The sequence below is a fragment of the Sarcophilus harrisii genome, chromosome 1 (genome assembly GCF_902635505.1).
Source record: "Sarcophilus harrisii chromosome 1, mSarHar1.11, whole genome shotgun sequence".
In the NCBI taxonomy this organism is placed as follows: Eukaryota; Metazoa; Chordata; class Mammalia; order Dasyuromorphia; family Dasyuridae; genus Sarcophilus; species Sarcophilus harrisii.
The window spans coordinates 216,777,496-217,042,888 of record NC_045426.1 but is presented as its reverse complement, the minus strand read 5'-3'; the positions used below and the strand labels follow the sequence as shown (position 1 = coordinate 217,042,888).

The following is a 265,393-nucleotide window of genomic DNA, read 5'->3' as shown; positions in this document are numbered from 1 at the left end:
TTCCTTCCTTCCTTCCTTCTTTCCTTCCTTCCTTCCTTCTTTCTTTCCTTCCTTCCTTCCTTCCTTCCTTTTCCTTCCTTCCTTCCTTCCTTCCTTCCTTCCTTCCTTCCTTCCTTCCTTCCTTCCTTCCTTCCTTCCCTTTCATTTTGGAGAGAAAAAAAATGGAAATCTAGAAAAACGAACTAACTTAACCAACTTCACAGATTAGTATGGCTTGGGTTCAAATCCATGTCCTTTCATCCAAATCAGTTTTCTATCTTTTACACCATGCTAAATAAGATTTATATATAACTTTAATATGTATAAAGGTTCTCAAAACCATGGTATTAAATAGATTTTTCATCCCCCACAAAAAACAAGTGACCTGTGATATCAGTGTGGATAAAACAAATTTCTGTAGCCATTTTAAAAATATACCAGCATTTGGTTTTCCTTAAGTAGTCTAGTGTAAATCCATCCCTGAACACTGAAAATGGCATCCCAATCATTCTAGTATGGTCTCATCTATCATGTCTTCCACTCAAGTTCCATAGAATTACCTTGTACATAATAACAAAGGTTTTATCCCTGGTTCTATTCTTTTCTGCAATTTTTTTCAGTGTCTTCAGTAGAGCTGTCTCTTTAGTACTAAGGATATCAGAATGCTGGGTATGGATATTTATTAGTTCAGAGAAGAAATCATTCCACAATTCAGTCATATCAACAAGTATTTATGGAGCACTAAAATTAAAATACTTGCATATCATGGCATCACTTCCATGATGTCATGGTCCTCTTCAAGAATGAAGGACAAACAATAAAACAACAAAGTATTGATATTAATTCATTGTATATTGTAACTTTAAGCACAAAATAGTTTCCTTGTTTATCTTTTTTTAACCATAGCTATTTTTACTGTTGCCTTGTTTGAGATTTCCTAAAGCATAACACATTCTGCTCTAGCCTCTCATTTTAGTTCTGTGTGAATCTTATGTTTCAAGTTTGTTTGTCATAAAAATTTATTACTGAGATCCATTTTCTTATCCATTTTACTGTCATTCTCCATTTTACAGATATACTCATCCCAATCACATTTACAATTCAATTATTAATTGTGTATTTTCTTCTAATATATTCCTTTATACTTTACCACTTTTTTTCTTTTCCTATTTCCTTGTAAAGAAGAAAGAAGTGGACAAAAACAAAAGAATATGATTAATGCTAGTGTAGTGGAAGCAATATCTTGCCCCCACTACCATGCAAGGAAACTAGCTTTTTAAAAAGATAGATATTGAGATCATCTTTAAGGCTCACTATATATATATATATATATATATATATATATACACATGCATGTATACACACACATATATACATATAGATGTACAGGGAGGGGGGAATGTATCTCAGTTCACTGTTGATATTCCTTCCTGTTACTTGAATACACAATGAAGTACTTTAGCCTATCTCTGAAGCTTGGCTGATAGACCACTATGGTAGTGATGTATCAGAAGGAACTTTGCTCAGCTGAATCAACTCACAGTGTCTTCAAGATATAACATTGTTGAATATCCTTCTGCCATGGCTAAGTAAAATTGTTTTTTCTAACTACTGAGTGACATATAAGTGTCTTATTTCAATTATAGATTAAATGATATGACATATGTAAAGTACTTTCCAAATTTTAAAGTAATATATAAATGCTAACTATTGCTATTATTGTTTCACTCTAAAATCAAACCTAAATCACCAGAAGATTGGCTTGAGTCAGGCCTTGCCTATATCAACTCAACTATATTTGAAGTGATCTAATTCTCCTCTTCTCCTTTCTTCACCAAGCTTAGACTTTAATCTCTGATTCTTAGACTTTTTTCTCTCTCTTACATCCTGTTCTGGGAAGTTGAATTTTGTTTTGCTTATAATAATTTTCTCCCAACTCTTAAACTCCTATTTACTCTTGCTCCTAGCCTCAGGTTTGGACTGAGACTTTGTGCCAGGGCCAGGTTAAATTCATTTTGACATTTTTGAATGAGGTAAGTAGGTCATGAAGGTTCCTATTCTATCTCTAGTTTGGACACCAATGGATGGGCTTCCTGATGCTGATATCTGTCTCAGTCTCTGGTGGTCCACTGTGGGTCCTGGCCTCGGCCCTTCTCTTTTGCCTTCTCCTTGCATAAGATCCTGTCAAAAAATTGGCTCCAATATTTTCTGTATCCCTAAGAGGCTTCAGTGAGACTTTGAAATCATGCTGTCCTCAGGTTTCCTATAAACCCTTTTACCTCTTCTCCCTTTATGTAGGTATCCAAGTATTTAATGTCTCTTTCTTTGTGGTTCCAAATCTCTGAGGAGTGCATAGTTATGAAGTAACTATGGGGCAGGTTCTCACCTGTGCATCTATTCTAACAGTCCAGGGCCAAGCTCTGGCATCAAGCCCATGATTGATTGCCCGAGTTTGTTCTGGCTTGCATTCTACCAGAGTGTGTCCAAGTACCAGCGTTTATGTAGGGTTTCCTGGTATGATCTTTCTCCCAGTCTCTGCTGGCTGTCAGCCTAGTTAACAGAGCTTACATTGGCTTCTCTAACCTGACCTCTCTCTTACCATTCACAGGCCTATTTACCTGGGTAACCTTTTTCTCAGAACCTCAGGCTTTAAATTTTTTTCATCTGAGCTAGCACTGTCTTTCCTGCTGCTATCCCCTTTCTAAAATCACTCTCATGGCTAAAAAGAAACTATAAAGTATGGAAGCAAGCATACAGCTTGTTTCACTCCATTTATGATCGGGAAAACTCTGGACAATGCTCTTGTTGTCCATTGTCCAGAACCTGGTAGGATAAGATACCAGACACTGAGATCCTTTCTCTATAATATATATATAATCTCTCTCTCTCTCTCTGTCTCTCTCTTTCTCTGTCTCTCTCTCTCTGTGTCTCTCTCTGTCTCTCTCTCTCTTTTTGACTGAGGCAATTGGGGTTAAGGGACATACCCAGGATCATACAACTAGGAAGTATTAAGTGTTTAAGGCTGGATTTGAACGCAGGTCCTTCTAACTTCAAAACCAGCCTGTTACCTAGCTGTCCCCATGGAGATCCTTTCTCAAACTAAACTGCCAAGCATTCCAACTCTACTGCAGAGAGCACAACTCCATTGGATTGGTCACATTGTTTAAATGCCAAATATATGCTTGCCCAAAAGACTATTTTATGGAGAATTCATACAAAGCAAGCACTTACAAGGTGGGCATAAAAAGCAATACAAGGACACTCTCAAGGTATCTCTTAAGAACTTAAGAATTGATTGTAGGATATGGGAGACTGGGACAAGACTGCCCTACATGTTGTGTAGCCTCTTCATAGGAGGCGGTGGGCTCTATGAGCAAAACAGAAATGAACTAGCTCAGAAGAAATGGTTTGGGAAGGAATTGAAGCATTAAGGAATATGGTCCGATTTGGAGAAATGTGGAAGTTCTTCAGAACAGGGTGTGGGGTTGCAAGATGGAGGAAGACGTGGAATGTTCAAGGTTGCTCACTGAGACTAAGTTGAAAAGCATGCACCAATTTACATTGATAGAGGAAGTTCCTTACTAGGAATGCCCTACACTGTGATGAAATTAATACCCAGTTTAAAAAAAAAGACACATAATTTTTGTATATGGAACTAATGAGAAACTTCATTCAAAATAGAGTTTTTCTTTTCCAGATATGATCCATCTAGGATAGGCTATTTAATTCACTTTAGCCCCACATTTTATCACTTAGTAGAAAATTGTAAGCAAAATCTCTAGAAAAGACTTTTTCCATTTCTTCATCAGAGTATGAAGGTGACTTTGGTATCATAAAAGTTATGGCAGTGGACCACAAACTCTGGCAGTAACAGCTTTCAGATATGGAGCCATTAATAGATTATGTATCTGTCTTCTGATGAACAACCTCACTGACTTGGAGAGAGCCTTGTCACAAGGTAATTATAGTGAGAAAGTAGGGTTTTTTTTTTCACTACAGCAGTTAGTAAAACCATCATTTAGCTGGGAGCAAATAAAAATTCCTTTGGTGAGTATTTAAAGCTCTTCTCAGTTTGGATCCAACCAATCTTGCCAAACTTCTTGCATATTATTACTCCTAACGTAGTCCAGCCAAGCAAGCCATTCTTGTATGGTAGACACAATCTTCCAGCAACCCTCTCTGTGGTTGGTTGACCTCTATTCCTGGAATTCATTTCCTCTTCCCCTGCCTTTTAAAACCCCTAATTTCCTACAAAGATTGGCTCAAATGCCACCTGCTACGTGGGATGTTTTCTGATTCCTCAGCCTCCCTGCCTTCAAATTATTTTGCATATCTGACCACCAGGTGGAGGCTATGAGCTAGTTAGTTCAGGAACCGCTGGCACCTTTACTATATTGCCATGGAAGAGTCGTTATAGAAACTGCACATGTGCAATACTTCCCTTCCTATCCCCCCTTTGGGACTTAGGTTTTGGAAAATGCTTAAAACATCCCTAAGTCTTTCACTGAAGCTGCCAAGGCAGCTTCCCTTACTTCCTCTCACCATAGTGCTTTTCTTTATGACATATTTTCAGAAAAACAAAGGGAACAAATCTCAGGGTTCTATCTATAGTTTGGGTTCATTCGGGCTTTAGAATTTATAGAAAACATTACTGACTGGTCAGGGATGTGCCAATTGTTTCATTTTTCATTATATTTATCTTGCAGATATTCACAAACATCACAAATCTGAGTTTCATTTGTTTGTATGATAGTCTAGACAGTCTAGACTTAAGAAAGTGATGAAGAAAAATTATTAATGCAGATTAAGTTTAAAAGTGCATCAAGAATAATTTTTCCTTCCAGAAAGCTGGTTGTTAAATATTTACCAGCATTGCTAGTTCTCCTTTGTGGCTCCAGCCCCTAGTGCAATTCTCACTGTGCAAAGAAAATATTACTTGCCTTTGAAAGATGAAATCTTTTCTTTCTCTTTTTCAAACAGCACACAAAAACCGACATCAATTTTAATGGCAAGCAGGATTTATAGATGTATTTTTTTAGAAAACAGATCGTGAAAGTACACTTATTAGAGAAATCGAAACCATTTCTCTTTCTTCCTTTGTCTTAGCCTTTCCTTATTTCTGGGATTTGTCTGATCTCAGGGAGTAAAGGTCAAAATAGAAAGTTTAAGAGTTTTGTGGAAGTTTCTTTTTAAGTGGACACAGAGAGAAGGACAGGGTTAACTGGGCAGTGATTTCCCTGTGCATTCAATCCAACTCTTCTACCTGTTGCATTTATGCCCTTCTCTTCTCAGACCAGTTTTCATTGATATCTCCTTTTACTGTCCCTCAGCAAACAATCCCATAGGCCTTTCTCCTCCATTTCCCACCTCTACCAGTCCAGGATGGCCTCTGCTGCAGCTACTCACAATGGTTTTCTAGTATCCTTCCCTTACAGTCCAAGATCAAGGGAAGAACCTGGAGCTTGGAAATACAAGATAAACCACCTAACTATGGAAAGGGATAGGGAAGAGGAAGAAGTTCCCTTTCCCATGTTTCTTGAGTTATTGTTCCACTGTGGAAGGAAACAAAGATTGGTTAAATATTTTTTTATATGTTTATATATCCTATGGACCTCACTGTCTGAGAGCCAGGTGTGTTATATTTTTACCTCTTTCTCAGAAGTAAAATATTACCTTCCTCTACCTGTAAGGGGATGGGAAATGTCTGGTCTTTGCCATTGGTTAAAAACCCCAGTTGATTGTGTTCCCCGATTTTAACCACTTAACAGTGATATTAGCTTTTACAAAGCACTATTAACTTCAAAGGCATAATGAAAACTAATATACATATTTTCCTCCCAATGCATAGTTGGATATAACCATCCCTATATCACTTCAGCCTCTGAAAAGGATAGGAAAATTAAGGTCACTGCTTAGTTCTGTTCCTGTATGGTATTTGTCCCATCAAGTTTCAAGTTCAAAGCCTCCCCTGGGCTTGTGTCTCAGTACACTGACTTCTTAGGGCTTCTTTGCAAAGCTGGCAGTAAGGTCTTATCTAGAATACTGGCTCCAAGGTTGCAATAGCTTGATATCCTTGGTCTGAGGACTCCTCTTGACGTCCCTAGAACAGAAAAGGGCAAAATAAACAGACCCAAACCAAAAGCCCATTTTCCAGGACTACAGAGTCTAAGAAAAGTGGGAGGTCTTCCTTCCCCCAGTTTAGTGTATGATACTCATGCTGTGGGTGAAAGAGAATGACTGCTTCCAATAGAAAGATTTAAATAGTCAGTTATGGCTACTTGGGTAACTAAGTGCTAATTAAAGTATGATCTGAGCTCAAATTTGACCTCAGACCACTTAGTAGCCATGTGACCCTGATTGCTTCAGTTTCCCCATCTGTAAAATGAGCTGGAGAAGTAAATGGCAAAACTACTCCAGTATCTTTGCCAAGAAAACCCTAAATGGGGTCATGAACATATGGCTATATAGTCAATGGAAGGAAACTGCTTCCAACCATTTGATCAGAGAATACAGAATATCTTCTTCCAGAAAGAAGCAGGACCCTGGCATCTGGACATGTGTCAAAGTCCTGTTATACTCGTAATTGTATGTGTCACACTGCTAGAATATTCGATTCTTGAGAGCAGGGACTGATCATTTTTGTCTTTTTATCCTCAAACACTGTCATAGTTCCTGGCATGTAAGTAGTAGTAAATTCTTCTTCACCAATTGATTCAGTCTAAATTACTTGAGAGAGGATACACAGGAGTGAAAATCAATGATTTCAGAAATAAGCAGTTAGGTTAAAATTCAGTCCATTATTCATTCCAGCCTCAGCTGATTCCTTCATGATGATCTGTCTAATTTATAGGATGAAAGGTTTTGGAACTAAGAATAGGTATGTTTATGTGTTCAGTTTTGAGTAACTAATTACTACATCTTAGTTATCTAAGAAAGTAGATGAAGTTGATCATAATCATTTGTAGGTAATTCTTTAGCTTTGCTGCAGATGTTTAACTGTCTGGGAATGGGAGGAAGGGAAGTGGTGGTGGTGGTAGAACCAAGACTCTTTTCAATTTAATCTTCATGATTAACATTGTGAATAGTTTTCTTAAGTCTAGACAATCAACAAAATGATAAATCAAACCCTGATTTATAGTATTAGCTGACATCAGAAGTGCAAATACTCATACTGAAAATTTAATAATATATTCTCTCAACCCATACATAGTTCCAGCATGCTTCTGGTTAATTTTATCACCCTGAACTCTACAGAAATCCAGGTAATATTCTTAGATTTCCCCCAACTTCCCATTAATAAAATGGAAACTTCCTTCTCTTTGATCAACTAATTGCCTCATCCACATCAATTCATTAAACATTATTTATTAAATTTAATTACTAATGAATTATTAATTTTAAAATGAACTGGAAAAAACTTCCCCCAATAGTAATCAAAACAACAAATTAACAAATTAAATAAATAATAAATAAACTTTGACATTAAAAAAAAAAAATCATATTGATTTTTCCCCCATAGGCTATCCTGAAATAAAAGGGCAGCATGATGAAGAAAATGGAATAAAGGATTTTGAAGAATTATCTTTTTGCTGTATTTTTGTGATGTTGAGTTTTTAATTATAAAAATGTTATCTTAAAACATTCCCTGATCTAGATGAAATAAGTTGTGAAAGTTCCCTGGTGAATTATGTTATTGGAAATAGTGACATTGTAAACGCTAAACAGGGAAGAGTCATGTCAACTTTGTGTCTTCTCCAATATGTAGCACACAGAACTTTGTACGTAGGAGAAACAATAAATGCCAAACTGACTAATACAATAAATTGTGGAAATGTTAAATATGAAATGCTGGTGGAGCATCATTGTCCAGATGGAAATGCCATGTAGGCAGTGTCTTGACATTTGGCATTATAGTTATGAAGCTCAGCATTATGGTTATTTATGTATCTATTAGATTGTAAGCTCCATCAGGGTAAATGTTAATTGAATGAATGGATGATATGTGTAGCCTATAAAAAAGTGACCATCACTCAAGGGTTTTAAGCAAAGGCAGGATAAGTACTTGTCATATATCGTATATGGATTTTTCCAATATAAGTTGGATTAGATCAACTAAACAACCAATAATCAATCAAAAAACATTTATTAAGCTTACTATATTGAAAGCTGGAGTTAGAAAAAGAGACAAAAGACTGTTCCTGCCCTCAAGGAGGTCTAATCTAGGTGGCTTCTGAAGTACCTTTCAACTTTAAAATGGTGTGATTCTGTGACATTAATGACCATATCATTCTCCTTTTCAAAAATTTCAGTAGCTCCTTACTGCCTCCAGGATCCTTAGCTTAGCATTTAAAGTCCTCCACAATATGATGCTCACCCAATTTCTGGTCATATTCTATATCACTCATTCTCTCTCAGTCATAATCTAAATTGTCCACTAGTTACTGCTTCCCATTCCATTTTCTGCCTCTGTGTCTTTGACCAAATGGTCCATTATACTTGAAATATATTCTTTCTTTACTTCTTTGCCTTAAAATGCCTACCTTTCTTCAAAAGCACAGCTCAGGTTCTACTTTAAGCATGCAATTTTTCTTGATCACCCTAGGTTTTAGTCTTTTCTCCTCGTTGAAGTTACTTTGTAGAACATGTCATAGACATTGTGGCTATTTATCTTTATACATATTGTATATAGTGAAATGTAAGTTTTTTTTTCAGTAGATTTTCTCAATTTTTTCAAAGGCAGGAACTGTTTAATTTTTGCCTTTGTGTCTCCAATGCCTAGCACAATCTAACCCTAACCCTAAATTCACGTCTTGGAAGCATTTAATATAAGTTGATTGGGTTGAATTGAATAATTTTTATTTGTTGTTCACTAAGTTTCAGTCATGTCTACTCTTGATGACCACATTTGGAGTTTTCTTGGCAGAAACACTGGAGTGCTTCACCATTTCTTATTCCAACTCACTTTATAGGTGAGAAATTGAGGCCAATAAGATTAAGTGATTTGTCCAGGGTCACACAGCCAATAAGTGTCTGAGGCTAGATTTGAGCTCAGAAAGATAAATCTTCCTGATTTCCTGATTCCAAGCCCAGAACTATATCCACTGTGCCACCTAGCTGCCCTATTGAATCATTAGGGAAAATTATTTTTGCAGAGCTCCAGTGCTTATCCACCCACAAGAGATTAGGAGAGCAAAAGTTCAAATGGTGAGGTTTTAAAGGAGGTAGAGTCAGGAAGGAAGAGTGAAATCATCCATCTCTCTGGTCATGACCTGTTCTACCTTTTCTCTCAGAAAAAATATAGAACAATTTGTAATAGAGAAGTGATAGGAAAGGCTCTTTTCTCTTCTTTCTCTTTCTTTCTATTAATTTTAACTCTCCTATTTTTCTTTCATAATCTGAAATGTTGAGCTAGAGCAACATATACAGCTCATTACCTATTTGTCATGGAAGGTAATAACAAATTATGAAGAAAGATATAAATATGTGAAGAAGCCATTATTTCATCAGTGTGGGGAACTCCCAATATGGGAATGGAGTTCTTCTGACTAAGGACAGAAATATCTATGACTTAGCAATGAATGAATGAGTGAAAAAGCATTTGTAATATGTCAAACACTGGGGATAGAAAAATGAGACAGTATCTGTCCTCAAAGAGTATACATTCTAACAGAAGAGATAATGCATAAAGTGAATAGTATCCAGGAAAGGATGTTTTGATGGAGTGGAATGATAGGAGAGTTGATTGAGATTCCCTTTTTAATAGAAATGGCAGTGTTGCTTTTATGAGGCAAGGAAATAGCATGGAGGAGGAGTCAGAAAGACCTGAGTTTGAATCTTGCCTCAGATATTTATTAGTTGTGTGACCCTGGACAACTTAATTTCTATTAGCCTTAGTTTCTTTATCTACAAAAATAGGAATAAGAATAGCATTTGCCACCTAGGATTGTAGTGAGGATCAAATGAGATGATACACACACACACAACTTTACAAAACTTCAAGTGCCATATAAATGCCAGATATTACTATTATTATTATCATTATTGTGGTTCCCAGCTCAATCAATGAAAGGAGTTGGCAGCCACCAAAATGAGAATACAAGGAAGAAGAAAGGAATGATAAGCCTGTGTTTGGCTAGGTATAGTGAGCCTAGTGAATTTGTGCTCATATGTTCTCACCAATCAGTACGATACTTACTATAAGGCTAGATTTCATAGCAAGAAGACAGCTATGAAATTGCTTGAGGCACTGAGGATCACAGATTTTTAAGTGAGAAAAAAACTGTATAGCTCATCTAATCCAATTTACCTCATTTTGCAGATGAGGAAATAGTTCATAGTTCAGCAATGATTTACCCAAAGTCACAGAGGTAATGACTGCCACACCTGAGATTTTAACCCAGATCCTCTGACTCCTTAGTACTTTTCCCGCCTTCACTCAAATGATTTGCCAAGGGTCACATCACTAATAAATCAGAATCAAGCCTTAAATCTAGGTCTTCTTGACTCCAATGCAGCACTTTTTCTGCTGTGCTTTTCTGAGAAAAATTCATATGTAATTTAATATTGATGATTGGGCTATTTAATTTCTCATGGAAGAAACAGCAATTGATGCTATAACCTGTTTTGTTTCTTGAAGTCCCTAAAAGAAGACTGGTAGTCTTTCCCTTCATCTCATCTTCCCATAAGACTGATTAATACTAAAGGAGATAAACTTTGAAGTACTTAATGATGCAGAAATTGTAAACCCAATTAATATGATTGTAATCATGGAGGAATAATCTATGTTTTTGAGTTCACAGATTAACGGGTAATCAATCCATATTCCACGTTCAGAAAAAAGCTCACAAAATAATTCCAATGATTAATTCTCTTTTTTGCTTATTTTGGAGTTGGCATTGCTTATGAAACACAAAGGAGAGGGAGCTGGAGGAAAGAACTGAGCTGGTGGGAGTAAGATTCAGATGAAGCCCAACCCTTAGAGTTGACAGAATAGCATTCTGGGTAAATATGATTATTAGCCTTAAAGCTGACAGAATGGCATGCTGTTTAGCTGTAGTTTGGAAATGACAGGAAGGATGAGTGTTTTCTAGACTTGTGCACTGGGATAGTCCTTCTTTCAACATTTCTTCATCCACTTCCAGTTGCTAATTTGGATTGTTTCTATCCAGCCCCACCTCTTTCCTTCATCAATTCAATAGGGGATTAATAAATTATAAAGGCTCCAGATTAAATCACAATTTAGGCTTTATGTAGGACAAGAGATGATAGAGGCAAAGGTTAGAAAGGACATGAAAGGTCAAGAAATGTCATCCCCTGGGTTTCATGCACCAAAAATCTTTCTTAAAACAGAAAAAAAAATCCATATTATAGCAAAGAAAATTATTTTGTTTTCTATATCTAACTTAGAGTGAAATAGACTGAGAAAACTCTGATTTTCAGAAAAGGAAATTGGAACCATTTATTTTTAAAGAGGATTTTAAAAATGTGGTCTCATTGACTCATTTTTGTCATAATGAACTTTATCAAATCATTGCATTTTCTGAACCACCTGTTTTTGATGCTTTTAAAATATTGCTTTGTGAGAAGATTTCTGGTAGCCAAGATAGTGGAGTAAGCAGTATAGCACCATAATTCTCCCACGGTCACCTTCAAACAACAATAAAATAGTGTCCTTAAACAAATTCTGGAACAGAAGGACCGCCCCCCCCCCCCAAAAATGGGATGATACAATCTTTCAGCCTTAGAGACTTGAAAGGTCAGCAAGAAAGACCTGTCTCACTCAAGTAAAAGGGGAATGCTGTTTAGGACAGGAACCATCCAGTAAGCCAGCAGCAAACCTCACCTCGGTAAACCAGTGGGAAAGCCTGAGCCCCATTGTGGCAGGTAAATGCCAACACCAGGACTCCTCGCATGATTCAGAATAGCCAGAGGAATGCTGGCAGACTCCAGATCTCCAGGTGTATCAGCGCAGTCTTGGGCAAACAGGCAGCCTCTAGTGGCCAGAGCACCACGTGCTTCTGGGAAACACAGAAATATCCCACCAGCTTCAGTCTATGCCAATCACCAGGACTAGGACCCTGGCTCAGCGCCAGGTCCTCCCCCCAAAAAATGGGAAGTGATCTCAAACCTAGTGTGAACTCATGGAAGAGATAAAAAGGGAGCTAAAATCGTGTAAAAGAAGTAGAAGAAAAATTAGGAAAAGAAATTAGAATTATGTAGGGGAATTGTGAAAAAAAAAAGAGTCAACAGCTTGAAAACTCCTTAAAAAGTACAATTGGCTAAATGAAAAATAAAGTATAAATGCTAACTGAGGAAAAGAACTCCTTAAAAGTTAGAATTGGACAAGTGGAATAATTAAGACCTTTCATGAATTTATGCTTCTCATTGTCTCCGGACATATCATAAAACCAATTCTACCTTCAACTTTATTTGCCTTGACTTTTGAGTCATTCTTCTCTTAAGCTGCAATTGAGGATGAGAAAGATGAAATAGCTCCAGTTTCATTTATAGTGAGAATATCAACATTGATATGATCCAATTATTTCAATAGTATGTTAGCTTATTGGTCATTAGATGGGAATCTCACATTTAAAGAACCAATAGTTAAATTAATTTTATAGATGATTCTTAGCACCTTTGGTCCTTTTTTTCATCACTCTGCTACCCCCAAGATAATAGGACAATACACAGGAATGGGGGACATTTTGTTTCTTCCTTTGTTTCATAGGCTTCCATAAACAAAGAATTCCCCATTTACTTACCAGCCCACTGGTGATAGCTTTCCTATCCTTAACTGAGCTGGTCCTTGAAAAGTTGATACAGAATGTCTCTATGATTCTACTTAAAACCTTGCCAACATGGTAAAACTTCTCAGAATTTATGATGTGCTTTCATAATTTTTGCGTCTAAGGTTATATTGAGCATGTTGGTCCATGATTATAATCCCATTTAGTCATTGAGATTATAATTCTGAGACTGATGAGTTTCTGGAGACCAGGTGATCTGAGCTGAAACAGTTGTAAGTTAATTGAATATCTGTACTGTTTTTCATAAATGTAATGAACAGGATATCACCAGTTGCCTAGGAAGGGATTAACTGGTCCGGATTAGAAAATGAATTTCAGGGTCAAGAATAATAGACCTATGAGTATCCCTTGTATTTCCAACCTGGGCAAGATAAGGATATTTAGGCAGAAAGAATGAGAGAGACAGAGAGAGAGAGAGACTGAGACAGACAGAGAGTAAGAGACAAAGTCAGAAATAAAGAAATAGAATGAAGGGTATTCACACCGTAAAGGGGAAATCAGGGCAAGACTTATATGAAGGGTTTTTTGTTATAAAACATTGAATTAGTAAGAATTAAATTATGATTTATATACTTGTTGCTTCAATTTCAAAAATATGATTGGTATGGATTTTCTTTCCACTTTTAGAGATTGTAATTTGTCCAGACCAATTTTGTTTTTTGCTTGTCTGTTTCTTAAGTCTATCATAAAGGCTCTTCAAAAATTGTAGATAGCTCTGTTATGTTTGAAAAATATTTCTTAAGACCTTCATGCTGTCCATTTGTTTTCTTTTGTAGAAGTAGATTTATTAGAAAAAAAGCAGTAGCCATCACTGATTTCAGATAAAGTGAAAATAGATTTAATCAAAAGAGAAAATAAGGAAAATACACTATGTATCAGCCATATTAATCAATATTGTTTTAGACTTTAAAATAGTGTAAAGTTGGAATATTGCTGTAATGTAAGAAACGATGAGTTGGCAGATTTAGAAAATTATGGGAAGACGAACTTAATGAAGAATGTTATCTACTTATCACCATGTTATTCACAAACAAGCATAATATGTCTTTACATAGATATATATAAATGCATATGTATATGATTACAGATATCAATGTATGTGTAGGTGTATGTATATCTATATGTGCATGAATACATTGATAAACACATATCATGTGATATAATATGATATGATATATCTGTGCTTAATTGTAGCCTTCTTGGAGGAGGGGAAAGAAGAAAAAAAGAATACAGTAAAAAGTACACAAAAGAGAACAAAAAAAAAACAACCTACAAAGCAAAGAAAAAATGGATTGTTCTGAACATAATGTGTAGCATTTATTATATAAGCTTTCTTAAAATTACTTGAAATATAGGCTTTCTTTTAAATTTATTGTCACATTTTAAATCCTCACTCATGTTCTGCTGTGCACGTGATAGTGTTTTTTTTTCTGCTTTTTCCTTTTCAATTTCATTTTTTCCTATTTTGTATTTTAAATAAATAATTTTTCTAAAAAAGAAAAAAAATAGTAACTGCCAGATTTCTACTTTTAATAGCTAACATTTGTTTAGCAAAACCAAATTGCAAAAATCTTTGATAACGTTATCAACCCTAGATTCTTTGCTACGTCACTTTATCATGAGTAAGTCATCATTAACCCAAGCCATGAAGAATCCAGCAGTGAACTTGGTAGACCAAATACTTTGTAGCAACAACCAGGTAGAGAGCTGATAGAGGTTGTCAATCAATTGATAAATATTTATTAAGCACCAACTAGGTGCCAAGCATTGTGCTAAATGCTAGGGATGCAAAAAGATCTAAGACAATTCCTACCCTTAAGAAACTTTCAATTTAATGGAAGAGACAATATGAAAACAAATATATACAAAAAAAAAATTAAGTACAGGATAAACAGGAAATAATTAATAGAGAGAATTAATTGGAATTAAGAGGGATTGGGGAAGACTTCCTGTAGAAGGTGAGATTTTAGGTGGGATTTATTTAAAGGAATCCAGGTTGGTCAATAGTTGGAGGAGAAGAGGAAAAACATTCCATTATGGGGGTCAGTCAGAAAATATGTTCAGAGCCAAGAGATAAGAGTATCTTGTTTGGCAATAGTCAGGAGGCCAGTGTTCTGGATTAAAGAGTCTGGGAGTAAAGTGTAAGAAAGCTGGAAAGGCAGGAGGGAATTAGATTATGAAGGACTTTGAATACAAACAGAGCATCTTGTATTTGCTCCCAGAGTCTATAGAAAGACACTGGAGTTTATTAAGGGTGTGTTGTGTGTGTGTGTGTGTGTGTGTGTGTGTGTGTGTGTGTGTATGTGACGTGATTAGATCTGTGTTTTAGGAAAATCACATTAGTGGCTAAATAGAAGATGGATTGGAGTGGGGAGAGAGGAGGTAATCAGATTCTCTGACAGGCTATTGCAATAATCCAGGTGTGAGATGATGAGGGATTGCCCTAGAGTTGTAGTAACATCAGAGGAGAGAAAGAGCTATTTATAAGAAATGATGCAAAGGTGAAATCCACAGGCTTTGAAACAGCTTGGAAGAGGGTGGATGGTCGAAATAGTGAGAATTCCCAAATGACTACTAAATTTTAATAATAAAAAATAAAATAAATAATAAAGTAACAATAAAAGGGAAAGGAGAAGGAGGAGGATTTAGGGAGAAAGATAGTTTTATATTGGATATGTTGAGTTTGAGATGTCTACTAGACTTCCAGTTTGAGATATCTGAAAAGCAGGTGGAGACGTAAGATTTGAGGTCAATAAAGAGATTGGGGCAGGATATGTAGATTTGAGAATCATCAGCACAGAGATGATCATTAAATCTATGGGAGCTGATGAGATTACCAAATGAAGAGGTACAGAAAAAACAAAAGAAGAATGTTCAGGTGAGAAGCCTGAGGGATACCTATGGTTAGAAGATGTGATCTGAAAGAATGTCTAGAAAAGGAGATAGAGAAGGACTGGTCAGATAGGTAGGAGGAAAACTAGGAGAGAATGGTTATCCTCACTCTTCTGCAGCAGAACTAGTTTTCTTCTTTGGCATCTTGGCTGCTAGCATGCATCTGCTTCTTCCCCTTAGACACCCAACATAGGTACCCCAGAGGCAGAGACACTAGGGAGAGAAATTTCAGAGTTGACAGGATCTTGCAGGATGATGGGGTTTTGGAAACTGGTGAAATTCAGGAATGCAGTTAAGTGAGAAATTATAAAATGATTGCCTTGGGCACCTTCCTTTCCATGGAGAGATCAGAGTCTTCAGAGTACTGGCTAGCTACAACTTGCTTTCAGAATTCTAGGATGTTCTGGGCTAGGACTGACTCAGGACAGTTCCATGGTAGTTTAGGTTCAATATTAGAACAGAGTGAAACTCTCTTAGGGAAGGGTGGAATCAAAGGTGTGTTAGTATATGTTTAACAGGTTGTCTGAGAAAAAAACAAATGTACAAGATGTATTTTTAAGTTTTGTTTGATTAACATTTTCTCCATCACTTTCTTAACTCTAAACAATCAACAAAATAATAAATCAAGCCTTCCTTTGTATTATTTGTGAATTACCTGGGCATAAATGCTGCACTGAAAAGTTAACAACTGGCTCTCAGACTGGTATGAACCAACTCTAGCACACTATTGGGTGAAGGGGTGGGATAAAGGATTGCAATGGGAATCCAATATAGTTTTAACCATTTCCCTGTGGATCATATACAATTTTTACTTTTCGGAAGTCATAATATTATCTGATTCACAACCAAATAGCAACAATAGAAACATAAGTGTTTAAAAAAATGCTCTTTTGTACTTTTTCAGCAATAGACAGAATCTTTTTTGTACAGTTTTCTAAATGCATTTCAGCCTATTATGCTCCTCTAATATGAACAAAGCTCATTGTCCATCTAGAGTCTGCCTTAAATATGTTTGTTAATTGACACTGAGATGTTTATACAGGTGCATGTCATAATCTGGACATTATTTGTTCTCCCATTTTTTCCCATGTGGATAGTTGTATAGTTTTTATTGTTGTTTTGAATGATTGGCTCTCATTGAGGAAGTCTTGTAGTGTTTTGGGGTTGGAGGCAGTTGGGTATAGCATCATCTAGAAGAGGAAAACTTCTTCATAAATAGGGAATTCCTCTTCTATTTGGATTTTGCTCAAAGCCTTCTCCATGTTGCCAATGAGCACCATGGTTGAGCACCATTTTGATAGTTTATTTGATGTTGATATGCCAAGAATCTTTGAACCAAGTTATTTCCAAAATTAATGTTTTGGTATTCTCACCATCTCTTCCATCTACCTCCATCCATGCTGTTGCCAAAGCCTGTGGATTTCACTTTTGTGCCATTCCTTATATTCTCTTACCTTCTTAGTTAATTATTTGACTGTGAAAGAATTTAATATAAAAAAATTTTCTATGAAGCTTTGCTTTGCCTGTCTCTGTCTCTCTGTTTCTCTGTCTCTATGTCTGTCTTTGTCTTTCTTTCTGTCTGTCTCTGTCTATCTCTTTCTCTGTCTGTCTGTCTGTCTCTCTCTTGCTGAGTCTTTCTAGCCTGGAAGTACAATGGCCAGTCATGGGCCCAATCCCATAGCTAATTGTCAAGAAAGCTTTGATTGGTTTTGTTTCTGAGCTTTGCCAGTTCATCTCTCCTTAGACATTCCAGTGAACTTCTGTTTGTAGGGGTTTCTAATATAAATGCTGAATATTCATAGATATTAATCTTATCATATCTCAGAAATGCCTTGATAAACAATCCATTAAAGTTCAGCCTTCCCAATATTAGGGATTATATAGCTATGGCATTAACTAGCATACCTGTTTCCTTTTTCCTGTTTTAATTAAAGATACCCTTAATGCATACATAAATTATTAGCGATTTTATAAAAACAAACATATAGGTATTTGAGTTAGCACACAAGTTATGAAAATAATGCTCATCCCCTGAAGCCCTACTTCATTGTCACATTACATAATGGATGTCTTTATCAGCAGAAATTGAGGTCTGGAAAGACTTATTAAGCTAGAAATGCTTCATTTATGGACCTTGTAATGAATGGTGAACTTGTCATCCAAGAACAATTCTAGGTGAGGCTCAGAGAGACTCCGTACCAGAAGCTTGTCTAGTAGGTGATTTTTCTTTCAAATATGAGCTCGTGAAGATGGCAATAGCAGCCAGAGTAAGAGGAAGAAGCATACACTAAAGAAACTGTTGTAAAATGACCTTGGAATTTAATCTCTCTGGACTTCAGTTTTCTCATTCTGAGAAAAATGAGGATCTCTAATGTAAATTATAACACTGAAATTACATGATACCATGAGTCTAATTCAGTTAAAATATAGTTTAATATATAAGAACAACTATAGATCATTAGTTCTTTCAATAAACAATTTTAAGTTCACCATTGGTGATTTTAGGATCACAGAAGCCAAAGGAGTGAACTTCCAGTTTTTCTCAAAATTCAGAGTTTTAAAATTTGTTCAATCCTTCAATGAATCTTTTGAGCAAATATTTATTCTATAGTCATGAATGGGTGCTAATTTCACTCTCAGTTCTTTGAGTACTAGCCAGAAATATGTTATTATTGTTCAGTTGCTTCTGTAATGTCTGACTGTGACCCCATTTGGGATTTTATTGGAAAAAATACTGGAGTGGTTTGCCACTTTCCTCTCCAGCTCATTTTATAGATGAGGAACTGTGGCAAAGAGGTTAAGTGACTTAACTTAACTGGAACTGGAACTTTTGTTCAGGCTCATGTAGGTAGTAAGCATCTGAGGCCAGATTTGAACTCATGAAGAGGAATCTTCCTGATTCCAGGTCCAGGACTTTATCCACTATGCCTGCCCTCAGGCAGAAGTATAAGACCATATTAAACACCTTTTAGATAAAAAGTCATCTCAAAATAATAGTAATTAGTAATAGTAATAGTAAAAAAGATACTAATATTGTTTGCATTCTTAATGGATTGTGGGTGGGGCTGGAGAGAGGAAGAGAATTTGAAACTCAAAAAATTTTTAAAAGAATTTTCAAAATAAATATAAAAATCATTAAGAGAGATCTTAGAAGTAAAGATTGTGAGTGAATGCTTTTTCCTTTTCCAGTTAAAATTATAATGCACTATGAAAACCAATTTTTTTTTTTTATCAGTTGAGTTCAACTCTTCACAACCTTATTTTTTGGAGGTTTTCTTGGAAGAGATATTGGAGTAGTTTGCCATTTTCTTCTCTAGTTCAATGTATAGAAGAGGAAACCAAGGCCAACAGGTTAAGTGACTTGCCCAGAGTCTTTTTTTTTTTTTTTTTTTTTTTAAATTTAATAGCCTTTTATTTACAGGATATATACATGGGTAACTTTACAGCATTAACAATTGCCAAACCTCTTGTTCCAATTTTTCACCTCCTACCCCCCCACCCCCTCCCCTAAATGGCAGGATGACCAGTAGATGTTAAATATATTAAAATATAACTTAGATACATAATAAGTATACATGACCAAAACATTATTTTGCTGTACAAAAAGAATCAGACTCTGAATTATTGTACAATTAGCTTGTGAAGGAAATCAAAAATGCAGGTGTGCATAAATATAGGGATTGGAATTCAATGTAATGGTTTTAGTCATCTCCCAGAGTTCTTTTTCTGGGTATAGCTGGTTCAGTTCATTACTGCTCCATTAGAAATGATTTGGTTGATCTTGTTGCTGAGGATGGCCTGATCCATCAGAACTGGTCATCATCTAGTATTGTTGTTGAAGTATATAATGATCTCCTGGTCCTGCTCATTTCACTCAGCATCAGTTCGTGTAAGTCTCTCCAGGCCTTTCTGAAATCATCCTGTTGGTCATTTCTTACAGAACAGTAATATTCCATAATTTTCATATACCACAATTTATTCAGCCATTCTCCAACTGATGGACATCCATTCAGTTTCCAGTTTCTAGCCACTACAAAAGGGCTGCCACAAACATTCGTGACATACAGGTCCTTTCCTTCTTTATAATCTCTTTGGGATATAATCCCAGTAGTAACACTGCTGGATCAAAGGGTATGCACAGTTTGATAACTTTTGAGCATAGTTCCAAACTACTCTCCAAAATGGTTGGATTCGTTCACAACTCCACCAACAATGAATCAATGTCCCAGTTTTCCCACATCCCTCAACAATCATCATTATTTTTCCTGTCATCTTAGCCAATCTGACAGGTGTGTAGTGGTATCTTAGAGTTGTCTTAATTTGCATTTCTCTGATTAATAATGACTTGGAGCATCTTTTCAAATGACTAGAAATAGTTTCAATTTCTTCATCTGAGAATTGTCTGTTCATATCCTTTGACCATTTTTCAATTGGAGAATGGCTTGATTTTTATAAATTAGAGTTAATTCTCTATATATTTTGGAAATGAGGCCTTTATCAGAACCTTTGACTGTAAAAATATTTTCCCAGTTTATTGCTTCCCTTCTAATCTTGTCTGCATTAGTTTTGTTTGTACAAAAACTTTTCAGTTTGGTATAATCAAAATTTTCTATTTTGTGATCAGTAATGATCTCTAGTTCTGCTTTGGTCATAAAGACCTTCCCTTCCACAGGTCTGAGATGTAAACTATCCTATGTTCCTCTAATTTATTAATGATTTCATTCTTTATGCCTAGGTCATGAACCCATTTTGACCTTATCTTGGTGTGCGTTAAGTATGGATCAATGCCTAGTTTCTGCCATATTAGTTTCCAATTTTCCCAGCAATTTTTATCAAACAGTAAGTTCTTATCCCAAAAGCTGGGATCTTTGGGTTTGTCAAAGACTAGGTTGCTATATTTGTTGACTGTTTTATCCCTTGAACCTACTCTATTCCACTGATCAACTAATCTATTCCTTAGCCAATACCAAATAGTTTTGGTAACTGCTGCTCTATAATATAATTTTAGATCTGGTACAGCTAAGCCACCATCATTTGATTTTTTTTCATTAATTCCTTGAAATTCTTGACCTTTTGTTTTCCATATGAACTTTGTTGTTATTTTTCTAGGTCATTAAAATAGTTTTTGGGAGTCTGATTGGTATAGCGCTAAATAAATAGATTAGTTTAGGTAATATTGTCATCTTTATTATATTTGCTCCTCTATCCAAGAGCATTTAATATTTTCAATTGGTTAGATCAGACTTAATTTGTGTGAAAAGTGGTCTGTAATTTTGCTCATAAAGTTTCTGATTTTCCCTTGGCAGATAGATTCCTAAATATTTTATATTATCAGTAGTTACTTTAAATGGAATTTCTCTTTGTAACTCTGACTGTTGGATTTTGTTAGTGATATATAAGAATGCTGATGACTTATGTGGGTTTATTTTATAACCAGCAACTTTGCTAAAGTTGTGGATTATTTCTAATAACTTTTTAGCAGAATCTCTGGGGTTCTCTAAGTATACCATCATGTCATCGGCAAAGAGTGATAATTTGGCTTCCTCATTGCCTATTCTTATTCCTTTAATCTCTTTCTCAGCTCTTATTGCTATAGCTAGCGTTTCTAATACAATATTAAATAGTAACGGTGATAGTGGGCAACCTTGTTTCACTCCAGATCTTATTGGGAATGGTTGCAGTTTGTCTCCATTACATATGATGCTTACTGATGGTTTTAAATAGATGCTGCTGATTATTTTAAGGAAAAGTCCATTTATTCCTATACTCTCAAGTTGCCCAGAGTCTTATGGCTAGTAAGTGGGGTAGATTTAAACTCAGGAAACCGAGTCTTCTTGACTCCAGATCTAGCATTCTATCCACTGCATTACCTAGCATTCTATCCACTGCAATACCTATGAAAACATAAATACTCTTGGATTTGAGAATCAAATATATTTCTTGCCCTTGGGATATGAAAATTGAGACTCCATGAAACTAGAACCAATTCTTTACAAATAATTCTCAAAAAACTGAGAAAGAAAGCATGAAAACCCTCTTATAAAACAAATTAATTCTAGTACCTAAGCCAGGGAAAGCAAAAACTTAGAAAGAAAATTACAGACCAGCATCATTAATGAATATTGACTCAAAATTTTTAGACAACCCCAACAATGATTTATTCAAGAAATCATTCATTACAAACAAGTGAGAATTATCCAGGGTTGAAGTTTGGTTTAATATTAGGAAAACAATCAACAATCAAAACCAAAACATCATCTCAATAGATGTAGAAAAAATCTTTGATAAAGTGTAACTTTCTTTTGTGCTAAAAATCCTACAAAGTAAAGGCAAAGAGGGACTTAAAAATATCATAAAAGAATCCATCTAAAACCTGAAACAAGTATCATATATAATGAGTGTACACTAGAACCCTTTCCAAACAATGTGGAAGTGAAGCAAAGATGTCTATTCTCTCCACTATTGTTTCATATAGTCCTGGAAATGCTAACAGTAATGACAAGAGAAAAAAAAAGATGATAAAATTATTCCTATTTACTAACCATATGATAGTATACATGGAAAATCCCAAGGAATTATCAAAGATAATAAATGAGACAATTAAAAACTTCAGCAGAATTGTAGGTCATAAAATAAACCCTCAAAAATCAATAGCATTTTTAAACAACAACATCAACAATAATAACAAAACCCCAGAAACAAAATTGGAAAGGGAAATTCTACTACAAATAATGACAAAAACCCATAAAATGTCTGGGGATCCATGTCCCAAAACACACAAAAGACATATATAAATTCAGATACAAAGTGCTCCTTAAAGAAATGAAGGACAACTTAATAGCTGGAAGAATATTCAGTATTCATGGCAAAATTAATTTCCATTTCTAATGCTTTACAAGGGGATACTTCATAGAACTTGAAAAAATAATGACAAAATTCATTTGGAAAAATGAAAAAATGTAAAATAGCAAGAGAAAGACTTACACGAACTGATGCTGAGTGAAATGAGCAGGACCAGGAGATCATTATATACTTCAACAACAATACTAGATGATGACCAGTTCTGATGGATCAGGCCATCCTCAGCAACGAGATCAACCAAATCATTTCTAATGGAGCAGTAATGAACTGAACTAGCTATACCCAGAAAAAGAACTCTGGGAGATGACTAAAACCATTACATTGAATTCTAATCCCTATATTTATGCACACCTGCATCTTTGATTTCCTTCACAAGCTAATTGTACAATAATTCAGAGTCTGATTCTTTTTGTACAGCAAAATAATGTTTTGGTCATGTATACTTATTGTGTATCTAAGTTATATTTTAATATATTTAACATCTACTGGTCATCCTGCCATTTAGGGGAGGGGGTGGGGGGGGTAAGAGGTGAAAAATTGGAACAAGAGGTTTGGCAATTGTTAATGCTGTAAAGTTACCCATGTATATATCCTGTAAATAAAAGGCTATTAAATAAAAAAAAATAGCAAGAGAAATGGCAAAAAGAAATAGGGATGAAAGGAGAACAGCATTTCTAGAGTTCAAGTTATCATAAAGCATTTTGGTATTGATTAGAAAATAAGTCCATGGGGTAGACCAGACAAAGAGCTTCAAAAACAACGGAAATAAGTAACTCAGCGTTTGATAAAGTTGAAAAGAAATTATCTAAGAAATAAACAAATAAATTAAATTAAATTCTTTATTTGATAAAAACTGCTAGGAAAACTGAAAATCTTTCTGGCTTTCCACTGTAAGCCTAGAACAACATCTAACACCACGCTCCACAATATATTCTATTTTTAAAAATAATATTTTATTTTTCCCAAATCACACGTAAAAATGATTTTAATATTTTTTAAAACAATTCTTTCCCAAATTTTCTCCCTCCTTTTAGACCATCCTTTCTGATACAGTAAAGAATCTGGTAAAGATTATATATGTTAAATCATGCAAAACATATTTCCATACTACTCATGTTGTAAAAGAAGATAGAGATTCAAAGGGGAAAAATGGGGAAAAAAGTGGAAAATAGCATGTTTCAATCTGCATTCAGTCTCTATCAGAGCTTTCTCTGGAGATGGATGGCCTTTCATAATGCATCCTTTGTACTTGTCTTGTATCATTGTTCCACAAAAGATTCTAATTCTAATATATTCATAATATATTATCTTAATATTAGTTATTAGAAAATTTTAAAAATTAGAGGAGAAGCTGATCATATACCTTTCACAGCTATGGAAAGGAGATGTATTTTTTAAAATAATTATAACTTTTTATTGACAGAACCCATGCCTGGGTAATTTTTTACGACATTATCCCTTCCACTCACTTCTGTTCTGACTTTTCCCCTCCCTCCCTCCACCCCCTCCCCCAGATGGCAAGCAGTCCTATACATGTTAAATATGTCACAGTATATCTTAGATACAATATATGTGTGCAGAATCGAACAGTTCTCTTGTACAGCAAGAATTGGATTCAGAAGGTAAAAATAACCCGGGAAGAAAAACAAAAATTCATACAGTTTACATTCATTTCCCAGTGTTCTTTCTTTGGATGTAGCTACTTCTGGCCATCATTGATCAATTGGAACTGAATTACATCTTCTCTTTGTTGAAGGAATCCACTTCCATCAGAATACATCCTCATACAGTATTGTTGTTGACATATATAATGATCTCCTGGTTCTGTTCATTTCACTTAGCATCAGTTCATCTAAGTCAAGAGATGTATTTTTAACCAAACAACAGATAGAGATAACAAAAGGTGAACTATACAACCATTTTTTTTTTAACATGAAATTGAAAAAAAATTTAACAGACAAAACGAATGCACAAAGGGTAAGAAGGGAAGTGGTGAAATGGGGGGGGGGGGAGAGGAATCTTTGCATCAAAGTTCTTTGATAAGGGTTTGGCGTCCAAGATATATAAATAGTGTGTGTGTGTGTGTGTGTGTGTGTGTGTGTGTGTGTGAGAGAGGGAGAGAGAGAGAGAGAGAGAGAGAGAGAGAAAGAGAGAGAGGAGAGAGAAATAACTATTCTCCAAAAGATAAATGGTCAAAGCATATGAATAAACAGTTCTCAAAAGAAGAACTGCAAAGTATTTTGCAACCACATAAAAATCACTAATGATCACTAACCACCAATGATAAGAGAAATATAGACCAACACCACACTGAGGTATCACCTCATACTCTGGAAACTGGCAAAGATTTTAAAAAATGCAATACTCAGTGTTAGAAGGGTTATAGAATTAGAATCACATTAATTTATTGCTGGTGGAACTGTGAATGATATGACTGTTTTGGGAAAACAATTTGGAATCATTCAAATAAAGTGATTAAAATGTCTAGCATTTTGACCCAGATATTCTATTACTGGGCTTATACCCCAAGAAGACCACTGATAGAAAATGGCCATGTATACCAGAATAATTATACCAACACTTTTTGTGATAGCAAAAAATTGAAAATTATATAGATGCCCATTGATTTGGGATGGCAAAACAAAATTAATTCAGAGAAATATGGAAAGATCTACATGAAATCATGCAAGGTAAAATTACCATAGCCAAGGAAACAATATTCATAACTACAACAAAATAAATGGAAAGATCAACCAATACTAAAAAAGTCAAAAATGACTAACAAAATTATAAAGATCACACAGCTCTCAAATAAAGAGATATGAAAAGATACCCCCTTACTCTTTCTCTTCATAGATTTGGGAGGTAAACCGTTGTTACACATTACGCATGTTTTCACTTTTTCAGTGTATTAACCAGTTGTGCTGACTTTTTTTCCTCTTAAAAATTTTTTTTCCTCCTCTTATTTCTTATATGAATGTCTTTCTAGGGGCAAAAGGGAAGCATACACAGTATAATTTATAATATTAAGAAACGGATGATAAGGAATTCTTTTTAAAAAAATAAAATTTATTAAAAAAAAAAAGAAATGATCTTTCCATGAAGAGGTTGTATGTGTGTGTATATGTGTGTGTGTCTGTGTTTCTAAGGAGGAAATTGGGATCGTAGAAAGTATTATAAAATGTCCCAGATGAAATCTTCTCTCTTCTTCCTAATCAATTGTGTCTCCATCTTAGTGTCTATTTTCAGCGCCTTCCTAAATATATTTATTGACTACTCTCTTAATAAATTGATCATTCAATTTCATATCTAAAAAAAAAGAAATGGTATATGATAAAATCTATTTTATGACTTTTTAGCATTGCTAAAATATAAAATAAAATAGATGGGAAAAGAAGTTAGCAACCTTTAGGAGAGTGTATTGAACTCACATGCTATTCTGTACATTTTGCCTATTTCCCGATATGATAGGATGGGCAGGTATGCGACTACAAGCTCAACTGAAGCTAGCATCTATTTCCAAGTTGTGTTTTAAATTTTTGAATCACATGGCACAGCAGGGTTAGAACCTCAGGCAGAAAACTTTTTCTTTAGCTTAATTCAAGAAAACCCTGCAGGCTTCTAAAATATCTAGAGAGGGTGTGGCCTCTGCTTAGGTTGAAAGCCAACTGGGACAAAGACTGAAAGAACCGGTTGGAAAGGGACTGACTGAATAGGAAGATGACTCTTCAGTCTGGCATTAGCCAGGCACCCTAGGACAACAGGAAGAGGAGGCTAGAGAGCACATGGAGTGGCGTGAGATGAATTGGCAATAATAAGCTAGAAGCAGTCATCTGCAAAAGCAACCTAGGTAGTGTAAAGATGTTTAGAAATAATCCTTGGAATTAAAGAAATCTGAGAAAGAGAAACTGACTTCTTATCCCTCAAGAATTTGGAAAAAAAAGGGACTTTTTTTCTACCCAAGGATCTTTAAGGTAATTGATCCCTTATTTCATTCGTCTGTGAAGTCTGAGTATTTTATTTCTCTTCAGCATCTGTCATTGACTTTGAACTGAGAGTACCTCAAGTGTGTGTATCGTAGACGAAAAAATAATGCGGGAGTTTGGTTGGCTAGTGTAACCATGGATTTCAAATTGCCCTTTTTCAACTGGGCAAATTGAGATTCTTCAGAGTTTGAGCAATGGGTTTAGACTAGTGACTGCGCATGGAAATTTAGAATTGCCTAAATCTGAATAAAATCAACCAGGATTCCTTTTTTAGTTTATTCGTCTTGAGCAAATGGTGGGAGTTCTTGCCATATTATTGAAGGAAGTCCAAAGAAAAATGTATTTATTTTTCTTGGCATACAACTGAACATATGTCATTTGTGATCTTTATCAATCATTGAAATTCCTGATTTCCAAAGAGATCTGGAGGCATAAGGAGAGGAAAAAAATAATATTCCAGTGAAGATACTTATTATGATATGATTATGACATATGAAGAAGTTAACGTTCCTGAGAGCAAATGGAGGAAAACTTCTACTTTTCTTCCTGATGGAACTGGAAAAATATGGGTCTAAACGGTATCATATGTTTGGTTATAATTGTGGAGTTTTAAAAGTCCATAGAATTTTTTCTTTGATTTGGTCATCTTTCTTTTTTGAACTAGAGTTAACCTTCCTTTCTAGATAGATGACACAGAGTGCTGAGCTTTGAGTCAGAAATATGAGTTCAAATCCAGCCTCAGGCACTTACTAGATGTGTAATCCTAAGCAAAGCACTTCAACTCTGCTGCCTCTATCTACTGTACCATTTTGCATCCTAGAGTTGAGTAGTGAGAGAGGGAATAAAGGAAACTTGTTTTTGTATTTTATAGCAGAATGATGAGAGGAAAGATTAGTAAGTTTCTAGTAAGAGGATGCGGTACATTTTAGCTCTTTGAGTAAGTCATGAAACCTGTTTGGATCTGTTTCCTTATCTGTAAATAATGGGAGTAGAACATAATTTGTGTTTGAGGTCTTTTTCAATCATGTAGTTTTCTTGGCAAAGGTAATAGAATGGTTTGCCATTTCTTTCTCCCATTCATTTTATGGATGAGGAAACTGAGGCAAATAGGGTTAAGTGACTTGCCTAGGGTCACATAGCCAGAGGCTGGATTTGAACTCAGGAAATGAGTCTTCCTAACTTTAGACCTGGTACTGTTTCCATTGTGCCATCTACTTGCCCCATGGAATGGATGTATCTAAAGAGTGAAATAGATGTATCCAAAATCCCTTTTCGATCTAAATTTATGATTCGGTGATCTATAAAACACCAAAATTCCAGCAGGGAAGAATTAATGGGGAACTCCTGTCTGTGCTTCTCAGATGAAAATGAAGCTTTAATGAAATAGTCATCAGTTTGTTGGTAGTTTGGAGCAGATGAGGTGATATATAAGGATAAAACTGATAGAACTCCAATATGGGGGACAGGATTTGCCCATGCAAAGCAAAAGAAATATTGGGGTCAGATTGGTTGCTTGCACAGAAGTAGTATGCAATCATCTGACACTTTTCAGGAGAGCAACAAAAGGATTCTTTCCTGAGGATATTAATAATAACAAATACTCTAGTGTTTTAATGTTTACAAGGCATTTTCCTCACAACAGTCTAAATTGTTGTGAAGAGGTAGACAGAATAAATAACATTATTCCCACAGGCCAATGAGGAAGCTGAGGCTAGAACAGGTGAAATGATTTGCCCATCATCACAGAGATAAAACAGAGATATAATTAGCGTGGAATGAACAAGAATAAGGCGGGGAACACATGTAATGACTGGTGAGGGAGCAGAATAAGAAACCCTCAAGAAAACAAAATTCATTGGTGGTGCTTAAATGCAGAAGGTATAAATTGCCTTGGTCACATGTGTTCTTTACATGAATATTTCTCTACTAAAATATTCTCTATATGAGCCTACTCTTCCCATCGTTATTGTGAAGATTATGAGAAAACATGGAGAAATTGTTTCTCCATAATAACTGAGTATGCTGTGGATTTACAAGAGTATGTTTTGTAAGTCTTTGCTTTGTTTCTTGGCTTAAAGGCAAACAAAACTGGTGGGGATTCCTGAGCTTTATATTTGGGAGGGAGGACCCACAAAATATCTTTTATCAATGGTAGCTCTCCTCCAGGGAATCAATGTTGCAAGTGCAAGTTAGGGGTGGGGGACTAATTCAGTGGGAGTTATATATGAGTTATACACGTTGATCATTAAGCCTGAGCCCCTTTTAAAAAATTCTTTTTTTTTCCCCTGATGGTGATGACTTATCCTGATTCACAATCAAAATTCTTCCATTGCCCAGTATATGACTCAGATGTTTATTTGAAATTTCTTTATCCTCTTATCATTGACTGGGTTAACATAGATGTTTCTTGACCTTTTTTTTTTAAAAAAATCCATTCTTATATTTTAGCCATTTCTTAGGCTTTTTCCAGAGTTCAACAACTTCTGGTTTTATTCAAAGAAAATCAATCAATGGTTTGTACTTAATCTGCTTCTACTGTTGCACAGTAAAATAATGTATGCTTATTGAAAAAGTATTTCTACAGGTCTTTTAAACAAATCTTTTATCAAATGATTTTAAAAAGCCAATCAATCTTCCTCTTTTAAAAGAAATGCTAATTATCCTATAACTGCTTTAGGGTGATAGGTCCTGTGTTTCTTAATATTATATAGGTTTTTGCTGAGATACTTTATGATTCTGTTAAGTTCCGTTTTACAGTTCTGAAGGTATACTCTAAGTCTGCTATTATATAGGTGTTTATTGCTTTAAACATCTTCCCATTCAACTTTGATTTCAGGGTGCCAGTAAGTCTGTTAATGTATTCAGCCTAGCCTTCTCTTTGATATCTTTTTTATGCTAGATGAGTCTTGCCTGGAGGAGAACAACTAATTTGTAGGTATCTCTTTAAATGAGTTCAATGTGACTTCCAGATTCAAGCTTGAAGTCTTCAGTCTCTATCTTTCTTTAACTTATGTTAAAACTTTTATTCGTGTCAAGTCCAAATAATATTTTAATATATTTGGAGGAAGATTTCATGAAGTGAATGAGATGTTTTATGTGTTTTTCAGTAGCCATATGTAACTTAATACTGTATTGTCTCTACCACTAGAATGTGAGCTTCATTTAAAAAATTCTCTATCTGCATGTAATAGGCACTTAGTAAAATACCTTTTCTGTTCAAAACAACTTTTCCCCAAAATTTTGCCCTTTTGAAGTCCCTCTTTCTGTTGAGAACCAGTTTCCTTCCAGTAATTCAGATTTGAATCCTCAGTCATCTTTAGCTCTTCCTTACTTCCTCCTACCTCGATTCTGGATCTAAATTTTTCAAGGAGAGAGACTTATTGGTCCTTTGTTCTCAAAGAGGACCAGTGACTTCAGGAAGGTGATGTCTTGACTTGCAAATGAAATAGATTTAGGTGATTCAGAGCTGTGCAAAGTCATCTTTCCTTCAGAGGAATCAGAGTCCAGTGGCAAGGCATAAGTCAAGAAAAATGGCTATGGCCCAGGGTGCAGTAGCTTTTACTCTTTTTTCCCCATCCCCTCCCAATGCCTAACAAAGTAGCAAATGTTAGGTACTTAGTAAATGTTTAATAAATAAATGAAATATAGATGTCTCCTTGTGAAGAAACTCCTCCTACTACAAATGATTCTGCAACATTTAGTTCTAAGGAATTTATAGGCAGTTAAATTAAGTAACTTGTACAGATTCATACCAGTACTTGTCAGAGGCAAAACACAGACTGAACTAAATATTATTAAATTAAATTAAATATTATTATTTGGAAAAATTAAAAAAAAATTTTTCAATTACATATTAAAACAATTCCTAACAGATTTTTTTGGGTAAACTCTGAGATCCAATTTATCTTTGTTCTTACCTTGTTCTTACCTTCTCACTCTTTAATTGAAAAAGCAAACAATTTTATATAGGTTAGACATGTTTAGTCATGCAAAACATATTTCCATATTAGTCATGCTATGAAAGAAAATGCCAACCCCTTTCCCTCCACCAAATCCCAAAGTAAATAAAGGAAAAATAGTATGCTTTAATTGGCATTCAGACTCCATCAGTTCTTTCTCTGGAGATGTATAGCATTTTTCTTCATGAGTCCTTTGGAATTGTTTTGGATCATTGTAATTGCTGAGCATCATATAGAATTGCTGTTTCTGTATACAATGTTATCTTGGTTCTACTCACTTCACTTGCCATCAGAGCATGTAAATTTTTCCACATCTTTCTGAAAGCATTCTCTTATCATTTCATATAATACATTAGTATTCCATTAAGAATTAAGTAACTCACTCAGGATCACCCAGCCAGTATCTACAGTCTGCATTTGTTACTTTTCAAACAGTGGCTCCCAACTTCTCCAGGACTATGTCCAGAAAACAATAACAAGCAGTTATTGAAAGAGGGTTCATATGAGTACTGAGCATGAACATTTTGTTTTTTATTTAGTTCTAACAAAATATTACTATGTGGAAGTCTGCACAACTTTTGATATTAAAAAAGGATCCTTATAGTGGAAAAAGCTGGGAGTTACTGTCTTAGGGGACATAATATTCAAACCTTTATTATAATAAGCCATATTTTCTTTGGAATAGTATTTTAGCTTGGGCCTTTCCCATAATAATAATCTGTCCATATACCAGACAATTATGTGTTTGTTAATCTCTCTCAATAAAAACACAAACATGTATAAATATGTGTATATACACACATATGTGTGCATTTATATGTGTATTTTGTTGAATAATTTTCAGTTGTGTCACACTCTTAATTACCCAATTTGGAATTTTCTTGGCCAAAATATTGGAGTGTTATGCCATTTCTTCTCCAGCTCATTTTACAAATGAGGAACAAAGACAAACAAGGTTAAGTGACTTTCCCATAGTCACACAACTCCTAAGTACCTAAAATCATATTTGAACTCAGGTTTTTCTGACTTCAAGTCGAGCATTCCATTCACCTAGCTATAAATAATGCTTATAAATGTACATAAACAAGCATACATAGGCATGAACTCAGAGACTACATTGCACATATATTCATGCAATATCCCCAAAGTTTTAATACTATTTTAAACTAATAAAGATTTAAACTGCACTGAGACTTTTGGGATACCCTCTATATGCACACATATATATAGCACACACACACACACACACACACACATACACACATATATATACATATATATAATTAAAAGATTATATATGTATTTATATAATATTATATTAAGTATAAACCTTAAAGCAACATAATGTGAATTATGATTACTGTTATGGTTTTCTCTTTATATGTAATTATGCAGAATCTATACAGGATACTTTTGTTTTCTGGACATTATGTATCTTACATTTGGAATCTCTTACTCCAGTCTTTTAAAAAAATCACTTTTTAAATTTATCCTATTTTTATTATCATTTTTTTATCAAATTTTTATCCAGACACCAATAAAGGGACCAGGAATCATGCCCTTAACAGATTTTTTTTATTAAAGCTTTTAAATTTTCAAAAGATATGCATGGATAATTTTTCACCATTAACCCTTGCAAAATCCTGTGTTCCAATTTTTTACCTCTTTCTCCCCATTCCTTCCCCCAGATAGCAAGTAATCCAATATATGTTAAACATGATAAAAATATATGTAAGTCCAATATATGCATATATATTTATAGAATTATCTTGCTGCACAAGAAAAATCAAATCAAAAAGAAAAAATGTGAAAGAAAATAAAATGCAAGCAAACAACAACAAAAAAGAGTGAGAATGCTATGTTGTGAATTGCACTGAGTTCCCACAATCCTCTCTCTGAGTGTAGATGACTCTCTTCATCACAAGATCATTGGAGCTGACCTGAATCATCTCATTGTTGAAAAGAACCACATCCATCAGAATTAATCATCATACTTACATGAGCTGATGCTGAGTGAAATGAGCAGGACCAGGAGATCATTATATACTTCAACAACAATACTATATGATGATCAATTCTGATGGACCTGGCCATCCTCAGCAATGAGATGAACAAATCAGTGCCAATGGAGCAGTAATGAACTGAACCAGCTACACCCAACGAAAGAACTCTGGGAGATGACTAAGAACCATTACATTGAATTCCTAATCCCTATATTTTTGCCCGCCTGCATTTTGGATTTCCTTCACAGGCTAATTGTATGATTCTCTTTGTACAGCAAAATAATGGTTTGGTCATATATACTTATTTTGTATTTAACTTATACTTTAATATATTTAACATGTATTGTTCATCCCGCCATCTGGGGGAGGGGATGGGGGGAAGGAGGGGAAAAATTGGAACAAAAGGTTTGGCAATCGTCAACGCTGTAAAATTACCCATGCATATAACTTGTAAATAAAAAGCTATTAAAAAAAAAGAATTGATCATCATATATTCTTGCTGTTGCTGTATACAACAGTCTCCTGATTCTGCTCATTTCACTTAGCATCAGTTCCTCTCCAGGCCTCTCTGAAATCATCTTCCTGATCGTTTCTTATAGAGCAATAATATTCCATAACATTCATATACCATCACTTATTCAACTATTCTTCAACTGATGGTTTTCTATTCAGTTTCCAATTTCTTGCCACTATAAAAAGAGCTGCCACAAACATTTTTGCATCTGTAGACCCCTTTCCCTCCTTTATGATCTCTTTGGGATACGGACCCAAGGAATATACAGTTTTATAGGCCTTGGATATAGTTTCAAATTGCTCTCCAGAATGTTTGGATCAGTTCACAACTCCACCAACAATGTGTTAGTGTTCCTTTTTTCCCACATCCCCTCCAACATTTGCTTGACAGACTTTTTAAAGGCAAATACTATGTTATACTCTTTCTCCAATAATTAAAGCGTGACATTAGAGAATTTATTATGTTGATATTATAGAGCTAACTTTTGGTTTTTTAAGAATATGTTGATGGCTTTGCTCATCTATGCACATTTATTTATTCATCAAAAGTTCATTCTAACTCCTAGCTTCCCATACTTCCTCTCCTATCCTGTTTGGTACTATTTATTCTCTCTGTTTTTCTTTAGAACTTTAGAAACCTGCCCCAGGACAGTATGGACCTAACAGTAAAGGCACATTTAATCTAGTTGGCTCCAGAACTAATAAAACTTCACTCCATCCATCTTCTTGCCATCTCTTCTATATGTACCTGCCTCTCCTTTTGATCTCTTTTAAACCTTTTTTTTTGGGGGGGGGGAGAGAAGTGTAATCAAATCAACTCTAACAATGTTTTTTGGAAGGATTGTCATTAGATTCTAATCTCAGACCAAAACATCCTTCTGTGAACATTACTTATCTTTAGGTGTTATTTCTTCCTATTAGAATATAAATAAACTCCTTGAACTCAGAGACTACCTTGCACATAGTACTTAATTTCTAGTTTATTTCTATTGTAATCCAAATAATCCTGGATTTGGAATCAAAACCTAGGAATCCAAAGTCTGCCACTTCACTATTATATGATCTTGAACACATCACTTATTCTTTCCAAATTCAATTTCTTCATCTTTAAATAGGAATATAGATATCCCTTTCCACACCACAACTTTCTCCATTGTGGTTTCATTATATCACAGGTTGGCACAGGAAATTAAATGAGTATTTTGGAGGAGTTTTGCAGAAGCCAATAATGACACACAAAGGCCAATAGACAACCAGCTTTGAAATTAAGAAATATATAGATTATATGTGTAGTATTGTGTAATATCAACATACTTTATCTTTTCACACCATAAGGAAGGACCAAAATATTTTACACAGATTTTCCAGCTTATAGGAGCACAATCCTACTAACTCCTACAACATGGAAGGGATAAATATAATATTCTACATGTCTCAGAGAGTTGTTGGATGAAATGAAATAAATATGCAAATCTCTTTGCAACTAGAAAGTGCTATATGAATGTGAGATGTCCCTATAATAGTTATTATTGTTATACATATAGGGAACTTTTCATTGTCTTAGTGGACAATCTTTCTGAGGTACTGTGGTTAGAAAAAATGGTGATTTTGGGGTCAACCTTCTTTCCGATGAACTTCTCTGAATGATCCTTGATCCTTACAACCTTTTAATTTAGGTACTATTATTGAGGAAAGTGAAACTCAGAAAAAAATAAGTTATTAATGATGAAAAAGTAGAAAAAATAAGAGAGCCTAGATTCAAATCTAACTTCTAACGTTTCGCTTCCTGGACTTCAAGGATGGCCCCTGAGGATTCAACTGCAGATCTAGGATCCCAATGCCATAATTTTTTTCCAGTTCATTCATTTATTTAGTGTCTAAGGAAGGATTTGAACTAGATTATCCAGATGTTAAATGCACTTAGCTCCATTGATTCATATGAGGCAATTAAATGATGGAATCTAAGAAGTAATAAAACTCATCACTTTAACTTTCTAGCTTTTCTGGCAAAATGTTCAGAGATGGTGGTGTGTGGAAGGTTGAAACTAGGGACTAAAATGGGACTGGTGGGTGATAATTAATTTTGTCATTTTGAAATCCATTGCCAAAGGTGTCTGGGAATTTATTTGGAGAATTGCTACAGTATTAGCAAAAACAATATTTCTGGAAATGAGACAGTCTCATTACTGTTTGTTCCCTTAATGTGCCAGCTCTTTTCAGGTACCCAGTGACTTTAGGTTTAACTGGCTGCTCCTGACAAATGAGCCTGGCAGTAAAGACAAGAAAAGGGTAGACTAGACTAATCTACCTCCATAAAATGGTCTAGGTTGTAACCATCTCCATAATACTTCACATTTGTCTAATCTCTTGTAGTTTTTTAAAAGGAACACTGGGGAGTTTTTTCTTGCTTCTTTTTAATTTTTTTTTCAAATTCTGAGTTTCAAATTCTCTCCCCTGCACTCTCTTCTCTACCCACTGAAAAGGCAAAGTAGTATGATATCAATTGTACATGTGAAATAATGCAAAACATATTTCCATATTAGTTGTCACAAAAAAATGAAGAAAAATTAAGAAAGTGAAAAAATATACATTTTTGCATCCAGAATCCATTCGTTGTTTCTCTGGAGGTGGATAGAATTTTTTTTTTTAAATCATAAGTCCTTCAGAATTTTCTTCCCTTTAGTGTAAGCCACCTAGTTGAAGGGAAGAGCTTCTAAACCATAAAGAATAACAGAACTTGTGAATTATCATTACTTCTTTCTGGAGTACTATGTTCAGTCTTGGGTGCTGTAATTTAGGAAGAATAAGATATACTGAAAGGAAGAATAAATTTGTCATCAGAGGTCTTGGTGTTACTATTTCTGTGAATGCTCTAGCAAGCATTTAGTTTTTCTAAGACCTCTATTTCTTTAGCTAAATGGCCTCTAAGGTCCTTTACATCTCTAAACCTGTACTTCTGTTCATTGATGACAAGCTAGAACATATCCAAAAAGGGAACATACAAAGGGACCCAAATATGTCTCTCAAGATTGGTTGGAAAAACTGAGAACATTTGCCCTGGAAAAATAAAGCCTGAAGGGACATGATAATTGTCTTCAACTATATAATCAATTTATAATCTTATAATCAGCAAAACCTGAATTCAAATCCTGCCTTTGACACTAAGGTGGTTCTATAGTCATGGACAAGTTACTTAACTTTCCTCATCTGTAAAATGGGGCTTACCATAGAACCTATCTCCCATGGTTGTGGTGAAAACCCAATGAAATAATATATGTAAATCACTTGAAAATCTTACTATATATATGCTATTTATTATTATGTAAAGCATAAGTATATAGATGCTAACTATTATTAGTATTAATTACTCATAACCCTGTAATTGTAAGTATTATTTCCAGAAAGAATAATAAAAATATATCAAAATATCTCCTTAAGACTCTCACTTCCCTCAATCTGAATATCATATTTCCAGTATTGCATTGAAAAGCATTGAATTTGAAAGCCAGCTTTGAGTTTGGAGAGAATCTAGGATCAAGACCTGCCTCTGACCTCTACTCGTTTAGTACCACTAAGCAAATCATTTAATTCTCATCTTTTGTGTTACAGGCAGCTCTCTAAGCCTACACATTGAAGAATAGTTTGTATGGGTGGATAGATAATTCACTGGGAATTCTCTACAACAATAAAATCATAGCTCTAATCAGAAAGAGAGTGGGGGGAAGGGGATGAAAGGGGAGGGGAGGAGAGGAGAGAGAAGAGAGAGAACATTGAAATAGCCTTAACTTTAAGGTCCCACTGCATGTGCATATTGATCTGGCAGTGCAACATAATGATGTTAATTGATGTGGACTTAATCTCTTCCCCTGTCAGGAAAAAGCCTAAATGGCTATTATCAGAGATAACCAATTCCCAGAGGATCCTGTTTGTATAGAGTGATTGTGAGATGCAACTCTTTATCAATCTCCATTATCTATCCCCCAACCTCTTTATCTTTAAACAACCTTTGAGATATTGATTAGCATATCTTTAGACAGGTTTGGGACAGGTGCATTAAATCTGGTTCCTCTTCAACCTCCACCTTTGAGCTTCCTAGAACTCTATGATCTTCCCTTCCCACCTCCCCATTTCTTGCCTTTACTTCTCTGAGAAACCCCAAAACTGCATTTCCCTTATAAAAAGATCTGCTCATGATGAAGATCTTTGCTAAGTTTTTTTGGGGGGACTAAGCCTATTATGAGGTTCTTCTTTCTTCCTCTTCATTGTACCTTCCTTCTAATGGCATCTTTCTCCTCACTCAGGCTAATTTTGGTTAGTCTGTTAAACTCCTCTATGTATCTAACCTGTCAGTCAATGGCTTACTTCCCTTTCACAGAGTATTTTCTTTCTCCTTGTTAATTATGAGGTCCCCTAGGGAATTTGTCTTTCATATGCGCTTCAACAATCTATTTCATATTTACCATTTCTGGAGTCTATTATATCCCTTCATTTTGTATATTATGTATTCCCATAAATAAATCTATCTTTTGTCAAAAGGAATAACTCCACAGTTAAGAAGAACAATATTAATTAGCACGCATATAGCTTTTTTAGGGTTTGCAAAGTGCTTTACAAATATCTCATTTTATCTGTACCAGAGTTAGGTATCATTATTAACCCCATTTTACAGAAGAGGAAATGGTGGTAAATGATAGTTAAGTGATTTGCCCAGAGTCGTTGTCTTCCACTATTAAAAAACCCTTCTACTTTGCATGCTTTTTTCATGTGAGAAAAATTTCCCCTTTCTTTCTCTCTCCCCTTCTCTCAGTACATCCCTCTCTCTCACCCATTCATTTGGGGCGTTTTGGAGATCATTCCAACTCTTTAAAAACTCCTTTTAACAACCTTAATAATGATAATATTCTTCAGATTATATCTGCTCTCTTTCCAAATAGGAATGCAGAAAGTTTAACATTACTGAATTTCTTATAATTCTTCTTTCATGTTTACTTTTTTAAGTCTTCTTTTGAGCCTTTTATTTGGATGTCAGTTTTTTTTTTCAGTTCCAGTCTTTTCATCAGGAATATTTGAAATTTCTCTATTCATTAAATATTCATTTCTCCTGTGAAGAATTATACTCAATTTTGCTAAGTAGATGATTCTTGCTTGTAATCCTAGCTCTTTAGCTTTCTAGATAACAATCTTATATGATCCTGACTGTAGCTCCATGATATTTGAATTGTTGGGGTTTTTTTGGCTGTTTGAAATATTTTCTCTTTGCATTGAGAGCTCTGGAATTTGGCCATAATATTTCTGGGAATTTTCATTTTTGGATCAGGGAAATCTTTCTTGATAATTTCTTGAAATATTATGTCTATATTGGTTTTTTCCCCTGATCATAACTTTTAGGTCACCCAGTAATTCTTAAATTACCTCTCTTGGATCTATTTTCCATGTCAGTAGTTTTTCTGATGAAACCTTTCATGTTTTATTCTATTTATTCATTCTTTTGACTTTGTTTTATTCTTTGTTGGTGTTTCATAGAGTCATTAACTTCCATTTATCCAATTCTAATTTTTAAGCAATTATTTTCTTCAAAAAGATTTTATATCTCTTGTCCCATTTGACTTATTCCTCTTTTTAAATTTTTTTTCTTCAGTGAATTGTTTTATCTCCTTTTGCATTTGGCATATTCTGTTTTTTAACATGTTATTTTCTAAAGTAATTTTTGTATGCATTTCCCCCTGACCTATTCTCTTTTTATAATTTTCTTGCATCACTCTCATTTCTTTTCCCAATTTTTCTCTACCACCCTTATCTCTTTGTTTAATTCTCCAAAGAATTCTTATTGGACCTGGGTCCAATTAATGTTTTTCTTTGAGGCTTTGTTTATAACAGTTTTCACATTGTTGTTGTCTTCTGAGTTTATGTTTGGATCTTCCCTACCACTATAGTAACTTTTTAATGGCAAAACTCTTTTTTGTCTTTCCAGACTATTTCTTGACTTTGAACTTTGTATTAAGGTTGGAATATGCTCACCTGGTAGTGGAATGGCATTGCCTCAAGCTTTAGCTGCTTTCAGAGCTAGCTCTGGGTGGGAGCTCCTGCAAGTTTTTGGTGCTTCCAAGATGGTGTGAGTCTGGGAGAGATGTATGGTCACTGCTCTACTGTTCTGTGACTCTGGTTTTTACACAGGAAGAGTCCCTGGTCCCCTTCAACCACAAGTTCTAGTGCTCTACTTGGTCCTAGAACTGAAATCAGGACCCTACTCTCTTGTGAGCAACCACCAATGCTCCTCTCTGCCCTATAACTGTGACAAAGATATGTGTAGGATCAATAGAGTTGATAATCAACTGTTCCCAATGCTAGCAAAGAGTCCCCTATAATTTCATTCTGGCCAGTTTAGTCAGAATGAAACTTCCTTACCATCTCTGGGCTAAAAGCTCCTAGAACTGCTATCAGTTTTTGCTGCTATCTATTGTTATCACTGATATCACTGATGCTTTTTCCTCCTGCATGCCAGGGTAGCCCCTCTCTAGGTGTTACAGATCTCTCCTGCACATCTCTTAAGTTTTTCTAAGTTGGAAAAATATCTTACCCTCCCTTTACTTGGTTCTGCTATTCTAAAAAGTTGATTTGAAACATTATTTTAAAGTTATTTAGAAATGAATATTGAGAGAATTCAGCTAGATTGCTGAATCCACGATCCTGGCTCCCCCACTGAAAAGAGATTCTCAAAAAATGATTAGAGACTTCTACCTTAGAGTAATCAGCAACCCTAAAAGGAACTAAGAATAAAAAACACTTGTTGGCCCTAAGGGTAAGTTTATTAATGGGAAATTTGCTCTTATCCCTGTTTCTTTCTAGGAATGGTGAAATATAGATATAGACCACAGTATGTAATGTTAAATTTTTTTCTCTATGGTGGTAATTTTGAATGTTTCTTCCTCTTTTATATCCTTTGTCATGGAGGATGATTCTCCTGGAGAAGAAGAGAGAAGTGATTTGTATCCCTATGGAAAATGTAGATATTATAAAAAATACTGATAAAATTTTATTATTTAAAACAATGTGCTCTTAAGAACTGCCTGTCTGCTTTATATGTTAATTGACCTGGCAGGAATTCTCAGCTCTCAGATAATTTTATTTTTGTTCCTGGTTCCTGGAATTATCGTTGTCTCATTGGGAGACAATTAAGAAGATTGACAGCTCTACTCCATCCTCATTCTTCTATCCTCATTCTGTTAACAGAGTCATTGCTCTTATTTTCATTTCTTGCAGCTTTTTTATAACACAAAGACTAGTCAAATAGCAGCTTAATACAGGATTGGGTTGTTTGTTTGTTTGTTTTTTAGTTTGTTTTTTGGTTCATAAATAAGCTTCAGAGCCCACGAGATTTCTCCCTCTTTCAAATCCAAAGAATACCTCATTTGTACCTGTCTCGTGACACTTATAATACATTGACTTATATTATAGAGTTTTTTAAATCTTGTCTCCTCTACCTAATGTCTTATGTCTTGATAAACAGCTTAATACAGAGGAAAGAGTGCACAGTTTGTTGCAGTCAATAAATATTTATTGAATGCGTATTATATGTCAGGCACTACTCTGACAGCTAAGGATTCAAAGAAGAGTGCAAGATTGTCTCTGCTCTTAAGAAACTCACAGCCTAATGGGTGAGACAACATGTAAACAACTGCATACACATGATACACACAGGATAAATTAGCAATAAAGTAAGAGGGAAGACACCAGATTCATTTTTCTGTAGATGCAACTTTTATTAAAACTTTTTATTTTCAAAACACATGCATAGATAATTTTCAACATTCACCCTTGCAAAATCTTGTGTTCCAATTTTTCTTCCTGTCTTCCCTCCCCCCTCCACTAGACAACAAGTAATCCAGCTTTATCATGATGCACAATAAAAACTGGATCAAAAAAGAAAAAAATGAGAAAGAAAACAAAATGCAAGCAAACAACAACAAAAAAAGTGAAAATACTGTGTTGTGATCCACATTCATTCTCCACAGTTCTCTCTCTGGGTGCAGATGACTGTCTCCATCACAAGACCATGGAACTGAAGAAATCAGATTTAAGAGACATTAAGAAAGGCTTTCTGTAGAATATGGGGTTTTTGCTGGGACTTGAAAGAAGCCAGGGAAGCCAGGAGGTGGAGATGAGGGAGGAGAGTATAAGGAAGGAAAATGCCCACAATTAGAGACTGAATGCGAATTGAAGCATACCATTTTCATCTTTTGTTTTTTTTTTTTTTTTCCTTCCTCATGGTTTTCTCATTTTGTTCTGATTTTTCTTTCTTAACATGACTTATATGGAAATATGTTCAAAATGATTGTACATGTATCATATATATTACTTGCTGACTTGGGGAGTGGGGAGGTAAGGGAGGGAAAAAAAAGTGAATGCTAAAAACTATCTTTACATATAATTGGAAAAATGATAACTATTAAAAAAATTTAAATAGAAAATGTCTACAATCTGGAGGCCTGCTTTTGAATCTTGGCTCTAATATTTTTTAGCTTTATCACCACAAGCAAATCACTTACCCTTCCTGAGTCTGTTTTTTCATCTGTAAAAGAAGGATGATAATTATAATTACTCCATAGAGGAGTTGTAAGGAAAACACTTTGTAAACCTTAAAATATTAGGTAAATGTGAGTTATTATTGATATAGTCTCCTTGAGGTCAAAAACAACATCTTTCTCATCCCTCGAGCATTAAACACAGTTAAGTTATACAGTATTTGAATGAATGAATGAATAAAATGAGGCTAGTCATCTCTCCATAGCCTTTTTACATAGAAGCAAAGTTAAGAGAGAGAAGCTCACTTTTAACATCTTGGCACTGGAATTCAGTTAGAAAAGATCAAATAGCTATTATGTGATTTTCAAAAATACTTAAAGTGGCATTTTAAATATTTACCATACTTAAAAAGTTGTCTGTTTGCAGGATCACTTTAAGGTAAAGTAAATTCCATAGTCATTCTATATTCTTATTAATGGTACTTTTCACATTTATTGTGCTTAAAGGTATCAACTGGCTAACATATTAAAAATCCATTGGGGTGTTTTAAAAAAAACATACAGATAATTTACTTTGGCTCAGATAGTGAAAAAAACGTTTTCAAATCTCTATCAAGTGGCAATAAACTTCCCTTGTTATAAGAACAACACATATATATGTGTTTGAGCATGTTCTAGTCAAAATATCAACATAAGGATACTGATTGCCTTCCCAGTAACTGTCACTATCAGGTCTGAATAAATTTTTCTATTTCATTAAACTATTTCTATTTCCTAATTTTACTTTATATACAAAGCTATTTTGATCATTACTGCTTTGTGATGTACATCTGTGCATATTAATTTCAATGAATTGAAAGTACAATGGAGGATGCCAATTACCAGCAAAGAATCCACAGAGTTTAAATAAAACAGAGTTCTGCATCTCTGTCTAAAATATACAAAGTTTTATCCTGGAAATGAGCTATAATTATGAGAGACTTTTGCGATTTTGATCTTTATTTATAATCGTGATAAATCCCTAAAGATCTGAGATAGATCTTCTAAGTGAATTGGGACTAGATGCATATGTAGCTTATAGTGCAGAAACCTCAGGGAACCTCTGGTCTCTGAATAAGGATTTGAGTGGTTGTGGACTTAGGAAAAGCCACACCTCTGTGGTTTTTTAGTGGGAAGAGAGAAATATGATGTGGAAAGAATTTGACTGGCCAACTTACCTGATGGGAAAGGGAAATGAGCTTCTCTTATTTTCATTTCACATTTTACTCTTGCTAGATAATGACATCTGCAAGTATTTATTGAATTGGATGCACCTATTAATAAAGTTCAATAAAGGAGACTTTTATAGATAGAGATCTTTCCGGTATTTCTCAGATTATATAAATTGCTACCTATTCAACCTACAAGGCTAAAGTTAGCCTTACTAACCACCACATTTACCTTAACAATGGTCAAACGAATTATTTTAGTGTCATCAGCCATCTGTTAAGCATCACTGGAAACCAGACTTACAGTTCTATTATCTCTGTTTAAAGGACTAAGTTTCAAAATCATCGCTTTTAAATAGACACCCCACTCACTCCCACATTGAGTGAGAGTGAAAGCAAAAGTTAGAAAGAGACAGACAGAGAGACAGAGACACACAGAGAGAGACATAAACAGAGACAGACAGAGTGACAGAGACAGAGAGAGAGAGAAAGAGAGAGACAGAGAGAGAGAGAGAGACAGAGACAGAAAGAGAAAAAGACAGAGAGAGAGAGAGACAGAGAGAGACAGAGATAGAGACAGAGAGAGAAAGAGAGAGAGAGACAGAGAGAGAGAGAGAGAGAGAGAGAGAGAGAGAAGAGAAAACTACATATGTATATATACTCATCAAGGCTGACTTAAATATGGTTTGAAAAATAGCAACTATCTGTCCCAATTAATAGTAGGTTCCCCTTCTGCTGTCCAGTAGTAGCTCTCTGGAAGGAGTCTTCATTCATAAAACCCCCATTCTCTACTCTTTTAAGTTAGTGTTTGTTAAAGGCTAGTTTCTTCCCTTGATTATATTATCTCCTATATCCTACAGCATCTTGCCTCCACAATCATTACCTTTCTGTGATTTTCATTATCTCTCTTCCAGTCATTTATAAATGATTTTAAGTTTCCTCTATTGCTTAAAAAAAAAAAAAACAAAAAAAACCCTGGCACTTAGCCCTGACATTCCCTCAAGCTGTTATATAATGTAGTAGGTACATAATGTTTGTCAAATTCTTGAATAAATAAATAAATGAATGCCTGGCTGAAATCTTATCATCTTATTTTTTAGCTGGTAGTAACTGCTCCTAACTGATCTGTTCCTTTTTGATTGCTGAAAATGATGAGAAATAGCTGTCTTTAGACATCATTTCTACTGTGATCTAGCCATATGCTTTAAACAGAGTTTCAAACTTAGTTGAAAGTATTTCTAAATTCAATCATCCTAAATAAACATATTGCAATAGTATCATTATACCTAATTGAGAGCAGGAAGGACATGCCAGTAGGAAATGGAAAAAGAATGATCTTCTAAGGTTGTGAGACATATAAGCATCAGTATCCAGTTCAGCTTTCTGTTGAGCTGACCCTTTTCAGAAGGTCAAGAAAGCTGAGTCACTATTAAAAGGAATAGTTTACAGGCAACCCCCATTGTCAAATTTTCTAGTATCCTCCAAATCACAGCCTCCCCAGTCTTGTATAGGACGGGTTCCAAGCTTTTTCTAGCAGAGTGAGGATTAGTGTTCTGTACTTGCAGACATCACAGAGGGAAAATTAGTCAGATGTCAGAAAGACCATCTTACCAATAGATTCCAATCAATGGTAGTCCATTGTAGATGGATGATCTCTGTCTTTATACTACAGAGAAATCAAGTGGGGAGAAAGGAACAATTTGTAACAGAGATAAAAGATCAGGTCAACATTGTATGAAGAACTATACAATGCTGGGGTACAGAAACATAATATAATGGATATACAATTTGGATACACAATATCATTGCCCTCTTGGATCTTATAATCATAGTCCCATGGATCTACTAATGAAAAACTCACAATAAGTTCTTCAGGGAGGAACTAAGCAAAGTTCTATGCAGTGTCAATTCCAAGAGGAGTAAACTAAAACCCAGTAGTAAAAACTGGTGAAGCTGTCAGCAAGAGTCCATGAGAGAATTTTCATTGTTGGATTTAATGTAGATGTTATCCCTTTCTGTTGCCTGTCTGTGCGTCAGCATTCTTCGGAATCCCACTTTGATTTGTGTCTTATCTCATCTTTATTCTGTCTTATCTTTAGCCCTTACTGTCTGTTGTGATCCTTAAGTTGACCAATGTTTGACATTCTTGACATCTTTTCTTTACCTCACTGTGCCTTTATCAACATCGGGGGTCTGCTACTTGTGTCACCATAGGCAAGTCATGCTGCCTCTTTGGATCTTGGTTTTCTCATCTGTGAAATGATCCTATTGGACTAAAGTATCTTTTTGACCCAGCCTTTCAGTTTTAAATACTATGAGTGAGTATTTGTATTCTTGGCACCGGCTAAGTTCATTTGCTGCTCTGGCTTATCCTTTGCTTCTTGATCCATCTGAAAACTACTCCCATCTAGTGGTGGGATGGGAAAGTCAGGTAATGATAAAATTTAAAGCAATTATTAAGTATACAGAAAGAGACAGAGACAGAGAGAGTATATTCTTAAAAGTGACATAGCAAAAAAAGAGATGATGAAAATTAAATGGAAATGTACCTCATTATAAGAATATGTGTTTATATATAAAATATCGTGTGCAATAATTCACAGAGTCTTGAAGTTGGAAAGGACTCACAATGAACACAATTTCTGGCACAAAGTAGGTACCTAATAAATGTTTATGACTGAATGATGTCCTCAAAGAATCTGAACATGAATCCATCTTATATTATTCCCAAGAAGTAAGTCATTCAGTCTCTGCTTTAAGACTTCCAGTGATGGAGAACTCACTAAATGCTGGTTTGTTCAGTTTCTGAACAACTCCAATAGTAGGAATTTTTTCTTTTATATAAATCATTATGCTCTTTTCTCCCAGTTCTCCCCTTATTTGCAGATAGCTCTCAGTGGTGCAGTGAGTTGAGTGCCAGGCTTGGAGTTAATACTTGAGTTCAAATCCAGTGAGAGACACTTACTAGCTGTAAGATGTTGGGAAAGTCACTTTATCCTATTTGCCTCAGTTTCCTTCTCTGTAAAATGAACTGGAGAAGGAAATGGCAAATCACTCCAGTACTATTGCCAAGAAATGGGTCGCAAAGAGTAAGACATAACTGAAATGGCTAAACAACAATGAACTCATTCATATTCCTGCGAAGTCTTATCAACAATTAGGCCAATTAGGCCAATTAATAATCTCACAACGACTTTTAAATATTCAAGGGCAAAGCAGAGTGATTATTCAATAGGGCAAATTTCATCCCTGTCTTGTTTTAAGAAATTGCCATAGCCATCCTATCCTTCAGCAACTACCACCCTGATCAGCAGCAGCCACCCTTGAGGCAAGACTCTCTATTCCCCAAAAGATTACATATGACCTGCTGAAGGCTCAGATAATGGTTAACATTTTGGTGATTTTTTTAAAAATTGAGGTTTTTTTAGACAAAATATTATTGCACACTTAATAGACTATAGTACAGTGTCAACATAACTTTTATATTCATTGGGAAACTAAAAAATTCACATGACTCACTTTATTGTGATATTTGCTTTATTGCAGTGGTCTGGAACTGAATTTTCAGTATCTCCAAATATACTATTTTAGTAAAGTCCATGTGACACACACTGCAAACACAGTTCTGTTCTGGGGACACCTGATACAGCTGTATCTAGAGTAATAGAGGCAAGGTGAGGACCAAAGTTAACACACAAATGACATTGTGGAGACAAAGACTATGAATACATTTAGACTTTCAATATCTAACTTTGAAGAAATACTGCTGAGCCAAGGGCTTAGGGTAGCACTATACTACCCTCTTTTCTTTATTTTTTTTTAATTATAATAACTTTTTATTGACAGAACCCATGCCAGGGTAATTTTTTACAACATTATCTCTTGCACTCACTTCTGTTCCGATTTTTCCCTCCCACCCTCCACCCCCTCCCTTAGATGGCAAGCAGTCCTATATATGTTGAATATGTCCTAGTATATCCTAGATACAATGTATGTGTGCAGATCCAAGTAGTTTTCTTGTTGCACAGGGAGAATTGGATTCAGAAGGTAAAAATAATGTGAGAAGAAAAACAAAAAAGCAAATAGTTTACATTCATTTCCCAGTGTTTTTTTTTTCCTTTGGGTGTAGCTGCTTCTGTCCAACATTGATCAATTGAAACTGAATTAGGTCTCTTTGTCAAAGAAATCCACTTCCATCAGAGTACATCTTCATGCAGTATCGTTGTTGACGTATATAATGATCTCTTGGTTCTGCTCATTTCACTTAGCATCAGTTCATGTAATTCTTTCCAAGCCTCTCTGTATTCATCCTGTTGGTCATTTCTTACAGAACAATAATATTCCGTAACATTCATATACCACAATTTACCCAACTGTTCTCCAATTGATGGGCATCCATTCATTTTCCAGTTTCTAGCCACTACAAACAGGGCTGCCACAAACATTTTGGCACATACTGGTCCCTCTCCCTTCTTTAGTATCTCCTTGGGGTATAAGCCCAGTAGAAACACTGCTGGATCAAAGACTACCCTCTTTTCTTAAGGGAGAATCTTTTCTGGACCCAGGCATATGGTCAGATAAGTTTTAGTCCTGGGACATCCTGTACTCTAATGAGTATAGGGATATCCCTTTTTCTCTTATGCTTCAGTTCATCAAAACATGTTCTTCTCCAGCCCCAGGATTAAATTATAATTAGCTTAGGTTCACACTTCTATTTACAATTTCTCAAAAGGGAAAAATAGAAAGGTATTCAGAACCTAATATAAATCAGATATTTAATTCCTACATACAAAAATGCTAAAGTATATGAAAAACTCTGAGTATTGACAGAAAGTCAAAATAAGATTCATGACCCCTACAAAAATGAATGTTAAAAACTGTATTTATATGTAATCAGAAAAAAAATACTATCAAATGAAAAAATGTTTAAAATGATTGTACATGTATATTTATATATCAGATTGTTTGCTGTCTTTGGAGTTGGGGAGAAAGAAGAAAAGGAGAAAAAATTTGGGACTCAAAATCTTACAAAAATGAATATTGAAGATTCAATGACCTAATTTAACTATCATTATATTCTTTTGGAGGCTAATACTTCAACCTCAGTTTGTGAGATTGCTGATTGGGCATTTTAAATTTCAGCTCAGCTCTGCATTGTTCATGCAATTCCTGGTATATGACTGCTGGTGATATAGCCAGGACTGAACCAATTCCTTCATTGGCTCTCTCATTTCCCCTGCCTCTACTCACTGGACCTGGGATTTCCAGATATCTCAACTTTATAACATGATAATGTCTGGTCACCTACTCAGGAAAAGAAATCCAAAGTAGAAAAGCTATCCAGAAGCCCAAGACACAAATTCATCTGGTTGAGTCCTTGCCCCAAGGGACCAGGGAGAAGGAATCTAGAGCTTACTTCTTATCATATAAGAGACTTAAAGCAAGCTATCTTACCAGAAATTATTTCTTCTTTCAATCAATACAAAAATCTATTTTACTACTGCTGCCTTATAGTGAAAACCAAAGGATCACTTATTATTTGCCATGTCATATCAAAATGCCAGCTAGGGATTTAGTGATTTCCTGGCTTCAAATCCAGCCTCCAACATTTACTAGCTATGTGACTCTTGGCAAGTCACTTATTCCTGTTTGCCTCAGTTTCCTCATCTGTAAAGTTAACTGGCAACAAAATGGCAAAGCACTCCAGTATTGTTGCCAAGAAAACTCCAAATGGAGTCTTGAAGAGTAAGACAAGACTGAAAAACAATTCAACAACAAATCAAAATGCCAAGGGCTTTTACTGCTAACTCATTACAGAGCTGAGACAACCAGGGAATTCATTATCCCAAAGGTTGACCCATGTGATCAGCTGGAAGCAGTAGAATGTATCTGCACATGCTCTGTTCTACTTAGATTATATACTCATTTCTACATATCTGTTTTAAGCATTTTGGTATAATGTTTCCATAAAATCTTATTTACTCTGTTAATGAAGCTGAAATAATATCAAGCCTAAACATATAAAGAATGGAAAGAAATGTAAAGAGAGAGGACAGTGTGGCAGTTTTAATATATCAGATTGAAATACCACCATATAAACAGAAATTTTAAAAATAAAATAAATTCTTAGAAATGCATGAAATTCAGGGTCCAAAATGCATGCCTTTAGTATCAAGAAATATTGATAACATCAGTGGTTAGCATTATGACATCACTTAGTAAAGATAATGTGGTTTCCTCATCTCCAGCTTTTGGATTAAAATGTATTTAAAATTTTCCTCTAGATAATTATTGATGTCTACATATGTCATTTCAACTAATTGCTGTGAATTTGGGGTTTCCACAGAAAGCTTTTTCCTGTGGGGCTGAATGCACCAGTCCTTAGAGTACATAATCTCTTTTTCACTCATTTGATAATTGATGAGGCAGCAGCTGGACCAGCATGAAATGTTACTGGAAAATAAAAAGACACTTGAATTCAGTACAAAAGATAACATAAATACATTAGTCTTTGGGGAAATGTCTGAACAGAAACTGCTCTGAAAATGAAGAGAAGGGGGAAGGGAAAGTTACAAAGGAAGAGAAAGAGAAGAGAAGAGAAAAAATGGATTTCATTTTCATCGACTAGTAAAATGTTAAAGCTGAAAGACTTGGAGGTCATCTTAAAACATTCCTCTCATTTTAGAAATGGGAAATGAGAGACAGCCTATTAAAACAATAATAAATCTGATGGCCTTATTTAAAAAATAAATCAAATAATCCAAGCACTTTGTTGTTTGTAATATTTCTAACAGCATGGAAGTGATTCTAGAGTCTTAGCTATGTTACCTGAGCTAAAACCCTGACAGATGCTGGGGGACAGAGTAAGACTGATGACTGCACAGCTCTACCTCATTTAAATCCAATTCACTTGCAAGTCAAGACTTTACCATCCTGTTGTCATTATTGGTCCTCTTTGAGAATGAAGGACTACCAACAACAATAAAGCTCTGTCAGACCTTAAGTCAGACCCGTGACTGTGTGTTTGTTATCCAAGAATTAGTCTAGCTCAGGGGTATCAAATAGAAATTTCAGGTCTATAGTCTCTTCATAAGTATCTGTGGGTTAGATATTAACTTAGGATTTTAAAAAATATATATTTTTATTCACAATTACATGTAAAAACAATTTTTAACATTCATTTTTTAAAATTTTGAGTTTCAATTTCTCTCCTTCCTTCCTCACCAAGACAGCAAGCAATACATATGCAATCATGAAAAACACATTTCTATATTTTGGTGTAGTTTTTAAATATTATGTTATGTTTTTAAAAATATTTTTATTTATTTTATCAAATAATTTCCAATATATTTTAATTTGATTCAGGTAGCACCTGAGAGTATTGTGAATAACATAAGGTGCTATACTAAGGGTTTGAGACCTTTGGTCTAGCTAATTTGATTTAATCCAGCCCAATAATCATTTGTAAGTGCTTACTTTCTGGAGTGGTAAATGTGGCAAAAGAGACAAAGAGCTGGCCTCTATTTTGGGAAAACTTGAGTTCATATCCTTCCTCTCTTATGGACATTTTCAGTGATTGTTCCCCGTTATCTCCTCATGTCTGCCTTCTGCCTTGCCTGACTTTTCTTGAATCCCAACTAAAATCCCACTTTTTATAGGAAGCCTTTCCTGACCCCTTTTAATTACAATGCCTTCCCTCTTTTGAATATTTCCAATTTAATCTGTCTGTAGCTTGTTTGTAGAGAGTAGAGATCATTCCAAGTGTGAGGGTCATCCTGGGCAATAAGGCCAAAGGGCAAGAGATGGAATGGTAAATTGAGTGCTAGTCAGTAAGCCAATGTAGCAGAAATGTAGACTATATAAAGAAGAATAATGTGAAATAAATTTGGGAAGATAAGCTAGAACCAGATTCTGAAGGACTTTAAAAGTCAAGCTAAACAAAGTTGTAGGATACAAAATAAATCCACATAGATCATCAGTATTTCTATATATTACTAACAAAGTCCAACAGCAAAGATAAAAAGAGAAATTTCATTTAAAATAACTATAGATAATATAAAACATTTGGGAATCTACTTGCCAAGACAAAGTCAGGAACTATATGAGTACAATTACAAAACATTTTCTATACAAATAAAGTCACATCTAATCAATTGGAAGAATATCAAGTGTTCATGGGTAAGCCAAGCAAATATAATAAAAATCACAATTCCACCTAAATAAATCTACTTATTCAGTGCCATACTAAACTCCCATGAAATTATTTTACAAAACTAGAGAAAGTAATAGCAAAGTTTATCTGGAGGAATAAAAGGTCAAGAATTTCAAGGGAATTATTGGGAAAAAAATGTAAATGAAGGTGGCCTGGCTGTACCAGACCCAAAACCATATTATAAAGCAATGGTCATCAAAACCACTTAGTAATGGCTAAGAAATAGAGTAGTTGATCAGTGGAATAGGTTAGGTTCACAAGTCAGTGACTATGGTAATCTAGTGTTTGATAAACCCAAAGACTCCAGCTTTTGGATAAGAACTCACTACTTGACAAAAATTGCAGGGGAAATTGGAAATTAGTATGGCAGAAACTAGACATTGACCCACACCTCACACCCTATACCAGGATAAAGTTGAAATGGGTTCTTCATGATTTAGAGATAAAGAATGATATTATAAGCAAATTAGAAAAACAAAGGCTAGTCTACCTCTTAGATGTATGGAGAAGGAAGAAATCTGTGGCCAAAGAAGAACTAGAGTATATTATGGGATGTAAAAATGGATAATTTTGATTATATTAAGAAGGTTTTGTATAAACAAAATCAAGGCAGACAAGATTAGAAGGGAAGCAGAAAACTGGGAAAATTTTTTACATCCAAGAGTTCTGATAAAGGCCTCATTTCTAAAATATATAGAAAACTGACCCAAATTTATAAGAATACAAGCTATTTTCCAGTTGATAAGTGGTCAAAGGATATGAACAGATAATGTTCAGATGAAGAAATTAAAACCACTTTTAGTCATATAAAAATGCTCTAAATCACTATTGATCAGAGAAATGCAAATTAAGACAACTTTTAGATACCACTACACATGTCTTAGATTGGCTAAGATAGGAAAAGATAATGATGAATGTTGGCAGGGATATGGAAAAACTGGGACACTAATACATTGTTGGTGGAATTGTGAATGAATCCAGCCATTCTGGAGAGCAATTTGGAACTATGCTCAAAATGTTTCTATTGAGCTTTTTTTTTTCCCAAAGAGATAATAAAAAAGGGGAAAGGACTCAGATATGCAAAAATGTTTCTGGCAGCCCTTTTTGTAGTGGCAAGGAACTGGAAATTGAGTGGATGCCCATCAATTGGGGAATGGCTGAATAAGTTTATTGTTCTATAGGAAACAATAAGCAGGATTGATTTCAGAGAGGCCTGGCGAGACTTACATGAACTGATGTTAAGTAAAGTGAGTAGAACCAGGAGAACATTGTACATAGCAACAAGATTATGTGATGATCAATTCTGATGGACCTGGCTCTTTTCACCATTGAGGTAATTCCGGCTAATTTCAATGGTCTTGTGATGGAGAGAGCCATCTATCTGCATCCAGAGAGAGGACTGTGGGAGCTGAGTATGGATCACAACATAGTATTTTCACTCTTTTTCTTTTTGCTGGCTTGCATTTGTTTTCTTTCTCATTTTTCTCCTTTTTGATCTGTTTTTTTCTTGTGCAGCATGATAATTGTGGACATATGTATAGAAGAATTGAAATGTCTAACATGTATTGGATTATTTGCTGTCTTGGGGAGGGGGTGGAAGGAAGGCAGGGAGTAAAAAAAATTGCAATATTTTGCAAACATGAATGTTGAAAGCTATGTATGCATTTGTTTTGAAAATAAAAGGTTTTATATATAAAAAAGAGGAAAAAATCAAGCTAAAAAATTTGTAACATCTTACAATAGAGGTTCCCAAATTTTCTTCCTTCAGTACTGTTAATGTCTCTGATTTTTTTCACAATGCCCCTACACCAAAAGAAACCCCTATCAGTTCTTTTCATTAACTAGTTAACTTTAAACAACTTGATAAGTTCTTATGTCTTAACAACGTAGTAAATGATTGAAAAAATAATAGACATTTTTATTTCATTCTTAAATAATTGTAACTTTTCCTAATGAGATATGTGTCAACTTCAGGATCAGATTGGACACTGTCATCCTCATTTCCTTCTCCACACTGACTTTTGGTCAATATTTGTTTTTATGAAGCAAAATCTGGAGGCAACCAGGTGATACAGTGAGTAGAGTGCAGAACTTGGAATTGGGAGGACTTGAATTCAAATCCCATTTCAGATATGTACTATCTTTGCAATCTTGGGCAAGTCATTTGATCTTTGCTTCAGTTTCTTCATCTATAAAATGGGATTAATAAAAAGAATCTACTTTTCAGGTTTGTCATGAGAATCAGATAAGATAATACTTGTAAAATAGCTAATAGAGCGCCTAGCCCAAAATAAATAATTTTAACTATATCTCAAATATTTAAGATTATCAAAAAGAATGTAAAGTGATCTAATGTTTAAATTATGAACTGTCTTAAGCTAATATTTCCAGAAATGTCCAACAGATGTCCAGCATCGTATTTCCTTTCAAAACTTAGTGTCCCATGGTATCTTTTTTGAGTTTCCAGTGGAGTCCTGGGGTGAAGGCACACATAAACTGTCCCAGAGGCCACTAAATATTCTTTTTTTTCTCTCTTCATTGAACAGTTACCAGGTTTCATAATAAATAAAAGTAGGGTTTGCGTGAGGTTTTTTTTTTTTTTTACATCATGATATATTGAACAGTTACCAGGTTTCATAATAAATAAAAGTAGGGTTTGCGTGAGGTTTTTTTATAAAATTTCCCTTAATTTACATGTTAAAACATTTTTCAAACTTTTGCTTTGGTTTTGAATTCTAAATTTTGGCCTTCTTTGGTCCCTCCTTTCCCCCCATAATAAAGAATTGCATGTAGGTTATAAATGTGCAATTATGCAAAACATTTCCATGTTAGTCATTTTGTACAAGAAAACGTGAATAAAAGAAAAAGATGAACATGAAAAATGGCATGCTTCAGTCTATGTTTGATCACTCTTAGTTCTTTCTCTAAAGGCAGATAGTATGCTTCATCATCAGTCCATTGGAATTGTCTTGAATCATTGTATTTTGGAGAATAGCATAGTCATTCACAGTTCTTCACTGTACAATATTGCTGTTACTGTGTACAATGTTCTTCTGGTTCTGATCACTTTACTTTGCATCAGAATGTAAATCTTTCCAGGTTTTTCTGAAATTATTCTGCTTGTCATTTCTTATAGCAAAATAATATTCTATTGCAATCATATTTAGCCATTTTAGCCATTCCTCAATTGATAGGCATCCCTTTGATTTCCAATTCTTAGTGACCACATACACAAAAAAGCTGTTATAAATATTTTTAAACAAATAGATTATTTCCCCCTTTTTTTGGATGTCCTTGGAATATAGACCTGTTAGCCACTGAATATTCTTGAGCAGTAGAAATAACATGATTTTGTTTAGGAAAATTATATGGGGAGCAGTATATAATTAGGAAGAGATTGATCAAGAGAAGGTTGGTCAATGTGCTGAATTATTATCTGTATATCAACTAACAAAGAGTCTCTATAAATTTAGGCAAGAAAGAAATATGTGATCTGAGCTAATGGTGATAAATTTAGTGTATGAAGAATCATCAGAGATTATGTTATCTAATTTTTTTGGTTTTAAAGATGAGAAAACTGAGGTTTAGAGATGTTTATAGGTCGTTGAGGTGTTCAGAGGAGACTTTTTTTTTTTAAGCATTAGAGTGTTTTACATTAGATTAAGATTGTTTCCATCTCTATATGGCCATAATTCATGCAATGAGAAGAAACTTAGAACCACACCAGGTAAATTAGGGTGAAAACCATTCTCAATATTACTCCTTGATTTCTTAGTTGCTTAGTTACTATCTGAGATCCTATGGTATGCACAACTCAGCTAAAATGCAGATTGATTCAGGTCCTCTAGATTTAACCTACCTCCCTAGAATGCACTCTTGAAATGCTTTGTGTGGTTTATAAATGTGGCTATTATTTATAGAAATAGAAAGTAAGAAGTGGAAGAGATCTTTAAAATGACTTAGTTTAAAAGCTTTTTGTTTTATATATTAGAAAACTAAGACTTAGGAAACTTAGATGATTTTTCTAGGGATTATTTTTGCTGGGTCATTCTTCAGTCATGTCTGACTTTTAATGACGCCACCTCACCTGATTTTTGTTTGTTTTTTGTTGGTTTTTTGGGCGGGGGGAGTGGGGCAGCAAAAATACTGGAATGATTTGCCATTTCCTTCTCCAGCTCATTTTGCAGATGAGGAAACGGAGGTAAGCTGGGTTAAGTGATTTGCCCAGGATCATACAACTGCTAAGTATCTGAGGCTAGATTTGAACTCAGGGAGATGAGTCTGGGCACTATGCTGCCACTCAGCTGCCCCTTCTAAGGATACTCAGCTGTTGTACCTCAGAATCTGAACTTGAACCCAAGTTTTGAATTCTAGTCTAGTAATCTTTCTATTGTTTCTTTTGGACTGAGATTGCCTTATTTCTTTTAGGGGTTTCAACTTTTCCCATACCAGGATAACTTACAATAAGTTATTTGGTTTTCTAAAGGGTTTTTTGTTTTGTTTTGTTTTGTTTTGTTTTAATTGATAACAACAAAAGGATAACATTCAAGACAGGAAGATACAGTGAGCTCTGGCTTTGGTTGATAAAATAATTAGAGGAAGTTTTATGTAGCCAAAGTATTTCAGTTTCAGCTTCAGTGTTTGATCTTCCATTGAGTAGCCTGAATTAGTTTCTTTAAGTATTGTCAGACTTGGACTCCTTGTTGACAAAGAATACTCAAAAGTCTTTTTCAGCACCATAATTCAAAAACATAGATTCTGGGATGCTCAACTTTCCTTATAATCCTTATAGCCCTACATTGCTATCAGAAAAAAACCATAGTTTTGACTATATCAGATCAAAAGATGCACTTGCAAACAGAACTTGACCTTTGTTTTCCTAACATTTGTCTATTCATTGATCTCATTCTTGTCGTTTTCTTCTCAAATCAGATTTGACTTCAAGTCTTGGATTCTGTCATTGACTATTCAAATGGAATTGAGTTAACTAATTACTTCTTTCTAGGAAACCTGGAAAGACATATGAATTGATGAAAAGTAAAGTGAATAGAACCAGAATATTGCACATAGTAATACACAACTGTGAATGATTTAGCTCTCTCAGTAATACAGTGATTTAAAACAGCTCTGAAGGACTTATGAAGAAAAATGCTATTCACCTCCTGAGAAGAATTGGAGTCTGAATGCAGATCAAAGCATACTTTAAAAATTTTTCTTTTTCTTTGTTCTATCTTTTCTTTTGCAACTGGCTACTGTGGACATTTGTTTTGCATAACTACACACATGTAATTTAAATTAAATTGCTTGCTGAATCAATAATGGGGTGGGGAGGGAGGGAGATAATTTGAAATTGAAAAAAAAAATTTAAATGAATGTTAAAAATTGTTTTTACATGTAACTGAAAAAATATATATAACCATTCCACCCCAAAAATTGCTTCTCTCTGGTTTCAGTTTCTCCATTTTGACAATGAAAGGACAATGGAATCTATTGGGGAATTTGTCTTTTCCATTGTTAATTGCCAAAAATCTCTTTTCTTGCTATAAACTCTCATAAATCTATTTCAAATTTGCCACTCCTGCTATCTATTTTGCCTCTTCATTTTGTTCCTAATCTCTTCTCATAAATCAATGTACCTTTTGGCAAGGAGAAAGCCCTTATGAGTTCTTTACATGTAAATTGCTACCAAACTTCATCCTGTGGTGTCCTACATCATCATTTGGCAAACTAGATCCAACCTTATTAGAGGAGCAGGTAGATTTTGAAGGACTTTAAACACAAACAGTGAATTTTGTGTTTGCTGCTGGAGTAACTAGGAAGCCACTGGAGTTTACTAGGGGAAGAAGGGGAGCAGGAGTCTAGGGTGACATGATCAGACCTATACTTTAGGAAAATCACTTTACTGGTTGAATGAAGGATGGATTGGAGTGGAGCGAGAGGCAGGCTCCTGTAGTAATCAAGGTATGAGGGGATGAAGGCCTTCACTGAGTGGTGGCAGGGTCACAAGAGAGAAGGAGCTGTATTGAGGATGTGCTGCAAAGATGAAAACAACAGGGCTGGGCAATAGCATGGATACAAGGAACGAGAAAGGGTAGGAAACCAGGATGAGTCCTAAATTTGGAGCCTGAGGGACTGGGAGGATGATGTTGTTCTCTACAGCAGGACTTCTTAAGCTTTTTTCACTTGCAACCCCTTTTTGCCCAAGAAATTTTTACATGACTCCAGCTATATAAGTATATAAAATAGGTATACAAACAAAATATTTAGCGAAAATAAATCATAATTTTGTGACCTCCTACATTCGATTATGAGACTTCATATAGCATCCTGAACCATAGTTTAAGAAGCTGGGCTCTACAGTAATAAGTAAAGTAGGAGGAGGGGAGAGTTTAGGAGTAAAAGTCCACCAAACTTGATTAAAGGACTTATACATAACATAAAAGGATTTTCAAAAGTGTAGATACTATTTGTATTTCATTTAATATTTTTAACATCTCATTATCTCTGCTATCTATCTCCTATATTCAACAATTTCATCATTTAGATTGAGGGAATGATTTGATCAGGAATCAACACCTCCCATTGTTGTTCAGTCATTTCAGTGGTATCCGACTTTCTGTGATCCCATCTGAGATTTTCTTGGCAAAAATATTAAAGTAGTTTGTCATTTCCTTTTCCAGCCTCATTTTACAGATTAAGAAAATGAAGCAAACAAAGTTGTGATTGACCCAGAGTCACTCAGGTAGTTGAACTAAAGAAGATCAGTCTTTCTAACTCCAGGATATCCTGGTTCTTCCACTCTGTGCACTGATTCACCTAGATGTTCTTACTTCCCCCACTAAAGAGATACATAAAACTATAAAAATTCAGAGGAGGGAGATTGAATTTTCCCTTAAGTGGGATTACAGAAGGCTTCCTGAAAGTTGTTGCATTTGATCTAGGTCTTGAAGGCTGGGTAAAACCTCATTAGGCATTAATAGGGGAATTGAAAGGAGCCTGGGAAGCCAGCAGAAGAAAATGAAGAATGAGAACATTCCAATGGTGGAACAGCCAGTGAAAATGCCCAGACAATGGAGAAAATGCCTGTTTTTTACCATACCACCAATTTATAATGATCTCACAATTCACTGAAACACTTAGATGTTTTTTAAATGAGCTACTGTCCAGACACACTTCTCCCAGCTTGTTACATGTAAAACTGATTTTTGACCACAACTATAGAGCTTTATATTTATCCCTATTATTAAATTTCATCTTAGGATCAAAGTGAAACTGGGGGAGTTAAATAGGGCATATGTAAATCTGCCCTTCCTGATGCTTACTGACTACCTGTGCTAACTCAGCACTTGTATCCTTAGTACCTTTCTATTTCCACCTTTGGGGAGGGCCTGGACATCAGTCATAATTGGAGTCGTAAGCAATTTTCACACTCATGGTTCCAGAATTAACTTAAAAGAAATGTGAGAAAAAGAAGTCAAACCTTTCTCATTAAAGTCCAGCATCCCCTCAGGACCCATGGGTCTATAGTAGTGGATTCCATACTGGGAAGGAGATGAATGTAGTGCCCCAGTTCACTGGAGCCAATAGCAGTTCTTAGAATAGAATCACAGATTTAGGTATAGATGGAACCTTGGAAACCATCTAGTCCAAAGATGAGGAAACCAAAGTCCAGGGAAGTTGTTTCATACTCAAAGGCATTTTGCATGACTTTGCAAATTGATGAACTTTCCACTCTAGACTTGGCACACCATTCCAGCCAACAGACCTCTTTTTATATTTCTGAACCCTGACTGTCAGTCTCTTAACTTCATGTCATCTCTAAATCTTATAAATAGGCCATCTCTGATTTCACATATTAGTATCAATATAAAATATTGAATAAAATATTGGCACATGAGATATAATAATATAAAAATATATTAATTTTAATGAATCAGTTTTATATTAGGAATTCAAGGATAGTGCAATATCAGGAAAATAATTAGTATAATTGATGATATTTACTAGAAAATCTATAGAACTATTATTTTATCAATTGGAATGAAAAGGCCTTTGGTTAAAGCACACATTTTTTAAAACTGATATATTACAATGAATACCAAGTGAAGCAACAGTCCAAATATTTTTAAAAAAATTTTAAATGGAAGAAAATATATTTAACACAGCTGTGAAAAGGAAAATTCTTTTTTTATTGAACAACTAGAAGATAATCATAGCAGACAATAGAGAGATTTAAAAATCAAAAATATTCACATCCAAAACCAATTCATTTCCAAAAAAAGGAATAAAAAAGAGATTCATGGAAACAGCTATCTTTAAAATATTTGATCAAAATATGACAGAACTATGACATAGTGCATATAGAACTCGTCTCAGATTCAAGAAGACCTGAATTCAAGTCTAGCCTCTGCCACATTCAGTGTGATGCTGATCAAATTACTTACTTAACCCCTTAGTACCAATGATAACTCTGCAAAGTTATTGAAAGATATCCTGTTAAGTAAGTGAGTAATATAGTTATTCACCTAGTATTTCTTATTCCATGAAACTAAAAATCCAGTAAAAAAAAAAAAAAAAGATAAATCAAAAAATTAATCTTTCCTTATTTGGTCAAATAATATGAACAGGCAGCCAATGAAAAAAGAAACAGACATTATCAATAACAATCTAAAATTGTTCAAAGGGCAGCCAGATTGTAAAGTGGATAGAGTGCTGGGCCTGGAATCAGGAAAACATCTTCTTAAGTTCAAATCCACTGGAAGAAATTTTCTAGTTGTGTGACTCTGGGCAAATCAATTAGCCTTATTTGTCTCAGCTTCCTCATCTATAAAATGAGCTGGAGAAGGAAATGGCAAATTACTTCAATATCTTGCCAAGAAAACTCCAAATATGATTTACACTAAATTATACTATTTATATTATTTATTAAATTATATATGTTGTAACTATATTAACATTCCATGTTAATATAATAGTATATATTAATATTATTATTTACATAATTATATCACCTATAAATTAAATTTTATATGATATTATATTTATTATATATTATATAATTATTTATAATTTTATATATATAATTAAATTATACCCATAATACTGACAAAATAGCTTAAAATGTAAAATTAAATGTTGATGGGATTGTGGTGAAAAAAATCACAATTCTTATACTGCATATAGAGCTATGAATTACTATCATGTTATTTAGGGGGTGAGGTTGGGTGATAATGCCTACTTCACAAGGTTATGATGAGGATACAATGAGATAATACTTGCAAAGTGTTTTGCATAGTGCCTGATACATAGTAAGCACTTCCTTCCCTATTTCCTTCCTATCTATATCCTTTAACACACATATTCCATTACTAGATCCATTATTAAAGATGTTAAGAATAAGAAAAAAACCACTTTTCTAATACATTTATATTTATGTCAAGGGAGGTAATATGTTTAGTGGAATGAGTATTGGCTTTGGAATGAGAAGATCTGGGTTAATATCTGAGCTCCATTGTACAGTCCTTGAGAGCCGGGATTGTTTTTTGCACAAGAAAAATCATATCAAAAAGGGGAAAAAAGAGAAAGAAAACAAAATGCAAGCAAACAACAAAAAAAAATAGTGAAAATGTCATGTTGTGATCCACGTTCCTCTCTCTGGGTGTAGATAGCTCTTTATCACAAGATCTTTGCAACTGGCTTCAATCATCTCATTGTTGAAAAGAGCCATGTGCATCAGAATCGATCATCATGTAATCTTGTTGCTGTGTACAATATTATCTTCTGGTTCTACTTACTTCACTTAGCATCAGTTCAAATAAGTTTCTCCAGGCCTTTCTAAAATTCTCCTGCTGATCATTTCTTATACAACAATAATATTCCTGTTCTATAAGAAATGACCAGCAGGATGATCTCAGAAAGGCCTGGAGAGACTTACATAAACTAATGCTAAGTGAAATGAGCAGAACCGGGAGATCATTATATACTTCAACCACAATACCATATGATGATCAATTCTGATGGACTTGGCTCTCTTTGGCAATGAGAAGACTCAATTCAGTTCCACTTGATCAGTGATGAACAAAACCAGCTACACCCAGCAAAAGAACACTGGGAAATAAGTATGGACTGCTTGCATTTTTGTTTTTCTTCCCAGGTTATTTTTACTTTTCTAAGTCCAATTTTTCTTGTGCAACAAGAGAACTGTATAAATATGTACACATATATTGTATTTAAGATATACTTTAACATGTTTAACATGTATGAGACTGCCTGTCATCTAGGGGAGGATGTGGAGGGAAGGAAGGGAAAAGTTGGAACAGAAGTGATTGCAAGGGTCAATGTTGAAAAATTACCCATGCATATGTTCTGTGAATAAAAAGCTATAATTAAAAAAGAACAGAAAAAAATAATATTCCATAACATTCATATTCTGTAACTTATTCAGCCATTCTCCAACTGATGAGCATCCACTCAATTTTCAGTTTCTTGCCACCACAAAAAAGGGCTGCTACAAACATTTTTTTGCACAGAAACATGTTTATGTTTGATACATACATGTAACTTTTAGAACAGTAGTTTCTTTTGTTCTGGTTCATTCTAAAGCTCATGAATAAGAAAAAACAACACTTTTCTAATACTTTTATATTCATGTCAAGGGAGGTAATATGTTTAGTGGAATGAGTATTGGCTTTGGAATGGGAAGATCTGGGTTAAACCTAGAGCTGGGACAGCGAAGGGACTGCCACTACTTCTATCTATGATAACTATATTGTCCCCAAGAAAAAAAAAAACGGCAAAAGGAGCCACTTTGATCCAAGGAACAGAATCTTTTTATTCCTGCTTGGAGACCTTGATCCTTTGATTCATATGTTTAAACAAATACTTTGCTAGCTTGCTCTCTTCTCATAAGTTCTGTTGTAGGTATTATTGCTGTTATTATTATGACTATATTAAATGAAGGCAAGGTAGAGAAATTGAGAGCAAATATGACAATTTGCATCAGGGTGGTCTCATAACCTTTACTGACAAAAGCTGTTTGAAACCAGTGTGTTTAAATAGTATAGATACTGCAATCTTTAATTGCTGTATGTAAAATTTATCTTTTATAACATTATAGACATGAAACAACAGAAATGAGAAGAATGCATTAATGGAAATGATATGGATTGGTCTGTATTTATTTATATATTTGTAAGATTAAACTTTGCCTTCATAAAGATCTGTCCCCTCTCCTTTCTGCCTCTCCTATCCTATTATGAAAGCAAAAAAGAAGTCAACCCTCCTTCCCCCTCAAAAAAAGTTCTGTTAAAAAAACATGTATAATTAGACAAAATAAATTCCTTTATAGGTTATGTCCCCCAGAAAAAACTTTAATAATTTAAAATAGTACTAAAACTTTTGGGACATTGTTATCAGTACTCTGGGTCCATCAAAATCTATCAGGGAATGGATACTATACTTCATCATTTGTCCTCAGGAGTTGTGGTCTATCATTGGATTGATCAGAGTTTCTAATATTGTTGTTCTTGTAGACATTGTTTTTCTGGTTCTATTCACTTCATTCTGTATTAGTTTATGTAAATCTTCTCATCTTTCTCTGAGATAATTTCCTTTATCATTTCTTGCAGTATAATAGCATTTTATCACATTCACATACCATAACTTGTCCAGCCATTCCTTATTTGATAGGCAATCAGTTTTTAATTCTTTGTTACTACAAGAAGATCTCTGCTACTATTTTTGAAGTTGATTCTATTGTTATCTCATCAACAACAAGAGTGAAATTAATATGTCTTAATTTTACCACTTGCTGTAATAATTTATGAATGTAATCCAAATCCAACCCTATCAAGATAGGAAAAGGGCAGTCAAGTACTTCCATTCTTCATATGAAGGGAAATTCTGACTGTTCAATGGTGAACAGAATACAGAACTCAGTGCTGCATACCTGACAAATCAACTTACCAAAGTTAGTCCCAGATATTTTTTGGAGAGAGATTTGTGGTGAGAACATATCCAGATAATGTGGGGGAGATAGTTTCTTGGGGAGAAACCAAGGCCAAGTCTCTCTGGAACCAACTTCAATATTTTTATCTCAGGTACCCAGTGCCAGGCTAAGAATTCTTTCTTTCAATCAGGAGTCATGTCTCCCCGCCATATGCAGCAAATAAAAATGGGCTCTCTCTCCCCCTACCCAGCTTAGGCAATGGCTCTTTTTTTTTAAATAGGATTTTGTTTTTCCAAATACATGCAAAGATAGTTTTTAACATTCACCTCTGCAAAACCATTCCAAATTTTTCTCCCTCTCTCTCTCCCTTCCTCCTTTCCAAGAAAGCAAACAATCCGTTCCAGGTTAAAATGTGCAATTCTTCAAACATATTTCCATATTTCTAATGCTGTGCAAGAAAAATCACATCAAAAGGGAAAAAACTAAGAAACAAGCAAACAAACAAAAAACAAAAGATGAAAATACTTTACTTTGATCCACATTCAATCTCCATAGTTCTCTCTCTGGATGCAGATGGCACTTTCCATGACAAGTCTATTGGAATTGAGGAGAATGGCTCTTAGAGCAATTTGGATTGGCCACAGATATTTAAAAGAAATACATGCTGAACATTTCACAGTTTTAAAAGAAGTCAGAGATTAGGTGACCAAAATACCTCAAGGACAGGAATATTTAAAAAGAATTATGAGATTACAAATTATGTTTTTACAAAGCAAAAAAAGAAAAGATTGAGAGAATATTAACAACTTCTGACTCTCCTCTCTGTGATATGGTGAAGAGAATGCTGGACATAGAGTCAGGAGATTTAAAGTCAAATCTGACCTCAGATAATTACTAGCTATGTGATCCCAAGAAAGTCTTAACCTCTGTCTGTTATATATAAATATAACTGATATAATTAGGATAATATCAGTATCTATCTCCCAATGTTGTTGTAAGGATCTAATGAAATAATAATTATGAAATGATTAACATGGCACCTGATGCACAGTGGGTCTTATATAAATGTTAGCTATTATTACAATTTTTTTCTCATCTCTACAAAATAAGAATGCTCTATTTAATTTAACAAAGAGATTAAGTAACTGTCATGTGTAAAACTCTGTGCTAGGTAATACAAACTGTTATTGGGTTAAGAAAGCCAGGGCACTGGCTGGAATAGAATGGGGTAAAAGCAAAAGTATGAGCAGTAGTCCTAGTGAGTCTTCCACACTAGAATTAACCATAGGCAGCAAATAAAATCAGAAAAAGATGGAATCTCTAAGTTAGTATTTGCAATACTGTGCCATTCTACTACTTTGTAGAACTGTCTCTTGGGAAAAAAAAGAGATAATGAGAAAAATAAGGTCCTTTGTGCCACAGAACTATGGTGTGTGTGTGTAAGGGATTATGGGCCATTGTTTGTTGTTCCGGAAAGATTTTTCCTAGGGACATCTATATCCCTTTGGGTTGCACATAGCCTAGAAAAGTCTTCTGTGACTGGCTTCTGTTATTGTTTAGTTGATTAGTTGTGTCCAACTCTTCATGACTTTATTTGGGGTTTTCTTGGTAAAGACATTTGAGCAGTTTGCCATTTCCTTCTCCAGCTCATTTTATAAATGAGGAAACTGAGGCAAATAGGGTTAAATGACTACCCCAGAGTCCCATTAGCAAAGATCTGAGGCCAGATTTGAATTCAGGCCTTCCTAATTCCATGTCTCGTGCTCTATTCACTTTGTCATCTTGCTTCCCTTCCTGGCACATAATAAGTACTTAATAAATACTAGTTGATTGATTGATGTGGTAGGTATTTAAGAAATGCTTATTGTTTTTTTTCTTAATATATTTTTATTAATTTTGTTAATATTTCCAAATTACATGTAAACTTTTTTAACATTCATTTAAAAATTTTTTTAGTTCAAAATTCTCTCTCACCTTTCCTCCACCATTTGAGAAGACAAGCAATATGATATCAATTATACATGTGAAGTCATGCAAAATGTATTTCCAAATTAGCCATGCTGCAAAAGAAAGTACGCACGAAAATCCTAAGGAAAATCAAATTTGAAAAGTATCTTCAATCTGCACTCAGAGTTTCATTGGTTCTGTCTATGGCATTTTTCATCAAGTGTCCATTGGAATTATTTTGGATTGTTGTCTTGATCAGAGTAGCCAATCTTTCATAGTTGATCATCCTTACTGCTGTTACTGTGTACAATATTCTATTGGCTCTGTGTACTTCACTTTATATTACTTCATATAAATCTTCCTAGGTTAAGAAATGCTTATTGATTTATCTATATTGTTACACTGTGGGGATGCAGAGAATATAAATTCTGAGAAGTATAGAGAATATAAAATCCCACTGTGCTTATTATCCATTGATTTTAGGAAAGCATTTGACTTGATACAGTAAAGGTCAAGGCTTTTCTCAGACAAAGCGTATCTCACATATGTAAGAACTATACAAGATTCTAAGACAGACATAGTTACAGAGAACATTTTGCTCGATCATTTGCTAAGACTTGACAAAAGTAGGCATTAAATTGTCCTACAACTAGATCACACAAATTGTAATTAGGGAATTTAAATTTATGAACATGTATTTCTATAAAGAGTGTATAAGAGCTAAAAGAATCAATCAGTCAATATCTATGTGCCAGGCACTGTGCTAAGTACTGGAGATACAGAAAGAGGCAAAAGAAGTTCCTACCCACTAGAAGCTTACAATCTAAGACTGTGGTTGGTAACAAGAAGAATAGATATAATTATAAAGTGCTGATAAGAGAAATTAAATAAATGATTGCATTTGGGGTATTCCTTACTCCAGGCCCAGCCCTCAATCCCCTGTGCCACTCAGTTGCCTTCTTGTCATTGTTACCAATAACTAATATTAATACACTCTTTGGGTATTATTGTCCCAATTTTGTAAATCAGAAAAGTGAGCTTTAGAGAGATGAGCCAATATGTCTACATGTGGTTAAGTTTTAGAAGCAGGATTTAAATGTAGGCCTTCTGATCCCAAAGAAAGAATAACCATTTTATTCCTGTGAGCAGCAGTACTTTTCCCACTACATCATATATAGGAAACTGTTAGGAAGGAAGAGGCCAGAATTGTTCCTTATTAAATTATTTCTTATTTGAAGGTGTTTGTTCTAAATCAAGAATTATTAATCAGAAAGAAAATATTTGATTCTGTTTCTTTTGGGATAGCTGAATGTTAGACCTGGAATCAGGAAGACTCATCTTCCTGAGTTCAAACCTGACCCCAGATACTTACTACCTCCATTTATACTCTCTTTATATTTTTATATACATAGATAACATCAAGAAAGAGATAACATATAAATATATTTATGTGTGTATATATATATATATATATGTACACATAATGTATATGGAGAGGTTCCTCTGTGTAAATTTATATTATGCAAATTTGACTTTAGATAAAGAATCACGAAAGAAAAACACCTTTTAAAAAACCCCACTTCTAAACATTTACTTCACTGTACACTACTGGGCTTTCTCTCTACTCCTGCCTCCTCCCCTCCTTCAGCATTTCCCATCCCACCCCTGCCAAAAAAAACTACCCAAACTTCAAGGGAAAAACCTCCAAGTGAAAGCAAAAGAATGGATTCCTGGGAAGAGCCACGAACTTGAACATTCTGACTTTCCCGTTTGACATAACTAATCTGAAGTGTCTTTCATCCCTCCACATCCACATGCTCCCATGTTGCCCGTCCTCTCCTGTCTGTGTCCATGTTCAGCCCCACCTATGTCATCTGCCTCTGGTCTTCACATCTTCCCTTTTGTTGTTCTTCCTGCCAGTTCAGGCCAGACCACACATGTTCCTCTTCTTGCTCTCATTTCTCTGTCCCCACCCTCCTCTTCTCATTCCCCCCATATCTTTGAACTGTGTGAAAGCTTCCTCTCTCCACAAGTGTGCACTCTTTCCTCTTCCCTTTCTCTCTTCCCTCTCTCCACTAGCATGCATTCTTCCATCTTCCCTTTCTATCTTTCCTCTCTCCACTAGCATGCACTCTTCCCTCTTCCCTTTCTTTCTTTCCTCCATAGGCAAATTTGCATTATATAAAAATCACTTTAAGTAGAGGTCTGCAGAACAGTTCACCTAGGTAAAACTATCTATGTATGTAGTTGTATGTACATGAACAGGTACATGTAGTTGTAGATGTATGAATATGTTTATATGTATATGGCTATGTAGAAAAATATCTATTTATAAAGGTTTTTTTTCTTTTTTAGTATTGTCTCCCTCCTTAGAGTGTGATCTCTATAATGGCAAAGACCATACTTTTAAATCTTTTTCTCACCTCCCCAGTGCTTAGCACAGCACCTAGCATACAGTAAGTAACTGAGACCTGGGAAAGATCTTAGTTTAAAAAGTTCACTCTCTCAAAATACCCCTAGGCTTATACTTAAAGTATGTTGGCAACAAGGTATGTAGGATAAGCATGAGGCAGATTAAATCACAGTTCCTAGTACTACCTGACTTGCATGTCCTTTTTGTAGAGTTCTCATGCAGCTCCCCTTAGATGTAGCTCTTCATTGTGTTACCCATATGTCTAGGCTCTGAAATTCAGTGTCTTGAGTCTGTAGACAATTCTTATTTCTACCACAAGAGGTCATGGATCCTGAAACAGCCTTCTTTGTGTAGCTATTTCTTTGCATCTTCTTCTGTCCTCAAGTGTATCTCAGTTCCCAGTAATATCCTTTGTCTACAAACAATCAATAAACTTTTTTAAAGCATCAACTTATTTACCAGGTTCAGTGCTTAGTACTAGCAATAACAAAAAATTGTCCCTGTCCTAAAAGAAGCTATCAATTTACACTAAATAAATAAGTAAATAAAAAATAATTGAAAAGCTAGGATAGGGAAGGGAAAAAAGTTACTTGGCATGTGTTATAATGGAGATATCCAAAGAAGTCCTAAAGAGTACAGAGCCAAGTGGGAAAGACAGCTAGCCTGGACTCCTTTTTTAAATACAGATTTTGAAGCTCATGACTGCCCTCCAATCAGAAACATAGAGGATGCTGATGAGTACTGAGGCTGATTGGATCTTGCTGGCTGATGAGCTTTCTCATTTATAAGGTTTCCTGGGAGCATAATGGAAAAATCCAAAGAAGTACTGATCAAGTAGTTCCATTAACTATTGGGGAAAGAAGTAAGGAAAGAGTTATTCCTTTCCCCTTCTGGTAGAAATAAAGTAGTCTGCCTCCACAAAATGCACCTGAACCCAGAACTTTCAACAGCCAAATGACTTGTTTTTATGTTTAGACCCAAGGGGCATACCTGATTTTTCTCAATCAATTCTGAGATATTAACAATGTGGCATTAGTTACCTTTATTTAATGTTTAAGGCCTTGTGAAACTTTCACATTAATGAAGTACTTTCAGATTAATGAAGTACTTACTAACATATTCTTATAGGATTTTAGAAAAATTTCTCAGCAATTAATTTATATTTTGTGATTACATTCTGGGCCTAAATCGATTTATTTGTTGAGCATTTGCATCATTCTGTGACTAAATCAAATGACATAGGGAGGGAAACTCTCTTATACTGATTACATTCTAGACATGCTGTGACTTCATTTCTTGAAGTGGAATTTGTGATGGGGATCATGAAATGTCTCACCTTAAAAAAATAATGAAGTAATCTCCCCTCAACAGGAGTTCACATTCTAGTGGAGAGATTAATTATATATGTATGTGTACATATATGTACACATGTACATATATGAGCATATGTGTTTGTATGTCTGCACAAAATAAATAGAAATAAATGCAAGATTATTAAGAACATAGAGTATTAGCAATTGGGGAAGGAAGGAAGGAAAGAAAGAAGGAAGGAAGGAAGGAAGAAAGAAAGAAAGAAAGAAAGGAAGGAAGGAAGAAGGAAAAAAGAAAGAAAGAAAGTAAGAAAGGTGGGAAAGAAAAAATTTCAGTAAAATTGATTAGCACATCAAGAAAGTGTGATATTGTATGCAATATTCCATAACTTTGTAAAGAGTGGGAGGAGTTTTCTTCTGATGTCTATCTTGAAGGCCAAGTTTGTTTTTTATAATTTTGTAACATTCAGTTTGATTGTTTTTGTTGTGCTTATTCTTTCCATTTATGTTATTTCAGTCATCATTTATAGTATTTTCCTGGTTGTGCTTAATTTACTTTACATCAATTCATATAAGTCTTTTAAAACTTCTCGGTCTTCATAATGCTCATCATTTCTTACACATTACCTTCATGGACCATAGTTTGTTTAACTATTTTCCAATCAATGGGCATCCATTTCTCCTTTGTTATCACAAAAAATATTGTTATAAGTATTTTGGAGTACAGGGAATCTTTCTTTTGGCTAATAATATTCTTAGGAAATATGTTTAGCAGTGGAAGTTCTGGGTCAAAGCATATAAGATTATATATATATATGTCATTCCAAATGGTTTTGTTGGAGGTCTTTAAAGCAAAAGCTAGATGACTAATTTTTCAGGTAATTTGTAAAGAACTTCATTTTTTAAGTATGGGTTTGAAAAAATTGCCTTTGGGATCTCTTATAATTCTGGGGTCGTGTATAATTGGCATTAACAAGAATGTATTTAAAAAAAACACAAACAAGGGAGAAAATAATTGCTCTCTTTGTTTATATGGACAGTAGTATATTTTGGCCCTAAAGGATAACAACTAAAATTTAAAAATATATAAATAATCTAAAAATTGGCCTTTTGTTTACTAGAAAACATTCCATAGACTTTATTAAGGACACAAAACGGAATAAATTTAAAAGCAGAGCCCATCAAAAATTCTTGTCCCAAGAGGAAATTAAGGGATGAAACATTTTGTTGTTGTGCTGGCTCTGAAATCCTAATGCCCTGCAGTAACTTGCCCCCTGATATGCTCATCAAAACAATCGATAAACTGCTTAATAGCATTTCAGACTCTGCAAAACACTCTCTTTTTTCACTATTCATCTGGGCAATTATTTCAGCTTCTTACTCTTTAAATCTTCTTTGTGCGTGGCCCCAAGAAAAGTTGAGAAAATGTGCCTTCTTTCTTTGTAAAGGCAGAAAACTATGGGTGCGGAAAATTGTATATACTGTCAGATAGCATTGATTTGTTGATTGGCTTTGATTTCATCTTCTGAAAACTGCATATTCATATCTTTTGACCTGCAAAACTTCTTTTAAAAATCTTTTTAAAAAATTCTTTGTTACAAAGGATGACTTGCTAGGTTGAAGAGGGGAGATGGATACGTTTAGAAATTAAAGTGATATGAAAACTAAAAGATATAACAAATATAAAAGAATAACAAGTGAAGAATTTATAAGGTATAAAATACATAGAGAATAATATATAATGAATATAAGATATAAAAATAACAAATAAGGGATAAACATTTCTTTTTAAAAATATTTTATTTTTAATAATATTTTATTTTTTCAAATACATGCAAAGATAGGTTTTAAAACTAACTTTTGCAAAATATTGTCTTCCAAATTTTTCTCCCTCTATTCCCTCCACCTCTCTCCCCAAGACAGAGATAAAGCATTTCTTAAAGGCTTACAGGTACAAGGCACTGTGCTAAGAGCAGGATTGTACAAATACAACTGCACAAGAGAGTTCCCTGTCCTCAGGGAGTTTCTAGTCTAAAGGAAGAAGGCAGCACATAAAGGAGACTAGAAAAGGTACTATGGGAGAAGAATGATGTATTCTGGTGGACATGGTTTGGAAATGACTTTGATGTGATTGAGGCTGACTGAGATCTAGAGTCAAACTCCAAGTGATTCCAATGGGAGCAGGTTGAGGAGGTTGTCTATAGTATTGTCAGTATGATGTGGAAGTGACTATTAAAAATTAATTTTTAAGAAAATAAACTTTTGGGAAATTTATATGGCAAAAAGGAGCACACAACCAGATTTAGAACTAGGAAAGTACTTTATGACTTTTCTGGTACATTTTCCAGTTGAAGAAAATGAATTTAATAAGGTGACACAAAAAGTAAACAACAGAGTTAGTTTTGAATTTAAGTCCCCTCACTCTAGTTTTAGCACTCTCTAGTTGCATCATGATGCTGAAAAGTCAAAGATTATTTCAATACCTGCTCTCATCCTGTGTGAGAAAAAAAAGTAAAAATGAAATGAATAAGAAGTACAAAATAAAAAGGAACTTCTGTTGTATGATATTACCAGCATCTTGCTAAAATGTGGTGAAATAGCCCGATGTATTGGAAAGAGCCGAAAACTCAGTCAGAAGGTCTAGGTTCTAGTGCTGACTTTGATACTTATTAGCTGTGAGATATGTGCCTCAATTTTCTCTTCTGTAAAATGGTGATATCTATCTTACCTATGTTACTTTTTTTAATGAGATTCCCACAAAATAATGAATATGTAAGTGTTTTGACAACTATAAAGTCCTATATGAAAGTGAGTTAATGCTGTCCTTAGGTACATCTTGTATATATTTTATAGCTACTATAACAAAATCTTTTAGTCACTGAAACTAAAACACAACCTGGTATTGTGGGGAAAAACTAGATTAGCTTTTGAACCTCACCTCTACTACAGATTACCTGTGTGAGCCTGAGCAAATTGCTTACTCTTTTTGGACTTTAATTCCCCCAACTGTAAAATAAAGGGTTTTTTTTAGATTGCTTTTAAGATCCTTTCTAGCCCTAAATCTGTCAGTCTAAGCCTTTTTAGATCAGACATAATATGCCTGACCTCATCCTGAGTTCTGCTACAGATTGGATTAATTTATGAAGATGTTGGAGGGTATTTAATTTTTTGCATTAAAAAAATCACTTTATTGCTTTAATAAAAGTGCCTAATAAAAATTATATAATAAATGAAGAATTTTTTCATTTTTATACTGGGCTCTGAACTCTTGGGAAGGAGTAGTTACATTCAGCTTCTCTTTCTTCCTTTGGTCTAGGTTTAAAACTGTTTTATATTATCTTTTTCATCTACACCCTGAGAATTTTCTCTTCATGAAGAGCTTCAGTAAATGCTGATGGGAGTCCTGCCCACGGATGAGGTAAGAGAAAAGCAGTGAGCCAGTTACTCTGAGCACACTGATGTCCCAGACAAGTGAACTGCCAAGTATCATTGCACAAGGAAAAAGACATAACCCCCAAAACCGGATGCTCTGTCCATTTGGAAAAGTAAAAGTGGAACAGGTAGATGGACCTCAAAGGGCTTCTCTGGGGGTTTCAATAAAAAGAAGCTGAAATCTGTGGGTACCATCACAGCCTCTTTAAGGGAATAATTTTCACTGGATTGATTTTAGTCCCTGCCCCCTTTCTGATCATCTTTGGGGCAAGGATACTTTATACAAAATATTCCAAAAGTGTGGTGAAGTTTTACATTTTAATAACTTTTAAAAGGCTAAGTTATTAAATGTTACTAGTGTTAGTCTGGGCATAAAAATGGAGGAAATGGCAATGAGGGCTCAAACCAATAGCAGAGGAAAGAGACTCATTCAAAACCTTGCAAGTTAGCTGAGCACAGTGAGCAAGAAGATATAAAAGGCCTGACTGTGACAGAAAGGTATATATGGCACACCAAAATGTTTTTTCACATAAGTTTTTTTTCCCCCAAGTCCTTTCAAGAAGAAAGTCCTTTAATCCTTGCTTTTTGCTCACTCACAGTCACATTCCAGTCTTTAGAATTAATAAGAAGCTTTTACTTTATCAGTAAACATTAAGTAGTCAGTTAAGACTTTTGAGTAGGAAAACCTTAAGCCTTAACAATATAAACTAAATTAAAACTTTTGGGACACCCTGTATGCAGATATTTATTGTTTGGTCTCTCAGCACCTTCATCCTTGTCTGGTTCTTGACCTTTGACCTTGTTGTGCTAAATTATATGACTCCAAGCCCTGGATGATTGAAGCAAGGATATGGTAATGGTTAATGACTCCTGAATCATAATCACAATTGTCTAGAGCAAGTTTCCTTTTAAACGTATTTCCATATTTGTTATGTACAAGAAAAATCAGATCAAAAGGAAAAAAAAACACAAGAAAAAGCAAAAAAATAAACTGAAAAAGTGAAAATATTATGCTTTGATCCACATTCAGTCTCCATAGTCCTCTCTCTGGATATGGATATCATTTTTCATCCCAAGTCTATTGGAATTACCTTGAGTCACTGCATTGTTGAGAAGAAAAGATCACAGTTAATTATTACATAATCTTGTTGTGTCCCATGTTTTCTTGGTTCTGCTCACTTTTCTCAGCATCAATTGATCTAAGTCTTTTCAGGCTTTTCTGAAATCAAATGTCTCATCATTTCTTATGGAACAATAATATTCTCTTATATTCATATACTATAACTAGTTCAACCATTGCCCAACTGATGGGCATCCACTCAGTTCCTAGTTCCTTACCACTACAAAAAAGAGCTGCTACAAATATTTTTGCACATGCAGGTCCTTTTCCTTCTTTTATGATCTCTTTGTGAAATATACTTAATAGAGCAGGGCTTCTTAAACTTTTTCCTTTTGTGAACCCTTTTCACTTGAGAAATTTTTACGTGATCTTGAGTATGTAAGTATATAAAATAGGTGTACAAATCAACCTTTACTGATAATAAATCATCATTTCATGACTCCCACATTTAGTTTTGAGATCCATGTGGGGTCACAGACCCTAATTTAAGAAGCTGTAATCTAAAGTAGGGGTTTTTAATCTGTCTGGGGTATGAGAACTTGACTTCTTTTTTTTTTTAATTTTTGATAAATAGCATTTCAGTATAATTGGCTTCCTTTGTAATCCTGCCTATTTTATTTTACTCATTTAAAAACATTTTGAGTATTGGTCCATATGCTTCTTCAGACTGCCAAAGAAATCCATGACATCCTAAAAGGTTAAGAAATCCTGTCCTAGAGGCATCATAATATCATGAGCAGAGGGCTAGCTTTGGAGTCAGGAAATTATGAATTTTAATGTGTGACTGTTCAAAATCACTTAATCTCCTAATATCCTTCCCAACAATTGCTTAAAACTATAAATTTGCAGAGTTGCTGATCTGCATTGATGGAGATTTTCATTTAGAAATAGCCTTTACTGATAAAATCATAGATTCTGATTTAAAATAATAATTATTGTAATGAACCACATTTATATAGCTTTTTGTCACATAATATTTCCATTTACATATTGAATATTCCTAAGTGTCCTAGAGACATCTCAAATTCAAAGCAGATCCTATGCAAAAATAGTTGTCTTTTCTCTAAACCTTTCCTATTCCTAAAGTTCCTTTTTCTTTTGAAGGCACCAACATCTTTCCCATCACCTTGGTTTGAAGCCTTAAAATCAAACTCATATCTTCCTTCTCCTTCCTTTTCCCCAATAATCTATCAAGTGCCAAATCTATCTCTGCTTTCTTGTCTCTCATAACCATTTTATTCTCTCCCCTCACAAAGCCCTTATCCCAGTTTATTTCCTCTTCGCCTGGATTTTCTAATTGTTTCTAATAACTTTCGAATTGTTTCCCCTGCCTTTAGATCCCCTTTTTAATTCCTTTGTCACACTTCTACTAAGCCAAAATTCCTAAAGCATAGGTTGGATCACCTTTTCCCTTAGCTCAAGAAGTTTCAATAGTTCCCTTTTGCTTTAAAATTATACACACTCTTCTCTTTGTCCTGTAAAGCCCTTTACATTTGGACTTTAGACTACCTTTCTAGGCTTATTGAACTTTCCGTCACACACTCTAAATTCCAGGCAAAGTGGCCTTTTTGCTGTTATTACTCCATCATTTCAGATGTGTCTGCTTCTTCATGACCCCATTTGGAGTTTTCTTGGCAAAGATTCTGGAGTGGTTTGCCATTTCCTTTTCATTTTACAGATGAGAAAACTCGGGCAAACTTGGTTAAGTGATTTGCTTAAGGTCATACAGCTAATAAATGATTGCGGCCAGATTTGAATTTCCTGACTCTAAGCCTGGTGCTCTATTCATTTCAACACCTAGTTGTCCAATGTTTATTGATTAAATATTGCTGATGGAGTGCTAGTCCCTGGGTCTAAAAAATGAGGCAACGAACTGATCAGGACTCAAATCAATAGCAGAGGAAAGAGACTCCCTCCCAACCTTCTTCAGGCCTGAGAACATCAAGGGAGATTGATGTAAGACCTAACAAAGAGGGGTAAGGGTGTGCATATTACATCAAGAGTTCTCTTTATAATGTTTCTTCACATGACAAGAGTTAAAAACAGTCTTCTTTAAAAAAAAGAAGACTGCTTCTTCTACAGACACTTTCCAATCTTCAGAATTAACAGCCTCTCTGGAAGCTTTTACTTTATTCAGTGGACACTGGATAGTCATTGAAAGCTTTTGAATAGAAAAGTTACATGATCAAATGGTATATTAGGAAGATGACTTGGTCAATGAGCATGCAGTGGAGAAGAGATAGAAGGTCCAAGGTCTGTCATGAAATTAAAAGTGAATTCTCAACTCAAGTAGCTATTTGGTGATGTTTTATTTTATGTTGAGAGCTGAAACTAGCCAGTACTACATATTAGCTAGAAATATGTTTAAAATAATTGTACATATATAATCTATATCAGATTGCTTTCTGTCTTAGGGAATGGGGAGGTAAGGGAGAGAAGGAGAAAAAATTTGTAACTCAAAATCTTACAAAAATGAATGTTGAAAACTATCTTTACATATAACTGGAGAAAACAGAATACTATTAAAGGAGGGAAAATGTTACATATTAGCTTGTTATGGTGCTACCGATTAACAATTGGTAATACAGAAGTTGTGTTTGTGTGATCAAAATGATTCACAAGTGAACCACACATGTTTATCCTGTTTTCACTCCAGAAATAATGACATATTGACACATTGATATAATGACAATCTCACAATTCATGAGCTTCTCTACCACCCTCTCCAACTACCTCCAGCTGTTGTCTTCTCATCCTCCCACCCCTCTTAACATCCTCAAACATCTTTCCTGGTTAGGGACCTTGTGAACTGGGGATTCTCTGTTTCTTCTGACTGCAATTCTGCCCCTTGAATCAGAGATAGTTCTTTCTAATTAGTCTTTTCCAGTTAGATTGATAACATATGTAAAGAACTCTGGAAACCTTAAAGTATAATATAAATCCTATTATTAAGCCATCTGTTTTTCTCAACTCTAGGGACAGTACTTAGTCCTGAAAGGTATAATGAGACTAGAGAAGGGAAAAAATTCTTTTAAAGATGTGAAAAGAACCAAGGAAATAGGCTCTAGTTGATGAAACTCTAAACAGTAGCTTTCAACAGTTCTCTCTCTCTCTCTCTCTCTCTCTCTCTCTCTCTCTCTCTCTCTTCCTTCTCCCTCTCTTTCTCTCTCTCTCCCTCCTCTCTCTCTTCTCTGTCTCTGTCTCTGTCTCTGCTCTGGCTGCTTGTCTCTATCTCTTTCTCTCTTCTTCACTTCTCCTAGCCACTTCAAAATTTTCAAATTTGATTCCTTATTCTGCTTTAAGTTAGAGACCCAGAGTTGCATCTGGGATCTGACACTTTCAGTTAGCAAGCAAAAACTATCAGCAATTTAATGACTAAGAGTGTATTGTTTGCTAAGTACCAGACTCTGAATGATGTTGGAGATAAAAAGAAAAAAAAACAAAACAATCTCTGCCTTCGAGGTATATTCTATCCCATTCAATCATTTACATAACTTCTCTTGCCTAACAAGTAACTCAGGCCTCAAACCTTGCAGAACTGCTCAAAGCACGTCCAGAAGCAAAGGAATAACCAAGGCCTTAGAGAAATCAGGGGAGCCTCAGTAGGTTATTAGTGCAATACATCTGCGGAAGCGCCAAACCGGCAGGAAAGGCAAATTCACTAGTATGCGTTATTAGTGGTGTCTGCCAAATGCCCGACTCCTCTCGTAACAATGGTATAGATATGAAAGAGACTGTGGCCAAATGCCAAATTTATGTAATTTAAAACAATGCCGAGAAGAGGCATGGAGCCAAGCAGGTCATTGGGCTGTGGACTCTTTTAGAGCAGGAATTGGCTTTCGTTTACCTTTCTTTGTATTCTCAGTGCTTAAGGCGGGGCTCAGCACATGATAGGTTTTGTGTTTGGGGTTTAGCAACAAATGATAAAATTGATGTAGGCACCAAATACTGGGCTTCGGTCATGTGAGGAATTCTCAATGCCCAGTCTCTTTGGCAAAAGGTAGGTTAATTTAGGAGAAGAGATTATGGGGAAAGAATGAAGAAATAAAATATATATCAGGAATGGTAAATATGAAATAGAGTTGGGAGAACATGTAATTAGACACCAGGAGGCAAGGAGAGGAAAGAATGGGAAAGAGAGACAGGGTGAAGCATGATAAGGGAATGAGAGAAAAGACACTGCAAGGCAGAAATGCCATATTGCACTAACCCCAAAAAGGTATAGAAAAGATGGCTTGGGCCATGGACAGATTTATAGGAGTTTGATATAACTTGGATTTCTGAACAAATACAGCAAGGTAGGGCCATCCACGACCTTCACAGAGGGTGGGACTATAAGGTTAAACTGATCCCCATCAGAGTCCTTCCCTGCTTGCCTCAGGAAGTAATCTTATCAGTTCTTCAGTTTTTCTCTGCTAACCTCACCTAGTTACTCAGGACTTCATTAATCGGTACTTTATAAATGTACCTAGACTTGACAGTTGAAATGGAATATCCGCAACCAACAGTAGTGGGGAGGGGGGGGGGGGGGGGAGCATCATTTTGAAATTAGATTAAAGACCCCAGAGTTGGTTTCTGACTGAGGATAGTTTGTTGGATCCTTTTGGTAAGACTTGATCCCGGGGTAAGAAAAAAGGTTTCTTCCTTGGTCTCCTTTGCCTCTTTCCTACTACCTCATTTCCTTGATACAATTTTAAGATATCAATACTATTTATAACCTTAGGAAACAAAAACCCAATAAGCAAATATCTCTATAACTACTGGACACGTCAGAGAAATAAAGGAGAAAGTAAGAATACAGAGAACCATTTTAAAGATCTCCATGAGAATTAAGTAATTGATTAAGAACTGCCCTCCCCTCCTATTTTACATTAGTAAACATAATTTCTACTTAATTCTTTGAGAAAGGAATGAGGCACATGCTAGCTTGCTCATTAAATCACACTTCCAGGAAGTGGGTGCTAGATAATTATGAATGGATCCAAGCTTAACTTAGCTCAAGATGAAGGGCCATCTAAAGGAGGGGGATTTCCCAAAGGATCTCCATAAAAAAATTTTTTGAGGTGATCTTGTTGAGGTCAGGAACCGAATGTTGAGGTGTAGACCACATGTGTTGAGGTCTACATTTGGGATACCTAAATGAAATTAGGGTTTAGTTAAGGTCTAGTGGCAGGTTTGGGGTACAGGGAGTCAAACAGAGTTCCCCTGCAACCCCCTTAGATTCGGCGCAAGGATACGGCGGTATATGAGGTCTAGTAGCGGCGCGGATTCTCAATAAAAGCATTTATTAGCCCAGAGAGCTAGATTAATAAAAGAGGTTTATTACTGAGTTTAGAAGTAGGAGATAGGTGAAGATAGAGATAAGGAGGGCACTGGACAGAGGGTCCCTCACATGGCGACCATGTTTGGAATCTCTGCAAAGAGGGGTTCCCAGTGTGGTCCTTTTAAGTCGGAGACTTAGCTCGAGGGGCTTTGGGGTGTAGCCCCAGAGTTGGCTCAGATCCAGATCCGGGTGGGGCTGGGACAGGTCCTGACCTTCTATTGGAATTCAAAGGGACCAGGATTTGTGAGTCAAAGGGTAATTTACATTAGCTAGGGGGGTTGGGAATCAAAGATTGGAATCTTTCCCGCATCAATCTGAGAACATTTGGCTTGTAGGCTCAGAATTTAAACGTTTCCTTTTTGCTAGTTAAATGTAATGATTCTCCTACCAAACCATAATTAGAAATTTGAGCATCTAGGCTAAGGGAGATGGTTGGGTCTGGTGAGAGAAGAAGGGAGTCCAGGGAGAGATCATAGGAATGGAACTATGGTAATCTGGATCTAGAGGAACTCATATGCTAGGTGTGGAAAAGCTATGAGGATGCTATAGTCATAGTATACAAACTTTCACTTTTATTGTAGGATGAGGAAGGGAGTTTTTTGTGAGCTAATAATGGTTGGGTATTGTCATAGTAGAGGCAGCTAGATGGAGTCAGGGAGACCTGAGTTCAAATTTGACCTCAGACTCTTACTAGTTGTGTGACTCTGGATCAGTGCCTTTATCTCTCCACTGGAGAGGAAATAGTAAACCACTTCAGTAACTTTGCCAAGAAGACCCAGTGGACAGCATGGCCCACAGAGTTACAAAAAGTCAGAATTGATTGAACAACAATAACAATAGGGAGGTAGAGAATAACCCCCCAGAAGTTTAGAAAGTGCTCTCTTAATGCTGTCAATATTTTTCAACCTACCCTCATTCTCCCAACTCTCCTCACCAAGGAGAGAGCAGAAGTGGCAAAATTATCTTTTTCTTTGAAATGTAATAAGAATATGCAGCAAACAGAATAAGAACTGGTCTAAGCAAGGAAGTGGGTAAAGTTGTTATAGACAGGGACTGGCAACAAAAGTGTCTTGGGACCAATCATAGCAATAAATTTGTATCCCATTTTATTCTCAGTTTTTTTAAATCACTTATGACTATGAATATTTTGATATAAATTAGACCTTTATTTCTGTCCCTCACCTTTTGGAGTAAATTCTCAGTAGAGAAGAATTTAGTCAAAAGGTACATAATTTTGTCACTTTGGGTGGGGACACATTTTCAAATTGATAATAGAACAGTTAGACCAATGTGTAGCTAGCCCCATTAACACTGAATTATTATGTGCAGCATCATTTACTATTTTCATTTTTTGTTGCTTTTTTGTCAGTTTGCTAAGTGTGAAGTTAAATTTCAGAATTGCTTTAGTTTGCATTTTACTTCCTATTAGTGATTAGGAGCTCATTTTCACATGACCATTTATAATTTCCAATTTTAAAAATTTATTCTAAATTTAAATACTCTTAAAATGAGTAGTTCCATATAGGCTGGAAGAATCATATATGGAATCATGAATCTCCATTTCATGCTGTTTGCTTTTAAAATATATATATATATATATATATATATATATATATATATATATATCATAAATGTTAATATTTAAAGCTGTCCTGCTTGTCTATATTTCTTTCTGAACTCACTACCTTTCTCTTTTGTGTATTTGTGTGGTTAAATGGCCTTTTTATGGCTCTCCCCATCCAACCCTTTATCCCCAACTCCCAATCCCAGCCAAATTAAAAACTGAGAGGGGGGAAAAAGTAACCTAGGTAACAAATACACAGAAGCAAAACATGTCTATATAGAGGCCATGTACAAAAAAAGTGTGTTTCTTTCTGCACCTTCAGTTCAGTTTCTCTTTCAGGAGGTAGGTAGGACATTTCATCATGTGTCCTCTGGAGATATGGCTTGTCCGCTGCATTGATCAGAGTTCTTAAGTTTTTGAAATATTTTTGTTTACAGTGTTATCACTATATCCATTAACCTAGTTTTGTTCATTCTGTATCAGTTCATACTACCCAAGATTCTCTAATATTTGCTTTCTCTTCATTTATCATGATAAAATAATGTTCCTTTATATTCAAAGATCATAATTTGCTCAGCAATTCCTCAATATCAGTTCAGGGACATTCTTTTACATTCTACTTCTTTTCTTTTTCCTTAGAATTCCCTTTTTCCTCTACTTCAATTTCTTTTTATCTACCTCCTTCAAGTTGCTATGGTAACCCCAGCTCTTATTAAGGTATCTTGGGGCATATTCCTATTATTGAAGCTGTTCCAAAAATCTTACCCTTTGTTTTACTTTGATGTTGGGAGCTGTGATAGGAGAAAGAATATATTTTGCAGCATAAATATTGTACTTCTACAAAGTTATGCTAGGAAAAAAAGGAAAGGAATGCTTTAATGAAAAGACATGAAAACTTGTTCTTCCCTTGCAAATTCACTTGGAAAGACCTAGCTGATAAAATGAACAAGAACTATACACTTTGAAGCAAAATCTTTACTCATTACATGTTTTTGCTTTATATGTGGGATATAACAAAGGAGCTTGTTAATGTAATGTCAATGGTATTAAGGCAAAAGTTAGGGCCAAATAAGAAGATGCTCCATGATCATAGATGAGTGATTTGGTTTGTAAGGCTTTTTTGTTTTGGAATATTGTATTCCAATATTTCCTCTGCTTTAAAGTAGTTGCAACATAGTCATGTGTGATCCTGATGGTGGATCCTTGATATCTGAACTCTTTCTTTCTGGATACATGCAGTATTTTATTTTTCTTTTACATTAAAGCTCTGGATTTGCGTTGTGAAATTCTTGAAAGTTTTTATTTGCAGGATTTTTTCAAAAAGTGACCAATATATTATTACTATTTTAAATTTATCCTCTGTTTCTAATAGATATAGGTAGTTTTATGGAATTACTATTGTCTTTTGGTTTTACTCTTGCGGCTTCTCTTAACTCATACTATTTTTTCTTTATATTCAGAATTTTCTTTGGCTTTCTCATACCTCCAGTCTTATTTCCTCGTTTGGGGCTTTGTCTACAGTCAGGTCAGCCCTTATCTGTGGGCAAGACAAGCCATTCCTCCCAGTCTTATTCCCTCTGAATTTTGAATGTCACAATTCTGGAGAGGTGGCTGGGACCAGGCCCCACTCTCTGTTATAAAGCGTAGCTTTTGCCTTATTCTGAGTGTCATTCAAGCTCTGTCTCCTTCTTCTTAACAGGGAGTTGACCTTATTTCCTGCTGCTGCACTGACTGTTATCAAAGCACTCACTGGTCTTAGGCTTCCTGGAAGGTTCCTTATTGTGAGTCTCCCAGGCACATTCCTTGGCAGTCACCCCACTGACTCTTTTTATAATTCTGGCAGAAACCCTGGTTTCAGGCCCCTCAAAGGGTTCCGAGGTGAACATACACCACCTGGCTCTGTTTTCTGGTGCAGAGAACTTCAAGTAGCTAGCTGCATCCCTTGCTGTAGCCAGATCCTATTGGCTTCAGGACCTGTTTACCAGTGACTACATACCTCCCTTAAAACCCACTGGGGCTTCTAAGAATCAAAATAGCTAACATTTATATAGCATTCCCTAAGTTCCAGGCACTGTGCTGAGCACTTTACAATTATTTCATTTGCTCTTCATACCTGGGAGGTAGGTACTATTATTATCACCCCATTTTAGAGATGAGGCAAGTTAAGTGACTTGCACAGAGTCACACAGTTTGAGGCTGAATTTGAATTCATGTCTTCCTGACTCCAGGCCCAATGATCTACCCACTGTACTGAGTAGCAGCTATACATATTATTAAAATTCTTCCTCTTTATATTGTTGGAGTTACTATGTTTATTATTTTCCTTAATTTACCTTAGAGCTAATTTCATTACTTATATACTTATGAACTCTTTATTAGTTCCCATATTTCTCTGGATTTTTCATATTTATCATTTCTTATAGTATAATAATATTCCATTATATTCATGTATCACAACTTCTTCAGCTTTTTCCCCAAATTCAAATAGCTACTTCTGCCTGTTATTATTATAATATGATATGTATGCACTGGCTCCCTCTTCCAGTCAGTCCCAGTCACCCATTCAGGTTCTCAGTTACTATGAGGGGTTTGTAAGGAGTATCTCTCCTTGTATCTGCCCTTGACTTGTAGTTCCACTGACTATTTTCTTTCAGTTCTTACGGGTCCATTACTCGCATTCCAATTCCATAACACCAATAGCTTTTATATAACACAAATACACACACACATACATACACAATAAATGTAACAGAACATAATAGGAAGGGGAAGGGAATAAGCATTTATCTATCACCCATCTCTTTTGAGATACTTCCAGGATATGGTTATCTCCCACACCAGCTCAATATTTGGGAGAGTACACACAAAACTTAACAGTTCAGTTTCTACCACAGCTTTTATCTCTCCAAATTCATGTCTATAGGTGGTTTCACTGTCAGGTAAATTCCCATTTTAGTTTTCTCTAGCACATGCCAGAAGATTTCTCTTTTTTCCCCTCAAAACATTGCTATTGGGCTACCTGGAATGTTGGGTTCCCTCCACCTCTTTAACTCAGTCACAGAAGTTCTGCTTCCTCCACTTCAATTAGAAAAGAATGAATGCAGAGAGTGAATGCTCCTCAGATATAAGGACATAAGGTGGAGGAGGTCCCAAATCCTTTACATTTACAGCATGAATTCTCACCAGAGGTAGTGAGCAAAAGTCAATAACGATCCCACCAAGAATGACTGAAGCAAAAGATGGCAGAAGCTGAAAGTGATACGCTTTTTTGAATCTTTCCACAACCAATAGAAGAGTCTCCTCTTCACCATATGGTTAATGAACTGGAAATTGTCTGGGAATTACAGAATATCTACCTATACATGCCTCCCCATCTCTCCAAGATACTTCTATCCTATCTTCCTTTTGAAAGCAAGAGTTGAACTCCCCAGAGTCTCCATGTGGAGAGATGCTGCTTTAGGCACTCTACATGAATACCATTCAGATAATCAGTCAATAAATATTGATTAAGTGCCTACTATGTGTTAGGAACTATGCCAAACACTGGAGGAGATAGAAAAAAGGCAAAAGACAATCCCTGCCTTAAAGGAGCTCATAATTTAATTGGGAAGATAATAAGCAAATAAGGACAAATTATATATAGGATAAACAGGAAATGATTAAGAGAAGAAAAACTCTAGAATAAAGAGGGATGGGAAGAGGTACCAGACCCCCCATTACAAAAGGATCATAGATTGAAAGCTGGAAGAAATTTAGTACAGTCCTGAAGATGAGAAAACTGAGGCCTAGAGAAATTAAGTGACTTGCTTAAAGTCACACAGGAAATCAATAGAAGAGCCAATTTTGGAACCCAAGTCTAGAGCTTTCCACTTTACCCCATTCAATCCTCATTGCAAGAAACATGCTGTGAGTCAGGGAATGAAACATGCATCAAATTCTGCCTTCTAGACTCTGAGCTCAGTGCCTGAGAATTTTTCTCTGGCCTCACATCCTGATCTTAACCACATTGGTCAATGAAAGAGTTTAATGTAATTATACTGATAGATGTCAAGGAAGACATGCTAATCATCAAGTGTAATCTCCTAAAATTCTGTCTAGAGCTTTTAGCCTCAATTAACTCCACAGAAGATAATGGAGGGCCATTAAGGCCCTTTCATTTTGAGTACACACAGTTATTCAGACGCCTTTCTTTTGTTCTTTCTTGGGATGCTTCTTGGAAAAATCTCATTCTGAGCAAAGATCCCCATATTAGAGAATGATAGCTATGAGGGGTCAAAATGTTTTCCTGACTGGACAGACCTTAAAAAAAAAAAGAATATGAGTTACATATTTGATGCTAGTCCTGCTTTTATCTAAAGCACATTCAAAAAAGTGCCTGAACATTTTCTTAGCATAAGTTTTCCTTTTTCCTTCCTTGTGCACCGGCACAGTCCTGCTTATGGAAATTCTATTGGTTCTTTATTTTTTGTTTATCTCTTATTTTAAATTTTTATTTAGCTTTTGTTTTAATTTTAATTAATTTTATTTTATTTTGAAATAAATTTTTACTGACATTTTCTTTTGTTTACATCATCATAGTTAAGATTAGTATCCTTTCCCTTCCAGTGAGCTATATTATATGATGAAAAGTAATTTTTTTAGAGATCTGATCAGTTAAGAAATTACCTGTGCAATGTGTAACACCTGTGAACCTTCTACTTCCATGAAAGTGTAAGTTGGGGGTGTCTTCTCATATTTCTTCATTCAAGACTTGCTTGATCTTTATAATTTTGTTAACATTTCCTTTTGATTTCTTTTTGGCATACATTGTTTATATTTGTTATACATTTGAATTACATTGTTGTAAATACTGTAGATATTATTTTCTTCACTCTGCTTATATCACCCAATATTAGTTAATACAGATCTTTCCAGGCTTCTGTGTATTTATAACATATATAATTTCTTATGGCACAATAATGCTCCATTACATTCATGTTTCACAGTTTGTTTAGCCATTCTCCAGTTGAAATCTTATTCATTCTTTAAAATTCTAATGTTCCCTCCTCCATGAAGCCTTCTCTCATCTTGACAGTCAACATGTGATTCCTGTCTCCTTTGAATTATTTGTATCAGGAATACCTCTCCTCACTGTAGGTGTTGCTGGCAAAGGGAAGAGTTAATTGTTTCTGAATAATTTCTAGGAAGTAGGAAGGCTGGTTTTACAGAGCCAAAGACCAGCCATTTAAAATTTTTAAAAAATTTTATTTATTTTTAGCTGAGGCAACTGGGGTTAAGTGACTTGCCCAAGGTCACATACCTAGTAAGTATTAAGTATCTGAAGCTGAATTTGAACTCGGGCCTCCTAATTTCAGGGCCGGTGCTCTATCCATGACCAGCCATTTTGAACTCGGCATAATCTGAGTTCAAATCCCACCTCAGAGACTTACTAGCTATGTGATCCTAAATAAATTACTTAATCTCTTAGTATCTGTTTTCTTATTTGTAAAATGGGGATAATAATAGCATCTTCTTCCCCATGTTGCTGTGAAGATCAAATGAGATAATATATATAAGGTACTTTGTAAATCTACAAGATAGGTACTCTGCATTGAACCTGGGATGGAAATTAAGAAAAAAGGTAGTCCCTGTCTTTGAACAGCTTACAGTCTACTAGATGGATACAAATGTTGACACATATAAATATAAGATACATAAACAAAAGTTATTTTTAGGTACAGTGAGAGTGGATACAAACAAATGGGAGAATGAAGGAAGTTCTCTAGGAGGTAACATGAGATAAATTATTGGAGGAATAAAAGAGGTATATGAAAAGGGAAAGCATTAGTTTGTCTTTTATCCTAGAGCCATTAGGGAGACACCGAATTAATTCTGGTTGGTTTTTTTTATTTTTTATTTTATGCATTTAAAAAACATCATTCTGAGAATTCTATAGACTTTATCTAACTGCCAAAAGGGTATATGATACCAAAAAAAAAAAGTTTAAGAATTCCTACTATAGATCTCTGGAAGAGAACCAGACCAAACAGTAGGTACATCCACATACAGAGAAAAAGACACAGTTGCTGATCCCGCAAAGGACATTGGGCAGATAGATAGATAGAAAAATCCAAAATTTCAGAGAGGAGAGAGTATCCATAATGAAAGGGGTAATTAATAGCATCAAACTTGTTCTAAGAGGAGAAAAGGTCAATTGGATTTTATATAAAAATATCACTTATAACCTTGGAGAGGAGTGAGTTTCATCAATTAGAAGCTATTTGGGGCTAGAAGGAATTGGTGCTAATAAAGGGAATCTGGCAGTGGTGTCCTTTAAGATGCAGTTCAAGCATCATCTTCTGCATGAAACCTTTCCTTATTTTTCCATCTACTGGTACCCTTCCTTTAAAACTACCTTGGATATAATACCATATATGTTTGTAAGGTCAGTTATGTGACACAGTAGATAGAGTCAGGAAGACTCATCTTCCTGAGTTCAAATCTGTTCTCAGATACTTACTAGCTATGGGACTCTAGACTAGTCACTTTACCTTGTTTGCCTAAGTTTCCTTATCTATAAAATAAACTGGAGAAGGAAATGACAAACCATTCCAGAATCTTTGCTAAGAAAACCCATATGAGGTTGTGAAGAATCAAACACAATAGAAGAAAAGAAAAATAATAAAAACTAAATATATTTGTATTTATTTTTTTTAAAAAAAGGTGTCCTAAAAATCTTGTTTTAATTTAAAGCTACTAGAAGGAAGCTCACCTGATGCAATTCAGATAAGCAGGAATAGATTGAACCTAGGTAGGACTGATTAGGGATCCAAGAGCCAGGGAAATTTGTTAGGAAGTTATTACAACAGCCTATTCTAGAGGTAATGAGAAGCCTAGACTACAGAGATGTCAGTGAAAATGCACTGGATCAGCAGGAAAGATACAGTAGAGTTAGAATTGACAAGATTTGTTGACTGGTAAGGTATAAGAGAGAGAGAGGAGTAAAAAATGGCATCAAATTTATGAACCTAGGTAAATGGTAGTACTGTTATCAGAAGTGGGGAAGTCTAAAACAGACACATGCTTGGGAAGAAAAGTAATTAGGAAATTATCGCCTCATTGTGGAACAATTGCAGCCCACTTCCATGCTAGGATGGGGGATGAATGGATTATTTTTAATGCTTAGTGGTGCAGAAGATAGAGCACTATACTTGGAGTTGGGAAAATCTGATTTCAAATCCTACCTTCAGTTGTGTGACTCTGAGCAAGTTTTTCATCTACCTCAGTTTACCCGTCTGTAAAAAGGGAAATAGTAATAGCACTTACCTCCCAGCGTTGTTATGAAGTTAAAATTTGATATCTTCAAAGTACTTCAAAAACTTTAAAGCACTATATAAATGTTTATCATTGTTATTATATTGTTATCAAGATGACAGGAAATATGGTTGAACTAGGTGTGTACCTGTTATTTGCTTTCTTGTACCTACAAAGTTCTGCTCCTTAATTAATTATTTGATTGGATAATTTTATGTGTATGTTGGACATAATTTTTCCATTTGGTGGTGCTATCTCTTGGGTCACCAATCAAGTGACCACAAAGGAGTGGACAATGCTTGTGACCCAGTTTTTACTAATGATTACAGTTCTACCTCAGTGCTCACCAGATGGTGCTTTGACTACACTTAAGTAGTCTACCTTCCCTTGAAGCAACCCACTCTTTCCCTCAGGTGGCAGTTACTTCAGCCCCCAGGTTCTTTATAGATCTAGCAATAAGACCTGAAGAAATGACAAAAATAGAATAATCTCTATCTTCTTTGCTGTCAAGTCCCTATTGCTATTTTAGGAGGATCCACACTTCTGATTCATACAATTTTGTCTCTCCCTCTCCCCTCCATGGCTATGTGATTTATTGAATTATTGTAAGACAACTATCAAACAATAGCTAAACAAAACACACTTGTAAAGAAGAGATTGCATAGTAAGCCATAAAGAGACTGCTGTACAAAATGGACTCTCCTTTCCCTCAGCACCACTGCCAGCTGGTAGAAAGAATTTGGCAAGTTGTAGAACTTGAGATTTCCTCGGCAGCCATTCTGAGGAATAAGGGTAGAATTTCACAGGTTTTTGAAAATTGCCAAGGTTTGCCTCAGCAAATGTTTTGAGAGAGTGCTGCTTGCTCTAGGTTGACATCCCTCCAGCTGGCTTCATCTCAGCTGTGGCTCATGGGAGGCTCATCTCATCAGACTCAAATATTCTCTGGGTGGCTCCCTTTCTACTGCACTGTTCCTCATGTGCTGTAGATTTTCAAAGCTCTAATGCTCTGTATGGGTCCCATAATTCTCCAGGAGCAGTCCCGGTTTTCATTTTGCTTCACCCTGCTCATTCCCTGCCCAATCCCCTCCTCCCATTTTCTTCCCTCTAGCTCCTCAGAAGGAAAACTCAACATGGAGTCTCTTTTCTGCCTCAAGCCTGTAAAAATTTGCAACAGGAAGTCTCTTCAAGAGCAGAGGAAATAGCAACCCAAGTATTTTAGAAAATGAGTTCCTCTACACAGTTCTAACCTTCCCTGTGGTCTCTTTCTTCCATTAGTGCTAGTCATTTCCAGGAGGCATTAGAAAAGCTGTGTTAACATTAAGAACCTGGATTTTAATTGCATTGGAGGGAGTCTCTTTCTACTAAATATTTCAAATGAATTGGCTGAGACTTGAACCAGATATTTCACTTCAAATATTTTTCACTTTTAAAGTCACGAATTCTCCCAACAATTCTCCATACTTTTATATACTGGCTGGTTTTGCCATGAGGGTTGGGAAATGGAACATTTCCTGTGCCAGCCTTATTTTGCCATTTTACTGCAGTTCTAACTATAATCACCGGTACAAGCTCCTATTTTAAGAAGATAAAATCTTGCCTTTGTCTACCAATATGATTTTGGGCAATCAATCAATAAGTATTGATTAAGTGCCTACTATGCATCATGCACTATGCTAGGGACTGAGCAGGTAAGTACAAAGAATAAAACAATTTCTACTTTGAAGGAGCTTACATTCTAATGCAGAAAACAGATGCATATATAAATATACAGTGTATTCCCAAAGTCTTTAGGACAGTTTGAAGCTTTTATAGTTTCAAACATTTTAAAATTTCTCCAAGACTTTGGGGATAATTCATATAGCATAAATACAAATATATACACAAAGCAGTTAAATAATACTTTGGGAAGGAGGACACTAGCAGATGGAAAAATCAAGTAAGACCCTATGCAGAAGATAGTGTTAGCTGCATCATAAAGAAAAAGTGAGTCTCTTGGAGATAGAAATAAGGAGAGAGTACATTATAGGCATGTTGGGCAGTTAGTTCAAAGACATAGAAATAGAAGAAATGAGTGTTGCAAGTGAGGAACAGAGAGAAAGCTAGATATCATGGTGTAGGAGGGGGAACTATGCCTAATGACAGTAGGAAGATAGATTGGAACAGGTTGTGAAAACTTTAAAAACTAGTTTTAATAACTAAACAAAGGAATTTATATTTTATCCTTAAGGCAATAGGAAGCCTCTGAAGTTGATTTCTTCCCAGATCCTCCTCTTTTCCCAAACTTTCCTATTTGTGTTGAAGGCATCACCATCTCTCCAGTCTCCCAGGTCTGCAATTTCAGGATTATTATGGACTCTTTCACCCAAAAAATCCAATAAGTTGACAAATCTGTTCATTTCTACCCCAACAATATCTCCTACATCAGACTCCTCTCCCCTCACATACTACCACCATGATTTGATCCTCTCATTATCTCTTGCCCAGATAATTTCAACAACTTCCCAATCAATCTCCCTGCCTTAGGTATCTCTTCATGATAATTCATTCTAAACAATGTAAATTTTAAAAAATTTACTTTTCTAAAATTAAAAAATTATTTTTCTAAAGTAATTTTCCTTAAGTACCATCAGATGAAGAAGACAGGTCATCTCTTGTCATAAACTAGCCAACAAGAGGAGAAAGTAGGAGATGATGTCAAAGGATTTTGAAAAGTAAAAGAATGGGAATATGGGGTACTCATTAAACAGCTTCAATTTTTTCAATATTGTAAAAGTCAACCTGGGCATCTAGGTGACACAGTAGATTGAGCACTCATCTTCCTGAGTTCAAATCTGACTTCTGACATTTATTAGCTGTGTGTAAGTCCAAGGCACTTAATTATGTTTATCTCAATTTCCTCATCTGTAAAATGACCTGAAGAAGGAAATTGCAAACTACTCCAGTATCTTTGCCAGAAAAACCCCCAAATGGGGTCCTAAGTTGGACATGACTGAGAAATGACACAACTGAAACAATAACAGTCAACTCTCAGTCTGTTTCTGCATCTGTAAAATTAAGTCACTATTATGTTCAGTTCTAGAAACCACAGTATATAGGATATTGATAAGCTGGAGAGGATCCGGAGGAAGGCAACCAGTGTGACAGAAAGTTTTGCATTTATATCCTGTGGACGGGTTGAAAGCATGTTTAGCCTAGAGAAGACTCAGCAAAACATGACCACTGTCTTCAAGAATTCAAAGATCTATCATATAGAAAAGGGATTAGATTTATTCTGGTTGGCCCCAGAGGGAAGAACCAGGAGCAAATCTTTCAAAGAGATAAATCTAGTTGTCAGGAAATCTTGTCAGGAAATTCTTCCTAATGATCGATCCCAAAGTGGAATAAGCTACCTTGAGAGGTGGTGGGAGTTTGAAGGTCTTTAAGTGGAAGCCAAATGACCACTTGTCAGCTATATTATGGGGATTTCTTCTGGGAATGAGTTGGACCTGATAGACGTTGAATGAAGTTCTCTCCAATTCTCAGATTCTATGACTTTGTAAATAATTTAAGTAAATTTCATTAATATGGCTTGCTGGAGCAGTGGCTAAAGCATTGTGCTTAGAATCAGGAAGATTCATCTTCATGAGTTCAAATACAGTCTCAGACATTTACTATCTGTATGACCCTGGGCAAGTCACTTTATCCTGTCTGTCTCAGTTTCTTAATCTATAAAATGAACTGGAGAAGGAAATGGCAACTCCAAATGGGGGTCACAAATGAAAAGATTGAACAGCATCAAATTTAATTCTTTTAAAAAATTATTTATTGCACTAAATATAAAATAAGAAAAAAAAAACAGAATAGAAAAAAGAAAGACAGGAAAGGAAAACAAAACGAAACAAAACAAAAACAGAATGTTGTCATGTTCCCAGCAGAACATCAGGGAGAATTCAAAATATATAGCTGATTTTTCATTTCAGGAAAGCATATATAATAATAGAAGAAATTATATATTCATGAATTTCCATCTTTTCTTTGCTTCCTTGTAGGTTGTTCTTTTGTTCTCCACTGTGCACTTTTAAAATTTTTTTCTTTTTTTCCCCTTTCATTCCCCCCATTTCCCCCAAGCATGCTACAATTAAGCACAGATATATTTATGTATACATATATGGATATGTACAAACACACAGATACACACAGACTATACATATGTATGTACATGTATATATATATATATATATACATACACACAGACATATATATATATACACCTTCATTCTCACCCAGACTCACATACATATATTTATATACACATATATAGAGCTACATGCATACATATTTACATAATCTCAGACACATATATTTACATTTACTAATATATAAACATGCATGTAAAACAATATTAATATGGATGACATATAATGTAAATTTTTCTCTTTATTGAATCTTTAAATTTGACTTTGTCTAAGATCAATGATTACTTGCCCTACTTTTTTTTTTTAATAAATTCTATTCCTGATGCTTGTTGCAGTGTTTGTGTATATCTCTTTTTTCCCATCCCTACTAACTCTTATATTTTAATTCTGCTCCATAACTTGCCATTATTAAATCTCTTCCCACCCAGGGATCCCTCTCTTGTCTTCTTTCACCACCCTTTGCTTCCCCTTTCCTTATACCTCCACACTTATTTATAATTTTAGAGAGTGCTATATCTTTCTTGGTATTGTTGCTATATAGTATTGCCTATTTAACCCATTCCTGATGTGAGTAGGTTTTCAGAACCTTCTCCCCTCCCCAATGTCTCTTTGTCTATTCTTCCTCTGTACCTCATTTGTATAACATAATTACTATTTTTATCTTTTCCTAGACAGTTTTGCTTTTTAGAGTCATATCATATTCAGCTCTGCCCCAATCTTTCTTCTGAGCTATCCAATTACTGATATCAATCTTAAACATATGGTATACATATCCAAGTAAAAAACATAAACAATTTGACTATGTTAAGTTCTTTGAAATTAATGTTTGATATTAGCTCTTGTATATTAAATTTTTTATCGAGCTTGAGTTTGCTTGAAAGTCCTAAAAGTCTACAACTTCACTGAATGTTCACTTTTTAAAATTAAGTATTATGAATAATTTTGGTGGATATGATATTTTTAGCTGCAAGCCTAGTTCTTTTGATTGCCATCATATATGATTGCAGAACCTGTGGTCTTTTATTGTGACTGCTGTTAAATTCTGTATTATTCTACTTGTAGCTCCAGCATATTTAAATTGTTTTTTTCTTATTTCTTGTAAAATTTTCTCTTTGACCTGGAGATTTGAAATTTGGCAATAGTATTCCTGTGTGTTTCTACATCTACAAAGAGATGTAGAATCTCTTTGAAGTGGTGATTGGTGGATTTTTTTTTTTCTATTTCTATTTTCCCCTCATGTTCTATCACTCAAGGACAATTTTCTTGGATTATCTCTTACATTAATGTGTCAAGGTTCTTTTTTTGGTCACAACTTTCAGGCAGTCCAGTTATTTTTATGTTTTCTCTTCTTGATCTATTCTCCAGATGTTATTTTTCTTATAAGATGTTATACATTCTGTTCTATCTTTTTCATTCTTTATACTTTATTTTGTTATTTTGTGATTTCTTCTAGCTTCACTGGCTACCTCTTGTCCAATTTTAATTTTCAAAGAATTATTTTCTTAGAAAATATCCTGTGAGGTTATTATTTTCTTTAAGACTGTCCTTTTCCTGTGTATCTAATTTATATTTTAATATATTTAACATCTACTGGTCATCCTGCCATCTAGGGGAGGGGGTGGGGGGGTAAGAGGTGAAAAATTGGAACAAGAGGTTTGGCAATTGTTAATGCTGTAAAGTTACCCATGTATATATCCTGTAAATAAAAGGCTATTAAATAAAAAAAAAAAATAAATAAATAAAAAGACTGTCCTTTTCTAGTTGGTTAACTCCCCCCCCCCCATAATCTTCTTGTTTTTCTTAAATTTTTTTCTTCCCCCTCCCCCAATTTCTTTTATTTGATTTTTGAAGTCTTTTTTGAGTTCTATAAATTCTTTCTGGATAGGTAGTCATTTAATGTTATTCTTTGAGGTAGAAGAAGGTTTTATTTTTTTAAACTTCAATGTCCTCTTCTGAGCATGAGCCCTTAGTCTTCCCTATTCCCATATTAAGTTTCTATGGTGAGGTTCTGTCTTATTTTCCTGTCTATTTATTTATTTTAAAAATAAGAACTGATAGTGTAAGCACCTCTAATTGTGGGATAGAAGGATGGTGCTTCTGGCTTCCTTATCAGCTAGGGTTCACTCAGTCTTCTCGTCCTCAGACCCAATTCCTCATACTACCTAGAAGGTGAAAGCTTCTATTGTTCCTGCTGAGGCTCTGCCAAACCCAGCTAGCCCCACTTGGGGTTTCTGAAGAGCTATCCCAGAGATGTCTCCCAGCCTGGGGTCTTTCTTCAGGTCTTCTTGGATTGTCTCAGAAGGACTCCTGTTCTGCCCCAAATCTTCTTGGTTTTTCACCAGTCTACGTTTACCCTAAGGTGCAAATTTGTTCTGTTTGTGGAGAAAATCTGGAGAGCTTGAAATTTACTGACCTACTCTGCCATCTTCTCAGAATCCTCTACTATCAAATTTCATTGTCAGTTCAGTAAATCTTTCCTCTCATAGGCTGAGGCATTACCTCCTCTGCTCTTAGTCCATCTTAAGGATAAAAAAAAGTCCATCTTAAAACTAATGTTGTAGGTGGTCCAGGCCTAAAAGTTATGTCCTTCTTCCCCCATCTTGCACCAAAATAGACATTTTACTATTCTGGGCCTCAATCTCTCCTCTGTGATACAAAGAAAATAGTGGCCTTTCTTCCTTATGAAATGTGATGGTTTTGCTAAGTCCTATAAATTCCTTAGTTGGTCAGATCTCATAAGTTAGTTACTAAGGTAAGATTGATTTTTTTTTTTTTTATTCAACACCTAGATGTCAGAAACCAGCACACACCAGGATTGGCTGAGCTTGGAAGAGTTCATACTGTTGGTAACCTTGGTTAACTATACTGCATAATATCCCTCTATCATTTATAGGAAAACCCCAATAAGATAAAGAATAGGCAAATTCACCAACACCAACCAGGTTAGATCTGAAGTCAATTCTAAATCCTACTGAATTCTAAATTCTAAATCCAGGCAGAAGATATCAGTACTGTCCAGAGAGATGTGTCTAGAGGAAAGGGTATATAAATCACAACCTGGTAAATTGCTTATTAGATTAAAGTAAATTGAATTATAGAATATTAGATCTGGAAAATTTATAATAGTGAACATTCATATGACTTTTAAGCATGATGTAATGGAAAGATCATTGGTTTGGGAATCTGAGGACCCAGGTTTAAATCATATCTCTGATACTACTTGTGTCACCTTGGAAATGTCAACCTCCTTGGGCCATGGTTTCATCATCTGTAAAATAAGATAATTGGTCTAGATGAGCTTTGAGTCCCATTTCAGCTCTGGGTCTGGGTTCCTAGAATAAGTCTATTTGACTCTCACAACTTTGTGTGACAGATATTATTATTGTCACCATATTTACAAATAAGAGTACTGAGGCTCAAAAAGAAGTTCCCATAGTTAGCATCTAGGGTGGGATTTAAACCTATATTTTCCTATCTCCAATGTTATCACTGTATCTGGATACTTCAAGCATCTGCAGTTTAATTTTTTGGAGTACTCATCATCATCATCATCATAGCAACTAGCTCTTATACAATACTTAAGGTTTACAAAATGTTTTCTACATTTTATCTCATTTTATTCTCAAAACAATCTTGAGAGATGGGTGTAATTATTATCCCCATTTACAGTTGAGGTTCATAGAGATTAATTAGTGTCTAAGACTGGATTTGAACTCAGGACTTTATGACTTTGGGAAGGACAACTAAGTGGTATAGTAGATAAAGTCTGGGTCTGATGTCAGAAAAATTCATATTCCTGGGTTCAAATTTTGCCTCATGCATTTACTAACTGTGTGACCCTGAATAAGTCACTTCACTTTGTCTCAGTTTCCTCATTAGTAAAATAAGAAGGAAATGGCAAACCACTCCAGTATCTTTGCTAAGAAATGGGGATCATAAAGAGTCAGATATGACTGAAAACTTTTTGACTTCAGGTCTATTGTGCCACATATCAATGCAAATGACAACCCTCATATGACTTTGTAGCTGGCTGGGTAAAGCTTCTGAACCTATGGTTAATCTGATGGTAATTCTCTCCAAACTCTGCTAACCTGCACTTAAAAGGCATATAGTTCATCACTAGACCTACAATTAAAATTATTTGAAATAAAATTTGAACCCAGATCTCCTTTGCTCTTTCAATGACTACTCCATCACTTCTCTGACTAACACATGTCCTTAATGTTATCTTTTATGTAATTCTAAGACTCACCTCAGAAATGCTGAAGGGTCTTTTGGCAATATCTTCCTCTAAAAGTGGAATAAAAATGATAGAATTCTTTTCTATACATACCCTTGCCATCACTGAAGACTTCTATCAGTATCATACTGTTGTAGATCATTTCTCTCTTTGAAAACCATTATTTCCTTGTTCCATAGAGTGTCAGGAATATGCCAGAATTCCCGAGTTTGAAGTCCATAAATTACTGTCTCATATGCTTCCTCACTTAAACCTTCTCTCTTTATCCTTTTCCCATTGTCTCCCCATGACAAAATTACATAGCACTGCAGCCACAGAGTTTCAAAGAAAATAAAACCTTGGGAACTCCTCCCAATGAGTGATTGTTCTCTGGATCCAAGCATTCTGGGAAATATAATGCAACAAAAAGGACTAGTTTTGGCTCCACTTTGGTCATGCTCATTATATTCATGTCTGTAAACCTCATTATTAGTGTTCCAAGATTTGAAGCAGTAACATAGTTTTTGGATCAGATCTTGTGATTTCATGAGTCTAAGAAACTCCCAAAGGGAAAATTTCCTCTAACAATGCAGAGCAGCAACTATTCTGTAACTGAAGATTCTTAGAGATTGATGATAAAGCATATCTCTTACCTCTTGGAAGAAAGGTGATAGATTAGAGGTCCAGAAATAGACTAATATTTTTAGGTATGGACAAGGTATCGTCTTGTATCTTCATTACAACAGAGAGCATTATGGGGGTTACTAATAAATTACTTCCCCAAAGAGTTTCAATTAAGCACTAAAAAACATACAGAAGAAAACAAAAGATTCAAAAAGGGATCCAAACAAATGGTAATTTTCTTACTACCTTGTTAAACTTAATATACACCTTACTAAAATATTCTATGAAGTAGATAGCAGTTTTACATATAATCCTCCTTTTTTGCTCTATTTACAGATTGCAGTGTTTGTGTTTAAGTTCATGATTTAAAAAAAATTAAATATAATCACAGAGCTGACTAAGGATATTAAGATTTTAAGGGATTTGATCAAACACTATTTGTAAGAGGTGGGATTTGAAGATTTCCCTGCCGCTAGCTGCTATACTACAGTGCCTCTCAATACAATATCCTCCACAAAATGGAACTAATATAGTCTGTACTTTGCACAAAATCAGGATATTAGTTACATTATATTATGTCTATTTTGGGGCAATTAGGTGGCACAGTAGATAGAGTAAAATCAGGAAGACTCCTCTTCCTGAAGCCAAATCCAGCCTTAGACACTAGCTATTTGACTCTGGAGAAGTTACTTAACTCTGTTTGCCTCAGTTTCTTCATCTGTAAAATGAACTGGAAAAGGAAATGACAAACCACTTTAGGATCTTTGCCAAGAAAATATTAAATGGGGTCATGAAGAGTTGGTCACGGATGAACAACAACAAAAGTTATGTTTATTTAGCTGTAAAAGCTTGATTCTTTGGACCTTGGTCAGGTCTATTTTTCTTCCACATGCATGCAGGTAGAGGAAGTGATACCTGTATGAAAGAGATTACCCAGACAATCACAGAAGCCTGTACATCTCTCAATGAAGGTTTATTACAAATAGGAAAGCAAACACATATTCTTCAGCATAGCCGAGGGTAGAGCCCAACAGAGACAAAGAAACTACCTTGTAATGGATCTGTTTCCCCTCTCTGCCAACAACATTCAAGCTCACACAACCCTGTGAATACATTGAGCAAAGATGCATGGGGCACAGACCAGTAGAAGAAAATACCATCCCTCATCCTCCTCTGCCCCAGGAAGGGAAGGCTTATAGGCTTTATATGCTCTTAAAGCAGACTTCTTCTCCAAAAAGGAAAGAAAGGAAGATGGTGTGAAAGAGATGCACTTGGAGCTATTTCCATCTCTCAAGTGATCTCTCTGTAGGCATAATATAGAATTCCCACTGGGACTGCACTAATGGACACATTAGAATCAGCTGATGATGCCATATGCCCTGGAATGTTCCTACAATGAAATCCAAGGAAAATAGCAACAATTCTTAGACTATTATGTGACATCTAGCATGACTTCAGCATACAGTAAAACACTTCACTGTACCATGGGTCCACCAATAATCTCATTAGTTGTCATATTACCTAAGTACATAATAATGTGTTTTTAAGACAAAGTTTATATTGCCTCTAAAAACCAGTGACTTCTATTTTATTTATGTGGGAGAAACTAGTCCTCTTGAAGTGCTAAAGATTAAATTTATAGGATATATTTTATGTGGATTACTTCTAATCATCTTATTATATTTACTCTTGTTAATGGCCTAAAATTGTTCTTAGATAATGAAAAAACATGCTATTTTCAGTGCTAGTTGTAGATAGATATCTGTCTTTATAAAATGAGTCAGTTCAGCTTTATTGAGATTTCAGTATTCTTTTCAGAGGAGAGGCCATGTTCTCTGAATTAGTCTGTGTTAAAAAGCAACAACAACAACGACAAAAAGTACATTCAAATTCAGAACAAGGATGAGCAAATTTTAAAACCTTGTTTGAGAGTGGTGTAAGCTTAAACAGGTTGTTTGCCCTCTCTAAGGCTTAGTTTCTTCATTTTTGACAAGAAAATAATAGTGTTTGAACTATATCATCTGGGTTGACAGTGTTTAAACTGAACTATTTGAAATCTAATTGAGATGTAGTAGAAAGTTGACCCATATATAACATTAGTAAGATGTGGATTCACTTCCTACCATTGATACATAGTAATATTGGGAAAGTTTAATTTCTTGGTCATGTAAGAGGCAATGAGCAAATATTAAATGCTTACTGTGTGCTAAACACCAACTATATAAATACAATTTAAAAACAAGAAAATTCCTTCCCTCAAGGAGCTTACATTATCCTGGGGGAAGACATCACACAGAAAGGAGTTAAAAAGAAGAAGGGCAAGGAAGAGGGGACCAGAGAAGGAACAGATAACAAAATCTAGAGTTAGAAACACAGCCAGGATGTGAGTGAATCAGTACTTCCAAATCAAGGCTCTGAAAGGAAATCATCAATGGGAGAATGGCAATGAGATGTTTTAGGGTAAAAAGATCCTGAGTATTAAAGAGAGGTCCAGAGTGACAAGGCAGTTGAAGAATGGTTGCCAAGTCAGAAATGTCAAAAGTATAGCAGGTAAGGAAGGAAATGTATCCTAGCCTTCCTTCCTTCCTCCCTCTCTTCCTCTCTCACTCCTTCCTTTCCTTCCTTCCTTCTTCCCTTCCTTCCTTCCTTCCTTCCTTCCTTCCTTCCTTCCTTCCTTCCTTCCTTCCTTCCATCCTCTATCCTTCCCTCTCTCCCTCCATTTCTCCCTCCCTCCTTCCCTCTCTTCCTTCCTCCCTCCCTTCCTTCCTCTTCTCTTCTGCCTCTCTCTCTTTCTTTTGAGGCAGTTGGGGTTAAGAAACTTGTTCAGGATCATACAGCTACTAAATGTCCTCCTCCTGACTCCAGGCGTATTTGACATAGCTCCAGAAGACCAAAGGAATAGAGATTGGAAGTAGAATGTTATATGTGGGTAAGATCACAAAGTTTAATTTAGCTATGACATGGAGAACATGAATAGATATAAGTACAGTAAACCTGGAAATGATAGGCTGGTCAGAATGTGAAGGGTTTTGAATATAAAATAGAAGTGTTTGTCCTTTACCTTAAAACCAATAGGTAGCTCCTAGAGTCTTTTAAATAGCAAAATGATATGATGAGACATTAAGAATTATCAATTTGTTATCTAAAAGATGAATTGGGAAGAGAAAAATTTGGATCTGGAAAACTACTTAAATTTCCTCATTGAGAAAGTTATATCAGCTTTATAGTGAGCTTTTTATAATTTTGGGGCATCTCAAAATGTATAGTTATTCCTTCTTTCTCACTGAAGTTAAGGATGCTGTGTTTCCCTCAAAAATCTGGAAAACTATAAAGAGTGAATGCAAATTAAAACATGCTATTTTCACATTTTTTCTTTTGTTTTTTCTTTCTTGTGATTTTTCTCTTTTGTTCTGATTTTTCTATTTCAATAAGACTCATATAGAAATATGTTAAAAATGAATGTACACATAAAAATGAACGTACATGTATAATCTTTATCAAATTGCTTGCTAACATGGGAAAGAAGGAGGTAAGGGAGAGAGAGGAAAATTTTGGAATTCAAAAAATCTTTCAAAAATGAATCATGAAAACCATTTTACATGTAATTGGAAAATAATATACTATTAAAATAACATTTTAAAAATTTCCACTTAATTTATTTTGCCAACTCACAATATATCAAAACCATGATGGGGAAAGTTGCAATGTAAGAGAAACTGTACTGCAATCCAATATTGGAAAGGATTGAATGAAAGCTCAGCAGGAATTCCCTGAGCTAATAATAATGATGATGATGATAATGATGATAATTGACATTTATGAAATGTTTTAAAGTTTGCAGAGTATTTTACATATTTTACATACAAAATCATTTGAGTATTACAACCTGGTAAGCTAAGTGATAGATTTTATCATCCTCATTTTACAGATTAGAAAACATTCAGAGAAGTAAAGTGACTTTCCCATGGTTCCAAGACCTACAATTAATATAGATTGATTTTATGAAAATTGTTCCCAACCATCATATATTTAAAGTCAAGACTAAAATTGGTGAATTTAGCAGCAGTTTTAAATTCTTAGTTTCAAAGAGGAACAGAGAATGTGGATTAGATAGAGTGAAAGAATTCTAAATAGAAAAGGAATAGGTTGGAGGAAGAAAAGAATTATGTTTTACCATGAAGAAGGCCAAAGTCTTTAGCCAACAAAATGGGGACTAGGTCAACTGTGTTCTTCTATAGTTGAGTAATAGTCTAGAAATGCAAAAAAAGAATTAGAATGACAGAAGGAAGTATAGTCCCCCAAACTTGAAATAAAGAAGTGAATAGCACTAAAGCCTAAAATTGGAGCTAAAACTAGACACTGGAGCAAAATATTGTGGTGAAGCTGTGATTATTTGGTAAGGGCACAGAGAACAGGCTCATTTCTTACCAAGAAGCAGCTGGGTTGCATAGTGGTTGGTGTTCTTGGCCTGGAGTCAGGAAACCCAATTCAATTACATCTTCAAATACCTTCTCCCTCTGTGACACCAAGCAAGTCATTTAACATTTGTTTGCCTCAATTTCCTCAACTGTAAAATGGGGATAATATTAGCATTTTCCTCACAGAGTCGTCCTGAGAAGCAGATGAGATATTTGTAAAGTAATTAAGCACAGTCTGACCCCTGATAGTGTGTGTGTGTGTTATGTATATATGAAGAGCAGCAGAGACAGAGACATAGAGAGACAGAGAGAAGAAGAAGAAGAAGAAGAAGAAGAAGAAGAAGAAGAAGAAGAAGAAGAAGAAGAAGAAGAAGAAGAATTAAAGAATTAAAGAATTAAAGAAGAACAAGAAGAAGGAGAGAGAGAGAGAAGAAAATAAGTTTCCATGTATTAGTGTTTGAGTAAGGATTTCTCTTCATGAAGTTGGTTCATGAGGCTGATTTTTCCTCATTCAGGAAACAGAGTAAAGGTAATTCAAAATGTGGGGATAGCTAAGTGGTTCAATGGATAGAGCACTGGGCCTGGAATCAAGAAGAGTCATCTTTCTAAACTCGTTAGTAGTTATGTGAGTCTGGGCAAGTCACTTAAACCCGTTTACCTCAGTTGCCTCATTTGTAAAATGAGTTGGAAAAGAAAATAACAAACCATTCTAGTATCTTTGCCAAGAAAACCCCAAATGGAGTCACAAAGTCAGACACCACTGAATAGTTAAAAAAAAAATGTGAATGTTTTTGTAATTTTTTTTTCTTTTAAGTAAGACTGGATAGTCATTTAGGAAGGTGAAGTTCTCTCTTTACTAACAATAAAGATAATAGACTTTTAGTGAATGCTTTGCTTCTTTTAGTTAAAAGTTGATGATAAATTGGATTCTTTGTCTTTCAGAAGTTATCAATGAACTTCTATCTTTATGCCCTAATGCCTTATGTTATTTGGCTTCCAACCTGATTACTCAATTGAAACTGCTCTCTCTAAAGTTATCAATGTTCTCTTAGTTTTCAAATATAAAGGCCTTTTCTCAATTCTCATCCTTTTTGACCTCACTGCTGCCTCTGATACTTGATATTTTTCTCCTTCTAGATACTCTTTCCTCTCTGGGTGGTTTTTCTGACACTATTATCTCTTCTTGATCCCCTTTGTGTAAATATTTAGAATCATGGAAGAACTTCAGAAATCAAACCTTTCAACTTATACACTGGGATCAAAGAAGACTGATTTGCACAGTGTCATAGAGATAGTAAATGTTAAAGGTAAGATTTGCTGTTTCACCAACTTATAATGCTCACTAATCTTTCCCAAGGTCCAGCCTTGGACTCTCTTCCAACTTCACTTTATCTCTATTTCACTGTCCTCATCAGCATCTATAGGTTTTATTATCTTTTCTATACAGAAAATTCATATATCAGGCAGAAGTGTGCTAGAGCCAAACATTGTTAGAGCCAAAATTTTCCATGTGAGCATTTATGCCTTAGAAATCAGAAAATCCTGCAAATCAGTTTGATTTACTGTTTTGTTGACTGTCTAGACTTAAGTAGAAAAAAATGTTAATGTAGTTTCAACTTCAATCTATATGAACTGTTTTATTTCTTCCCTTGAAGAGCCAGTTGTTAAAAGTGTATTAATAAATCCCAGTATCTAGTCCTGGACTCTCTCCAGAGCTATAATCTCACATTACCAACTTCCTTACCTATTGGATATTTTGAACTAGGTAACTAACAGATATTTCAAACTCAACATGTTCAAAACTAAAGACATTATCTTTTCACAAAATTGTGATTCAAGCCTATCCCTAGAAGGTAGGTGAGATGCTTAGTAAGAGGCATAATTCAGTCAACAAGTCTTGGTTGGGCTCGATGACTGATTACAATGATGTTTGCTCCTTTTGTACCATTTTGTGCATCTTGGGAGTGAGGAAATGGCTCCTTGACTATCACACATCTTTTTCTTCTTTTTTTAAATTAAAGCTTTTTTATTTTTCATAGCATATGCATAGATAATTCTGCAACATTAGCTCTTGCAAAACCTTATGTTTCAGGTTTCCCCCCCTTCTCCCACCTTCCTCCCCTAGATGGCTAGTAGTCCAATATATGTTAAACATGGTAGAAATATGTTATATCCTATATATGCATACATATTTATACAATTATCTTGCTGTACAAGAAAAAAATCAAATCAAACCAGAAAAGAAAATGAAGAAAATAAAATGCAAGCAAAAAACAACAGAAAGAGTGAGAATACTATGTTGTGAACCACACAGTTCCCACAGTCCTTTCTCTGGGTATAAATGGGTCTTTTGATCACAAGACCATTGGAACTGGTCTGAATCATCTCATTGTTGAAGAGAGCCACTTACATCAGAATTGATCATTATATAATATTGCAGTTGCTGTGTACAAAGATCTCTTAGTTCTGCTCATTTCACTTAGCATCAGTTCATGTAAGTCACTCCAGGCCTCTCTGAAATCATCCTGCTGGTCATTTCTTACAGAACAATAATATTCTATAATATTCATATACCACAATTTACCCAACCATTCTCCAATTGATGGGCATCCACTCAGTTTCCAGCTTCTGGCCACTACAAACAGGGCTGCCACAAACATTCTTGCACATACAGGTCCCTTTCCCTCCTTTAAGATCTCTTTGGGATATAAGCCCAGTAGTAACACTGCTGGATCAAAGGGTATGCCCAGTTTGATAATTAAATTGCTCTCCAGAATGGTTGGATTCGTTCACAACTCCACCAACAATGCATCAGTGTCCCAGTTTTCCCACATCCCCTCCAACATTCATCATTATCTTTTCCTGTATTAGCCAATCTGAGAGATGCCACACATCTTTTTCTTGGTGGTTAGACAAGAATTTTGTAATCCTTTGAAAACAGTTAAGTAGCCTATGACTAATCTTTACTAACCAGTTTGTTAAATTGGACAGAATAGCTCATTCCATAACAATTCAGCATAAAGTTTAAAATTACCATTTTTTAAAAGTTAATTCCATAAAATGACTTAAGAAATCATTTATTTATTCAAAACTATTTAATAAATATATATTATGCATATTGTACTGTGCTAGATATTCATTTTCTAATTTCTAGGTATCTGCTGGCCATTGGTATGGAGCAATCAGAACTAAAATTGCACTCTACACTGATTCTTCTAGCTTTATTTTGTGCATTTGTTTTGTTGAGTTAATAATGCTCCTTGATTGCCCTCTTCACACCTTTGTGTTTTGACACACTATTTACTGATGTATCTTTCCTGTTTTACCTCTTTAACTCTTAGAATCTAAACCTTAGATTTGACTTCAAAAGCTCCTGGGTTTTGTCCCTGTTCATTAATTGGATATTTTAAATATTTAGAATCATGGAGGAACGTCATACTTCATAGTTCATTTAAATAAAACCCTTCAATTTATACACAAGGAAACTAGGGTCCAAGGAGGCTGATTTGCTCAGTGTCATATAAATAGTAAACATTGGAGGCAGGATTTGAACAGGAGTCATCTGATTCCAGAGCTAATGTTTTGTTTTGTTGTTTAGTCATGCTCCACTCTTTATGATCCCTTTTGGGTTTTCCTGGCAAAGATACTGAAGCAATTTGATATTTCCTTCTTCAATTTCCCCCCTTCCCTCCACCCCCTATCCTAGATGATAAGTAATCCAATATATGTTAAACATGATTTTTAAAAAAATGTAAATCCAATATAGACATACATATTTATACAATTAGCTTGCGCCACAAGAATAATCAGATCAAAAAGGAGAAAAATGAGAAAGAAAATAAAATTCAAGCAAACAATAACAAAAGAAGTGAGAATGCTGTGTTGTGATTCATCTTCAGTTCCCACAGTCCTCTCTCTGGGTGTAGATGGTTCTCATCATCCCAAGATTATTGAAACTAGTGTGAATCATCTCATTGTTGAGAAGAGCCACGTCCATCAGAACTGATTATCATATAATCTTGCTGTTGCTGTGTACAATGATCTCCTGGTTCTGCTCATTTCACTTAACGTGAGTTCATGTAAGTCTCTCCAGGCTTTTCTGAAACCATCTTGCTGGTCATTTTTTACAGAACAATAATATTCCATAACATTCATATACTATGACTTATTCAGCCATTCTCCAAATGATGGACATCCATTTAGTTTCCAGTTTCTAGATACTACAAAAAGGGCTGCCACAAAGATTTTTGCACATATGGGTCCCTTTCCTTCCTTTAAGATCTCTTTAGGATATAGGTCTAATAGAAACACTGCTGGATCAAAGGGTATGCCCAATTTGATAACTTTTTGAGCATAGTTCCAAACTGCTCTCCAGAATGGCTGGATCCATTCACAATTCCACCAACAATGTATTAGTGACCCAGTTTTCCCACATCCCCTCCAACATTTTCATCATTATCTTTTCTTGTCATCTTAGCCAATCTGACAGGTGTGTAGTGGTATCTCAAAGTTTTCTTATTTTGCACTTCTCTAATCAATAGTGACTTAGAACACCTTTTCATATGACTAGAAATTGTTTCAATTTTTTCATCTGAAAATTGTCTGTTCATATCCTTTGACCATTTATCAATTGGAGAATGGCTTGAATTCTTACAAATTTGAGTCAAGTTTCTATATATTTTAGAAATGAGGATTTTATCAGAACCCTTAAATGTAAAAATATTTTCCCAATTTGTTGCTTCCTTTCTAATCACCTTTGCATTAGTTTTGTTTGTATAAAACCTTTTTAACTAAATATAATCAAAATTATCTATTTTGTTATCAATAACGATCTTTAGTTCTTCTTTGTTCACAAATTCCTTCCTCCTCCACAGATCTGAGAAGTAAAATATCCTATGTTTATCTAATTTGTTTATATTATCATTCTTTATGTCTAGATCATGAAGCCATTTCAACCTTATTTTGATATATGGTATGAGGTGTGGGCCAATGCCTAGTTTCTGCCATACTAGTTTCCAATTTTCCCAGCAGTTTTTGTCAAATAGTGAATTCTTATTCCAAAAGTTGGGATCTTTGGGTTTGTCAAACACTAGATAACTATAGTCATTGACTATTTTCTCCTGTGAATCTAATCTATTCCATTGAGTGAATATTCTATTTCTTAGCCAATATCAAATGGTTTTGATGACCGCTGCTTTATAACATAGTTTTAGGTCTGGCCCAGCTAGACCACCTCCATTAGCTTTTTTTTTCATCAATTCCCTTGAAATTCTTGACCTTTTGTTCTTCCAGATGAACTTTGTTATTATTTTTTTCTAGCTCTGTAAAATAATTTCTTGAGAGTTTGATTGGTATAGCATTAAATAAGCAGATTATTTTAGGTAGTATTGTCATTTTTATTATATTCGCTCGGCCTACTCATGAGCACTTGATATTTTCCCAACTGATTAGATCTTTATTTGTATGGAAAGTGCTTTGTAGTTGTGTTCATGTAGTTCCTGACTTTCCCTTGGCAGATAGATTCCCAAATAGAAAATAAAATACTATTGGAAATTAGGAGGAAAAAAAATGATGAGTGGGAAGATTTCAGAAAAACCTTGTAAGACTTACATGAATGCTGAGTGAAATGAGAAGAATCAGGAGGACATTGTATATAATATAACAGCAACATTGATGATAGACTTAGCTATTCTCAGCAATGCAAGGATCCAAGACAATTCAAAAAGCTTCATGATAGAAAATGCTATCCACATCCAGAGAAAGAAATATGGAATCTGAATGAAGATCAACACATACCATTTTCATTTTTACTGTTGGTTTTTCTTTCTCATGATTTTTCCCTTTTGTTCTTATCTTACTTTCACAACATAACTGATGTAGAAATATGTTTAATATGATTGTATGTGTATAACATATCAGATTGCTTACTGTCTTGGAGAAAAAAGGGGAAAAATTTGAAATCTAAATTTTACAAAAGGGAATGTTGAAAACTATCTTTACATGTAATTGGAAAAAATAAAATACTGTTAAGTGTATTGATTTATGTGATATATTCCCCAGGGAATCTCTCTCATAGTTCTCTGACACTTATATTGCAGTGATTCATTTTGTGCTAAGTGCTCTGACTCTTGTCAAATTTTGCTCTCTAGTTTATTGTCCTCACCTAAGAAAATCTCTTGACCAACACTTATATAATTTCATGTCTGGGATCTCCCTTACAGTGAGTAATAGAATTCTTTTTAGAAAAAGTACTCAGTGTTCAATCTGGGTAAAATATATTTTTGTCTATATAATCTCTATATCAAATAATAATTTCTTTCCTCTATCATGATATCAACAGCAATGTACAAACTATACAGGAAAAGGTAAAGATCATCAATTAGCAATTTAGCTAAGTGGCATAGTGGATGGAGTGCTCACCCTGAAATTAGCAGAACCTGAGTTCAAATTTGGCTTCATATACTTACTACTTATGTGACCCAAGGCAAGTCACTTAACCTTAATTACCTCAGTTCCCTCACCTGTAAAATGAGCTGGAAAAGAAAATGGCAAATCACTCCAATATTTTTGCCAAGAAAACCCCAAAAGGAGTCACAATGAATCAGACATGACTGAAAATAACTGACCAACTCTCACGTTAAGGAAGATCAGAAAAGGCTGCTGGTACATGTGATTTTAGTTGGGACTTGAAGGAAGCCAGGAAAGCCAGGAGGAGATGGAGATAAGGAGGAAGAAAATTCCAAACATGAAGAGTAGCCCCCGAAAATGCATAGAATTTGTAGATACAGTGTTTTGTTTGAGGAATGGCAAGGAGGCCAGTGTCACAGCATTGCAGAGAACATTGTGGGGAATATAGTACAAAAGAATGGAATAGTCAGAAGGATTTTGAATATCAAACTATGGCTTTTACATTTGATTCCAGAAGTTTGACTTTACAATTGGTCCTGCAGTCAAGTTTATTTAAAAGAGGAAGGGAGTGTTAATATGGTCAGATCCAGGATATTAAAATGACTGAGTATTAATATATATGTTTGCACATTTTTAGGATATTATAAAATTCTTCATGATACTTCTCCATTTAATTTTTTTTTGTAAATGGAGTTTGGGGCATAAACTCTAATTATTTTCATAATGGTCTTTTTGAGTAGTTTTAAGATGAGACAATCAAATGTTCCATTAAATGGTTTCTTGTTCCCTTCAGATGTACAATGGAGACAACTTTCTTTGTTCTCTGAGGAGAGCTTGTTAGCTGTCTTTCCATTTAGCAACAACTTATTTATGACTTATGGTTTCACTAATAATTAAAATATCAATATTAATGTGGTTCATTTCCTATACTAGAATGCCAATTAGTGGGTCATTGCACAAAGATAGCAATTTAATAGTACTTACAGTTATTTAAATTGATGTTTGTAGACTAGTCTAAGAATCATATATGTGATTAACTATCACATCATTAAAACAGCCAATTGACTGAAACAATCGAGTGTTGTAAACTAAATGCTTTCTCACTAAAACCAACAATAGTACATACAAAAAAAAATTGCGTCACTTTTTATGTAATTGAATTTTATGGAATGGGATTGCCCTGTGGAAGAAAAGAAAATTGTGTCAAATTACTTCTATAAGCAAACATGAAATTTCAAACGAAGTATTCATGTGGTAGAAATCTAAAAAAAAATTAGACATGCCAAATAGATTTTTTAATAGAAAAATAACAAGTGTTGACTATAAGCCTTACTAGGGGGCAAATAAAATTAATATATGCATACCAAGGATAGTTTTTGTCTAAAGCACTTGGTTGGCAAATTGCATTTATTTAAATAAGAAGCTTTTATCTGAAATGTTCTTACTTTGATAGCTTAGTGAATTGTGATTTCACTGATGTGGTGGTGATTCTTCTTGCTGATGAAGATGATATCCCTTTTCATCTTGTCCCTTATATCTTTCCATAAAACTCTTGTTAAGGATATTTGAGGCCATTTAGGTATTATTTTAATATATTGGAGATATCAACATACTACTCAAGCTATATGTTCTTCTCTCTCATTCTTATTACATGATTGACTTAACTCCTTTTTACCTCCTTCTTAAACATAATAGCATTTAAAGAAAATATTTTATTGAAATAACATTTACTTTTAACCCCCAAAGATTAAAGATTGAAGACAAGATCCACATGTACAAAAACATTTTTAGCAGCAATTTTTGTGGGGTAGGGAACTAGAAAATAAGGGTGTGTCTTTCAACTGGGGAGTGGCTGAAAATTAATAATATATGAATACAATTGATTTGTGCTATAAGAAATGATGAAAAATACTCTTTCAGAGAAATTTGTAAAGACTTGTATGAAATGATGCAGAGTGAGGTGAGCTAAAAAAATAAGAAATATTATTTATGGGAAATACAATTAAGATCCATCTGGCAGATATTCTCCTTATGATGCATGTAGTCTATTTTTGATAATTTAAGCATATCACACATTTTTAAAGAAAAGAAAAGAGCAAAGAAATGAGCAAGCAAATATTATGGGCTATAAGATCCTGGAGAGAAGTTACTAGAGGTATAAAATAACAAATTAACTTCATAATTACACCAAAAGTGTACTAGTGGACCTAGTACAAGACACATTAAATTAGAGAATAAACATGGCAACCAGAAAATGAAAGAAGATTCAATGTCAGTAAAGAAAGAGTTATCATTTGTGATGAGAGAATTAGAACAAGACAACAGTAGAAATAGTACAAAACAAATTGTGAGCAAAAGTCACCAAATGGGGAAAGTTGCCTCCCAAAAATTAAATAAAGGAATGAAATCAATAGAAAACAAAACATTCTCAGACTGGAAGGCAAATTGGGAAAAGTAGCAGCATTGCAAGAAAATACTATTGAATACAATTTCTCTGGACGAAGGTTTGTAAACGTTATAAGCATTAATAGAATTAAGAGTTCAGAGAAAAATATTGGAAGAAATATAAACTATCAATAACTATATAAAAAGTAATTAAAATCTAACAATAAAAGAAATAAAAATTTAAAAACTCTGAGGGATGACTTCATAGCTATCAAATTGATACAAGGTAAAAGATGAAAAATGTTAATTCTGGTGGAGCTTGGACTTGATCCAAATATTCTGAAAAAGAATTTAGAATTGTGTAAGAAAAGTTAATTAACTTGCCATACTTTTTGACACAGCAGTCTCACCTCCAAAAAGACAATTTAAATAAAGGTCCTTTTTTATACAATTTTTTTTCACAAAATCATTATTTATAATAGCAAAAAGCTGGAAGGAAAATACACATATAACATGGGAGGAAGGGGAGGAATTCACTCAATAAATCATGACATATGGATACTTTATTGTTGCAATAGGTCTATGATCTCATTAATGTATATACCAATGAGGTGGCATGCTGAAGTCAGCATGAAACTGCTTCCAAAAGCCATTTGTTAAATTTTCAGTGTGAGAATTAATACTTCAAAAATTAGCAAATACTACAAACTAAGGCTTCATTTCTTATTTTATAGATTGTCCAAATTTAAGAAAATGATGGAAAAAATGTTAATAATGCAAATTAAACTTTAGAGTGTGTCATGCATACATTTTTTCCCTGTAGAGGACTGGTTGTTAAACATTTATCAGCACACCTCTGACACCAACCCTACCATTCTTTCTCATCCTTTTTGATTCTTGTCTTTATCCTTCCATAAATCTCCTAGAGAGATCTCCCTAATGTGCTGGGGGGAAAAGGGAGGATCTTTTCCTACATCTACTTATATTATGAGAGTACTAACAGAATGCTCAATCCAATTAGTTATTCTTAGATTTTGCTATATGACAAACTCACCTCCCTTTCTGATCAACTCTCTTTGAAGAAATCCTTTATGTTTTTTTCTCCTTTATAATTGATAATATACTTACACTCACTATATGTTTTCCCATTTCCCTTTGGGTGACCTGGATACTATGGTGTTCTAAGACTTAGAACCATACAGCATGCTTGGAAGGCTAATTTTTTTAAGGGTGCTGAGGGCATAACATTTATTAATTCCATAGAAGATAATCAAGCTTATTTTCTTTCTTTTTTAAATTTATTTTTAATAATATTTTATTGACAGAACATATGCATGGGTAATTTTTTACATTATCCCTTGCACTCATTTTTGTTCCGACTTTTCCCTTCCCTCCCTCCACCCCCTCCCCTAGATGTAAGCAGTCTTATACATGTTAAATATGTTATAGTATATCCTAGATACAATATATGTGTGCAGAATCTAACACTTCTCTTGTTGCACAGGACGAATTAGATTCAGAAGGTAAAAATAACCTGAGAAGGAAAACAAAAATGCAAACAGTTCACATTCATTTCCCAGTGTTCCTTCTCTGGGTGTGGCTGATTCTGTCTATCACTGATCAATTGAAACTGAATTAAATCTTCTCTTTGTTGAAGAAATCCACTTCCATCAGAGTACATCCTCATACAGGATTGTTGTTAAAATGTATAATGATATCCTGGTTCTGCTCATTTCACTCAGCATCAGTTCATGTAAGTCTTTCCAAGTCTCTCTGTATTCATCCTGCTGGTCATTTCTTACAGAACAATAATATTCCATAGCATTCATATCCCACAATTTACCCAACCATTCTTCAATTGATGGGCATCCATCAATTTTCCAGTTTCTAGCCACTACAAACAGAACTGCCACAAATATTTTGGTACATACAGCTCCCTTTCCCTTCTTTAGTATCTCTTTGGGATATAAGCCCAGTAGTAACACTGCTGGATCAAAGGGTATGCACAGATTGATAACTTTTTGGGGCATAGTTCCAGATTGCTCTCCAGAATGGTTGGATTCGTTCACACTAACAATTCTAACTAACTACTAACTACTAACATTCATTCCACCAACAATGCACCAGTGTCCCAGTTTTCCCGCATCCCCTCCAACAATTATCATTATTTTTTCCTGTCATCTTAGCCAATCTGACAGGTGTGTAGTGGTATCTCAGAGTTGTCTTAATTTGCATTTCTCTGATCAATAGTGGTTTGGAACACTCTTTCATATGAGTGGAAATAGTTTCAATTTCATCATCTGAAAATTGTCTGCTCATATCCTTTGACCATTTATCAATTGGAGAATGACTTGATTTCTTATAAATTAGAGTCAATTCTCTATATATTTTGGAAATGAGGCCTTTATCAGAACCTTTAACTTTAAAAGTGTTTTCCCAGTTTGTTGCTTCCCTTCTAATCTTGTTTGCATTAGTTTTGTTTGTACAAAGGCTTTTTAATTTGATATAATCAAAATTTTCTATTTTGTGATCAATAATGATTTCTAGTTCGTCTTTGGTCACAAGTTCGGAAGGCTATTTTCCTTGGAAAGATGAGTTTTTGCTTCAGGGAGAAAATTGCAATAATTTAAAATCACTGCCCAATTTCCCAAATTCAATCTAGGTTGCTCTGTTCTCCCTATTCAATTCCAAGACAAGTTCATGAATACTTTATTGTTGTGAGGGATCTGTGATTTCATTAATGTGTGTACCAACAAGGGGGTATGTTGAAACCAACTTGAAATTGCTCACAAAAGCCATTTGTAAAATTTTCAGTGTGAGCATTAATACCACCAAAATCAGGAAATACTATAAATTAAGGCTTCAATTATAGATCCATTCACAATGTCTACACAAAAATCATATTTTAACTAACCAGTTTTATGTCTTTTCTATCCAACTGTACATCATAGTCTGGACAATAGGTATTTATTATCTACTAGGTTTTCCCTGCATATATTGTTACTTTGAGCTCTTTTGAATGATCATGGCTTTGGCTTAGAAGGCTCTGCAATGTTCTAGAGCTTGTTGAAACTAATTCAGTGTCATCTGTAAATATTAGCATTTGGAAGATCTTGCCATCTATAATCCATTTAGATTGTACATTGGATTATTCAACAGTGGTGACCATCTTTGATGAAAAACATCTGTTATATTTTTCAAGGAATTGTCAAAAATTATTATCATATTATGCATTTTAAGTAAAGTCTGTCAGAAACATTTTTATTAATTTAACATTATTCTAAATTCAAACATTGTTCTCCTTGGAGAGAAACTGACACAGTTTCTTTATGGCTCTCTGATCTCTCTCTAACAAAAGACATTTTGCAGAAACATTTATTTTTAGGAATATTGTACAAGGAAAGTGTCACAATATGAAAAACCATGGTTTGGAGTTAACATTCTACCTCTAGAAGAATAATAGTCACTTAATCTTTCAGAGAATGTCCCTAAAAAATCATCCTCCAAAGATCTCGCATCCTTTTCAACAATTAAGATCTTTCAACCTTTTTTGATGATTCTCCTTAAAAACACCAGTGTCTCTCACCTTAACTGATCCCCATCCTGGCTGCTAGTCAAAGGGGTGCTGAAATAATCAAAAGAACTTTTTCCTTCTGATCAATATCCTAATTTCTTCAAGATGGAAGAAGAGAGTAATATTAACCTTAGGTTATTGTTCTGCCCTTTGTTTTTGAAGACGACCAAAATAATATCACTGTGTTAGAATCAAATTTATAGTGTATCTGACTGGCTGATCAGACCAGTATGAGCTCAGAATGCTCTGCCACAGGTTGGACACAAATGGTACACATGAACATTCAAGGCAATCTCTCTAATTTTGTGTATTTCATGTTTCCTTTGGGCTGATTAGTTATTCTTGGCTCATAGAGCCCCCTTTGATAAGGGGACACCATGCTGGGTGGTCCTTTGCCAGTTTCTCCCATGTCATACAATTGATTCCCAAGTTCTTAAGGGATACCTTTTAATGCCCTAGAGTTTTCCCTATCACCAGGGGAGTAAAATAAGACTGTGAGCTTGTTCCCCTGCTTTCTCTCTCTCTCTTCCCCCCCCTTTCCTTCCCTCCCTCCCTCCCTTTTACTACTTACTAAATCATCTCCACTGTAAATATAAGCCCTTTCTTGCATAGTCAACCAAAATAAACCAACACACTGGCCATATATGTAACCATTTCTTTTTAATACATTTCTATAATTTCTTTTTGTTCAACATTTTTGAATTGATACTTATTACAAATATTTGTCTTTCTATTTCTATTTCATCTCTCCCTGGTTTCATATCAGTATCATATTTATCATATAGGAGTTTGGTAGGATTCTTTTGTAAGAAGAGAATTTTAATTCAGGTCTCTTGCTACCACTTGCTTAGAAAAACTGCTCCAAACTCTATCAAGAGCTTCTTGACACTGATGTATCCTGGCACATGAATTTCAGGTCCAGTTTTGACCAGCTGGTTCCCTGACCTTTCTGTTGCCAACATATTTATCTTCCCCTTCTGTTGTTTCCTTACTTTTCCCCTTTAGCTTTCTGTCAAATTTCATTGTAATGCTTATATGTTCATATTGTAAATGATGTTGCTGAAACTGATGCTCTGGGCTCACTGACTTTATATTAGGTGAAATCTGTACTCTGGGGGTAATAAAACTGCAGAAACTATCTCTATATTGTTGATTCAGTGATTAACAGCACTGCCTAATCAGAGCTCTGTCCTCAGATAATTTTTATCTCACTATCTTTTTTCTGCTTTAGCAATTTATGAATATTGGGCTTAATTATACTTTGAATGTTTGTAGAATTCACTTGTAAATACAGCTGGGCCTGAGGTTAATTTTTCTTTTTGGAGGGGAGTAGGTGTTCATTTATGGTTTGTTGAATTTCATTTTCTGAGATTTTTATTTAAATTCTCTATTTCTTATTCATCTTGGTATTTTAAATAATTATCTATTTCATTAATATGTTTTATTGGCATATATTTGACTAAAATAGCTTCCAACAATATCTTACTCTTCCTCTACCATGAATTTTCTTTTTTTGGGGGGGGGGTAATTTGATTTCGAATGTGCACCTTCCCTCACCAAACTAGGTAATAACTTATTTATTTTGATAGGGTCTCCTTTGCCTCCTTCTCCCCCTCCCCCCCAAAAAAACTAGCTTTAAACTCCTAGTCACTTCTGTGGGTTTTGTTTCCCTTTTGTTTTCTATGTTTAAGAGGAAAAAGTATCCATTCATCTAGCTAATGCCAATAAGCCAGCACGAATCATTGATAGATTTTACTGCAGTGTGCATTTTACACTTAGAATGTGAAACACCCCAGCAATAATTGATAGAAATGTATGCCTGATAATTGGAGAGATGACATCTGTACATTCTTTCTTCCAAGGAGCTAGAGTAAGTAACAAAGAGAAAATAAGCTTTTTATTGAGCAGTTTGGTAAGAATAGGTAGTCCAGTAAACAGGAAAAAATAGTCATTAAAGTGGATTTCCTTATTAACAGAGCTATTTCTACTAGATCAAAGAAAATGGTATCTTCTATATCAGTTAATCAGTCCGTCAATAACATTTGGTTAGTACCTCCTATGTGTTTTATGAGGAAAAGTAGACAAGTTCCTTGAACTATCAAAGTCTTCTGAGTTTTCTTTGGTTTAAAGGATTAAGAGGAAAAGAGATATTGGAGGAGACATCTGCTTTAAGCTGTCTCTGTAGCACATGCAGGACCATCACAAAATTAAAAATAAATTAAGAAGAAAGGAAAGAAGGAAAAGAAAGAAAGAAAGTAGAGGAGGGAGGGAGGGAGAAGAAAGGAAGGAAAAAGAAAGAACAAAAGAAAGAAAAAGGAAAAAAAGAAAGAGAGGGAGGGAGGAGAAGGAAGGAAGATGTGGTGTTCTCTTTTTTTAAAAAAAAATATAAGATGGTTCTCTGGGAACAGGTTTTTCGGGGAGGTTCTGAAGGCAGCCTTAGTTTCAGTTCAAAGTAATAATCACCCCAAATATAACCAGCTGATACAATCCAAAAGTTTATTTTCTCCTTCCAAGTCTTGTCTCTTTCCTTGAGCTCAGTTAGCTTTTTTAGAGCCTCTCTCCCTCCTTGGTTCCAAGAGCTCTTGCAGCTTGTCCTTTGCTGCCTTCACTCACTCCTGGCTCTCAGTCTCCCAGAGTGCTCTTTGGCCCTGAGAGCTTCTTGCTTAAAAGCTGTACACTGAGTACACACCAATCATTATATCACCGGGAAACCATAATTTTTGTAGAATTAAATCAATGCTCAACTAGATTTAACCATTGTCTCCTCAATTCCACTTAGTACCTTGTTTCAAGTTTTGGCCCATAACATCTCCTTGTAGGATCAGATCAATCATACTGAACCATGCTAAATTAGATAATTATTGTCTCTATCAATTCTAATTACTTAACACTTTGTAAGGATTCCAACAGGAAGAAAAAAGAAAGAACATAGAAAGAAAAGAGGAAGGAAGGAAGGGAGAAAAAGAGGGAGGAAAGAAGGAGAGGGAAAGAGAAAAAAAAAGGAAGGAAAGAAAGAGAGGAAAGGAAGAGAAGGAAGGAAGGAAAAAAGAAGAAAGAACAAAGAAATAAAAAAGGAAGGAAGGAAGGGAGAAAGGGAGGAAGGAAGGAAAGAAGGAAGGAAGGAAAGAAGGAAGGAAGGAAGACCAATATAATGTAAAATGAGATTACTTATGTTGATTCTTAGAAAACTATTTTCAGCTCCAAAAATTTTTCTTTGAACTAGGCAGTGGGCTTTGGAATCAGAAAGGCTAGATATAAATCCTCATCACTGGGTATATGTATGACCTTGTCAAATCACTTAACCTTAGATTAAATTAGGTCTTAAATTCCTCTATTATAAAATGAGGGAGGTGGATTAGGTATCCTCCAAACTCTCTTCTGGCTCTAATTCAATAACCTATGAATTTTATTGATCCTATTTTTTATTTCAGAATTTATTTTTATGTTTATTTAGAATTTTTTGATTAATTGATTTTTCTGATTCCTTTGACTACACGTCTAATTCATTTATCTGACTGCTCTCTCTTGTTTGTATAACTATTTAATATATTTGCCTAATGACTACTTTGGCTACATTCCCAATGTTTTGAATAGTGTCCCATCATTTTCTATGTTTCTATAATTTGTTCTTTGACTAACAAAGTCTCTAAGATTATATTATGTATATTCATCTGAGTTTAAATTCTTACTTTGTGTTCTTTGTTGATTATAACTATTATTGTATTGTGATAAGTAAAGGATGTGTTAACTATTTCTGCTTTTTTGCATTTATTTATAAACTGTTTATCCTTTAGTCCTTAGTTAACTTCTGTAAGATTCTATTCTATTCAAGATTCTATTAAATTCTTTCTTGTTTTTCATTATATTGCATTTGTCTAGGTCTGAGAGGGGCTATACTGGGATCTCCAACTGTTGTCTATTTTTTCTGTAATTCAATTATCTTTTTAAATACTTAGATGCTTTACTTGGTGAATATATGATAGCATTTCATTACTTATTGAGTCTTTTAAAAATTTTATTCTATTTGAAAAAATAGAATAAGAAAAAAAGAAAACTGGAAAAGGAATACAACACAAAATAAAGCAAAACAAAATGTGTCATATATCCAGTAGAACATCAGAGAGGATTCAAAATATATAACAAATTACCAAATCAAGAAAGTATATATATATATATATATATATATATAATATTAGTAGAAAAATATATTCATGAATGTCCATTTTTTCTTTACTTCCTTCTATTCCTTGGTTCCTTGCTATATACCTTATTTACTTTACTCTTTTTCCCTCTTTCATCCCCACCTGATTCCTAAACATGCTGCAGATAAGAAAAGATATATTTATGTATACATATGTAGATATATACATACATACACATACACAGTCTTTCTTATCCCTGCTGACTCCTTAATTAAATTCTGCTCCATAACTTGCCTTGCTGTTACTTAATCTCCCCCCACCATAATATCCCTCCCTTGTCTTCTTCCCTCACATTTTGCTTCCCCATCCACCTATCTCTTGATGCTCATTTCTTTATAGATTTTGGAGCCCTTCATGGTATATGTATAGTGTTGTCTATTGAACCCGTTCCGGATGTGAGTAGGTTTTTAGAACTATGAGCCTTCCTTCTCCCTCTACTCTATGTTTATTCTTCCTCTGCACCTCATTTGTATTACATGATTATTATTTTCACATTAACTTTGCCAATCTTTCTTTTGATCTACCCTATTGTTGATGTGAATCTTAACCAAAGATTTTCCATGTAAAAAAAATGAACAATTTGTACATGTTTAAACAGTTTGTCCATGTTGAATTCCTTAAAACTGATCTTTGCTAGTGGCTTTTATGTGTTAAATTTTCTGTTAAATTTGGGTTTGGTTGATAGAAAGTCCTGAAAATCTATAGGTTCATTGAAGGTCTATTTTTTCTCATCCAAAATTATCGATAATTTTGCTGGATCTGATATTTTTGGCCATAGGCCTAGTCTTTAGCTTGTTTGTAGATATGATTCCAGGACCTGTGATTTTTTATTGTAGCTGCTGATAAGTCATGTACAATTCTAATTGTAGCACCAGCACATTTGAATTGTTTTTTTTTTTTTCTTGTTACTTTAAAATTTTTTCTCTTTGATCTAGAGGTTTCAAAATTTGGCAATAATATTCCTGTGTGTTTTCCATAAAGAATCTCTTTGAGGGGGTGATTGTTGGAATTTTTTTTTCTATTTCTACTTTCCTTTCATCACTTCAGGATAATTTTCTTGGATTATTTCCTGAATTATTGTGTCAACGTTCTCTTTTTGGTCACAACTTTCTGGCAGCCCAATTATTCTTGTATTTTATCTTGATCTTTTTTTCCAGATCTGTTGCTTTTCTCATAAGATGTTTCACATTCTGTTCCATTTTCTCATTCTTTATAATCTGCCATAGCTTTACTGGTTTCCCCTTGCCCATTTCTAATTTTCAAAAAATTATTTTCGTCTTTGAGACTCTGTACCCTCTTTTCTAGTTGGTTAACTTTTTTTGGATAATCTTGTTTTTCATGAATGGTTTTTATTTTTATTTTTAAATTTTTCTTCAATGTGTCTGATTTTTAAATTATTTTTTGAGTTCTATAAATTCTCTCTGGGCTGGGAACCATTTCATGGGTTACTTTTTGGATTTTTTTACTTTTTACTTTGGATTTAGTTACTTTAGTAACCAATTTAGTTACTTTTTAGTAACTTTAGTTACTTTTCACCTCTGAAGATGATCCCCAGTCTTCTCTATTCCCATAGTAAGTTTCTATGGTGGGGTTCCTTCTTCTTTGATGGTTCATTTTTTTTTTTTTTAAATAAGAGGTGTTAGTATAAGCACTTCTAATCATGGGGTGGGGAGATGACGCCTCAAGCTTCCCCCTCTTTAACCAGGAACCCCAAACCGAAAGCTCCACTCTCCTGCTAGAGTCCACAGCCCGGCCGTGCCCTTACCCTGCTGCTTCTGCACTCACTAGGTACTAGCTCCTTCTTGCCCAGGGCCTTATTTCAGCAGCATAGGTGGGTCTGGCGTTCCCAATCAGCCGAGGTTCTTCTTTTCGGGCTCAAATCCCAAATCCACAAACAGTGCAGAAGGTTTCTATAGTTCCTGCTAAGGCTCTTGGCACATTCAGCCAGCCCTTGAGTACCCTACTTGAAGTTTCTGTGGAGCTAGCCTGGAGGTGTTTGCACTTTAGACAGATTAATCCCCTCTTTCTTTAAAACTTCTAGGATTGTATCCGGAGGAAACTTGTTCTGCCCCAAAGTCTTGATTTTTCACCAGTCTATTTTCACCCCGAGGTGCAAATTTTGTAGAGGAAACCGGGAGAGCTTGAAATTTACCAATTTATTGCACCATCTTCCCAGAACCCTCCCCCCCAATGAATCTTCAAACACAAGGAAGATTTCTTACTTATCTTTTTTAACCATGTCTATTTTTATTGTTGCTTCATCTGAGTTCATTATTCCATCCTTATTATTTTGGATTCTCCTAAAGCATAATAAATTTTGCTCCATTCCTTCATTTTTGAATTGGTTTGTTTCAAGAATATTTCTTATATGTAACATCTTGTCGCATTCTCCTTTCTAACTAGCTTCTTATGTTTTAGAAGTAAGTTTATCACATTCACATTTAAGGTTATGAAATGTTCATATTGGTTGATGTTTTCCATGTTCATAATAGTAAAAAGGAAATAAAAGCATGCAGAAGAGAGCATAAGACAGTATAGATAAGAAGACACAGATTTAAATGTTAAAAAAAAAGGAAAAAGAAGAGGCTTTTAAAGGAAATTCTGACTAGATTAGAATAGGCAGGACAGAGTTGGTACTTCCTGGTTAAATTTCGTGATAAAAATAGGCTATATTCAAGAGATCCATGGTTTTCTTTTTATGTAATACTCTTTTTCTATTTTTTTGAATATAGAAATTTCATGTTTATTGCTGCACATAATAATAAAAGTCATATTTTTTAAAATCTACAATAAACATTATTCTAAGAACATATACACACAAGAACAAGAGAGGGAATTGTGTATGAACTCCTGAACTTGTTTTTTATATGCTTTTTAAAAAGTGTATCTTGGATTTTAAAAGTAATTTTAAAAAATAATAAAAATTCACCAGGACTATTAAAAGCATTAGTAATGTACATTACTATTACAATTACAATTAATGTACATTAATTGCTTATTATTGCCTAACTACCATGCAGCACATTAACACTTTTTACATGTCATCAAATCTATATCAGATATTTTGAAAAATAAAACTCCCTAATCACCAAGATAAGGAAGAATTATTTTCTGACATCCAAAGCTGCTTAATTGAAATCATCTATGTTTCTACTCTTAATATAACACACAGTACACTAGAAAAGAAGATAACCAAATCTGATTTTAAGGGGCAGCTAGATGGTGCCATATACATCAAATGCTGCAAAGAATTATCTGGACCAGGAATAAGGAAGACCTGAGTCCCAGCCACCTGGGAAGCCCCTCAACCTCTGTTGGACTCACTTTGTTCATCTGCAAAGTGGAGTTAATAATAGCATCTACCACCCAAGATTGTTGGGAAATCAAATGAACTCAGAGTTGTAAAGCACTTAACACAGTGCCTGGCATTGATTGAGTGTTATATAAATGTTAGTTATTATTTCTACATAGCATAAAACACCTAACACACAATACTTCTGGCTTCATAACAACCCTATGAAGTAGATATTACAGATAATATTCCCATTTTAGAGAGGAAGAAACTGAGATTTAGAGGATTAATTGCCTGTGGACAAGTGTCAAAGGGGGAATTTGAACTGAGAGACTCTTTGTCTCTAAAAACTGCTAATTAAAATGTGAAAGTTGTCTATAAAGGCTAAAAGTTGCTATGGTTCAATATGGTTATATTTGTAACCCTCTGAAGTATTTAGTGTTTTGTGCCCTGTGAATACTTAATTAAAGGTGGCAATACAATTTTCAAGATAGAGCTTTGCCCAGAATAATTTCTGTTATAGTTAATTTTAGTCATGTAGAAGGTTTCCTCCTCCCTTGCTCTTCCCATTATTGACTCAACAATAGAGATTTTATAGGATATCTATAAGACATGCTCTTCTAACACAAGAAGTTAAAATTATGAAAAAAAATTTTTTAAATCTATTAAAAAAAAAACAATGTTCTTCCTAGTTAAATGCATTGGTCAGTGTTAGTGACATTCTATCAGTTAAAGGATATATCCCTTCTTAGGATTAATTGATAAACATTTTATCAGAAATGTATTTTGTAAGAGAATTTGTTGGAAAGTATCTCTTGTGTCAAGATAAATTGTATCAGTGATTTTTAAAATAACATCTAGCAGTGCTCTGCACAAGAGCAGGCATTTAGCAATTTAAAAAAAATTATGTGGTTAAAATGCATAATGTTCTCAGTAATATTCTTGCCAACAGTATTATGATGTGATGGGAAGAGTATTGGGATTGAAGTGAAAGGACCTGAAATCACCTCCTAACTCTGCCTCTTACTATTTCTATGTACTTACTTGCCATTAGTCAGTAAACTTATAGAGTACCTACAACATGCCAGATATTCAAGAATACAAATACAAAAAAAGAGTTCCTGCCCTTGAGGAGCTTACAGTCTAAGGGGGAAAAACAATACACAAAAGAAGATAATACATACAAGGACTGGATGGGGAAGAGGCATGATTGAAAAGCCAAAGATGCTCAAAATGAGTGTAACAGGATGAGAAATGAGAAGTAGAAATGTCTCTCCTTTCTCTTAGTCTGAAGGATCCTTGAGGAGTTCATGGATCCACCTTCCAATCAGGTGTAAACTAGACTACTAAAAGGGTGTATCAAGATTGTTTCATCTTGCAAGATAATGAGTTTTTCCATTGATTTTATCTGGGACATAATAGAGTTGTCAAAAATATCCAAAATAAATGCAGTTGCATGGAAAATACATATGGCCATCGGCAAGACTCTTTGGCCCTCCTGTTCTCGTTCGCCTTATGAGAAGATTAGAGGAGGATGGAGCAGATTAACTCTAAGGAAGTTGAGAAGGATGGAGACAAACAGAATAGAGTGCTTGGATTTGAGTTGAGTCCCATTCTTCCTGTACCAGTATATTGCCTTCAGAATTCTCAAACTTATTGGCTCTTAAAGGTTATCTTTATTGTAAACCTCTCACAGACTGATGATAAAGCATTTTGACATCCATCAGTCCAAATCACAGAAAAACCAAAATGAATGTGTACTAATCCAGTGCCTTAAAGGCACTGGATGATTTGTTCTTATGCCTAAAGAAGATTCTCCATCTACTGCCTTGTTTCAACCAAGTTGAGGGGATGGGAAAGACATTAGAATGAAGAATACTTGAAAAGGGACTTAGAGTGAAGTTAAAGGTGAAAAAAGAGATGGGAGGAGTGATTTGAGGGCAAAATTTAAAAAAAAAAACCAATTAGAGTAGACTTTGTGGGAAGATCATGGTGTTAAAATAATTAAGAGATTAGATTCTGGAGTTACTAGATGGCCCTCTAATAGAGAGACTCTTGCCTGAAGTCAGGATGGCTCATCTTCCGGAGGTCAAATCTGCCCTCAGACACTTACTAGCTGTGTGACCTTGGCCAAATCACTTGACTCTTTTTGCCTCAGTTTCCTCATCTGTAAAACGAGCTGGAGAATAAAATGGCAAATCACTCCAATATCTCTGTCAAGACAACCTAAGTGGGGTCATGAAGAGTTGGACATGACTGAACAATAAATAAGATTCTGAACTGGCTTATTAGCTGTCTGAACATTAACTAGTTTCAATTGGGTGGTACATGGAATAGAGTGCTGGGCCCAAATCAGGAAGACCTGAGTTCCAATCCAATTTTACCCACTAACTAGCTGTGTGATCCTAGGCAAGTGACTTATCCTCTGCCTCAGTTTCCTCAGCTATAAAAGTGGGGATGTTAACATCACCCTACATCAAAAGGTTGTCCTAAGGCTCAAATGAGATAATAATTATAAAAGTGACTGGCATATAGTATGCCAGAGACTATAAAATGCTTATTCTCTTTCCTTTTCCCCACCCTTTAATTTCTTTGGATTTCACTTTCCTCTTCTGTTTAAAAAAAAAAAGGAAGGGGGTCTACTTACCTCACAGTATTATGAAAATCAAATGAGATGACTGAAAGCATTTTACATACTGTAAAACACTCTATAAATAGGAGTTATTGGGTTTTTAGTGGTCCCTGAAGGTATTCAGTTTATTTGGGAATACATCTTCATCCGTAGGAGCTGAGAAGCTGGGAAAGGATTTGAGTTAAATTTGAGAGAGTGCAGATAAGGAGGTTAGAATTAAGAGGCGATTTTAAGGAAGTTTAGATCCCTTGGGCTGCAACGGACAGGGGGAGGGAGATATGTAAAAAACTGATTGAAAGAAGAAAACCAAGTTTGAGTTCAGAAATTTTTATGAAGGGATGGGGTTACAACTCGAGTGAATTTAGAGTGAAGAGATGAGCATTGGGAGAATTAAGTGGATCTGGGTCAGACATCTAGGGGAGGAGGAATAGAAGACCCGGGATCTGGAATTACCGAGGACACTGTCACAGCGAGAATGTTGGCTGTAAATTGGCAGAGGTTGGGTACCAGCGGGTACTCGCAGGGCTCTCCCCTGGGTGGGGTGAGTGTGTGAGGGGAGGGGGCAGACACGCCCACTGCGGCGGGGCTTCACTCTCCCCCCAGGGCGGACAGCGGCAGGAGGGGCTTCTACCACCTCGGTGTCACCCAACTTGTCCCCTGTCTGGGAGGCGGGGAGTCCGGGGGGTTGGCTCCTCCTTCTGTAGCCTCGGCGAGGTGGTCGCAATACTGCCTCCACCCTTAGTCTGAGCCTGAATCTCAGCACCTGCCACCAGCCTCAGCTCAGCCCCCCGGCCCGCCCTCCTCCTCCTCCTCTGGTTGCAGAGACTCGGGGAGGAGGAGGAGAAAAAGACAGAGGAAGAAAAAGGAGGCGGGAGCTGGAGCAGCTGGGCCAGGGGTGGCCTGGCTCTGGAACCTGTCTAGTGCCCAGTGCTTCCCCTTCTGCGAAGCTGAGTCCAGGGCGGTGTCTCTTCTGCAGGTAAGGGAGGGGACACACCAATGGCAGGGGGTCCTGGTTGGGGAAAGTTTCCCGGACTTGGGATGGGACATTGAAGAAAGCAGGAAAGGGATCTATCCCCTCCCGGCCCAACCTCTCTGCCTTGGGCCCCAGTCTCTCTCGGAGATGGGGAATGCTACACTGGAAGTCCTTTCCCTCCCTTTTTTCCGTGCCGCCCTTGGTGAATGGGTTTCCTTTGGGCGGGTCTGGGATGGGAACCGGCTTTCCCCAGTTCCGCAGCGCGAGGAGCCAGCCCCCACCCTGGGAAGGCCGGCGGGGTTGGATCAGGGTGAGGGCTGGAGGCATTCCTGACAGATCTGTACTTTGCCCCGTGGCCACAAAATATATCGATTCAGCGATTACGGGGCCGGACGTGTGTTTCTGGAGGTCCAAGGCAGGGCCTTTAACAGTTAAATTTCTCTTCCAAAACCTGCTTTAAAAAAAAAAAAAAAAAAAGTTTTCACAAATTGCACTGGGGGCCTGAGCCTCTGCCCTTTCCCTAGGCTCGGCAGAGTCTGCCCGCAGTGAGCCCGCACCAGTCGTTAAAGGGGGTGCCTGCCTGTCTGTCTGTCGCGGTGTATGGGAAAGATGGGACTGACTGCACATATGCTGATCTCATGTGGCAGGCGCATCGGTAGCTTCCGTCAGATTCAGCACTCTGGGCTCTTGTACTTGGGTCAAGCCTCTCTCCAGCTCTGTGGGACTGCGAACACATCTGCAGAAACTCGTCCTAAGACATGTCTTTTCGAAAAAATACCTTGCTTGTCTGTGTATGTTTCAAGTGTATGGTTGTCTGTCTGTCTATATCTATGTCTGTGTGTGTGGTGGGGAGGGATTAATATTCTCTTGTCTTTGGCTGTATTCTACAGAGACCCTGCCTCCGTTTTAATATAAAGTAAAAAGATGTAGTTGCAGTGTATTTGTTTTAAAAAACCCAAAATAAGCTTGGCAAGAATTTTTGAACCATTGGCTCTGTTAGTGATATCATAAAATATTCAGCATCCGTAATGATTTGTTTTCAAAGTGACTTTATAGATCAGGAAGCATTTCTGTTTATTTGTGGTATCCAGCTACTTTAAAACACACACACACACACACACCCCCAAAACCGTATGCTCAAAAGATTTATTGTTCTTAAGGAGGGCCTTTGGCTTTGGTTGGCTAACCTTCATTTTCCTCCATTCATAAAATATTTCTGAAAATTTTCCAATTGATACTATTTAAAAACATTTTCTGCTTGTCTGGCTCCTGTGGTGTTGACTAGTTCATGGGATTTGGCCAATCTGTCTTTACACACAGTAGGTGAATTCTGGCTGTGCTACAGCAAATGAATATCCTTCTGTTAGTCCTGAAATATTGCAGGATTATCTTAGTTCTCAAGCTGCAGATTTGGTTTCCCTTAGAGTTTCTGAATAAAAAGCATCCTGTTGGGAATAATATATTTTAGAAAAATTTCTAAAAAATCATTTTTCTCTTAATCACTAGGTTTTAAATTTAACGTAAAATTAAAAGGATCAAATAAAGTGCTATAGGGAAGAGAGCAGAAAAAATAAGTAGCTACTTTAGTGGCTCTTACCTTCTCCAAATTAAACTCTAAACTCAAGGATATTTCATATGCACAGGACCCTGTAGTAAAAATTTTTTTTAATAAAACATATTTAAATTTAACCACTTCTTCCAAGGAACTCTTTCCCCTTCACTAATTTGTTTTTCCATTTTATTTATCAAATGGATCATCCTAAAGTCAACTATGGCTTAATGGAAAAACCACTAAGGGTGGTGTCAGATGCCCTAGGTTTAAATCTGGTTCTGTAATTTACAACCTGCAGATGAGGGTATGTGATGAAGTCCTATATAGCCAGGTAAGAAATGATGAAATTGTTCTGGATACCTTCCTTAAACAGATTTGGGAGGAGGTCATCCTGCCTTCTACTCCCTCCTATATATATGAATATACATTATAAGCATATTCTTCCTCCTCTCTCTCCCTCCCTCCTCCTCCTCCTCCTCCTCCTCCTCCTTCTTCTTCTTCTTCCTCTCTCTCTCTCTCTCTCTCTCTCTCTCTCTCTCTCTCTCTTCCTCCTCCTCCTCCTCCTCCTCTTTCTCCCTCCTTCTTCTTCTTCTTCTTCTTCTTCTTCTTCTTCTTCTTCTTCTTCTTCTTCTTCTTCTCCTTCTTCTTCTTCTCCTTCTTCTTCTTCTCCTCCTCCTCCTCCTCCTCCTCCTCCTCCTCCTCCCTCCTCCTCCTCCTCCTCCTCCTCCTCCTCCTCCTCCTCCTCCTCCTCCTCCTCCTCCTCCTCCTCCCTCCCTCCTCCTCCTCCTCCTCCTCCTCCTCTCCTCTCTCCCTTTCCCCTCTTTCTGGCTCTCTTTTCTGCCTCTCTTCTATATGTCCGTTTACATACACACACTATAGAGGCTTGGGTCATTTGTGTTGTTGGGTTTTTTTTTAAACCTTCTGTTATGTAAATTGTAAAGAGATTACAGATGTTTCAAAGGAAAAGGAAGAAAATGAAATTTAAAGGGGAAAGTCAGAAAAATTTAGTAGGAAGAGAAAAGATTTAATGGGAAGGGAGATTATTGATAAAATATGAACTATTATAAAGGCATTGTTAGAAATTAAGATTGTCATAGTATCCAAATATATATTATTTGAATTTTAGGATTTTGTACTGTTGTACAAAGCATTATATCTAGAAAATAATAGATTTTATTATCCACTAGTTATTTGTGCCACTATTCCTAACATTAACTAGTATTATTGAATTACGGCTTTTAGCACATGAATCATGTTTCAGGAATCTTGCTATGGTGAGTCTCCTGGTACATCTGATAGATGGGATGAGACATTAGATAGATGATAAAGAGATGGAATCTTACCAAAAGGTGGAAAAACAATCCTATGCTATGAATCTCATTTTATCCATGATTTTTTCTCTTTGTTAAGAATCTTTCTCTAATTTGTCTTCTCGGTATGACTTGAAGAAAGGACACTTTTCCAGGTGCCAAGCAGGGCCATAAATTGGATGTGGAAGCAATATGGTGTAATTCAGAGGATGAAACCTGGAGTTAGATGGCTTGGTTCATGTGACCTTCACCCTAGCTTCAGTGTTGTTTGTTGTTGTTTATTCAGTCATTTTTCAGGATCATGTCTTGACTCTGCCTATGACAGAGTTTTCTTGGCAAAGACACTGGAATGGTTTGTCATTTTCTTTTCCAGCTCATTTTACAGATGAGGAAACTGAGGCAAATGGGGTTAAGTGACTTGCCAGGGTCACACAGTTCAGTTCAGATTTGAACCTTAGTTCAAATGAGGATGAGTTTTCCTAATTCCTGGGGTCAGGAACTCTACTCACTGCATTGCCTCAGTTTATATCGATTAAATAACACTATTGAACTACATAATTTCTAATAATCTATGAATGTCTGTGAAATGAGGGGAAATCAGTCAGAGATTCTGTCAATCTGAATATCAATGAATGTTCTGAAATTTAGGAAGATACGGGATCCGTGGAGTGGTAGTGCTTATTGATTTGTAGCCTCCAATATAGAGGAATAATAGAGAGATTCAGTGCCTTCCATCACTAAGCATTTAAGCATTATTCTCACCAGGGTTGGTGTTCATTAGCTGTGTGATTTCCTGAGACAAAAGCTCAAGACTGACTCTCTGATCACAGCATAATATGAATATTTTGGCTTCCTCTCTGAGTAAGGCTGTTATATTGTACTCCACAGGACAGCAGAGGGGATAATCCTGAGAGGCTGGAATGTTTCTTTTCACAATCACTATCAGCTAAACCCCTGTAGACCAGCTACCAGCACCCCATTCCATTTATCCATTTAACATCAATAAACCTTTACAAAGATATATTTACTTCAGTGATATAGCAAGAACAAATGTACAAACAATTCCCCCAATACTTTAAGACAATATTCTCCCTTCCTATCACCTTAGAATCTGGAAGAATAAGCTAAAACTTAGCTTTTTTTCCTATACAGCACTGGTCCCACCAAAGTCATGGGCAAAAGCAGCAGTGCTGCCTTATGGGACCTTGTTTCAGCTGTCAAGGGTTTAGATTTAGGAGGGCACTTACTGCTTCTGGAGGCATTGATGCCAGCTGGCTTCAAAAACCAGCCCCAAACTTGGAGGCCAGAGTGCCCACCAGACTCCTCAAAGTCACACGTTGGTGGATGTTATACTACTTTAACTTAGAATGGAAACAGTCAATCAATCAGTCAATAAACATTTATTAAATACTTCCTATATGCCAGGAACTGTATAAAGTGCTGAGGCTACAGAAAGAAGAGAGCCTTCTTTCTGCCTTCAAAGAGCTTACAATTTAATAGGAAATATAAACAGAGGCCAAGGACTGAGGCCCTTCTTGGAATCATATGGTCCAAAAGAATAGAAGGTCTTTTCTTTGACTGTCAGATTTCTCACTAGATTCTGTTAGCAACAGAGTAAGCATTGATTAAGCACTAAATGTTTTTACAAGCATTATCTCATTTAAGCCTCACAACAACCTTGTGGGGTAGGTACTGTTACACCCATTCTACTTTTGAGGGAACTAAAACGGTCAGAATTTAAATGACTTGCCCAGGATCACAGAGCTAGTAAGTGCCCAATCTTCAGGGCTTCAATCTTATTTCTCTTTTCACTGTCCTGCTCTCCTGATTCTAAAAGAGAGCAAATGAATTGGAGAAAGGCAAAGACAAGGGCGGAAGCAAAGGTCTGGGCTGGAGCCTCCTATTCACCATATAATTGGTCAATCTGAACCAATTTTAGATTTTCTGTGCACTTCAGTCCCATACACATCACGATTCTTTCAGATCCAAGCTCCCCAGCTTCCTACAGGTGGAGAGGTTGCACCAGCTGAGCATCCACCAGATTCCTCATTAGCAAAGCTGGGATGATAGCTAACAAATACGGAGCATTTTTTGTATGCCGGTCTCTGTGCTAAGTGCTTTTGCAATTCCTCTTTCACTTAATCCTTAAAGCAGCTCTGGGAAGTGGATACTATTATTATTCTCATTTTACAGATGAGGAAACTGAGGCAAACAAAAATTAAATAGCTTGCCCAAAGTCACCCAACTAGGAAATGTCTGTGGCTGGATTTGAACTCAGTTCTTGATTCCATGCCTAGTGCTCTATCTACTATTTGCCTAGCTGAAAGAATCTAGAGAGCCATCTACAGATCAACTGCCTTATTTTATAGAAGAAGAGATGTATCCAGAGAAGTTAAGTCCCCTGTCCAAGATCAGACAGGTAGTAAGTGACGGCTAGGTCTAATGTCTTGCATTCTCTTCATCATACCCTGTTGTCTAAGACCCTGACGGCAAGGAAATCCATTGATATAATTTTTAAAAAGCAAGATTATTTTTATGTTGGAGCTTGATATAGTATAAAAGAATGGTTGCTATCTCAAAGAAGAATCTTGATTTTGCTTTTCAATAATTGTCTTGCTCTTTTTAAAATGAGCATCTAATTTATATAATTTATAGGGAAATTATTTTTCTCAGTTTTTGCTTTACAAAAGATCTTTTTAATTATAGAATGCCTTAAACTAATTATTATAATTCTTTTAAATATAAAAGGAGAGAGAAGAGAATAAGCATTTATATAGCACCTACTATATGCCAGGAACTGTGCTAAGAACTTTACAAATATTATCTCATTGGATCTTTACAACAATCCTGGAAGGTAGGAGCTATTATTACCTCTCTATTTCATAGGTGAAGAAACTGAGGCAAACAGGTTTGAGTTATTTGTCTAGGGTCATGCAACTAATAAGTGTATGAAGTCATATTTGAACTCAGGAAGATGAATCTTTCTGACTCCAAGCCTGGTACTCTATCCACCTGGCTGCTAATTTCTCTAATATGACTCCTCATTTGTGAGGATTGTCCCACAGTCTAAAAGAGGAGCATGAAAAGTACTTTGAATAAATGTATAATTAGTGGGTTGATCAAAATGCAGTAACTGTTACTTCTATGAACAAATTGTTTTGATATTTTATTTATTTTTGGCCAATGGGGAAGTGTCTTTCCTGCTGTCGCAATCTAGCTGCTAAATGATTAGTGCTTTTAAAAACCACTCAAGTTCGAACATGATCTGCAGTGCTCTATACTCATAATCCTCTTTCTCTGCAAAGAAAGGAGGGAAATGAGTGGTCATAGATGATATATAGCTTCAGTTTTCATTTTTTGTTGTTCTTTCCATTTCCATTGAGTCATTATGTATATTTTTCTGGTTCTACTTATTTCACTGAATTATTTTTTCATTTTACTTTCCTATCCCATCTTTTAAAATGGAAAGCAACAGGATATTCAAGGAAAAAAGCAATAGAAAAAAAAAGGCTTGGGAAGGAGCAAAGGAAGGGAGTATCAGTTATTATCTGTAAAGATCATTAAAACTGCAGCTAAAAGTCAGGATTGGTTTCTTTGGTTTCCTTTCAAAAATCAACAGCAAAAACCTGGGAGATTCAATGAAGCCCTGAAATATGTGTTAATGATTGTAATTCCAATTAGGAAGAACTTATTCATACTACCTCTTTGCCCTAATTTCCCTGTTTCTGAGAGTCAGTGAGCCAACAAGCCCCTGTGCTAAGTGCTTAGAATTTAAGAAAGTTAAAAACATGTTTATTCCTTCTATACTCCTATGCCCCTTCCCTAATCCCCCAAATTAGTGTCAAATATCCTTTGACAACCTCAAGTAAAGGATATACTTCTGAGAAAACTTGAGTTTAAGGAGATTATATGATTCACCCTGTATTGAAAAGAACCAGAACTTGTGTTAATAGACAATTGAAGTAAGAGAATTATATTGGAATCAGCTGACCAGAGTTCAAGATTTTTGTTCTTGCTATATATGTGACTTTGGGCAAATCACAACCTCTCAGGCTTCAATTTTTGCAAAATGAAAGGATTGGACTAGATAACCTGAAGATTCCCTTGTTCTAAATCCTTCTAAAATTCTAAATTTTTGTTCTAAATCTGTGGTATTGATTTTTTCTTTTAACTTGTTGGTACATTTCTTGCTTTCCAAATCCTACTCATTCCATAGGGCCAAATCCAAAGCCCACCAAACCTTTTCTTATCATTCCAGTTGGCAGAATAAGAGTTCTAAATCAAAGAACAGGAACCTTGGAATTCCATATCTGTTCCATTCATTTTTCACTGCATTATATATTGCCTTTGTGGAATATGCTTAACTCATTCTATCTATCTATCTAGACAATCTATCTGTCTGTCTCTCTCCTCTATTTGCTTCTTAATTATAATATCATGATTTCACTTGTAATCTGTAATCTGGAACCAGAACTCTGGGTTTATACATTGTTGGTTCAGTCATGGGGCTGTTTCAGTAAGCATCTTTTTGGCTTATATTTCTACATGCAGATTTCCTTTTAAGATCATCAGAATTTTGTTCATTTTTCTACTATCTTAGTCTTTCCTGGAGATTTTTATGCTCATGTCTAGGTCTCTATAGAAAACATAAAGGATATCTATTCCCTTGCAAGCACTCAGGCTAACACATCAAATACAGAGCAGGCTTTGTGTAACCTGACTCTTATAACAGGCAAGGCTTACACCAAAGATTATAAATTATGAGTTTTTTTTTGATGTTTTGATGGAAATCCATGGACTCTCTCATTTAAGTGCATAAAACAAAATACATAAGGTTACAAAAAAAATCAATTGTATTGAAATGCAATGATCAAAATAGTTCTTAACCCTCTGGTTAAAAATCTCTGCTATAAGCAATTGAGACAGCTTTCTTTTTGGTTTTCATCCTAAGGGATTACTCTAAAACTGAAGTCTCCCACCCACCCCCAACAGCAAGGGAAAAGCATTTGGGAATGATACAGATAGATCTTTCTCCCAGTTAGCCTCATCTTCCCAGAGACCTATACAGTTATTTCCAAACTTACAGAACTACCTATTTTGGAGTCTTTTTCCAAAATAAAGTACTTGTGGTTATTAAAGAATGCATCTTTCCCTCCATCCCAAAAACTATACAGTCTACATTACGTGGACTAGCAGAGAACAAGATCTGGGCTTGCTCTCATACACTGTGACTGATTATTTTTTGGCTCCAGCTCCTGCTTGGTGTCAGAATTCAGCATCTATCCAGGAGATACGGTCCAGGAACCTGGTATTATCTAGAATTACTCTTTAATGTCCAGGAAGCTTGGTCCCAGATTCTCTGCTTGGCCCAGAGCTTCTATCATTCTACAATGATTCACCTGCTGCTGGCTCTCATTCCTACAGCTTCTCACATTGTCCAGGAACTCATTATTACTATAATACTGTCACTTCTCTCCCCACCCCCTTTGCTCTCGTTTTCAAAGACTAGATCTAAGGTTATAGTTCAGTTTGTATGATTTAGTCCTCACACACTCGGTTGTTTCTAAATGTGGTATTAATAAGGATGTTTACATTTTGACTACTTCAACATTAGTGGCTATGAGAAACTCGGGAATCTGCTTTCTCCATACTTGTGATTACAGGACCATATGTGTAATCTAGAAAAGACTTCACAAGTTATTTAATCCATCCTCTTAATTGAAAGATGAAAAAAATCGAGACCAGAGAGTTTAAGTGATTTGCTCCCTATATCCAGAGCTTTCACCTGCCCTCAAATCCAAGAGATCCAACCTCACAGAAAATCCCAAAGGGTTTTTGTCTGTTTACTTATTTTAACTAAACTGTGATCAGACTATTTCATGCAGTTTTTTTAATTACTGGAAAAACAGGTGCTGTAAATATTAAAGCATTTACTATCAGTTCTTATATTTCCAGGAAAATCTTACAGTGAACCTACTTTGCATAAAAATAAGAAGCCAAGGAGATGGAAGGTTGGCTTTCTGATGTCCTTTCCTAGTCCTGCCAATGAATTACTCATGTATAATTTTGTTCAAATTCTCTGAGCCCAAATGCCTCGATCTATAAACATTAGGTAACAGACTGAAACAGTTTTGAATAAATGCTTGTTTGAATTGAAAGGAAAATTTAATAGAATCTGCTGATACATTAGGCCACTTGCTTAGGCCCAGCCAAACCTTTTCTCAGTTCAATTCAATAAACTACTGGTTTAGAGCAATGTGCCAGGAACTGAAAATGGGGGAGATGACAAAAGTTTGTATAAGACAATGGTATCTATTTCTAATTCAAATAGAAATTGGCATCCACTAATCCATTCATAAGATCCCTATGGGCCTCATATTGAATTAATTTTAAAATGTAATATTGTCTGTATTTTATTGTATTTTTATTTACTTTTGAAAATATTTCCCAATTCCATTTTAGTTTTAGTTTGGTCTGCACTTTGGAGTGTTGTTGGCTGCAGATAATTCTGATAAGAATTATAGGAATTATATATAGGAATTTCTTCCCCCTCATGGATCTTAAGAGTTTATTAGGATAAAGAAAATAGGTCAGTATAATACACAGCAAGTTTTACATAAGTCCATATTGTTGTTTATCCTTCATGGCATCAGGGAGGTGGTACCATGACATGCATTTGAACTGGATTTAAGTGAGGGAAAGTCATATGCCTCATTTTCCCCTTCAAAACCATCTGGGACCAGTGGCCAGATATAGATCAGGAAGACTGGAGATGGTCCTGTATGCAATGGGTAGAACTTGGACTTTTTAAGCTAAGATCTTTAACAGGTCTCAGTATGACTGAGGCTGAACCCATTCAGTGATTAAGGCTAGGTAATAATTGAGGCAAAATATCTCCTTATTTACTTAGTCAAAAAAAAAATCTAAATAAATAAAATAAATAAACCTGGGAGGGGAAGAATCTTTTTTTCTTTTTTTTTACATTCAATCTGAATCAATCAGAACCCAAACAATGACCAAATGGGATTTGGCCTGGAACCTCTTGGTTGCCAAACAATGAGAATTGGTATAGTTTGGTTTAAGGCATGGACCTAAAGAAAGAAAGGTAAGCTGTAAAAAAAAAAAAAAAAGCATTACCAGGTACAGGGTTGTCTAGTCCAATAGTTTCCAAACTCTTGATTAGGAATAGGCACTTTATTTATTGAAAAAAAATTCAATAGATGTATATTTGTTTATAAATTATATACTTATATCATTGTACTAATATATTAATGTACATTATAAAACTTCACAAAAATAAATAATTTTAAGGAACAAGATTTGGGCTATTAAGTTATACAGTGAATAGAGTGCTAGTAATCTGAATTCAAATCCAGCTTCAGACACTTACTAGCTGTGTGATCCTGGGCAAGTCACTTGACCATATTTGCCTCAGTTTCTTCATTTGTAAAATGAGCTGGCAAAGTCTATGGCAAACCCTCACAGTACTTTTGTCAAGAAAATCCCAAATAGGATCTTGAAGAGTCAGGCACAACTGAATAACAAAAAAGGAGTGAAAGGTGAAATAAATGTTTTTTAAATGTATTAATGATGCAAAAAATTAATTAAAGAGCTAAGACTCTTTAGAACAATGTGATTGAATGTGCTGCATTGTTTTGAAAAATCTCCTCTCAATGCCCTAGGCATGGGGCAGATTTATAAAAATATTAATATATCAATTATTCAGTTAGTTTGACCATTGTAGGTAGTCTGAATGGTGAATATTTAAAAGATATTTTAAAAGTCAGAGACACAAAATGCAACAATCAAATAAAAATCATAACAGTCTGGTAACATTTTTCCAGCAGAAGTCATGTTTTCCTGTATGTAAATACTCATTTGTATATGTGTGAAAAAACAACAATCAAAAATGTTTTCTGATTTCAACTCAGAAAGCTTTCAACATCAATCTGTTCCTTTTTCCTTATATGGTTTTTGCTTAATGGATGGCATCCTACTTTAATTATCTATTCATGTTTGGATATTTTAATAGTAATTTTGTATGAGTGTGAGGAAGAAACCAATTTGGGTGGATGGTAGCATGCAGAAAAGGAAGTAATGTATAATAAGTCTAGAAAAGTATATTGGGGCCAGATTTTAAGGGCTTTAAATGCCAAAGAAAGGAGTTTATATTTGATTCAAGAGGTAATAAGAAGTCATTGTAATTTGCTGATGTAGGGAAGTGAGGGTTGAGTAGGGGAGGATGATGTGGGCAGACAAATTCTTGAGTAAGATTACACAATCTACACATGGGTAGATGGAATTAAGGAAGTACTTGGACTAAAGTGGGATTGGAAATACTTGAGGTTGTAAGAACAGTTTAAAGGCCATTGTAAAAGTTCTACGGAAAGGTGACTAAAGTCTCCAGAGAAGGGATGTGAGGAATGTTGTGGAGGCAGAAATGTCAGTTGCTTCGATTATGTAGGGGAGTGTAAGTAAGGAATTAGGTATAAAACTAAGTGGTGAATGTGGGTGGTGAAAATATTATAGAGTCTCTTTAGAGTAATAGGCAAATCTTTTAGAATAATAGGCAAATCTGCAAGAGGTGCAAGAGGTGGGTTTGAGAGGGCAAAACAATAATAATTGATCACAATTAATCCATCCTTGCTCATCCTATGTGTGACTCATGAATTGGGTCATTATGGAAAGGGAAGGAATGGAGGTTTATTCATTGGTCAATACCTATTCATAGCTATCCATTTCCTTGCCAAAAGAATAAAGTGTGATCTGTAGGGGAGGGGAATGGGTTCGTTATTGAGGGGAAAGGGACTTTCCATTGACACCTGTTTTTGTGTTGATGTGTTCAAGCATAAGTTATAACTACCATGAGGGCAGACATGGAAGATTGGGAGCTTGGATAGTGGCTATTGGGGGTAGATTTTCAGATTGTATTGGGTGAAAGGTGGCTGCATTGGATATAAGCCCCATGGAGAATACCTATAAAAGTTGGAGACATCCCACCTTCCTCTTAATTTGTTTGTTATTTTCCTTCAGGAAGGAGGATGGTGACAACAGATGACATGCAAGTAAATTGGATTTAAGTGAAGGAGGGCTGTGGAAAGTCACCCCTCATTTGGATCCAGTGGCAAGATATCAGGATGATAAGACGGTCCTGGATGCAATGGGAGACTTTGGCCTTTTTAAGCTAAGAACTTTAAAGCTTTCAGTTTGAGTGAGGTAACATCTAATCAATGATTAAGGCTAGGTAAGAAATAAGGTCAAGAAGGGCCTCTTTTACCTAGCCTATATATGTATATATAATATAAAATATATAATATTATATATGACATAATATGAATTATAGTTAATATTATTGTAATAATTATTATATAATGTTACATTAAATATTATAAATATATATTTATCAGTCTGGAAGAACTCCCTAAGGGTTTCTGGCCAAAATAGAAGCAATTGCTATTTACATTCATTCTGAGCCAATCAGGACCCCAATAATGGCCAAGTAGGGTTTGGGCTGAATTTAGGTTGATCAATCCAAGAGAGTCAGTGTCAGATGGATTTAAGGCATGGTCCTAATTTGTAAACCCCAAGATATCTAGTGAGGTTTCAATGATTGAAATTTATATTCCTTTAGCAGAGCACCTGCAGGTAAGGATATGATACTTTATGTAGACAGAGGGAAGAGAAGGAAGAGAAAAGGAAAATAAGCTGGTCAATTTGGAACTGGTCCAATTAGGTCTTCAGTGGGGTAGCTCCTGCTCCTTCATTCCTGCAGAGGACCATGACATCAGGAAGATGATTCTATGACATTCAAGTGAACTGGATTTAAGTGAGATATTGGGAGATATTGGGTGCAGTGGCCAGATATAGATCAGGATGACTGGAGATGGCCCTGGATACAATGGAAAGACCTTGTCCTTTTTTAACAAAGGTCCTGGGTCAAAACCCAGATTATTGTTTGGGTCCTGATTGGCTCAGAGTGAATATAGATAGTGATTGTTTCTGTTTTGGTGTCTTTCCCTTCCTTTTAACTAATCATCAGAAGAAAGTGGAATGTGACCTCTCTGTGGACCTTCCAATTGTCTGAGTCATACAGTCTAGTTCATAAATCCCTAGTGATTTAAGCCTGAAGGAACCTTAGAAGTCAACTAGTCCAACCCTTTTGTTTTACAGATGAGGAAGAACCTGAGGTTCAGAGAGATGATTCTTGCCTGAGGCACAGAGGGCAAAGCAAGCATTTGACTCAGGTCTTCTGACCTCCAGAGCTAGCATTCTTTTCATTGTACCATATAGGACAAGCCACAGAAAATGGGATATTTTTAGAATCGTATTTTCTTTTATGTCAGTTCTATTTAACTGGAAACAGGGTTGATAGCCACTGATTGTGGAACAGCTGAACAAATTGTGGTACATGAATGTAATGGAATAAACTTTTACTATGCTAAAAGAAATGATGGTAATGATGAATGGATGGCAGATTTACATGATACTGAGTAAAGTAAGAGCCAAGAAAATTTGTATATATACACACACATAGAAATGTGTGTGTATATATACATATACATGTATATATGTAGGCAGTATATGTAAACATATATTGCATAATATATGAAACAGACGTATATATACGTACAATAATGTAAATGGAAAGAACTACAAAACAATCAAAAGTGAATGCTGCAAAATTACAAAGAAACAAAAGTGAGAAAGGAAAAGAAAAAACCTTTATAAAGCACCTACTATGTGCCAGGCAGTGTAGTAAGCACTTTTTACAAATACTTCTCATTTGATCCTCACAAACCTGTGAAGTAGGTGCTATTGTTATTCCTGTTTTACAATTGAGGTAACTAAGGCAAACTGAAGTTTTGCTCAAGTGACTTATCACACAGCTAGTGTCTGAAGTTAGATCTGAACAGATTTTAGATCTAGTATTCTATTCCACACTTCTCCACCAGTGCCTCTGCATGGTACCAGAGAAGATACCTCCAAACTTTGCAGGGGTGGAAAGGTCCATGGATAGCTAAGTGGCTCCGTTTTGCCCATTTGTTTTTTTTTTTTTTTTCTTTTCTTTACAATATCTTTCTTAGAGTTATATTCCAGTTATATAATTTTCTTCTATTGCTATTTTCTGTTTTGAATTATATTTTATCTAACATCATTAATATCACTTCTTTTTTGTTTTTTAACAATAGCATGCTAAGTTTTTAGAATAAATAAATTTAAATCTCTAGATTTTTTGAATTAGATATCTTTTCCTGTAAACAATACATTGCTAGATTCTGTTCTCCAATCTCTCCTTAAACTCTTATTTCTATTGAGCCTATTTATATTTATATAATTTTTGGATTTTTCTTATCTAAAACTTAACAGAACCACTATAAGTACAGTTCCTTTGTCTTATGTTTTTTTTTTTAAATGTTACTTTAACTTAGACTTAACCTTTATGAGAGACAGGCTCTTCACTTTAGGATTGCTCTATTCCTACTCCCTTCTCCAAAATTTTCGCCCCATCCTTTCAGAGGAGTATACCTTCTGAAATTTAATAATTTAGCTGTTAAAATGTCATGAGTATTCTGTTTTGTTCTATAAGAGCTGTTTATTTGTAAAAGTGCTTAGCATAGTATCTGGCACATAGTAGGTATTAAGCACGTTTATTCCTTTCTCTTTCCCCTTCCCTTAAAGACTTATCTTTTTTGATTGGAAAGCTTGTTTGTTGTTTGAAGACTTCCTTAACGTGGCTTTTCTCTCCGTAAACTTTAAAAAGTCTATTTTCTTTTCAGATATTTATCACTTTGTATCTATATATCTTGTTAAAGTTTTACTTAGTAAATATTTCTGGATTCATAATCCAAGCTTCTTTGTTTTGTAAATATTGTATTCTAATTTCAGCTGTGTTCACATAGTCTCCTTGAAAAGATAACTGTGTTTCTAATTATTTTCCCTTGTCAAGTGATTTGTTCATTTATGCTAGCAGTCAAGCTTAACTATGATGTGCCTGGGGATATGAAATTTTGAGCTCTTCCTTGTCAAGGTACTATGGATTGTTTCTAACTGTATTTCATCAGTTGTTTTAAGCAATTTGAGAGCATTTTCTTTGTCACTTTCCTTAAACTTTGTGCCTAGATTTAAAATTTTTTTTTACTAAACCTCTGGCAATATTAATAGTACTGAGTTTTCTGCATAGTAATCTATAATTCAAGTTTGTCATTTTGTTTTAGTAATTTGAATGTCAGTGATTTTTTTAGCCTATTTTCCCAGATATTCTGCATGATTTGCAATTGTTTTCTTTGAAATTCTTTAGGTTTTCTATTAAAGTCACTAAACTCATTTTATTCCTTATTTTCCCTATTTTTTATTCATTTTATTCATATTCTTACCTAAATTCTTTGGATAATTTTTCTGCTTTCCTCAGGTTCTATTATTTGACCCTGTCAAATTCTTGTAAATTCTTATATTTCTTTGAATGTGTCATTTATCTATCTGAGGATTATTTTGGAGGTAGTTTGAATGGTTTATTTTTGCAATTCCTTCTGATACTTATCAGATTGATTTGCTTTAATTTTGATACTTTGACTTGATCTCATCAATGGCAACTCATCCATTTCTTCTCATCCTGTTCAAACTATATTGACATATATTCATCACAGAGGTTCATTCAACATGTTTTGGACCTTTCTGTAGATTTCTTGGTATTGCATAGACAAAATATGTTAATTACTCTTCAATCTTATGCTGTAATATTTTTATATTAAAATATTGTTGTGCTCTAGTATTTTCAAATTATATTGTGCTTTTGTTTGCTTATTTTTTGTTTTGTATTTTAAGTGTTTTTTGGTATTTATGTTTGTTGGATAACGGGAAATTTGGATAAGTTTATATGAGAAATCAGATTCCATTCAGTCCCTTTACTTTGATATCTTAGATCATATCAGTCTTGAATAAATTTTTGATAGGCTGAAAGGAGAAAGGAGGATGTACCAAAAAGTGAGATTGCATGGATCTAGGTATAGTTGTGAGAATGAGCATGGCATGTGTGTAGAATGATGTGGAAACTAGTTTAGCTGGGGTAGAAACTATTTGTTGTATAGTTTGGGTAGTTATGCTTAAATAGAAAAGGTATAGAAAAATAATGGTAGGCTTTGTTTTATAGGCAAAATATATATAAAATTGCCTATAAAATTGTTTTATAGGCAAAAATTAAAAAGATAATGAGGTAAAGACTAGGGCATAGTAAATCTTGTGCATGTTACATTGGTAATGTTCTCAAAATGAAGAAAAGCCTTTAATTTCTTTTTTTTTTTTTTTTTGCAGATATACTTATAGAAATGAAAGCTTTGTGGAGGGAAATGATTGATTTTTTTTTTCTCCTTGAACTTTTAAAATTATTTTTTATAGCACATTAGTAACAGGACCCAAGTAGCTATTCTTATTCCTTCCCTCCTTGTGCATGACTTTAATACTAAAAATGTTAACTGGCTTAGGATGTGGCTGCCACTGAAGTCATTTCATTTGGAAATGCTTATTGGATTCTGTCCCAATCTTTCAAATAGGGCTGTAATGTATAATTCCAGTGGAGACTACCTTCTGCAATTTGGTTTCCCCTTTTTCATGTTTTAACCTATGCCTCCAAGTCATCAGTAAATGCAACTTAATAAATTGCTTCTTCATTTGGCTAATGTTAGGCATAATTATCCATATGTAAGTAGAATGGCAGACCCTGCTAATTTTGCATGCTCTTGGTAACATGAATTTATTTAATATACAAACTAGTATGGATTTTGGAAATGAAATTATTCTGCACAGCAAAGAAAGATCAGATCTGGGTAGAATATTTTAAAATATTAATTAAAATGGTACTTTTTACTACAGCACTCTAAAGTGATCTGAGCACTTCATAGACATTACCTCATCATTAATTTTCTCAACATTCTTCTGTAATAATTATTTGGCAAATATTATGATCTCCATTTGAGGACAATATATAGTGGATATTCAGCATACTGACAACAAAATTAGGACATTTCCTGACACCAAATCAAATTTAAAGGTGAAAGAGATATGTAATTTGTTGGATGTTTTCTTTCCCATTCTTCTCAAGTAATTCTACAAGTTATATTGTCTTTGTGTTCATCTGTAATTTAATTGAATTTGGGAACATTTTCCTGGTATTTTGCTTCTGGGGAAGAGGAAGAGAAGGAAAAGGAAGAAGAAGAGGTCTGAAAGAAATAGATTTATATAAATATAGATCTGTGCTATACGTGAATTCAGTATGTATTTCTCACCTTTCCCTTTGCTTATCTTTTGGCAATTTACCTTAAGCAGGATTCCAGAAATGTTTGAGCCCAGAGCTCTACTGAAGAGCCATTGGAAAGACTGAGAGGTTATCTGTTCTGTCTGTTTCTGTATGACATTGGACAAGTTATTTAATATTCCACTAACTAACGTCATCACCCAATCCTCTCAAAAGAGATAATGTGCTTGGAGCTTCCTTAGTGCATAGGGATGTTGGTAGACATAGTTAGATACTAATGTTATGTATAGATTCTGACATCAACCTTATTGGAGGAGACTTCAGCATCAATAACATAATATCAGTTTGATAAAATTAAACTTAATTCTCTTAGAATGTATTCATTTTGAAAACCATTTAAAATATACTATTCTGAATTACAGTATGGAGAAGATGATTCTGGTCAGATTTTTTTTTTCTTTTTAGATTTTTCAAATGGCTAAAAAAATAAACCCCAGCTATCATGAAAACTGGAATGTAATCAGAAGAACATTGGGAAAGATGATAATTAAAGGCACAGAGCCAAGCCTTATTATATGAACACTGTTGTGCTCCATTTTAAAGAGAAAGAAGCTTTAGCTGAGTTCAGATTGTGGACCCAGTTGGAGACACAGGAAATGAAATGAGTCCTTCATAGTAAACCAAAATTTTGCCAGATGGAGAACAATCAATTTTGTTTGAGCTTTGTTGTCTAAATATAAGAAAGTAATTTGACATTAACATACTTGTGGTTATAGTCCTTTAGAATGTGACCTTTTAGTTTAAAATTAGCTGTGCACCAGAGCCCCATTAGAACCTATATGGAGTTCAAAAACACAACCACTCTGGGAGTGGAGGTTTCATCTCTCCCTTTTGAGAATACCCTCCAGTCAACATCTATGGGTAAGCTCTCATTATTTAATAAACTTTTAATGTTCTGACATTCCCTTTTAAGTTGTCCCCAATTTGCTTTGTCTTTTCTAGAAATTATAATAGATATTTAGGCTGCATATTATTCATGAGTTCTAAATAGACTGTCTCCTTGTAATTATCAGAGTTGCAACTTCATGTCTTCTCGAATTGAAATTGGATGTGATTTTGTATATTTCTGTTATAAATTCTTGGGCAACTAGACTGCCTGAATATTTCCATAGGGTCACAGAACTTTGGAGATGTGGAAGGGACCAGAGATGTGGGACAGCCCTCCTCCCTGTTTTTTCAAACAAGGAAACTGAGATTAGAAAGTAACTTGTACAAGATCACCTACAGTAGCAGAATTGGAATTTTAAAAATGTGAACAGCAGCATTATAGCTTTTTGGTATCCATTGGTTATTTTGTTGTTGATTTGGTTTTTGTTTTGTTTTACTTTTGTTTAATCCTCCTCTTCCTCCTTCCTATTCCAATCTACAGTTAAAATGTTTACTATTTAGTTTGGAAATACTACCTAGAAAGGAAAACTCTTTGCTTTTCATATACTTTCGTTCACAGAGTCTAAATTAAGACTAAAGTATTAACTTTAAGTTAAAATGTTAAAGTAGTCATCCTATTAAGCAAATGTTTATACAATAATATAAGTATCTTCAAAATAAAGACAGAAAAATTCATTCATAATTCACCATTTTTTAATTTAATTTAATTTAAATTTAATTTAATTCACCATTAAGCCAAAAGTTCATTTAAAGCACTGTTTCCCCATTAGTTCACTATGAGTGTGGAAGCTCTAGGATTTTTAGCCTAGGAAGGCTAACTTGCTAGTAGTTTCTAACAGATTTTCTACTTTATTGCAGGGTTAGGAGCAAAATTTTAGATACTATGATAATATATTTAGAACTGACAGGAATACAGAAATTACCTAATTCAATTCTTCTTTATTTATAGAGAAAGAAACTTAGACCTGGAAGATTTTTTGGTTAACAAGGGGTTAAATGACTTGCTCAAAACCACACAATGAGTAGCAGAACAGTATTTTCACCTTTTAGTTGTTGGTTTGTTTTTTCTTTTTTCCCTTTTCATCTTTTATTCTTGCTCAGCATGAAGAATATGAAAATATGTTTAGAAGAATGCACATGTTTAACCAATATCAGATTGCTTGCAGTCTTGGAGAAAAGTGGAGAGAAAAGGAGGAAAGAGAGGGAGAAAAATTTGGAACACAAGATTTTGCAGAGTTGAATATTGAAAGCCATCTTTGCCTGTATTTGGAAAAATAAAACACTATGAAACTAAAAAAAAAAGAAATCATAAAAAAAAGAGGCAGGATTTGAATCTAGGTCTTTTGACTAGAAATTTCAACTCTTTCTTCTGACTCATGTGAATATTTTAAAAGCAACTAAGTGATTTAAGGAGTCATTAACTTTTATTATGGTGAGGGGGGTGCTGAAATAAATAGGTACCTTCACGTAGACTTAGAAATTGAAAGCTTATTTAAACAAAGCAAAACAAATAATACAATCTAATTGCCAAAGCTTTATGATGGGCTGCCTCTGTAATTTTAAGTTTATGAAGCACAGTTTCTGGCATTGTGCTAAGTTTTAATTTTGAGAATTTTTCTAAAGAGTAGCTTAGAATATAAAAAACTTGCTTATATGTGTGAAATACAATTACTTTAAAATTTTATTTTCAGTTCCAAATTTTCTCTACCCTGTACTCCTCCCCCATACATTGAGAAGAAATGATACCTATTATATAATTGAGTAATACAAAAACTATTTCTGCATTAATTATGAAAATACATTAACTTTTAATATTTACGTAACATTGCTACAGCTTTATCATTTTATCCCTTTATGTATGCAATTTTAAGAGGCTTACTCTCTATTTTTAAGTCTTCATTCAAGGAAAAATTTTTCCCTCCAGTCACATATATGCCCAATTTTGTGAATGGGAACCAGCAAAATTGAATTTGTTTTACAGGAATTCATTTTATACGATGCTTTGCTGAAGGCCATTCTTTGGAAGTACATGCAGAAAAAAATGAATGGTTATCCTTGGTTTCTGCCAATCAGGCCTCTCTTAATGTCACAATATTTTCTTCTTAAAAAATTCACTGGGGTCCAAATCTTTTTATAAAGGTTTTTCTGCTCTCACAATATTGTTTTCTTCCTAGGTACAAACATTGGAGAGATTATTATTCATCATTTTAAAGACACTTATTCTTCTAGCTTAAATACATATAGCAAGATTGTTTCTTTGCTCTTCCAGTAATTTGATCTTGGTCAGGATTTTGGATCACTGGCTCAAGTGATCAGAACCTATTGAAGATGCATAAAAGATCCAGTCCCAGGGCGGGTCAGTTTATATTGTCAAAGGGGCACATGAGGGTATGCTGCATTTTCAATCTATCCCATCTGCCACAGAATCTCACACTTGGATAGGACAGGAGGTCACATAGTCTATCCCATCTAAATATAAACAAAATTCCCTCTATGATAATCACTTAATATTCTAGACCTAACAAGTAAGTGAAACTATTGAGCCTTTGCTTTTGAAGAACAATTTACACTACCTGTCAACACAATTCATTGCACTTAATTGTTAGGAAGTGTGGGACAGCTTAATTGTTAGAAAGCTGCAAAGCTTTTTCTTATATAAACCCTAAATCCACCTCTCTCTAGCTTCTACCCATTGCTAGACTTCTGCCTTCTGGGACCAAGTGAAACAAATCTAATCTCTTTTCCTTTAAATATTTGAAGACAGGTATCATATACCATTGCTATCTCCCTTTCCCTCCTCTTCCTCACCAGAACTTTTTCTGCTTTAGGCTAAGTGTCTATAGCTTCTTCAGCTAGTCTTCATGTGCCCTGAATTCAAGGATAATTCTTTATTCTGCATTTCAGGCACAAGTTTGTCTAAAATTTTTTATTAGTCTAACATTATTCTAAATCCAAATAAGCTTAGAGAAAAAAATCTCATGCTGAATTTTATCTTTCCTCCATACGTTTCTCTCTCTCTCCCGAAGACAACTTGGGAAAACATTTTAGAAATCTTGAATAAGGCAAAGGAAATGATAATAAAATACAGTTTGTAGCTAAAATTATCCCTACATCATCTAGTGGACAATTATCACTTAATATTCAAAGATTTTTCTGCCCCATTTGATCATTCCTCTAAGTAATCAGTGACTTCTTTTCCTGATCAATACTCTAATGCCTTAGAATGGATGTTGTCCTTAGATGGGTCATAACCCATACAAGGACAATGGTTTTTCCTCAAGATATCTTTGGTTCTAACTTTGATTACCAGTCTTAATTTGTTTTCCCAGGTCCTTAGCCTATCTTTTACAAATTTTCTCAAAAGGAAAAGTCTTATTGCCTAGAGAAATATTTATTTCTTAATATTTCCAGTTGTTTTTAATATACTTCCAATTCCTCTGTTTTATACTGAGTACAACCAATCTGTAATAATCTAAGAATCTCATTTTTGTACTTGCAAAATACATTCATCAACTCAGTCCAAATGATGACATTCTTTGAGTCTTATTTTAATACATCATTTGCAGCAAGACAATGAGGGAACAACTAGATACCATAACAATATGGCAAATAACATAGGGTAAAGGATATTATCTTGAAATGGATATTAGAAATGTACTAGGAGTCAAAAGGACTCAGGAGTGAAGTTTGTTTATTTATGTTCTTGCAAGAAGCAAGGACAGACCCTGGGCAGAGCCATACTTACAATCAAGATAATATTCCTTTTATTTTCAATCCTGAAGCACAAGGTCTCTTCTTCATAGTGCCATTGGTTGGGAATACCAAAATTAACAGACTTCCTGGTCTGCCTATTTTATGTTCCTTCTCAATAGGTCCCCTCCCTTGTCATATAATCCATGTTCAAAAATGGCAGAAAACTGCTCCTTTGGGGAGGAGGAGTTAATATTAATTAACTTATTACACATGCTCACACAATACTTGTAATTATCTTTTACCCACTTCTTGGTTTTGTTTGATTTTCATCAGTATCAGTTCAGTTCCTTAATATCTTGTTTTGGTTTTTTTTGTTTTTTTTTTTTTAACAACTAACTTGATCAATTGACCATGGTCTTAATTTGTCTTTGTATGTGTAAATACAATTCTTTAAAAAAAAGTTTTTTAACAAAAGTTTTTTTTTTTTCAAAATACATGCAAAGATAGTTTTCAACATTCACCCTTGCAAAACTTTGTGTTCCATATTTTTCTCCCTCCTCATTCATTCTCCCCTAGACCACAAGTAATCCAATATAATGTTAAACATGTGCAATGGAAATACAATTCTATAGGTTGCTCACAGTGGAGGGTACAGAAAGTAATGCAATAGGTGAAAACCAGTCTTCATGTTGAAGATGCTTGAGTCACTAACTCCTTATTAATCTCCTGACCTCACTGTCCCTGGATGATTGAGGATAGAGCTGATTTTGTCTTCTCAGCAATGCAGGCAAATAAAATACCATTTGTTCAGTAGTTTCAGTTATCCAGATATTTGTCACCCCACTTGGGTTTTTTCTCAGCCTTTTTCATCTCCAGCTCATTTGAGGCAAACAGGGTGAAGGTCACACAGTAAGTGTCTGAGGCCAGATTGAACTGGAGAAGATCAGTCTTAATTCCAAGTCCTGGGTGCTCTATCCACTGTGACACCTCGCTGCCTTTGATGTTATCATTATCCCCATTTTAAAAATGAAGAAACTGAAGCAGCAGAAGTTTTTTTAAGTGATATATCCAAGGTCACACAGATAATGTGTCAGCAGCCAAATTTGAACTTAAGTCCTCCTGACTTGAGGTCCAGTGCTCTATCTATTGCACCACATAGTTTTATTTACTCTCATCTGGAGAGTTTCTGGTTTAGCTCAACAGACCTCTTTTTTCCCCTGCCTCAGTCTCTATTTATTTTTAATTTATTCATTCATTCATATTTATTTATTCATAATTCTGAATCATGTTGGGAGAGAAAAATCAGAACAAAAGGGAAAAATCATAGAAGGGGGAAAAAAACAGAAAAAAGAAGTGTACAGAGCATGTGCTGATTTTCATTCAATGTTCATAGTTCATTTTCTGGATGCAGATGGCATTTTCTATCCAAAGTCTATTGAGAGTACCTTGGATCAACAAATCTTTTCACATACTGCAGCTCATATTTTTGTATGCACTGTAACTGAATAGTTGTAGAAGTCCAAAAGAAATCCACCAATTCTCTATTCTATATCAAGCATCTGGCATTATCCAGAAGCACTAATAAGTAGATTAGACTTTTTCATGGGCTCATTCTCTCACATCAGGATAGTCTACTAATTGTACATGCATCCTTCCCAGGGCACCTGAGTCAGGGCCCAGACTTCCCCAATGGGGCCTTATGTTTGAAAAGTACATGGTAAGTAGCTGTACTCCTAATCTGAGAACTTCCAAGCATAACTCCATGGCCATTCCTCAGAAAGAATTCTTGATTTTTAAAAAAAACTTTTGGGTCACTGTTGATGAGTGAAATTATCATGTATGGTCCATCATTGGTGATTCAAGAAAATTCTGAACCTCAGAGCACAAATGATCTATGGAATTGGTATATCTCAGTCTCTTGGACAGTTTTGCTTATTAATGCATAGGAAAGGTCTCATGTAGTTGCCTACATAAGTAAAGCCAACAAGCATTAGTTAAGTGCTTCCTATGTGCCAGAAATTGTAGTAGGAGGAATATAAAGAAAAACAAAAACAGTCCCTGCCCTCAGGAAGTTCAGAATCCAACAATGTGCAAACAATATGTTCTAACAAGATGCTTTGGACAATTTGCATATAATCTTAAAGAGAAGGCACCAGTGTTAAGGGAGAACCAGGAAAAGCTTTTTTACAGAAGATGGATTTTAGTTGAGACTGTGAAAGAACCCAGAAGACAGAGATGAGGAGGAAGGAGATTATTCCAGGCATGGAGGATAGCCAAACAAAAACAGCAAGGAGACCAATGTCATTGGATCATAGAGTGTGAGGGAAAAATCAGGTATAAGAACATTGGAAAGGTAGGTGCAGGCCAGGATAAGAAAGGCTTTGAATCATTCTCCAATTGACAAATGGTCAAAGGATATGAACAGACAATTTTCAGATGAAGAAATTGAAACTATTTCTGGTTATATGAAAAGTTGTTCTAAATCACTATTAATCAGAGAACTGAAAATTAAGACAACTCTGAGATACCACTACATACCTGTCAGATTAGCTAGAATGACAGGGAAAGATAATGATGAATGTTGGAGGGGATGTGGGAAAACTGGGACACTGATGCATTGTTGGTGGAGTTGTGAACGGATCCAACCATTCTGGAGAGCAATCTGGAATTATGTCCCAAAAGTTAGCAAACTGTGCATATCCTTTGAGCCAGCAGTGTTACTACTGGGTTTATATCCCAAAGAGATCCTAAAGGAGGGAAAGGGACCCACATGTGCAAGAATGTTTGTGGCAGCCCTCTTTATAGTGGCTAGAACCTGGAAATTGAGTGGATGCCCATCAATTGGAGAATGGCTGAATAAATTGTGGTATATGAATATTATGGAATAATATTGTTCTGTAAGAATCGATCAGGAGGATGAATACAGAGAGACCTGGAGAGACTTACATGAACTGATGCTGAGTGAAATGAGCAGAACCAGGAGATCATTGTACATAGCAACAACAAGACTATATGAACATCATTTCTGATGGACGTGGCTCTCTTCAACAATGAGATGATTCAAATCTATTCCAATTGTTCAGTGATGAAGAGAGCCATCTACACCCAGAGAGAGAACTATGGGAAATGAGTGTGAAACACAACATAACATTTCCACTCTTTCTGTTATTGTTTGCTTGCATTTTGTTTTCTTTCCCAGTTTTTTTTTTCTTTCTTCCTTCTTAATCTGATTTTTCTTGTGCAGCAAGATCACTGTATAAATATGTATACATATATTGTATTTAACATATACTTAAACATATTTAACATGCATTGGATTACCTGCCATCTAGGGGAGGGAGTGGGGGAAAAGAGGGGAAAAGTTGGAATAGAAGGTTTTGCAAGGGTCAGTGCTGAAAAATTACCCATGCGTATATCTTGTAAATAAAAAGCTATAATAATAAAAAAAATTTAAAAAAGAAAAGCATTGAATGCCAAACAGGATTTTATCTTTGGTTATAAAGATAATAGGGAGCCACTGGAATTTATTGAAAGGGGGTAAGAAATGTGGTCAGAACAGTGCTTCAAAGGTGAAGAGTGAAGGATTGATTGGAATGGCGAGAGATCTGGGGCAGAAAGGGAGGAATGATTCAGCACTCTCCCAATCTCCCCTGGAGCTGATATTTAACGTCTTTTTTTCTCTTCATTATCAACCAGAGATCTCTTTCTATTCCTTCATGTATATTCCAAACTGAAACTGCAGTATCGGCTTTAGTGGCCAACTTAATCTTACTTTTTCTGGGCAGTAAACACACTCACATGCTAGTCAAGTTTCTTTAATGGAGTGGAATGACATGGACACCAGAAACTATGATTATATAACGAATGTAATTTATTTTATTATAGACCAAAGATGGGAATTTGTTTACTAACTAAGCTAAGGTGGGACTACTCTCAGAGAGAAGCCAGAGTCTGAAACAGAAAGATAAGAGGGGAGAGTAAGAAATGAAAAAGCTGATTTTAGAACTACATCTGCTAAGCTTGAAACTAGAAGTGATGAATATTCAGTTGCTATGATGGGCCCAGAAACATATTTAACTCATCAAAATAAAAGGGTATTTTTCAATAAGTCAAAGAATACAGTGTGATAGGGTATGAAGAAATCAACATGAATCCACCCTAACTATTGGGGAAAAAAAAGTTTAAGCACACATTCTCTTAATAATTGATTAGAACTTTGATAGCCATTTAGAAAAGATAGTATATATAAGTAGAAAAAAAAAATCATCTCCAAGTTGTTATCATTGTTGTTGATAACTCAGCAACAGCTTTCTAGCTATCCTTGGGCAATGAAACTATTAGGGAGTCACAGAAATAGCGATTTCAAAAAATCCTAATGATCTACTTTTTTTTTTTCCCAATTTTAAATTTAAGTATGATGTCTTTAATATCAGCACCAGGAATTATGACTAAATCCTATTAACCTTACAAATACAAAACTATAATTCTTTACAGAACAATATAGTCCTCAGTGGTAAGGATTCATGCATTTGTACATGACCGACATTTTATATGCTATTACACACTTTATCAATAGTATTTTATTTTTCTAAATAAATGTAAAGATGGTTTTCAACTTTCAGTTTTGTAAGACTTTGTGTTCCAAATGTTTCCCCTCCCCCCCTCTCACCTCCCCTTACCCAAGACAGCAAGCAATCTGATAGGTTAAATATATGCAATTCTTTTAAACTTTCTCATGTTGCACAAGACAAATCAGACCACAAGGGAAAAAAACCATGAGAAAGAATAGAACAAACAAATAAAAAAGGTGGAAATATGCTTTGATCCACATTCAGTCTTCTTAGTTCTCTCTCTGGTTATGATTGGAATTTTCCATCCCAAATCTATTGGAATTACCTTGAATCACCACATTGTTGAGAAGATCCAAATCCATCACAGTTGATCATGATATGATCTTGTTGCTGTGTACAATGTTCTCTTGGTTCTGCTCTTATCATTCGGTATCAGTTCATGTAAGGCTTTCTAATCTTTTCTGAAATCAGCCTGCCCATTGTTTCTTATGTTATTTATTGTTATTGTTATTTATTGTTCATTCCATTCTATTCTGTTCATATACCATAACTTATTCTCCATCAGATGGGCATCCACTCAATTCCCATTTCCTTGCCAGCTAGTACACACGTTAAAAATGCTTTCTTGAAGAATATATTTGTGGTCACCAAGGTAATAAGTGATAACAGGTAAATCTAGATATTCCAAAACAGAATTTATACACTGAGCTTCCATTTCTCAACTCCTTCCAAAAAATCATTCACAAGGAATTAATATATAGGTTTTTTTTTGTCTTTGAGATGGTAGACATACAAATAGAAAGAAAGTACATGCTCTATGACTAATATGGAAGTGTTTTGCATGATTGCATATGTATAATTTATGTAAAATTTCCATCTCTATGGGGAGAGAGGAAAAGGGAGGGAGGAAGAGAATTTGGAACTCAAAGTTTTAAGAAATAAATGCTAAAAATTATTTTTACCTGTTACTGGGGAAAAGTTAATTTAAAAAAAAAAAAGGTACATGGGAACAGCTAGGTGGAGCAGTGGATAGAGCACCAACCTTGAAGTCAGGAGGATTGTAGTTCAAATCTGGTCTCAGAAACTTAACACTTCCTAGCTGTGTGACCCTGGGCAAGTCACTTAACCCCAGTTGCCTCAGGGGGAAAAATGTTACATCCTCTTCTTTAGAGTAGAGGAGAAAATATTAGTACATCACCTTGTCCCTTTGCCTTATTTAAAATGGTATACAAGAGCTCAGATCCTATCTTTTAGCACTACTTAGTGATTATAAAAAATCTTTATGAAGTTTCCTTTGTGACTGTTTTGGAGTCTATTTTAAAAGTAAGGTAAACTTCAATTCATCCTAAAAGTATGTACGGTTCAAAAATGAATTCATTGTTATAATATTTAGTAATTTTCTTTAAAAAATAAAATAAACTTGTATTTACAAAAGGATCTATCATGTATGCTGATTTTGGTTTTCCAATATTATGTTCTTTGCTGATGAGACAGGTACTATAATATTTAATTTAATTTTAAAAATAAGTATTAAAAGAAAACTTTCAGCCAATTCTTTGTTTTGAAGCAGCAACCAAATAAAATTCTCCCTTCTCATTTGCATAAGGCCAAGCACAGGATTAAGGTTAGGAATTTATAAATGAACTGGCTTTATAGAAGAGCAAAGCCTTCTGACTAGCTAATAAAAGCTGTAGGAAAAGTTAGATGAAGTCATCACTGTTCATATTGAAAGGTTAAGACCACTGATTTTGGCTATAGTCATTCCAGATCTTTCTTCAAATTTCCTGGCAATCCTGGTCTTGAAAAAACCCTGCTTGAAGCTTCATTCAGGCTGCAGAAACAAAAATGCTAAAATTTGTTCATGGTGTGTGGGATGCAAAGATCCTTACTCAAATTGACTACTCAAAGGCATAATACAAAACAGAAAGTTTCTTGATTTTGATTCTCCTGAAAAGCAGGACAGTCCCTTCAGCAGAAAGTCTGGAGCAGGAAAAAGCCAATTTTACAGAAGTAATGAGGATAGTTATGTAGTCAAGGTTTATAGAAACTCTATTTGCCACCCATCTCATATTAATCCTTTTAAAATCATTGGCCAACTTGATCTTTATTCCTTATTTGTCTTTGGAATACAGGTGGGCTTTTTGTGGTACCAAGGTCTTGGTTAAGCAATAAACGTTTCAAAAATGTTATTAAGAAAAAGGGGTCCGTCTTCAAAGGTAAATAATCAATTAAGCAAGAGGGGTTAAAGGTTTCTAAATTACTGAGCTAGTATTTGGTCTGTTTGAGGCTTTTCTCAAATCAATGAGATAGGGAAGGCCAGGTTGGAAACTTCTTGGATATCTCCAGGTCATTAAACAATTAATCAGGTTTTTCTCTAAGCAAGTTGAGTAAAAATCAAGGGGTTATCTCTTAAATGCTTTCTGCTGGAAGAGCAAGTCTTTGCTCTTCTCCCAGAACCTAATGGTTAAACAGATCCTTGGTGCTAAGTCTTGAATTACCCAAGATTATTCTGAGAAGTCCTCAGTTTCTGGTTTCACTCAATGACCTGCACTTTTTTGCTTCCTGATCCAGTTTTTCTCCCTTAAAAAAAGGGGGGGGAGGAATTTAAGCAATGGTGACTTGCTGAGGATCACATAGTAAGTATGTAATTTAATAGTAATTTAAAGAGGTTTGATTTGAACTCGAAGAAAGTTTTTCAAACTATAGGGCTAGTGCTCTATCCACTTGTCTCCTAGCTGGCTCTAGAAGTCTCTGTCAAACAGGTTTTAGACTCATTTAGACAGAAGTCTTCCAAAATTTCATGTATTGGAATGTCACATATCAATGGGAAGGAGTCTCCAGGCAGTACTAACAAAGGATAAAAGTAGGTCATCACAAGTAATCAAGGTCAACAGTCTTAAAGATGAATGTCATCAGAATATCCTAGAGCTGTATGGTTTTAGTTTTCAAAGGAATAATCACTAAATTTATTTAAAAAGAGTATAATTTAGCTCATTTTCTGATTACTTACAAAATATTCTTATTCCTTTTGAACTTGACTGTTTTCAAATTATTTTCTGATAGCACTTCCAACTTCCCAACATCTGTTGCACTGTTTACTAACCCCAAATTGACTCTTCAACAAATGATACATCTTTGAATACTTTTATTAGGAAGAGGAACAACGTTGACTTGTACTTTCTAGATAATTGTCCCTACAATTGTAATAGCATAAATCAACCCCTGCATTCAGATCAAGGAGAATATAATCTAATTTTTCATGCATCACATCAGATATGAATTACAATACTTCTATACACATTTTTCAGAATTATAATGCAAGAAATTTATAATTGCAGCACTGATATAAAAAACACCACAGACCAACACACACCACAGACTTAAAACATTAAATGTGGAACAAAATTTATTGCCACATAATAATATTAGTCTAGTTGAATGTCTTTCCAAATTGTAATAGAAAAACATATTTGGCTCCCAGTTTTGGCATTCTATACTCTTTAAATTTAAAATTTAAAAATCAGCTTAGAGTTATCATTTTTAATTTCATATACATAGATCTAGCATTAGCAATTACCATATAAAACATAGATCAGTTGTTTGTGAATGATTATTATCCCCACTTGGGCAGGCTAGTGATCCACTGGATAGAGCGCTGGGCTTGGAATCACAAAGACTCTTCTTGAGCTAACATCTGGCCCTTAGATATTTATTAATTGTAATCTTGGGCAAGTCACTTAACACTATTTGCCTCACTTCCTCATCCATAAAATTGGCTAGATAGGGAAATGGTAAACCTGTCTATTAACTTTGCAAAAACAACAACAAAAACAACAACAACAAAAACCCAAACCAAATGGGGTCACAAAGAGTTAGACATGACTAAAATGATTCAATAAAAATTGTTCCTAAATAATTTAAATATTCTGTAAATTCAGTTTTAAAATTAGTTTATACATGACTCCAACTACTTTTCCAAATCTACAGGAATACCATTCTCCATGAAGTTAAGCTTGACAATCATCAGACATTTCAATGAATTCCAGGCTCTTTGAGAAGGAAGACAAGGGGCACTCAAAACTTTACAGGCACTGGCAATCTCTGTCTTGCTATTCTTTTATCTCTCTTTTTTGCACTTATCTTAAGGAGGTCTTTTTAAAAAAATCCAAATCCCAAACTTCCTTAAAATTTCCTTTCTACTTTCTGCAATATGGGAACTTTTTCAGCCTTTTTTCACTTGGACCATGCTGGAGATTATTATGTTAGCTCACAAAAATGTAAAGACCTTATCAGCCCCCATTTAAGTAAGAAATTATTCATTCTATTGTTCTATCATTGGTGCACCAGAAATTGAAGTAATTTACCTAAACTCTAGATGAGTTTTCAGAACTAGTTTTTTCTCCATTGAAGCTTTCTTGCAAATTAAGCAAAACTTTCTTTTGTATCTCAGATCCACTCTCATACTTAGTCTTCAAGTAATCTGAGGTGAAACATCTAGGTTTACTGGCATTTTCTTCCTTGTTGCCATGTAAAACATTTCCCATTTTGTTTCTTCTTTAAGAATTTGAAAATGCATTAATTTATTCTAATTTCTTTTAGGTGATGTTGCTTCTTATTCATTTGGCAATTCTGCCAGATCATTAGAGATGCTCACAGAGATCTAGCAAATCAAACTCTTGCTAGAAAAAGTAATTATGCCTTTTTTTCTCACATTTTTATTTGTCTTTCCCCGAGGCAATTTCTTTTCTCAAAGCGATTTAAAGCCAGCCTCCTCTCCAAGACAGAGAAAAAATTAAGACAATACCTACATAGTGGGCTAGGCCAGGTTGAAGGTAACCAATAGGCCTGTTAATGAATTGGAGAATCCCATTTGAAGACTTTCCCTAGTAGAATGGGCAGATGAGAACAATTGACTCCAACAGCAATGAAGATGTCTATAGCAACAGGTGGTATAGAACACTTAGAGAGATATGGATGATCCCAAAGTCATCATATGCATTTGGACTATGGCCAGTCACCCTGATTTTTATTTTAACACCAGACTTTGATGATTCAGGAAGACAGAGTAAGACTTTGTACAACTCTGCCTAACTTAAATCCAATTCACCCACAAAGACATCACCCATTATCCACTATTTTATTCCAGCATCCTGATGTCAGTGGTCTTTTTTGAAAATGAAGACCACCACCAATATTCCATCAATTCCATATATAAAGAATATATGCACATATATACATCTAATTATGTATGCATGTATAATATGCATATATAATACATACTATAATAATACATATATAATACATAATAGATATATATTTATATATCTATTTATAATTATATATATTATATATGTTTTATATATTTACATATACATCTATTTATAATTATATATATCATATATGTTATGTGTATATATATGAACAGGCCTTGTACAGGTTATTTAATTGTTGTTTCCTAGATTAGAATATGAATTTCCTGAGGTCAGAGACTATTTTTGTTTAGAGCAGCTTAAGTTCAAGGTTAAAAAAGATATTAAAGGGACAGCTAGGTGGTGCACCAAATAGAGCACCAGCCCTGATTCAGAAGGATCTGCGTTCAAATCTGGTCTAAGACACTTAACACTTCCTAGCTGTGTGATCCTGGGCAAGTCACTTAACCCCAATTGCCTGGGGTGGGGGGAGGTATTAAGAGAACTAGGTCTGCTTTTGAACTAATTGTGAAAGGAGGTCATGCTCACTCAGAAATTTTACCTATCAAGAACAGTTTAGGGAAGACTTACATGAACTGATTCATAGTGAAGTGAACAGAAGCAGTAGAATGTTGTACACAGTAATAGCAATAGTGTTTGATGAAGAATTGTGACTGACTTAGCAATTGTCAGCAATGATCTTCATGATCCCAAAGGGCTAATGATGAAGCATACTATTTGCCTCCATATTTTTCATTTTCAAAGACTGAAGTCTTTGACTGAAGAATATTTTTCATTTTCAAAAATTTTTGTACAACTTTTCTTGTACAAAATAACTAATATGGAAATGTTTTACATGATTGAACATGTATAACTTATCTGATTCCTTACTATCTCAGGGAGTGGGGAGGGAGGGAGAAATAGAATTTGGAACTTAAAAATTGTAAGTAAAAATATAAAAAAAAGAAACTCTCACAGAATACTAGACTGTTCTTTATTTTCTATCCTAATATTTTAATGTGAGCATTTACATCTCAGAAATCAGCAAATGCTACAAATCAGGGTTTGATTTGTTGTTTACTTGATTGTCTGCTTAAGAAAATGATAGAGAAAATATGAATAATTCAAATTAACTGTAGAAGTGTGCTTTTCAGAGATCTGGCTCAGAGAATATGAATATGGGAACATCAGGTCAGATAGCATAAGACAATGTCTATGCTTTCTTTTTCAGACAACCATGCAATTTTAAATGGATAGGAACCTTACATCATCTAGTATTTGTGCAAAGGTTTGTGTGGACTTTCTACACCCTTCCCTTCCCTTTCAGGAAGGTCCCTGTGGTGACTCACTTTTCCCAGCTACTCATTACAGTTATCCTTCCACATGGTGACTTTCTCCATCGAGGTCTCCACAGATAGGCATAAGAAATTAAATGGGAATTTTGGGGGAGTTTGGTGGAAGCCACAGACAATATGCAAAGGTTGGCAGATGACATAGAAAAAGTTTAGAAACTCAGAACTGCATAAAAAAATATGTATAGTATTTTATACTATAACATTTTATCTTTTAATACCACAATAATTTAGACTTCTTCTCTGGTACAAAAGAAAGGCAAAAAATTTTTGTGCCGATTTTCCAAATCTCAAGGTGCAATGTCCCTAACCATCCACCCATCAAATGTGGAAGGGATAACTGTAATTATTTTCTTGCTGGACTTTTCAAAGTCAAGGCATCTAATGAGCCCAAATTTAAGTTCAAGTTTGCTTATCCAAACTGGCCTAGGAGTGAATATTCTTTGCAGTTGTTGTTGGGGGTTGGGGGGAAAGACTGCATTTTCTGGATGGCCTCAATAAACAAAGACGTGTTTGGATTAGGTCTTTGACAGCTGGGTGGATAATATTCTAAATATCCCTCATAGTTAGCCACTTGAGCTGCCTAGTTCATTGCTCCCTTTTCTTTGACAGTTTTCTTGGGCTTCTTGCCCACCTTACTAAACAGCTGGCTTTTACATCCAGCTGTTTGACTTTTAAAAAGGGAAATTATTTGGGTTGGGGGAATTTCAGATTACCAACAAAAGAGACACACAGAATAAATCCACTGTTTGTGATTCTGCTTTGGGACAAACATCCAAGTGACTGAATATAGGCCATCTGTAGTGATCCTTACTAAGTGGCTGAAAGGGTAGTTGAGAGGTTAAGTCCTATTTAAATTGAATCTAATCCATTTAAGCAAATTTCAAAGCAGCGGCTCATCCTGGGCTTGGAATTCTATTTTATATGGAGCTTCCCATGCTGGCCCTATGGATGAGATGAGGGAACCAACATGTAGTAGTGGAAAAAAAAAGTAGTGGCAAAAAGTTGGAACCAGAAAGAGCAAGATTTAGATCCTATCTTATACAATTGATTAGTTATATGATTCATGGTAAGGCATTTAAACTCAGGGCCTCTGTTTCCTTAGTTGTAAAGAAAAGGGGACTGGAGTGTATGGCCTCAAAGATCCTTTCTAATCTAACTCTTTGATCCTATTACTGAGTTCACTGGTGGCTAAAACTCTTTTGTAGGTACATTCTATAATGGGGAGATTTCAAGATCTCCTCAGTCAACACTGTTTTATAACTTTTTTTTTGTCCTGGCCTATAATCTCACTTAAAAAATATTTTTATTTTATTTTATTACTTATAAAATATTTTATTTCTCCCCATCTAATATTTTATTTTTTAAATTACATGTAAAAATAGTTTTCAATATTCATTTCTGTAAGATTTTGAGCTCCAAACTTTTTCTACCTCCTTTCCCCCTTCCCAAGACAGCAAGCAATCTTGTTGTGAATGAGAAGTCAGAACAAATGGGGAAAAATCATAGTAAAGAAAAAAACCAAAAAAGTGAAAATAACATGCTTTCATCTGTATTAAGTCTCCATAGTTATTTCTCTGGATGTGAATGGCATTTTCTATCCCAAGTATATTGGAATTGTCTTGGATCACTGTATTGCTGGGAAAAGCTAAGTCTATCATAGTTAATTATCATACAATCTTGGTGTTACTATATACAATGCTGTCTCCATTCTGCTCACTTCACTTAGCATCAGTTCATGTAAATCTTTCCATTTTTTTCAGCCTGTCATCATTCCTTTAGAATGATAGTTGTGGTATATTGAATGTAATGAAATACTTATTTAGCCATTCCCCAATTGATGAGCATTCCCTCAGTTTCTAGTTTTTTATTACCACAAACATTTTTGCACATATGGGTTCTTTCCCCTTTTTTATGGTCTCTTGGGATAGAGACTCTGTAGTGACATTGCTGGATCAAAGATTCTACATTCCCCAATTACATGTTAAACCAATTTCTCAGAATTAAAAAAAAAATTCTGAGTTTCAAATTCTATGATTACATTTTTACATAGGAATTCAGTAAGGGAATTCAAATCGGTACTTGCTTTGCTATTTATAGACCTAGGGAGCTCTTTGGGGGCAATAAGAGGTTAAGTGTTTTGCTGCAACTCAACACAGCCTGTGTATCCTAACACCATTTTAAAAATAGCATTACTAATAATATATATTATGATTGAACCCCACTGTATCGGTTCACAACACTTCTGTAACTGCATTTGGCTGATCACATGTTATTTTCTATATTAGTTGAATTCACTGATTTTCTAGAGACCAATTAGCATATTAGCAAGGGTATGCCTAAAAATGATTTCAGAAGACCAAAAAAAAAAAATCCATGATAACCAAACAGGCATTTTGCTCACTTGTAATCAATCCTATGTCAGATATTTAAACAAATTTGTCTGTAAAGATGGTAGGGATAGCAGGTAGAGGAGGAATATAAAAATGAGGATGAGGAGGGATCATAGAATCATAGATTTAGTTTTAAAAGGGAAATCAATTTAGTCCCATCTTCTTATTTTGTAGATAAGGAAATAAGCCCAAGGATATGGGCTTGTTACTTATTAGATAGTAAGGGTTAGAGGCAAAAATTGAACCCAGATCATCCTATTTTTGATTAATCAGTATCAAGATTAAAGGGATATTTAGTACATTTTTCATTCCTTGCTGAAAAAAAGGAAGAGGCTAGATTTTGAAAAATTTTAAATGTCAGAAGAGTTTATAATTTGTTCCTAGCGATAATAGATGTTATTTGAGTTTATTGAATAGAGGGATATGTGATCAAACTTGTACTTTAGAAAAATCACATTGATGACTGTGCAGAGGATGAATTGGAGGAGGGGGGTGACTTGAGACAGAATGACTAATTAGGATGCTGTTCTAATATCCGGTGGTCATATGAATATAGAAAAGGGAACAAATGATGGAGATTTCATGAAGGTAGATTTGGCAACTGATTGGATATGTGTGGTAAGTGAGAGTGAGTTTTGAGTATGTTATCAAGGTTGTAAAACTGGATACCTGGAAGTATGGTGATACCCTTATCAGGAATTGAGATGGGAATAGAGGAGAAGATAATAAATTTTGGTCAAGTAGAATTTGGGATGTCCATGGGACATCCAGTTCAAAATGTGCAATAGATAGGTGATGATATGGAACTAAAGTTTAGGGGAAAAAGAGAGCAGAGCAAGATATTTAGATGTGGGATTCATTAGCAGAGATGATAATTAAATCTATGGGCACTCATCAAAATCATCAAATGAGTGTGGCAAGAGAAGGAGTTCCCATGATGGAACCTTGGGGTACCTCCACAAATAAAGAAATATAGTATAGATGATTTTAGCAAAGGATATTATGGAGTAGAAAGAAGCAAGAGAAATTAGTATTACAGAAACCCAGAAAGGAGAGAGTATTCAGGAAAAGAAAGCAGTCAACAATGTCAAATGGTGCAGAGAAATTACTTGATAAAAATTGATTAAATTGATTAAAATTGAATCTAAAATTTAATTGATTTTTTAAAAACTCGATAGATTTATCAATTATGAGATTATTGACAAGCTTTATTTTTTTTTTTTAAATTTAATAGCCTTTTATTTACAGGATATATACATGGGTAACTTTACAGCATGAACAATTGCCAAACCTCTTGTTCCAATTTTTCACCTCTTACCCCCCCACCCCCTCCCCTAAATGGCAGGATGACCAGTAGATGTTAAATATATTAAAATATAACTTAGATACATAATAAGTATACATGACCAAAACATTATTTTGCTGTACAAAAAGAATCAGACTCTGAATTATTGTACAATTAGCTTGTGAAGGAAATCAAAAATGCAGGTGTGCATAAATATAGGGATTGGGAATATTGACAAGCTTTAGAGAGCAGTTTTGAGTGAATGAAGTCTGAAGCCGGATTACAGAGGGATTGGAAAAGAGAGAAAGTGATTCTAGTTTTTTGTCTCTAGACAAGAGTTTGTCTGCGAAAGGACATGAGAAATAAACCAGTAACTTGATGAGATGACAGGGTCTAGTGAGGGATTCTTAAGAACAGAGAGATTTGGGAGTGTTTGTAGAAGCCAGTAGATAAAAGAGTGATTGAAATCAGTGAACATGATTCAGGAATCAGAAATTTAGATAAGGTCATCCCTAACATAATCTATAGGTCCTATTTTTGTTTCTAGTCAACTTTTTTATTAGGCATTCAAACCAACTAACCTATAAAGGAAAGATGTAGATGATAGAAAGGAGATTGCTGGGGAAGTAAGAGGAATAGAATCAATATACATATGAGGGTTCCCTTGAGGATTAATAGAATTTGAATAAGTGGCAAGAAGTGAAGAGCATAAAAGAAAGGAAAAGTTTTGAAGATGAAAATAATTCACTTTTATGCAGCTCTTGAAAAAGCTCTTTCTTTCCCCAACCCTATGAAATGTGTTTGAAGTTTTGTCTGTTTCCAGATCAAATGATTTTTGAAGAAAAAAACTTCTAACTCTTGTTTCATGAACTAAGTTTACCCAGAGTTGCCACATCTCTAATTCTTTAATAAATCATCAACGAATTGACCTCATTTGCTTCCTTTTTATTTGGGTAAGCACTCAAATGTTCGAACATTTCTTCTCTTCTATGTGCACTGACCCAGATTTTCATTCTATGGAATTTGAGATTAAAAAATAAAAATACAAAACCTGCCTCCCAGGCTACCATAAACAGTTTACTTAAATATTTATTATTCTATAAAATTAGAATCTAATATAGAATGTATTTTGTCAGTTGTCCAGATATTTACTTTGGCCACTACCAGTTTTTTATAACACAGATTTCTAAAGAAAAGATTCAATGCCCAAGAAGGTCAAGTCTCAAGTTGAATTCTAAACCAAACAACCAAAAGTTGTTGCAGAGGAATTGGATCAGTGTTAGAAGAGTATTTACTAATGCTGAAGTAGCTCATATTTCTCCAGTTGTCTACAAAACAGTCATCTGAGGTAGAAGAGTATAGCGATCCCCATTTTATTAATGAGAAAAGCAGGTCTCAGAGAATTTGTTACTACGACTACTACTTCTAGTAAATTGTGGAATCAGGTACTAGTAAATTGTGGAATCAGCCATTCAAGACTCCTGGGGCACAGTCCAGGACTCTTTCCCACATCACACAGCCTCCTTCACTTACATTATCTTTTCTTATTCTTTTCTCTGTTGCAGAATATCTTTTTATTCCATATATGCACATGCTAAGATGTGTACTAACTAAATGAGAAAAGGGGAGTGGAATTCCTAGCCAAAAGAATTCTGCCTTAAAAATATCCCATAAAAGTATCTCTGAGTGAGAATTAAGTCATAATCATCCCACATGGTGATTTCTGTAAATAAATGACCATTATCAATGACCAAGAATAGGACAGTTAAAGGAAAAAGTCAGGTGATTTGTTTCAAATAGGAAAAAAGCCTTCTTAATTGGGGGTTCACAGATCCTCAAAGTGACCATGGATAGATTTCAAGAATCTTACGAACTTAGATGGGGAGAAAATTTACATCTTAAATACTAATTGAAATTTAGCATTTTTTTTCCTCAATAGTATTTTATTTTTCCAAATACAGGTAAAAGGTGGTTTTTAGCATTCATTTTTGTAAGACTGTGTTCCAGATTTTCCTCCTTTCCTCTCAGCTACCTCCTTCCCAAGGACAATAAGCAATCTGATATAGGTTAAATATGTGCAATTCTTTTAAACATGTTTTCATATTTATCATGTTGTATAAGAAAAGTCAGACCAAAAGGGAAAAAAAACAAACAGAAAGGTACTATGCTTCGATCCACCATGTTCTCTCTCTGGATTGGATGATTTTTTTTATCCCAACTCTACTGGAATTTCCTTGAATCATGCATTGTTGAGAAGAGCCAAATCCATCATAATTGATCATGACAATCTTGCTGTTACTGTGTACAATGTTCTGCTCCCTTCACTGAGCATTATTTTGTGTAAGTCTTTCCAGGTTTTTATGAAATCAACCTGCTAATCATTTCTTATAAAATAATATTCCATTACATATAACATAACTTATTTAGCTTATTTAACCATTCCCCAACTGATGGGTATCCACTCAATTCCCAGTTCCTTTGCATTTCTTTCAATAATTTGAAAACATCATTCTGAGAAGGGATCCAGGATTCCAAATGGTTGAAAAATCCTATTTTAAAGAGAGCTAATCCAGAAGATTATTTTGAAATCAAAGAGAATAGTAAATAAGTATTTATAGCCAGGGTATTGGGATGTGACTCTAGTCTGAAAAAAATAGCTTTAATTGATATGAACAGATTTACTTATTTGCTGTGCATGACCTTGGGACTTATAAGCAAAGGGAGGTTTGAATCAATTTGAACCCTCCCCCCCAGCTATTTTAGAGAGACTTTAGACTCCCTAAAGAGATCCCATTGATGACATCTGAGATACCTTTGGAGTGACTTATGTCTGAGTTTAGTTTAAGACTTTGATCTCTGAGAAATTGCAAATATCTCTTATCAGTTCTTTCCACATTAGTGTGAATGAGTTTATCAGATCTTTCCTGAAGATAAAGCTTTTTGAAAAGATGATGTACAAATGTAAAACGTTATTATAATTTTCAGTTTCCTGTTTTCTTACAACCAAGTTTTGGATGAAGGGAGGAAAGATAGACCAAAAGGACATTTTGGTACTGGAAAGATGTAAGGAAAGATTCCCAGAGAACAACTAGATTCCCAGAAAACGAGTTTATACTTCAAAATTGTAGCCTTATACAGAAAAAACGTATATCATGATGTTGAGGTTCTTAATAAGTATTAAATCATTCTATCATTGTCACTTCTCTTAAATACCATATAAAGTATCAAGAAAATTGGCAAATTGGGCCACTTTTAACTGACAAGGCTTTCCATACCCTTTCTTTCCCTTTCCTTTCCATCCAACTAAAATAGGAAACTTCTGGCCCTCCTGGAAGGAAAAAAAACATCTGCAGGGCAGCTGTATCTCCATGATGAAAAGCCTCACTTATTCTTGCCAGTGGCAATAGTTTAACTTGGCCTTTCTCTCCCTCACCTCATCTGCCATTTAGTTTGTATGCCAAAGTGTTGCTTCCTGGCTCTTTATATGTTGAGAAAAGGTTGAAGGAATGGCTTTTGCTAAGTAACCTTGAGCAAACTTCTTATTTGAGTCTCTATCCTCCTGTGCAACACAAGGGGAATTGGGATGGATTGCAGATCACCTGCAAAGGGTCCTGAATACAAAGATCTAGAATCTAAGGCTCTTCTCCATCCTGCTTTGGGGATTTGGAAAAGTAATTCAGTTCAAATCAAGGCTGCCTGTTTTCTGTTGTTGCTGATGGAAAATAAGCAGGTGTGCAGAAGTAAGAAAGGATGTGATTGCCAATATTGTTAGATTTTATTTAGGCCCGTCAATGGAGAAGAGAAATTTTCTGCTATTTGGGTTTCCACAGGAGCCATCAAGAATTCTGCCCTGCTGCCCCCCCATCCAAGTAATGTGAATATAATCTGACAGTCATATCATTTGAATCTGTCAGATGCACAAAATAATTGGAATATAAAGGGAGAAACAGTGGCTCAATCGAGGGTAAAATTTATGTTCCCCTTTATCATTTGGATAAGTCATGTAACATTTTAAAAGCCTCAGTTTCCTTATCTGCAAAATGAGCAGATTGTACTAGACCTCAAGATTTATAAGATGCTATACATAGAATGACTTTTTTCTTACCTCTGCTTTGTCTAAGAAATTTCCTGGTACTGATGAGGTGAAGTCTAGTTTTCAGGGCTCCCAGTATGGGAACCAAAAATATGATGAGGTTTAGGTTTTGGGGTTCCCTTTAGTAGGGAACCAATGATAGGGTGTATATTTAGGGAACCAAAATGAGATTAGGGTTTCTGGTGGTCAGGGAGTTAAATGATAAGGTCTAGTGGCAGGTTCAGGGTTCAGGGAATCAAATGGAGAAGTTTGGCTCCCCTGAAACCCCTTGGGATTCAGCGCAAGGATAGGGAGTTTTGGGGAACCTCCTTCTGGCGGCGTAGGAATTCTCTGTAAAGGAATTTACAAACCCGAAAACCTAGACTGATAAAAGAGGTTTATTATAGGGATTGGGAAGTAAGGTTAGAAATCCCAAAAGAGAGGCATAAAGTCTCATTAGGGAAATAGGTGAGGGTAAAGAGAGGTTAGCACTGGAAAAGAATATAATCCAGTGGGCAGAGGATTCCTTGGCATCCTAGCATGACATAGCATGGCATGTTTGGAACCTCTGCAAAGAGAGGATTTTAGATTGGCCCTTTTATTTTTTTTTTTAATTTAATAGCCTTTTATTTACAGGATATATACATGGGTAACTTTACAGCATTAACAATTGCCAAACCTCTTGTTCCAATTTTTCACCTCTTACCCCCCCCCAACCCCCTCCCCTAGATGGCAGGATGACCTAGATGTTAAATATATTAAAATATAAATTAGATACACAATAAGTATACCTGACCAAAACGTTATTTTGCTGTAGAAAAAGAATCAGACTCTGAAATATTGTACAATTAGCTTGTGAAGGAAATCAAAAATGCAGGTGTGCATAAATATAGGGATTGGGAATTCAATGTAATGGTTTTTAGTCATCTCCCAGAGTTCTTTTTCTGGGCATAGCTAGTTCAGTTCATTACTGCTCCATTAGAAATGATTTGGTTGATCTCGTTGCTGAGGAGGGCCTGATCCATCAGGACTGCTCATCATATAGTATTGTTGTTGAAGTATATAATGATCTCCTGGTCCTGCTCATTTCACTCAGCATCAGTTCATGTAAGTCTCTCCAGGCCTTTCTGAAATTATCCTGTTGGTCATTTCTTACAGAACAGTAATATTCCATAATTTTCATATACCATAATTTATTCAGCCATTCTCCAACTGATGGACATCCATTCAGTTTCCAGTTTTTAGCCACTACAAAAAGGGCTGAGATTGGCCCTTTTATAATAGGAGTTTTGGCTACAAGCTGAAGGGGGCTGGTAGGTGGAGTTCCAAGTTGGCTCATCTATAAGCTGGGTTTCAGCTTGAGCTGGAATTTGAATAGAATTGAATGAGTTTCTTTAATTCAATAGGATTGGAATTTTTGCTCAGGACTGAACCAACCCCACCTAGATAACAGAATGAAACTGTCTTGTTTCCCTCGGGCAGGGTCCCTCACTGAGGCAGAGTTGAAGAAGATTTTTTCCTTCAAGGAGTTTTGGGGTCCCTTCTTCAGTACCATTTTTGTCATGATAGAAAGGGCCTTTGATTTGTACTTAGTGAGAGTTCATCTCTTGAAATTTTGAACAGTTTGAAACATCAGCAGAAGTTTTCAAATGAGCATTTTCTACTATCTGTGAATTTTGTTTCCTCTTATAGAAAACCTCCTGATTTCCCCACAGTTCATAGTTCCTATCCTAGAACTTATATATTCTCTGTAATATTTGTATATATTCTCTGTATTACTTCTCTGTAATAGACCTTGGGTGCAGGAAGACTCCTCATGTTTGTTAGTCTTACTCAAATTAAGAATAATGGAATAAGAATAATGGTTTGTCATTTATATATATATATACACACACACATGACATAAACACACATAATGCTACCATAATCAGATTTCCATAAAAGAACCAAAAATTAAGGCTCATTTATATGAGAATGTTTTCCATCACACTCATCATTTCTCTTATTTCCCTAATCGCCAGCAGCTATTCATTCAATAAGCATTTATTAAATGTCTACTACATTTTGCTAAGCTCTAGGGTTGCAAAGACAAGTTGTTCTGATTCTGTTTATTTTATTCATTACAAGTCTTTGCAGATTTCTCTGATCCTATCCCTTTAATATTTTTTTATAGCACAACAATATTTTGTTTACTATCATTTGTTTAGCCATTCTCTAACTAATGGGCACTTAAATTATGCGTTCAGTTATTTTTTTAATTGTGTCCTCCTTTTTATGATTCTAAGTGTCTGAGGCCATATTCGAAGACATGAAGATAAGTCTTCTTGTGTCCAGGTTCAGCATTCTGTCCACTGTACCACCCAGCTGCTCTTAATTTATGGTTGTTACTTAACTTAGTCCTTTTGATAAAACAAAAAATGCCACTTAATATTTCATATATATATATTATATATATATCCTTTCCATCTCTCTTTGATCTTTTTGGGATATCAGTCTGCTAGCGTTATCATGGGTCAAAAGACATAGTTTAATGACTTAATGGAGTATAACTCCAAAATGCTTACCAGACTATCTGGACCAATTCATAATTATCAGTAATGTGCTATTTTTCCCACAAGCTTTTCAACAGCTTTTCTTTTCCCTTTTTGTCATCTTTTCCATCCCCTTTAATGTTAGCTTTTTCCTTCTATTGATTATCTCCAATTAATCCTGTATTTATTTTGTTCATCAATGTTGTTTTTGTGTTAACTCTGGTATTAGATTGTGGATTCCTGAAGAGTAGAAATTGTGTGTGTGTGTGTGTGTGTGTGTGTGTGTGTGTGTGTGTATAAGGGACATTCTTTGTATGCCTAAAGCTCAGCACAATACCTTAATAAATGTTTATTTACTATTGACTGCCAGTGTGATCTAGCTGGAACATCAGAATTGTTTTAATTTGCATTTCTTATTAGTGATTTAGAATATTTTTTGGTGTGGTTGTTGATCACTTAGATTTCTTCTTTTGACAATTTTCTGTTTAATCTCCTTTGACTATTTTTCAATTGAGAAATGGCTTTTGTTTGTACATCTTTGAATCAGTTCCCTCTATTTCTTGGAAATCAGACCTTTATCAGAAAAACTCCTGCATGTTTTTTCTTAGTTAATGGTTTCCTTTGAAATTTAAACATTCTTGCTTTCCTTTGAGAAAAAGCTTATTTTTGTCATAAAAATTTTGTTTACTGTGATCTTCTGTTCAGCCTGTGTTGGGTCAAGAACTCTTTCCCTTGCTTGCAAAAAGTTTTCATTTTCCTTGCTCCTGTATTTTATCATGTGCTCTTTTATATCTAAGTCATGCATACACTTGGATCTTATTGTGGTTTGTGTTGTGAAATATTGATCTAAGCCTAATTTCTGTCACACTGTTTTCCATTATTTACCTTAAAATTCCTACCCTTGAGTTTCTCTGGATAAATTGTATTGACTTATTTCTAGTTTTTTCCCTAGTATTTTACATGTTTTGTAGGTTATTTTGAATGGAATTTTTCATTATCACTGACTGCCACTGTTTTTCAGTCATCTTTTTGTGTCCCTATGTGGGGTTTGTGTTCTTTACATTACATCATCATGTCATTTTCAGAAAGAATTTTTTCTTCTTTGACTGTTTATTCCCTCAATTTTTTTTTTGCATTATTGCTATGACTATATCAAATGGTAGATGTAATAATGGACAACTACCTGGTGGCCTCTAAATGTATCAATGTGACTTTCTGATCACCTAAGGGCAAAACAAAGGCACATGGAACCAGAGCATTTTAGAGTTGGTAAATAACTGACTGCCGTGCTTACCAGATATGACACAGGATAAGAGTGGGAGCCTTATTCATCCAAACTAATTGCTGCAGCATCATATTGAATATCCTTTATAAGCTATTGCTAAGTAAATTTCCTTTTGTTAACTTTTGAATATGACAAGTGTTTCATTTCATTCTATATTTAACTGAAACTAAGAAGATTGCTCTGTTAGGTCAGTCCATTACAAACTCCATCCCAACAGTTTTGGTATATTGTTTTTTTTAATCCACCCAATTCTTTAGGATTTAATTCATCTCCATTTAACTTTAATTTGCTTTTTCAAAAGACTTTTTATTATAATCATCTTCACCATAATATGGTCAGTAAAGGATATGTTTATTTTTTTTCTTTAAATGACTAGATGTTATGACATTTAATACATACAGTATCAAATATTAAGTACTATTTCATTTCTGTGATGCCCTTAAACACATTGTAGTTTTCTTATTTATCACTTTTAAACTTGTCTATCACTTTCAACCTGTTATGCCTGAGCTTGCGATAGCCACCTTTGCTTTTTTGAGTTCACCAAAACACAAAATCTATTTCAGTCCATTTTTAACTCAGTCTTTGTTTTAAACAAATTTCTTATAAATAACGTTTTGGATTCTGCCTCCTAATCCATTTTTAGTGAATTCATTACATTTAAGATTATGGTTGTGATTGTTAATTTCCCTCCTTATCCATCATACCCTTTTTCTCAGAATATGATCAACAGTAGTAATCAATAATTGATTCTCTTCTACATCATCACTATCATCACACTCACCCACTATCAGGGATCCTTACCCTTTTTTTTCCTTTCTTAATCTCCTGCTTGTATTTTTTTTCTTTATGAGTCACCCTCCACTGTTGAAATTTGTCTGACTTGTAACCAATCCACAGATTTCCTTCCTCTTAAATCCTTCTGTCTTCACTTATTTTCCTGTTTAATGTATTTCTAATTAAGCTACATGTGTATATATGTTCAAATGTGTGTTCAACTCTCCTTTGTATGTGAGAAAAGAGATATATGTAATACTTATTTGTTTCACATGTTCCTCTATTTTTACATAAGACTCTAACAATCCCAAACAGGAAAAAGTCAAATCCATTCCCTTCTTTCTCATTTCCTCCCTTGGATTTTCCTTCCCTCTCTTCTTTCCTCTTAAGGCCATTGAAACAGAACAAAACCTCACCTAGTCCTTTTGTTTGCTTTACCTACCTCACTTTTTACCCATAAAGACATTAGAGTACTGAAGAGGGATATTTGGCTTTTCTATCTTTTTATAACATAAATATTTCATCATTGTTTAGCCACTTCAATTTACTCCAATGTACTTGCCTTTCCAACTTTTTTTTTTTACTTCTTTGATTGCATTTCAAATCTTTTAAAATTTTGGTATCATCTTGCACCTATCAGATTGGCTAATATGACAAAAAAGGCAAATGAGAAATGGAGAAAATGCAGAAAAATTGGAACACTAACGCAGTGTTGGTGGAGTTGTGAATCAATCCAAATCATTCTGGAGAACAATTTGGAACTATGCCCCAAAGGATATAAAACTGTGCATGCAGTTTGACCCAGCAATAGCATTGCTAGGTTTGTATTCCAAAGAGATCAAAAAAAGAAAAAATATTTATAGCAGCTCTTTTTGTGGTGGCAAAGAGTCAGAATTTGAGGGGGTGCCCATCAATTGACTAAACAAATTATTGTACATGATGGTGATGAAATATTGTGCTAAAAGAAATGATTAGGAAAATCTTAAAAGACTTACACTGATACAAAGTAAAATGAGCAGAACCATGAGAATACTGTATATAGTAGCAGCAATAATGTATATCAGTGAATAAATGACTTTGCTTTTCTCAGCAAGATCTTTCCAAAGGACTCATAATGAAAAATGCTATCTACCTCTAGAGAAAGAACTGAGTGTAGACAAATTATATTTTCTTGTCTTTTTTCATAACACAACTAATATGGAAATATGTTTTGCATAACTGAACATGTAAAATCTATATCAAATTCCTTACCTTCTCAGTGGGGGGGGGGGGGGAAAGGGACGAAGAAGATTTTTTAATTTTAAAAAAGAATGTTGTTTTTTGATATAGTTGGAAAAAATTAAAATATTTTCACTTTTGGTGGGTTTTTTTTTGAAGAAAGTGATGTATGTTCTGTTTTCATTCTTTAAACAGGATCATTTTTTTATTTACAACTTTTTGATTTATAACACTTTAAAAATTGTCATGGATTTTTGGGATTACAATTTTTTTAATTAGTTCCCCTTGTTTTCTATGTTAGTTGCAATTGATAATAAATGCATCTCAATTAGTTTCAAATTTCCAGAACTTTCTAATAAATATTTTTGCCTCATGGAATCATCTATTTTACAGGAAGCCTTTTACTATTTGAGGTTTTTTTTTTATTCTATTCTTTTTCAGCTCTGGAGCTTTTTATTTAGTATATAATTTCATATTACATCTCTTTTCCATTTTGTCCAAATACTTTTTGTCCAAGTAAAATTTTTAAAACTAAGCCATTTTTAAAATTGGAGACTTTATAGTTCTTGTGGGGTTATTCTCTTCTGAGCTAACCTTTTAGTTGTCTCTTCACCCATAATAACTTTTTCATAGGGTTTTAATGCCTTCTGTTTGTTCTTAAATACTGCCTTAATTTCTAGTTTGAGACTTTGTGTCAGGACCAAGTTTGACCTACTCACTATTAAATAAGGTGGTCAGACCTTAGTTGGTTTTTATTTCTATTGTCTAGGTTCCTGATGTTAGCTTCCATCTCCCCTAGAACCTCTGTGTCCAAAGTGTTTTCAAGCTTTAGGTCCCCTTGGATTTTTCCCAGGTTAGACCACTGTAGTGTAATTTTAGGGTCTTCTGAAGCTTTTCAGGTAATAGTATTGTAGATTTCTAGCCCCTTTGGGGCTCCTGGCTCTCGGGTCCCCATCTATGCGTATGATCAGAGTAATCATACAGAGTATGAATTTTGAGCACCTTTCCCCAAGTCTCCCACTGACCAGTCCAGATTCTCCATAAAACAGAACTACAGGATCTCCATAAATCAAAACTATAGGATTCTGGATTATTCCCCTAAGCTTACTCTGGCTTTGCTAGCATAATCTTTTATTCAGTACTTTTTAGTTTCTAAATTGCTTTGTTGTACATTTATGAGTATACACACACACACACACACATATATATATATATATTAACATGTATGTGTGTGTATATATATATATATATATATATATATATACACACACATACATGTTAATATTATGGGAGAGCTGAACTCCGTATATTCATGCTGCCATCTTACCTACAAGTCCTCACTTCACTGTGTGTGTATTTTTAAAAATACACTATGACAAGTAAAAATGTGTGATTAATAATATAGTGAATAGTATATTATAAAAAAGGTATTTATTGGTATTGCTTACTAATGATCAATGCTAGATAACCAGGGAGAGCCTGAGCAAAATGGACTTTACTGATTATACTCATAGGGTTATTCTTTAAGGGATGGTCTTTAAGAGTGGTACATCAAGCAAAGGCAAACTTAAGTAATAAATGGGGCAGGAAATAGTAAAATGCAAAGGAAAAAAAAAAAGGAGCTATTAGATTTCAAATCCCCTACCAACACAGCAGCAATAATACAGTAAATGGTAGAAGCCTTTTTTTAAATTTGATTTTAAGGTGCTGCTTTTTCTAGTGCCCATTATACCCTTTTGCAAGTTAGAAACAAGCACAAATTTAAGAAATGACTAACAGGATGGTTTCAGAAAAGCCTAGGAAGACATCCATGAACTAATGCAACATGAAGTGCACAGAAACAGTCTTATATAGTAAAGCAATATTGTATGGTGAACAACTGTGAATGAATTAGTTGTTAGCAATATCCCAGACAGCTTCCAAAAACTCATGATGAAACATGTCATACATTTCCAGAGAAAGAATTGATGGTGCCTGAATATAGACTGAAGCATATGCGCTCTCTCTCTCTCTCTCTCTGTCTCTCTCTGTCTCTCTCTCTCTTCCTTCCTTCTTTCCTTTTCTTTTTTCCTTTCTTTTCTTTTTTAATTTGAATTTTCTTCCACAAAATGACTAATATGGATATATTTTACATAATTACACATGTATAATATATCAGATGCTTACCTTTTCAGGGAGGGGGGAACAGAGGAAAGGATAGAATTTGTAACACAAAACTTAAAAAGAATGTTTAAAAAAATTTTACATGTAATTGGGAGGAAAATAAAATATTTTTCAAACATATGTAAAGTGTTTTACAAATCTTAAAGTGCTATATAAGTACTAGGTATTAATCAATCAATTAACTAAATCCTTCCCAATGGGAAGAAAAAGAAACAAGCACAGAGTCAGGTCTCCTTAATCCAAGCTAAGCAGAGGTAGTACAATGGGTCCCAGTACTTAGGGAATGCTCAGAGTGCTCTGCCTGTTGCTAACTCACATGAAGGATTCAACCAGAATTGCTTCTACAACTTGCTGACCAGACACTGGAGAGCCCAACTCACTTGCTGGTTTTATAAAACAAATCTTTTGGTTATGACAGGGTTTACATTAATTTCATGATTCTGAATGATGGATTGATTGATTCAATAGATATGTTCTTGCCCAATAAAGGTATAGCATTATGTTTAGTTACATTAAATAGGATGGAGTGATTGACTGAGAGAGTTCACTTTCACTATCTTGCTGAGTAATTTTTGCTGACTTATCTGGATGCTTGCCACAGTTTTCTGTTATATTATTTCCTGAGACCTGGATCTTAACAGAAAAATAGGAATAGAATTAGAATTAAACTAAGTCTTGGAATTTTCAGTGATTTGACCCATCATTTAACAACACTATTTTTACTTTGGTCCACTGTATGACATTACCTTCTCCTTGAATTTCTATTTGGATAGTATTCATTCTTTAACATTTAGGCAGGTTTTTCTTTCTTTCTTTAGGGACCACAGCTTATCAGAGCAGTGCAGTGGACTACAAAAACCTTGCTGGTGCGTGATGTTAAGACAGGTTTTCCCTTTAGGCATTTCCCACCAAGTCATCCAACCTTGAGAATCAATGATTATTATTGCTTCTTTGTTTTTTATTTCTTATTTCACTTAATTTTTAAAGGGTTTTCTTATATCCATATAGGTTTAGAGCTGGAAGGACATCTAGAACAAAGTTTCTTATAAACTGTGGGTCACAACCCCACATGGGGATCATGTAACTGAATGTGGGAGTCATGAAAAATTTCCCAATAGTAAAAAGTTTCTGAATGCTCTATATCCTGAGGCATCAAATATTCTGCCAAGATTTAATTCTTTATATAAAATAAGCACATCCATCTCGTTAGTATACAACTTTGTTTTCATCTTTAATAAATGGATTAAATGTATACCAAATAATTTTTAAAAGTAAATTTATGATTTATTGTCAGTAAATGTTTGATTTGTATGCCTGTTTTATATGTCTATATGTCTGGGAATCATATAAAAATTTCTGGGATAAAAGGTAATGAGTGGAAAAGATTTAACATAATTTTGATAAATTTGTATCAAATTTATGTACCAACATTATGTGCCAGCTCTGCTGTTTTTTACTTGGTGATTGCTGCAAGTCACCTCATTAGATTTTGAGATTCTTAAGTGCAGGGTCTACAATTGTCTCATATCAAAGAGGTTAAAGGTGAGGCATTCTTACAATTTGGAAAATCTACATAAATTTCTGACCCTCCCTTTGTACCACCAGAGTTCGAATTATCGTAATATTTAAAAATATAATACCTTGATATTATAGAATACTACACAAATATACAATCTTTATGCAAATATTATACAAATATGCATTTCTGAGTTTATAAACTTTTTTCTGTGTCATTTACTGGCCTTCACTTGTTTGTGGTTTCCTCAAAACTCCTTCAAAATTCTCTTTTGATTATGTGGACTCAAAACATATTGAAAGTGTAATGGAGAAAATCTGATGTGGAAGGGATAACTAATTTTTTTTTTTGTCGTTCTTTTTGTATGTAACATTATCACAGTATTTGGCACTAGGTAGGGCAGTGAATAGGCCAGTGGGCTTGGAATGAGGAAGACATTTTCCTGATGTCAGTTCTGTCCTCAGATACTTACCAGGTCATTTAATCTTGTTTGCCTCAGTTTCCTCATCTGTAAAATGATCTGGAGAAGGAAATGACAAACCACTCCAGTATCTTTGCCAAAAAAAATTAAACCAAAAAAACTACCCAAAATGAGGTCACAAAGATTCAAAAGCAACTGAAATGATTGCACAACTGCTATATAAAAGATAATACTAGTTGACTAATTTCATTTCTTTAGACCTTAAGTTCCTTATCCAAAAGAAGAAGATGTTGGACTAGATGACCTTTCAGTGCTAAATCTCTAACCCTATCTGATAGTTCTTTAAAAGGAACTCTTGTCTTTCCATTTCATGAGAAGCAGCCAAGTATTTTTAAGTCAAATGTCCATAAATCCAGTCCTATATCCCCATTGATTGAGGAGCCCAGTGAAATGCCACTATAATTAACAGAGCATGTATTCAAGAGAACCATAAAGGATTCTAGTTCTAGGTGCTAGGTGCTAGTGACATCCCTGTACTTCTGTGTTTCTTTCACTTAATCTCCTTCACTCTTGATTTCTTAGTCTCTAAAATGAGGGAGCTGGATTAGGCAATTTATGAGATCTCTTCAGTTCTAAATCTTATAGTCCTATGATCCTCCATATTCAGGGTTCTTACCCTGATGATATACCTTTTCTCAAAATAATGTTTTCAATGAGTAAAAAAATGTATAAGATTATAAAAGAAACCAATTATATCTAATAGTTCTCAATTTCTAAAAAAATTTTTTTTTCTAGATAACATTCTTAAGACTGGACAATGCAAGCCCTGACCTGTAATGTCAAAAACAAAAAACAAAAAACAAATCCCTTTTTTAAGTTACTAAAGAACTGCTCTTCTCATGTATTCTGAATTTCATTTATATCCTCATTTTCTCTAGTAGATAATTGCTTTAGTTATTGCCTATTTCTCTTTCCTTTTCGTTCTTTTCTCCTCCCCTCTTCCTCTTTTCTTTCTCCTCTCTTGCTCTCTTGCTCCCCTCTTCTCCTTTCCTTCTTTTCTTCTTTTCCTCTCTAGTTTCTTTTCTCCTCTCTTTTCTTTCTCTCTCCTCTTCTCCCTCTCTCATTTCTCTTTTTCTTTTTTCCTCTTTTCCCCTCCCTTTTCTCTTAACCTTCTCTTCTTCTCTCTTTTCTTCTTCTCCTTTTCCTCACTAGCCTCTGCAAAATATCTCTCCTGGACAATCCCCCCCTCTAGCTTTTCATTCACTCTTTTGTTTCTCTTCCTCTCTCCTTCTCAGTTGTCCTGTGCCATTTGTCACTTAGATAACATATCCCCCAACTGTGAGTGTCTCTCTAAAGTTCTGTCCTGGGTTCTCTCCTCCTCCTACAGATTCTCTTGGCGACCTCACCAACTGCCAAGAGTTCAACTATAATCACATCTCCCAGATCTGTTAACTTGCCATCTCGAATTCTAATCAGCAATTGCCTGCTGGACATTTCAAGCTGGATGTTTGTCTTGAAGGCATCCCAAATTCAGCAAAACTGTTCTTTCTATCTCCCAAACTTACTCCATTTCTGTCAGGAACCACATCCTTTTGGTCAGCCAGGTTCACAACTTTGATGCTATCCTAAAATTCTCACTTTTACTTACCATCTTTTGTTGTTAAGTAGTTTTTTAGTCATGTCTGTCAATGAACCTATTTGGGGTTTTCTTAACACAGATACTAGAGTGGTTTGCCCTTTCCTTCTTCAGGTTATTTTACAGATAAGGAAATTGAGGCAAGCAGGGTTAAGTGACTTGCCCAGGGTCCCACAGCTAATAAGTGTCTTGAGAGGCTATATTTGAACTCAGGAAGATGAGTCTCAGGGACCCCATGCCCAGTCTATCCTCTGCAACTTAGCTTCCTTGCAAATTGTCATGAATATGCTTATTTGGAGAAGAGACATCCACATTCAATAGAATGTAAGCTCCCTGAGGATGGGAACTGATATTGTTTCATGCAGTCAGTTGTTAAATATTCTAGCTGTACAATATCTTTAAAATCTGTCTCCTTCTCTCCACTCATACAGCACCTGAACAGTTAATGCAGTGACCTTTGAATATGATTCCTTAGCATCTGAACAGTTCAGACCTTTATCATCTCTTAATGCAATATCCTTCAAATATGATTCCTTAAGTCTCTTCTCTCCAGTTCATCCTCTACACAGCTCCCCAGCTCCTACAGTAGAGGTCTAATCATGTCAGCTCCCCTATTGCCTCCGGGATAAACTCCAAACTCTCTGGCATTTGAAGCCCTTCACAATCTGGCTCCATCTTACCTTTCTAAGCTCATTTTACAATACTCCCTTTCACCCACTTTTCAGTTCAGCCAAACAGACCTTGTTGTGATTCTTTACACATGACTCCTTTTTCACTTTAACTCTTTTGAATCTCAAATTTATTGCAAAATTCAGTTCAGATGCCTAGAAGAGTCCTTTCTTGACCCTCTCCAAATTACCCTGTTTATTTGTACGTATTTCATAGGACTGTTATCTCCCCCAAATAATAGCTAGCATTTATATCGTATTTTGAAGTTTGCAAAATGCTTCGCAGTTATCACAATCCTGGGAGGCGAGTGCTGCTATTATCCTCTTTTTACAGATGAGAAAACAAAGACTTAGATATAGAAAGTGCTTTGTCTGGGGTCTCATAAGCTAGTAAGTTTCTAAGGCTGGATTTTGAAGCTGGGTCTTTTTGACTCCCAAGTCCAGGACTTTATTCACTTTACCACTCAGCAGTCCCTTTAAATTAATTCTTTGAATGTAGGACCTTTGAGGACATGGATTGGTTTATTTTTACTTTTGTATCCCCAGCACTTAGCACATGAGGTACGATAAATGTTTATTTGTTAGTTGATTTTCTTCTGTATTGTTAACAATCTATAACTTCTTAACATTTTCCTTAAAGAGAAATCTTTGAGGGACAGGTAGGTGGTTCAGTGAAGAGAGTACCAGCCCTGTAGTCAAGAGCACCTTAATTCAAATCTCAGATACTTACTAGTTACGTGATTTAATAACATCTACAATACAGAATAATGATTTGTTGACCACTTGGCAAACCTTAAAACTGAATATAAATATTAGTATTTAATACTGGTATTATTAATATGATGCATAAATATTATTAAATTATTAATGATAAAAATTATTAAATGAAAGTTTCCTTTTGATTCTTCCATTAGATTTACATATTTTAAAGTTAAAACCACCAGAAAATTTGAATAAATATGGTGTTAAAATGATCTGTCTTCCTTTTCTCTATGTTATTTAAAGACTGTCTCTCTTCCACTATTGTAGTAGCTTTCTAGTTCCTGTTTCAAGCATTTCTCTTTCCCATTTTATCTTCCTTATAATTACATAAGTGATACACTTTAAGCACAGGTCTAACCATGTTACTCTTCTCAAGAAACTTCAGGGACTCCCTTTCATTTCTAGGATCAAATACAAACTTCTGGCATTTAAAATCCTTTATAGGTTCTCTTCTTGGCTTAATGAATGTCATTCCATTTCACATATTCTGTGGTAATCAAACTAGCTTTGTTTTTCCATCTTCCATTAGTATTCCTTTGCATAGGCTGAGCCCTATACTGAGAATGTACTCCGTTCTTCTCAACCATGAACTTCATTCAGTCTTTCTACAAGGTTTAGTTCAAATGCAACCATTCACCAGGCCTTTCCTGCTCCCCTAAAACACCAAAATTGTTTTCACTTTGTCGATATTTACATTTACTTCTCTATGTACATATTGTTTCCCCTCCCAACAGAATATAAACTTGCTGAGGGAATCTTTAACCTGACAAAAGAAAAATCATTTCAACTAATTATGTCATTTAACACCATAACTATATGATTTCAACTATAAATAGCATTGTGATGGCTGCAAGGAAATGAACTCTCTATGGTTCTGATCTTTGTCTTTGGCTGGGGGCCAAATGCAGTGTTTCAAGTGCCTCTGTGAAGACTTTGGTTCTTGTTGACTGTTTCAATAACTTCTTCAGACTAGTGAGAAAATAAGTGATAGAAATGCTTTGCCAAAGTACCCTCTTTCTGCAGCATCAAGTAACCCTGCTTTTCCTTTTCTTTCCTTCTCACTCCCCTAATTTAAAAGAAAAAAAAATCTTACAACAATTGTGCATAATGAAGCAAAACATGTTTTTAAAAAACTGTCTTCTTTGTATCTTGAATCACTGATCTCTTTCAGGAGGGGCATAGTATGGATCATAAGTATCTGGACTCATAGTTGATCATTTAAAAGAGAACTGAGGTCTTTTTCTTAAGTTATTTCTCTTTTAAAATGTTATTAAATCAATTGTTCTCTTTGTTCTGCTTGTTTTGCTCATTTATTTCACTCTGGATCAATTCTTCAGATTGATCCCAAACTCTTTATCCCTTTTGTCTTTTATTGTGATTTAAAAGTATTCCATTAGCTTCATTTGTCATAATTTGTTCAACCACCTCCATTTGTAAGGCATTTTATATAATCTTATTTGAACCTTCCAACAATCCTGTGTATAAGATGTTCCCCATCTTATAGATGAAGGGATGGAGGGTGTCTGAGTCAGGATTGGAATTCAAGGCTTTCTGATTCTAAGTCCAGTATTCAATCTACCACCAAGCTGTCCACATATGTCCTACTCTTGGACCCATTAGAAAGCATAGCTTGACTACGATTGTCTCTAGTAGTGGAGGATTTCATTAATAACTGGTGTTTATATAATAAAATTTAGGAAGAGCATAACTCAATTTATCTACTATCATATATACTACTCAAGGGAGCAGTCAAAGGAAGAAGTGGATGTAATAGCTCCCTCTGCAGAAGAGCTTAGTGAAAGATGTATTACATTTATATATTCAGTGAATTCTGCAAGAGTGATTTTTAAAAGCTATATCTTTTCTTAATTAAAGTGGCCCAAATAATGACCAAGTAGGGCTTGGCTTGGGGTCTATTGTTGGTAAGTTAGTAAGAGCGAAAATGATCATGGTATCACCTCCCTGATGTCATGGTATGTTTTGAGAACAAAGAAAAACAACAATGTAAGTAGTACTTTAGTAGGTTGTAATCAAAGATTTTAAGGAAAATCTTATTTTAATAAAGCAATATCTTTGAATGCACATCTCAACTTATAGAGATAAGTATGTAATTAGAGTAGAAGCTGTATGCTTGGAATTTCCCTACTGGTAATTCCCTGCTGTCAATGAAATCATGTCTAGGGAGTCTAGGAAAGGAAGAAGAGTGCATTCTAGGTGTGGAAGACTGTGGAAAAATACAGAGATAAGAGATAGAATGTACCATGCCTCCAGTTCAATTCAACCAACATCTACTATGTGCAAAGTTACAATGCCAGATTCTGGGAATACAAAGATGAAAAAAAAAATGATATCATCTGTGCCCTCAAGGAGACTAGAATATAATAGGACAAAGATGATATAAATACAAAAATATGAAGTAAAATACAAAGGAGAAGACCCCAAAGTGAGAATTTTGGGTCTTTCATCTCTACCAAATCTCCCTTGTAAAGTAATAATTATCTTATCGCATGAACCCATCCTCACTGCCCACCTTGAGTTGGTTTTCCTTCCTCAGATATATCCCTCTTCTATTCATTTGTTGATGTCAAAAAATGGAAAATGGATAAAAGAATACAATCACTATTTCCTAATAAAGTTCAACCAATGTAAATCACAGTGGGGGAGAGGAACAACCCTAGAAACTATATTGGCCAGAAAATATTTGATTTCTTTGCCAAGTGGAGAGAAAGATGGCTGGGAAAAGTAATGCTAGTTCAGAATGCAGTCATGCTTAGAACATCTGAATGGTAGAATATGCTCTAGTAGTTGATGAAAAGCACAGTGGAAAGAAAGAAAAGAAAGATTGGTGAAAGACTGAACTAAGACATATTTTCTTCAGGGTATTGACATGGAAGCCTGACAAAGACAAGAAAAAATTGGAAAAGACAAAACATTTTTATAATCTCTTTTCCATCAATAAAAGTAGATCCATCACAGTTGGACTCTACCATCTCATTCCTCAAAAGAAGAGGTGGAAATGACATCAAAGAAAACAAAGGTAGAGAAAGCTACTAGACTGCTAGGGGTGTAATTTTAAGGATGTTGAAAAATTAATTTTCAAGATGTCTGAAAGATGGGAGGATAATATATGCTTGGAAGCATCCTCGAAGGTCCATGTCAGCTATATATCAGTAACATTATGAACCTGTAAACATGGTCTATCTTTGTATGCATCAGATAATCTTTTCCTTTAATTTTTTCTGGCAATTGACAGAGCAGTCACTGTGGTTATTAACTCCTGGCAGCCAATCATCTCTGGGGTGATTCTTCCATTGCTGAATATTTCTTCAAGTCTAAGGAATGCATTTTGGATTAAAAACATATGCCCTTCATTTACTGAACCACATAGATGAGAATGTAAGAGAAATGGAAAAGTTAGGAAACATATGTATATACTGTTACTTGTTTTCTAGGTGTGGCAAGAACTCTTGCAGCTCTAAATCTGTTATCAGTATAATAATATTTGCACAGTTTTACTTCGTCATATTACAAACTTTTTGGGGGATGTGTTATTCAGTCATGTCCAACTTTTCATAATCTCATGGGCCATGGCTCACCAGGCCTTTGGGGACAAAGCACTCTATAAACATTTTGAAATGCTTAGATAAGTGTTCAAGGCATTTAAAAATGTCTCATAAATAGCCTCTTCAGAGGATAAGATCCTTATGAGATAATAAAATTGAGTAACTTTTAGGCTTGGAAAAATCACCCTCATTTATCACTTTGGACATTTGGAATTCTTAGGGCCACAAAGTTGTTTTTATTCAGATGTGGAGAAAAGATAAACCTATAAATTGGTAGTAATATAACTTAACCTTATTGACTAATTGTACAGGAAACTATCCCCTATAATTGTTTAATATAGAGATAGCACTACAGAGACATAATTTCTATCATCATATCAAATGTTATCCAGGTATCTTAGTTCATTTCCTTCCTCTTCACCTTCTGATTAAAGTATTGTATAATAACTATCTCTCTTGTTCTAAAATACTGATAGTAATGGTGAAGAGATACTCTAATAGTGGAGGTAGTCAAAAGCATAATAACTACTATTCTTTTCTTAGTCATTTAAAACTAGAATGTTCTTTTCCCTGAGAATCCAAGTTCTAAATGCTGCTTAATTTAATTTCCAGGATATCTCATACCAGTCCATTTAACTGTAATGTAGCTAAACTTCGAAGAACATAGGCTAACTCTGTTATACATTGGAAAATTCACTCAAGTGAATCTCTTAAATGTCACTTTGCTCATTTATAAAATGAAGGGTTTGGTCCTTTCCAACTCAAAATCACATATCCTGACTCTTGTTTATAGCATTTCAAAAGCTAAATTATCTTTATGAAAGCAATAGTTACAGCAATGTTTCTATGTGAAAATCACAAGATTATAGATAATATTACTTCAGAGGTGATCTAGTTCTAAACTTAAACTTTTTCCATTCATTACCCCTTTTCTCCTAAGAAATTTTTTACATGACCTAGGGTATATAGGTATATAAAATAGCTATACAAATCAAACATTTATCGATAACAAATAATAATTTCACAACCTCCACATTGAATTATGAGATCCTATATGGGGTTGCCAGCAGTTTACAAAGCTGGCATTTAGTCTAGAAATAATAAAATGACTCTCTGAGAAGTTAGTGACTCTGCCCAAGGTCACGTAGATAGTAAGTATAACTAGGATTCAAATCAGTCTTCCAATTTCAAGAATAACATTCTTCTACTGCACCATATGAGTCCTTTGCTAGTTGCTGAGATTTTCCAGCATCCAGGTGAAAAAACATTTGAGGACCTACCTCAAAGGAGGCATTTGGAAGAGAGCCTTAGTTATGAAACATTAGCTAATTATTTTAATGATTTATAGTTATCCTTTTCCCCATCATGGTTTTGATATATCATTTAAATGAGTATTTGGGGGGAATTTGGTGGAAGCTGCAGATGGCAGGCAAAGGTCAGCAGATAAATAGAAAAAATTTAGAAACAGAAATGTATAAATTATATGAATAGTATTGTATAATATCAACATATTTTCTCTTTTAATACCATAATTATTCAAATTTCAACTCTAGTACAAAAGGAAACATTTTACATGAATTTTCTAGATTGTGGGGGGGTGCCATATCCCTAACCTCCATGATGTGGAAAGGATAATTCATTCAGAAGAGAGAACATAATATGATTAGGAGTGCTAGATTTGTAGTTAGGAAACCTGGATTAAAACCTTGCTTTAGGTACTTACTTGAGTCCCATTTTACTTCAGGTGACTCATTTTACTTGAACCTCAGTTTCCTCAAGTGCAAAATGGGGATAATAATATATGTAGCATCTTACAGAACTTTTATGAAGCTTAATTAGTAATACTAATCACAACTAACATTTATATAGCACTTTAAGGTTTGCAAAACATTTTACATAAGTAAAATTTCACTTTATCCTCACAACCCTGGAAAGTAGGTGTTATTAAAACTGAGGTACAATATCCTCTGAACCAAAGATACCACTATTAGGTCTGTATAACAAAGAGACCATGAAAAAGGGAAAAGGACCACGTGTATAAAAATATTTAAAGCAGCTCTTTTTGTGGTAACAAAGAAGTAAAAATTGAGAAGATGATCATCAATCAGGGAATGGCTGAACAAGTTATGTTGTATGAATATAATGGAATACTATTGTGCTATGCAAAACAATGAGCAGGCTGATTTCAGAAAAGCCTGGAAAGACTTAACATGAACTGATGCTGAGTGAAACAAGCAGAACCAATAGAACATTGTATATAGTAACAGCAAGATTATGTGATGATCAGTGATGACAGATTTAGTTCTTTTCAGCAATAAAGTGATCCAAGACAATTCCAATAGACTTGGGATGGAAAAATGGCATTTGCATCCAGAGAAAGAACTGTGGAGATTGAATGCAGATCAAAGCATATTATTTTCAACATTTTTTGTTTACTGTTTCTTTTTATTCTGAGTTTTCTTTTTTTTTTTTTTACAATATAACTAATATGAAATATGTTTAAAATGATTGTACATGTATTATAAACTATCATATTGTTTGCTGTCTTGGGGGGTGAGAGAAGTCAGGGAAGAAGAGAGAAAAAGTTGGAACTCAAAATCTTTTTTGAGTTTTCATCTTTACATGTGAACTGGGAAAATAAAATGCTATGGGGGTGGGTGGGAAATAAATGATGAGCAGGAGGATTTCAGAAAAACCTGTACTTAGATGAACATCTGATGCTGACCAAAGTGAGCAGAAACAGGGAAACATTGTACACATTTAACAACAACATTGTGTGATGATCAACTGTGATGAACTTAGTTTTTCTCACTAATGCAATGATGATCCAAGACAGTTCTAAAGAATTCATAATGGGAAAATACTATCCACATCCAGAAAAATAATTATGGAGTCTAAATGCAGATTAAAGCATACTATCTTCATATTTTTGATTGTTTTTTCTCTTTTTCATGGCTTTTCCGTTTTGATCTGATTCTTCTTTCACAACATGACTAATGTGGAAATAGTATTAAAATGATTGTACATGTATAACCTATATCAGATTGCTTACTATTTGGGGAGGATGAAGAAAAGGGTGGGAGAGTGAAAAATTTGGAACTCAACATATAAAAGTGCATGTTGAAAGCTATCTCTACACATAATTAAAACTTAACAGTAAGAGGGGAAAAAACTAAAAACGGAAAATCATCACCTGTTCCTAATTTAAAAAACAAAACCACTGAGGTACAGATGGATTAAGTGGCTTACTCAGTGTCACACAGTTAATGACTGAAGCAACATTTGAATGCAAGTCATTCCTGACTGCCAAATATAGCACTCTACTGAGAGGATATACATGAAGTATTTTGTAAACTTTAAGGTGCTATAAAATATTGTCATTATCTATATTCAAAATATACAAAATAAAAACACTTTTGCCAAAAATATTTTATGTTTTGGTTGAACATAGTTCAGTAACATATTTTGTTTGGTCTCCAAATGAAAATTCTTATTTCTTTTATTTTTAGGTAAATGGAAGATCTGGAGAATAATTTATTACAGACAAGAAAAGCACACAGAATAGAACAAATGGTAGCAAAATGGCTCAGACGATCTCGGGATAATTCACCAAGGTAAGGCTCAACGGAGATTTTGCTTTATAAATTTTTTGCTCAGGTATAGCATCACATTGTATCAAGTCATCTGAAGGTTTTGCTGTTTCTAAAAGCTCTCAAATTTTTTTTAACTCAGTCCTCCTTGTATCTCTTCAAGTTAGTCAATAAGCATTGTGCCTACTATATGCTAGGCACTGTGCTAAACACTAGGATTATAAAAAGAGGCAAAAGACAGTCAAGGAATTTACAATCTAACAGGAAGGACAATATGCAAAGAAATATGTACCCAAAAAGCTATATACAGAATAAGCAGTAAATAATCAACAGAGAATTATGAGGGATTAGGAAAGGTTTCATGTAGAAGGCTGAATTTTAACAGGGACTTGAAGGAATAAAGGGAAGCCAGGAGATGAAAATTAGGAAGAACATTCTAAGTCTAAGGGACTGCCATGGGAGTGAAGGAAGAGAACAAAGAAAACTTTTGCCCAGAGCTAAGAGATGGATAGAATATTTTGTTCTGAGAATAGCCATTGGTTTCATTGTGATTAGAAAAATAGATTAGATGGGGTTGTGAAAAATTTAACTGAGGAGTTTCTATTTTGTCGTAGAATAAATAGCAAGTCACATGACTTGATTACAAATGAGAAGTCGCATGATCAGTTCTGAATTGAAGAAAATTACTTTGGCTAGAATAGAGAGGATGGTTTGAATGGAGTGACTTCGAGGCAGAAAGACCAATGAGAAGGCTATTTCAAAGATGGCAATCATATGAGTCGAGAGAGGGATTAATTGCAAAAAATATTGTGGAAGGAGAAAAAGTAAGATTCAGCAACTGAAAGTAATAATATTAAACATTTATGAGGTTTTTTAAGATTTGCAAAGTCCTTCATATTTATTATATTGATTGATGCCTATAAAATCCAGTGAGATAGAGGTTATTATTGTCCTCATTTTACAGTAAACTGTGGCTGAATTTCTGAGATTTGCAAGATGTCATAAGTATTTGAAACAAGATTTGAAGTCTTCCTGATTTCAACTACAGTGCTCTCTCCATGATGGCTGTGGGGTCAGAGAGAGTAGAGGATAATGGCCAAATTATGAATCTGAGAAAGCTACAAGGAAGACATTAATCTTTTAAAAAAACAGGGATTAGGAAAGGGGAAAGTTGAGGGAGAAAAGATAATGAGTTTAGTTTTGCAGTTAGAGATGTCTCCAAGACACTTTGAAATGCCCGTCACACAGTAAGCACTTAATAAATGTTTATTCATTGATTAACTCATTGGTATTGTGAGACTTGGGGCTGAATATATTGATCTCTAAGTCATCTACATGGCCATGATAGTTAAATCCAAAAAAAAAAAAAACTGGTGAAATTACTCAGAGCATATAGAAAAGGGCTAGGACAAAAGCTTAGAAAACCTAAAGTTGGGAGCAAAGGAGACTAAGCGAAAGCAAGCAGACAGGAGGAGAACCAGGATAGAACAGAGTATCCAGACAGAAGGTGGTCAGCAGTTATACAATATAGAGGTACAAAAAGTTGAAAAGATTGTCAGAACTAGAGTGGTGCAGTGGAAGGGAGGGGATAACAGATGCAAAAGATATTCTGTCAATGAAAGACTTACATGAACTGATGCAAAATGAAGTGAGCACCACCAGAATAACATTGTACATAACAACAGTAATATTGTATGATGATCAACTCTGACTTAGTTCCCAGAAATACAGTGATCCAAGATAATTCCAAAGAACCATGATGGAAAATGTTATCTATGAACAAAGAAAGAACCAATGGATTCTAAATGCAGACTAAAAATATACTATATATTTTTTCCTTTTGAAAACTAATTTTTTTGCAAATTTTTTCTTTCACATGACTAATACAGAAATAGATTTTACATGATTGCACATATATAACATATCAAATTGTTTACTGTCTTAGGAAGGAGGAAGGGAAAAGAAGGAGGGAGAAAATTTGGAACTAAATTTTATTTAAAAAATACATGTTAAAAATAATCTTTACATATGTTTGGAAAAATAAAATACTATCTATTGGGGGTGGGGAAGAACAACAAAAAGATTCTGGAGGTAGAATTTGTAGGGCTTGACACTCATAGAATGTGGTAGAAGAGGTAAAAGAAAAAAAATCCCAAAACAAAAACTCCACTCTAGATTTAGAGCCTGGATGGACAGAAATTAGGAAGGGGAGGCTTAGAGGAAGGGATGGGTTTTAGACAGAAGAAGAAAGTATGACTATGTGTCCAAACAATTTGCTATTTAACATCCTTCTCATGGATGTGCTGACTTTTGACAGCTTTTTTCTTTCTCCTGGACCCTTTTACTGATTTAAACAGTTTTCTACATCCAAAAATACAAGCAGATCTAATTTTACTGATGCAGAACTTTCAAATGCATTCAATTTTGAATAGTGTTAATTTCCCTACTCAGATTTTCTGCCTAGTTTGCCAAAGAGAGAAACACAGCTTGTTCAAGTATTTCTAAAGTGCCCATTTTTCTGAGGGAATTGAAAACTATGATCTCGTTTTCAAATCACTAAAAAAAATAATAAAGTCCTGTTCTTTTTTTAGAAAAATAAAAGTGACATTGTAGAAGAGTGTGGGGTTTGGAGATGGTTAATGTGGTAGTTGGAGATGGAGATAGACAAATCAGCCCCAACCTTTTGTAATGTGGGCTGAGTACCAATAATTCCCTTAACTGGCTCCATGTATGGTCTCCTTTCAATGACCCCGTGTATGACTTTCCTTTATTCAAAATCTACAATGTTTTGAATTGGAAGGGGACCATGAAGGGAATAAATAGTCTGATGCTAATTACCTTTGAGGGAGTTGTTTGTGTGTGGTGGAAGAAGAGGAGAAAGAACATGATTATATTCTTATGGTTTAATCTTTCTATAATATTAGGAAGCTAATAAAGTATTAAATCAAGACCCCAACTGGGTTCACTTTGGTAAAATTCCAAGCTGAATGAATTTTTGCTCTTTGCTCACTTCTTTGCCTCTGCATAATGCCCTGCTATATCAGCGCCTTCACAAACAATAAATACACAACTAAAACATCTAAGGTCTCTAGGGCATCCAATAAATTCAAGTGACTTAAAATAGAAATTGTAAAGGGAACTTTAGAGAATTGAGATGTCTATTGGATCTGCTTCTGCCTATTTAGAGAGGAAGACAATGAATGGTAGACCTTACTTCATAGTCTGATATTATTCTCCTTGAAAAATGAAAAAAAATTATATTGTACTTCTTGTTTAAGCACATATCTACCAAAAATAATATAACATCCTAGGTCCAAACTGTCGTGATCCTTCCCCACCCCCTATATTCACAGACATCTCTATTCAGATTTGTGGTAACATTTATAGGAATCTTGAACAAGGGAAAAATAATATGTATACTACAATATGTAAAATAGAGTTTGGGGTTGTTACAACAGTTACTACTTAGTTCCTTCCTTGACCCCTACCCTCTCATTCTCCTGAAGTAAATTGAAGGAACCTCCTCTGTGTGATGAATATCTTAACCATGAACAGAAAAGGGGACAATGTCTTTAGCTGGGTCATGAGGCACTAACCTCCTTAGAGATGGAGGGACAAGAAACTGCTCTTGACAAGGACTTCTTTCAGTCTTTACTTTCTAGCTTCTATCCAAATCAAGTCAGTAAACATTTATTAAGACCATAAAGGGGGTCAGGTTTCTTGCAGAAGGAGGTAGTTCACCTGAAACTTTGTAGGAAACAAAGAGAGAAAAGAAGCAAGAGAGAAATAAAGGTAGACATGAGGGAAAATCTGTGAAAAAGCGTGGAGTTAAAGAGAGGACTGTGGATCACAACATAGCATTTTCACTTTTTGTTATTTGTTTGCATTTTATTTTCTTTCACATTTTTTCCTTTTTTGATCTGATTTTTCTTGTGCAGCAAGATATGTATACATATATTGGATTTAACATATATCTTAGCATGTTTAACATATATTTTGGATTACTTGCCATCCAGTGAAGGGAGGGGGAAGAAGGGGAAATTTGGAACACAAGGTTTTGCAAGGGTCAGTGTTGAAAAATTATCCATGCATATGTTTTGAAAATAAAAAGCTTTAATTTAAAAAATTATTTTTAAAAGGAATGTAAGTAATTAAAAAAAGAAAGAAAAAGCATGGAGTTAAGAGTCTTATTGAGGAAGAGCAAAGAGGTCAGTATCATTAGATCACAGGGTAGTTAGAAGGGGGTAAAATATAAAAAGGACTGAAAAGGTAAGAAGGGGTCATGTTGTGGAGAGCTTTAAACACCAAATGGAGGGTTTTATATTTCATCCTGAAGGAAATAGGAAGCCACTGAGGGCTTATTTAGGACAAAGTGACATGGTCAGATCTGTGCTTTACTCACTTTGCTAAAGGGAAAAGTCTGGATAGGGTTTTAGTCTGGATAAAATATTATTTCTTAACATTTTCAGTTAAACTAAAAAAGATGTTTTAAATATGCTTCTACACCTACTCACAAATGCCTTCCAGCTGTCCCATAAGGTCTGCTTATCATCCTGAGCACATTTCTCCAAAGCTCAGTTTCCCAGTTTCTAGATACTTTTTGCAAAATGCCAACTAGAGTTCCTTTCTCTCTTGACTTCCACCCATTCCCTAGGCTCAGATTCTTTTCCTTTCACCAAACTCCTAAACGCCAACTTCTTTGTGTTGCAGTTGCCCTGGAGCTCTGCCCAGAACTCTCAAGAGTCTCTGAGTGTCTCCTTGGACAGAAAGAAAACAACAGTCTCTTTGAAATCACATTTCCCAAAAGCTAGTTTCTAAGAGCCCGTCTTACAGCAGACTTAAGAAGGTTTAGAATACCAAAGTCAGTATAGGAGAAGACAGCAGTCTCCCTTAAATTCCTCTTATGTTGCCAGGGGGAAAAGCCTAAAAGCCTCTAGTCATACCCTAGTATTGAGGAAAAAGAAGGGATCCTGTTCGTCCACTCACATGGTTTTGATCTAGCCCTTGAGTTCTATATTCTACAAGTCAAAGATGTGGTACATAGGTGAGAGGGTTGGTCATAAATCAGAATGATTGCTCATGCTTCTTAACTAGTTCTTTCTTGATGTGCCTTGGAACAATGGTACCATAGGACAAAATGCAGCTCAAGGGAATGGACAGAAAGTGACTTGAACAAGCTTTAGTAAAGGGAGATACAGAATGAAAATATGATATGGGAAGATGGACACAAGATGTTCAGTGGAGCCCTAGGTGGAGTAAGGTTAAAAAAAAAAAGTGAGTTTTTATAGGTTCTTATTTCTTTGATCCTTTTGCTCAAATATAAGGAGTTTAAATATCAACTAACTTCCAATTCTCCCATGTTCCCTCATGCCCTGAGTCAGCATCAGTCCTGAAACTTGACCTACAACTCAGGTCCACTGTCTTATTTCCTGCCCTCAGGAGTTCACTCTGGCCTTGGGGAACATGAGGAAACATGGGAGAATTGTAAATTGGTGATGGTCCCTTTGCTCAACTATTTCTACAGCTCTTACTGGGACAGAGTAACTCAGGTTTTTTTAATTCCACTTCTTCATTTAACAAGTAGAGGAGGCTACCATATTACTTATCTCCTTTCTGTATACCTACTGAAAGATTATTTCACAAAAGACTGCTTCAACAGGAACAGTTTTAAAATTAAAGACAAAATCATCCTCATTATTGCTTGAGGAGAGAGAATTAAATACAATTTCTATTTAGATAATATTTAAGTTTCTATTCAGCTTCATAGTTATGATTGTAAGAACTAGGAATCACTTGGGATCAACTGGGAATCACTTAAATTTATCTTTTCAGAAAGATAATTTTTTGGATTGAACAGTTAGAGAAGCCAATAGGTGATTTAATAACCAGACCTATGGCAATTGGATAGAACAGTGGATAGAGTGCTGGGTCTGAAGTCAGGAAGACTCTTCCTAAATTCAAATCTGGCCTTAGATACTTACTACCTGTGTAACCTTGAGCAAGTCATTTAATGCTATTTGCCTGTTTTCTCATCTATCGAATGAACAAAATGGAAAACTCCTCCAGTTTTTTTTGCCAACCCCCCCAAAAAAAACCCAAATGGGATCATGAAGAGTCCAGCACAACTGAACAACAAAAGCAGTCAATATGAAGCATCTCTATCTCCTCATTAAATAGGAAAAAAAATTAGTTTTTGCATACAGTAAAATTTGAAATCATATCCTCAAATGGCCTTGAGATATAGCTTCCAAATCTTCTGTTGGAGAGCATCTGAAGCTCAGATGGCTTTCCTTTTTTTCTGTCCAACTTTCTCCTCTCATTGCTTTGTAGAATCAATGTTCAATTACCTCCTTTACAATTCAACCCCTGATTTGAATCAAAACCTGGGACACTAATTATCCCACTTATATCACAGGATTTTGCATATGTATTCATTCATTCATATTCAAGACCCTAGAGCTTCTCTTTCTAGTTTTTTCATTTAGTAGGTGAAAAGACCCTCAGAGATGGAAATTATTTGCCTACAGTCTTCACAGCTGCTAAGTGGCAGAGCTGTAGTCCTTAATAGACTCTTAATCTAGTGTATTTTCTCTTGTGCCATGCTATTCTGACTCCAGATCAATGTGAACTATCCATATGAATTATAGATAATGTTGATATCTTGGTATTTTTGCATTCCCAGTGACAGACTGGGTAAAAATCCAAAATGAAATCTTACTGACATAAGCATTTATTATATTAAGTTACACATTACCTCTGATTGGGAAGGAGATTTAGTAAGACTGATTATTATTTCAGGATAATATAACTGTGATTCAATTGCTTTTTTTTTTCATTTCCTTTTTTAAAAAAACTCAGGTAACATCAAGGCCAGAATTCTCTTTGTGCCTTTGGGCCACGTTGCCTTCTATGGTTCATAGTCAGGTGCAGAAAATCTTAGAGATGGAAAAGGACTTTAGAAGCTATCTAGAGCAATTCTCTCATTTTACAGATGAAGAAACTGAGTCTCAGGGAGGATTTGCCCAATATTACACAGGTCATAAGCATTGTATTAAAATCCTTCAGAGCTGGTATTCATTCCATGCTATCATCCTATCTCTCAGAGAGTACCTGGGACCCTGAATGGGAGCAGAACCAAGAAAATGCTATATACAGTATTAATAATATTGTTTTAAGAACAACTTTTGGGAAACTGTTATAAATACCCAAATTAACTATTAAGTACCTAGGAAGGAAGAAACTATTTGCTATTTGTAAGACTAGAAGGGTATTTATATATACACAAATACACACACATATTTGTCTAGTGATGGGGGGGAGGGAAGAAAAAAATTACATCATAACTTCATTATATATTTAGAAGGAATAGCAAATTGCATATAACCTGCAGTTTTATGTGCATTTTTTTCTTACTCTACTGTTTTGTAAAAATGTTTTATTTCATTAATTAAAAATAAATTTTTTTAAAGGAGCACATGAATTCAGGGAATGAGTAGATAAACTTATCATACCTGACTTGTTGGATATCTTGGACTGGATGTCCTATAATCATCTTAATGAGGTTTGGCCACCAGATGTCGAGGAGAAGGCATTTTGGACCCCCCAGAGTATATTGGAGTATTGTGGATTGCCTCAAAAAAATTGTAGGATTAGACCTCTAAATCAAGGGGGAAAGATTTTATTATGCTGCTGAATTTAAGAGCAGGCTGAATCCATCTGAGGTTTTCAGCAAAGAAAAGGGGTTTTAGCAATTAACAAGGAAAAGAGGAGAGAATTTGAGTTCCCTGAGGGAACTCAAAATTAACCAGGGGAAAGACCTCATTGGATGAAGCCCCTATTAAGATGGGGCATGTGAGGGAATTATTACACCATTGGCTGGCTGGCTAAATTCCTAAAGAAGTTTAGTGGGACTTTATTTTAAGATTAGGTCTTTAATAAATAAATAATAAAATAAAATGTGTGTGTGGGTATGTGTGTGTGTGTAGCATAACTTGGCTTTCTGACTGGATTCAGTAACTGGAGTTCTAAAGGTTTGGTAAACTCAAAGAATTTAACCAAGAAAGGGTCTGTAATAAAAAATAAAAAAAACCACTTAAAGCTAACAAAAAGGCTTGATCAAAATCATCCTATCAGTGCTCTCTGCTTGCCTTAAGAGAGTAGCTAGGCTTTCAGACTGATTAGAGTAATTCAGGCTCTCAGCCAAGGCTTGGTAGCCACCTCTTGGGTCAAATGAAATAGTGGCCTATAATTTATGGAGTAGATCATGTCCTAATAAGTGGCTAAGAGCTTTAGGGACCAGGACAAAAAGGTAAAAAGCACTGATTCTTCCAATAAAAAGAGATAATCATATGATTTTCGTTAGTTTGGTTATGATAAAGTCAATTATGCTAATAGTTCCTAATATTGAACCAGCCCTGCATTCCTGGTATAAATCCTACTTGATCATAGTGTATTATTCTGGGGATGACTTCCTTTAATCTTGTTGTTAATATTTTATTTAAGATTTTTGCATCAATATTCATTAGGGAGATTGGTCTATAATTTTTTTCTCTGTTTTCATCCTACCTGGTTTAGCTATCAGCACCGTATCTGTGTCATGAAAGGAATTTGGTGGGAATCCTTTGTTCCCTATTTTCTTCCAATAAAAAGAGAGAAGGGTTCTGAGATATGGGCTGCAGTGATCTTATTAGCAACACCCATAACTGAAAGTCACTTTAGCAGGGGTCCTCAAACTTGTTAAATAGGGGGCCAGTTCACTGTCCTTCAGACTGTTGGAGGGCCAGACTATAGTAAAAACAAAAACTTTGTTTTGTGGGCCTTTAAATAAAGAAACTTCATAGCCCTGGGTGAGAGGGATAATCGTCCTCAGCTGTCGCATCTGGCACGCTGGCCATAGTTTGAGGACCCCTAGGAGAGGGGAATGGGGAAGACAGAGGGATTTAAGATTGAATGTGGTAGCCATGTTAATTAGAGCAGCCACCTCTTGCCCCTATATGAACAAGAAGATATCTCCAATGGAAGTGATAGGGATAATAGACACGGCCTGAATAGTGCCCTCCTTGTGTCACCACTCTTGTTAACCTTCCCCAGAGCAAAGTCCCTGAGTGATGGGGATTTTAGAGTCCCTCCGTGTTTTCTGGGATGCTTTCTCTTTTTTCTCTTCAGCATCTACTCCAGTCCCCTTTGACATTCTTTTCTCCAAAGGCCAGATTTTTCACAAGTGAAACAAATCCCTGGGCTGAATGATTTTGATGGTATGGGGGAGAATGATAAGAGATGAGCTTGTTCAACTGCAGAGGGATTTCAAGGAAACATTTCCTTTTGGTTTCCCTAAATTCTTTTCATCCTCCTCTGCCAGGGTAACTGCCAGTTGTGCTGCAGTCTCAAGGAGGAACTCAATGACAAAGTGTTGCCAATCAGAAATAGCTTAATGGGTTTAGAGGTAGGTGGGGAAAATTATTAATAAAGTAGTAAAGAAACTGAATTTGCCTCACCGAACTATAGCTTGGGTACACCTGTCATAAAACTGATAAGGCAGATTCTTCACAGTCTCCTTTGGGTCTCTAACCTTTGTTAAATCAATGGGTTGAGAGAAAGCAATGATTATACAAGGAGCTTTTCACCCATAATTTGAACGAGTTGTTAATGCTCCTTATCTTACCCCTTGAGTCCCAATCTCTCAAGATCCTCTTCTGGATCTTCCCAATCAGATTTTTTTTTTTTTGCACCAGTTCTTTGGCTCCCCTTTCCCAAACAAGGCAATCACAAATTGAAACAGATCCAAACACCAGGGTCTGTATGAATACAGGGAGAGTTGGAACTTTTCCATAAAACTTATCAGAGCTGTCCCACAAAAGCCAGTAAAGTTTAGAGTCATCACTAGTCAAATCAACCCAATCCTGGTTGTATGAGGGACACTGAGAACTGTATTTCTTTTTTATTTAAAAAAATTTTCTGGGTGATACATGTACATTCTGTTTTTTAAAAAGACATATTCTTTTGAATCATGTTGGGAGAGAAAAATCAGAACAAAAGGGAGAAATCACGAGAGAAAAAAGAGAAGAAAAAGAAAAAAAAAAGTGAACATCTCATAGTTCTTTGGATGTAGATGGCATTTTCTATCCAAAGTTTATTGGGATCAACTTGGATCACTGAAACACTGAGAAGAACCAAGTCTTTTATAGTTAGTTGATCATTGCACAATTTCACTGTTACTGTGCATAATATATTCCTGCTTCTGTTTTGTTTTGCGCAGCATCAGTTCATGTAAATTTCTTATATATATATTTGTTCTGGGGGTGAATTGATGAAAACTGCCTCAACCTCCCTTTTACCTTTATTGCACATCTCTTAAAAGGGGAACTAAGAAATATACACAGTGCAAAAATACAAGTACATTGCAAAGGATATGAAAATACAATTATATAAATGCGAACAATCCACACTGTACTAGCAATTCACTTAAATTACAAGAGTAAACATTTCAGAACTCTAATCAAGCACACAACTAAACTCTTAATTTCAACTGGTTCCAATCACAAACAAATCAACCATGTAAGCAGTTCTTAGATAAATAAAATTTACCTTGTGTAGAAAAGAAAATCCCTCAGTCCATAGGCGTGCATTTATAAAAGAGGAAAAGAATTTGCAGTATATAACTGGATATGTGTTTATTGAAGAGAAAAAAGATTCATGCAAAAGTCTGTGTGCAAAAATAAAACTGGCCTTACCAAAATGATCCAGATCAAGAAAAGGGTCCCTGGAATGTTCTTCACAATGAAAAGGTGGACTTGATCAAAGGTTAGTCCCAATAGTGGAGGAAGAGTCAAAGTGTTGAACTTGCCAGACAGAGAGTTGGGACTCTGGAAAAAGGTTCAGTGGCACCTAGTCCCTTCCTTCATGTACATGAGAGTAGAAGATTTACTTCTACATTCACTCCTTAAAGCAGCTGCCACCAATTAATGTTAACAGAATTTTGCTATTTTGGTTTCTAAACTCTGAATAATTGGAGCCTCACAAAGCAGGCCTAGAGACAGGTTTTAGAGATCAAGTAGCAGTTTGATCAATTAAACTTTCAGATTGAGGAATTCAGTTTGCAAACTGGAAGTTCTCTTGGATTCTCCTGTCCTGTTGCAGGAAATAAAGAGGAAATACTAAAATTATAAGTGGACAGGGAAAGGGAAGACAGATAACTATACAATCATTTTCAGGGCCTGAGAGGTTTCACATGATAAGCCTACAAATGCAGAACAATATGGGTGTTCATAAGTGATTGTTTCAAATCATGGGAGTTATTCGTTGGTTGGGAGAATAGGACTGGAGTTCTGTGATGGGAACAAGTTCTATAATCTTTGATTCACTTCACTTAATATACACAGGAGAGCATTATCAAGGATTGATTATTCCAAGTTGCATTGTAAGACTGACTCCAAGCCAGAAAAGGCAGCTGAGAGATATTAATTATTAGTATATTCATCACACATATAATGATAATTATGAAAATCATAATATTTCACAATGAATATGATGGAATATTATTGTGTAATAAGTGATGAACAGCAGATTTCAGAAAAACTGGTAAAGTTTACATGGACTGATGCTGAGTGAAGTAGGCAGGCCGGAGAGCATTATGCACAGCAACATTGTATGATGATCAACTATGATAGACTTAGCTCCCACATCTTAGGCTTTTCCCACATCTCCACTGTTATTTTCCTTTTCTTGTTATAGTAAACTATCTAATAGGTATGAGGTATACCACAGAATAGTTTTAATGTGCATTTCTCTAGTCAATAATGATTCAGAGCATTTTTTCACATAACTATAGATAGCTCTGATTTATTCACCTGAAAACTGCCTGTTCATATCCTTTGACTACTTATTAATTGGGGAATGACTTGTATTCTTATAAATTTGACATAATTTTCTATATATTTGATAAATGATATATATAAATATAAATATATCATTTATATAAATGATAAATTTGATAAATTAATAAATTTTTATCAGTGACACTGTAAAATTTTCTTCCCAACTTTCTGCTTTCCTTCTAATCTTGGTTACTTTGGTTTAGTTTGTGCAAAACCTTTTTTTAATTTATATCATCAAAATTATCCATTCTACATATCATAATGCTCTTTCTCTCATTTGGTCATAAATTCTTTACTTCTCCATTGATCTGACCAAAGATAGAACTTGCTATCCTAATTTGGTTATGGTAGCACTCTTTATATATAAATTATGTATCCATTTTGACCTTATCTTGATATATGGTATAAGATTTTGTGACCAGACTTTCTTTGAAGGACAGTCAATGTTGAAGACATAAAAACTAGACAAAAAAAAAAGACAAAAAAAGACATAAAAAACCCTGGCATTCACCTGCATTCTTCAAGAATAATATATTTACTTGACACAATTATGGAATGGAAGAGTAATTAAAAAACTGAACTTCTATCCTTAAGTCAGAGGAAAACTGAACAACTTAGAGGCAAGGAAGTGTTCACTTAGGCAGTATACAAAATGTAGGCAATAATACATAATAGAATTTCACATATCTGTGGTTGTGACCTTGCTGGTTCTCCCTTGTGCCTCCAATGATGCTTCTTGCTTCTGCGGCAGAACCCTAGTCTGCTAATGTTATTGGGCTACAAGTTGCCTCCTCTGCTTCTGAAAATTGCAACAGCCCTCTCCTGGTTTTATTTTCCCCACTTCATCTGTCATCTTCTGGTAATCTGCTGAATTACAGCTCATATACAGTCAGAGGGGGAATTTTGGCTCTTTTAGCTCATAGCCCCAGATAATTTGTCTCATTGCCTTTCTACATCTTTCTCCCCCTAAACTCTAGATATTGTGTATGCCTTTTTAATTTCATTGCTTTTGCGTTCCTTGTGTCTTCTTGAATTTACCTAATTTTGGAGTTAAAGTCAGAAAACTCATTTGCAATCTCTCAATTTTATTGAAAGTGACTATTGGGTTTGAGAAATTCACCAATTTCTCAAAAGATCTTTCTTTTTCTTTCCTGCTTGCAATAGTCATAGCTCCCCTTACAGAAAAGTTAATTAAAAAGTATAGTTAAGCACAATTACTAGAGAAGTTTCTTAATTTCTAGATATTTCCATTAGTTTTTAACTATTGTTAAGTGATTTACTTTAAGGAAATCACTTATTAAAGGGAGCTGTGACTACAAAGAGATAATTACTGAGAAAGAGAAAATAAATCTTGTTAAACTTGGAAAAGTTATAAAAAGTACTAAAAAGTCAAAAAACATAAAAGCCTGGAACTATTTAGGGTAGGGGCAAGTAGCCCTCTAGACTATCATTGACTGACTATTCTACATGTTATGATAATCCATGAGTACCCTGAGACATCAAGGAAAAGTTAAATTATTTTTAGTATCTTCTGTTTAAAAAATTCATGAAGTATGTACATCCATTTCAAAATGACTTGTAGAAATAATTGTGCTGCTTAAAGGGGATAAGATCCCATCACATCTTTTTCTTTTTATGTGGAAATTTTAATATATTTTTCCTATTACATGTAAAAACAACATTCTTTTTTTTAACTTTGAATTCCAAATTCTCTTCTTTCTTACTTCCCCTTTCCTTAAAAAGACAAATAATTTTATATAGATTATAGATATATAGTCATGTAAAACATTTCCATAGTAGCCATGTTGTAAAAGTTTTCTTAAAAGCATGCTTTGAAATGCATTCAGATTCTAGCATTTCTTTCTCTAGAGTTCAATAGCATGTTTCATAATAAGTTCTTCAGAATTATCTTGGATCATTGTATTGCTGAGAAAAACAAAATCTTTATAGTTGATTATCATACAATATTGTTATTATTGTGTACAATATTCTCTTGGTCCTGCTCACTTCACTTTGCATCATGTTACTTGTTCTAGGTTTTTCTAAAAACATTTCAATAATCTTTGCTGAGGCAACTGGGATTAAGTGACTTGCCCAGGGTCACACAGCTAGGAGGTGTTAAGTGTCTGAGGCCATACTTGAACTCGGGACCTCCTGATTTCAGGGTTGTTGTTCTATCCACAGTGCCACCTAGCTGCCTCTTGATGATCATTTCTTACAATGCAGTACTTCAACTTGTTTATCATTCCCCAGTTGACAGAAATCTCTTCATTTTCCAATTCTTTGCTACTATAAAAAGGGCTATTATAAAAATTTTTGTACACAAAGGACTTTGTCCTGTTTCTTAATTTTTTAAAAAATTCTCTTTGGGAATTAGTAGAATCATTGCTGGATCAGAGGGTATGTAGTTTTTTAGTCATAGTTTTGATTTACTCTTCAGAATAGCTGGATCAGTTCACAATGCATTAATGTCTTGATTTTTCCCTCCAAAATTTGTCATTTTCTTTTTTCTGTCGCATTAGCCAAACTGATAGATATAATAAGGTGGTATCTGGTAGCTGTTTTAATTTGCATTTCTCTAATAGTTGTGGAGCACAGGTATGTTGTGCTGTGGATAGAGATCTGGGCTTGAAATCAAGAAAGCCTGAGCTTAAATATCATTCCAGACACCTATTGGCTGTGTGACCCTGGACAAGTCATTTAACTCTGATTTGCCTTTGTAAAATGGACACACACTGGAGGAGGAAATGGCAAACTACTCTAGTATCTTTGCAAAAAAACAAACCAAAAAAACCCAAGGTCAAGTCCATAGAGGCTCATGAAAAGACAGACTTGACTGGACAACAAATCAGCAGTGATCTAAAGTATTTTTGATATCACTATGGATAACTTTGCTTTCTTCTACTGAAAACTATCTGTTCATATTCTTTAACTATCAATTGGAGAATGACTCATTCTTATAAACTTTACTCGGTTCTCCATGTATTTGAGAAATAAATAAAAGTTCATAGTGTCATCCTTTACATCACGTTCTATTGTGATGTAACAATAATTACCAAAGAGGCTGAAGCAGTCATTCTAATCCTCTCCATTAAGAGACTCTGACTATATAGACAGAGGCTGTGGGCTCACGTCTGGGGAGTCTGACGGTAAAACTTCTGTCCCAGACTTGGTGCTGGGTCATTGAAAGATGATGGTGAAGGTCGGAATCAATGGATTTGGCCGTATTGGGCGTCTGGTGACTAGGGCTGCGGTCATCTCACAGAAGGTGGACGTGGTGGCCATTAATGACCCCTTCCTTGACGTGAACTACATGGTTTATCTGTTCAAATATGATTCTACCCATGGCAAGTTCAAGGGCACTGTCAAGGCTGAGGATGGAAAACTGGTGATCAATGAAAAAGCCATTACGATCTTCCAGGAGCGCGACCCCACCCACATTAAGTGGGGAGATGCTGGAGCAGTTTACGTTGTGGAGTCCACGGGTGTCTTTACCACCATGGAAAAGGCTGAGACGCATTTGAAGGGTGGAGCCAAGCGGGTCATTATCTCTGCCCCTTCTGCTGACGCTCCCATATTTGTGATGGGGGTGAACCATGAGAAATACAATAATTCCCTTCAGATCATCAGTAACGCCTCCTGTACCACCAACTGCTTGGCCCCCCTGGCCAAAGTTATTCATGACAATTTTGGCATTGTGGAAGGCCTCATGACCACCGTCCACGCCACCACGGCCACCCAGAAGACAGTGGACGGCCCCTCCGGCAAGCTGTGGCGAGACGGCCGCGGTGCCTCTCAGAACATCATCCCTGCTGCCACCGGCGCGGCAAAGGCCGTAGGCAAGGTCATTCCGGAGCTGAATGGGAAGCTCACGGGGATGGCCTTCCGCGTCCCCGTTCCCGACGTGTCTGTCGTGGATCTGACCTGCCGCCTGGAGAAAGCCGCCACGTACAACGACATCAAGGAGGCAATCAAGAAGGCGGCGGAGGGGCCTTTAAAGGGCATCTTGGGGTACACTGAAGACCAGGTGGTGTCTACCGACTTCATCACTGACACCCACTCTTCCATCTTCGATGCTGAGGCTGGGATCGCCCTCAATGATCATTTTGTGAAGCTCATATCTTGGTATGACAATGAGTACGGGTACAGTAACCGGGTCATAGACCTTATGGCCTACATGTCCACCAAGGAGTAAAGAGGGAAGACGCAGGTCTTCGTCTCCAGCCCAAAGAGAAGTTCTCATGCTGGGGATTCCTCACCCCAACCCTATTTTCTCTTTTCTGGGGATCCCATGCCCCATTCATAATCCTTGCCCCCAAAGTACGCCTGTAATACATGGGAGAAGCATTAAGTTCTATGTTATGGATCATCAATAAAGCAATGATATTCAGTGCAAAAAAAAGAAAAAAGCCTCTTTTGTCTTGTTTTTTAATAGCTCTACTTTAGGCTTAGGGAAAATTACTCAAAGACTTTTGTATAGGATTATCCCAAAGTGGGTGAGTAGAAAGATAATCATTTGTTGTTCAATTGGAGCTGACCTTAAATGACTTCATTTGGCGTCATCTTTGGTTTTTGTTTGTTTGTTTGTTTGTTTTTTTGGCTGAGGCAATGAGAGTTAAATGACTTGCCCAGGGTCACACAGTTAGGAAGTGTTAAGTTGTCTAAGGCCAGATTTGAACTCAGGTCCTCCTGACTACAGGGCTGGTGCTCCATCCACTGTGCCACCCTTGCCCCAAGTATACTGTTAAGGATAGAACTCCTTCATATAAATATCCAGCCCTAATTTCTCTCATTTCACATCAGCAAATTGCTCTATCCACTGCACCATCTAGTTGCCCCCTTCTTTGGGGTTTTCTTACAGCTTGCCATTTCCTTCTCCAGCTCATTTTACAGATGGGGAAACTGAGGCAAACAGGGGTAAGTGATTTGACCAGGATCACATGGCCCGTAACTGTCTGAGGCCAGATTTGAACTCAAGAACATGAGTCTTTCCTGACTTCAGGCCTAATTGTACCACCTAACTCCCCCAAGCCTAGTGTGACAGTTATGTATTACTTTGATGCAAAACCAAATGGTGAATATAAAAGACAACACAAGTTAACAGAAAAACTTGAAACAAGCAGCAGCAAGAACATAATTTGTTTCACTTTTCCTAAAGGTATCTGATGATTCAATTTTAATTCTATTTTCAGTTCTGGTGAATAGCATTTTACATTGCATCTCATTTCTCTTCTGTCTCTGGGCTTTGTGTGTCATTTTAAAATATTTCAGAGGTGAGTTCACATTTCCCTTGAAGTGGTCAGGGCAATGCAATTCATTCTCTAGGCCCATCTCCACACATGATACACAAAGTTTTATAATTCCTTTTAGAGTACATCCCCAGCATAGTGACTTACCCAGAACTTGTCTTTAATAAAAAATGTGCCACGAGTTAGTTTGAGAATTCACTTATTTACATTCATAAAGTGCTTAGTATTTGCCTGTTTTGTAGTAGGTGCTTAATAACTACTTATTCCCTTCCTCTTCCCTTTCCCGCAATATCAAATAAATAAGGCATTACTTTAATAGCAAAAAAAACCTGTCCATGCAGAAAATGTAGGCTTTATCTACAGGCACAACAGGTTTCATCATTTTTGACTATTAGTGGATCGAATTAGTGGGAGAAAATAAAGCCATCAATTGGACATCATTTTTGACTATTAGTGGATCGAATTAGTGGGAGAAAATAGAGCCATCAATTGGATTTCTTTTTTTTTTTTTTATTTGTTCATTTGTTTTTAATTGATGAAGCTTACTGATAGTGCTGATTAGATTAGAGTTTTTCCAGCTACATTTCTTATAACAGAGCTCTCTTAGGTAATCCTTTCCTCATTCTCCCAAACCAGACTTTCTCTCATGATACCTCAACTAATTTATCTTTATTTAATGATTCTAGTATCAGCAAGTCCTGTCATACTGTTACCGTCCAGAATTGAAATTGGATAGAAAAGTCTTAAGTTTTCAAAACTTGGGGAGGTCTGTCCATGGTCACATAGATAGTGTGTGAAAGTGGGATTTCTGACTCTTCTGCTTCCTGGCATCCTTTAGATATTGGAGTTTAAAAGCTGCTTCATGTTCAAAAAAATAATAATAAAAATAAAAAATAAAATAAAATAAATAATAAAAAAAAACATTCTTCAGTCTTCTTTGTGAGACTTCCCCCCATTTGTCAGTAATTTATTGCTCTGATTCTATGGACCTCCTACGTATTATATGCGAATGATATCCCTAGCTCCCATGTCCACCTGAAACTGACCCACTTTGGGACTTAATTTAGAAAGACCAAGGTCATCCACAGCATCCCTAGCTATCACCAATCATCTTGATTTTGGTTTTGCTACTGGATTTCAGTGACTTTGGAAGAGAGAGTGAAACTGATGATTTAAATCTAATTCATGCAAAAGGCAAGATATGGTCTATATATGACATCATAAAGACCCTTATGATGTCATTGGTCCTTTTCAAGAACAAAGGATGAATAACATGACTGGTGTCAGTTTAAAAAAAAATCTGTGAAAATGAGGACTTAGTATATATGTGATTTCTTATGTACATAAGAAATCTCTTTATATCTCCTTAATACTCCCATTATCTTTTCCAGGGATTTCACAATAAAGCTAATAGAGGTATTCTCTGGTAAATTTGTTTATAAGGTTACTTAAGTCATAAGCAAATTTTAATAAACTAGATGACGAGTGTTTATTTAGTAAAATAAATAACAAGTATAAAATTTTTAAAAAGTATTCACCTCAACAAACATTTAGTAACCTTCTGCTATGTGTAATATATCTTTCTGAGGGAGAACTGGACCTGTGGTTCATCCATTCAACTCGACACCATTTGAACTAATAAGGTTGTTTGCTTAATTAGCAATATTTAATTGCCAACAAAAAGGATTTTGTGTCATTAATAAATAAATATTGTTTTAAAAAGATTTCATCCTTTAAAAATTTCTATTTTTATGTATTTCAATAGTATAATGTGTTTATAAATAAGTAAATATACATCATTTGGGGGTGAATGCTAAAAAAAAATTAACTGCTACAGATACAAAAAAGTTTGGAGTTCACTAACCCAGGATCATTGAGAAATAGCATCAGAAGTAGGATATGAATCAGATCTTCCTTATTGCAAAGTTACTAATCCATACATTTTCTCATTTTGAATAGAATGTTGTTGTTGTTTGTCCTTCGTTCTTGAAGAGGCCCATGACATCAGGGAAGTGATATCATGACATGCAAGTGAACTGGATTTAAATGAGGGAAGGCTGTGCAAGGTCACTTGCTTCACTTTCCTCATCTGGGTTCAGAGGCCCAGGGATGGAACATAAAGAGTTTTTCTTTCCCTTTTTTTTTTTTTTCCCTTAAAAGACCAGGCAGGCGGGAAGGAGATGAAATAAATAATTAAAGTGTTGTTTTTCTTTAAGGAAAAACCAACTGGAAAAATATGTTAAAGTGCCAAAGCATGGAACTGCCAAATCATACCCATCCTACCAATCCAAAAATTTAATAGATTACTACTAAGTTGTAAGATCCATGAAAACAGGAAATCTAAAATGTGTATCTCTCATGAATGTAAGGCAATGGATGTTTAATAAATATTTAATTGAATTGGCAATAAAGGAGCCAGGAAGATTTTATCATTAAAGGATATGGCACACTGGGAAAGGTCTTACTTAGAGATCTGTTAAATATGTTTATTTTAGCAGCCGGGGATCATGGAGCCAATGGACATCATTTGAGAAAATAAAATTTCAGAAAATGTTTCAAAAAGTTTGTGATCGATGGAATGAAATTAAAGCAGATGAGGCAATTTTTGACCTGTGAGCAAGAATCTGAGAGTTCCCAATACATCTATTGATTAGATGCTTTTCTCCCTCTCTTCCAGGCGTAGGATTTCCTTACCAGATAATTCCTCTGGGAGCCTTACTCAGACCCTGACCTCTGTGAAGCATACAGTCAAGATAGACAGAGATGTGTTCCTGGGAGACTATGGATTTCATATTTCCCAAAACCTTCCCCTGAGTGTCTCCTCAGTTATCACAGGTAAAATTTTTATATATATCATGTATGTAGGTATTTATTTATATATTGTCTTTCCCATTATAATGTAAGCTCTTAGAGGACAGGAATTATTTTTATTAATAATAATAACTAATACTTAAAGCATTATCATTTAAAATAACTAACAGTGTTTTTAAAATAATACTACAGTTATTGTTTTAACTGATAATATCTTAGAGTGTCATTTTAAACTATGAAATTTATAGTGTTATTGTTTTAAATGATAAGCTGTTATCATTTAAAACAAGCACTGTAAATTTTTATAGTGTTTTTACAGGGTTGTATTGTATTTTAAATAAAGTGTTATTGTTTTAAACAATAATAAAAATAACACTTGAGTGGTGTTTTAAATTATGACAGTGTTATGGTTTTAAATGATAAACTGCTAGTATATTAAAACAAGCACTGTAAATTTTTATAGTATTTTTATAGGGTTGTATAGTATTTTAAATAACAGTGTTATTGTTTTAAACAATAATAAAAACATTTAAGAGTGCTGTTTTAATTATGACAGTGTTATTGTTTTAAAGGATAATAACAACTAATTTTTATAGTGTTTAGATAATAGTGTTATAAGTAATAATAACTAAAACTTATAGTGTTGTTTTAAATTATGACACATAGCATTGTTTTAAATAACTAACTTTTATAGTATTGTTTTAAATAATCCTCAAAGTGTTATTGTTTCAAAGAATAATAACACTTATAGTACTACTTATAGTATTCTTTTGAATTATGACACAGTGGTAGTTTTAAATGATAATAACAACTTTCATAGTATTTTAAATAATATGTTGTAAATACTAATAATAACTAAAACATAACATTTTAAATTATGACAAAGTATTATTTTAAATGATAATAACAACTAACTTTTATAGTGTTATTTTAAATAATAACATTCAGACTGTTACTGTTTTAAATAATAATGACAGGGTACTGTTTGAATTATGACTTATTTTAAGTGATAATTAATTTTTATAATGTCTTAAATAATAACAGTGTTGTACATAATAACTAACACTATAATGTTTTAAATAATATTATATTATATTATTACAAATAATATATAATAAATAAATAAAAGCATAATGTTTTAAATAATAATAGTAAACATAATATAAATAATAATGTAATAAAACAAAAAATAAAAATAAAAAGGTTTGACAGATGCATTACACATATTACCTCATTTGATCATTACATAATCCTGTGGGAAAGTTGCTCTTATTATCCCATTTTACAGATGGGAAAAACTAAGGCTGAGAGAGACTAGGGAGTGTATTATCCCTATTTTACAGTTAAGGAAACTGAGACAGATAGAGACTTGGGGTCATAGAACTACTAAAATGAGACACAATTTGAACTCAGCTCTTCCTGACTCCAAATTCAGTAATCTATCCACAGTGTCACCTAGCTGCCATTCTTTCTATCCTTCAGTGCTTAGCAAAATACATGGCACATCATAAGGGCTATATGAATATTTTTTGATTGATAAACTTTAGGAATTAATTATTGATTTTTTTTCTTATTATGCATTTTTGTGTGTTCCAATAGCATTAAGAGAGAAGGAATCTCATGACTCTTTGAGAAGCATTGCATTATGAATAATAGAATTCCAGACTTGGAGTCAGGAATGGTTAGTTTCAAATCTCTCAGTTTCCTCATTTGTCAAAGTGGCGTTAATATGTACCTGCTGTACATATGTTACAGGGGTGTTGTGAGGCCCAAAAAGATAATATGTGTAAAACTTTGTAAACCTCCAGTGGTATGTTAATGTCAGCTTTTATTATTTTATACTTGGACCCATCCTTTTTGTTATGTTAATGCCAGCTTTTATTATTTTATACTTGGACCCATCCTTTTTGGGTCATGAAATATATACTTGGCCTTGGGAAGCCTTCTTATTCAAAGCTTGCTATCAATCATCTTGACTTTGGAATCACCAAAAGTTTCTTTGCACCATGTAATATCCTCATACATAGTCATGTGCCTTCATGGGCTGGGAATAATTTCTAGTGGACCAGTAATGCGGAACAATGATTTTTATTTCTTTTGTCATTTGTGTAACACACAGGCTGCATAGGTAAAAAGAATGCCTCACTAGAGTTTGGGGTGCTTATAATGCTAAAAATATGTGGAGACCCCAGCAATCTTTCTAGAACAAGAGTTCTTAACCTTTTTGGCATTCTGGTAAAGGATATGGATTTCTTCTGAAAATAAGGTTTTTAAATCATTGAAGGAAATGTTAAATTTTACTTAATGGAAACAGATGTAATCATTTCCTTATCCAATTTCCCAGACTTCCTAAATTTTATTCATGGATCCCAGGTTAAGAATCACTTGCCTAGAAATTCATATAGCTAGTTGATATATTGCAGGTGCTTTTCTTCCTCTTTGAGGAGGTGGGGAGGGAGAGAATTAGAATTTACTTTTATTCTGAATTTAACAAACAACAAACAAGATTAATGTTTCACATACAAAGCAAGTAAGAAATCTATGCACCATATTCATATACTTCTCCCTTCAAGTGCACCAAAAATTTAACATTTTTTCTTACTTGACAGGAATTTATTTATTTTTAATAGGTAACCATTTAAAATTTTAATTTAATTTTAAAAATTAATCTAAACCTGCCTTTTCTTCTTCCTCTTGAAAAAGAAATAAATGTTATCCGCATCAGAGAAAGAATTGATAGAGACTAAATGCATTTCAAAGCATTCTAGTTTTCACTTTATTTTTTCATGTTTTTGTATGTGTTCATGTGGGGGGTCTTTTTTCACAACATGACTAATGAAAATATGTTTACATGATTGCACATGTATAACCTATATCAATTTGCTTACCGTCTCAAAGAAGAGGAAGGAGAGAATTTGAAATTCAAAAATTTTAAATAAATGTCAGAGGTTTTTACATGTAATTGGTTAAAAAAAAAAACCCAACAACAACAAAATGTTAAGTAAAAAAAAGCCTTTGTGACATTTATATAATCAAGAAAAATCCCAAATTGGAAGCAACATGTTATTTTCAAAACTGTACTGTTTGTCCATATTCCTCGTCATTGCAACTCACATAAATTCAGGATGGGATAAGAAGGAGGTTTTAGCATCTAGTCCAGAACTTTAGCAATTAGACTGCTTGACTCTTTCAAAAACAGAGCCATGATAGCTGGGTTACAAGAAAATATGCAAGGCATATGGTTACTAATTTTATGTCTAATAGGAAGCACAGCTGATGGGAAACTTCTACCAGGTGATCAAATCCTCCGGATGAACAATCAGGCCGTGGATGACCTTTCCTATGAACAAGCACTTGATATTTTAAGGTACAAAATTGCATGTTTTATATTAAAAGATAAGTAGGTAGATAAAGGAATAGATATAGATGCAGATTAGCAGAGCCTTAAAAATCATACTGATTCTTACAAAAATCAAGAACAGTGCAAAAGGAACATAATAAATTTCTTTTTTTTGTTGTTGTTAAAACAGAGCAAACTTATTTTTATAATTTCAGTTGTACAGTAAGATTACTAGTGCAAGAACTTGCAACTTCCTAACAATCTTGCAAGTACTGTCATTTAAGAAACAGAAAGTACATTTCATTAGAATGATCCATTGTCTTTAGGACCATTTGGTTTTAATCTTTACATTTTCTAATACCTCATATTTACCATGTTAGAAATTAAGTTAGTGTTATTATAATAGCTTTGACCTCATGGATGTTTTGAAAGAGCCTTGGGAATACTTGAGGGTCCTTGGACCACATTTTGAGAACCACTGGTTTCCCTGAAAATTATACTAAATGTGTACTCTCATTTTTTAACTTTCTGAGTAAATGTTTTAAAAAATAGTGCTATCTGCAAATATTTATGAGAAATATTTTTAAAAGCAAAAGAAGAGAATATGTATGTGATACATTGTCTTATTCCTGATACCTATTGACTTTGTGACTGGCAAGACATTTAACTTTATAGTTTCCCTCAAAAAACAGGGGACAGACAGTTTGCATAGGAAGAGGAATTTTTTTTTTGCTGAAAGTTCCCCTGAATTAAGGAAATTACAAGCCTGGATTTTATCCTCTGCCTATCCTTCCCACACACACATATCCCACTTTACCTCAAATAGCTTTATAAATCTACTGAATACTCCATAAGATCTCTGCTAGGTTACCACATAAGAGTCCCAAGATTATGATCTCCTTTCTAGCTCTATAGATAGCCAAGATGTAATTTTTGCAATTGGTTAAAAAAAAAAAAGTCAAATTCTTTCAAAACTTACTTCTGTGAAAGCTTTTTGGGACCAATTATCTCACTAACATTAATATTCCCTTCAATAAATGAAGGCAACTAGGTGACACAGTGATTGGAGTGCTGGACCTACCATAAAGAAGACATCTTCCTGAGTTTAAATGTGTCTGCAGACAAATTAGCTGGGCACTTAACCCTGTTTGCCTCAGTTTCCTTATTTGTAAAATGAACTAGAGAATGAAATGGTCAACTACTCCAGTATCTTTGTCCAGAAAACCACACAAGGAGTCACAGAATTGGACACAACTGAACAATAACAAATCATTGAATGAAACTCATTTGTTCCTGCCTATCCTGTAACTCCCAAGTCAGGATGTTAGTTAGAGGCAGTTGGTGGGACAATGGGTAGAGTGATGGAACTGGAGTCAGGAACATTTGCTTTTGGATCTAGTCTCAGGCACTTATTACCTCTATGCCCGTCAACAAGGAATTTAACTTTCTTGAGTCTCAGTCTCTTCAACTGTGAAATGGGGATATCATCATCTACCTTACAGAATTATCATATCAAATGGGATATTTGTAAAAAACTTAACATGGTGCTTGGCACATAATGAGTACTTAATAAATATTTATTCCCTTCCCTTCCTTTCCCTTCCCAATTTCATTCTGCTGAATTACATAGTAAAGCCTGCTCCCTCAAGTTTCTACAGCTTGTGTCTATGATGTTCTAAAGATTACTTTGGTTATGGGAAAAAACATACTTAGTACAATCTGAGCTACTTTTTAAACCTGATCCCTACGTACTTCTGATTTTAATTGGACAAATAGGAAAGAGAGAAATTTCTTTATAATTATATTAATCATTTTAGTCCTCTGGCTAAATAATATCCTGGAGATAATATCCTCTCCCATCCCCTTCAGTTGAAACAGCTAAATTTATTTGTCTCTTTTTTCAGGGAAACAGAAGATTCTCTTTCCATCACTGTTGCTCGATGTACTTCGGTAAATTTCTTTATCATGTTTGTTAAGATGATAAGTGAATATTCATAAACCCTTAATAATATCTATTGAATGGAATATCTACCTGAGAATGGGAGAGAAGGCAAATTATAGATACGAAATGTTGTTTGGAGGTTCATTGCTTTTTGTAAGATCAGTCAACCAATTGGTCAACGAATTTGAGCCTACTGGTTCATAGATAAGTTTAATGCCAGGGGAGATCTATAGAAGAATGAACTAGAGGGTACAGTGATTAGAGTACCATCCTTAAAGTCAGAAGGAGCTGGGTTCAAAGCCAGCCTTTTACACTTTTAACAATGTTTTTACAACATTTAACACTTACTAGCTGGGCAAGCGACTTAACTCTAATTGCCTTACACAAACAAACAAGAAAACCTAAGCACATCTATTTCATTAGTGTGCAAGTTTGCTTTTATCTTTAATAAACTGTAAACTATAAAAATAAATTGTAAAATTAAAAAATAATATATGATCCCTCCCTTTTAGTTTTATGGTATAAAAACGGGATATGTGATTATTAAAACAACATGGGGCAGCTAGAACATTGGCCATGAACCCACAAGGACTTGAGTTCTAATGTGGCTTCAAATACTTAGCAGCTATGTAATACTGGGCAAGTCGTTTAACCCCAATAGTCTTCCCCCCCAAAAAAAATGCAATATGTGAAAAACTAGCAAGGCATAAGGAAACAGCAAGCACAGATTGGCCTGTGAATACCCTGCAGTCCATACCTCAAAGCAGTTCTGAAATAGGCTTTATTTTGTGGGGAGAGACCCATTTCTCTTAACTGTTTATTTCCTTGACATCTCATATAGGGAAAAAGGAAATGAGCATGAAGAAAGTAAACACTTCTCTGAGTCACAGATGAAATGGGTCTTTGTTTAAAGAAGCATGGAGAAAAGTCATCAGAGCAGTGGCATACTATATTACTTTTTTTCTCTTTTTGTATCTTCTGGATATTAAAATTCTCAGGAGTCAGTGACTTAAAGCTTTTGCTTTGTATTTAATGAATTACATTATAAATAAGTTGGCAGTTATGTAGTACTTTGAAATTTGTGAGTCAGTGTGTGTGTGTGTATCAGTATCTATATATCTATACCTCTATCTATCTATATAGTGTTATAGTTGGATTTAGTCATTGTTGTATAGTTATTTTGGTCATGTCTGATTCATGATCCCATTTGGGGTTTTCTTTGCAAAGTGGAGTGCCTTGCCATTTTCTTTCTCCAGCTCATTTTACAAATGAGGAAATTGAGGCAAACTGAGTTAAATGACTAAGCTAGTAAGTGTCTGAGGACAGATTCTATCAAACTAGTGCTTAAATCCTACCATTGGTCCTAGTTGGGTGACTATGAATTTTTGGGTGGGTATAGCTATATATATTTTGTGAAATGCTCAGTTAACACCATTTATCGAGATAAAGAAGTCAATAAAGCCAGTTTCCAAAAGTTTGCTAGTGATTTTTTGGTTTAGTAGTTTTTCAATTATATCTGACTCTTTGTGACCCCTTTTGGGGTTTTCTTGACAAATATACTGGAGTGGCTTGTCATTTCTTTCTCTGGATCATTTTATAGCTGAGGAAACTGAAGCAAACAAGATTAAGTGATTTGTCCAGGGTCACAGAGCTAAGAAGTGTCTGAGGTCAGAGTTGAACTTAGGAAAATGAGTATCCCTGGTTCCAGTCCTGTCGTGCTATCCTTTGTACCAACTAGCTGGATTGCTAGTGATTTCATTCTCTTAATTGGTAGAACCCTTTCTTATACAAAATGATCACAACTGTCACACCTCTTCATAACATATATAGTTATCTTGGACCAAAGCCTATTTCTTAGTAGTCCTAGACCCTCTCTTGACCCATATGTTCAAAGCCATCACATAAAGATTTTGTAACATGATCACTGGGTGGGATCAGTGACCATCTGGTACAGTGCTCTTATTACAGAATTCTAACGTTTTGTGTCATTTAACCCCATTGTGTGAACAGTTGGAGCCTTCTAGATTCTAGAACTTGAGTACTTTAATATCATTGTTTTTCTTGACTTCTTTCAGTTTCCTCATCAGCCATTTGTTCTCATTCTCTATCATACATAGATAACTGGGGCAAAAAAGGTTGGTACAGTGAAACAAGGTTTGTATGTAATGCTGACCTGCGATCTGGTAGAAACCTCAAATTCTCAGCTGTGCTGCCATTTACTCGTAACCCAGTTCTCTAGGTATCATGTAGGTATGTGGACTTTAATATAGGGTCTTTGATGATAGAGATAGTCATTTCTAGCTGATTCATGTAGCTATTTGCAGATATAAAATTTCCCCTAAGAACTGCTTTGGCTGTATCCCATAGGTTTTGGTATGTTGTCTCATAATTGTCTTTCTTCTGGATGAAATTATGGATTGTTTCTGTCATTTGTTGTTTGATCCACTCATTTTTTAGAATTAGATTATTTAATTTCCAATTGATTTTTATTCTTTTTCTCTGCCCCTTTATTGAATATAATTTTTATTGCATTGTGGTCTAAAAAGGAAGCATTTACTATTTCTGCCTTTCTGAATTTGATTGTGAGGTGTTTATACCCTGATACATGGTTAATTTTTGTGAAGGTGCCATGTACTGCCAAGAAAAAGGTATATTCTTTTCTATCCCTATTCACTTTTCTCCTTTTTCTAGGATTCTATTAACCTCCCTAATTTTTGTTGTTGTTTATTTTGTAGTTAGATTTGTCTGATACTGAGAGGAGAAGGTTGAGATGCCCCACCATTATAGTTTTGCTATCTATTTCTTTATGTAACTGGCTTAAAATCTTCTTTAGGAATTTGACTGCTCTACCACTTGGTGCATACACATTTAGTATCGGTACTACTTCATTGTTTATGGTATCTTTTATCAAGATGTTCTTTGCTTCCTTATCTCTTAATAAGATCTATTTTTAATTTTGTTTTATCTGAGATCGAAATTGCTCCCCTTGCTTTTTTACTTCAGCTGAAGCATAATCATTTCTGTTCCAGCCTTTTAACTTTACTCTGTGTGTCTCTCTGTATCAAATTTGTTTCTTGTAAACAACATTGTAGGATTCTGTTTTTTAATTCACTTTGTTATTCATTTCCGTTTTATGGGAGAATTCATCCCATTCACATTCATAGTTATGATTACCAACTCTGTATTTCCTTTCATGGTATTTTCTCCCCTGCATATACTTTTTTCTTTTCATCCTGTCCTTAATCATGTTATTTTTACCCACCACCACTACCTTATCTTGTATCACTCCTCCCTCCTTCTCTTAATAGTTTTTTAATTTTCTTTTTTCTCTTTTTCTTTTTTCTTTTTTTTGCTGAGGCAATTGGGGTTAAATGACTTGCCCTAGCTGTATGACATAGCTAGGAAATATTAAGTATCTCAGGCTGGATTTGAACTCAGGTCCTCCTGACTTCAGGGCCAACACTCTATTCACTGTACCATCCAGTTGCCCTTATGGGTTTTTGTTTTAAACTCCCTCCACTCATTATCTTATCTTTTATCATCCCTTCCTCCTTTCTCTTAAGTTTCCTTCTGGGGTTTCTGCCCTCCCTTCTATCCTGCTTACTTTTCTTAAGTCTTCTACTTCTTTATAGAGTTAGATAAATTTCTATACCAACTGAATAAATTATTCTCTCTTAGAACCAAAACTGATTAGATCAAGTTTCAGATATGTTCATCCCCCTCTCTTTTTTCCCCTCAATTTTAATAGATCTTCTGCCCCTTTTCACATGAGCTAATTGTCCCTTTCCTTTCCTTTCTTCTTTTTCCAGTACAGACTTTTGCCACCCCTTAATTTTTTCTCTGATATCATCACATCAGAGTCCATTCAGAATCACATCCTCAATCCATGTGATGCCCTTCTCAGTCTGCCCCAGGAACAAATACAGTTCTCAAGAGTTACAGATATGGTGTAAACAATTTAACCTTTAAATAATATACATTTTCCCCTTGTTTACAAACTTTCTATGATTTTCCCTGTGTCCTGTATTTGTAGATTAAATTTTCTATTTAGTTCTGTTTCTTTGAATGGAAATGATTGAAAGTCTCTTACTTCCCCTGAAAGATGATGCTGAATCTCTAGTTGATAACGTATGCTTAGTGGCTCTTATTGCTACATATCAATAGAAAGTGGCATCCAAAATGGCACTAGTCAAAATGTCAATGAATTGTTGTTAGTCTAGATTTGACTCCATACACTCCATACATGTTGATATCATGTACTACTCTCATTTTTAGTCCTCTGTGGTCAGGAAGTCACCAGGAAGGCAAACTAGAAATCCAGACCAGATTTTTCCCTATATCTGTAGCCTCCAAAGTCTTTTCATCTTTCCCAGAAAGAATGTCTTGAACTATATGTGCCTTTCTGCAAAACTTTCCTTTCTGTTCCTCCCCCAACACAAGTGCTTAGCATCAGATTTCTTCACCATTAGAAGTAATTTCTAATTCCACCAATTAATTGAATACAAAATGCTCTAGCCTTGGATAAAAAGCATTTTATCCAAGGGGATAAAATTTGGATAAAAAATTTGGATAAAAGTGCTTTAAGCTTTATAAAAATACTGTAGATATATCATCATCATCATTAGTATTATTACCACCAGGAAGAATATCTAGCATTTATATAGTGTTTTAGGGTTTGCAAAATTCTTTACATGTATTATCTCAGTAGTGACATAACCTATTTGATGGTAGGATCTTGTTATTTGAATCTCACAAATATGTGGGATGAGTGTCACAGTTGTGTTTTTTTTTTCACAGTTTTGTTTTTACAAATGAGGAAATTGAGTGTTTAAATAACTTTCTTGGAGTCATATGGATATGTTAAGTCTGAAAACAAATAGCCAAAATGTCACAGAAGTTATGCAACTGCTATTAACTTCAAAAATACCAAAGACCTCACACAGGTCATCCTAACCCAGTTAATTCTTAAGAAATAAAATGAAAACAAAATTTAAAAATAGGGCCAATATGGTCATAAAAAAAAGCTTTATTCCATTGGAGGAGGAAAATTAGACACATGCGCTGGTGCATGTGGAAACCTGCTTTAGTGAGACCAAATCTTGCAATAGCTGTGCAGTAAGTTGTAGCCCTGACAATGAGGAGCAGCAGCAGCAACGATTCCTAGAAGGGCTGTATGTCAAGAAATGACAAGAACAGCGAGTGTTTTTTTGAGCCCTGGAACCCACCAGTTCTGGATTGCTATGTTTTAAATGAACACAAAGGATTTCTGTTACACCATACTCAGGTCACAGCTTGCTTTTTGGGCTTTAGTTCTGGAAAACGGGGTATCTCTTAATAGTAAAAAGAGGGGTGGTCTTGACATGGGAATGCTGACAGGGAGTATTTGAAAGAGTGGAAATTGAAGCCAGGTACTCTTGATTTCAAATCCCATATGGCTTACTTGCCTTTCCATTTTAATTTATCTTCTAAAGGCTAAACAACACTAGCTCCTTCAACAGTTTCTTATAGAACATGGTTTCCTGACCTTCAGTTCTCCTGGTTGCCCTGTGAATGCCTACCAATTGTCATTATCCATCTTTAATTGAGGTGCCCGGAAATGAATGCAGTACTCTCACCACTGAAGACTACGGTGGGCCTATTATCCTGTGATCTGAACATTATTATTCTATTAATGTCACCCAAAGTTGCTTTAGATTTTTTTTTTTTGGTTTTTTTAGTTTTACCACATCATTAGACCATTAAATTTGTGGTCAATGAAACCCACCAGATATTTCCCACATAAAATTCTTCCTTCCTCCAACTTGTATTTGTGCTATTGATGTTATTATGCAGAACTACTAGTTATGTGAACAATTCGTTGTTCAGTCATTTCAGTCATATCTAACTCTTCCTGACCCTCTTTGGGGTTTTCTGGGGAAAGATACTGAAGTAGCTCTTTTCTCCATCTCATTTTTACAGATGAAGAAACTGAAGCAAATTGGGGTAGGGATTTGCCCAGTATCGAACAACTAGTAAGTGTCTAAGGCCAGATTTGAATTTTGGAAAAAAATGAGTCAGGATTCTTGATTCTAGGCTTAATACTCTATATTACTCTATGTTACTGTGTCACCTGATTATATGTGAACAATTGACAATCTCTCTCAACAATAGTTTGTGCTTCTTTAAAAAGGCTGTAATATCCACCTTATATGCTTATTGGGAGACTCAAATGAGATTGTGTCCATATTTTGTAAACTTAAAGCACATTATAAATACCAACAATTAAAACTTAATATTATTGTTATCATTATCTTTCTTCTCTCATCTGTTCAATTAGTTGGTCCTCGTGTCAGTAAACACTTTCACTATACATTTGTTATTCGGTATTGTTTTTGACCACCACTTGCACCCCATGCCTAGAGCTAACTTTGGGCCTTTCCATTGGAGAGAAGCTTCTAATGAAAGTATGTAAGTTCCTTAAGTCCTGGCAGCTAGAACCCATCTCTCCTGAGTTCAAATCTGGCCTGAGATACTTACTAGCTGTGTGTAATCCTAGACAAGTCACTTAACCCTATTTGCCTCAGTTTCCTCATTTGTAAAATGAGCTGAAGGAGAAAATAACAAACTACTCCAGTATTCTTGCCAAGAAAATCCCAAAAGGGGGTCATGAAGAGTCAGTCGATCACAACAAAGCCCCTTAGTTTAAATCCGAAAGTGATTCTATAAAAGGAAATTGAACTGAGCACCTTTTTCCTAAAGTTTTCTCCCAAGGATAGGGGATTAAATTTAGAAATTCTAGAAGTAGATAGTTACACATTTGGGAAATTATTACTATTGCTAACATTTACCTTTAAGATTTGAAAACACTTTACCAATATTGTCTCATTTGATCCTCAAAACAATCCTAGAATGTAATGCTATTATTATCCCCATTTTGCAGATGAGTAAACTGAGGCAGGCAAAAGTTAAGTGATTTGCCCAGGATCACAGAGCTAGTAAAAATCTTGCCTTCCCTCTCTTTCTTCGCCTTCCTTCCTTCCCTCTCTCCCTCCTTTCCCTTCCTTCCTTCCCTTTCTCCTTTCTTTCTTCATTGCTTCTCTTCCTCCTTTCTTCCTTCCATGTGGAACTAAAAGCTGACTTTCTCAAGAAGTGTACAGAACTGGGCTTGGAATTTGAAGCTGACTAGGCACAATGCTTTTTACTGAATGTTTACCACCCTCAAATCCTTGAGGAAACATTCCCTGAAGCAAAAAGATGAGAGCATGATGGCATTTGAGGCCTTGTATTTCTGCAATATAGAGGGAGTCCCAATATTTTTAGAACTGTATCTGAATTAGGTGTATCTTCTCCAGTGGGTATTATTTAAATTCTCAGGGTTTATGAAGAAAAAAATTAATATGAAAAATAATTATGTCATCATTAAAATCATCATTTCAGAGTTCAGTTTTGTAATTCTTAATATGTTTGTTCTACAGGGTGTCCCTAAGTCTTCCTTTCTAACTGAAGAGAAAAGAGCCAGATTAAAGACCAATCCTGTTAAAGTCCACTTTGCTGAAGAAGTACTAGTGAATGGCCATTCTCAGGTCTGTAACCTTAGTTCATTGAGATTGCAATGAATCAGTCTAGATTTCATCCTAGAGATTTCAGCCATTATCATTACTTTATTCAATGCTTTCACATATTAACATGGATGTCCATAAGCCTCATTAGCATTTTGAGAAAATGTAGGATTATAGTAAAGCTTGTGCTGACATTTTTATAATGTACTTCATTTAACATAAGTTTGGGAGATCTAGGCATATTCTATGACAAAGTATTGTCATTTTTGGTTCATAAACCATGGGTTAATAATCCAATTTCAAGTTAGTAATTTGTAGTTTTTAATACTAAAGCTTTGCAGTTAGAATCTGTACTTGTTCTCAAGTAGTAACTTTCTGACTACTTTTACTCATTCATTTATTGTGGAATTAAGGAAAGATTCTTAAGTGATGAAATCTGAAGTGTGAGAAAAGCTTATGAAAATACTGAACTGGTGAAAAAAGAATCTATATTCATCAAAGTTGGTTATAAAGGAAGTCAAAGGAAACTGGAAACAGAGATACTTTTAAAGAGATTGGGAAAAGACTATCTTGTGGGTTTTATTAATTAGTTTAATTATCTCTCCCTTACACACACCCCCATCACGAACAATTTTTTTAAAATAACTTTTTATTGATAGAACCCATGCCAGGGTAATTTTTTTTACAACATTATCCCTTGCACTCACTTCTTTTTTTTTTTTTTATTTAATAGCCTTTTATTTACAGGATTTATACATGGGTAACTTTACAGCATTAAAAATTGCCAAACCTCTTGTTCCAATTTTTCACCTCTTACCCCCCCACCCCCTCCCCTAGATGGCAGGATGACCAGTAGATGTTAAATATATTAAAATATAACTTAGATACACAATAAGTATACATGACCAAAACATTATTTTGCTGTACAAAAAGAATCAGACTCTGAATTATTGTACAATTAGCTTGTGAAGGAAATCAAAAATGCATGTGTGCATAAATATAGGGATTGGGAATTCAATGTAATGGTTTTTAGTCATCTCCCAGAATTCTTTTTCTGGGCATAGCTAGTTCAGTTCATTACTGCTCCATTGGAAATGATTTGGTTGATCTCGTTGCTGAGGATGGCCTGATCCATCAGAACTGGTCATCATCTAGTATTGTTGTTGAAGTATATAATGATCTCCTGGTCCTGCTCATTTCACTCAGCATCAGTTCGTGTAAGTCTCTCCAGGCCTTTCTGAAATCATCCTGTTGGTCATTTCTTACAGAACAGTAATATTCCATAATTTTCATATACCACAATTTATTCAGCCATTCTCCAACTGATGGACATCCATTCAGTTTCCAGTTTCTAGCCACTACAAAAAGGGCTGCCACAAACATTCGCTTGCACTCACTTCTGATGAATAATTTTTAACACAAAAACAAAACTGTCAAGTATACAAGAATGCATTATCTAGACAAATTCCCACCTAGCCATGTGCAAAAACACTTGTCTTATTTTAAATTTATATTTAAAATCCAATGCTTAGGATATGATAAGCACTTAAATATTTATTGAATTGAACTGAATTGAATTAAATTTTATCCTTTAACCTCTGCCAGAAGGTAAATGCCATGATTCATTTCCAGTCCTCTGGATTCATGGTTGATCATTGTATTATCAAAGCTCTAAAGGCTTTCAAAGTTATTTTTCTCTAAATATGCTAGTCATTGCATAACTTGTGATACTATGTACCAGTTCATAGAGGTCTGAAGACCATTTTGCAAAACAAATTTTAGTTTAAAATGTTTTCTCTTATTTGTATTACAAACTTGAAAAACATCAACAAACATGACTGTTACACACAAAAAGTAAATGTTGCAAAATTACAAAGAACAAACATGGCTCCATTAATATAGGAATATTTCCAATAAATAGGAAAAAATGCCTTTCCCCCCCCCCTTCCAGCTAAGGTAGGATGTCCACAGTTATGGTACACTGCCTACATTTTCAGATTTTTTGATATTCTAATCAATTTTCCTGATATTTTCTCTCTTTTTCCTCTTAAATGGGATGGCTCTCTATAAGGGAGATAGAAGGGAAGTTGGTGTTGTAAAAAAAAATCAAATATCAATAAAAATTTATTCCAAAAAAGAAAGTAGAGCCCAATAATAGAATGAAAAATGAATGATCCACAAAGACATTTCTCAAAGAAGGAAAACACAGAACATTCATTCATGCTTCTCATCTATTAACAGAGATGATGGGCTAGAGGTATTAAATGAGACATGTTTTCAACATAGGATATATTTTGTTTGGCTATTTATTGTTACAAGGGAGAACTGGGCAGGAGTGAGAAGGTGGTGAAACAAAGTTTGGAAAGGGGAGTTTTAGGTGATAATGATTATTTTTAAAAAGAAAGAAAAAGGCATCAATGAAGTGTTTTTTTAAATACATGGAAAACCAAAGGAGGATCAGAAGAGAACACACAGAATCAGATCAATTTTGGAAAAACTGTTAAATCACACACATATATTTACACAAACACACATATATGTGTGTATATGTATATATGTATGTATATTTCAATAGCTATGTACATAAGGTATATTTGTAGTGTCATGTTGTTTGTAAATGGAAATGTCCACGTATGTTAATGTTTTTTCATGTCTAAAATACAAATAAGACAGTTTTAAAAAGTAACAACCTTTGAGGAAGCCAAAGATTGTCTTTTCAAAGTACTCACATAAATCAAGGAAAACCAAAATAAAGTAAAATATAACAGGAAATGATTAATAAATAATGCGGAAAATAATGTTGCAGTGAAATAAAATCTGGGTCTTACATGGTTCATTTTTATTTGATTCTATTCCACTTTAAGAGTTCCTTAGATGTTAAAAAATAATAAAAGCCTATCTTTCCTTTATCATTGTGTATGGCACTAGGCAGTGTTGCAAATAAGCTTTAAATAACTGGAATAATTTTTTTAGATATCCACCTAATTGAATATTTCATAATATTAAGGAACAGAAACACTCTTTTTTTCTGGCCATTGGTTTCTAACTAACAATTTTGTTTTTCAGGGGAATGCTCTGCTATGTATGCCCAATGTTCTCAAGGTGTACTTGGAAAATGGGCAGACCAAAGCCTTCAAATTTGAGAAAAACACAACTGTGAAGGTATTGTGAATTTATATGGTCTTTCTTTTCTTCAGTGAACTTGTAAGTAAGAGAAATAGCACATTCTATGACACTTGGACCCTGCCTTGGGACAGTGGTGGCAAAGATAGTGAAGGTGGTAAAAAAATCCTACATGGATTCCAAAATAAATCCTTTTATATTGACATCAATTCTAAAATACAATGTAATAGTATGGTTCCATTGTGCAAGTTGAGAATTAACTTTATAGTGTAGTTATATCAGAGGAGTACATATTGAAGCTGCTTGGATAGAGCATTGGATTTCAAGGACCTGGGTTTAAATACAACCTCTGATATTTATTGTTTGGCTTTAAGAATGTCATTATTCTCCCCAAGTCTTAGTTTCCTCTTCTGTAAATTAGGGGGAAATAATGTTTATTATATTTACCAAAAAAATTAAATAACTTGCTTTTAAATATCAAAAGTAGAATTTGCTTGAGGTCCATCTTCCCTGAAGCTGAATCCAGATATATTTATATTTTCTTCCTTTAATAATAGTTAACGTTTAGATACTGCAGCTCACCAGTCTATCCACTATAGCACATCTCTTACAAGAGAAGGAAAGGAGACCCAAAGATAGTGGTGTCCCACCACTAAGGCAGTTTAAACTCTCTGATAATTTATGATCTCAGAGAGTTTCATGAAGCTTGGAATATAAGTGATCATTTGCCTTTGATCACAATGTGCTGTATTAGAGTCAAATTGTTACTCTAATGCCAAGTGCAGTAGACTATACTACCCCTTTGTAAATAGGGATATTGTCCATAATATTTTTAGCCAAAATGGATTAAATGGAGAGAATAACCATATTTTAAGTGCTTATCATGGGCTAATCATGCTGAATGCTGGGACTATAAGTATAAAAGCAAGACAATCTTTTTTCTCAATGAGTTTATAGCTAAAATCTCATCTTCTACAAGAAGCCTTTTCTGCCCCTTTAATTAATTAGTCAGTTGGATAATCCTTCTATTACTTCCAATTTTTCTTCTTTGTTTAGAGTGTTTTTCATATTGTTTCCCCATTAGCCAAAAAGCTTTTTGAAAACAAGGACTGTCTGGCTTTGTATCCCTAGAGATTAGAACAACGCCTGGTACATGATGAGCACTTGATAAATGCTCCTTGACTGACATGAGAATTAGCCAGGAATACCATAATTCAATGCCTGTCACATCAGTTGGGTGAGCCGAGACATTAACCTAACCTAACCTTAGCTTCTTCATCTGAAGAATGAGGATGATAATATCATCTAACTTAGAGAATAGTTGTGAGGATCAAATAAAGTAATAATATGCAAAAAATGCATATTATTAAAGTACTTTGCAAACCTCAAAGAGCCAGTTAGTTATTATTCTTATTATTATAACAGGATTCAGTTTCAGAGCTAGTGGGGAGGACAAGTAGTCTTTAGGTTTCAGCTGCAAGACAACAAGTAATACATATTATTTAATGTCATTTCCATGAGTAATTGAAATGAAAAGAAAGCGGAAGAAAGGGGATGGGAAGTCTATCAGCTCTTCAAACTTAGGGAAGGAGGGAAAATTATTGGGTAAATGCCTCAAGACAAAAGATTTTGCATCCAACTTTTATGCAGTCCAGGAGGCCTTAAAGAACTACCAACAGTTTGGTAGTTAGTCATTATTGGTGCCCACATGTGTTGTTCAGTGAGTCAGAAAAGGAGGGATATGAAAGATGTGTATTAGGTGAAGAATGAGAAGAGACTTCTGGGAGTAAATAAAACAGAATAAGAAATGTATTCACATGTATATGTCTGTATACTTATTATTCACTGTGACTAAGCATAATAGGAATAAATATGAAAAACACAATAGAAGTGCATTAGAGAATACAAAGTGTGAATAAAAACAAAGAGATGGTTTTTGTTGTCAAAAAAATGGTTTTGTCATCATCTTGTTTAAAATAAAGAGAATAACATGATGTGGTTTAGGTGAAAAGGAGTTAGCCTTGGAGTCAAGAATACCTGAACCCACAGCTTGCCTCCAACCCAGACTACTGTGTTAGGGGACAAATCACTTCATCTCTCAATTTCTCCTTACTTTAGTGGAAGAGACTTCTCATAATGATAAAATAACAAATCCAACTTCTCTGCTCCAAAAACCTTACTGAAATTAAAATACACATTCCTAACTTGGTCATAAATAATGAATAAATGAATCATTAACAATAAATAAAAATAAATAATAGACCATAAATAATAATGATGATAAAGTTTCCCCATTTCATGTATCATCATTTTTTTTTTAAAAAAAAATGGTATTTTTGTGGGTTCTTTTGTGTATTTTAATAAATGTTTTTACTGATGGTCAATAAATTTAGAATAAAATAGTTGTTGTTGCTTTAAACCATAGACTAAAAATCTCACTGGTAATTCAAGAAACAAAGTTCCTAGATCAAGAGATTCCCTTCACCTACATAAGGAGCTCCCAACCTTTTTCTTTTTAAATTTAACTAAATGTTTTTTGGTTACATTTTAAGCTTCAAACTGCCTCCTTTTCTCCCTAACCACCCCAAACTAGAGAAGGACACCACTTGATATGGATCTATATCTATCTAAGGAGATATCTATAGTTATATATGTAAAGCCATACTTTGTATACTTCTATTTATCACTTCTTTCTCTGAAGGTGGATACCATCTTCCTTCATAGATCCTTTGTAGTTTATTTGAATATTTATAATCTCAGAATAATTTAATTGTTCACAGTTGTTTCCAAACAATATTGCTTTTACTACATTTTCTTGGTTCTGTTCATTTCACTCTTCATTTATTTCATGTAGTCTTACCAAGTTTTTCTAAAATGCACCTGCTCATTATTTCTTATAGCTATATTCTTTATAATAGAATACAGAGCAGTTATATTCCATCACATTCTAATCTTTTTCTATCCCTGTGCTCCTTGCTCTTCAATAAGCCTCCCTGTATATTCTCTTCAGTATGAAAAGAAATAAATCTTAGATTTTTACCATGAATATATATAAAAATAAAGTCAAATAACTTTATTTAGTACATAAATTTTCCCACTAATATTCCAATAGGACAATGCACTTATTTATGAATTATTCCCCATACACCCTTGATAAGCTTCTTATATAACTCTTGGAGGAACATGTACCCTGGTTTGACTACCTGTTCCTTAAAGACAGACCAGGAGAACATGTTGTTATTTTTGCCACCTTACCTGAACATACAGCCAAAAGCCAATTTTTACTTCTAGCAAAGAGACACTTGGTGTTCCCTGGCAAGGATGCTTTCAGAAATGCTATCATTGAAATATATCTGGTTATTCTCCTTGCTTACCAGGACATCATCCTCACTGTGAAGGAGAAACTGTCCATCCGTAGCATTGACCACTTTGCTCTTGCTCTTGAAGAACAGTATAATATCTCCAAGTTGCACCTTCTTCATGAAGATGAATTCATTGAGCAGGTAAGTCAGTGCTTAATGGTTTGCTGAATTAAGCTCTCTTGTGTCTGGTACATCTATTTCTCTTAATAATGAGTGTGATATGAGAGAACTGTGTTTAGTCTGTAATGAATGGATTTGTATTTTCTCTACTTGCCTTTTTAAAAAATTCTAAACTTAAAGACAATCATCAGAAAACACAAACATTTGAATATATATTAAGGGAAGAATATTAAATATGACAATATAATCACCTTTTGTATGTATATTTTATAACTATTTCAATTCTTTTTGTCTTTAATGTATTCCTATGTATTTTATTTTATGCACTTAAAAACATTATTTTGAGAAGAGGTCTATAGGCTTCATTAGACTGCCAAAGAAGTCAGTAACATTCAAAAATTAAGAGCCTCCCCTGCATTTATGGATTATATTTACATGTACTTGTTGATTTAAAACTTTTCTTTTCCCTGTTTTGTTTTTCCTCTTATCTCCTTGTCAATTTTTTTCTTAATACTTTTCCTTCCTTTTCTCCTCTATCTTGGTCAAAAAATTAAATCTTCTACATTTATTTCACTATCCTATTTCTTATAATAATTATTTTCAAAGACAATATACCTCCTATTTCCCTATTTCCTCAAAACAAAGGTTTTTATTTTTTTATTCCTGTCATAATTGATACAAAAATTGAAACTAAAGATTCATGACCACCATAATTTGTTGATAATTATTATCTACAAAAGCTGTTTAAAAATGCTTCAATCAGGGTTGAAGTTAAAATGACTAATTATGTTTAATTTAAACATTGTAGGTGGTACAAAGAAAAGAGTCACATGATTACAGATGCCTTTTTAGACTGTGTTTTGTCCCAAAGGATCCACTGGATCTCCTGAAAGAAGATCCAGTTGCCTTTGAATATCTCTATTTGCAAGTGAGTATGTATTATAACATATAGTGACAGATTTCCTTTTCAAAAGATTGAAATTTTTTTAGGATATTTTTCAATAGGAAAAAACAGTTAAGATTTAATAATGAAAAGTAACAATTAACAGATTGTTGTGCCTCCTCTCCCAAAAAAAACCCCACAAAAAAGAACTTTTATTGCAAAGGGAAAAAGCTTGATTGTTCCTTAGATTTCTCTTTTCAGTATAACACCAAGGATGCCCTCTCACACTTGGGACTAGAGAAAAACTTTAATTCCAAGTGCTCTTTGAGTCAGCATCAAAATCATAGTTCATGATTTGTTTTTCTTTTATCAGGAAACCAAGAACAAATTGTTATTGTTCAGTTGTTTTAGTCATGTTTGACTATTCATGCCCTCATTTTGGGTTTTCTTAGCAGAGATACTGGAGTGGTTTGCCATTTTTAGCACATTTTACAGATAAGGAAACTGAGGCAAACAGGGTTAAGTGACTTGCCCAGGGTAACAGAGCTAGTAAAAGTCTGGGGTTAAATTTGAACTCAGGAAGATGAACCTTCCTATCTGCAGGCCTGGTGCTTTGTCCAATGCACCACCTAGGTGTCATAAGGATAAATTACCTAGGGCATTGGAACAAGAGGTTTGGCAATTGTTAATGCTGTAAAGTTACCTATGTATATATCCTGTAAATAAAAGGCTATTAAATTTAAAAAAAAAAAAAAAAAAAAAAAAAGAACTGAGGGATTGATTCTCAAGTTTTCTAAAATATGGACTCACATAAAAGACTTGGAAAAATTTCAAATCTTACACCAAAAAGAAAAAAAAGTTACTAAGAGAATGTCAAAAATTATCTGTTTGTATGATTACTTTCTAGTCTCTATTAAAAATTTGTGTCAGATTAAAAAAAAAAATTACCTAGGGCATATAGCAGCTAAAGTCAAAGTGATAAGAAAATTCTTCATATTTACAAATACAGTGGATTCTCTTACCAGTTATACCATCAGTAGGATAATACGCATAGGTAGAAAACAAGCATATTTGGTACAATTTGATGCTTTAGAATGATCAACATTCTCTGGTGATTATGCTAAACCCCTCCTCTCTTTTCTTCCTTGAATGTCTCTTCTGATATACATTTCCTTAGGTACTAACAAAATATCTTTGATAGAAGGTCTAAGACTTAAGACAGGAGTCTAGCCTGTAATAATTTTTATTAATTCTGTGATTTAAAATATCTTTGAAAAATCATTAGGGTTATTTCATATATATATATATATATATATATATATATATATATATATATATTCTCCATTCCTTCAGTTTTACAGGTAAAAACAGAGGTTCATAGAAACTTTCATGAATTCCTACAGCTAGTTAGTGGAACAGAACTCTTTCCATCCTAACCCATTTCTATGGGTACAATTCAATTCATCTGTTTGATATTGTTGAGGGAGATATGCCTAGAAGTTATCCACATATTATAAATTAAGAAACTGTAGCTAAACAAAATGAGGTGCTCAAGAGATTCTAGGATTATGCTGCCTCCATATCTTAAAATCCCTTATCCAACTTTTAATTTCATTTTGTCATCACTAATTTTGTATCCTTTCAAACCTATGAATATGAAAACTCTATCTAATGGACCACTATTCTGTTTTCTCATTGGTTCAGAGCTGCAGCGATGTGCTTCAGGAAAGGTTTGCAGTTGAAATGAAATGCAGCTCTGCATTACGGCTAGCAGCATTGCACATTCAAGAACGGATTTATGCTTGTGCCCAGCCACAGAAGATCTCTTTGAAATATATAGAGTAAGTGGGACACCCAGATATTCTCTTCTCTTAGGGACCAAAGATAATCCAATCAATTAGATCAGTTAAGACCTAAAATAACAAATTTGGTCAGCAATGTACAATATTTGATCATTTAATTTAATAATTAAATCAGGGGTTCTTAACTTTCTGCGGGGGGTCATGGACCCCTTTGGTAGTGTAGTGAAGTCTATGGATTCTATCTCAGAATAATGTTTTTTTAAAAATTGAAGGAACTACTCAATTTTAGTTAGAGATTAGTGAAAATAGAGATGTATTTTTTTTCCCATCCAAGTTCATGGACCCATTGGTGGTTATTGTTGTTTGTCCTTAGTTTTCAAAGAAGACCATGACATCAGAGAGTGAACTGAATTTAGCGAAGGAGGGCTGGGCAAGGTCACGTGCCACACTTTCCCCTCCAGAGCCATCTGGGTCCAGAGGCCAGATATAGATATATATAAGACATCTGGAGATCTCCTTGCTTTGAAAGACAAAGATTTCCATAATCTCCTTGTCATTTGAATTTCTAACAAGCTTTAGTCATGGCACTATCATGTACTATAGAAGAAGATAACTTCCTAATGATGATTCTTTAGCAATAATTCTTTCAAGTAATCCCACAAGAAGGCAATTTTATCCTTAATCTTTGAACTCATTGGTCTTAAATTGAGAAACTGATTAATTTCTTTAACTAATGAAGAAAAGGGAGAATATGCACAAGTGCTTCCTAATGCTTCTGGGCCATTCCAACATGCAAGATTTTCATTACATATCTATTGAATTCCCAAGATCACATTAACTTTTTTAGCTGTCACATTACACAAACTCAAATTAAACTTTCAGTCCACCAAGATCTCCAGACCTTTTCAAACTTTGCTTCCCCATTTGCGCTTATACAGTACGTATAATAAAACTTCACATTTAGTTCTATTACATTTGTTTGGGCTTAATGGTCAAGCTGGTCAAGATCTTTTTGTGAAGATATCTTTCTCATGCAAACACTGAATTCTAATAGGGAAGATAGAAACATCAGCCAGTCCTGTCACTAAACAAGCCTTTATTAAGCACTTAGTATGTGCTAAGGCCTCTCCTAAACTAAGCACTAGAGATACAAAGAAAGGCAGAAGCTTAGTTCCTTTTTAGAGAAGATACAATGCATAAATAACTGTATACATATAATATGCACATATATATCTATATATGTCATATATATGTAAATGGGAAGTAATCTCATAATAAATAAATAAATGAACAACCAAATAAACAAATAGCAGAGAGGGGACATCTGAGAAAGGTGGGATTTAAACTGAGAAGCCCTGGAAGGTAAGGGGGAGATCATTCCATGCATGGAGTACTGAGAGCAAAAAAGTACATATATACTAACTGCTGTAAAAGTCAATATGCTCCATTTTTTGAGTCGTATGTCCAAGAACACCAGAAGAGTTCATAAGAAGAAAAGTTTTTTTTTTTTTGTTAGGGGGATCATTAATAGAAATATTTGTGCTGTCTCTTCGAAGATTTTGGAAAGTATAGCTCTTCCCCATTCTTATGAGTTGTGAGGATCTGCCTCAAGAGCACAGCACAGTGCCCAGAACATGTTATTGTTCAGTCATTTCAGTCATGTCTGACTGCTCATGACCTCATTTGGGAATTTTCTTGGCAGAGATATTTGATTTGCCATTTCCTTCTCCAGCTCATTTTACAGAAGAGGAAACTGAGATAAAACAGGGTAAAGTGACTTGTCCAGGGCCATACAACTAATAAGTGTCTGAAGCCAGATTTGAACTCAGGAAGATGAGTCTTCCTGATTCCAGGCCCAGAATCCACTATCCACTGTGTCACCAAACCACCCTATAAGGCAAACAGTAGGCATTTAATAAATATTACCTTGTTGTTGCAATTGAGTGCTGCATGATACAGGTGGAAGGCACTTGGGAAAACACCCAAAAAATACAACACATGTGCTTTATTGCTTCATTTCTACACTTACTTCCAACCATATTTCCTTTTGGTCCGAAGCGCTAAAGCTCATTCTTATGGAATAATATATAGAGGTGCATGTGTCACTTGGGAGGCATGAGAAGCAGTGAGTGGTCCCCAGATCAATGGGCCCCTGCCTAGGGCCTCATGAACACCCAATGAGACAGGCGGCGGCTGTTCCCTTTATAGAGCTGCATGAAATCCCAGACCTGGAGGGTGATCCTCAGAGCTGAAGGTGCCTTGGTAGTTGTAGTTAAGAGTTATTTTCTAATTCTCAGCTGAGTGCCGTGGACACTCACCCATTCTGTCCTTGTTAGGTTTGTATTATCTCTAACCACTGGACGTATCAAATAACATAGTAAATGGACTATCCCACGAAAAATGGCACTGGCTGCTTAATTCCTGAAGAGTTGTTGATAATTGCTGTGGAGGTTGGTATAAATGGGCTCTCCACTAGCAAAATGGCCTCGTAATTATAGGCTTGTGGGAACAATAAGTAGAGGATAAAATATAATTACACTCTTCATCAGAGTAAAGTGCACTTTAAAATCATCATCTTTGTCTCTTGACAGGAAAGACTGGGGAATAGAGAATTTTATATCTCCAACTTTGCTCCGGAACATGCGAGGCAAAGATATAAAAAAAGCCATTAGCTTTCATATGAAGAGGAATCAGAGCTTACTGGAGCCGAGACAAAAGGTACGGTTTGTTGTTATATCTATCATTGAGACCTATGTAAACATGATAGGATTTTTTTTAAATTAAATTTTTCTCAGATTTCACTTAAAACTCTAAAAGATTTCACATACAATGAACTTGGGATTGAAAAGCTTCAGGTTAAATACTATTTCTGACACAAGCTGACTGAACATGATCCGGTACAGATAGTATACAGTACTTAGAGTGATAGAGTTGTAGTCAGGAGGGTTATTCAAATCCTACTTCAGACACACTACTTAGCTATGTGACTTGGGAATGTCAACTTTTCAGCCTCAGTTTGCTCATCTGAATAATGGGGAGATACATGGATTTTTTTTTTCCCCTTTTGGTCTGATTTTTTTTGCACAATATGACAAATATTGAAATATACTTAAAAGAATTGCACATATTTAACCTATATCGGATTGGTTGCAGTCTTGGGAAGGGAGGAAATAAGGGAAGGAAGGAGGGGAAAATTTAGAACACAAAGTTTTACAAAAATAAATGTTGAAAACTCTCTTTAGATATATTTGAGAAAATAAAATACTATTTTAAAAACAAGGAAATAATATCTACTTTACAGGGTTTTTTTGGTGGAGGGTGTCAAATAAGAAAACATATAAAGAACTTTGCAAACCTTAAAAGTACTATTTAAGTTCTGTTATTGTTGTTATATGAGTATGATGAGACTCATAATCATCTATTAGCTTTTAGACACACTGCCTCTGTTTAGACTAATACTTCGGACATTGTCTGATGTGTCATTCTGGGAATCTTTGAATGTCCCCTGTGTGAAATAAAGCTCTTGGGCATGTCCAAGAATTGAAATGGGAATATGTTAAATCCTCTAGGCCTTTCTAATTCTCAGAATGGCAAAATCCTCAGAGTCCTTGGGGTTGTGTTTATATTATAAAAGCTGAGACAAATGGCCCCTGGGATTACTGTTCCCTGTTATAGGCCACATGAGTCTGAAATTTCTTGGGGTTGCTAAAATGCCATTCCATTCTATTAAAATATTAGCAAACAAATTTAATCACATGTCTATGTTCTGGGAAATATCAAATCTGAGATAAAAGCAGGAAGCATAGTGGAAAGAAAGCCATTGCTCTAGCCAAGGAATTTTCCCTTTCTACTTGTTTCTATCTAGTCTAATCTTCCTAGTGCTTTTTCAGAGGCTGTATAATTTTTTCTTTTTATTATAATAAGTTTATTTGTTTTTAAGACACATTGCTTTATGAATCATGTTGGGAGAGAAAAATCAGAGCAAAAGGGAAAAACCATGGAAGACGTAAAAACATACAAAGAAAAAAGAAGTGAACATAGAATATTCATTTATATTCAGTCTCTTTAGTTCTTTTTCTAGTTGCAGATGGCATTTTCTGTTCAAAATCTATTGGGATTGATTTGGATTTCTGAATAACTGAGGAGAACCAAGCTTTTCATAGTTGATTATTGCACATTCTTGCTGTTATTTGTATGAAGTATTCCTGATTCTGCTTGTTTCACTCAGCATCAGTTCAGTAAATCTTTCCAGGTCTTTCTATAATCAACTTGTTCATCTTTTTTCATAGAACAAATAATATGCCATTATCTTCATATACCACAACAAGTTCAGCCACTCCCCAATTGATGAGCATCCACTCTTTTTCCAATTCTTTGATACCATAAAAAGAGCTGCTACAAACATTTTTGCACATGTGGTTTCTTTTCCCTCAGAGGCTGTATAACTGAAAGCAGGTATGGTGGCTGAAATATACCCCTATAGTTGTCCATGGTGCATCCTCTCTGGAATGTCTTCTCTAGTTTAAGATTATAATTTCTCCTCCCATTTCAGATGCAAATTTGCAAAAGAAGAGTTTCAAAATATAGTTTTTCTTCCTTTCAGTGGTCCAAAATTTCTCTTCCCATTTCAGATGCATATTTATAAAAGGAGAATCTCAGAATATAGTTTTTCCTCCTTTCAGTGGTCCTCCTTAAGAGAAGTTCTACTCCTTTGTATCAGTATCCAGTGGGATACCTGGCTTGATATTTCAGGTTATGTCCCAGGAATTGGTAAATCTTAGTTTGTATACTCCAGAAAAACTATAAATGATAAAAACAAACAAAAAAAAAAACTATAATGTATAGGAAGATAGGAAAATTCATAAAACTATAGAAATCTTCAGTCAAAAGAGATTTGGATTTCCCAGAGCTGAGACTAGTCACAGTTGATATGCTAAAAACCCACTGTCAGTATTCTAGGGGAAACCTTTGTGTGTACAAACTAAACCATGTGTTCCACTTACACAGAATCACAGAAGATGACAGGATTTTATCCCCACCTTCTGCTTTCTTCTGATCCAGATTACTGATGCAGCTTACTCTTCAGTAACTTGTTGCAACTTCTGAATAATCTCTCCCTCCCTAACCTTCCTTCAGAACAAAGTCCTGTGATTTCTTCTCTTCAAAGAGGGCTATGTTTGCTCAGGGTTTGCAGTTAGGGGCTGGACCTGAAGTCAGGAAGAGGAGTTTTCCTGAGCTTAAGTTTGTTCTGCTCTGTGCAAAACTAAAATTATAAGGGGGTGTAGGAAAACAAACAGCATAGCAGGAGGGGAGATACATTTCTGGGCTGACTCTGTCCTTTTCTGAGTGTATGCTACAAAACCAGGGGCAGGAAAGGGGGGTGTTATATTGCTGCTAGGTGGTACACTGGATAGAGTGCTGGGTCTACAATCAAGAACACTCATCTTCCTGAGCTTAAATCTGGCCTCAGGCACTTACTGGCTATGGGACTCTAGGCAAGTCATGCAATCTGTTTGCCTTTGTTTCCTCATCTGCAAAATGAATTGCACCAAACCACTCCATTGTCTTTTTCCAAGAACATTCCAAAATAGTCAACAACTACAATGATTGAATAAGTATATTTAGATGTATGCAATTATATGTGTGTTATTCAATCATAACACACATATAATTGCATACATCTAAATATACTTCTCTTATACGTAGGACAGCTTTGTAAGTAACAAGTTGAATTTATAATATACTTTTTTCTTTTTTTAAAAATTTATTTATTTTTAATACACATTGATTTATGAGTCATGTTGGGAAAGAAAAATCAGAACAAAAGGGAAGAATCATGGGAGAGAAAAAAATTAGAAAAAAAAGAAGTGAACATAGCATATACTGATTTACATTGAATCTCCATAGTTCTTTTCCTGATATAGATAGCATATTCTGTCCAAAGGCTATTGGGATTGTTTTGGGAAAGATCTTATCAGTGAAGATCTGAGAAGAATCAAGTCTTTCACATAGTTTCATAGGACTTTCATAGGACATTCTTGCTATTATTGTCTACAATGTATTCCCGGTTCTGGTTGTTTCACTCAGCATCAGTTCATGTAAATCTTTCCAGGTTTTACAAAAATCAGCCCATTCATTTTTTTTTTCTTTTCTTTTCTTTTTTTTTGCTAAGGCAGTTGGAGTTAAGTGACTTGCCCAGGGTCACACAGCTAGGAAGTGTTAAGTGTCTGAGGTCACATTTGAACTCAGTCCTCCTGACTTCAGGGCTAATACTCTATCCACTGCGCCACCTAGCTGCCCCTTGTTCATCATTTTTTATAGAAAAATAATATTCCATTATCTTCATATACCACAACTTGGCCATTTCCCAACTGATGGACATCTATTCATATAATATATTTTTAAAAGCCAAGTTATCCATAATAGAGATTCATGACTTTATATGCAATCTTTTTTTTTGTTATGTTTTGTATGTGGAAATATTTATTATTTGATTAAGTTTAGAACAAATTTTCTTTGGAAAAAATGTTTTTAAATGCTCTGTCTTTTAAATGTTTTACATATTCAAAATTCCATCTTTTCTAGGAAGTCTTCCCCAACTTCTCTTAATTATCAGTTAATTATCTTCTGTTTATTCTATATATAATTTGTTTTGTATGTGTTTCCAAGTTTTCCCTATTGTAAGCTCCATGAGGATAAGGATTTTTGCTTCTTCTTGTATCCCCAAAACTTAGCACAGTGCTTAATAAGTTATTATTGATTGGCTAAAAAAAAAAAAAAAACACATTGTACATTTTCAGTGTGCTTATGCGAGGCTATCCATCACAGTTTTCAGTTTCCCTTTGCAGTTCCTCAGTAGTGAGCTTATTTTTGTGCTTTTTCTCAAATTCATTCAATTCTGTTATAAATTTTTCAATGCATTTTCAGATCTAATTTGGGTTGAGGCAATTTGTTCTTTTTAAAACAATCTTTATCTCTTTTATTATTCAAGCAACTCATATCTGCTGCACAACTGCGTCTGAACTATCTTCAAATCCTTGGAGAACTGAAAACATATGGCGGAAAAATTTTTAATGCCACATTAATGGTATGTATTTATTTTTGGCCTAGGCAATTTCATGGAATTTGTGTAGATAATTGCATCTTAGGCCAGATAATGCAGTGGGATTAAGCATTCAGTAGAAAACAGAAATGGAGAAGTTGACTAAAATGGACATATTTTTAAAATTCATTGGATCCTGAATTTGGAGCCAGAAGGGGAATCAAACAGCTCATTGAATTCAACCTTACCTTTTTGCAGCCAAGGAACTATTAAATGACTTGCTTTTATGTTACAGAAGTTTATAAATGGCAGAATTAGGATATAAACTCCATTTTCACCTTTGTACTATGTTGCGCATAGTCTTTTTCTATTACAAATGCTGCAGAAGGAGGACAAAGGACTCATTCATTTTTCCATTTTGTCATCTATGTACTACACTCATTTTCCTGAGTTCCAAACCAGCCTCAGACACTTTACTAGCTGTGTAATGCTGAGCAAGTCACTTAGGAAACAGCAAACCACTTCAGTATCTTTGCTATGGAAATCCTCAAATGGAGTCATGAAGAGTTGGACAGGATTGAAACAATTTACACAGTAATAAAATTATTATATTATTATTGTGAGGATTAGATAAGATAGTACTGGGGGTTTTGTTGTTTCTTTTTAATGTGAAAACTTTTATACTTTATATAAAATTAATTAATTAATTAAAGTTATACTTTATATAAAATAAGTAACATTTTAAAAGAATGAAGTCTTGTAGTTTTTAATTGGGTATCATTATTTTATATATCAACCCCCCCCCCAAACTGAAACCTTAATCCTAATGCCTTCTTTCTATTATCTCCAAATTATCCTTTATATAGTCTTAATTTATCTCATATATACATATATAATAGATATATACACACATATACAAATATATGCACATCTATATGTGTACAGCTCCAAGCACTTTAAGAGCAGGATCTTTTTTGTTTTGTTTTGCTTTTTTGGGGATATTCTGAGAGTTTAGCACAGTACCTGACACACAGTAAGTACTTAAATATTTGATTGGCACTTGAAAACTCCTATACCTGGGAAAGTCACTATCACCTGAGGTCACCTGTTCCTATTTTGGACCACTCTGATTGTTAAGAAATTCTTCCTTATGCTGAGCTAAATAGCCTCTCTGAAACTCCTTTTTAAAAAATTTTAAAATGCAATTATTTTCAGCTACAAATTTTCTCTTTGTCTCTATACTTTCCCCCCACCCATTGAAAAAAAGCTATAAACCATCACAATAAATATGAAATAATACAGAACAAATTTACACTTATACCACATTCCAGAAAAGGAAAGGAAATATTTGTAAAAACCTCTTAGGACAGTGCCTGGAAAATAATAGATGCTTAATAAAGACATATTGCCTCTCTATAGTGTTCCTAGAGGCCTATGCTTCCATACAGTCAGAGGATTAGCTTGGCCATTCCTGGGAAAGTGTTCTTTCCAGCTCCAGGTCAGGTGTAATCTCTTCCTTGAGATACAGAATGTTTGATGACCAAAAGGATGAGAACCTTTTGTATCATTTCTGTTCCCAGTGCTGCCTCTGCTCCTGGGCAATCAACCACACAATTATATCATCATTATAGACAGTAATGGCTTATATGATCATAGCAGTACCAGCAAAACATGATTTTTCCTTTTTAGCATTGTTCTTGAAAGCAAAAACAAAGATAAAATGACCAGAATTACAGAAAGAACTTCATTTGTTTGTGAGAACACTGAATACAAACATTTTGGATAATGTTGTATGTTATTTTTATACTGTGAAAATAGAATCAGTTCAGAGAGACCTGAGAGACTATATATTTTAAGAACTTGCTATATTTGCTTGGGATCTTGGATTTTTTAAAAAGCTATTATAGGAGAATAATATTTCTTTGAAAGACTCACATCAATTTCAATACGGTTTAGGGTTTTAGAGAAAGTTTTTTCAGTATTGTTCTGGGTTTTTTGCTCACATGAGGAAGCTTATTCTCTTCCATTTATTATCTGGAGAACAAGGATATCCAAGCTTACAAAGAATAAGGAATTAGAGGCTACTTTTCAACCCAAGTGTTTCCATGTTTGAAGGGACTAAACTTTTCTCATCTGTGAAATTGGACAAAGATTCTTTTTGTGTAATGGATTTCCTTGGCAATTGGTCAAAACTAGGGACTCCTTAGAAAAGCAATCTTTTTTTAATACATAGGATTGCAATGGAAACCAATTATATTGAAACAAATTATGTTTTCTTAAATTCACCTGGCTAAATTCTATAGTAAGGTAAGTGCAGTAGAGAAACAGCCCTTGAGTCAGGAGGATCTGAGTTCAAATTTAGCCTCAGTCACTAATTAGCTGAGCAGATCACTAAATCCCAATTCCCTCCACAAGAAATAAAAAATTAAAGTTCATAGATCCCAGGCTAAAACCCACTGAATCGGATCATCTCAAAAGGCCCCTTCCTATTTCACATTCTATGTCCATAATTCACTCTTAAGCTTTCATGATTTCTAATTAGTGATATCCTGTCAAGATCCAGAGTTATGAAGTTCATACATGTTTCCACTCCTGCTTTGAAACTTTCCAGGTATCTGAGTCTGGGTAAATTATTTAGTTTCTCAACATCACCAGACAATTCCCTAAAATTATGAAATTCTTGAGCAGATCGTACTGAGTTTTCTCACCAGGAGTTCCCTATACCAGATCTAGTTCTTTATAACGCCTTTTCATTGTCATCTGTCCTCCTCCTGAATAACAACAACAATAATAATAATAACCAGTTAAGTTGTTCATAGTCTATCAAATATCATTTATTATGTGTGTGTTTTAATCTAAGGTCAAAACCAGATGACGAGTATACAGAGAAAGATTTCATTATGGGTTGCTTAGATGTAAGGATATAAACCAAATGTATGATGTGGTTCAATTTTGTGTTTTGTTCTTTAAGTTGTAAGTCAATGGCTAAGCTACAAATTGTGGAAAACAGCACATGAAAACAGTTTAATGCTGTAATCAAATAAAATATAGAACAGTTTATCTAATACATTTAATGCCATGCATAATCATTTTTCTCTGCCACAGTAATTGGACATAAATTGGCAGATGTTCATATAAATAACTCCAATTAATATTACATTTGAATGGATAAACCAAGCATTTCAGGAATCACTTGTATAAAAGTGATTTGGTGGAGCAGAAAGATGTTCTGAAGAGTCCCTGAATCCAGAATGTCATAGCCAGCCTTTCCTAATTCTTCATCTGATTAGATCATGGGTATGGAATAGGGAAGGAGGGTTTTCTTTGGCTAGGATTTAAATAACAAGATTCCACTTTCCCTACCAACTTCCAGTGGGGATTGGTTGGTTTAAACAGGCTATTTTCTTTACGTAAGGGAGACAGAAGGAGAGAATGGAGTTTTTGGTGGAGTGGGGGAGAAGGGACAAGGGCCACTTTGGATCAGGGGAACCCTGTGGGGGGAGTGAAGGGAGAGGAATGGAGAAAAGGGACATCAAGAAGTGCAAGAGTAATATAAGTACAGAAAGAGAGAGACATCAAAACACAAATTTTACCTACCTTTTATTTCCTGACTTCTCCCTCCCTGTTTCCCAATTCCTTGAAGTATCAAGGCTGAGGCAGAGAGGAGAAGGAGTTGAGACAAACCAACCCCTTCTATATTTACTTCTATACTTACTCAAAGGCCAACTAGATGGTGCAGGGGCTAGACCTAGACTCAGGAAGACCTGAATTCAAATTTTACGTCAGATATTCATAGTGTGACCCTGAGCAAGTCACTTAAGCACATTTGACCTCAATTTCATCCTCTGCAAAATAGGGATAATCCACCTCCCAGGATTGTTGTCAGGGTCAAATGAGATAATTGTAAAGCATGTGCCTGGCACATAGTAGGTGCTAAATAAATGTGAGATATTATTCTTATTATAGAAACCTTTGTCAATCTCAGTACTACCTAAGAAGCAGGTTTGTATAGGGTATGTTATATCCTGCTTGCTCATCAAGAGCTTGTGTTCCTGAGTCTTTTTGGTTTTTTTCTAGAACTCTATAATTATTTTTTTGGTTATTGTTTAGGTCTCTAAACGTAGGAGAAGTGCAGTAGATAGACTACCAGGACTGGAATCAAGAAGACTCATTTTCCTGAGTTCAAATCTAATCTCAGATACTACTAGTTGTATGACCTTACATAAATCAGTTAATGCCATTTACCTCAGTTTCCAGATCTATAAAATGAATTGAAGAAGGAAATGGCAAACTGCTCCAATATCTTTGTCAAGAAAATCCCAAATGGAGATACAATGAATCAGAAACAACTGAGCAACAAACTGACCCACTGAGGATCTTATACATTGTCTATTAAAACTCATATACTATGAAAGGTGCCATAAAAACATGACCAGAGAGGTGATTGTGGATATCTTTGGTGAAAAGCATTACCTCCTTCCTAAAACAGCCAGTTCCTGCCCTTGGGTTAACTGAAATACAGTAGCCTTTTTATTAATAGTAACCAGTGTTCCCTTTAGCAAAAACCAAAAACAACAAAACTTTGAAATAGCACAAATACCAATTTGAAAATTAGATGTTTGAGAAATATTTTATTAAATAAAAATAAATTACCTTCCTTCCTTTTTCAGTCTGATGTGTAATCTCCTGGAGAAAGCTGATTCTGCAATCACCTATTCTCTTTAGTTACAGGATAGAGAATCATACATCGCACTTCTGGTTGGAGCCAAGTATGGAATCAGCCAGATTATTAACAGTAAACTCAACATCATGTCAACACTGGCAGAGTTCTCAAACATTAGCCAAGTCGAGCTGATGGAAGAGTCGGAGAAAGTGAGCATGGTCAAAATTTATCTTCAGGATGTCAAGGTAACTAAGATTGGACAATTCTATGTATCAGAGTTCCAGAGCTTGTCCCCATAAATCTTCTGTGGAGAAGGAATATTACAGCTTTAAGATTAAAAATAATTTGTACAAAAATAAAAGATGAAGCATCTATGCCCAGAAAATGTATCCCATTGTCCACTAGTCATAATGTCGACTGTGCCAAAGTCTAAACATTATGGTGGGAAAATAAACTGTTGGAGAAATTGTTGTAGTTGAGGATGTTGTAGGAACTGAGGTTGGGAGATAAACTTGGCTTACTTTTAGGGAAAAAAATACTTTTTTGAGAAAAAAAAATAAAGCCCTTCACAATTTCATTGTGAAGTAATCTAAGCTTCTCAAAAGCCACTATTTTAGAAATACTAAATTTAAGATATTTTTTCCAGCACTCAGAGATGACTCTTTTACTGTTCTTTCTCCTCTCGACTTCTTCTTTACCCTTCAAATGACATACTAATTATAGAAAGCTCTTAACCACATAGTAGGTGGTAGGTGACTGCTTCTTCCCTGCCCTTCTCCCTCTTCTCACTACGTTGTCTTCTGATTCTGATTCAGTGATTCAAGGGAAATGATGCAAGGAGAAGTTAGGGAGTGGTAGGGATAGTGGTTGGGTTGGGAAGGGGCCACTACTATGAAGTATTTGTATTAAGAAGTTATCCTGCAAACTTTCACACTTTCCATCTCTACCACAAGAACCCTTATATGTTCATCCATTTCATTACCAACGTGGCAGTGGATAATGGGATATATTGACCATACCTATATATATATATATGCCTATGTATAGACATTGTTGTTCTCTTCTAAAAATTCTCTTGTCCTTATATAAATATTAGATCTTGTTTTATCTTTGAAGCTTCTCACTCTGTTGCTGGAATCTAATAGTGCTAAAGACCTTGCCTGCCTCATTGCTGGTTACTATAGACTGTTTGTTGACTCAACCGCTTCCATCTTCCTCTGGGGTAGAAATAAACAAGTTCATCGGATTTCTGCTGAAGAAGGTAAGACTGTGGATCACTTGGAACGATCATAACAGCAGGCTTGTTTTTTCTGGTCTTGAAGAGAGTTATGATTCAAAATGCTATGATGTGTATTAGGGCATAAAAACCTCACAATCAAATGCAAAAAGGCAGAAATAATAAATGCATCCTTTTCAGATCATGATGCAATAAAAATTATGTGTAATAAAGGATCATGGAAAAAAAAGACTGAAAATCAATTGGAAACTAAATAATCTAATCCTATCTAATCAAATAATCTAAGAATGAGTGAATCAAACCACAAATCATAGGAACAATTAATTTCATCCAAGAGAATGACAATAATGAGACAACGTACCAAAACTTATGGGATTATGGGATACAGCCAGAGCAGCTCTTAAGGGAAATTTTATATATCTGGATGCTTACATGAATAAAATAGAGAAAGAAAAGATCAGTGAACTGAGCATGCAACTAAAAAAGTAGGAAAAGAACAAATTAAACCCCCCAATTAAATACCAAATTAGAAATTCTGGAAAAAACTCTCAAGGATTATGTATATGCATAATACATATATAAATATATGTAAATGTATTTATATATGTAAATGTATTTATATATAATTCATATATAAATATATATGTAATCATTGCAATGTAATCTTGGTGAGATAGGGAAGGCATTAGCATCTGTGGGATTCAGGAAAGACCTGGGATGCCTGAGTTGTATCTTATGTATGCAGGAAGACATGTGAGGAAGGAATGCATTCATGCAGGCAGCTAGGTGACACAGTAGATAGAGCACTGGGTAGAGAGTCAGGAAGACCCAAGTTCCAGTTGACCTTAGACACTTATTAACTATATGATCCTGGCCAAGTCACTTAACCTTATTTCCCTCAGGTTTCTCATCTGTAAAATAAGCTGGAGAAGGAAATAGCAAACTACTCCAGGATTTTTACCCCAACAATTCCAAATGGGATTACAAAAAGTCAGACAAAATTGAATTAAAGACATTCCAATGCAGGAAATTGAGGTCCATGTGTAGGGAAGAAAGAAAGCTAGTTTGGCTAGACATTAACTGCACACACACACACACACACACACACACACTAATTATTGTCGCTGGAAATGTAGATTGAGATGACAGGAAATGTTGATTGAGATGAAGTTGTAAAGGGCTTTTTTTTTTCTCAAAACTATTTTATTTTTTCAAATACATGTAAAGATAGTTTTGAACATTCATTTTTGCAAAACTTTGTGTCCCAAATTTTTCTCTCTCCTTCCTTCACCTCCTTCTCCAAGACAGCAAGCAATGTGATATAGATTAAATATGCGCTATCCTTTTAAACATTTCCCTATTTTTCATGTTGTGCAAATAAAAATCAGACCAAAATGAAAAAAACAAACAAAAAGAAAAAGGTGAAAATACTATCCCTCAATCCACATTCAGTTTCCATAGTTCTCTCTCTGGATGTGATTGACATTTTCCATTCCAAATCTATTGAAATTGCCTTGAATCATCACATTGTTGAGCAGAGCCAAGTCCATCACAGCTGATCATGTGAAGGGCTTTAAAAGCCAAATAAAGTAGTTTATGATTTAATCTAGAGGCAATAGGGAGCTATTGGCATTTATTGAGTAGGGAAGTAACAGGATCAGACATGCTGTTAAGGAAAATAATTTTGGTAAGTTATTAAAGGGGGTACTTGGGACATATTGGGATGCTGTTGCACCTGAGTTCAGGCAACGGGTTATGAGAGTCAGAATGAAGGTTTTAAGAACAGCAGAAAGGCCAGTTTGACTGGATCATTTATAGCTGATCCTAAAGGTAATGAGTGAACATGGGATTGATATGATCAGGATTTTACTTCAGCAGCTAAGAGGAGGACCCATTAAAATAGGTAAAGGTGATGATCTGGCTGCCTGATTGGAATAGTGAAGGCAAGAAGAATAGATACAAAGAGATGTTGCAGAGATAGAAAAGACAGGATTTGGCATCTGCATCCATATATGACACCAGTCACAAATCTCTGGTGACTGGAAGAATGGTGATGTCCTTGACCAAAACAGGGAAAATGAAGAACAAAGAGTTTGAGGGGAAAGATAACAGAGTTCAATTTTTCATTACAGCTGGGATTAGTAATGAAGATTTAATCTGCCTCAGAGATCTTATTTAACCTTTGGGGTTTGGGGGTAGGGGCAATAGGAGAATTCTGGGAGAAGGGGTCCAAGCATGTGATGTCATCAGTGGAGATAATTTTCAGTATGGAAATTTCTTCTGTTAATACATATTGACAGCTTGACCTTTGCAAAGTGACTAATGATAATCAATAGCCAGCATTTAAATAGTGTTTTAAGATCTGCACTTTTTTTGATCCACTCAACCTTGTGAGATAGGTGGCATTGGTATATATTTTCATTTTATAAAGCAAACTGAAGTTGAGAGAGCCTAGTATAAAGCTAGTAAGAGTCTGAGGTAGAATTCAAACTCCTTTCTTCCTAATTCCAAGGCTAGCTCCTTACCCTTTTAGCACCCAGATGTATGATGATCAGCTTGCCTACACTACAATTTATCTTGAGCCAGATGTAATTTAGTAGATGGAAAGTCAACTTTGCAATTAGGAAAATCTGGGTTCAAATCTCATCTCTGTTTGACACGTGCATCTGGGTTCTCTTTCCTCTCTTGTCCCACCCCTTCTCACTGTCCTCTGGGGGGAAAAAAATCGCATAATGGTTATTTATACCTTACTTTTAATTTAAAATAATATACTGTACCCCAAAAAGCATTTAATTTGAAGCCTTATCTCTTACTGTAGAATGAAAGGCTTTTTCTCCTGGAATTTCAGACTTCAGTTAGGCAAGTTAAAAAGATATTTGGGAGATCTTTCTGGCACCCTCTGAATCCCATCAGATTGAGCCGGATTTGGATGCTGCCAAATAGACAGTGCAGTGAATTAGGAGTCAGCAAGACTTGAGTTCACATCCTGTCACAGGCACTTATAAGCTCTAGGCAAAGTTTTTCTTTTTTTTAACCTCTCTTGGGTTCATTTTCCTTGTCTCTAAAAGAGAGATAATAATAGGATTTATCTGCCAGGATAGTTAGGAGGATTAAATGAGATAACGCAAGTAAAACATTTTACAAATCTCAAAAGCACTACAAAAATGCTACTGTTTATATTATATATTCTCTACTTCAGAGACTTAATTTGGGACTTTCAGGGATTCATCGGCTTGGATGGGGGAAAAAAAGGACACCTGTATTTTCACTTACCTCTACATGACATGAATATTTCCTTCTTATTTTACAACATTACTCTAAGAGGGGGACTCCAAACTTTACCAGACTGCCAGAGGGGTGCATAACATAAACAGGGTTAAGAATCCTTGCTATACTTCTCTCTTTCAGGTTACGAATCCAGAGCCTGCAGTGACTCAGAGGAATCCTCGGAAGTGGACTCTTCCCTGGAGTTCCTTTCAGACAGACACCTGGTGAAATTTGACCATATAACACCCCTTTGTGAAGAAGAAGAACAGGACATGCTCAGTGAACAGAAAAATGTGAGTGTCATCCCACCAGAGGCTGAGAAGAGCACGCGCAACGGACTTAACAATGCCACAGACAACATCTCCGAGGGCTCTGATTCGGCCAACACAGAGAGCAGGGGCTGTAAAACCAGTGGCTCCAGCGATTCAATGGACGCCCTGGAAGAGGATGACTTAGACGCCTGCTCCTCCAGCAGGCCTGAGTTTTTCCATTTTCACACACCTAACTTTAAAGAAAGTCTGGATAAAAACAAACTGCCCCATTCTCTGGACATGAAGGAAGAAAGAGGACAAATTGAAACCGATGGCTTCCTTTGCCTCCTGGAGTTATCCCAAAGGGCCAATACTGAGCTCCAAAAGACTGAGTTCTCCAACTATGCAAGCGACCTTAAATCTAGCCCAGGGAATGATCTGAATGCATCCACAGTGGACCCCAGATTGTATGACAGCAGCAGCATGGAGTATTACAATCTGTGTTCTAATGTGTCTCCTGCCAGCATACTGAGCAACAGCTCTGAGAGCAGTTCTTCTCGGAATGGTCCTTCTCGGCCAGTTCAGGACAAGAAAGTCTGGAAAACTGTTTCGGCCTCAGTGGTAGAATCTCTTCTTTTAACTCCTTCCCCAAGTTTTGAAGACACCAGCTCAGATGATGAATTTTATGATGCAGCTGATAAGCTGACACCCTCAGATTCCCTCTCAGGTGTGCTCACGATGGTTATTTTTGTCAAAATTGATCCTGGAAGAGTTTGAACATGGCATGAATCAGGGAGGTACTTACTAATTAGTAATAGTACCAAAGGACTAAGGAGTGCTCTAGGGTTTCTCAGTGGAGAAAATTGGGGGCTTTACAAATGTATTTTTGCCAAATCCTATCTATCTCTTTACCCATAATTCTCCTTTACTCCAAGGGCATATATGAAGGTACTTACTAATTAGTAATGGCACCACAGGACTTAGGGATGCTCTAGGGTCTCTCAGTGGAACAAATGGGAGCTTTATGAATGTATTTCTGCCAGATCTTGTCTTTCTTTGTCCATAATTCTCCTTTACTCCAAGGGCATTCATAAACCCCCACACACACCCACATATTGTTCTAAAGAATCTCCCAGAATGTTCGTACACACACATCAAATTATATTAAATAAATGATATTAAATAACAAAATTAATGAATTAACATTTAAAATAGTTTGTGAATGTAAAATGATTAAGTCGGGGTAGCAATACCTAGTTCAAAATCTGACAAATTCACAATGGCCATTCTCTTTGCCAAAAGATAGGTTTATTTAGGAGAAAAGGTTATGGACAAAATAGGTAAAATAGGCACCAGGAATGGCAAGTAGGAAATTGATTTGCAAAGGAAATCTTTCAAAAGTGTGTGGAGGGGGTCATCCCTAAACAGGATGAAGTTTAGGAGACAATGCTGAAGCTTTTGAGCCCATTTTGGAGGCCAAATCTAGAGACACTTATTATACTTAACAAGTATAGAAGCTGCTTAGAAGCTGGGAGTGAAATGCAATGATCCAAGTTTGTTACATCATAGGGGTACCAGGGCATAAGAGGAGATTAGCATGGGGTTAGTATGCTGCTTACTGGGGGCATACTCTCAGTATGGTTAGTATTTTGCTGCTGTCCATTCACCCCAACAAAGTTTCTTCCCAAACAAATGGGGCCCAAAGTCCTTCTGGGTATAGGGTGATGATCTTATCTTCTGAAAGTAGTTCCTTCTGAAAATGAGTGATGGAGAGATGAGTCATCCTACAAAGTCCCAGATTGTAAGAGTGATGAGCTTGAATTGAGGGTGGGCCAGGAGTTGATTGAAGCATCCAGTGGGGTTCTAAATCAGATCCCTGAAGTTGGTTGTTACAACTGAGTAGTGTTGATTATTTGAACTGAGCAAAGCCTAGAAGAAAACAAACCTAATAAGCAGAGGTTAGGAAAGCAATTGATCTAGAGAATATGATCAGTTTTCTCTACCTTCCCTGAAAATTCTGTAAATATTTAGTTCAGCATCATCTCCTACAATACAGACTACCCTATTAAAAAATAAAAAAGCAAAGGGATTGGGGATGAGTCTCTCAAAGATCTGTTTCCAGGGACCTCTACTAAAAACACCCTAAAGAACAAAAGACCCATTTAAGGCCTGGTAATTGATTAGAATTGGAATGCCAAACAAGGAGAGAAGCCAAGATCCCTACAAAGGATACTGCTTTGGGGAACTGGGATATTTAATTCAAAAAGCAATTTTTAGAAAGGGGGATCCCATCAGAGGTATCCACATAATCCTAACCTAACAGATCTCACAATAACCTTCAAAAGCAGGACTTTGAGATAGATAAGCCCAAATTTCTACATGAGGCATATGTCAAGTCTCTCTTGCCAGTCTTTTAGTCTGCTAGTCTTTTCCTAGACATGTATCTCTCCTCTAAACAGGTTGGGGGTGGGGGAGCAGTTTAATAGCATTTTCAGGAGTAATTTAGGCACAGAATATCATGGCTTGGACATGCAATGGCTTGGGCAAGTCTGATAATCCTGATTAATAGTTTCTCCTAGCTTATGATCAATAAAGATAGATTTTACAAGAGATTGAAAGGCATTCTTTGTAGAGAAGTTTTCACTGACTTGTCTGAGCTGCTCTGAGGGTGTTTTTTAAAACCACCCAGAACAGGGGAAGAGTATATCCCCTCTCTTTTGCAAGGGCCTGTTGTAGGAATTGGGGAAGTAAGAAGATCAATGTAATTCAGCAAGCCAATTTCCTATGGCTTGATTTGTACATATCAAAAAAGTTATAAGAAAACATGCTTATACCACAGGACATATAAGACAAGCAGATACTATTCCCATATTAGCTTAAGTAGAATTGACTTTTTGCAGGATGTAATGAAAAAAAATTACATTTCTTAAACTAGCTGCACTAAAATTCTCTATTTTAAAATATATTGCATGAGAATAACAGCTGGGTCTCACAAATGGTTGCATTTGTGAACCTAAATGGTCTTACATTTTGAAAGGTTTAGAGATCTTATACAAACATATTTCTAATAAGATATATCTCTAGTAACAGGCAGATGACTAGGCCAAATATTCATCTACCCAATGATGGAAAACAGTCATTTGCCTAATGATTACATATTTTCAGATAGAAAACAGTAAGATTTTTATACTTGCATTTTTGCTCATAATTTTTAAGCTAACCACTTGTTCTGAATATAGAAATTTGCTATATGAGAAAAAAAAAGTAGGGATATGATTACAGGACAAAGCATCCTTAGTTATTTGACTTTAGATAATAGTCTGTTGACAAACAAACATGTAAAAATTCTACCTCCTAGCCATACTTAGGAATTGTCAGGTGGGAAACATTACTATGCAAAGGAACACAACTGGGAAATTGACTCAGAAGGATTGGCCCTTAAGCAGAGACTAAAGTTGTCTTCCCACCTCTTGCCTATTTAGACCTCCAACTATAAATTCAGGATGGTACTTTAAAACATCCTGTTGAATAGTGGAATACTGATTTAATGATCTATTCGACAATCATACCCAAATTCAAAACTCAGAATCAATTACGATCCCAAGAGATTATCTGTCCAATAGCCAAGTCCCACATCAGAAGTTTCAAATATAGGGGCATTGGATAGAGCACCAGCCCTGAAGTCAGGAGAACCTGAGTCCAAATCTGGCTTCAGACACTTAATACCTCCTAGGGGTGTGACCCTGGGCAAGTCACTTAACCCCAATTGTATCAGAAAAAAAAAAATCAAAGTTTCAAATTTAAAAAAGAAGGCTTACAAATCATTCTGCACAAACTATTCCCAGTGCTGATAGTGTCAGGTATTAGGCATTCTCATAACATGCTTTTCACGTTCAGATGAACTTGAAGGGATTTAATTTCCCCAGCATTGTGCAGAGTGTATAGATATAGATGCAAAAAAAAAAAAAAAAAGCCACAGGGATTCTGTCAATACTACTTATTAAATGTTAAATAATTTGTTAAAAACAGATGTTAACTATATCAGAAGTAATCATTTTCAAAGAATTTGCATTTAATCAAACCTAAAAAAAAATTTTAGACGTTCCTTGCATTACTGAGCAGTAGAATTCTTGATAACAGCATCTTATCTAAGTAGACTTTCAGTATTATAATGTTTTTGCTCTTGAAACAACCACAGACTTGAAGAATAAAAACAAATATTCAGCTATTAATACCTTATAAACATAGGCTATTTCTTTTAATAACAGAAGCAATTTAAAGTTAAAGAAATTCCATTTAACTGTCAAGGGAGCACAGAGAAGGACTGAGCTTATTGCCTTTCCACTCCAACTATCCTTAGGCTTTTGTGGATTGTATTCTTTGATAACCTCCCCCACTCTTTGATGGGATTGGGGGAAAGTCAAATATATGCCCCTATATTCCAATTGATCTAAAATAAAACCATGAAATTGTGCAATTTTCAATATCCATTTCAGATAACATTTCAGATAACTCCCAAAAATTCGAGTCAAGAAATTTTGGAAATAATAAATAGATAAATAAATGAAATAATAGCCAAATTGTCACCTGTATTTTCTTTCTTGTATGGGATTTTCACATTTCCTAAGGCAATGACCTTGATAATCAGGTTTGAATTTTTCTTTCACTTCCTTCAAACAATGAAGGGGGAGGAAGGAGCTAACTGATCCAAGAACAAAATCCATCTGGATAAAGTCTTTACGACGTCCTCCCTTCCTATACACAGTAGGAACCAGTTTTAGGTTTTAAAATCATCAGTTTCCGATAATTCAAGAGAATAATTTATCCTAGCACTATAATCTCTGAATATTTACTGAGAAGATTCAGTTAATGGCCACCTATTTGTTAAAACACAAGACAACTCTAAAATTCAGAATATAGGTAATAACTAAACAATTTTGAGCAAAAACTTTTGCAAAACAAAACTCTTGTCCCATAGAGCTGACAGAATTTTAAAACCTAATTCATACAATTTTTACAAATTGCACAGTATATAGTTATAGTTATAGAAAACATTGTAACACCTTAAACATAATTAGGAGTTACAAACGTGATCTCTTTGAGTAAGTTACCAGAGAACTTTATTTTACTATCCAGTTTTTGCTTAAATCAGATTTAAATTTCTAGTAGTAATAGTTCAATATTTGCACTCAAATTTCTAAGATCTTACGCCTAGAATAAACAAGTTTACAACTTAAGCACACACTGCTTAAGATAATCTCATCCAATTGTCTCAAACAATTTTAGCATCAGCATTCATATTTAAACACACACAGCCCCCAAATTTAAAGTGTCAGAAAACTGCCCTTCCAAATTACAATTTTCTATTTCCATTCAAGCCTTTTGCAGTTAGGGTTGAAGGAAAGAGATTTCCTATCTGGATTTATACATAGTTAGGGAAGACAGAATAATGTACTAGAATGGTGGATTGGGGACTCAGGAGATCAAGATATTTGATCCAACAAGCATACTTAACTGAGGATGACCAAAAATTTTTTCTGTAGTGCTGAGACTACAACTTTCTTGTAATCATTGTTGTTCTGGTACACAATGTATAATGTCTAACTTTGTCTTGTACTTTTCTTCCTTTATATCTAGATCATAGCATGGTCCCTACTGAGGAATGGAGTGATCTGGGGTCTAAAATTCAAAAGAGAGAGAGCTCAGAAGGTGGCCTGACTCCAAGACCACAGAAAAGAGAGCACAGCAGAAGAATGGGGGTGAAGAAATATGCAAAGACCCTGAGAAAAAGAAGGTCTTTTTTACAAACTGACTACACATCTCAGGTTACCTTTCCTTTGGCTCCATCATACTCCCTGGAAAGTGTCGACCACATGTGCTATTATGAACGGGAACCCTGTCTTTCCTTTGTCTCTCACTCCCCAACTGTGTCATCATTACAAGACATGCAAGGAGAGCCTGGTCTTCTTGAAACTAAGGCCCTTCACTTACTGACTCCTCCAAGGGAAAACAAAAGTAAAAATCACTCCCCAAATTTAATGGAAATGGAACCGGAAACAATGGAGACCAAATCAGTCATAGATTCCTTTGTTTCTTCCATTTCAGCAGTTCGCCTCAGAATTGACCCAGAAAATAAAGAAAATTCTAGTGTTGCCCCTTTGATTATGAATAGCACTCCAAGCAGTGTCCCTCATCATCTGTCTTCAGATTTGTGTGAACAAAATGACCCATCAGATTCTTCTGAAAAATCCTTTCAACTTCAAGATGGAAATAGCAGGGTTTGCCATGAGCAAATGGCAGGGACTCAGAAGTGCTCCTCTGACCCCTCTAACATCCCTCCAGGAACCAAAGACAATTTGACAATCAGCCTGGAACAACAGGAAGTAACACAAGGAATCCCAGGGGTCAATACAGAATCACAATTTGAAATGGGATTCAGGAATCCAATACAAGAAACAATCCAAAAATGCGCAGAGCCTTTATTTTCTTTGGAGGATCAATCTAGAAAAAGTGACTGTGTTAAAAATTCAGGAGGGGGAGTTCCTTTTTCTGCTATCAAAAGCCAAGGAGGGGAAGGACTCATGCAACCTTTTTTGGGAGGTGGCCAAGGGGCAGGTTTTTCTATTTGTGACATCAACCAGAACAGTGGTGTTTTATTTCAGGAGGAACCCAGAAAAATTCTGGATGAAGACCTAATTACTGTTACAAGTAAAAAGGCCTTACCTAATGTTCGGCTGCCTTCTGAGATCAATGATCTCTCTGGTGAGATAGCCCCTCTCTCCAAGAGGCAGGCATTTGGAACAGAAATTAATAACCAAGGATCACTATGGCGCATGCAAGAAGGCGGCAGAGAAACAGCCCTCCTGGTTAATACAGACCAAAGCAGCCTCCCTGAAGAGCAGGAGCATTTAGAATCCCATGCCTTTACTGAGCACCTGTCTGTTTCATCCAGCTCACAGACATTTCACAAAGGGAGTTCTGCACCTGAGCACCTTGACAATGAAATGAAGGGAAAGGTGACCCCTAGTGTTGCTCTCATACCTGTGGATTTTAACCAGGGGCTATCCCTGCAGAATCCACCTTTGTGTCCTCTGGGAGATGCTTTCAGGCAGGGAACAGATTATACTGTAAAGAAACTGAAATGTCCCAACTATTTTCCCAGTGCACGAGGTGATATCTTAGAAATGGAAAAGGAAAGCCTCAGTATCATGCCTCCTTCTTCAAAGAAACCTCTCCTGTGTTTTGTTCATAAAAGCAATCCTGATGTTTCCACGAATCACAAGTCAGATTGTCCTTTGGATTTTGCAGGGATGAAAGACATGATCTTACCCAAAATGGGGATGGAACAGTGCAGCTGTCAGTTATCCTATGCCACTTGTTTTCGTGGTTCAGACCCTGAGATGGATGATGAGAATTCCGATTTGGAAACACCGCTCTCAGCCCCTCTCACAACTCCCCCTTCCTCGGGAAGCCCATACTCTATGCACTGGAGACCCGGGCTCACCAGAAGCAACAGCTGCAGCAGTAGTGTGCCCCATCTAAGGAACAACTGCCTCTGGTCTGAATATTACACCAAAATCGAAAACCAATTGAAAACTGGACTCTGCAGATCCCCAGATGGTTTTTGCCAGCTCCTGAATCACGTGGTAGAATTACAGGATATTTTAGAACGGTTTGGAGGAAATGGGAACAAACACCCCCAAGACAAATGTGCCTGGTACTTTTCTGAAAACAGGAATAGTCTCTGTACAGGATCCCAGAAGCTCATGTCTAGCTGTCAGCATGTGATTAAAATCAACCAGTCCCCGGAAGAAATGCAGAGTGCTGTGCAAGAAACTTTCCGAAACCTCATCCAGCTGATGGGATTGTGCTTCCAGTTTACAAACTGTGGCCGCTGCGTGAGGACGCACAAAGATGTAATGGTGAACCTCAAAGACATTGTTTGTGCCTACTATCAGTTTGCCCAGGCAGCAAAGCTGACCTGTGAGAGAGGCTATCGAGATTTAAGTGTAAAACTGTTAGCACGCCAGTGCACTGCCCTCACAGCAGCTGTATTCTGCCTTACCCAAAAGTTCCGGGCGTCCATGGCCCTATGACTGTCACCCCACTAGCCCATTGACATCTTATTCCTTGGGAATGTCCCTCAGAAACAACCCACAAGTATTTACTGTCTAGAGAGCTATCACAATAAACACCTTGATGTTTAACAGCAGTCTGAATCATATGTGTCATAAGAAAGCCACAGGCTATATTCTTTTATTGGGACTGGAAGGGGGGAAAGGGAGGTGTGTGGTCAGTTTTCCATGATGTATTTTTTCTTGTCTGGAGGGAGGCAGCGGGGATATGGGAATGGGGGAGCCAGAGAGGAAGAGAGTTTCCAGATGAATGCCAGATTCTCCCCAAAAAATAAAAGGGAAATTTCAGACTTAAGATTTTTAACATTTCTGTGCCTCAGTCTTTTTTCATCCATCTTTAAATAAAAAGGTTGGATTTAAGTGACTTCTGAGGGACTAAGTCTAAACTTTATAGTCTTATATAATTAAATTTAATTTTAAAATTTTAAACTTAAACTTAAAATTTTAAAGTCCATTGCTTTTAAAAAGGTACATACTGGACATCTAGATTAAACAAACAATCTAGAACTAATATCATATTGTTTACATTATTATTCTTTCCCCCCACCAAAAAACTCAAACAAGCAAAAACCACCTTTAAGCATATACTGACTATGGAAGGGGAAGAAAGCATCAGGCAAATTGTTATACCTGCTCACAAGGAAGAAGCCAAGAAGACTCAAAAGTCACTTTTAACTGATGAGCAAAACAGGTGTTTTTTAAAGGTATACATTGTGGCTAAGCATTTTTCCTCCATTTCCCTCCCCTCTGTCCTGCTTTTTCTACAGCTGACAAGTGCTGCTCTCAAATATCAGGTGGCAATTAGTGTAGGGGACTATTTCCTGCTGCCAGCTGCCTCTCTGATGTACTATCCATCCCTAGATGGATAAAGGTTGTAGATGGCAAGGCCCAGGCAGGCTGTGCCCTTGTGAGATCTCAAAAGGCCCCAGTCCACATTACATTGTGGATCATTCCCCACATCACACACATGATCACGGAATTTCAGAGCTGGAAAGAATTGCAGAAAGTATAGCCCAAGCTATAGCTGAAGCAGAATTCTACTCAAGCACTACTCCAAGTGGTCATCCAGACTATACTTGAACAGAAATGGGGAATCCAGTGTCTTTCAAAGCACCACTGGAGCCTTGCTACAAGTGGTCATCCAGACTATGTCTGGAGATGAACAAAAAGGGGGAATTCAGTGTCTTTTAAAGAAGCTCCTTCCATTTTACCACTTTTTCATTCATCCATTTGGAATTTTTAATCTGCAACTTCTACTCATTGGTCCCAGTTCTACTTTCTCGACCAAGTAAAAAGAATCTAATCTGGTTTTCCTTCAAACTTTTTAAAATTATATTTTATCTTTTCCAATTATATGTAAAGATACTTTTTAACAATTTTTCATAACATTTTGAGTTTTTCTCAAATTCTTTTCATTCCCTCCTTCCTAAGATGATAAACAATTTGAGATAAGTTTATATATATGCAATCATATAAAATATTTCCATATTAGTCATGTTGTGAAATAAGAAACAGAACAAAAGGAAAAAATACCCCCCAAAAGTGAAAATAGTATGCTATCTTTTATTTTCTCACTGAGGTATATTGTTAAGTGACTTGCCCAGGGTCACACAACTAGGAAGCATTAATTATCTGAGGTCAGATTTGAACTCAGGGCCTCTTGACTTCAGGAATGGTGCTCTATCCATTTCTCCTACCTACCCCAGCTGACTCTTTAAACTCTTAAAAATAGATGTCTTGCCTAAATGTCATCTTTTTCAGGGTTAAATATTACCATTTCCTCATCTGGTGTGTTTTCAAGTCCCCATCCTCTGTAAGAATCTTTATCTGGCAGTGCCCTTAATAAAATATGGTGCTAGAAACTGAACACAAGATTCCAGATGTGATTGGAAGAACAAAACTATCATTTCCCCTCATCCTAGATTCTAGAAATTTATGATGTCATGATTATATTAACTTTTTTGATTGCCATGATAACAAATTTTGATAGCACTTTTAAGTCTCACAAAATTTCCCCCCACAAGTTTTCCCCACAACAACATTAGCAGGTTTACATATAAGAAAACTGAGATTTTGAGAGATTAAAGAGTTTGCTCCTTATCACTGGGCTAGTGCGCATTTATCAGAAACGGGAGACCTGGTTTCAAATCTCATCTCAAATGCAAAAATGCTTTGTCTATCATGCCATAATCTCTAACTTCTATGAAGTTCTATTCTTTGTCCATTACCCTATATTCTCTTAACTTTTATGCTGTTCTATTTTTATGATTCTTAACCAAGCTTCTCCATTCATAGCTAATTGATTTTTTAATGAAATTTTATATTACTATATTTGACCAATCATTCAACCCACTCAATATCTTTTGTATTACCAGTGATTAGCTATATCCCTTAGCTTTGTGTTATCTGCAAATCTGATAATCATGCTGTCTGTGATTTTATTAAAAAAAAATTTGAACAGAACAAGGCCATGGAAAAACTCCTGTGAAATGACATTTTTTTTTCCTAGCTGTTGAACAAGATCTGAATAGGTAATACAATGAATAGATTGCTGAACTTAAAGTCAAGAAGGTCTCAATTCAAACCCAACCCCAAAAACTTAATAGCAGTATGACTCTGGGCAAGACATTTAGCTTCCTTCTGCCTCAGTTTCCTCATCTATAAAATGAAGAAATGAAGATAATAAGGTTGTTGTGTGGATAAAATACAATATTTCTAACATACTTTGCATAGTCATCTCACTAGCTCAAAGACTTCCAGTAAGAGGAAATTCACTATCTCCCAAGGGAACCCAGGCCACTTTGAATAGTTTTTGTTAAGGAGTTTTTCCTGATAGTTAGTTGAAATTTGCCTCTGGAAATTCTGCCCATTCCTGCTAATGATTCCCTCAGGGGCCTAGCAAAACAAGATTAATCTCTCTTTCACATGACAGCATTTCAAAGATCTGAAGATAACAATTGTTATTCAGTAGTTTTCAGTCATGTCTGATTTTGTGACTCCATTTGAGGTTTTCTTGACAAAGACATTGGAGTGGTTTGCTATTTTCATCTCCAGCTCATTTTACAGATGAAGAAACATAAACAAACTAGTTAAGTGACTTGCCAAGGGGCACAGACTCCAAATGGAGTTACAAAGAAACATGACTGAAAAAATCTCATTAACAACTTCCTAATTCTAAATTCAACTCCAATTTTTTTTTAACTATATCCCACACCCAAGCCACTGTCCAATTGCCTCCATCATCCCAAATTTGTTTCATAAATAAAGGTCTTTTTTAAAAACACCAATATTAGTATTGTCATAAATAACTGAGTTGTGAAACATAATCTCCAATGAATTGAAAATTAGTGTCATACAAAGGGAAATAATGAGGTGGGTGTGAACTAGTATAATATATAAAAATAAAGAAAAGCCTAATAATGGATACCATTAGAGAAAAGTGTGATAGAAAAAAAAAAGATGGGTTTCTTTGGTATCTTCAATTCAGGAAAAATGGAGGAAGCACCCTAATACCTTGGATGAATGCTCTATGGCAATTATGGAAGGATATAAACAATGAGTAAGAGATGTGAATGGGCTCTGATCTTCACCATTGGTAATTTCCATATAGACTTCCTAATTGTAGAATAAGACAGAATTGCTTCCTTATCTTTTTCTCAGACAAATTTAACCTTTATTCTAAAGTGTGATAAAGACAATTTTATAAAAATAAAATTATAGAACAATCTCAAATGAATATAGATATAAAGATATTAAGTAAAACAGCAAATAAAATAGAGAAAACATAGTAATATCATAGAACAAACATTAGTATAAGATTTTACTTAATATTAAGAAAACAAAATGTTGACAAAAATATAAATTGCAGGTCAGAGCATAAATGCAGAAAAGACCAATTTATATAATGAGAGGAATGGACTAGATTATGTCTCAGATTTCATCTCTAAATATTTTGTATATGTGTAGATGTATGTATTCATACATGTGCATGTATATACACACACATATCCTATGATTAGGCAATTAGGTGGCAAAGAATACTGAGCTTGGAGTTAGGAAGACTCATCTTCCTCTGTTCAAAACTGGCCTTCGACACTTATTATCTGTGTGGCCCTGGACAAGTCACTTAACTATGTTTACTTCTATTTTCTCATTTGTAAAATGACTGGAAAAGGAAATGGCAAACCATTCTTTGTGACCACCTTTGCCAAGAAGAATTGGCCATGACTGAACAACAAAAAAATGATCCTATGCAATAGAAAAAGTCAAGAAACATTTTTAGTAATAAGAAGTGCAAAATAAAGGTACCTACTCTCAACACTTCTATTTGAAAGGCCATTAGAAATGTTAAAAATTGCATCAAGAGGGAAAAATGAATTAGAAGGATAAGCATAAGATAGAAAGAAGAAGGCAATATAATTATCTGGAGATTATGATTGTTTATTTAGAAAATTAGTCTCTATGAACAAGTAATTCTTAAGGAGGAAAAAAAATCCAAGTAATCTATAGCTGTGTTTAAAAGGGAGAGGAGAGAGGGAAAATAATGGTATAGTGGATAGAGTGCTGGGCCTAGAATTAAGACCTGAATTGAAATTTGGCCTCAGACACTTAGTAGCTGTGTGATCCTGGGCAAGTTAGCTTACCCTGTTTGTCTCAGTTTCCATATTGGTAAAATGAGTTGGAAAAGGAAATGGCAAACCATTCCAGTATCTTTCTCAAGAAAATTCCAAAAGGGGTCATGAAGAGTTGGACACAACTGAAATGACTCAATAATAATAGCATTTAAAAAATTAATGTTACATATCATAATTATTAGGGAACTGCAAACTAAAGTAACTCTGATGTTCTGCCTCACATTCATCAGATTGGCAAAACTGACCAAGAAAAAGAAAATGACAAATTTGAAGGCTTTGGAAAATAGGAACATTAATGTATTGCTGGTGGAACAGTCAACTGATTGAATCATTCTGGAAAGTAAGATGAAGCTATACCTAAAAATTTACTGAAGTGTACATATATCTAGGGCAACAACTATATCATTAAAAGGTATATACACCAAAGAGACCAAGAAAAAGGAAACAGTCTTATAGGTACAAAAATATTTATAGCCAGTCCTTTTATGGTGGGAAAGAAATGGAAATTAAGCATGCACCACTTGATAGGGAAATGATAAATTATGGTAAATATAATAGTGGAATATTATTGTCCTATAAGACAAGACAAGGAGGATGGTTTCAAAGAAACCTGGGAAGATTTCTAAAAATTGATAGAGAATGAAGTAAATCAGGAATATAGAACAATTTTTTTTCTGTAACAACATTCTAAAAATGAACAACTGTGAAAGACTTAAGAATTCCCTATCAACTGATTTCTCTTGTGCCACAAGAGAATTGTATAAATATGTTTATACATATTGGATTTAACATATATTTTAACATGTTTAACATATATTGAATTGCTTGCCATCTAGGGGAGAATATGGGGGGAAAGAGGAGAAAATCTGAAACACAAGGCTATGCAAAAGTCAATGTTATCAAATTATCTGTGCATATGTTTTGAAAATAAAAAGCTTTATAAAATAAATAAATAAATAAGAATTTCTGATCAAGTAAGAATGCTGTCCGCTTCTCTGATGGAGGGAATGGATAAAAATGCAGAATGTTTATACATTTTTGACCATGGCCAGCCAATATAGGATTTTTTTTTCTTGATTTTTATGGGGTTTTTTCCTTATTTTTTCCCCCTTAGTGGGAGTAGGGTAGTGGGTAGGAATAAAAATAAATGGTGATTAATTGAATTTAGGCAACAAATAAGTTCAGATTTTTTAAAGGAGGTCAACACATAAAATAATTTTTATTTTTATAGGCTACCAACAAAAACTAAGAAAACAATATTTTAAAAAGTTATAACAGTAACAAAAAAAATCTAGGAATAAACCTACCTAGGTACCCTTGTGTCATATAAACATGACTATTTATTTACTTTTTTAGAAATTAAACTTTTTATTTTCAAAACATATGCATGAATAATTTTCAATATTCACCCTTGCAAAATCTTGAGTACTAAATTATTCTCCTCCCTGCTCCTCACCCTCTCTTCTAGATGACAAGTAATCCAATATAACATAACTACTTATAATAGCAGAAACCAAAAGCAAAGGTTGTTTATTTGGGGAACCTCTGATAAATTTGCTGATAGTAAAGAACACAGTCCTTTGTAAACATTTAAAAGGATAACTCCCATGGTTTTTAGGTATATATACTATCTTTCAGAAAAGACAAAGGACACTCCTCTGATTGGTTCCCAGGGACTAGTGCTTCCTACAATTTGATGGTGACTGAGAGTTAGGACAATGAATATAGACCCATCATGGTCAATATTAAGTAAGCATTCATTCCACTTTTAGGACCTCTCCTATTTTTCCTCTGTCTGTTTCCACAGAATAACAAGGAGCCAGAGAGGATATATATGCTCCAGGCATTAAATGGTAGCCGACAAGTTGCCTTTGTTCACCCTGGGAATATGAGAGAGCAGATTGTGAGTCTCCACAATACCTGACTGCCTTCCATTGGTCTCTTTGCTTTTCTGAAAAGCACAAGAGTCCTGGGCCTGGTGAGACCAAAGAGCATCCCTCCTCTCTCTCACCCCAAACTTCATATAGGTGTGGAGAGGGGAAGGGTTGGAAAGGCCCTGATGTGAATTGTGTCCCCTTTGAAGAGAAGTGCTCCTGACTCCCAAATCCTGGGAAGGGCACACCCTTTTCAGACAATCCCAGATAAGTAATCTCATTCAATTTTGAACTGAATTGAATTGAAAATCAGTCTCTCAGATTCATCCAGAGATTGCTCCCCAACCTCAGGGCCAAAGATCAAAGAAGCTCCAGATCTCAGAAGGCTACTAAAAGGGGACTCTGAAACCCCAATCTTTGCTAAATGCTCTTCTGGACTTAGCCCACTGACGAAGATATTTTCTTCTCAGTGTCAACCCATCTTTACAAAAATCACCCTAACGGGATTCTTTGCCCACTAAGAAAGCTGTCTTCTTAATGTAAATAAATCCCCTTTTCATTCATTTTTTAAAAAATATTTTCTTATTAATCAAGTTAGGAAAGAAAAATCAGAACAAAATGGAAAAACCATAGAGAGGAACAAAAGAGAAAGGAAAAAAGTGAACATAGCATGTCTTGATTTACACTCAGTCTCCATTGTTCTCTTTCTGGATGTGGATGGCATTTTCCATCCAAAGTTTATTGGCAGTACTTTAATGACTGAATCGCTGAGATGAACCAAATCTGTCATAGTTGATCATCCCACAATGTTGCTATTGTTAGGTACAGTGTTTTCCTGTTTCTGCTTGTTTTGCTCAACATTAGTTCATATAAATCTTTCCAGGCCTTTGTAAAATTAGCCCGTTCATAATTTTTTATAGAACAATAATATTCTATTACTTTCATATACTATAACTTATTCAGCCATTCCCTAGTTAATGTGCATCTACTCTTTTCCATTCTTTGCCACCACAAAAAACCTTGAAAATTGTTCATATCTTCTGATCATTTATCAATTGGAGAATGGCTCTTATTTTTATAAATTTGATTCAATTCTCCATCTGTTTGAGAAATGAGGCTTTTATTAGAAAAAGTTGCTTCAAAATTTTTTCTCAATTATGTTTTTTGCTGAAAAAAAGTTGAGGCCATTAACAGAGAGCTGCCTCTTCTCCTTTTCTTTTCCTTTCATATCACTGATGCCTTTTGCTTCATCTTCTTCATGTCCTTTCATCTCTTCTTTCACCCCTTTCTCAGATGAAAAAGTGACCCTTCTCCTTGTCAAGACTATTTTTTCTACCTGTGCAAGTGATCCCACTCCCTCTTCTCTAGCAGATTGCCTTTTCTATCATCACAACTCACCAATTTCAATTGTTTCCAATCTACTGACTGTTTCCCAACTGCCTAAAAATATGCCCTTATTTCTCATTCTCAAAAATGTTTACTTGATCTGAATGTCCATCCCTGTCTATCATCCTATATCTCTCCTTTCTTTAGAAGCTGAGAAAACCATTTATAATCAATGCCTTTATTTCCTTTTTTCTCACTCTCTTCTTAATTTTCTACAGTACAGTTTCTGACCTCATCATTGAACTGAAACTGCTCTCAATAAAGTTTCTAATGATCTTTTGCCAAATCCAATGGACTTTTCTCAGTCCTCATTCTTGACCTCTCCTCAGTCTTTGATCCTGTCAATTACCCTTTTACCCTTTATACTCTCTTCTCTTTAGGTTTCTCTGATAATACTTTCTCCTGGTTCTCTTCCTACTATGACCATTTTTAAAAAATAATTCTTATTTTTCCAAATACATACAAAGAAAAAAAAAGAAGAAAAAGCAAATACATGCAAAGATAGTTTTCAACAATCACCTTTGTTTGGATGTTGAAAACTAATTGCATGCATGTATTTGGAAAAATAAAATACTATTTTAAAAAATTCACCTTTGCAGAGCCTTCCAATTTTTTCTCCTTCCTTCCCTTCACCCTCCCCAAGAAAGCAAGCAATTTAATATAAGTTAAATATGTGCAATTCTTCTTAACATATTTTCCATATTCATCATGCTGTTCAAGAAAAATCAGATCATTAAGGGAAAAAAAGCAAGCAAGAAAAAAGCAAATAAACAACAACAACAACAAGATGAAAATACTATGCTTTGAGCCATATTCAGTCTCCATATTTCTTTCTATATGCAAATAGCACTTTCCTTTATAAACATTTCTTCTCTGTCCCTTTTGCTGGATCCTCATCCATACCATGCCCACTAAATACAGAGTCCCTTGGGGAGCTGTCCTGATTTCTCTTCTCTTCTCCCTCTATTATTTCACTTATTGATTTTATCAGCTCTAATAGATTCAATTATCACCTCTTTGCTATGATCTCATGTCTCTTTATCTAGCCCTAATCTCTCTGCTGAGATCCAGACACATATTCATCTATCTATTAGACAATTCAAATTGGCTGTCCTATAAATATCTAAAAACTCCACATGTCTAAAACAGAATTCATTCTCTTTCTCTCAAATCATTCTCCCCTTCCAAAACTTTCCTATTAATTTTAAGAGTACCACTATCCTCCTGGTTACTCAGGTTATTATAACCTAGTTGTCATTTTCAAATCTCTCTCTCTTTCTCAACCTCGATATTCAATTAATTGCCAAGGTCTGTTATTTTTATCTTCATAGAATCTCTTATCTGTCTCCTCTCTTTGTCTGTCTTTCTCCTTCCCTCTTGGTCTTTTTCTCTCTCTGTCTCCATCTGTCTGTCTATTTCTTTCTGTCTCATTGTTTTTCTCCTCTTCCCTCTCTCTCTGCTCCCTCTGAATCTCCCGTTTCTCTCTCCTCCCTCTCCCTCTCTCTTCTCTCTTCTCTATCTCTTTCTCTCTCTTTGTCTGTCTGTGTCTCTCCTCTCTCCCTGTTTCTTACACACACACACTATTCAATATACTCAGGGTCAAATACAAATCCTCTGCTGAATTAGGCATTCAAAGTGTAATGCTGGAGAAACTGAGGCAGGAAAGAGATTAGAGAGTATTTAATAATTTATTTAATGGAGAGATTTACTGGGACCAAATGGATCCATAGTTTGGTCCCAAGGCTGAATGAGACTATGGACTCCAAGCATCCAGCAAACAACGTGAGTTCTCAATGACCTATATACACATGGCTCAGACTCAGGGGGTAAACTGAGGCAGGGGCAGAGTTAGGGTGCTGAGAGCAGGATGGGACTCTGACAATCCGGATCTGACAGGGTAAGGGGGTAGAAACCCCCGAGATGGGGAGAGACATCTAACATTCTAAAACAAGATCTTTTATCCTTATCAAATATTCTGATAAAGAGGAGGGGAGGTTTTGGAGGACTGAGCTTTGAGCTGATTATTATAACCTGAAGCAGAGAAACTGAGTCAGAATTTGGTCAGGATAATTATGGAAACAGAGAACTGTGACAAAATAAAAGTTCTACCTAATCTAGCTACCACCTACCTTTGTAGTCTTCTTCCACCTTACATCCCCCCTTCATACTCTGTGATTAGTGACACTGTTCCTCAAATGGCACACTTCCTCTCCGGAAGAGAGATATTGTCACTGGTTATTCCTCAAGTCTGGAATTCGCTTACTCCTCATTTCTGCCTCCTGGCTTTTCTGGTCAAGTCCCAGTCCAGAGCTTGCCTTCTCCAAGAAGCTCTTCTCCATCCCCCTTTATTCTAGTGAAATGCCTCTGTCAATTGTTTGTAATTTATCCTGTACCTAGCTTGTGAATATATATATTTACAAGCTATATAAATATATATATATATATATATATATATATTCACAAGCTATATATATATATTCACAATATATATATATATATATTCACAAGCTATATATATATATTCACAAGCTATATATATATATATATTCACAAGTTATATATTCACAAGCTATATATATATATATATATATTCACAAGTTATATATTCACAAGCTATATATATATATATATATATATATATATATATTCACAAGCTATATATATATATATTCACCAGCCATATATATATTAACAAACTATATATATATATTCACAAGCTATATATATATATTCATGGAAGCTATATATATATATATATTCACAGTTTCATATATATATATATATATCACAAGCTATACATATATATTCACAATATATATATATATATATATATATATTCACAAGTTATATATATATATTCGCCATATATATATATAAGTTCATAGTTCATATATATATATATATATTCACAAGCTATATATATATATATATATATTCGCTGTTATGTATATATATATATATTCGCTGCTATATATATATATATATTCACAAGGTATATATATATATATTACGTTATATATATATATATATATATATATTCACAAGCTATATATATATATATATTCACAAGCTATATATATTCATGTTTATATATATATATATATATATATTCACAAGTTATATATATATTCAAGTTTATATATATATATATTCACAAGCTTATATATATATATATATTCATAATATATATATATATATATATTCAGGTTATGTATATATATATATATATTCGCTGCTATATATATATTCGCTGGTATATATATATTCATGTTATATATATATATATATATATATATATATTCACAAGCTATATATATATATTCACAAACTATATATATATATATATTCATGTTATATATATATATATTCACAAGTTATATATATATATTCATGTTATATATATTCACAAGTTATATATATATATATATATATATATTCACAAGCTATATATATATTCACAACTATATATATATATATGTATATATATTCAAGCTATATATATATATATCACTATATATATATTCACAAACTATATATACATATATATTCACAAGCTATATATAAATATATTCACAAGCTATATATATATATTCACAAGCTACATAAGTTCACAACTATATATATATATATATTCATGTTATATATATATATTCACAAACTATATATATATATTCATAAGTTATATATATATATTCACAAGCTATATATATATATTCATTATTATATATATATATATATATATTCACAATATATATATATATATTCACAAATATATATATATATATATATATATATATATATATATTCACAAACTATATATATATATATATTCAACTATATATATATATATATTCACAAGATATATATATATATATATATATATATATATATATATTCACAAGCTATATATATATTCACAAACTATATATATATATATATTCACAAGATATATATATATATATTCACAAGCTATATATATATATATATATATATATTTATAAGATATATATATATATATATTCACAATATATATATATTCACAAACTATATATATATATATTCACAAGCTATATATATATATATATTCACGTTATATATATTCACAAACTATATATATATATATATATATATATGTATATATTCACAAGCCATATATATATATATCACCAGCTATATATATATTCACAACCATATATATATATTCACAAGATATATATATATATATATATATATATATTCAAGCTATATATATATATATTCATGTTATATATATATATATATATATATATATATCTGCTGTTATATATATATATATATATATTCACAAGCTATATATATATTCACAAACTATATATATATATATATTCACAAGCTATATATATATTCACAAACTATATATATATATATTCACAAGCTATATATATATATTCACAAACTATACATATATATTCACAAGTTATATATATATATATATTCACAAGCTATATATATATATATATATTCACAAGCTATATATATATATATTCACAAGCTATATATATATATATATTCACAAGCTATATATATATATTCACAAACTATATATATATATATATTCACAAGCTATATATATATATTCACAAGCTATACATATATATTCACAAGTTATATATATATATATTCAAGCTATATATATATATATTCACAAACTATATATATATTCACAAGATATATATATATATATATATATATTCACAAGCTATATATATATATATATATATATATATATATATTCACAAGATATATATATATTCACAAAATATATATATATATATATTCACAAGATATATATATATATATATTCACAAGCTATATATATATATATATATATATATATATATATATTCACAAGCTATATATATATATATATATATTCACAAGCTATATATATATATATATATATATATATATATATATTCACAAGATATATATAGAGTTCACAAACTATATATATATATATATTCACAAGCTATATATTCACAAACTATATATATACATATATATTCATAAGCTATATATATATATATATTCACCAGACATATATATATTCACAAACCATATATGTACATATATATTCATGTTTATATATAAATATATTCACAAGCTATATATATATTCAAGCTATATTCACAACCATATATATATATTCACGTTTATATATATATATATTCAAACTATATATATATTCACAAGTTATATATATATATATAACTACAATATATATATATATATTCACAAGCTATATATATATATATATTCACAACTATATATATATATATATATATATATATTCACAAGATATATATATATATATTCACAAGCTATATATATATTCACAAACTATATATATATATATATATATATATATTCATTAAGTTTATATATATATATATATATATTCACATAAACTATATATATATATATAGGTTCACAAGATATATATATATATATTCGTTATATATATATATATATTCACGTTTATATATATATATTCACAAGATATATATATATATATATATATATTCACAAGTTATATATATATATATATTCACAAGCTATATATATATTCACAAGCTATATATATATATATGTATATATATATATTCGCTTATATATATATGCACAACTATATATATATATATTCACAATATATATATTCACAAACTATATATATATATATGTATATATATTCATGTTTATATATATATATATATATATATTCACCACATATATATATATTCACAACTATATATATATATATTCATGTTATATAAATATATTCACAAGCTATATATATATATTCACAAGCTATATATATATTCACAAACTATATATATATATTCACAAGCTATATATATATATTCACAAACTATACATATATATTCAC

At 34.8% G+C, this 265,393-nt stretch overlaps 2 protein-coding genes across 8 annotated transcripts; both read left to right on the top strand.

Annotated features, from left to right (window-relative positions):
- Positions 1–123,677: 123,677 nt before the first annotated feature.
- On the top strand, positions 123,678–251,645 carry FRMPD1 (FERM and PDZ domain containing 1). Of its 7 annotated transcripts, XM_031936973.1 has the most exons (16): positions 123,678–124,195; positions 184,855–184,959; positions 204,735–204,892; positions 208,133–208,235; positions 210,113–210,158; positions 217,605–217,712; positions 220,755–220,850; positions 224,189–224,314; positions 225,102–225,221; positions 226,881–227,017; positions 229,570–229,696; positions 233,970–234,065; positions 238,746–238,928; positions 239,800–239,944; positions 243,329–244,165; positions 249,076–251,645. In XM_031936973.1, the coding sequence occupies exons 2-16, from the start codon at positions 184,859–184,861 to the stop codon at positions 251,532–251,534; spliced, it is 4,842 nt and encodes a 1,613-aa protein (XP_031792833.1). In that variant the 5' UTR covers positions 123,678–124,195; positions 184,855–184,858; the 3' UTR covers positions 251,535–251,645. The 7 variants fall into 7 exon arrangements, with proteins under 7 accessions (XP_031792833.1, XP_031792841.1, XP_031792847.1 ...); XM_031936981.1 differs by lacking the exons at positions 123,678–124,195; positions 184,855–184,959 and adding an exon at positions 203,364–203,473; XM_031936987.1 differs by lacking the exons at positions 123,678–124,195; positions 184,855–184,959; positions 204,735–204,892 and adding an exon at positions 216,109–216,161 and having other exon boundaries at positions 208,182–208,235.
- On the top strand, positions 199,867–201,214 carry LOC105749478 (glyceraldehyde-3-phosphate dehydrogenase-like). The gene has a single exon (XM_012542672.2). It carries the CDS (start codon positions 199,999–200,001, stop codon positions 201,001–201,003), a length of 1,005 nt encoding a protein of 334 aa, XP_012398126.2. The 5' UTR covers positions 199,867–199,998; the 3' UTR covers positions 201,004–201,214.
- Positions 251,646–265,393: the final 13,748 nt, after the last annotated feature.

Coding starts and splice junctions, on each gene's coding strand:
- FRMPD1 (XM_031936973.1), top strand. CDS start 184,859: ATGGAAGATCTGGAGAATAATTTATTACAGACAAGAAAAGCACACAGA. Junction 234,066..238,745: donor TTTTTAATGCCACATTAATG/GTATGTATTTAT, acceptor TATTCTCTTTAG/TTACAGGATAGAGAATCATA. Junction 244,166..249,075: donor ACCCTCAGATTCCCTCTCAG/GTGTGCTCACGA, acceptor CTTTATATCTAG/ATCATAGCATGGTCCCTACT.
- LOC105749478 (XM_012542672.2), top strand. CDS start 199,999: ATGATGGTGAAGGTCGGAATCAATGGATTTGGCCGTATTGGGCGTCTG.